The 288,358-nt window shown below is 39.0% G+C and overlaps 1 protein-coding gene across 8 annotated transcripts; it reads right to left on the bottom strand.

Moving 5' to 3' along the window:
* Positions 1–66,928: 66,928 nt before the first annotated feature.
* Positions 66,929–283,056, bottom strand: MITF (melanocyte inducing transcription factor). Of its 8 annotated transcripts, none has more exons than XM_041762249.1 (10): positions 282,766–283,056; positions 155,138–155,384; positions 98,981–99,208; positions 97,850–97,933; positions 95,673–95,768; positions 87,906–88,023; positions 84,646–84,720; positions 78,910–78,985; positions 75,403–75,550; positions 66,929–70,497 (listed from the first exon to the last, which is right to left on the bottom strand). In XM_041762249.1, the coding sequence occupies exons 1-10, from the start codon at positions 282,867–282,869 to the stop codon at positions 70,096–70,098; spliced, it is 1,578 nt and encodes a 525-aa protein (XP_041618183.1). In that variant the 5' UTR covers positions 282,870–283,056; the 3' UTR covers positions 66,929–70,095. The 8 variants fall into 8 exon arrangements, with proteins under 8 accessions (XP_041618183.1, XP_041618185.1, XP_041618182.1 ...); XM_041762251.1 differs by having other exon boundaries at positions 84,646–84,702; XM_041762248.1 differs by having other exon boundaries at positions 155,138–155,387; positions 282,766–283,055.
* Positions 283,057–288,358: the final 5,302 nt, after the last annotated feature.

The raw sequence follows: 288,358 nt of genomic DNA, 5'->3' as shown, positions 1-288,358 counted from the left end.
ACTCCCATGCCAGGGCAAATTCCCTTGCTCTGGGCTCTCACAGCACAGACTTTGTAATCATTGCTCGTTTAATGTTGGTTTCTCCCCTCGGTTGTACAATCTGTGAGGGTACAGACCTACATGTCATTGTCACAGCTGTATCCCCAGCCCCTAGCACAGTGCCTGGCATGGAGAGGACACTAAGTGAGGATTCTGGCAATGAATGGTAAACCTTGCAATAGTAGAGGGTATGCTCCGCATCTAGTTCTCAGCAATTCCCAATTCCCTTATTCCTTCCAGTCACAGCTCGGGATCAATGATCTCCATGAAGACATCCCCGACTAATGCCAACTGACAGTGGTCTTTCTTTTCCCAGAAATCTTTATAGTACTTCACAGCATCTTCTTACTCAGCTTTCCAGATAGCAGGTCTTTATCACCAAACACATTCAAGATCTCCAAGAGAGTCCATATCCTCAAGTTTTTCTTTATTATGACTCTTCACAATGAGTACACAGTTGACAATTCTAAATATTTGCAGGTGAAATAGATAAATGATGGTATTAGTCATTAAAACAGTTGAAAAGACCTCCATAACTAAATTGAACCTTAGAAACTAAATTTTGAATTTATGACCTCTGTCTGAAATGCTTACCTAATGCTCTCTTCCGGTATTTTAAAATTAAATTTCTATTGATTCAAGCTCAATTATTATTTATTTGTACAATAAACATGTCACTTTACAAATAATACATACAAAAACCTTCTAGTCAGCACACAATTTTATCATCCTGCAAGTTCGTCAGCTGGTAGAGTCAGTTCTTTGTTAGGAAACAAATAGAAACCTGTGAGTTCAGACAGATTGATTAACCTCCCTGGTTTCCTTAATCCATAAAATGGGTACATTAATATCTGTCTGCTTGTGAGGGCAGTGATAGTTCCTGCAGGCTAAGGGTCTGACATGCTACACCCCGGATTCAAATCTGTATTCTATCTTATGACAGCTGTGTGTCCTTAGACAATTATTTTCTCTTTCTGCCCTGGTTTCTTTAAATGTAAAGTGGGTTGGGACACCTGGGCAGCTCAGAGGTTGAGCGTCTGCCTTTGGCCCAGGGCGTGATCCTGGAGTTCCAGGATCAAGTCCCACATCAGGCTCTCTCCATGGAGCCTGCTTCTCCCTCTGCCTATGTCTCTGCCTCTCTCTGTGTGTGTCTCTCATGAATAAATAAATACAATCTTTAACCAAAAAAAAAAAAAAAATGTAAAGTGGGTTTAAAACTAGAAACCTACCTGGTGTGAGATGTATATGACAGTGTAAACAGTCCCTGATAAGCAAGTGCTCAGTGAATGCAGGTCCTCCCATCACAAAGAAACAAATGAGACAATGTAATTAGAAAAGAACTTTGGACAAGAATACCTCTTAGAGATGATCCATTTGGTGATTATTGGAAAGCTTACTGATAACAGTACCAATTACCTAATACCCATTTAAACAAAATTCGGCCTTCTCTATCTTGCAGCCACAAAGTCAGCACTGGGATATTATAGATTGAGAGTAGAAAGGGGCCAGGACATGCATTATACTTCAAAGTGTATAACCCTGTAACTGTCCCCATAGCTCTTTGGATTTTTAAGAGACTTTTTTGTTCAATCTGGTGATTCTGTCTGGAATATCCAAATCTGTTCTGAGTTAGCTGGAACTTTTACTGTACCAAAACTGAGGCAAGCTAGAACTATAGGTTCAAAATAAAGTCAAGCAGAAATACAGCTCTGGCCACGGAATTCAGTGTCCATCCTACCCCCATGATGGCAGGAGCCTTTGCAGTCCTCATGCTGCGTTGAGAGAATTGAACTGGACTCCTTTGCACTCATCAACTCTCTGGGGGCTGAACGAAATACAACTAAATTCACAGTTTTGATTGCATTTTTTCTCAAAAAGAAAAAAAAAATTGAGGAGCTATTTTGACCAATTCAGATCCAAGATCTTTATTTAATATGTATATTTTATTCATTCAACAAATACTTATCTTCAACTGAAATATCAAATAAATGTCTCAAATTTCCCTTTCGCTTTGGCTTTGAGGGCCTGGATCTTGTTTGACCTTGAACAAGATTTTACTCTCAGATTTTCCATCAATAAAGCAGAGATAATGACAGTATTTGCCCACTGCATGGGGGAATTGTAAAACTTAATTAATTGAAATCTTGGATGAAATGTGCTAGCAACACCAACATTCTGCATTACTTCCTGACCTGTATATGAATGAGTGTTAATTTAAAAAGACAAATTCTCCAATTTATACCATGATTGTAGAGTGGAATTTTACATACATACACACACACACACACGCACGCGCGCGCACACACATACACGTGCTCATCCATATACATATGTATATGCATATGTATAGCTTGGCATTTATACGAATGTGTGATTTCAGCAGCAAATCAGCCAAAGGAAAAATTAGCTACAGTTTTTTCCAAGGGAAATAATTTTCTGTTCATGTTCTGTTATTTTCAAAAGACTCTAATGCTGTTATTTCAAAACTAAATGTCCTCAAACAAGGCAAAGACAATTCTTCGTTGAATTATGCTTACAGATGCCAAATTTTCAGTGTTGTGTTAAAGTCCTACAAGAATAATCCAAAATTTTTAAGAATGTATATGGAAACATTCTTTCAAAATGAATTAAAAATATTCCACCCTTTTAGGATCAGATAACCTTAAAAACATAAATAAACATTCAATGAGAGAGGGAAGAAAGGAGGGAAGATAGAAAAGAAGCGTATATTTAAGGAACTCACTGTCAGCAGCCTCCTCCTCAATAAAAAATTAAAAATCATCCATAAAATTTATTCAGCATTCTTGCTTGACTCAAATTGGGCAGTCATTTTGTGACAAAATAATAGAAAGGAAGAGCACTGATGTAATTTAGTAGGAATATTCAGAAACTATTTTTTTTTTCCTTGCACAGGTCTCTGGCTATCATATACATAAATTCCTGTTTGCCTTTTTTTGGGCCACAAACAGATAAGGTATTTCTTACGGATTGATGTATGCGACAACTTTCATAACTGGTCAATAGACTGAATGCCATAATAGTTTTTAACTAGTTTGTTTCTATAGATGAGGCTTTTATTCAATTTAGCACCAGTTAGCTCTGTCACCAAAATATGGCCTCGTTGGAAAAGTATGTGCAACTGATAAGGATCGAACCCCACCTAATACTTACAGTGGGAAGCATGTATGAATAAGGGCTATTTATCATCTCATGTAAATGAAAATCTTTTGTTCATTCAAAAAGCACTGTATCTTAACACCTAATACAAGTGTTAGATGTGAAATAGAAACATTTTTATAGATACGTTATGAATTTTAATGTTTCCTAACTTTATTCCATCACTTCCTACCTAGAGAGTATATTTCCATTAACATGCCTGATGAAGAGAGAAAGAGACCATATGTAAAACATCAAAGGGGGCTCGAAAAGAGGAATGAGAGAAGAGCTCTCTCTAAATAAATGTATTCAAAAAGAAAACAAGCTTAGAATATATGAAAGGTACCATAATTGGTGATGACCAGATAGACACAGATTTAAAGATGCTACTGAATCCTTTTCATTGTTGAAATCCAGTTTTTCTCTATCTTCCTCAACAATTTAAGGCAGATATCTGTGCCTGTTCTGTTTCCTACCAGATCCTCACAGTCTAGAACAGTGCCTGACACACAATAGGTGCTCAATAAATAAAAGAACAAAGGAAGAGAGGAAGAGAGCTTAGTGAGGCAGGTTATAAAATTCGGGATTGGTGAAAAGCAAAAGAAATTCCAAGGAGCCCTTCATCTGTCATCCTGAGGTTTGCTTGAGAAGGAGAAGAGGAGGGCAGTCCCAGTGGCACAGTGGTTTGGCGCCGCCTGCAGCCCAGGGTGTGATCCTGGAGACCTGGGATCGAATCCCACATTGGGCTCCCTGCGTGGAGCCTGCTTCTCCCTCTGCCTGTCTCTCTCTCCTTCTCTCTCTCTCTCTGAATAAATAAATAAAATCTTAAAAAAAAAAAAAAAGAAGGAGAAGAGGAGGGATACCTGGGTGGCTCAGTGGTTGAGTACCTGTCTTTGGCTCAAGACCCAGGAGTCCTGGGACACAGACCCAGGGGTCCTCGGATCGAGTCCCGCAAAAGTCTCCCTGCATGGAGCCTGCTTCTCTCTCTGCCTATGTCTCTGTCTCTCTCTCTTTCTCTGTGTGTCACTCATGAATACATAAAGTCTTTAAAAAAAAAGATGGAGAAGAGGAAAGAAAAAGAGGGAACAAAATTAGTCAATAAATGGGTCTCTGGTCAGCCTGTAGAGAACCTGAGAGTAAGAACACAGAAATTGCCCAAAGGATACTTGGGTTATTACTCTCCTTTTTCACAAGAGTAAGACCTCACTTTTAGCAAGAAAGAAGTGGAGTTGAAGCAGTGAAAAAATTTGCCACTGAGTAGGGAACTCAGTAAATATCTTTGAATAAATGAAAGGCTGTCTATGCATCCGCATTGGCCTGGCACTGGCATGGCAAACCACAATTGTCCTCAAAGAGCTCATGGTCCAAACACGGAAGGATAAAGAGGCAGATTCATGTCCTGAAAGAAAGGAAAAATAGGTAAGAAGGGTGAAAAAATTCAGAGGGAAATAAATCTCTCCTCTTTCCAACATGTGACACATTTGAAATTTGTGCAAAATCCCATGTGCCTTAAAAAATAAAGCACAATGGATCAAAAGAGAGGAAGTCTCTGAAAAGCATGTTGATAAATTTGAGTACTGTTAGGAGAGAAAAATGAAGAACTAAAAATCTTCTAAAAGGATGAAAGCTCAAGGGAATATAACTGGAGGGTTAAAAATTAATAAATAAGGTGCCTGGGTGGCTCAGTGGGTTAAGGGGTTGCCTTTGCCGCAGGTCACCATCCTGGGATCCTGGGATGGAGCCCCGTGTTGGGCTCCCTGCTCAGCGGGGAGCCTGCTTCTCCCTCTCCCTCTGAGCCCCCCAGATGCTCACACTCACTCTCTCAAAGAAATAAATAAAATCTTTAAACAAATTTACAAGTAAAAGGGATGAACATGCATTTGTTCAAAGAAGTTCAAGAACTCTGGAGTAGTATTGGAGTAGTGTGCTTGTGACTAAGTTTAAAAACACTATAACCAAATATAGTACAGATTGAAAACATAAATAGATTGGGATACATACAGAAAAATTCCTGGGTCAGAAGCAACCCTAGCAGGTCAACAACTCCTGAGGTCAAAACTGGCCTATGACCATGGTTTTTTTTTTTTTTTAACTCTTTATTGTGGAAACGTCAAACATATACAAATTTAAGTATACATATATTCATCCATCATCCAGCTTCAATAATTATCAATTCATGGTCAATGTTGCTTTATTTACACCTCTTGTTTCAGGTAGATTCACTTCCCCACTTTAGTCCCTGGACCATTTTGAAGCATATCTTACAAAACGCATCATTCATCTAGAAGGATATTTTTTAAAAAACATAACTGTAATACCAATATCAATTTAAGCAAAAATGCAAATAATAATTTCTTAACACCATCAAATATCTAATCAAACTTAAAAATTCCCTGATAGTTCTGCAATTGATTTTTTTTTAATTAGAAACTTATTGTCATATTTGGCAACAGAGATGTTTCAACCAAAAGTCTAGATCTCTGACTTTTCTCTTAATGAAAACATCTAGCCACTCTGGTACGCATTTTGGAATAGCAACACTGAGCATGAACAGAGCAGCCACTCCCCCTTTGATACCCACATAAGGTGCTCACTATTGCCTATTGTTCTGCCCATTGCACACTCCACATGTCTACACTATCTGGCTCTTGGACACAACTGAGTCTGCAATCCTAAATCTAAGCTCACAAAAAATATGGGTGATTGGAACCCATTCTTTAGTTTCAGGAGTTACTGATGACATAAGTGATGACCACAGTCCTGGTTTAGCCTTACCGACTTGAGTAAGTCATAGATAGAACAGAAAGTCACAACCCTGAAGACAAATGGTCAGACTTGAAGGTCAACCCAAGGGTAGAACAAGAGAAGATGTAAAGTCAACAGACAAGGAAGCCAAGAGCAGTTATGGAGGAGTTATGAAGCACAGATTGATTTGATTAGTTCAAGAATTATTTGGAGAACCAAATTATGTGCTGGGCTCCCCTCTTTGCAATGCATTCCAAAATCCAGAGATGGGTAATGTTGCTTTTAAAGGAGTTATGCCAAGTCCAACACTACATAAAGCCTTCCCTTCCTCCCTATTCATTTGTCAGTTTTGAAATGTGAGAATGCAGTCACAGTGGGTTAAATTAAAAGTATAGTCACTGGGGTGAGGTATTAATGCTCTTAAAATTGAAACCAAAATTAAAATCTAAAATGAGATTTCTTACACTCACCTATATCTGTATGTTGACTCCCTTTCAGATATGCTGGAATGCTCAACACTCAGTGTAAGAAAATAAAATGGTGTGTGTTTGACAACCAGATGCTATTCAAAATTAAAAGAGCTTAATTTTAAGACGGGCAGGAGAGAAGACATGCAATTTGCTTGCGATGCACACAGTAAATTAAAAACTTAAAAAAAGGCAATGAGTGTGAAATATTAAATATTTACTTCTCAGGGTATTTTTGTGCACTCTGATATTAATGGGTAATAATAATTACTGTGCCTTATCCAAGACACACCTAGACTGAGAAATTAAATTCCCAGCATATGGGTATGGGCACCAGTCGATGCACATGCTTAATTCCCATTATGTTAATAGAACCAGAGGAAGTGCACCAACAAAGAAAAAGGGAGAAAGGGAGAACCCCAGAAACTTAATATAAAGGGAAATCTGGAAGGGTCTGTTTCCCTTGGAAGTAGGTGAATTAATTCCATTAAATTTTCTCAAAATAAATATGCATCCAGGACAGAGAAGCAGAGTCCATAAAATATTTCATAGAAAAAACTCACAGAGCTGACACTGGTCAGTCTCCTTTTGTGCTAAAAATGTCAAGGTGGCTTGGGACTCTGTGTGGGAGTTCAGTCCAGGAAATTAGCAGCCATGTGAGACCCTACCAGCATTCACATCTTTAATGGGTAGGTGCCTTGCCTTTTTACTCTTCTTTCTTTTTGCCAATTCCAATTCCCCATTAAGTCATCCACACAACCAGAGCGACATGCACACCAGCCCCCGAGGCAAACACAACTCAGAGCCACACCTACATGTCACACATAGAAAAGGCTGAGGGCTCCCAACCAATGACTAAGGCAGTTAAGGAATCCAGAGCTACAGTCCTACCTCTGTTATTTAACCACTTGGATAGTGTTAACCTAGACTTCAGCATTTATATCGGTAAAGAAGGAAGGTAATAATCCCTATCCTCCTGCTTCATAAAATTGAAGGACTCCAAAAAAAATGATGTGCATATGAAGGTAGGGGCAAATTGCAAAGCTCTCTACAAGAGCAAGGGCCATAAGAACGTACCACTGTATGTTCTGCTTTTCAGAACTTTGACAATTTTTTTTGTCTTTTGACCTTCTTCTAAAATTAGATATTACACAGGGGATCCTTGGGTGGCTCAGTGGTTTAGCGCCTGCCTTTGGCCCAGGGCGCGATCTTGGAGTCCCGGGATCGAGTCCCACGTTGGGCTCCCGGCATGGAGCCTGCTTCTCCCTCCTCCTGTGTCTCTGCCCCTCTCTCTCTCTCTCTCTCTGTGTCTATAATAAATAAATAAATAAATAAATAAATAAATAAATAAATAAATAAATAAAATTAGATATTACACATCCACGTATAAAAATTAAATAATATAAGCAGACAGAAGGGGGACGTCATCCGTGTCCTCACCACCCCCAAAATAATACCCATTAACACCATATATATATATATATATATATATCAGTCTAAGCCAGTGCTTCTCCAATGGGGTTGGGGCGCAATTTTCCCCTTCCACCAAGTGACATTTGGCAACTTCTGAAGACATTTTTGAGTATTCAAAATTCAAGAGGAGAGAGATGAGGCATCTGGTGAGTAGGGGCCAGAGCTGCTGCTGAACATCCTACAGTGAACAAGACAGCCCTCTGCAATAAAGAGTTATTCAACCCAAAATGTTAATAGTCCCAAGAATGAGAAATCCTGACCCGTATACATGCATATGTAGCCTCACATGTAACACTAATGCCGGAATCATTCTAGAGTGTCTGTCACCAAATTATGCAAGGTGGAATGGCATCCCAGATTCCCAGAATTTATCCAATATTGGTATTGTTATAACAATAGAAAGGCAATATAATGAAATTTAATACCGAAACTAAAAAATGAGGGGCACCTGGGTGGCTTAGCCAGTTGAGTGTCTGCCTTCGGCTCAGTTCACGATCTCAGGACCCTGGGATCAAGCTCTGTTCAGTTGGGGCTCCCTGCTCATCAGGGAGTCTGCTTCTCCCTCTGCCTCCCCCGCCCACTTGTGCTCTCCTTCTCTCTCTCAAATAAGTAAAATCTTTGGAAAAAAAGGAAATTACAAAATGTTTCTTCATATACAATTAATGGAGGCAGCATTTATGATAGTATGACACTATTTATTATTTATTCTCCCAACTTCTATAACTGTAGGAAGCTGGTGAGGTAACAGGGGAGAGAGGAGGTGAGATAGGTTTTACTCAAATTTTGTTGGGTGCCTCTTTGTCATTTACTCCTACAAAACATATTTCTTGACTCTGTCATGGAGTCATGCCGATATGAGATTGGCCATCAAGAACATATAAGAGACTTTGCTTATTATGGGGACATCTTTAAGTCGTTGTTAAAGGAATATTCTTGTGGGTAATAATCTTCTCTTTTGCTTTTCTTTTTTTTTTAATTTTTATTTATTTATGATAGTCACAGAGAGAGAGAGAGAGAGAGTGAGAGAGGCAGAGACACAGGCAGAGGGAGAAGCAGGCTCCATGCACTGGGAGCCCGACGTGGGATTTGATCCCGGGTCTCCAGGATCGCGCCCTGGGCCAAAGGCAGGCATCAAACCGCTGTGCCACCCAGGGATCTCTCTTTTGCTTTTCTTAAAAATAACTAGTTATAGAGTTAAGAAATAAATAGGTTCTACATTTTTAACTCTCCTTAATAAAAATAAATATTACTTTTTACAGAGCTAAGAAATCAAACATTTAAACTACACCAAAACAAATTTAGTAATTAAGTTAATAGAAATGGAAAGAGGTCAAATGGGAGAGACATTCCACATTTTTTTTAATCCAAAGAATGTTCTATAAAAAGATACTAATTAAATGGGATCATTATTAAAATCAAGATCAGATCTACTGCCTTATTTTTCATTTAGTAATATAGAGTACACATCTTTATATGGCCACATACAGAACTCTGAACAACTCCTTTCACAGCACAAGAAGGTGTGATTGTGTGGGTGTTTATAGTTTACTTCATCATCTACTATAAATATTTATATTATTTTCAGTTTTGATGAAGATAAACAATGCTTCTCTGAACATCTTCATTGTTAAATCCTTATGTACATCTTGAATTATGCTGTTAACTTGGTAGAAGTTGAATAGAAGTCAAAGTGTAGGATAGCAAGTTGTCCTTCAAAAAATTTCATTGAAAGGCAAAATCAAGTTCACCTTTACCTTGCTGTTTTACCTTCTCTAACAATTTTACTCCGCTCCTAAAAGTACTGTCCACTGCCATTCTAGATGAGCATGATTGTTTTCAGTGATGCAGTCTACTCTACAGAATAAGAGATGAGCCACAGCCTATCAAACACTACCTAAATTGAACAAACTTCCAGGTTTTGATTCAAGCAAATTTGATTACTGATCACTGAATTATCATTCAAGTGTAAGTTCACAGAGACAGACCCATAGCAAATCTGATTCAGCCATGAGGGAAACCCTAATTAGCGGTTTATCATTCCTTCAAACCAACCTTCTAACCTCATCCAATTGTCAATGTGTCAATTCAATTTACATATGTAATGAATTTTTAAATGTTTTTCCCAAAGACCACCAATAGGCTTCCTCTTTCTGAAATGTTCTCAGCAAACACTCATGAAGACACACATGACTTAATATTTCAGGCCTTCTTTTGTTGTACTTAATGTCAAGAATCTGTGCTTCACTTTTCTTCTGAGATCTGCTCTGCTGAACTGGAAGACATTGGAAGTGGTTGGCCAACTCAAATCTCAAGGTCTTAGGGGGAAATTCAAAAGTAACCACACAGTGTTTTTTAAAAGTCATTACAGAAGACTATGTTTATGCCTGGGCTTGCGTGCTATCTACATAAAATATTTTTAATCAAGTGGATATGATTCCCCAAATGTGAAGAGGCTTCCACGCTTGGAAAATGTGGACCATGAGGCCATGGTGCTGCAGTTCTTCCCTCTGGCCACTAGGGTACCATTTCCTGCTCCATAAAGGAATTGGTGAGATGGGGCCTCTAACCTATAATACCAACATCCAAGTGTGAATTTATTCTTTCCTGCCTTGCTAGCAATTTTTACTTTTCCAGCTTGGCACATAGAATCTTGCAAGTCTCTCTGGAAGGTGACTCATATTTAAATATGAATGGGGCAGCTGGCTTCTGTTATCTTAAAGGGTTACATTATGTCATTGCACATTTTCGACTGGGGTAAAAACAAACTGTGCTCTTTGCACACATCAATTCCAGTAATATATATTTGTATAAGATCACAGGGACTTATAAACTGTCTGAAATTTTTCCAGCCTTAAAAATTAAGACCAAGGCATTATGTTTCTTAATAATTCAGCAGCAACCACCAAAATAATCCCTTTGTTGCCTATCTTGCTGTTTCATATTTCCTAAAAAAAAAAAAAATGATGATAATGATACTACTGATGATGCCAATGACAAAAGCAGTGATAACAAATGTGCACTTGTGTTGGCATTCACCATTTACCAGGCACTGTGCCAATAGCTTTGTATGTCATCTTCACCACAATCTGAAGAAAAAGAGGGATGCTTATTGCTCCCATTTTCCAGATGAGGGCTCCAAGGGCTTAATGAGGAACAAGTCTAAACGTGAGAAAATGGCAGAGATGGGGTTTGAAAGTAGGCAGTTTTGTTGTTGTTGTTTTTTAAGATTTTATTTATTTATTTGAGAGAGTGCGTGAGATGGGAGAGAGGCAGAGGGAGAGAGACAAGTGGACTCCAGGCTGAGCATAGAGTGCGATGGGAGCTTGACCCCAAGACCCTGAGATCATGACCTGAGCCAAAATCAAGAGTCAGTTGCTTAACTGAGCCACCCATGTGCCCCGAATATAGGCAGTTTAAACTCCAAAGCCTACACATTTAACTATTATGATATATGATGATGACCTGCATGACTGAGGAAGTGATTTTCTGAGGCTCTAGTAAGCAAGTCTTGTTTTCTCAGAACAAGGCCTCTGGAAGGCCTGTTCTGGCCACTAAGGGCTAGATGAGATGTCCTGAACTTTCCAGAGCACCACATGCAGAGACCTCGCTTAGACCACACTACATGCTCTACGTGAACAGTGGGTTCCTAGTCACTGCCTGCCCCCACTATGGACTGAGCGCCCCCCTGAGGCACTAATTTAATCTCCAGGAACAACACCCAGGACTCGGTATGCATTTAGAGTTTGACCAAATAATGGACATATGAGCAAATGAATCTTGTCTCTTTTCTGTAAGATCTCAGGGCTATATTCCTCCTCCATTTTCACAGCATCTTCCACCATAAAATTCACCTCACTGGAAAGGTGTCCCAAATCCTGCCTCCATCTGAGGTGTGATGGACCCAGAGTCATAGCACCTGGGGCAGAGTTCTGGCCTGTCACCCCCTTGACATAGATCTGGGACTTCACCCTCTCGCCTCATCCCCTCAGCAGTGATATGGGTTCTATAGAGCACCTAAACCACACTACAGGCTGTGATGTGGATTAAATATCATAATGTGATTGAGCCAAGCCTTAGTAAAATGTAAGTACTCATAAAAATAGCAATTGTATGAGCAGATGTAGGTATAGGAGCAATAGTATTAGAAGTAGTAGCATTCCCTGTATTAGAAGTAGTAGCATTCCCTGAAATGCTGAGCAGGAGGAATCAGGGAGACATTAGGACATGTCCTCACTTTTTTTAAAAAACATTTATCAGCAATTTGATGCTTTCCCTGTAAAAAGTAGAATTTCCTCATCAAAAACAGTACCATGTCTTCTTGAGCTATTAAAGAATATTTTAAAAATTACAAAAGAGGGGCACCTGGGTACCTTAGTCAGTTAAGTGTCTGACTTTTGATTTTGACTCAGGTCATGATCTCAGGGTCATGGGATCAAGCCCCATGTGTACAGCCCTGCATCGGGCTCCCTGCTGGGTGTGGATCCTGCTTAAGATTCTTTCTCCCTCTCTCAATCTCTCTCTCTCTCTCTCTCTCTCTCTCTCCCTCCCTCCACCTTTCCCCACCTATGTGCTCTCTCAATCGCTCCTAAAAAAAGTAATAAATGAAAATTTAAAAATTCAAAGTTTTTAAATTACAAAAGAGTAATTCTTCTATGCCAAGGACTATGCTAAACATGTATGTGCATTATATAATTTAATCTTTCGAGTGAAGTCCTAGGAACTTCAGGCACAGATGAGGAAATAGAGATTCAGAGAGGTTCAATCACCTGCCCAGGACCGCACAGCAGATGAGTTACAGCACCAGGATACGAACTTTAATCTGTTTATTTACTTAATGGCCTCTCCCACCCACTAGACTGAAAGTACTATGAGGTAAGAGACAACGTCTGTTTTCTTCAATATTGTATGCACAGCCCATCACATAGTGAGTCATCAGTAACAGAAAACTTTGGAATGTGTGGACAAATGAATAAAAAGAATAAATCCAGCCTAAACTCTTAACCAATTGAGCCTCTTAATTATCTGAGATGAATGATATTTTTGAATAACACATCACTGGCAAAATTAGAAGCTGGCTGAGAAATGTTATAATAATAATAGCAACAATGAAACCAGCTATTTACTGAGTGCCTACTATGTTGTTCCTGTCCCAAAGCCTTATAAAGAAATCTTTAATCCTTTCATTGATCCATAAGGGAGATATTATTATCAGAATTTACAAATACATTATGTCACCTGGTTATGTAAAATTTGAATGCAATTCTCATGGCCCCAAACCCAACATTTCCACTTCAGTGTGCCACCTCTGAAGTAGGAACAAAGGCAGGTGTGTGTTCTGCTTACTCTCAGAGAAATGCGAGGTTCATGCTAACCAATCCTCAGGGGTTACCAGAAGCTTCACCACTCTGTTGACTGTGGTCAAGAAGAATCATCCACAAGGCCAGATTACATTTGGCACCCTATGTGCAGTGCTTTGTCTTGTCCCCTCCCTGAAGGAAGCTCAGAATCCTGTATCTTCTGCTATTTCCTTCAGGGAACAGGTGCACAGGTTTGCACTCTGACCTTTGATTGGGAACAGAGACTTTACTGCAACACCCAACATTTAGGGTTTTTTTTTTTTTAAGATTTTATTTATCTATTCATGAGAGACACAGAGAGAGAGGGAGGCAGAGACACAGGCAAAGGGAGAAGTAGGTTCCATGCAGGGAGCCCGATGTGGGACTCGATCCCGGGACTCTAGGATCATGTTCTGGGCTGGAGGCAGGGGCTAAACCACTGAGCCACCCGGGATGCCCCCAACATTTAGTTTTAAGTTAGTACACCCCACACATCTGGTAAAACACAACACCAAGCTCTGGATTTGCTTATCCTTATCAGTAAATTCCTGAAAAACCTCCCCATTTCTCTGCCAGTGACCGATCCTGAAGTGCCCTCCCACTTCTGCTACAAGCTCCAAATAATGCCATCTGATGAAAAAATACGAGAAGCAATCAACCTTTTATTCATTTACTCAACAAACACGTGTTGAGTGCCTACAGTGTGTCACACACGGTCATTTTTGTAAAGGGCACAAAAGAGGCACCAAATAAAATAAATGGCAGCAACTGCTGTTGCTGTTGACTTACCTCCTCCTTCTGCACCTGGAGGCAGACTAATCATCCCCCAATGATGTCTGCATCCTACCCTGTGAACATGTTGCTTAACCCTGCAAAAGGGACTATGCAAACGTGAAGGACTCTGAGATGGGGGATGAGCCTGGATTATCTGGGTGGGCCCAACCTCAGCACAGGAGTCCCCAAGCAGAGCCCTCTCCTGTTCCAGTAAGAGGCACAGGGAGATGTGGCCTCAGACAGAGGATGGGTCCCAAGGATGTAACATGGCTGGCTTTGACGACGGGGAAAGGGGTCTTGAGCCACGGACTGTGGACAGCTCCTAGAAGCTGGAAGAGACCAGGAAACAGCCAACCTCCTAGAGCCTCCAGAAAGGACACGGCTCTGCCACCACCTTGATTTTGGCCCAGGGAGAACTAGAATGGTAAGATAATCAATTTACACTGTTCATTTGTGGTCATGGGTTGCAACAGCAATAAGAAACTGATGCACACAGCAACTGAAAGAGAAAGTTCTCTGAGACTTCCAAATAGTAGGAAAACTGATTTCTTTTTAAGTATTTCAATGGTAAATATCAAATTTTATGCCTAAAACTTGGAAAGTACAAGAATGCAATGAATAATAAAATAAATATTAGTATTGGATGCAGTTGGTACCAGCTGCAAAAATACCTATCGCACATATCACATTGCAAATCTTCCAGAATCAATATGCAACATTAGTGGATTAAAACGAGCTCCCTCACGAGTTAGGGTAGATGGCCATTCCTTCTAATCAGTCAGCAGAACTCCACACTGTTCACCAAGCAGAGCCACATCAATCACTTGATGTTCATTGTTTAACTTCAAATATTTTCATTGGTCACAGTCACCTGTAAATATGCTCTTTCATAAAAATGTGTTTTCCACTCTGATCATTTCATCCACTGGGAGGGGAAAGGAAGAAAAAGATTGGAGCTGTGCCAAAGAAGAAAAAAAATTAATTTTCTTGCGGCAGAGGATCTTGTTAAAATGAAACATCTTTCCCATGAAATGGATGCTAACACAACACAACGGAATACTAATAAAGTCCTTTCATAATATTTTTCCTAAAGATTACTTGCATTTTAAGAATTGCCTTTTATATCGCCCCCAAGTGATGCTTAAAAAGATAAATCGCTTCTGAACAAGAGTTACTTTTTCCTTGCATTTCTGGTTAACTTACAGAGCTTTTGTGAAGTTATCTTTAGTCGAGGAAACTTACCAAAAGAAAAGATCATTTATAGTTAAAAGGAGTAATTTGTATGATTTAAAGAAGAGCTAATAAAGCCCCAATTTTCCCAAGATAGCACGAGTGCATGGTAGGACCATATTTGTGCTTAACAACTGGGAAAAAAGTACTCGTGTTTAATATTTCACAAACAATATATTCATTTTATGCGCATTTAATACAAGCAATTTGAAACCCAAGCTTTTAAATATTCACTAGTCACCTCATAATGAAAATTGAATGCATCATGCTTTTGGGGCTTTGGGGGTGGAGGGGAGGGTGTATAAATTTTTAAGAAAATGTGTATCTCCTCTCCCCTCCCTCAAGAAAGAGGAGGGTGGATAAAGACAATGTTGATGGTGCCAGGATATTGGACTGTTGGTGAGCAGGTGTGTGCTGCCGAATGGGCCCCTGGTGAATTGGAGGCTTTTAAAAGAGATTGATTCTCTTAACTAATTATTTCAAACATGCTTTTAAAGGTATTAATTACTTGCGGAAAAGATTCTCCATTTACTTCTAAATTGTTTCTTTGGGTGATTCTTTGCCTGCAAAAAACGTCTGGGGTAAAAGTGAACATTCCGTCACCATAATTTTAAATAACATATTTCAATAATATATTTACATGTTACCTTTAAAATTATTTAAACTATATTGAAATGTCATTAGAATTATTAACACATATTTAGAATTATAGAAAACATTTAAAGTTCTTTGTTTTTATATGTAAAAGTAATTTATTCATATGTGAAACCCTTGCATGTATTTATATATTACATACATATACAAATATATGTAAAGCCATTTGTATACATATATAAATGTATGGAAAACCATTTATATCCATATATAAATGTACGTAGATGTTAGATTGAACATTCCTTTTTTTTTTTTTTTTTTTTTTTTAGATTGAACATTCCTTAAAAGATCTTCGGTTTTGTTTTATTTCTGCACGTGTGTGCATGTCACATAATTCTGTGAAGACTTCTATTGAGTTTTTCTTGCAGAACTGTGTAAAATACACTCAGATACTAAGCAGCACCTTCCCTACCTTCCATCCCCGTCCTCAGTGCTACAGAGTGGTTCATTCAATGACTTTTCAGTTTGATCTCCTGGAGGCATTTGAATCTGCATCAGAAAAGGCATCTTGGTTTGGCCCGAAACATTTTAAATGCATCAAATCTGGTATCACGGGGGAAAGGCATCCCTGTAATCAAGTCATCGGAATATTACACACAACGCCACACTGCCTTGTGACTTAATTGTTGAGTTTTAGCAGCCTGGGGCATTCAGGTTCACATGAAAAAAAAAATGTTTGCAACCCCTCAGGCGCAGAATATTCTCACTGTGCAGAAGGAACAATTTCCAGTGACAAGAGGCCATTTGGCCAATTTGCTGTCCAGAACTCAGACTCATGAGTCACAGACAACAGAATAAAGAAATTTAACACTCTTGGCATTAATGAGCAGGGTAAGGATTGGTCATTTTCAATGCTCCTTAGTGATGCCTTAAAGTAACAAAATGACACTTAAAAAAAAAAAAAAAACAACCCACAGTCACCTTGATGTTTGAGCAACTACTTTATTTTAACCCAGCATCTGCCACAATTTATAGGAATATCTTCCCTATGCCAAGACTTCTATATCTTTTTCCCCATCAACATTTGAAACAAAAAAGAATACCTAAAAACAAGTAGCCGTATCAGTTTTGTTCACCGCTGTCAGATGTTTAATAATACTACTGCTATCCGCCGTCACCCATCCAGAGTTTTAAAAGCTTTATCGCTAATGTGAAATATATAGATAAGAGAAACACAGAAGGTAAAAAATCGACGTCAAAAATGCATCTCTGGTTTCCCCCAAAATACATTGTGAGACACTGAATGAATACTTAATTGTTAAAACCAACACAAAGGGCTAGAACTCTTCTCTCCATGTTCCCAACAGGATAATATAGTGTAACAGTTTATAAACACAAGCCAGGAACTAAAATTAAAAACTACCCCAGGTCAGAAATGAGACCACTTTATAATTAGAGAAAAAACTACCAGTCCCCAGTGGAGATTAAGAAGGGGATGGTTTCTGAAAATGTACATAAGAGGGACAGAAATAAACAACTTCCACAGTCTGGTGGCACAATTCTGTTCCCTTGTGATGGAAACACAAAAAGGAGTCTCTAACAAGCTCCAAAAATATGTGTATGTGTATTTTAAGTAAAATTTAGCTTTCCAGACAACTACGTTTTTCTGCTGGAAATAATGAACTAACATAAAAATGATATAAGGATGTGTGTAAAAAGGACATTTAAGAGAAACAGGTTGAAGAGCTTCATAAATTTACCAAAGATTAAATTAAAGCTGGATGTGTAAGATGTAGTGATAAAACAATTGGGGGCTGTTCCTTCTTTTAAGCAAGGATGGTTTGGGCTTTATCGGAAACCAGGCTTGCATAACTAATCAGTGGCATGACCAGCCCAGGCTCTGAAATGGGAGTCCCAGGCAGCCCCTTGCAATGCATATATGCTCAAAACTCATTACGTTCAATATGCCTTGTTCTTGACCTAAATGCAATAGAAATTCTTCCTTGGGGTGCATGATATACATGAAAAAGTACAACTTCTTTTTAAAACACCATTAGAATATTTTATTGTGTGTGGACATACACTCTTGTTACTCCTAAATGCTATTCTATTGAGTACAGTTTATATTCACTGGCAAAGCGAAATCTCCGGGGAAGCCAGAGAGGGAATGCAATTTCTAGTAATAACAGCTCACAACAGTGAATACTATCCACTTATCCCCACAATTTCCAGCTATTTTGGACTCCTTTCTGAATTAACCTTTCATATCAAAAGGAGCAATTCTGCACACTAGAGACTCCGGCACAATTTCATGCATAATTTATTCACTCAGTTCAACATTAAACGCACAGTCCTTGACTTTGTCAAGGTGGATTCTGTTGGCAGACTTCACAAGCAGCAAAACAGGAGAAATGAGATCTACAGCTCAACCTCTTCACCTATTCTGTCTGGCAAGAGATGGTGGGTGGGGGCGGAGGGAAGAGAAAAATAAGGCGAGATTGTAGCACAGCGCCTTGTCATCTGTAGGATCCCCGGCAAGCACACAGTATTTTCACATCAGTAGTCTCTGAAAGGTAGGGGTTTTTGTTATTTTGGTTTTTAAGTCCAAAACAATTGAAAGAAGCTTGAATTCTGCTTCACCAACAAAAGTCTGGGGCAATTTGTTGCCTTCCTGACAATTCCACCGTTCACGGGAAAACAATATTTTTATCTTGGGTTGCTTAGTAGGCGCGGTTGGAAGAAATTACTCGAGGCTGTTATTCAAACAGACCCACACATTAGCTTGAGGTCATATTAGAAGGGCTCATTTTAGAAATTTCAATAACGCAGACTTTCCAATGAGATCCCAAATCCCAGATTTACACTCCCAAATTGGCCTTCAAGAACATAGACATCCATTTTCTCTCCTAAACTACCCATTTGAACCCTCAAATGAGGGATGTGTGCAACCAGTTGTAAAAACAGAACCCGGATCCACCAGGAAACTGCTCCTCCGCCTTTTCAGAGTCAGCTGAAGCTCAGAGTAGACAGGAAATCCATTTTCTCTCCTTTAAAGGCCTCCTTATTCAGAGCCATTCAATCAGATACCTGAGCCCAACTACTGTCCAGGTGGAAACCCACAGATGGTTCTTTCTCAATCTCACGGATTACAAAACAGTTCTGTTCATCCTGTTACAGAGGGAGTTTTCCTGTTAATGATTGCTGTATGAATACATAATATATGCCAGCAACTTCATTAAGACTTTGCAATCATCAGGGAGTTTATTCCGTCAAACATCACCCTGAGATAATTATTAACATCACACACTGCCAATGAAGAAACCGAAGACTTGAGGCCTTCAGAGGTACACATACCCTTGCAGGCCTCGCTCACATGAAACTACAGCAAGAATTATATTCTAAAAAAAAAAAAAAAAAAAAAAAAAGAATTAAATTCTAACCCCAAAACAGATTCGAAGCGATTTCCCTAAATACACTAGATGAAGTGAATTGGTCCTTCACTTTAGCACTTGGTCATTAAAATATTACCTTCCAGAAGCCACAGCCCACTTTCCAAACCTGTGAATAATATGAGGCCCAGGAGTATCCAATGGGACGCCTTTTGGAAATACGACAAAACGCTGGAAATTTTCACACAGGACACCTTGGCAAAAGTCTTTAAATCTAAACTTTCTTAGGCAGCTGCCCCCACAGTCTAGTTAGAAGAAGCCCAAAGCACATAAATTGGAGCCTTACCAAAACTGAGCCTCACTTTTATAATTTGCCTTTAAATTTACTGCAAGACCATGAAAATTAAATGCCTCTGGTACCATCAAAGTAGCTCACTGAGATTTCAGCCGTCCTCCTCCGTTAACATTCAGCAGCAGCCTTTTTATTGTCTCGAGACTCTGGATTTGGACCAAATCGTTGAAATCAGTGAAAACTCAGAGGTGAAGCAGGTTTCCCATTTATGAGCTTTTCAACCCCGAGATTCCTATCCTAATGATGACATAACAAAAGGACCTACCAAACTGGGGTTTAGAAGCATCATTTTGGGGCAGCCCGGGTGGCTCAGTGGTTTAGCGCCCCCTTCAGCCCAGGGCGTGATCCTGGGGACCTGGGATGGAGTCCCACATCAGGCTCCCTGCATGGAGCCTGCTTCTCCCTCTGCCTGTGTCTCTGCCTCTCTCTCTGTCTCTCTCATGAATAAATAATTAAAGTCTTAAAAAAAAAAAAAGCATCATTTTGTCTAGTTCATTTACCCTCCCCCCACCCCCACCCCAAGCTGCTGTGCAACTTGCGGTGATTGGCAGGCAGTGGAAACACACAAGGCACGTTGGATGCGTTGGCCAAAAATGTCATGGCAGCGGCTGGAGTCCTTGACATTCCCACCCCTCACCTCCCTTGCTCCCTTCCCAAGGGCCCTGAACAGCACAGCAGCAGCCTGTACCTTCAGGTCCCCAGAGCAAGATCTCATGCTTCTGGAGAGACCACCAAGTCACAAAGCTTCTAGAACTCTATATGTCAGAAGCCCAACACTATGTCAGGGCTCTATTTCTGATAGACACTTGGAGCAGTGTCAGCTCCTTTGCTTCTTAGCCCAGTGGCCTTGGGCACATATCTCTTCTACCACTCAGTTTCCATGTTAGGAAACAAGATGAATAATAGCTACTTTAGGGAACTATTGTGAGAATTTAACCTGGAACTTTTTTTTTTTTTTTTTGAGAGAGAGAGAGAGGAGGGCCAGATGGAGAGAGAGAGTCTTAAGCAGACTCCACACCCAGCGCAGAGCCCGCGCAAGGCTCGAACCCACAAGCCTGAGATCAGGACCTGAGCGGAAATCAGGACTTGAACGCTTAACTGACTGAGCCACCCAGGCACCCGCCCCCCGCCCCCAAACCAGCAATATTTTTAAGTTACTTAGCCCACTGCTTGGCACAGAGGAGCTCGTTATTCACAGGCAAAAAGCATTTGCTTTTCACATAGACATCAGCGTTAATTTTAATCTTCACAACATAGAGGTTATTTGCAGTATTTGTCATAAAGATGTGGAATCCAAACCCAGAAATTCAGTGATAGGGGTAAATATTGCTCAGCGGATAAGCGAAGAGTTGGCATTTGAATGTATATCTCTCTTTGACTTCAAATGCCCAAAAGTTTGCACTGCCACACTGTGCTGCCACAATAACACGTTGCTAAAAGTTGCTCAGCAAGGATTCACAGAGTACCGAGGAGGGATTTGTGATGGGCCATAAACTTAACTTGCAGCTAAATAAATTTAATTTGCTATTTACTCTCACATCATTCTCCAAGCACTCCATAAAAGAGCTGTCCAAATTGGTGCCCCATCAAGACCCCCCCTTTCCCTGAGGGTACGTCCAGCCACCAGCTGCTGCTTAGACCCATGACCTTTGCAGAAACCTCGCCCTTGGCAGATGGGAGCCACATCCTCTGAGACAGAGACCTTCAGGACTTGTTGTGTTAGTCAACATCCTCTGGGGAAATAGATCAAATAGAATGGGCATGTTTAGAAGAAATGTGTTACAAGGAATTGGCTCACACAATTACAGAGGCTAGCAGGTCTAAATCTGCAGTGTGGCCCTAGGATCGCTGATGGTGCAGTTTCAGCCTGAAGCCTGGTGGGGAGAGACCCAAGAGAGGCATTGGTGCAGATGAAGTCTAGAGGCAACCTGCTGGAGAATTCCCTCTTGCTCGGGAGGCTGGATTTTTTGGTTGCATCCAGCCCTTCAACTGATTGTGCAAGGCCCACCCACCATATGAAGCATGATCTACTTTACTCAAAATTCATGGATTTGGATGTTAATCTCACCCAAAAACATTCTCCAGGTGGATACATAAAATCAACCATCACAGGCAGTCACCCCCAGCCTTCCCTATCCAGATGTTCAGTGCCTGATGAATACAGGATTCAAAGGACTCAGGTAGAATGACTTCAGAGACCAGAATGAAGCTCCACTTCACATGAAATCATCCCCTTACTTGGACTTTCTCCTTCCCTATTCTGCTTCTCTCTCTCTCTCTCTTTCGCTCCTCATAGCAAATAGGTTATTCTCTGACCTTTTTTCTCATCTGTAAGAACCCCAACATGGAATGACAAGTTCACATAACCAAATGTCTTCATAGGGCATTCAAGGCATTCAAATCCCTCCACACTTTGAACTCAACAACTTTGTTAAAATTACCTGACAACCCGTCCCTCCACACCGGGAAGGTATCTTCGTCCATTTGGCTTGCTATAACAAAATAACATAGATGGTGTGGGGTGAGCCACATTTATTTCTCACAGTTTAGGGGTGGAGAAGACCAAGATCAAGGCACCAGCAAAACAATGTCGGGTGAGAGCCCAGTTTCTGGGTCATTGATAGCCATCTTTTCACTCGTGAATGGGGCAAGAGAACTACCTGGGGGCTCTTCTGTAAGGCCACTAGCCCCATTCATGAGGGCTCTACCCTCATGAACTAATCACCTCCCAAAGGCCCCACTTCCTGAAACCATTACACTGGGGACTAGGTCTCTACATATGGCAGCACCATCATCTACCCTACTTGCCAAGCCCAAACACCCGGTGACAACTTCAGCTTTGGTCTCCTTCAGCCCTCCATGTTGTCACCAACTCCAATGGGTCTGCTGCTTCCACATTTCTCCACGCTATCCTGTCGCCTCTTCACCATTTACACTGGGAGCCCCCTCATTCATCTTCACTCCCTGGACCTCGTAACTCCCTGCCTTCTGTCTCTCACCTCTGAGCATGGTCTCCCCACCGAACATGTCATCTGCCCTCACTGATGAGACAGTCCTGAATTCTTCTCATGCTAGTAAGGCTTTTCTTGATTGATCCCAACAGACTTCTATGGCCTCTTGGCCATCCCAGATCTCTTAGCCCAGCTGACTCTGATCTCTCCATGGTTCCTCACACATCCTATCACCTTATGAACCCCCCAGAATCACTCCTGGTCCTTAGTGACTTTATAGTAGTGGCTCCATCCCCGTGTAAGGTACCTTGCTCCTTGGCCTACACACAACCTCGACTAAATCCTACTCCCAACATTGAACCCCCAGCTCAACTGCCACATTCTCTCTCTGTTTGGATTCTTTCAAAAAGCAGAGCCAGAAGCCAGCACTTGACGCAGGTGGTTCATTTGGGAAGGGATCGCAGGGAGCAGGAAGGCCTAGTGGGAAGACTGAGAAGGAGAAGCAACAGTGAAAAAACAGCAGTTGTCAAGGTTGTTGCTGTAGGCAATGTTGGAATATCTGAACCCCACACAGACTGTTTCTTAGAATTTGTTCCTTTAAAGGTGGAGAAATTGGGAATTTATCTGTTAGCTTTTGGTCCCCCATCAGTGGGAGGTGGCGCTTGAGGGCATTAACTATCTGGGCAGCTCTGCGCTATCCTTCCAGGTCCCAATGCCTCAGAGAAAGCTGTTGAGCAGAAGAGCTGAGAGAAGCCACTCAGAATGTCAGGGGGTCAGAACTAGTCCCTGCTCTGCAACCACATCAGAGGTGGGCAAAGAGGAGGTGACAAATGGCCCCTAGAAGCACCTGCTACTCATGCTTTCTTCGTAAAGTTTTCCCCTACCCTCCCCCGGTTCTTCCAGAGCCCTCAGGGCTTAGTCTTCTGATAGCACTTAAGTAGAGGGTATTATGATTGTCTCTTTATTGTTCTCTGTCTCTCTGTCTCTTTCTCAACCCTGAGCTCTGAGAGGGCATGTCCTGCTAGCCGAGAAGTTGGTCTATACTTCAATTCCTCAAAAGCCTGTTAACTGAATCAATAAAGTTTTTCTGAAGCCATTCCATCTTACTAAATGTCTGATTTCATATAGTTTGAACACAGATAAAAAGATAAAAGTACCAGCTCGTTAACATGGAGTTTAAGATCTGCAGCCCTCCCTGTCAAACTTACAACCACATACTTTAGACTCAGTTCAAAATGCTATAGTAAAGTTCTTTTCTTCTTGTCCCTTGTAATTTTGAAAGTAATAAAGTGACAGAGACAGAGGGAGCAAAATCCTCCAGGCTGAAGGAATGTAAAATGTATACATATTATTTTTAAATCAATATTCAATATATCTTTATTATATTTTTAAAATTTCTTTTGCTACTGTAAACTCAATCAATAAAAAGTGAGCTTTAAAATAATTTAAGTGGCTATATATTTTTTTCTATTCCAACCTTATTCAAATAAATTTGAAGAATTTTTTTCCGTCCCTTCTTTTCCTGTTTGCTTAATGTCCCCTGACATAAATTCAATACGAAGATGGGTGGTTGTTCAGAGGGGTGGCTGGAAATGTTAATTGGCTGATCACAATAACAGTCTCCTCCTAGTTCCAGGCAGCAGCACACCTCTCTAAAAGAATCACGTTCCCAAATTTCTAAAAATTTAAAATAGATTTTCAATGCCTTTGATTGGGCATGCCAGTTTGCATTATTTTTCCATTTTATAAAACATAAGGCTGGGAAAAAATATACACTGCACACAAAAATGTGCAATACACAACTCATAAAATGATCTTCAAAGTTAGAGCAAATTACTGGGTAGCTGTTAGCTTTTGGTTAAGAGAGGCATGAATTTCCCCCTTCAAAGATGTTCACCATTTGTTAAAGGTGCCAGTCACTACACTTATAGCTAATGTCTATCTTTAGATTTATATTTCAGTGGTTACCTACACTTTTCTTTACCCAGCAGTATCTTACCCCCTTCTGTATGTGTATTATGTATTATGCATAAAATATATATGTAAAACATATAAAACCTGTATTATATATAAAATACATATGTAAATATATGGCATATATAAAATACACATAATAAATATACATGCATGTGTGCATAAAATATACAAAATAATAAATACATTATAAATAAAATATACATAAAATGTATAATTTTAACAATTCAAAGTGTATGATTCAGTGACATGAAGTACATTCACAATGTGTGACAATCATCACCACTACTTGCAGAGCTGTGTCACCATCCCAAACAGAAACTCTCTACCCATGACACAGCAAATATCTATTCTCCTCTCTCCCTAGTAACTTTTAGTCTACTCTTGACTCTATGAATTTGCCTATTCTAGGCACTATATATATATATATATATATATATATATATATATATATATGGTCCAATTAGAGTGTGTTTGAGTGGAATAAGGTGGAAAGGGAAGCTGGGATGGGAGGGAAGTATTGTTTATACAGCAGACACAAACATACTTGTGTGGTGGTGGGAATGAGTCAATAGAGATAATTCTGTGTTAAAGAAAATTCAAGAATAATGGGACCTCAAGGTTAGTTGGAGGGGTTAGCATCCTTGTGCTGCTGTTGCACTGTTAACCCTGAGGGCAGGGCTGCTGTGAGTTGAAGCCCCAGCCTGGAGCAGGTGTTGGCTGCAGGCACCAGCTAGAGGCTTCAGAGCCGGCTGTGTTCTCAGGCACCCCTGCTCCCTGGAGAGAGCTGGCGGGTCTCTTCCTCTCTGGGCTGACATGGGTTACGTGTGGGTAGCTCTGAATATTTTTGTTTTCTTTCCAATTTATTGTAAAACAGATGGAGAAAATAACAGAATCGAATCGAAAATAATCGAATCGAATCGAAAATAATCGAATCGATATATATATATATATATATATATATATATATATATATATACTCATAAAATACTTGTCCTTTTGTGTTTGGCTTCTTCCACTTAGCATAATGTTTTTATGATTTATCCATGTTGTGAAACAGAGGGTCATAGGGGAAGAGAAGAAAAAAATAAAACAAGATGAAATCAGAGAGGGAGACAAACTATAAGAGACTCTTAATCATAGGAAACAAACTGAGGTTCGCTGGAGGGGACGGGAGGAGGATGGGGTAAATGGGTGATGGGCATTAAGGAGGGCACACGATGGAATGAGTACTGGGTGTTATGTAAAACCAATGAATCACTAAACTCTACTTCTGAAACCAATAATTACTTATATGTTAAAAAATAATAAATAAAATTCTAGCTATGCCACTTAAAAAGAAAAGATGAATCCATGTTGCAGCATGTGTCAGAATTCCATTCCCTTTTGTGGCTGAATAATATTCCATTGTATGTAAATGCTATATTTTGTTTATCCATTTACCTGTCAATGGGCAGGGGTTGCTTTCCCCTTTTTGCTTTGGGGACAAATACAGACTATGAACACTGGTGTGTGGGTATCTGAGTTCTTGCTTTCAGTTCCATTTTGAGCTAATTCTTTTATATGATTTAAGGTAAGTCCAACTTCATTCTTCTGCATGTACATACCATCTTCCCAGCACCGTATGTTGAAAAGACTGTCCTTTTCCCATTGAACGGCCTTGTATCTTTGTTGAAAATCAATTAGCCATATAGATAAGGGGTCCTCTTGCATATTTGAATTTAGTCCCAGTGGGTCAGTTGTAAAAATTAAGCACTAAAATGCAACACCAATTCAATAAATCTCATACACTCCACAAAGACAAATAGTCTTTGACACTGCATAAAACATGGGATTTTTAACATGGTATTTGCCCAATGTTATTCAGATCCCTTATTTTGAAAAATTCAAATATTAAAAATACTATTTCTTCTTCTCCTTCTCCTTCTCCTTCTTCAGAACATGTGTGTGAACCAGGGGGTGGGGAAAGGTAGGGGTAGAGGGAAAGGGAGAGAGAGAATCTCAAGCAGGCTCCATGCCCAGCCCAGAGCCTGATTCAGAGCTGGATTTCACAACACTGAAATCATGACCTGCGCTGAAATCAAGAGTCAGGCACTTAACCAACTGAGCCACCCAGGCACCCCTAAAAATACCATTATTATTTAGCTCCATATGTAAACATATCATGCCACGCATGAACTAGAGGAAGAGCATTGGCTCACATTTTCACTTTAAGGTAAAGGTCAGTTTCATTGGATCCACCCACTGCAAGTGCTCCCTGACTCAAGAATGATTCCATCAGGCGGAACTTTTAACCATCCTGGATAATTTCACTAGTGAAAGAAACGTGTTCAAGAATTCTGAGGCTACGAGTTACAAAGGGCAGTACCTTTCAAAATAATAGATCCTAATTTCTTCATTTAGCTGACTCTATAGCCCAGCTGAATTCAAACCATTATCAATTATTAGCTAAGGGATTCTGCAGAGAGAATTAGGAGAAGATTAGGTTAAGATTCCCTAGACCTAGAAAAAGTAATGGAAACATCTCAGCTACTTCAAACATCATCTTGAGTGTGGTATTTCTCTTTGAAAACTTTACCAGGCAAAACAGAACAAAACAAAACAGAAAACCATAAAAATAGAAGCTGTTACAAAAACAAACAAAAAAAATCAAGGCAATTCACAACCAGACCTTCCATAAATGAAGAGATTAGAAAACCTGTTGCTCAAACGGATCATGGAAAGATGCTCACCATCACTCATCATCAGAGAAATGCAAATCAAAACCACGATCAGATATCACCTCCCACCTGTTAGAATGGCTATTATCCAAAAGTTGATAACAAATGTTGGCCAGAATGTGGAGAAAAAGGCTTGTGTATAGTTGATGGGAATATAAATTGATGTAGCCACTATGGAAAACAGTAAAATTAAAAATTAAATACAGAACTATCGTATGATCCAGCAATCCCACTTCTGAGTTTATATCTGAAGGAAATGAAAGTGCTATTTCGAAGAGATATCTGCATCCCCATGTTCATTGCAACATTATTCACAATAGTCAGGTCATGGAAACAACTTAAGTGTCCCCTAGCAGATGAGTGGATAAAGAAAATGTAATGTATGTACGCATGATGAAATATTGGCCATAAACAGAAGGAAATCCTGCCGTTTGCAACAGCATGTATGGACCTCGAGAGCATTATGCTAAGAAGTCAGAGAAAGACAAATACCATATGATCTCACTTAATGTGGAATCAGAAAAAGCCAAACTCGTAGAAAAAGAAGAGCAGAATGGTGGTTGTCAGGGGCTGGGGGTGAGGGAAAATGGGAAGATGTTGGTCAAGAGGTATAAACTTCCAGTTATAATATGATTAAGATCTGGCCATATAACATACAACATGACTACTGTTGCTAAAAATGCTGTATTATATACTTAAAAGTTCTAGTAGTGTAGATTTAAATGTTCTCATCATACACACAAAAATAGTAATTATGCCAGGTGATGGACATACTAGCTAACCTCATTGTGGTCATCACATCATTTGCAATATATACATGCAACATATACGTGCAATATATACGTGCAGCAAATCATCATACTGTACAGCTTAAACTTACATAAGATACTACATCAATTCTTTCTCAATAGTGCTGGGAGGATGTGGAGAGACAGGGGTATGGGAAGAAAGCAATTCTTAACAGTGTTTTGTGATTTCCTTGGGGAACAGATACCAGGAGCCAGGTGTAGGTGATAGGGGTAGAAAGCATGAAGAAAAAGGTTTAATCACTACTTCATACAATTCTTTGCATTACCCTTATAAGACAAACATCAAAACATTATAAAATTTGTGATTTTAATGTAATGACTGAGAACATTTTTGTTAAAATGTTTTAAATGTTTTTTGAGCACCTGGGTGGCTCGGTCAGTTAAGCATCTGCCTTCAGCTTGGGTCATGATCCCTGAGTCCTGGGATTGAGCCCCGTTTTAGGCTCCCTGCTCAGTGGGAGGTCTGCTTCTCCCTCTGCCCTTCCCCCTGCGTGGTCTCTTTCATCCTCTCTCTTGTTCTCTTACTCTCTCTCAAATAAGTAAAATCTTTAAAAACAAAAAGTTAATGTTTTTATTAATAAAATGTTTAAAATATAATAAATGAGGGGCACCTTGGTAGCTCAGTCAGTTAACCATCTGCCTTTGGCTCAGGTCATGATCTCAGGGTCCTGGAATTAAGCCCCCAGTCCAGGTCCCTGCTCTGCTCCCTTTCCCTCTGCCCCTCCCTTCTGCTCTTGCTTGCTCTCTCTTCTCTCAAATAAATAAAAATTTAAAAACTAAAGTGTAATAAATGCAATAAACCATCTAAAATGTGCATTGCAAAATGAAACAGGTAACAAGAGTTTGTGTGATTATCTTTAGCTGAGGTTTCTAAAAAAATATCCAAACAGTTGGTAATATTAAATAATACCGTCATGGGTTTTGATGTTAGATAAACACATGTATACAAGCTGATGGAGCCTACTTAAAATATTTCATCCTTAGTTTCCTTATTTGTAAAATGAGGTTATTAATAACCACTTCAAGGTATTGCTGAAAGAAACAAATGAGATAATAATATAGAATCACTTTGTACAATGGGTAACAGATGGTCAGGACTCAACAAACAGTTCTATTCTGAATATATTAGTTATCTTTTCTTAGGGAAATGAAGTACATTTATATCTTCTCTGGTGTCTTTGTAAAAACTGAAGCAAGATAATCACCCACCAGACCTAGTTGCTTGATATCGTCTCTGAGAGTAGCCTGTGGTATCTTTCTATCTTAAAGAAAATTGATAAAGAATAAAGCTAAAGTTATAGGCTGATTCCAGTCTCTCACTTACTTAAGCTCCAGAAAGGAAAATCTGATTAAGATAGTAAATAAACAATTTGTTAAAATTTTAAAAAAGCTTATAAAACATTTGACTTGGTCTATAAAATTAAGCACTTATAAGTGGTAACTATTTTACCATTAATTTTTTCTTGTCACATCTGTTCAAATTTATTGGCAAAAATATCAAGTAAAACTATATTGTCATCCCATTTCCCTCTTATTGGCACTCACACAAGATAAATACTCCGTAGAGTGTGAACCAAAATTAAGCTCATTCAAAAAGATCATTACAATTGGATTCTTTCCTCACAATTGGGAGCTGGAATAAGTATGAATTCGAGAAAATAATTCTATAAGTGAAAACTATCAGGTAATGAGCACATTTTAAAAATGATTTCTAACGTAATCCACAAGCAAACAGTAAAGAGCCAGGATTTCAACCAAATACTCTTATTGGAAGAAATTAAAATCGTACTCCAAAGGCCCTAACTCAACACATAACCATTTTTATCAATAAATTAAGGTATAATTAGTAAAAATATAATGCTGCCTCCTGGAAGAGTGGGAAATTTAAAGTCACTATTCTAGCCCTTAGCTGAGAATAGAGAATTCTGAAGGTACAATAGGCAAAATAAAGATTTCCCATTGGTCTTATCCATTGTTTAAAGGCTAAGAATAGTGACATTTTTTAAAAACCCTCAAAATTTGATATGACACCTAGCTAAAAAGTGTTAAGTTGGCTCTTATTGTATGTTTGGCTGGAAAAATGGATGAATTAAATGTATTATCATCTGGTAAAAGTCAATAAATTGGGCAAAGAAATTACTATTTTCAAATTACAGTCTATGACTTGATGCCTACACTCTCATGTTGTGATGCAGAGGGAGATGTAGGATTCATTTTAAAACACATGAACCAGGGCACCTGGGTGGCTCAGGTGGTTATGAGTCGGCCTTTGTCTCAGGTTATGATCTCATGGTCCTGGGATCCAGCCCCCTGTTGGGCTCCCTGCTCAGCAGGGAGTCTGCTTCTCCCTCCCCCTCTGCCTCCTGCCAAACCGCACCCCCCCCACCGCCAATGCTCTCGCTCTCTCCCATTTTCTCTCTGTCAAACAAATACATTAACTCTTTTAAAAAATTAAAATTAGGGGCGCCTCAGTGGCTCAGTGGTTGAGCATCTGTCTTTGGCTTAGGGTGTGATCCTGGGGTCCTGGGATCGAGTCCCACATCGGGCTCCCTGCATGGAGCCTGCTTCTTCCCCTGCCTATGTCTCTGCCTCTCTCTGTGTGTGTCTCATGAATAAATAAATAAAATCTTTTAAAAAGTTAAAATTAAAAATAAATGAATAAAACACATGAACCTGCAATAGGGTTTCATAGTTTAGATCCTGGCATCAGGAATCAGATGGTCCAAACACCACATCTACTCTGTCACCCAGAGCAAGTGACTTATCTTCTCCAAGTCTAAATTGCTCATCTTGGGGATCCCTGGATGGCGCAGCGGTTTGGCGCCTGCCTTTGGCCCAGGGCGCGATCCTGGAGACCCTGGATCGAATCCCACGTCAGGCTCCCAGTGCATGGAGCCTGCTTCTCCCTCTGCCTATGTCTCTGCCTCTCTCTCTCTGTGTGTGTGTGTGTGTGACTATCATAAATAAATAAAAATTTAAAAAAAAATTTTAAATTGCTCATCTGGAAAATGGGCCTAAAACTCGCACCTGCCCCAATTCAGTGGGATGGAACACAGGAGCGCCCAGAGCAGTTGCCGGCAATATCCCACAGGTTTCCGGGATTATCTCTATCGTAATCATCAAGGGAGAAACTCTGTCGTGTGGATATTTGGACTGAAGTTTATTTCCTTGGAAAACCAATAGATAGATCTTATTCTGGCTTTGCCCAAAGATGGGAATGATGCTATGTGGGGAGGCTTCACCCCCAAGTATTATGACATGATCTGGTTGCAGGTTTTTGCTTTCTTTGGCGCACAGAGTAAAGACCACACTTACCGAAGGAAAGACTTCCTCCAGAACATTCCACCAAATGTTTCATTTCGCCTCTCCATTTCTCGATTTTAGTGTTTGAGAACTAATGAACGACCACACGATTTCTGGGCATGGATGTGACGTGGCTCTGTGGCACACACAGGAATTTGCTATCCACCACATACCTTTTGCCAGAACTAGTCTCCAGCCACAAATTCTGCCAATTTTTCCATCCTTCTGGCTGCAACCATGAGAACAACAGTCTTGGGACCAGACCTCCTGCTCAAAGAGCTCAGAGTAAACCCTGCAAATTCGAGGGAACGCAAGGCACACGGGATCCACAAAGAGAAACATCAGGTGAGAGATGTGTAAAACGAAAAGAAAACCCCCCAAACAACAAAACAAACAAAACATCCACCTTAACTTCCATGAGGGAAAGCATTAAACCAGTTTTCACCGAAAAAGGCAAGGCCATTTACATTTTCCTTAATACAGCCTAAGTGCCTGTTACAAAGGCATTGAAATACTGTCCATTTCAGTATTCCCCTCAAGTGAAAATGGTTTTGAGATGTCTTCTGTATTCTTTGCTGGGGCCTGAAAAGAAATCACTGCATTACCTTGCATTTGCTCTTAGAGTCATTAGCCTTAGACAGCACCATCATTTAAGAAATTTATCATCACTGCTGTCCTTCGCACAATGTATTAGTGCAATACATTATAAGAACACCTCACTCTGATGATGTATGGCTCTGAAGATGGCAACATTGGGGACAAATGGGTCTAAGAATAGATCTGGTGTAAGAGAATAAATGTATAGATCCACCTTGGTAGTGTTCCTCTGAAATAAACCAGTATTTGTTAATTTCAACCAACCCCTGAACACTTAAAACAATCTTTACAACTTTCCTGATTTAAAAAAATTATTCGTGACTTAAATTGATTTTTCATGACAAAGAAGGAAGGTTTCTAAAATTAGTGGGTTGGTACATTGAGGGATAACCTCGCACGAGCTTGATGATAAATTTCAATCGTGGCTTTCGAGAAAACTCTAATTTAGTCCACCTCTCACTCACTTAAATTTTTCACTAGATTCTCCAACAGAGAGAGAAGATATTAACGTCTAGTGTCTTCAAGGGTATTAGAACCAAAATTGAGTCACAATTAATTAGTCTCTACCAAATTCTAGCTTTCTCCATGGCTGATGATACATTTTTTGCAAAGCGCAATTCCCCCATTTCCATTTTTCAAAGTCCAGAATACTGTCCTCTCCATTACTTTGCTTAAATAGGAAGCAAATATTTTAACTAACTACTGAAATACATCATTATGAACATTCAACTTCCAAGAAGATATGGCAAATGAAAATGCTTCAATGGCCCAATTCATGCATGCTAGAGGAATCTGCAGGGCCACAGAAATCTTTCTTAAGATGGGCACCGAGTGCATGTTTTACAAACTTTCCAGTTTGAGCACTGGCCCTATTTTCCCATTTTAAGGACCATGCCTCTGGGAGTGAGTGCTAAGTGATGTCACTGTCCCACTTGCTACCCTACCCCCTCAGCCCATGATGTTTCCTTAACTGGAGTTTATCAATATTCCTCATGCTAAGAGAAGAAGAAAAGATTGAGAGGACAAAATGCCAGGCATGCACAATCTCACAATTATATACAATTAGTATGTATCCTATAACTGTTGACACACCAATCACCTTGGAATCTGAGTGTGGTGAACTCAGAAGATGCCACCAGCTCGAGATTCATGCCCACCAACATGAATCTCGAAAGAGACTTGGGGGGATGCCTGGGTGGTTGAGCATCTGCATTCAGCTCAGGGCGTGATCCAGGGGTCCTGGGATCGAGTTCCACATTGGGCTCGCCACGGGAAGCCTGCTTCTCCCTCTGCCTATGCCTCTGCCTCTCTCGTGTGTCTCTCATGAATAAATAAATAAAATCTTTAAAAAAAGAAAAAAGAGACTTTGGGCTCTCAAGTCTCTCAGCCTGTTTTAAGATCATCATATTATCTGACCTTAACAAGCAAACTACTTTCTTCCCACAGGATGTTGTGGAGGGAGAAAAAACCCTAGTCTAGACCACTTGTCTGTGGTAATCAGGGATGCTACTATGCTCTGTCATCTTTTCATCTCTGCCAGGGGCATTTCCCTATGTTCTTTGTTACAGATTTACTAAACTACCAGGAAATCTTGATTTTGGTAGGAAAGAAAGACAGAGGTGGAAAGAAATACAGACAAATCAGAGAGACTGAGAAACAGAGAGGGGCAGAAAGGAGGAAGGAATGAAAAAGAAATGGATGAAAGAAATAAATTGCTGAGCTTCAAATTGTTTTATATTTAATGAGCTAACAACTATCTTAAATCAGAAATCCTATCCTCAGAAGTTGAGAGAGAATATATTCAATGCCTGCAGAGCAGCACTGAATATCATCTTCCAGTGACATTATTTCCTTTCATGAAATACAGAACCTTGGCAAAATAAAATATTTAATTAAGGAACATATCATTGTGTCATTGAATAATTTTCCAAAATTATTTCCTCCTTTTTCACTGTTACAAGTTATGAAACACTCGCTGCTCACCACTTCCATTATCCTGGTTTGTTCTCCTTCCTGTTTTCTGTTTTTAATTCTAAGTTCTTTCTGAGGATAGGATTTCAGATTTAAGGAGTTGTAAGCAAATTAAATAAAAAAACAACAGGACGCCCAGTATTGACATACAACCCCTGTATTCATTCCAAGATATTTTCCTCCAGACTCTCTTAAGTAAGTGTGCCTCAAAACATTACCCCACCCAGCAATCCTCATATGTTACAGAGTTTACCAGATTCCATTTTAAAATAATATGCCCTCCACACCTAAGTGGGGATTAGCCTGTGGTGGTCTCTGAGGGAATCTCACAGCGTCATCCAGCGCCTTCACCCCTTTCACTAGGAATGGGACAAGTTCATGACCACAACAGTGGTCTTTCTCTCACCTCCTCCCACCAACTCCTCCACAGACCTAAGGAGTCAAATGTTCTCGAGTTACCCGCTTCTCCCACTCATTTTCCCAATCTCTCTCTTGGCCATCGATGTTAAGATTCCAGATTTGCAAGGGGTAGGGGAAACAGATCATCTGATGGAGGCTCTCATATCTGGAAAATGAACAAGCCTTCTATTGGGATCAACCCAAATGGCAGAGTATACTTTGAGGTTTGGAGTAAAAGTTGCAGCCAAGAGCATTCTGATGATTTCCTCTGCCTCATCCACAAGGGACCTTGTGGAGAATGACAGAAATCAGGGCAAAGCAAAATTCATCTGGGAGGCAGCAGAGCATAATAGTTAAGTGGTCCTCTGGCATCAGAGGCATCTTTACTTTCTCCAACTTCCATTTCATTTGATGGCTTATGGAGACGTGTTGATAAGTAGCACCTAATTTTACTATTATTCTTGGGATGCTTGTCTAATTTCATCTTCTAGCTTTTATTTCAATTAGAAAGGATAGGTCTGCCACATTTTTAATTTGGGGCAAATAGAAGAGGTGACTTTGAAAATCAAAGAGGCTAAAACATGAAAAATCACAGTGAACTACTGTTTTATGCCATGATATATCAGTGAAAGCCAGGAAAGCACGCGATGCTTCCTTTGATCTGATACTCCTTTAATCTTTAACCTACTATATGTCTAGACTTGTGCCACGGAGTGCAGGAATACAGAAGAGATATGGGACATTGTTCTTTGAGTCAAAGGGCTGCCAATCTAGCTGACAAAACAAGATGGATGTAGAATAGTGGGATTTGGACCTGTTAGTGATCGAGGCAGATCTAGAACAGGGGATGGACTGTTGTGGGGGACAGTGGTTGGGAAGAGGCCAGGAAGGAGGAGTTTGAACCAAGCCTGGATGGGCAATTTAGGTTGAGACAAGCAGCAGAGCAAAGTTGTGGGCATTCTGGGAGGGGGTCTCAATGCAAGTGGAGAGACAGAGACAGAAACATGCATGGCGAGAGATGGAGATGGTGAACCCACCTCGCAGCAAAAGGAGACAAGCAAATGTAGCTCCGTTTGTGACGGTGGACAACTGGGAGCCACTGACAGCTACTGAGCCAAGAAGAAGCATGAGGGGAGGGTGCAGCACAGTTGAGATTCAAATTTTTAGGTACTATGAACACTGCCTCCCAGATGTGAATTGTCAACGGTGCCTGTGATGATGAACGACTACCCAATAAGAGAGCTGTGACTACGAGGAATAAAGAACAAGATAGAAAAAAATCACTGGAAAGTTCCTAGCCTTGGAGACTGGAAATTATTTTGGTGGTTTCTACTGTGATGAATAATGTTTAAGGAGGCAACTTCAGGAAAGAGATTATGAAATTAGTGAAGGATTTGCCATTCTGATGTCACAGCAAGATGTTTTTGAATCTAGGGCAATATCACGTTAAGAGGGAGTTTGGATTCAATTCCTCTAACCATCTTCTTAATTTGGGGCAATCACATGAAGCTAGCCACTCCACCTAGTTTTTAAAAAAATTATTTATTTGAGAGAGGGGTGGGGAACGTGTATGTGAGCACACAACTGGGGGGTGGGGACAGAGAGAAAGGGAAACAGACTCTCCAACAGACTCCTTGCTGAGGGGGGAGCCCGACACAGAGTTCCATCCCAGAGCCCTGAGATCGTGACCTGAGCCGAAATCAAGAGTCAAAGATGCTTAACCAACTGAGCCTTCCAAGTGTCCCTACCCAGCTTTTCCGTCACAAGAAATGTATCCATGCAATTGTTCCTCCACCTCCAGAATAAAAACAAGCAAAAATTATTTACAATGAGAAAAGCTATTGCCTTTGAAAATGGTGGCAGTTACCATTTTGTTGTGTACCAAACTGAGTCAGAATCACCGAATTCTTTAATGATATTCTGGAGAAACCCCTGGGGAAGACAAAGTGAACTGGAGAGATGCTAAGTCCAAAGGGACCTCATCTGGCCCATTAGAATTGCCTTTGTAATTTCTGATGCAAGCTAGCGTACTACATTAATTTTGCAATGAGAAATGAAATTAATCCCATGAATGTTCCCAACTGAAAGACCAAAAGAACAACAACAAACAACAAATAACAGGGAAACCCACCAGGAGGACTATTAGAAATCATCTGTTGTCTCCTTTCGGTACTGGTTGTCACACAATTCCATAATGAAATCAAATGATATACAGTTGGAGGCCATAATATCATGTGAATTCTCTGAGTCTCCATAGAGAATCAGTGAGTAGAAAATCCCAAATATTCCAGCCTCAACTCAAGGACAACAGATTACTAGAGAAAGAAAATATTTAGGTTGGCAAAAACAAAAGGCCCTTCTTGTTAGTATGTTGCCTTCCGCAAGACTACCTCTCAGCAGGTGACATGAGGCTTTGTCACCCACGGTGGTGGTTACACACAGGTTTAAATCTCAAAGTCTTTCTTCTCCTTGATAGGGACTACTTCTTTAAAAGTGTTGACGAAGATTTCGCAGGTTTCTTTGAAAATAATTATTAAAAAGAAATGGCTCCCAGGCTTTATCCACGCATAGCAATAAGCCTCCGCTGCGAGCAAGTTTTTTAAGTCAAGATTTTTGCTTCCAAAAAACAGATGTGTAGAAATGCATTTTAAAACCTTATTAATTGGAACAGGCTACAGGCCAATTACTCCAGCGGCTTGAAAACAATCCCCAAATAATAAAATATATAATAATGCTGACTTTTCCCCTGTTAATATCACCACAATCAGAAGTCCTGTGAGGCGTTGCACTAAAAAATGATTTGGATCCTTAATGACAATTAATTGCAGAAAATCAAAAGGAGGTTTTGAAAAGTAAAAAATTATAATCAGGTAGAGCAGACACCCGTTTGGCATCATTTAAACAAGCTATGCTCTTCTTGCCTCCTCTTTTAGCATTTTGCCATTTCTTTATTTTTTGCCACAGATGTTGTATTTTACAAGTTGGTAAACCTCGTCATTTTTATAGACTAAGTTTGTAAAAAACGGGGACTATAAAAAAGGCCAAAGGGTAACAAGCCTGAAAAGTGAGATGTCAGCTTGTTTCTTGAAAAGTAACCATATCGAACAACAGAAAAAAAAAAAAAAACTTACATACATTTTTAACTGAAAATGAAAACTCATTATACTCATTATAATGGCAGGCAAGGTGTTTTTATAGCCTCTTATATGTGTCAAGTCTCCTTGGGTCCTCTCTTCCCTTCCCAGCCTTTCCACACAAACACTTCCCAACACACACACACACACACACACACAGAGGCATTTTTTTCCATGAATAGATAACGTCATAAAAAGAGAAAGCTCTCTGGAGTCATTACCCCTGAAACATAAACTTCCCAACTTTAGCTCCCTCCTCAAAGTGAGGGCATCGTTATCTCCAGAACATCCATCCTGACCTGCAAATATTCCAAGTAGGGCAAAACATTCCACTCACTCTTAGCAACTCTTTCAAAACTTGGCTCCATCATTATCTCATTCTGTGGAAGACACACACTGGCTTCAACCTTCAGAATCCGAATTCCACGGGTAACACTGTATGTTTCTATAACAACACATTTCACAAAGTTGGGGAGGGCTTCCTTTGCGTCGTGCCTCATGAATTGTAGAAGGAGCTCTATCAACAGTAGCTGCTACGGGGATGATGATGATGATTTACTATCATTGCTATTGGCTAATTAGCCAGTGAGGAAGGGATGCACAATGGAAGCAGCAGAATGTGCTGGTCCCATACAGCAGTGGTGGGGGAAAGTGGGAGATAAATGCCACTCCTTCACAAGTTTGCCTGGAGCCGGGCCTGACTTGACTCATTTGCTGCTACTACAGATGCCATGGGTTGGGGCTGCAATAACAAAACACGGTAGACAGCCTTGGCTTATAACAGAAATTGATTTCTCATGTCTTGGAGGCTGGGAAGTCTAAGATCAAGATGCTAAGATGTGGTGTCAGGTTCACTATCTTCTAGCTAGGACTTCAAATGGTAAAAGGGACAAGGGAGCTCTGTGGGGTCTCTTTGGTAAGGGTACTAATCTCATTATGAGAGCTCTACCCTCATGACCTAAGTGCTTCCCAAAGCTTCCACTGCCCCTTCCTCACTCCCCCACCTCCACCTTCCCCTTATAACCTTAAGAGAGGGTTTGGCTTAAACATGAATTTGGGAGGAACATAAACATCATAGCATTAAAAGAAAGGATAGAAAGATAACTTTTAAACCCAAATGTATTATGCCCAGTGTTCATTTCTCCAAGATTCACACAGGGATTTGCCTAATCACATGATCATACACACAACTGGTGCTCAGCTCAGTGTGTTGACACAGTAGAAAGGCCAGTCCCCATGTGCATGGGGACATGGGGCACCAAGGCTTTAGAGACTCCTTGCCTGTAACCAGGAAGATGAGAAAGAAGTTTCTGAGCTTCCAGTTCCTGAACTTGAGGCAGCATTTTATGACCAAGTGTTCCAAATTTGAATAATTGTCATACAAGGTGCTAATCAGTGAACGAAAGGCTACTCAGACAAAGCCAAACCGGCTCCCTTAATGCAAGACTTCTCAGAGCCTTTCATTGTGCTTGGTATGGAATATAAGCTCCCCAGAGTAGCACTTCCTTGATCATCCAACACTTTTTTCACAGAGCATTTCATGGCATTAGGGGTCTCCTAAACACTTGGGGAAATGCTCTGGCAAGTCCCAAGATGGTTTTCATCTTGATTTACTTCTTTTGTCTTAACTTGCATAGATTCAGAAACTCAAGTTTATATTATCTACCTAAGGGAGGATTTTAGATACCCTGTAATCATACTTAGTAATGTGGGTATGATGTTAAAAGACTCAGAGCTCTGGATCTTTAACTGAAGCCATAAGCTCCCAAGAGATATAGAGAAATGGACGGCTCATGCAAAGTCACACACTGGACTTCTATGAAGAAGCCTATTTTCTCAAATGCCAGTGTAGACTCTTGAGGATTGAGGCCACAAGTTACACTGGGGGTTAGAGGAAAGTCGGGGCACTTAATTCTGCTCCTGAACATAAGTGGCACCTTTTCAGACTCTGTGGAGAAGGTAGTTGTAATCTGTGTGTTCATTCCCACCTCTACCCCATAGAGTGGAATAGTGCATCTGGATTTGGTTGGAATGTGCAGGTTCTGAGAAAGGTAATCTTTTTACATAGACATCAGGCAAATGTGTCAAAACACAGAATACATTTATATCCTGAGGAATTAGGGATCATGGTCTTTCAGAAGCTCTCTGAAATCTCATCATGGTAGATGAGGGCTGATTGCACCTGCAATCCCTTCTACCCTCTTCAGTTACCAGAATGTGTTTTATTTTCTTTTTAGACATGTCCACATCTTTGGGGGAATGTCCAGACAAGAGCCCAGGCACTGTACCCTCAATTGAAAGCAGGTTACTTTAGCAAATTAGATTTCCTCCGCCTTTTGGTTAAAATTCAGAGAAAAACAGACTTGGAAGATGGACAAGTAAAGATTCCTGAAGACAGTGTTAGAGCTCTTGGATCTCATACTTCTGAAATGGAGTCCTCCAAAGTTTCAAATTACAGCAGTAGAAATGTCTTTTGTGCTTAAGCTAGTTTGAGTTGGGTTTCCAAAGCTTCAACAAGAAAGTGGCTGAATAATCCACTCCTGTCCTTAAAAATTCATGCAAAATTTGCATTCTCCTTCATAATACATCCATATTTGTTTTAAAAGAAAAATATGTTAAATTATTTACCTTTGAGTAAAGTTGACTTTCCAGGAAGATGTGCCATGTTTATATAGTGTCTTCTCACCCACCTGGCTCATTGCTGAGGATCCCAGTTTTGAGGTGCATGGTTATGGAATAAGAATGTAATAGTGCCTTTCTGAGTCCTTTTAATCTTATGATCCTGAAAGTTAGGGAAGAAAAAGCTGAATAAAAGAAGATGGAGAAGTACATCGGAGGGAGGCTTAAGCATGGACTCCTGGCCTCCTTTATTTGGATCCTCACTGACTACAAGGTGTCTCAAGTTTCCTAAGCGCTTACTATGTGCCCCGTGCTTTATATATGTGATCTTAGTTCTCATAAAAACAGTTGAGGTGATTACTATTATTACCTCTAGTTTACAGATTAAAAAAATTGAGATTTACTCAGGTGAAAGAAACACATGCAAGATTACAAACCTGGTAAGAGAGCCAGAATCAAAACCTAGACAACTAATAATCATCATCATGTTTATCATCACATGTACCACACTCTAGGCACTGTTCAAAGATTTTACAAATAATCCTCAGATGGATACTATTATCCTTTACTCAGAAACAGAGAGATCAAGGTAAACTTATTTGCCTAAAATCTCAGTATATTTCAAAACCAGATGGTGTTGCTCTTGAGTGTGCAAATGTGGCCATTCTACTATCTTCTTTCCTTGGCCTTTAAAGGTAGATAAAAAGGAGTAACAGTGCTTCCTCCCAAGGTAGAGTAGGTCCCAGGACCTTTATGCCATCCCACCCTCATAAGAAACCAGAGCTTCTTAAATAAATAAATAAATAAATAAATAAATAAATAAATAAATAAATAAATAAATCCTGATTTTTATTGTAAACTAAAGCAGAAAATTTGCCACACAAAGTCCCACCTTTCTCTATATCACACACGTTGCACCTTCTAATCTGTAATCTGATGCATGTCTTCTGATTTGACTGAGACAAGACTTGTAGTTAGAGAAGAAAGGGACAAGTAGGTGTGTTAGGTTCCTGTTATTATTCTAACAAACTGCCACAAACTAGTGGCTTAACGTTGCACAAATATATTATACAGTTTCAGAGGTCACCCATTCAAAATGGGTCAGGAGGGCTGTGTTCCTTCTGGAGGCTCTAGGGGGAGAATCTGTTTCCTTGCCTTTTCCACCTGCTACAGGCTTCCATCTTCCTTGGCTTCCTGCCCCTTCCTCGGACTTCAAAGCCAGCAGAGGCTATCTTCAAATCTCTCTTGGACTCTGACTCTCTGGCTTCTCTCCACTTAAAAGGACACCAGGAATTACTTGGGGCCCACCTGGACCATCCAAGGTACCATCTTAAGTTCCTTTCACCTAATCACATCTCTTGCCATGCAAGGTAACATTCAAGCTTCATGCCTTCTGTGAAGTAGCAACTGTCTACTCCAGCTCAGGACCTTGGGGTGGAACCAGCAGGCCCTCCTGCTGTCTGGAAGGTATCTCAGACAATGGAGTGGAGATAATTCACACAATTATCTCCATCTCTTCTGGGCCAAAGGTCACATTGGCTTTTAACCCAGAGCACTGCCAGTGGTTGCCAGGGTCTAGGCTCCTGCGGGAATGAACTTCATCTGCTTCTCCCAGAGTAAGTTTCCATAGATCTCTCTTTAATGATTGTGTTTTAAAAGGGAATATGAATAATGATTATTTCCTTGTTTAGGTCTGAAATCACTGTGCTTTCCATGCTTTATAATAGCAAGTGATTTATTTGTTTTATAGCTAGCTTTCTTGGATTTTCGCCCAGGTCATGTTTGAATGAGCATTATCAGATTTTTCCAATCTTTGTTTTCTTCGCTATTAGAGAAACGGAACTGAAATACCCACAGTTTTCTTTTCAGCCACTTCTTAGCCAATGGACTTCACTTCTATAATAAATTAAAAAATTAAATCTATGTTCATTTCAGTCTCTGTGCAATTCTGAGATATGCTCACTCTCTTGGATTTCAGATTAAATGAAAGCAGTTATGGGCCAAAGTAGACTTTTGTTAAGATTACAGACCAATTATATACATTTCAAATGAATAATAGAAAGAAACAAATTCTCCCCAACTACATAATGGAGCTAAATTTAAGAATGTTAATGGCCAGGCCATAACTAAAGATACTTTCAATTCTTAGGTATTCAGAGGTCTAGAATGGAGTTTAAAGGGAGGGCAAGAAGGAAGTGGATTGTTTTGCATAAGAAAACAGGAGACATCTTATTTTTCCTTTTGATCTCCTTAGAAAGTGGTCACAGACAATACATAAACAATTGAAAGTAAAGGTGTTCCGATAAACTTTGCAAAAGTAGGTAATGGGTCAGATTTGGGCCCGGAGCCGTAGTGTACTAATGCTTCCTCTAGTTCTTTACACTGATAAGCTCATTTTCAGCTCATGACATGTTTTCCCTTTTTGCTTGAACTAAATTGTTCTGGTACTAAATTAAAACATATCTCAATAAAACAGGCTTCCTTTGTATTTTCTTGTATGCATTTAGAAGCATTAATCTGAGGACTCTGCATCATATTACCACATGATCTGAAGCACAAAAAAAGGATAAGAACCCCTGAACAAGTACCACCCCAAAGTGCTCTGTAAATACATTTCTCAGAAACCAATTATTCCAGAGAGATTATGTGATGAAATCATGAATATGTTATTAAAAGGAAGTCAGGGAGGTTTAACAGAAACCATAAGACATGAGAATGATGTCAATGTAAGTAGCATCCATTCCTTGTTCTACTGTCTGTTGGGAGCACCAACAGGCAATAGAAGAGAGTGGGCCCCAGGATGGCCCCTAGTCGTATGTCCCAGGTATAACTTTATTCCCTTTGAGAGACAGCATGGGAGCACAAAACTGTATGGACTTTGCAAAGCACTGAGTCCTGGTTTGAATCCCACTTCCATCTCTCAATAGCTGTAGGTCCTTGAACTACTTGCTTCATCTCGATGGGTCTCAATTTCCATCTTTGTCAGCTTCAGAGATCTCATAAGAGTAACCAAAGAGAGGACACAATGAAGGGCAGGCATTCAATCGATAGTCTCTTGCTTCTCTATTTGTGGTTATTGGTTTTCCTTGGATGACTATTTAAAACAAGAGGCTAAAGCATTCCACAAATGTGTATGAGCGCAGCTGCTCATTTAGCATTTCAGGTTTTTATTAAGCAAACTGATAAGACTTATATTCTGTAATTGGTACGTGTTCTTTTTTTGCCTAATGACACTAATCTGTTTTTATCTTAGTCATTTAACTGAGTTTTGTGATTAGCACAGGCAAGGTTTTAGGGATTTAAATCATTTGTTTGATGTTTTTGCTTTTAGGCATGTTTGATTATTTATTAAAATCGATAAAATCAGCTGTGTCAACTAGTTATTAAAACTATAATTCTTTTATTGGCTAATACCAGGAGGGCTGATGCAAATGAAAAACTAAAACATTACATGAATTCTTGATTATAAAGCAAGCTTCTATAGGGGTGGCCTACATACTTTGCATTAACTGCAGCCTGTTTAGAACAAGTCTGTTCTATCTTTAGTCAATAAGGAAAGGACCAAGTGGGTAAGCATATGCGCGACTCATGTTCTAATTTATGCTTTAAAATAAATACAAGTTTGAAAGAAGCAATGTGTTCTGGTCTTCAGAAAAGAAATATGAAATACTTGCTAACAGAGAGTGGTGAATAGTATCCAAAGATGGCTTCCATCGGTCCCTTCCCTCCCTGTATATGCATGCCACTCCAATGACCAAGAGGTAGATTCAATTTCCCCTCCTCTGAGTCTGGGCATGTACTGTGATTTGCTATGACCAGTGATAAATGGTGGAAGTGACACCTGCTGGCTCTGTTCAAGGTCTTCAAGAGACTTTTCGAGAGCCTCACTTTCAATGTAGGAAGCCAGATGTTGAGCTCTAAAGAAGCTTAGGCCAGAATAGTAAATGAGGAGACACACATGGAAAGAGAAAGGACATGTGGAAAAGCACAGAACTGCAATGACGGACAAGCAGTAACCTCTTCTTGTACATTCCAGCCTGGCCCAGCCCACCCATATGTAACAGAAGAATGGCCCAGATGAGCTATACCAGAATTCCAATAAAGGATAATAAATCATAAGTGTTTTAAGCCACTAAATTTGGGGGTGCTCTGCCACTCAAAAATATATAAAATAAACGGAGGCAGGATGGATCAGGGAATGAACACAACTTGTCATGTAAGTGATCAAAATCAAATACCAGGTATTTGAGTGAGCTTTTATTGGCCTAAGATTATTTCTTCCCCTCCTCTGAAATACTGCAGGGGAAGACAGAGAAATGACCAAAGTTCACACAGTTGTGAAAAAGTTGGTCCTGGAGTTTGCTACATGAAATAAGAGTGACTGTCAAGAATGGTTTAAAAGTCTTAATGTCATTAAGAATGACTTGTCCATATGAAGAGTTAATTTATTAGCCAGAGACAGCCCTTAGATGGATCTCTGTGTCTTTGTGTGTGCAGGAACACACCTGCAAAATAAGAAGATTAGTTACTGAAAACATATATCATACTACTTTAACCTCAATTACGTGAATAATTTAGCCTTGTCTCCTGCAAGAAAAAAAAATGCTTTTAACTTCATAAAGAAATTAAATACCTAAAAGAAGAAAGAGAATAGGTAGTAAATATATAAAATATATGCAAATTAAAGCAGTATGATACCATTATCACTTGTCAAACTGGCAAATTAAAAAAATTAATTCCCAATGAAGGCAAAATAAAGACATTTTCATTCTAAAAGACTAAAAGAATTTGTCACCAGCAGATGCTCACTAAAGAATATATTAAAGAGAGTCCTCTAAGTAGAAGAAAAATTATCCCAGATGAAAGAACAGAGATGCAGAAAAGACCAAAAAGCAGCAAAAATGGTAAATAGGTGGATATGTCAAAATGGATATTAAATATACAGAACAATAACTCTCCTGTTTTATTTGCTTTTGTCACATATAAAATTAAAGTGCGGAATGTCATATTAGTTAGTAGGGAATAAAATGCATTAAAGTGACTAGCATTAAAGTCCTCAGATTATCCATAACAAGTTAAAAATACTAATAGTTGACTTTGGTAAGTCAAGAATGGATGTAATAACCGTACAAATTACAGAAGAATGTCAATAAAACTTTCAAACTCATAGAGAAAATAAATGAGACTATGAAGAACTCTTTAATCCAAAATAATATCTTAAAAAAATAAAGGAAAAGAAGAGGCTAGACAAATGACATTCCGTAATATATCAATAATTACATTAAATATAAATGTACTAAATGCTCCATTTAAAGGACAAAGACTATTTGACTAGGTTAAAAAACAAAACAAAATCCACTACAAGCTGTTTATAAGGGATGGGTTAAAAGCAAAATAAAGAGAAGAAAAATCTTATGCCATATAAATTAACAAAAGAGATGCTGTGAAATAACAAGAAACAAATGTAAGTCAAAAACACTACTAGAGTTTAGGAGGAACAATTTAAATAATCAATATGTAACTCACCAAGAAAATACTATTCAAAATTAATATGCACTTAACAACCGAACCTCAAACAATGCGACACAAAAATTGACAGAATTATAAGAAGAAATAGCTAAATCCAAATCATAGTAGAAAATTTTAACATACCTTTCTCTGTTACTAACAACCAGAAAAAATCATTAAGAATGTAGATTCGAATAGCACAACTAGCAAATCCAATTTAGAGCAAGTACAAAGTATATGGTTTCAAAGACACACAGAAATGCAATCACAAGTGAACATACAATGGCCAATGAAGCAAGTCCTAGCAAGCTGCAAAACACTGAACCCATACAGACTCTGTTCTCTTTCCCCTAGCAATTAATTGGAAATCAAAAATATAAGTAGAAAATATCCCATATAATTGGAATTCAAGAAATGCATTTCATACCCTCTACTTCTAGCTATGATGATATTGCTTGTTGATAATAATCCTTTTTATTTTTATTTGTAAAGATTTTATTTATTCATGAGAGATACAAAGAGAGGCAGAGACCTAGGCAGAGGGAGAAGTAGGCTCCCTGCTGGGCCTGATGCAGGACTGGATCCCAGGACCCAAGGATCACAACCTGAGCCAAAGGCAGATAGATGTTCAACCACTGAGGCACCTAGATTTCCCAATAAAAATCCTTTTTAAAAACACTTGCAGGGCAGACCTGGTGGCGCAGCGGTTTAGTGCCACCTGCAGCCCAGGGCGTGATCCTGGAGACCCTGGATCGAGTCCCGCGTCGGGCTCTCTGCATGGAGCCTGCTTCTCCCTCTGCCTGTGTCTCTGCTACTTGTCTCTCTCTCTCTCTCTCTCTCTCTCTCTCTGCATCTTTTTTTTCTCTCTCTGCATCTCTATGAATAAATAAATAAAATCTTAAAAAAATAAAAAATAAAAAATAAAAACACTTGCAAAAGCTGGATAAAAAAATAACAATGATGAGTGGATACAATTCTACCACTGTGGGTGAGAGAATCATAAGTGATTTGGTAGTTGGCTTTTCTTGTGTTTATATTTATTTTCCCAGCTTTCTAAGTTCAGCAAGACTCACATTTTCACTTAGCGGCCATAAAGAATTGTTACAAATAAAGTGTTGTTAAAACCTTTTCATCATTTATATTCTCAATGGTTAGTTACAATAGCGTATTCTCATGTGAAGGCCTTGAACGCTGTTTGATATTATTAAAAATGTATAAAAATCTCCTTTGACCGAGCAGTTTCACATCTAGAAATGTATCCCCCCAAAACATATTCATATGTCTGTCTAAAGGTAGATGTATGAGAATATATTGTGTGTGTAGGTGTATATTCTGAAGTTTTTGTTGACAGAACATTGGAGACATCTTAAATGTCCACTATAGGAGACGGTTCAAGAAACTATGCTATAGGCATTCCCACTTTCCGAAAATTTGCCTTATATGCCACTTCGCTTTTACGGGACACCTACGCTAGTACTTTTTTTTGCAAATCAAATGAAATCCGAAGAGGATTTTCACTTTTACCAGAAAAGGTGAACAGCAAAAGTCTTGTTCAGTGTTTGTTTTGCAGGGAGCTGTTACAGAGGCAGCGCATCCTATCCTGCCCAGTGAGAGAGGCCCCCGCCAGCCAAGCTCCTTCCCCAGGAAACACACTCAGCATCTCAGCATCCAGCCACCATCACTTTGAACTGCGTCAGCGAGCATCTGTGCTTTATCTCCATTTATTCTGTTCATCTGTTAGCAAGATGTATCCTAAGGTATCAGAAAAGCCTAAGAAGTTATTTTTTGGGGGTCTGGGAACACTCAAGATTTTTCCATACAAATTAATGGTAATTGCTTCTTCACTTTACACCACTTTGACTTACAAAACATCCCATACAATGCTCTGCTCTCAGATAGTGGGGGAGAGCTCTGCATTGACAAAACAGAACGCCTTTCAGATACTAACAAAGAATAAGATAGGTCTATCTATGCTGATCTACTGTATGTCTTGGGTTAAACATCTTTGTTACAAGCAGCAGAAATCAATTCTGGAGTACTAGAGCAAAAAATGGAATGAATTGGAGTAACATGAGTCACAGGAATGGCCAGGAGTCTGGAGAGAAGATGATGAATTAGTAGCTCCAGACCACTCAACATCAGATTTCACTCCGTCATGTTGTCTCAATATTGTGGTCTCAATCCTGAGTCATTTGGGTTGAGACTAACTCAGAAGAGAGAAGAGAGAATGAGCCTGGGTCCCAGGTGGTGAACCTACCCCTTGGCTACCAGGTGATTCCATCCCCACATGGAACGTGCCAAGTGAACAAGAGCTGATTCCCTAAGATAAAGTCAGGGCGCTGTTTGCAAGGGAGATAAGAATGCTGTACGGAGAAAATAAAAAACTTCCTCCACACAGTGTTACGGGAATAAAACAAAACACAAAAGTGTGTGTAGGGTAAATCACCGCTTGTGTTTTTTAAAATGAGAGCCTACATATTACGCATAAGTATTCACACAGAAGCTATCCTAAAAACAAAACAAAACATTAGAAAACAACTTAACATCTGTATCCCCCGCGAGGGGAAGGACTGTGTCTATTTCCAATGACTAACACACAGGAGGCTCAGAATAAATAGATGCAGAATGAATCAAAGAATGTAATTCTAAGGCGGAGAGCAGGGAGAGACAGACTTACTTTTCATATATTTTTTTTTTCTTTTTTTGGTCAAGCGCCTGGAGTTCTTTCGCAACTGCGAAAGGAGGTACAGAGAATTAGTAAATAAAACAATGTATACATGTTTTCATTTGAAAATTCCTTACTCTAGGAAGTCTGGGAACTGTTGTTATCAATGACCTGCCTGCCCTCCCCCGAACCGGCTCATTGTGTGCCGCCCAGAGAGAGTCTAGCAGAAAGGCCTCATTGTCCAATGGAATGAACCAGTTTCAGCAGGGGAAGCTCCCCCCTGCGCTGCACGCGCTGCAGCTCAGCTACTCCCGGCCTCGGGAAATAATGACTGTGGAAAGATAAATAGTCAAGGGTGATTTGGTCATCACACTGGGGCTCCAGCTCTTTAGAAGTCTGCACTGATAGCAAAAACATTGCTGAGTGTCTAAATAATTTGAATGATATTAGTAGGGAGACCCTGGGTAGAGAAAACAACAATGGCTTGATGACAGCAAGCTGACAATGGAACAGAATTTTGTGGGCTGAGATGATTGTAAAAGCAAACAATGGTGATATTGTCCTTCTGGTGTTATTGTGTAACGCTGTAATTTATGGATGAAGTGGAATTTCAAACAAAATAAACAGACTTGAATTTGTTAACTAATACAGTAAGCAGAGAACATTCTGTTATGTGAGAAGAGAAATGGGAATGTTTTATATGCCCCTGCTATTTGCTAAACAGAAATATGTTTATATTTGGCATCAAGTCTTGCTTTCCATTGTTTTTGCTAGCTTTTCGAGAATATCCGTTTTCATTTAATCTTTGAAACAGAGATAAAATGTGGGGGAGAGAGGAATATTGTCAATATATATTACTATGCAACTATGTTATAGTTTCAGGAGTGAGGAAATAAAAGGCAGTACATATAACCAGCCAGAGAACACTCTTCAGCGCAAGCGTCAACTAACTAATTTCCTCTTTCCTTCGAAAATGCAATGGCTGTCTTATCACAGATGCTAGGTGATGGGATGGCTGCTTTTCTGTCGCAGGAAGTTTATGGTATCATGTAGGACAGCTTGGTTTCCCTTACCCTTATAAAAGAGGCACTGCTTCTCTCTAAACTAAAAAAAAAATCAGGCTTATACTTTAGTAAGCATTGTTAATAAGTTATTACTTACAAAATCATTGTTAATGAGAAGTCATTATTTATGAAATTATTTATTATATCCTAAAATTATTATTTATGAAATTTAGTATACTGGGTAGAGGGCAAATTATGTATCTTCTAGCTCAGTGCTGGGAATGGTATCTGGCATGTAGTAGGTAATCAGCAGATATTTGTTGAATGAGTAAATATTTGATTCTTCTATGGGCAAGATGTTGTTCTAAGTTGGGGATACATCTGTCAAAGACAAAACTAAGTCTGAGACAAAATTAACAAAGACTATTTATTCATAAACTTGCAAAAGAACCCATTAGCCGTCACACTTCTTTCAGCAGAGATTCCAGGATATTAGTAGGGAAAGTGAGTTTCATAGGGTCTAAAAGGGAAGGGAAGGCAACTTCTTATTGGTAAGGGTTCTGTGAAGGTGGGCTTTTTGGAAGTCTGGATGACTTTCTGCAGGTACACTTGGCGGTCCTTGGTTGGCTGCAAAAAAGCAAGCAAGCAGTTTGGGGGCATTGCTGAAATGAATGCTAGGGGCAGAGGGTTTTCTGTGGCTAGTCATTTCCCGAAACACTGTGGTATTCAATGGGGTGCATTTTTCATGGTCAAACTGTCATGATGCTCCTTAATGGGAAGCTGCCTGCCACCTGCGTCCTCCCTAACCCCCACCTCTTTCAAAAAAAACCCCAAAACCAAAACCCACAAAAAACAAATAAAAACAAACAAAATCTGTCTCTAAACTGGTAAAAAGCCTTCTTAAAAATCTAAAAGTAAAACAAAACAAAACAAAACAGGATTTTATATTCAATGTAAAAAATGCCACCATCACCCCAAAATCCTAAATGCAAGAAAAATGAGTGATGTAAATACAATTGTTCATGAGAATTCATCAGATGTAAGTCAACTTGCATTTTTATATTCAAGACTTATTTAATCATAGATGTGGTTTCGAGACAAAGATAAAGTTCAATATTTTATTGGGACTTAGGTAAGATCAGTGAAAAATGTCTCGAAGAATCAAGAACATGCTTTCTATAGGTGTCACTATGTTTACGGAGCAAAATAGCCACCTTAAAAAAAAAAAAAAAAAGCTGCCAAACGCTATTTGAAGTTAATTGCAAGGATTCACAACCTATCTTAGGGCTTTGTCTTTATTTATAAATTTATGAAACTGCTGTCAGGGCGACAGTATTAGTGACCATGGGAAATTTTGAGAAATTAAATAGACCCTTGGCTTCATGCCCAGAAAAAAAATGTCAGCCCTACACAGAAAACCAGGCAAAAGATAAAAAAGATTCCATTATATCTATAACACAATCTTCTTATGGCTTTAGTACAAGTTTCTTCTCCGCTAACAGAAGTCCCCGCAGAAGGTTTAAACAATCTCAACAATTTCATTATGTGAGCGTAGCTAAATCCAATAATGTAAAAGGGTTTAGAGAGCCTTCCCATATGCTCAATTCCATACCCTTTCCTTCTAGGGGAAGTCAAAGAACTTGGCTCTCTGGAAACTGATTCCACTCCGATTGCCCGGAGCACAAATCTTGCTTTGTTGACATCAAGCAAGCTCTCCTGAGGACACACAAAGAACAGAAGAAGCCATTAGAATTTCTCGTGACCCTGCTCCGAGCCAAATCCAGCTTCGCTTAAATGAATGAAAATGCTTGTTACACGGCCCAAGAAGCTACTTTGTCCATTTGAAAATTAATTAGACCGTAGCTGGATGAACAACCGTAAGACGCTTTCACGACGTCCTTAGATGGATGACCCTGGCTGAGTGCCCAATTTTAACAAGTTTACCCTAAAGCAAAAACATGGCCTTTTGGCTAAGCTAGTGCCTACAATTATAATGCTTTCCTGATTGGTAGCCAACCACTAGGCACAACCCCAAAAGGAAGGGAAGCAAGGAAGAGAGTAGCTGAAACTTTTACAGGCAATTGTGACAGAAGTTGTTCTTGAAGGAATTTTTTTGTTGCAAGGAAGCCAACTTAGTTACCCACTGCACAGCTGGGCTTGGAGAAAATACTAACATCTTATATATGTCATGATCCAGTACAGATTAAGACTCCTTGAAGGTAGAGATCCTGTTGGTCCCTGCAGTACTTTAAGTTCTGTGGGACCACATCGATTAACTAGAAGCATAACACACAGACCTGCCTATAAATCTGTTTTCCAAAACGTCAGGTGGAGAGTGCTCATGGGTGGCTCTAGCAAAGAGAGAAACTTTGGGTGTATAAGATTCTGAGCCCTTCTCACAAAGAGACTAATGGCTATTTTTAAAAGTAATCTGTACATTGCTACAGTTAAGAAGGTTGTTAATAAATGGTAGGTATGACAATATAACTGATGCTAATTATCTGTAATGTGCAGCTGAGGGCAGAGATAATAGGCGTTGGACCCACTGCGTGGAAAATAACTTCGCAGAGAAGAGCAAAAATAGAAAGATTTTGGAAAGCTTGCCCAACTCACAACTTCTTTGTCTATAATCACAAGTCTCAAAAGTTGATTCTGTCCCCCCAATGGCTGGATGGGGCAAGGACAAACATCTGACTCCAATGGAGGTGGTTTATAGGCTGATACTGACCAATTATGTTGTGTTTCTGTCTCTGCTGGGCTCTTTCAATCTCCTCTACACACGCTCTCTCATTCTGGGGTAGACAATGGAGGGTCTTTAGGCATGACTTAGATGACCAAAAAGGGACACCAGTCAGCTTGAGAGGAGAATAGTTCAGATGTGGAGAGAAGGACAAAGAAAAGAGGTCATGCTCATTTTAGTTGCTTAGTATGTAGGAAGATTACAAAAGCCAAAGAAAAATAATGGAGCAGACTTTCAGGTACCCTCAAGAATTCCTTCCTCTTGTTTACCTCCCACCAGGAAGTTATACAGTTCAAGTGCAGAGGCATCAGCACATGAATATACTTTTTCAGTTTTCCTAACATTGTTAATTGTTTTAGGACAGCTCTTCCTGGCCCCCTTAACTCCAGATCTTTTTTTCTGTCCTTGTATAGCCTTAATAGTTACCAATCATTATCCTTCCCAATGTTCCCTCCAAAAGAAAGTCGGTCTGGGCTCTGGAACATCTAACATGGCCCCAAATCTTTTGGTAGTATGGTAGTATGGGTGTCAGAGAATGGGTGGCTCTGGAAAAGAGGGACATTACATAGGTTTCCTCATCCTTACATGGAGAGAAGGGACTTGTGTTGATCTACATACAAATACATTAAATAATTATTCTCCCAACAGCCCCATAAGATAGAACTGCCATTTTCCAGGTAAGAAAATTGAGGCAAGTAAAGAGTAATTAACTGGCTACAAATGACACAGCTAGTAAGTGGCAGCCCTGGGAATCGGCTCGGGCAGTGCATCTCATGTTCGTGCACCACTGCTGTGCATCCTCTGTGCTGCTCCTGTTAGCTGGTGTAAAGAGTAAATAGCACCATGAGACTATGCTGTGTTTGGCCTAGTGAGAGCTCAATACATGGTAAGTACTCATTCCTTTTAAAAAAGCTTCTCTTATTTATTTGCTGTCTTTCCTATGGAGCAAGGCTCTGTAAGGGTAGAGATGTCCGTTTTGCCCACTGTTACAGCCCTAATGCACAGAACAGTACCTGACCCAAAGCAGGGGCTCAAAAGTTATTCATTAATGAATGAATGAATGAATGAATGAATAAGTGAATAAGATTCATATTCAGAAGTCTTTTGGGAAGTTGAGGGAGGTGGGGGCCAGAACAGAGTAAGAGCTATTCCCTCTGGATACAGTCTTCAAAACTGGTACATCTCACAATTTTACAGAAATACCATTCATATAAAAGTTAAGAGTCTGATAAAAAGGCGTCTTTGAAAGCAGAGTGAAATACAAAATTGAAACTTCAGAGGTCAGCCCCTGAGTCAGGGAGAAAGGTGGCAGATGGCTGTTTTGGGTATAAACCCACTTGTTCACCTACCAATCCCTCCCTCCCCCAACCTCCAGCCTTGCACACACCCCCACCCCAGCCTCCCTTTCCTTGAGTTTAGAATCTGGGTGCTTCCCCACACACACCTTGCCAGGTTGGGGGCTAAATGGAACCCAAACCTCCAGACTCCTATCTCAGTTTTCTATCATCCTTTGTGACCTTAAATGCCCCCAGAAGGATTCCATAAACGGACTAGGATCCAAATGAAACAACTAGATTGAATTTAGGCAGAGAAGTGAGAGTGTCCTTTAAATGCCAATAGGCATTGCCTTTGGCATAACAAAGGAGTTAAAACATAATTAAGATCTGAAGGCTGATTACAGGAATGGGTATGATTATTTTTATTATTTTTCCTCTTTCTATCTTTGTGATAGCATGTGATCAACCTCTGCCATGCTCCGTTGCTTAGTAGCAGACAGTCAGGGTTTTAATTATATACTAAAATAAGCTAAAGAACAGAAAACTGCTTTATGTCTAATACGTATATATCAAGAAAGGCATGTGACAGCATCTAAATTGCTTTAGTGCCTGATAAAGAGTGCCTCCGGTAGGGTTGTCATCAAAAGATCACGAATGGAGTAGGAAAGTATTATTAATAAAGCTGCTACTCTATTTATATGTCCTCCATTGTTTGTGATTCCTTGTTAGAAGCGAGAAATGAATTTTTATCTACCACTAATTTCATCAGGTTTTTTTTTTAAGTCAGAAGGAAAAAAAAAAAAAAAACTTTTGTCAATTGCACTGCCAACCCTCGTCCTCCAAATAGAATTCTTTTCACTGCTCCAGATCTGCAATTCCCAAAATATTGTATCTCGCAATAAAAAATTAAAGAATTAGTTCATTCATTCTTTCAACATTCAACGAAGTTGTGTTCCAGAAGCAAACCCTAGAGGCATTCTCTGCCCTCATAGAGATTAGATGTTAAGGGGAGAGGAAGATAATAAATAAGTAAAACAATGAAAAGATAATCACGGACTACAACAAGGGTTAAAAAGTAGAGATTACTTAACATTAGGTTTAGTTGCAGGGGAAAGAAGATTCAAAATCATTTTGCTTAAACCAAAGCTGTGATTCAGCTACAGCAATTTTTTGACACTGGCATCTATTCCGATTGATCGGTGCACCTCTTCTTTGGTTGGTTCAGGTTAATATGCTGGACAAGTTGCTATATATGTGGAATAATGATTGTGGTTTCAAAAGTTTATTTCTCCTTTCACATTAAAGAAGTCTCTTCACAATGGATAAGGCAGTTGGGGCACCTGGGAGGCTCAGTGGATTAAGCGTAAGACTTGCTTTCAGCTCAGGTCATGATCTCAGGGTCATGAGATCCAGTCTGCATCAGGCTCTGCCCTGGATGTGGAGCCTGCTTGAGAGTCTCTCTTTCCCCACCCACTCTGCTGCTTCTGTCTGTCTCTTTCTCTCTCTTAAAAAAAAAAAGAGAGAGAGAGAGAGAGAGAGATTATCGGTAAGGGAGCTTCATGAATTCATCTAGGACCTAGATTTGTGGTTCACCGTTGCAAACACATGGCTTCCACTTCATGCTCCAGGATAATGATGGCTTGGGTTTCAGCCATTGCAACTATATGAAGGACAAAGCCAAGAAGAGGACCATACCTCTCCCTTCACTTTTAAAGATGTTTTAGTAAAAAAAAAAAAAAAAAAAAAAAATTAGTGTTTCTCCCAATAGCCAGATGTATTCCATGGCTGCAAGAGAAGCTGGAAAAGTAGCTTTCATTCTAGGTGGTCATCTGCCCACCTAGAAATTGTAATTTATAACTAGGGAAAAAGGGACAGCAAATAGAGAAATAGGTACCAGAAAGTGTCACACAGGGTGATGTGATAGGCAGTCAGTGATACAGAGGGGGCTGTTTTAAATAGGGTCGTCAAAAGCTTTGTTAGAAAGGAGGTAACAATCATGCTGAAGCGTGAAGGATGCAAGTGAGCTTGCCATATGGACTGCAGGGAGAAGACACCAGGCAGAAAGAATGCCTTATTTCAAAATAGATTGACTTATGCTTACAGAATAATCTTGACCTCATTTTATAAATAGTATTATGCAACTATTAACTTTTCCTGGGCTGGATGACAGTCTCTATTCTTCTGTAATTCTTAGTTCTCCAAATTTCAAAGCATGTTACATTACGGGAATTTTCGAGCTATTGAAACAGCCAACTACTGTCACCCAGCAATTTTTAACCTGGTAGGAAGATAGTTGAGAATGCATTCAGTACCAGACTGTTTGATATATTACTTAGGGGTGTGTCTATTGGGGGAGGGGAGGTAGCCAAGCCAGATAAAATGTGCATCTAGTATGTCTTAGAAACCACCATAAGTGGTGTAAATAATGCTAGATTCAGACAAAACTTACCTACAAATTAGGGTATTAAATCGCAACTCACATTACAATAACATGATTTGGGTTGGTGTTCACTGGAATAGAACTGATCGTATGGAACTAATGTGATGTTTTGTGTGAATGTCACATTAGTTATGCATTTGTTACATGAGATCGTGGGTGCCAGAAATGTAATTCATTGGAATAAACAGAAGAGCCTAGTGGCATTAAAGCCTAAAGCTATAAAGGGGAATTTGCCTTCATTAAGCCTTCTCATACTATAATTAAGGTGACATTACATCCAGCGCATTTTCTTAATAAATATCTCACACTGACATCAAACAAAAGAAGAAATCAGTAATACTATTTATTTCTGTAGATTTCATGTGAACAAAGATCATTATAAAGTAAGTGGTTTTTGTCTAAATATATCATGCAATGACAACACACCCTAGTACAGAATAAAGAGATGGTGTGTGTGAATGTATGTGCGTGTATGTGTGCTTCAAGCCTTTCTCTTGATTCTGTTGACCAAATCACAGAAGAGGGGTACTGCCATGGGGATCCTTATTATGCATTTGGAGGAAAGAGCTCTAAGAATGTGTGTGTGTGTGTGTGTGTGTGTGCTTTTAACTGATCAGATTCCTTACATCTATATGTGTCTAGCTATAAACCTAAGAGCTAGCTATTAGACCAAAAAATCATGCTGTTCTAAAGCTGTTACAATGTAAGTTTTATTTTCAAGGGCAAAGACTATGGCCTTATTGCCTCTGTTAACTCCACTTAAGACACTATTTGACATATAGTAGTTGCTCAGAAAGATTTAAATGAATGAATTGTAACTTTCATTCACAATTTCCACTTACTCAACAGCTAAATCTCTATCAGTGTTATTTGACAGAACCACAATAAAACTCCAACAGAAATAAGAACTGATTATAAAAAAATGCCATATAGAATTTTATTGCATACATCCACCTCTCCCCTCAATATGAAACACTGAATATGTATGAGTGAATGTGGATAGCAGTACACATCTTTAGGTGTGCAAAAAAATAGAACTTGGGCACCTGGGTGGCTCAGTGGTTGAGTGTCTGCCTTTGGCTCAGGTCATGATCCTGGGGTTCTGGGATTGACTCCAGCACATCAGGTTCCCCACAGGGAGCCTGCTTCTCCCTCTTCCTGTGTCTCTGCCTCTCTCTGTGTCTCTCATGAATGAATGAATAAATAAAATATTTTAAAAAATCGAACTTGTTTCATTTTTCTAAAACTAGATTCTCATTTGAATCTACTACTTCCTAATTAAGGAGGTGAAAAATTAATCTTTGTCATTTATGGGTTCCCTTTCTTTTCCCATGGTTCTAGGTATCCCACAAGTCTATAGAAAAGAGGCTCTGGGTGAAGCAAAGCACCCTGTCCTCCACGGCATTCACTCTGGTCCTCGGCAATGGGCCCATGTGGGTTAGCAATGAGTCTTTTCTCATCATCCTTCCAGGATTGGTTGTTTCCTTTTTCAGTTCCAGGTCTTTCTCGTGGGTGATGCTGTCTAAGGCCCCATCCCACCTCAATACTGCAATCACCATGCTTTCCTCTATAGCACTGCTTCTTCTCCAGGAACTCGCCTGGAAAGTTTCATGTCCTCTCTGCTCCCAGATCCCATAAAACTACTTGTGATTTTGGCCACCTCCCCAGGCTTTAACCAAAGTAACAATGCACTGGACCCATATTTCTGGTACCACCCATACCTCTGCTCTCATTACTCTCCCTCTGTTCCCCTAACTGGAGAGTCTTTGTGTTGAAATATTTGTCCTATGCAGTGAGAATCTATTCTCTTTTCCTACAAAGAGGCTCCTCAGCTTTTCCCTTTCTGAAGAAACATTCCTTTTCTGAGTTCATAAGCTTAGAAGAGTTGAGCTTCAGCAAGTTGTGGGTAGACCAAGGAGGAAGTGAAAATATTGAGGGAAAGTTTGGCTAGAATTACAAAAATATTATTTCACTCGGTGAGTTTTCGGTAGCAGATGAGCTGGAGCAAAGGAAGGAGGCGGGAGGCAGGGCTGGGTAGTGGGCAAGAACAGGGAATGCTGTCTAGGTGATAGAAGGAACAAGTGAAGGTTGCCAGAGAGATGCTCTAGATTCTAAATCCTAGGGGTTGGAATTAGTCAAGGGTACACAGCAACCAGGGAAGACTAGGGCTCACTAACCAGAACATGGGTAACAAGTCCCAAACAAAGCCAAATTCATAGGAGAAAAATTTTTAAAAAGAAATTTTTTAAGATCCTTGACACTTCCATCCAGAGTAGCATCTATGCCACCCTCCCCTTGAATCAGAGAGAACTTGGGACTGCTAGTTCAGCAGAGTAGCAGAAGTAACACTTCCTGACTTCTGCGGCCAGGTCACAAAGAGCCATGCCATTTCTGTCTGGGTTTTTTGAAACATTTGCTCTTGGGTTTGCTCCTTCTCAGAAGCGAGCCACCATGCTGGGAGAAACCCAAGCCACGTGGAAAGGCCACGTGTGGGCACTTTGGTCAACGGTCCCTGCTGAGCCAAGTCTTTTGAGTCACGCAGCCCAGGCGCCAGACTTGTGAGTGAAGGAGCCTCCAAGTGATTCTAGCCCTCGGCCATTGAGTCACCACTGGTCCCTGGACTCTTCCCAGCTGAGGCCCCAGACATTATGGAGCAGAGAAAACACAAGCCATCCCAGCTATGCCCTGTACAGATACCTGACCTATAGATTCTAGGAGCATAACAAAATGGTTTTTGTTTTACGCCATGATTCAGGCCTGATTTTTTTATGCAGCAATAGATAAGTGGAATAGTCCAGAACCAGAAAGAAGAAAAACACCAGAAAAGTAGTGTGCTCACTGGAGCTGCCTGTTGCTAGAATAGAAGGCTTGTCCAAGGGGGAAAAAAAAATCAGCCTCCATGGCACAGTAAGAACAAACATTTACTGAATGTTAGTGTGTGACAGGCACAGATCCTTTGATATGTACTGATTCAGTTAGCCGCACACTGTGCTATGTAAGGAGTATTATTTACTGACATTTTACACATGAGGAAAAAGAAGCAAACCACGGTTAGGTATCTTGCCCCAAGTGACAAGGCTGTAAGTGGAGGGCAGTGAATTCAAACCTCGTCTGTCTCTGGCATCCACGTTCTCAACCACATTAAAGAGTCTGGTATATGTGCCAGGACTTGTGTGGGTCCTGCAGAAAAATCTGCAAACCTAGAGAAGGTTCTATTAGCATTTTTGATAAAAGAAAAATAACCACTGGCCTTTTCCCTCAAGAAACTCTATTTAAAAGAAAAGAAAAACCAAGTTTGACAACTCATACCATTTCAAACACTATGACCAGATGCAGGTTGGGCTTTATAGCCACTAGGATATGTTGGCTAATAAGAGTCACTTTTTTATGGAGAAAAGACAACTCTGGCTTGAAATAAAACACTGGTATAAAAACAACTGGACAGAAAAATAACAACACAACCATCAAGCATGGAAAGATGTGTATTTAACATTTTCTCTCATTACCTTTAACTCAGCCCTCTGCAACGGGCACTTTTGCCCCTGTCATCTAGACAAGAAACTGAGACTCAAAAAGCAGAAAGTATTTGTCTAAAAAAAAAAAAAAAAAAGTATTTGTCTAAGAAGGTATCACATACCCAAGAGCCTTAAAAAAGGATGAGAAAAGTGCCTTTCTAACTCTCTTTTTCTACAGTGAATCAGCACAGACAACACGTTTGTAGTAGTTTCAACGCCTCTTGTATGATTTTCAATTTTGTGCAGTGTGTGTGTGTGTGTGTGTGTGTGTCTAACACTCTACACTCAGCAGTTCCTCATCTCAAACTGGATGTGATTACAGTTCAGCTGACAACCAAAGAAACAGTCAAGGCTGTTATTCAGCCTTTTATAATAATCCCCGTAAACAGATAAAAATCTGCCTGCAGGTTTCGCTAGCCGAGGTAAGATTACATTTGCCAAGTCTGTGTGCTTCTTGTTATTACAAAAGAGCAACTCCATCTCATGAGGTTCATTTTGGAAATACACAAAGTCCTTAAACAGCTTTTAAGTTCTATTCAATGATGCTCACCTAAGCTGCAAAGGGGAATTTAATTTGTTTTTGCTTAAGCAGGGGTGAAAAAAAGGAAAAACTCATTGATTTAGATGATTTGACTAGGAAGGCCAGTAGGAAAGGGTGAAAATCCTGAAGTAATGTCACTGAAGCAAAGGATGAAGAAGAAGAAGAGGAGAACATGGAAGAGGAGAGAACATTTCTTCCTTTGAATTGTACAGCATACAGTATATAGTATTTGCAAACATAACTATAATATAAGATCTCAAAATATAGACTTGAAATAAATTTCTTTCTTTTCCACACAGCAGTCCAGAGGCTGGTGGGGCAGCTCTGCCACAGTCATCAGAGCATCTACTCCTTCCTAGCCAGTAGAAAGTAAGGAACAGAGGGGTACTCACATCTGATTATCCAGAATTGAATGACCTGGTCCCACTGAGTTGCAAGGAAGGCTGAAAAGAAAGGTACCCAGCAATGTGGTTATGAGCTGAGCTAAAATTCAGAGCATTATATTACTAAAAGGAAGAAGAAACAACAGATATGGGGGACAGTTATCAGTTTATGCCATAGTCCAGGGGTTGGGAAACTATGGTCCAAATCTGGCTCACTGTACCTGTTCCTGAATAGCCTATGAGCTAAGATGGCTTTTACAAATGAATATTTACAATCAATCTGAGGCTAAAGAACACGAGCTTTGAACCCCAATTAAGCAAAATGTTACTCCTTCTCAAAAAAGGATTTTGTTCTTCTCATGCATAAAACCATATTGCAAAAATTGTACTCAATTATCATTATTACACTTTGAAACTCATTAATGTAAAATCTGTGGAAATTTGTTTTCTCTCTTCTCCTTCAAGAACCAACATAATATCCTTGATTTTTCCTGTTGGCTCACAAAGCACACAGTATTTACTACCTGGTTCTTTAGAGAAGAATTGGCTGACCACTGCCAGAGTCTGAGCTGGACTAATTTGGTGACACTCTCGCAAAGTATGGAGAGAAGAATGGCCTGTGAGTGGTGTAGCAACAGAGAAGCCCATGATCCCAAGGAGTCTGGCCTGGATTTCTTAATCATAGTAAAACTTCTTTAACCAAGTTATGAATCCAGAGACTTCTGTTAGCTAAAGCCCAGTGGGAAATCGGAAATAGGAGGAAAAAGTCTCTGCACAGCCACAATCAAAGCAGGAAAGCTGATGTGCTGCACATAAGAGTGCCTGAGCTTCATCCACAAACAAGACATTTCCCTCACACAAAACACAATTCTGTTAACTGCCAATGACTTAACTGGGTTAGCTGTTCTCCCAAACCCACAGCAGGGCTGCAGCAATAAACTGGAAGGGGTTGAGGAAGAAAGGGGACAGGGGAAAAGCACGGTCTTTAGGGCCTCTTAATACAAGGACCACAACCTCCATCCCAACTCTGAAGCCCCCAAGGACACCACAGTCTTCCAGCTCAGTGAAATAATAATCTTCAAGATGACCCTGTGCCATTAAGCTGAGGTAAAATTATATTAATTATATTCTGTCTCAAAAGGCAGGGAATAATACACTTGAGAAAGTCTATCATCAAACAGTGAGGAGAAAATTTGGAGCACTTAGAGGCACAAGTTACAGTATTTAATTCATATTGAACTTGGACTCTCCCAAGAACTCACATAAATAGGATGTGATGATGTTCTTGTAAACATTTTTCTACAGTCTTAGCAATTATTCTTTCAGCCTACTACTTTTTTCCAATCTTATTTGTTTTGTTATTTTTATTAAAAAAGGATTGCCTTCTTTTTGATAATATTGTGGCAAAAATTGCCAGTACTTTTCTACTGATCACAATATGATTATTTTATATACAAATGACAGGAAATCAGGACATTGGTTTAAGGAAAGGAGGAGGTGGTGGAGGAGAGGATGAGGAAAGGTAGAACAGGAGGAGGAGGAAGAGAACAAGTTGGCTATGAAGGAAATAAACAAGATGGCATATTGAAAAAAATACAAACAGAACTTCCTTCCTGAATGGTGATCAGTGCCCTTTTCTCTGAGGAGGTAAAACTTAATCTGAGCCCAAAATGACAAAGAGTCAAATGGTAGAAGGGCAAGGAGTAGACACCCACAGGTGGAAAAGTGAACAAGGGCTGTAGGAGGACTGCCTTCCCAGATTTCAGGGCTGTCCTTTTTCCCCTCCAGAGGAACAAAGTACACTGGGCTCAATGGGTGGAAACAAGATGAGGATGACCTATCAGTCTGTGGCATGCTCCTGGCAACAGTGACTGGTCCTGGCCATTCTGGGCCAAGGAGACTCTGGGAAGAGGAAAAATCTCTCCCAGGCTGGTTGATTCACTGCAGGGGTGTGTTTGGGGCCATCAAGTCATTCTGCTGTGTCACAGGGAGAGCTTGCATGAGAATTAAGCCAACAGAGGGGAGAGCAGAGGTGAGTTGGAGACAGCAAACTATTCATGACATGGTCACTGGAGGATCTGAGGTTACCATGCCGAGCTCCATCCATGGAGTTTGTTATGTGACCAGTAAATCTCCTTTTTCAGTTTGAGCCAAATGGAAGTTTGGTTTCTGTTATGTGAGAGTGAAAACACTCTGATGGCCCAGGGGGCTTCGGAAGTTATGGAAGAGTTCTTGTGTATTTAGAGGAAGTTGTGCTTTTGCGAGTCTTCTCAACATCTTATTGAAGAGCCCTGGTCTTAGGACATCCATGTGGTAGAGGATTGAGTGAGGGTGAGGGTGAGAGCTGGAGAATTGCTTGTGAAAAACTGGCCACATGTGATGAGGAGGGAGATACAACTCTAGGGATTGGATACTTTCCTTCCTTACTTTTCCCCCATTCTGCCATTTAGGGAGAGGAAAGAAAAATCCCAAATTGATGCACACGGGAGAAGCAAGACTGGCAAAGGAAGAGCTTGCCCAACCTCTTTGAGATCTACAGGAATTGAGTGCTTGTGGTTTTGCCTGCTCAGAATCTCCTCCCGATTTTAGGCATCACTCCTTGCAATCTGGGTGGATTAACCCAACCTTCCTTTCTGTTGGTCCACATGGTTTAGGTGCAGCTGAAGGGAAATCTAGTGGAGTGGACAGCATGACCCAGACCTGACCAATCGGTGAGTTCCACCTTCCTGCTGTGGTGCTCTTACAGTAGGCCTGACCAGAACTGATACGGGGACTTGACCATAGGCACTGGCAAAGAAGCGCTTGCTTTCAGCTGTATTGTGGGGTCCACATGGAGAAGAGTCACCTGCAGAGAGGAGCACAGAATCAAGTAAATGAGAGACAGGTAGACTGAATGCCTTTGAGCCCTTAAATTCAGACATAGGTGAAGTTACATTTACCATTTCAACTCTGTGGTCATATAAGCCAACTAATTCTTCTGTCCCACAGGAGCGAAGTTCCTCTGTTCACTATTTCCAGGCAAAGAATGGGGGCTGAAAAAAAAACATTGTAAAAAAGGTGCTGAATGAAAGAAATCTCTGATCTCATTTGTAAGGAATAGAAAGATGTGCTAATGTATTATCCCTAAGACTTTGTAATATGGCTATTTCAACTATATAACAATCTTAATACTATAATATACCAGATCTGTGACAACTAATGTAGTTTTTGTGGGTTGGCCTACAACCAATTAACCAAACTTTGGAGATGTAACTTATCTGTTAGGATTTGCCTGCATTAAAAAAAAAAATTGAGGGGCACCTGCTGGTTCAGTCAGTGAAGCCTACAGCTCTTTTTCTCGGGGTTTTGAGTTTGAGCCCCACATTAGGTATAGAGATTACTTAAAAATAAAACCTTAAAAAAAGAAATCATTGAGAAGACTATGTAAATTCTGAATACTATATAATTCTTCCTAACTCCCTTCCACCAAAAATCAATGAGCAGAACCCAAAGTTATAAACTCCTTGCACTGTAGCCAAGATCTCTTCCATTCTTCCCACACATCAGGTATTTATACTTAAAGGGGTGAGAGGCATGCAATATAAAGGACTACTTTTTACCAGTCATAGAAGACGTACACTGAATGTGAGCTTAAGAGAATTTATATTCCATTGAAAATGACAATATAAATTACTTTTTAAATTTGGGAATAATAATATTTTAATGGCAATAGTTTCCTTAACCAGAGTTTAGTATTTGCAATGGAAATCCAAACCTAAGCAAATTTGCTTCTTCGGGAATAATTCTTTAGTGTCAATGGTTTCTACCAATAGAATAATAAACAAACGTAAACGTACTTACCTTAGGAATGAAAGGAGTTAACTTTTAGCAACTCTATATAATTTCTGTAAAATCTCTGGAATTTCCCAAACTATGTTCTTTGGAACCATCAGCATGTGTTTTACACACACACATACACACAAAATCCTGTGGTCAAATAAGATTGTGAAACACTAAATACTATCCTCAATCCTGAAAACTCTGTGCATATGAGTGTATTTGAGAATGCAAGAAGTCTTGCAATATGGATACCTGTTCAAACGTGTTTAACATGGCATTTCCCAACATTAAATTCCTCAAAATTAAATAGAGCGTTTTGGTTTGGTTCCTACCCCAACCTTCAAACCCCAATTCCCCAAAGCAACTTTTGGAACAGCTTGTGGAACTAGTTCCATAAAGCAAAGTTTGGGAAACACTAGTTTAGTGGTTTCTATCTACACAGATTTTGCTGTCTGAATAATATGGAAGGCATTTTGAGTGACAATTGCACCCATTTGGATTTAACTTCAACTGACTCCATAATTAGAAATTTAAAATGCAAATTTTTCAAAAGCAAACTGCCTTTACCATTTAGAAATGTTGCTGAGACTTACTTGGATTTACGTACAGTTCTATTACTTTCCAGTATATCTGGTATAGGTAATAGGCTCCAAAGACCTATAAATATTGAACACAAATAAGATTAGCCATGTCTAAATCTTATCTATAAACAAGGGCTTGACAATTTTAATATGGCAAATGTGCTCTGCTTTTTTTTTTTTCTTTTTTTTTTTTTCTTTTTGGTACATGCCTCTTGGGAAAACTGGGAATGGAATGGAAGCTTTTTCATTTATATTCCGCACAAGATGTATATTATGGATTCATGTTAGTATGGGTGAGGACATGAAGCCATTGCTATTGAGCCTCAGATGTGGCAGCAAAGAATTAAGAGATCATCACCATCTCTCACTAAATATAATGAAAATCTAACTTTACAACACTCCTCTTAAACGAGCTTGCCTCATGCTACTTGGCTATGCATTAAATCTTGGCATACACAAAAAATAAAAACAGGGTAGTTCTAAGGGTTCATTTATGTTGGCTGGATTATGAAGATTAACTCCTCAGATGGTGTTCCAAAGAAGTCATCAAATGTAAGTATAATTGAAAATAAAAACCTGAAAACCATTTAAATATTGATAAGAAAGTGAACAGACAGGATATAGTCAAGACATCATTCTTTGGATACATAACATCAGTGTATATCATAAAGGATTAAAAAGTTTAATTCTCTAGGGAATATAATGGAGATTTCAACTTCAGTAAAGCACATTTCCTGGGAATAATATAGCTTAATTATTCTCATGGCAGAGGCACCCATGCAGATTATACACACTTAATACAATTTAAATTTTAGGTCATTTGTGCTAAAAATGTTCTTAAAACTTGTAAGTTGGGTTTATTATTCTTTAAAATAGTCTAACCCTGGGTCCTAGATACAGTGTGGTCCTTTTCTCAGAAGTACTCTGTGGCTTGTCACCTTGCCAGTCCACACAAATATTAGCTCTGTGCTAAAATGCAGCGTTTCTCAAATAGTATATGCCACTGTTGATACATGTGATGATTTTAGGTAGTTCAGGGATGGTGTTCCATTCTAATAATGGAGGGGATTATGATAATATAAATGCATCTGCCATTTACTGAGCATTTACTATGTGCTGCCAAGCAAAAAATTGTATTTGAATAAACTTTACAAGCCTACCACATGGTAGCTGCTATTACGATCACCAAAGAACAGAAAGGAAAATGAAGCACTGAGAGGCTAGGTAACTTGTTCAAAATTACATAGCTGGGCAGAGACAAGATTCAGCTTCAGGAGATTTAGCTGCCAGTCCATGTTTTGTCACTTTGTGGATATATTTATCTGTTAAGTGGGTTCACTTAATACAAAATTTAATACATGTAAGTCTGTGAATATGAAATAAAGTCACATAAGCTGTAGGCAAATGTGTGATGTTCGGGTAACCATGCTATAGCACATTGATGTGTTTTATTGTTTTCTTTTGGCAGGGCAAAGCTCAAGATTAAGGATCCTTAAGAGATTGTGAGGTGAAGGTGAACAGGCAAATGACAGGTCAGGTACGGTTCAGCAGCAGACCTGCTGAGATGAGTAGCTCCAACCTCCGGCTTACCTGCTTTCAGTGTTGCCCAGAGAACTTCTTGTTGACATAGAAAATCTTCCTACTTTTACACGTTTTTAAGGCATCACATAATCACATTTCTATGGGAAAGATAAATAATTCAAATAACTCTGAAAAAGAAAGGGCTTGATTATTGTATATTACAATTTAAGGGGAAAAAATATCAAATTTAACAAAAAGCTGACAATCAGAACAGAAGCATTACAGAAGTTTCTTGCTCATTTTCTCCAGAGGTTAAACCAGAATATTTTTTAAAGAGGGCATAAGTTTAAGGTCTAGCTAGGGAATAAAGACATGTTTTGTCTGACACTTCCCAAGTCAAATCCAACATTTATCAAATGATTCTTAAGTGCTGTATTTAAAAAAAAAATACAGCCAGGAGCTGGCAACCTGGGTATATTAAGCTTTCATTATTGTAAATTTGTATTTTAAAAACCCAGTGTCTTTTTTCGTAAATATGCAAGGGCTTCTCTGACAATTTCTCTTCTTATAAAGCCACCTCTCACTTAAACATGTTAAATAAAACTCCTATATCTAAAATGAATTCTTGGCATCTGGGAGTTTAAAATCTCCCCCAAATTCAGAGGGGAAAAAAAGCTGTATAATTATAGTTCATCTGAGTGCAAGTCATAATCAAAAATTTTTTAAAACCAAAAAGTAATATCTGAGAATGGCATTTAAAACAAAAAAAAGTACTTACTGGCATTTAAAATTTTTTTCATGCAATTTGTTATTCGTTAAATCAGAAGAAAATGTGCAGTACCATTTCTGATAAGGCAAACAATATTCAGAATTGTCATTAACTAAAAACAATTGGCCACCACTATGTGAAAAACCAATGCTTTAATGAGGCTATCAAGAACAACAGTTCAATTATTTCATTGGATACATTAATATTGATCCATAATATACAGTGCTATGGACCATACAGAAATTATTGCTGCATCCAACAGCAGGTGACTATATTATTAACATTACAGTACCAAGCGTCCGCAAGAGACAGTCATTTGTCACTTTTTTTTTTCAAGAAATAGGGTTTTTTAATATACTGTTATCAACACCAACTTTTCCCCAGTGCATTTTTAAAAAATATTAATAAGTGCATTCCTTTGTGCTTTATTTTATATCTCTTAACTTCCTATGTATTTTATTGTTCTTATTGCTTTATTATTTAAAAACAACCAGAAAGAACTTTGTCATCCTATGTATGACCAGGTTGGTTGTAGGGTTTTTGGCAAAGTCAAAAGGTTTGGTATTTCCATTGCCTTACCCGGAGGCAGGTGGACAAGTTTGGCATTTTGGTCACTCCATACGGAGGCCCAACCCCGAGTCACAAGTCTGCTCTCAGGGATGCGGGGAGTGGTGTGGATCATTCTTTCATTGTCACAAACAGCGACCCCAAACCACCGCTCTTGGCTTAACTAGTCCCTAAAACAAATCCACACTCGATTTGGCAAAAAAGAAATAAATAAAACCACCCCCGAGGATGCAGCATTCTCCTGGGCCTCCTCACCCGCCACTCCCAGAAATTGTCTCTTAAGAAGAAGGGGATGGGGAAGCAGGTGACAGTGAGCTCAGGAGTTGCGAAAGTCAGGACAGTGGTACAAGATGCCATGCTTCCTCTCAACGGAGCTTTCTATAAGGTCACTTAGCCCTGGCCATATTCCCTGGGCCAGGGGCTAGTCAACCTTGCTCCATTTTTAAGAACTCTCACAATCAGCTAAAGTAAACAAGCATCACACCATTGCGATCTTTGACTTGTGCAACCAGCTCCCCTCCCCCCATATAAATATGAAGAGAAAAGTAGACAATGCTATGATTGTATCAATGAACACTATGGTACAGTTAGCTGTTCATGCAGATTTGCATCACTATACTAGGAAAAGAGCTATACAATTAAGGGGATTGAAAGAATGGGAATTAATTTTCCCTACCCCCTTTGGTAATAAAGCTATAAAACTGATAGCATCATCAGTGTTTCCAAGGATTCTCATTGCCCAATGTGCATGGGAACTATGCAGTTGATTATTTTCACGGAAGCCATCCATTCATACATCTGACAATCACACCTTCTTTTTGAACCCTCCAATACCCATCCACCAATTCGTATTTGACATTTAAACTCATTTTCTTTTTTTAAAAAAAAACCCTCCTGAATAAGATTTCCTGATGAAAGAAGTTGGCACTCTGTCACTAAAATATATTTAATATTAAAAATATCTGAAGGAAAATTGGAAGCTCTTATATTGTCTACATAGGCACCATGCTCCATGTTCCTCTTGACTATAGATACCATCTTGAAACTGTCTCCTATATTATGGTTCAGTCAGTGCTAGTCCAAAAAAGACTACTGCTATATTTAAGGCACTTCATTCTGAATGGATATGCTTTATGCCACTTGCTATTCAATTGTAGGCTGCTACTGAGAAATTCCATTCAACAGCCTGGCTCTTAACACCATATGTCAGCTGTATAAAACAGGTAGGCCAGATAGATTACATGTAACACTACTGTTATTGCAAAGGACTACACAAGTAGATAATGCACTGAAACTAACTTACAACTTTGCTGCTTGTTAAAACACTGTTATCAAGTAACAGTAATTTGCCAATACAGTATTTCTTTCCTTCCAAAAATTCAGCAAGTTTGCTGAAATAAACCCTAATTTAAATGACCATAATGGGCGTATTAACGCTATGGTTATCAGTCTCCAAGAATATTGCTACTTTTATATGACTAAAAATAAATATGTAAGTTTATTCTCTCTAGAAAGCCAGTTTTAACCTATTAATACTACACCTTAAATGTGTGGAAAAAACAGTTCCGAGTGAGACTGTAATATACAAAATATTCGCAAAGCTCTCTTTAAACACAAGACCTTGCATAAAAGTTTTCTTTCATGTGTGTACAAAGAATGCGGAAAACCACCAGTGAGTTGTAAAAATATTGAAAACTTGCCATTTTAAGATGCATATTCTTACAAATTAATACAAACATACTGAAAAGAACGATGATAATAAAGAATCTGTACAAATCAAACAAACAGTAAAACATAATTTAAAAATAAAAATAGGAAAGCCAATTAGAAACGTGCCCAGTTTGGTTTTATCAAAAGTGAAATTGAAGAGAAGAAAAAAAAAAGGACAACTTTCAGTGCTCCTCAATATTTTACTTTGAGAGGACACTCATTTCCTTTTCAAAATAAAATGTATCTTATGGAAAATTGAATCACACTCATCGATGAGGAAAATTGTAACAGAGCACAGAGTGAAGGACAGCAAGATTAGAGCCCATGTTTCAGAGCCTAGGTCTCTAACCCTCTTCAATTTCACTTGCACCTAAGGAAGGGATCAGTTACATTTTCTAACCAGACAATCCTCATGAAATTGGGTGCACTTTTTTTTTTTGTCTTTTACAGAATATTGTATTGCCTTAAATAGTTTGCAGTAGAAAGACTAAATGCTGTTAGAATGGTACTGGAACTTTAAGGCAGTACCAAGGAATCAATACATTTACAAAATAAAAAAGGGTTAGTGTGGATTTCTTCCTTTCTTTCCTCAATCTCTTTCTTTTTGCTTTTTTTTTTTTTTTTGGTTGCTTTACATTCTTTCGATTAAACTTTACATTTAATTTCCAAAGATGCCACAGACATAAAAATCTCAAACCAAGTTTCCCCTGAATAAAAATGGACAGAAATTTCTCTGATGCAAAAATCCTCTTGCTCAGAAAGCTAAAGTCCAGGGTGAATTCAGTTCACAGATACTGTACACGTATGGTACAAGACTTTGGAGGCATTTGTAGTTGTAAAATAGAATATACAAGTCTGTTTCACAAAATTCTAAAAATAAAATATATCCTGGGCTATTGGTAAAGCATGAAAAAAAATTTCATATTAAAGGAAAATTATCAAGAAAACCCCTTCAGGTAAATTATGAAACCTACGAATCAAGAAAGGAAGCAGTTTTTGAAAGCGCAGAGCAGGGAGGGCCTGCTAACAAGCATGATCGGTTTCTTCCATGCTCATGCTGCTCCTTCGGCTGCTTGTTTTGGAAGCTCCAGGGGACACTGATGAAAGGAGTGGGTCAGTTACACCAACGGGAGAAAGAGTGTCATCCATCAGGATGTCTTCCAGTTTGGATCCCATTTTCGTGGGGACGCTATAGGCTTGGCTACTCTCGGTCCCGGCTCCAAGGTTGTTGTTGAAGGTGATGCTGCCGTCTGTGAGATCAAGCGTCGTCGTACAAGGTAGGTCTGCATGATGCTGAAGGAGGTCTTGGTTGCAGTTCTCAAGAGTGGGTTCCTGCTTGATGATCCGATTCACCAAGTCTGGAGAGCAGAGGCCCGTGGATGGAATAAGTGAAAGTCCATGAGCTCGAGCCTGCATTTCAAGTTCCTAAAATAAAAGTAAAAAAAAAATCACATTTCAAGAGGTGGTTTACAGAGGATTTTAGGGCAAAGTACTATATATGATATACTATAATGACGCATACATGTTATTACATATTTGTTCAAACTCACAGGAGGTATAACACCAAAAGTGAGCTCTAAGGTTAAGTAGGGACTTTGGGTAATGATGTTGTGTGGTGCAGGTGCATCAGCTATAGCAAATATACCACTGTGGTGGGGGATGTTGACAGCACTGGAGGCTGTACAGGTGGGAGAGCAGGGAATATATGGAGATTCTCTCTACCTTTTCCTCAATTTTGCTGTAAATCTAAAACTTCTCTAAAAAGTAACATATTAAAAAAAATCAGATACTTAGAGGAAAAAAATAATAAATTGTTAAAATAATTTTTTAATATTTTAATTAATAAGTATTATTTCTTAAAGTACAGGAACCACTGGTAGTACATGACTTGAGCTTTAGGTGCTATATGGATTTCATTATGTATTAAATATAAAGACACTCTCTCCCAGATGTTACTATTCATGAAGATAAATTTTAAAAATACAGAAATAAAAGTAAATATAAAAATAGAATTTCAAAATGTGAGCTGATTAAAGGAAAATGTTTGGTAAATAACACAGTTTGGGGGTCTCTCCACTATGCACACATAACCAGGGGTGCTACAGGGAACTCTCAGGGCACTGTGACATTTTCAGATATCTGAGGAAATACTATTCCGAGAACCACCAAACTCAAGACAGGTCACAGTCTCAGCATTAAGTCATGCTACGTGCTTCTCCATCACATAACATCGCAGAGCTGGGTCTTTGGTGGCTGCTGTGATAACAAGTAAGAACTGCATGAAAATCAACAAGGGATAAGAAATGAGCGTGGCACTGTCCAAGCAGATTCCATGGTTGGAGAAGCTGTATAGTGCTCAACAGACACATACATCCCATTAGTAGGTAATGTAGTTATTCAAAAATAAAATAAAAATGCTATTTTTCTTTTGGCTTATGTGTTTTGTATTTTCAAATGGTGACTAAGTTGTTAGGACCCAAATATTCAGTAAGTTGCTTGGACCTAACAAAGAAATGGTATGTAGTTCTTTGGCCTAGGGCACAGTGAAACAATTACTAAGATATGAAGGGTTTTATGAACTAATAAAATTTGGGTAGTAATGGCGCAACTTGTGGAAATTGTACATGAGGAACTTAAGCCTGAGAAATGTCGCTTAACTCATCTTACCAGGGCCAAGGGACGTGTTTTGTTTGGTTGGTTTTTGTTTTTTTAATTCCAAAAGAAAGTTCTCATAGGGAGGATGAATAATTTTCTTCTACACTTTCTTCGCATCATTCATATTATGGGCTGAATTGAAAAATTGTTATGTTACAGGGTCATGAGATTGAACCCTGAGTCAGGCTCCCTGTTCAGTGCCCAGTCTGCTTGAGATCTCCCTCTGCTCCTCCCTCCACTTGTGTTCTCTATGTCTCTCCCTCCATCTCTTCTCTCTTTCTCAAATAAATCTTAAAAAAAAGAAAGAAAGAAAAGAAAAATCTGCATGTTCGAGTCCTAACCCCAAGCACCTCAGAATACGACTGTATCTCACCCTTTTTTAGACAGAGTTAAGTTCAGTGAGATCATTTGGGTGGGCCCTAATCCAACCTCCAATAGGATGGATGTCCTTAGAAGAAGAGGAGATTAAGACACAGAGATACACCTAGGTCAGATCATGGGAAAACACAAGGAAAAGGCAGCCTCTGAGAGAAGTGCGGAAAAACCAACTCCACCCACACCCTGACCTTGAATTTCCAGCCTTCCAAATTGCGAGAAGATGCACCTCTGGTGTTTCAGCCACCTGACCTGTGGTATTTATTATAGTGGCCTGAGCAGACTAATGTACTTCCCAACAGTCACAGCCTTCCTGGGTTCTTTGTTTCAAAATGCCCTCCAAGGGAGCTCTTTCCACTCTCCCTGAGTATTCCCTGAACCCTCCTTAAATGAACCCAACTGATTCTCAATGAGTGTTCTGCTTCTACATGCCAAGGCGACTCTTTCTATACTTGTCATACATTAATATAATAATGACAAAATATAAATTTGAAAGAAGTCACCTTGTCTTACAAAGGAGGGAAAAGTAGCCTCCAGTGTGATCCAGCCACTCAACCTTTGCCCACAATCCTAGAAATGTATGTTCCTAAAAAGTCATGTTCAATGTGTAGTAAAGATCATTCTCTGAACACATGACACATAAGAGACGGGAGCGTGAGATGTCACACAAGTATGTGCATGTTCCTTTGCACAATCTCCAGAAACACAAGTCTCTCCAGGCATCATTTTAAAGCCTTAGGCTGTTTAATAAAATTATGGTTCCAATGATATTAAGGCTTCATGCTCTTTCTTCTGTGAAAATTTCTGCATGCATCACTTGGAGTGAAAATGAAAGGGAGCCCTTAGGCCCAAGCTTAAAACATGCACTATTGTAAATCTATACCAACATGCTAATAAGAACAGCTCCCCTACACATACAGCTTGTCTTAAAAAGAAACAACAAAGTTGGATGAAAAGAGGCTAACATCTTACTCTGATCTCTTGTTTATTTTAAAATGTTTATCGGCTGATTAAAGCACTACTTAGATTTCTAAACAATATGGTAAGTCTCATCTGGAGAACTCAGGTTCATGTCGCAGCAGAACCTTCCTAGTTAATAATGTTTTCCATGCTTTGCGAAAGTTCTACAGGCTGCCTCACACTGTCACTAGAAGAAACCCAAGACGTCACCACTGTGGCATTTCCAATCCATGTATTTCACAATATTCATATTCCACGTGAAGAGGCATGTTTAACAAGCTTAAAAGAAAACCTACCTTCTCTTTCAAAATAGTTCCTATGTTTTAACATTTGTATAAAGAAATAACGCATTAGTATAAATTGCTTTTATAAACGGGTATATTAATATGTTAAGTTCAAGAGAAAAGGATCTATGGCTACTTATTGAAGAGATCAGACATAAAACAAAAACCAAAAAAAGATTTTAAAGAAAGGATTTTCAAATGATGTGCAACCTCTGCTTCACTACAGACATTCTAAACTGCACCCCCTAGAGGAGAATAGTCTTCTGCCTCCCTGTCCTGGGGCTGAAAATCACTGCACTGAAATGAGAGATGTGACAGTAGGAAATGTCCACAGTGTTGTGGAGCACTTAAAAGATCTGAGACCATTAGTGTAAATGAATTATTCTGTTAAAGAGATTTGGTGTCTGGAATCAATACCACCAGATCAAACACACTGCTGTCTGAAGGGTCAGGCTTTGCTTACCCCAAACAGCTGCATTGGAAACCTGAAAAAATGGTAAAACGTGGGTCCATCTACTCAAGGAGAAGGGAGTCTATTAATTGTCACTTACTGGTGGACTGTGTTCGAGGTCAGCAAGTAAATGAAAATTACTCTTGCAAAATCCTGGGGTCATCAGCAGAGAGTCCATTTTTCTTTTTCTTCTTTAAGATAGTTTCAGAGGAAGTTATGTCTTTACACTCAGCATGAGAGCCCGAGTGCCTAAGAGGAGGACCAGGAGCTGATACTACAGAAGGACTGCCCCGTCTCACACTTCACACTGGTACATAACATATACTCAATACATAGAATGATGGATAAATTCCACATATTAAAATTAGTACATCTCTAAGCATAAATAGTATGAGTTAAAGATACATATAGCATAATTTCACTATCAGTACCTATTCTTAAAATTGGTATCTTGATATGATTTTCTGGATGTTCCCAAGTTCCCCATAAACAAGGGCTTTGACTGTGGGCTACATACCCCCACCAAATACTAAGGCATCTTGGTATTTAACAACTACAGTCAATTCTTATCATTAGAGGTAATGATTGCTATTGACTGAATGTTTGTCTTCCTGGTCTCCAAATTCATAGGTTGAAATCTAATCACCAATGTGATATGTTTGGAGGTAGGGCTTAGGATAGTGAGTAGGTCATGAGGGTGGAGTTCTGAAGAAGGGGATTCGTGCCCTTGTAAGAGAAAGATGGGAGAGCTCCCTCCCCGCACTGCCATGTGAAGACCCAGTGATTTACCTGTCTACGAAACAGAAACAGGCTCTCACCAGATAGTGAATCCACCTGGACCTTGATCTTGCCCTTCCTAGTTTCCAGAACTTTGGGAAATAATGTTTGTTGTGTAAGCCACCCAGTCTATGGTGTTACAGCAGTCCAAATGCACTAAGATAGGTATGTTCTATAAAGAGGCTCTGAACCCTGAGTTAGTAAATATCAAACGATGCTCCTCGAGGAAAATACAGAGTTGGGTTTCCAAGAGTGCCCTGTCACATTTTCATTAACCAATCAACATGTAACCTTGCTTTATGTTTAAAGACACCTTAATATATAATGTTGATTCATTAACATCAAACTCACAGCCAACAGCACTGCGACTCACATATGAAAGAAACTCATCTCCATGAGACACCTCACAGCCTTTTCATGCTTAGGAACACCAGACAACTTCAGTAATACCCTTAGGGGCCATTTTAAACAGCAAAATTCACACATAAAACCCACAGAAATGTGAAAAGCATGGGACTAAGGACCATGAAAAGGATGCTTATTTACCACATGAGCTGAAACAAGACAGCAGGTCATTATTTTGTTCAACCTTAACTCAAATTAGCCACTTTGCACGTGTCCACTAATGACCATGACAGTGCCAAAATGTTGATCTTGAGCTTACAGTAAATTCTTATGAGTAGCAAAGTCACAAACAGGGACATAAATAACAAGTACCTACTATATAGAATCATGTAAATCAAGTCCCCCATGGCTTATTATATCCCCTCTCCTCCCACCTCCATGTCAGCGACATATTGGAAACCCTACACAACACATGCCCCGTACCTGTATTCTGAGCAACAAATGCCGGTTGGCGTGCTCCAATTTCTTCTGTCGATTTTCAAGTTCTTTTGCGCGTTGCTGTTCTCGTTGCAACTTTCGGATATAGTCCACAGATGCTTTTAAGATGGTTCCCTTGTTCCAACGCATGTCTCTGTAACAAAGAGGAAGAAAACAACCTTTTTCGGGATTTGAGGCACAATGAAAATTCATTATCCAGAGCATTCGATTTCTAAAGACAAGGTAACAATGACAAGTTGATGACAGCTATCATTCACTGAATGCCTGCCATGTGGACACTGTTCACCCACTTCTTACATATCCTACTTAACCCAGGCAAGTGCCTTGAAAGGGAAGGCTGTTGTGCACATGCTGAAACAGACACTACTCAGTATGCCCTTGGTTACAGAGCTACTATCAGGTGGAGTCGGGACTTAAATTTAGTTCTGTTGATTACAAAAAACAATATTCTTAAAAACTATATTAAAGAGTCATAGGTTTCTAGGACTATCCAAGTTAGCTCATTCAGACAAGCAGAATAATCTATAGTTAACAAAAAAAATCCCTGAGATCCTACTACTTGACCATGTGTAGCATAAAAGCGATATCCTTGGATTTTCTCATGAACATTCATGGCCAAGTTCTCTAACCTCTCTCTGTGTCCCTGTTTCTTCATCTATAAAACGGTGATAGTACACATGTATGAAGAACAGGCTCTCAGGCTTGCAGGTATGTTACAGAAATCCAAGAAACCCTCTCAGATATGAATGTGCTATGAAAAGTTTAGAATGCAATTCAAGTAACAGAGCACGCACTGTGTCAAAGGCCCAGAAGAATAACTACAATGGCTATATTTAAACAGCATTTACTATGTTTCAGGTATGTTTTAAGGTATTTTATAGCCCATTTAATCATAACAACCTCACTAGCTAGGCACTAATATATTGTCCCCATTTTGTAAAGTGGGAAACAAAGACACAGAGAGCTGGAGTAATTTGCCCACGGCCACACAACTAGTAAGCGGCAGAGCCAGGAAGCCTATATAGAGGATCTGGCCCCAGACTCCATGCACTGAACCCTTATATCATTCTTATGTGACTGAGTGCTCAAAACAACCAGACTGAGTAAAAATATTCTGAACTCCTACCCTCTTTTTTTAATAGATGAGGAAAATCAAGTGTCTTTCCCAACATCACACATCTAGTAAGGGACTGGAATTTGAACCCAGGCAGCCTAAGCTTGGTGCCTGTCAGTTTTTAATCACTGTGGCTGTAATATACTCATGTATGAGGAAATTAAGAACACCATTAAAATGTAGGTTAGAAGTGAGCTGAAAAATTTAGAGCACTGCAGAAAAATAATTAAGAATGAAATTAGAATTACATTAAGTAGTATTTCTGTGGCACCTTAATCTGAGCTCTTTCATAGACAATGTTCATGATGACAACGACAAGGACAGTGAAAAAAAGAAAAAAAAAAAAACAGAAACAACTTAATGTATGAAAACTCTTCTACCCTACAACCTATAGCTGCTGAAGGTTGATCGGAAGTATCAGCCGGGATGTGTGAATGGAGAGTCATTAAAACAAGTCAACAAGTAATTGATCCTCCTATGGATTAGATGAAGAACAAAACAGAAATTCTCCCATGAGAGGCAGACTTACAGACCCCAGAGAATCCCCTGGGGTTGGTCCCTGGGGTCTGAGCACCAAAGATGGCTATCCAGGGAGGTGTCCTGAGATAGAGGGAGCACAGAGGGGACTTGTTTAATGTTCGAGGCTGAGATCAAAGTAACAGACTCTTTAGCAGCCAGAAAGAAATGTAACCATAGTGAAAGATGCCTTAACTAGGCCAGTAAGTTGAAAAACCCTTACTGAAATATATAGGCAGCTACTCAGTTTTTAAGAAGTGACTGTTCTAAACAATTACCTTAGGTTTTGCTGCCTTGTGAGACTCATTCAATCAATTATGCTTTTAGGCTTAAAGAAAAGGTATTCAAACTTTTTTTTTCCTTTTAATTAGAGAGCAACCCTTTTTTCACACAGAAGTATAAAAAAGATCCCCAATATATAAATCAACAAAAGCAGATCTGCTGTAGGGGAGGAGGGAGTTATGGGGCTAAGACCCTGGGCAGCTGGACTATGTCCCTATAGCCCCAGAGCCTGTTCCAGAAATCTAGTATGGAAAAACCCCTAGTAGAGATTATAGTCCGTTTATCTTAAAACAATGCCTACAATTAAAGATCATTATCAGTTCAGATTATAAACACGTAAGTATTCTAATACAATAGAGAAAGAAGATATGCAAATACAGGCTTTCACTGCAGCCCCATAATTTCATAATACGTTGCTAAAGAGATTCACATGCTACAGTTTAAAAGAATATGCTAAAAAGTGAAAGCTGATAAAGAACAGGAAAATGGGAATTCAATTTCAACTATCATGCAAGACTGACTATAGGAAATGAAGGTCACAGCCCCTTAGTAGGATAAATTTGTGCTGCAGAACTGAGAATCTGAATGTTTTGAGTTTCAAAATGGCTTTCCTTGAAACCTGGGAAAGCAAAGTGTTGATGATGGAAATTGTGCTTGAACATCCATCAAAACCACCTTACAATGGGCAATGATTTTATTTTATTTTGTCACAAATTCCCTGACAATAATGTGAATAGCAAATTTAATAAGCCTTGCATGAATAATGCTTGATTTCATCTTTACATTTTATTAGGTAGCTAAAAGGTCATATTCAAAGGCTAATTTCATCGGATGCCTGTGGGAGCCATTAAAATGTACACATTCTCTAGCCCCTTACTTCAAATGGGCCACTTTCTAATGGATAAAAATTGTGTATTTGTTGTCCTACTTGCTGACGTTGCTGGTAGGAAAATTATCTTTACTACTGTTATCTCCGTCTGAAAGGGAGCAGGAGAGGAGCAGAGACTGGAAGCTGTAACCCAAATTAGCTGATGTGTACTTAAAAGAGGATTAAAAATTACTTTTTTCTACATTGGTAAAACATACAGAAGGCATGCAAGTTTTCAAAAAAAAAAAACCATCTTTGAACTTTTGTCTGTTGAATATTGTTAAACTTGAAGTCTCGAATACCAGCTCTCAGGGCCCATAAGATATTGTATGAGTATATATAGCAAATAGTCAACAAATCTAAAGAGCTACTGAAATCTCTGTCCTGCATGAACTGTTCAGAGAATTCTAGCAGCTTGGGGATCATTTGCCAAGGAGTCTCAGATTTCAGAAAGTCACCTCTTCATATCCAACGGGAACAGCTCATGCTCAGTAACCCTTGAATACATACAATTCAGCTGATTGCTCTCAAAAGTTTAGTTGATGAGTCCAACCAAAATAAAGATATAAGAAGTATACCAGAAATGGAATCAAAGGGAGAGGGGGTGCTTCTTGACTCTAGTTTCTATAACTGTGCACTTTTCGCAACAATATGAATAAGCATTAAGGTACCAAAAAATATACGATGCAGATTAACATGGAATTGTACTCACGGATCATTTGACTTGGGAATCAAAGTACCTAGTTCTTTAATGCGGTCATTTATGTTAAATCGTCGTCTTCGTTCAACTTCAAGAAAAGAGCATAGGAAGGGACTATTAGTAACAGCACCACATACACTTTTAGTGTATCTTGTTAAAGCCATGTGTGTATTACCTTTGCTGGCTCAAGGCAATGCAACCCGAATCTGTATTTCCCCTGTGTTACCATGTTTTCGGTACTAAGGTTAAAGCACTTCAAGAAAATGAGCCACCTTTGTACAGAACTTTATCACTTACAGAGTCCCAAGATTGTGATTCCTCATTTGATCCTATAACATAACCGAAATTAGACTTGGTATCTTCAATTATAAATGTCAAAACTACTTTGGGGATATTAGAGGCTTGACAAGGACACCCAGCAGTAAGTGGGAATAGAAAGAAGTCAACCCTGAGTATTTCAGAATAGGGGGTAGCAAACTTTTACAGGGCTGGATGATGAGTTACTTTTGGCTTTGAAGTCTAATGGCAAAATTGAGGATAGTATGTAGGTACCTACATAATGAGAAAGGAAATAACTTTCCATAGCTTTTTTTAATTGACAAAATTCAAAATGTGGTAATATTAACTGGATAAAAGTTTTCTGCAATGCAAGTCTATCAACAAGAAGCAGTGGATGCCAGAATTTGGATTTTATATAATTTTCACATATCATAGAATTTTTTTAAAAAATTTTTTAACCATTTAAAATTGTAAAAAGCATTCTTAGCCTACAAGCCATACAAAACTCCCTGCTCTAGGCCCAATGTTGCCCAATAGAAATACAACGCAAGTGACTCTGTAATTTTAAATTTTCTAGTAGTCAACATTGAAAAAGTGAAAAGAAAAAGGTAAAAGTAATTTGAATATTTTTGTAAACCCAATATATCCAAAATATCATCAATTCAACCTGCAATCTATGTAAATATTAATAAATTAAATATTTAACATTCTTTTCTTTGTCCTAGATTTTTGAATCCAGTGTATAATTTATACTTCTAGCACATCACAATTTGAACTAGCCACACTTCAACAGGCAGTTGGGTTGAGTGGCTACAGTACTGGGTAACACAAGCCTAGGAGTTAAGTCTAGCTTGCTTAACTATACATGCATCCTAATGGAATCCCTATTTTATCAATTCAGTTACATGTTTAGCTAAATTATCATCTTCTTAGGGAGGATGAAATAGTCAAGCATATGAGTTAACAAATGTTTCAGGTAGGTAAATTTACCTACTCTGACAAATAAATTCCAAATAACTTAAGGTCTAATAAATTGGATTAAAGACGTTAATATCTCACTTTAAACATATTATGACCTGATAAATATTTATATTTGACCTACTAATACTCCATACACTTTTCGTAAATAATATTATATACTACTTTCCCAACACATACTGTGTTTTTTTTCTTAGCTGAGTGATCACTTCTATGATTCAATCATAGAAATTATTTAAAATACTTCCTTAATGGGGATCCCTGGATGGCTCAGCAGTTAAGCATCTGCCTTTGGCCCAGGGTGTAGTCCTGGAGTACCAGGATCGAGTCCCACATCAGGGTCCCTGCATGGAGCTTGCTTCTCTCTCTGCCTATGTTCCTGCCTCTCTCTCTCTCTCTCTCTTTCTATGTGTGTCTCTCATGAATAAATAAATGCAATCTTAAAAAAAATAAAAATAAAATACTTCCTTAATATTAAGCTTTTATAAAATAGAAATAGTGATACTCAATGGTTCTAAAGAAGGAATTTTGGGACCTCTGATCTTCTAACTAACCTCCTCTAAAACTCTGAAGCATGACATATCTTCTGACTTTTCCAAGCATATAAAATAATCATAAAGATTCAAACAGCACTGAAATTCATAAGATGAAGTAAAAGTACCCTATGATCCAGATATGACCACTGTTACGTTTCTTATATATCTTTTGGGACAATTTTTTATTCTCTAAATATGCTGCATACCCAGGGCACAGTTCTTGGGACCCTTCTTATCTACATTCACTTTTGGTGATCTCATTTAGACCCATGGTTTTCAACACCACATATACACTGATGACTTCCCTAGTTGTATTTCCAGCTCAGACAGGTCCCTGGAACTCCAAACTCATATGTCTGGCTACTAGAGGTTTCCACAGGGAGGGTTAATGAGCAGCCCCAATACTCTGCACACAAACTCCTGGTCATCCATGCTCAAATAACTCTACCCATAGGCTTTTCCACCTCATTTAATGTAGCTCCATCCTTCCAGTTACTTAGGCCGGAATCTTGGAATCAATTCTGTACCTCTGTTCCTCTCACATACCACATTTGATTCATCATCAAAGTCTGTTGGCTCTACCTTCAAAATATTTCCAGAATCTGTCCACTTCCAATCTCTACTAATAGAAGCCACCATCATCTCTTGCCTGGATGACTGCAGTGCTCCTAACTGCTATCTCTGTATCACCTATGTCTACTACTTCCTACCCCCTTTGGTCTATTTAGACCACAACAGCCAGAGGAATGTGGTTAAAACGTAAGTCAGAGCATCCAACCCCTTGCTGAAAACCCGCCAATTATTTACCCACTCACCTAGACAAAAGACATCTCTGACAAAGATCTGGTGGGCTCCCATTCCTCTGATCTCGTGTTCTACTCTTCTCCCTCTCTGACCACATCTTCTGTCATGACTCATTTGTGTCAACCTCCTTAAAGCCCCATGGGCTTCTTGCAATTCCTCAAACACTTTAGGGCTTCATACTGCTGTTCACTCTGCCTGGAACACTTCCCCCAGATATCTGAATGGCTCTGCCCTCATTTCCCTCAGGAAGTGACTCAAATTTACTTCTGAGCCTTCCCTGACCACTCTATTTAAAATTGAACCACCACCTCCTTCCATGCCTATTCTGATACTCGATTCCATTGCCTGTACTTTGTCTCATCAAAGAACTTTCTACCACCTGCATATTTCATTTGTTTGTATTTATATATATATATAAAAATGTATGTATGTATATTTATTCACTGATGCAAGTACCTATATGAGTCTGGCACCCAGTAGACCCTCAGTAACTAAGTATTAAATAAAGAATGATAAAGTAGAATTATAATAAAAATGCTTCTGTGCCTATCTTTCCTCATTTAACAGTAACATCATACAACATTTAGATAGACTACACTTTATTTAATGCAGTGCCTTCCCTCCACAATTATTTTTTATTATAACTTGCAAAATTTTGCAAAACATACAGAAGTGCATAAAGGAAAAAGTAAAAGCCAACTGCTTACAACATGCAACACCTACTTGCCTCAAGAAATGGGCAATTGATAAAGGTAAACTCCTAAATCTCTCCCAGCGCGCGCACACACACACACACACACATGCACATCTCTATCCAGTGTGATCTTTTTCTAAAATGTACCTATTTTTCTGCCACTTGCTCTTCTGACTCAGTAATATATTGTGGACATCCATGTAAGTCAGGTGAAACAGACCAACTCTATTCTTCTCAAGAGCCACTGAGTATCCCATGTAGGAATGTAACATAATTTACTTACAAATACTCTACTGATGAATATTTAGACTATTTCCAATTTCTCCCTTGTTGTCAACAGTATAAGGAGTATTTTGGCCGGTGTTCACATGTACGTTTTATTCCTATGTAGTTCTTGCTCTATATTGAAAACATCAATTTACTGTATTTTTTGCTCATCTATTCTATCTGCCTTTGACTCAAATGGAAACCCATAAGAGTGGGAAGCCTATCTGGTTACTTCTGTAGAAAAATGCCTGTATAAAACGGAAGCTCAATAAATAGTTGTGAGTAAATAAATGAATGTATTATTGTGCACGTTTTGGCAACTGTGTTTACAAGGTGAGTTTCTAGGAGAGGAAAAGCTATGCCAATGCACAATCTAAACTTGAGTATTCATTTCTAATGGTTAGATGAGATTTTAATATGTTTTTGTAGCCCTTAGAGTGTATCTTGATCATGTTCATACTTTATGGACCACCCTTAACTTGAGGGTATGGGTGCCTAAGTCAAGGCCTTGTTTTTGACAAGATCCAACTTAGTTTTCCACATTTCAGTTAGGTAAAGTTTTAGATAATGCTTAATTATCTTAATTCTAAGTTATTTGAAAAGAACTATCTTAGAGTACAGTTACTCGGAAGATGAAGGAGACTTGAGAAATATTAGTGTAAATCTTTTGGTGGAAAGGAGCAAAGCTTCTCATACTTGAAATAAGAATGAGAAGGGTAGACTCTATTAAAAGAAAAAACTTGGGCAGCCCTGGTGGCCCAGTGATTTAGCACTGCCTTCAGCCCAGGGCGTGACCCTGGAGACCCGGGATCGAGTCCCGCATCGGGCATGGAGCCTACTTGTCCCTCTGCCTGTGTCTCTGCCTCTCTCTCTGTGTGTGTCTCTCATGAATAAATAAATAAAATCTTTTTTTTTTTAGAGAAAGAACTCACCCCCTCTGGGGCCCAGCAATTCCATTTCTCAGTCCCTAACCTAGAGAAACAAACTCCCCTGTCCACCAAAAGGCCTGTGTGCAAATGTTCACTATGGCACTATTTGTAACAGGAAAAAACTGGAAGCAACATAAATATTTAGTAGTAAGAGGATTACTGAATTTCACACAGCCACGCTGTGGAATAGTATGCAACAGTTTTTTTTAAAAGGAGACAGATCTAGACTAGTAACAGCAAAAGTTCTTTGGGACAGGCTGCTGAGTAAGAAAGCAAATGGCAACAAATATGGATAACATAATACTGCTTGTGTTAAAACAGATGCACAAAAAGCCCATTATATTGCGTGTGCACGTGCGTGTGTGTATGTGTGTGTGTGTGTGTATTCTTAAATACATGGGCAGAGGCTGGGAAGACCAATAGTAAATTGAAAACAACGACGACAATGATCATGATGACTCCTAGGAATCAGAGGAGAACTCTAGCTTTATTCTATCATTTTAAATTTTGGTCTCATTCTATCATTTTTTTATGAGGACAAAATATTTAATTGTAACTTATATTCTTAAAACTCAATGTAGGAAGAAGAGGACAGGAGGCCGTAAAAGGAAAAATTCACACACATGCGCCAATGACTTCTTACCACCAAACCCAATCTTTTTTATTTTTTTTAAACTATGCAGCCTCTTTCACTTTTGTTTATGAAACAAAAATCTTAAGTTCTCATAGGAAAAAGCTTAAAGATTTGATTAAGAGTAAATTAAACACATACAAAATAATTTTAAATGTTGGAAGGTTTTTTATTTTAAGTCACAGTTTAAGTTGGAAATTTGGGAGGCTATCTCACCCAGACTCCCCTCCAACTGTTTCATTTTTTTTCCTTTCAAATCTCACTGGAGAAGATGATCCCATAATCCCCTTTTGTTAATAAGTTCCAGTGTGAGCAACACTTATAATTGGGTAGTTGGGGATCAAGTCTCCCTCTCACCAAACACACACACACACACAAACACACACACACACACACCAAAACCATTACTATAAACAAGTAAATACTCTTTAGAACACTGAAAAAATTTCAATCTGATCAGGGATAAAATACGGGAAAAACCTCAGTTTCTCTGAAAAACATATTTTCCTCCACAGAATGTACCTTTAACAGCAATGTATATCAATTTCCTCCCAAGAGATTTTAAACAATTTTGATACAAGGGGGAACATTCACTCCAATATCAACATCATGAACATAAAACCAACTTACTCAAGTTGTGATTGTCCTTTTTTTGCCTCTCTTTAGCCAATGCTCTCGCTTCAGATTCTGTGGGAAAAATACACGCTGTGCACGTGAATGAAGTAATTAGAAACGGGAACTGTTTAAGGCACACAATGACGTACACTATAAAACATCTCATTTTCTAGATATATATGGAACTATATCTGACCAAACTCTCATAATATTAAAAAAAAAGTTTTTTTAAAAATTCTGTTTCTTCAAAAGCTTGTATTTTTTCAAAAGCAATATATATCTAATAAATGCAAAGATTTGACTGCCACAGAATGGTAAAAGACCAGTAACAAAGGTGTCTCACTCACTATGAACATACAAGAAGAAAACTAGAAAACTATGGAAATTTGCTGTTGCTATTCTATGATCAGGAGTTGATTTTTCTTTTTTTCTTTTTTTCCTTTTTAAAAATTTGTTTTAGAGAAAGAGTATAAGCGAGAGGGTTAGTGGGAGAAAAAGCATCTCAAGCAGACTCCACACTGGGTGCAGGGCCTAATGCAGGGCTTGATTCCACAACCCTGCAATCATGACCTGAGCTGAAACCAGGAGTTGGACGCCATGGGAGTCAATTTTTCCTTTCCTGAAACAGAACTTTTCAGTATTTCTTCAATGCCTTTGTAACACATGAACATGAAAACCAGTGAGAAAAGCTACCATGTTGGATCTTCTAACTGGTGGAAATGGATTTTTTTTTTTTGGAACTTGGAGTGAGGTTCCAACAGAACTTGCTAGAATTAAATAATGCCTGTAAGGATCAACTATTTACTAGTCTAAGTTTTGAAAAACAAAAATAGGAATAGTGTACAAAGGTGTTAGGTGACAACTTCATTTGAAAAGATGTATTTGCATAGAACTCTTGTGAGATCTCTTGTGAGGAGGGATGACTTTGTAACTTACAGACGGCAAAACAAAACAAGAGGCAGTTGTTTGATTAATCCTGGCATTCTGGGACCTCCTGTTACTTTCTTTATACAAGTGATATCTTTTGAAACATTATACTATGACAAATCAGAATTTTACTCAAAATTCAAAATCTTTATAACTCATAGCCACTGAAGCTTATATACATATGTACATTTATTATATGTGTATTATATATACATATATACACATAAATAATTCAGAAGCTGAATTATTTCAGTTGGGAAGATCAATCCATTTTCTTTTTTTTTTCTTTCCTTTTGATCAATCCATTTTCTTTCTTTTTTTTTTTTTCACTTTAGCATTATGGGCACCCTCCCCTCTAGTATCTTATTTTGTTTCATTTTGTTTTATTTTTTCAATTTGCTAGCCCACAACCACGATTTTTTACCCATCTACCTCAACCCACCAAGTGTAGGCCAGCTTTGGTCAAGGCAATCCAGTGAACTTCACTGCCATTTTGTAGTTTCACCCATATCCTCCCCAAGGCAGTAGACTCTTGGCCTTTGGGAGGAGGGCTCTTCCTCAAGCTTAGATAAACCCTCTGCAGCCTCAGGGTATTCTTCAGTATTCATCCTCTCTGGGTAGCTATATGCCTGCTCATAGTTAACAATTCTTTATCTTTAACCTCCCCTGTTCAAATCATGGTGCCCTCTGCTTCCTGACTAGACCCTAACATAAGAAGGAAAATCACTTAATAAAGATCGTTTATTTTCCCTTAGGTCAGATCTGAGTCCTAAACTTATTCTCTTTGGCTACATCATGCTGTCTCTCAATCTAGCAGTGTTCAGAACCCCAATTCCTGTCCATTTTCTCATTTTCTTGGCATTTTACCCTTTCTCCTGTCTCAAGTGGTCATTTTCTAAGATACAAAGTGATTCTAGAAGTGTATAGTTCATTATATCTCCTTCTTTTTAAAAAAAATAAATTTATACCCTCTTACTCATTTCTCTCATTCTCACCCCCTGCCTCTGTTGTTTTGTTTTTGAAGAAATAATCATACACATAATTCAAAAGTCTACTTTGGGGGTGCCTGGGTGGCTCCATTGGTTAAGTATCCGACTCCTGGTTTTGGCTCAGGTCATGATCTTGGGGTTATGAGATCTAGCCCTGCATCAGGCTCCGTGCTCAGCTCAGACTCTGCTTGAGATTCTCTCCCTCCCCCTTTCCCTCCCTCTCTACTCCCTCTCCACTCGTGCTCTCTCTAAAATAAATAACTTCTTTTTAATTCTAAAAAAAAAAAGGTCTGTTTTGCATTTAAGTCATAAGAATTTTGTTCATACCACACTAACCATATTTTATCATTATTGAGTACAGACCTCATATTGTATTATTTTGTAAGACTTCGTGATATTTTTCTTTCCAGGTAAAGTACCTACTTTTGTTGACTTTCAACGGGTTTTACATATCAATTCATTTATTACCTCTTTTAACCTAAATCAATGTTTTTTTTTTTAAATGGTCTTTCTCTTACCATTATCTTCTGAAGTATTTTTTTTAAAAGACACACTTGAACAAACAGGAATTTTTTGCCCCAAATATATATCTCATATTCTTAGACTGTTCATTCATCTAATCCTACAAGATGCAAGGACCAGACATTAAAAAGGGGGATGAGGTGAGGGCCATAAACTCAGTATGGTAGAATGTCAGTTCTAATGTAGTTTTGTCATGTTTTAATGGCCAAATGCCTTCCCTAAAGCATTAAACAAAATGGCAAAATAGGTAATTTCTCAGTGCCTCAGGAACAAACAATATCCATCGCTCCATTTTATAATCTTATTTTTTTTTTTACTCTGTGTAATAAAGCTTTTGCACATGATGTAGCAGAAATAACAGGAGGCATCCGAAGATGGAAGAGACTCATTCCTACTCTATCTTGACAACTGCAGGCTTAAATGCAGGTCAAAGAAAATTTCAGACCAGGGTTCTCAAACTGGAATGCCTCTAGGGGCTTGGCAAGCAACACAAACACCAGACTGTGTAGAGACATTTTTTAGGTAAAAGTGTTGCCTGCTGCACCACCTCAAAGGGGACAGCAGCCAAAGACACCATGATGGGTGTCATGGAATAATAATGGTGCTTTGGAGTGACAGCAGATCCAACTCCCAGTACCTCAAGAAAAACTGGCAACCAAGATTTCCAAGTATAAATCCTTCATCTTAAAATATTGCTCGATACTTTCACCACAGTACCGACCTAAAAAAAGTATGTCTACAAATTGGGAATAGTCTAGAGGTCACAACTTTGATAACCTCACTTGTCAGAAAATAAACAGAAAATCCCCAGGAAGAGGCACACTTGCCAGTATTTACCTGTGAGCTCCCTTTTTATGTTGGGAAGGTTGGCTGGACAGGAGTTGCTGATGGTGAGGCCTGGGGGAGGCAGGCCTTGGTTGCCATAAAGATCAATCAGATTTCCAGAGACAGGTAACTAGAGAGAGAAGCAATAACAGAAATGAACTACTGAGCAATTCCTAGGTTATTCAGCTAGCACCCAGATCTATTCCAGACTTTATCTAAAAGAAATGGTTTGATGTTGAAAATCATATTTTAAAACAGAAAAGCAAGACATGTTTACCTTTCCACTCACTTAGATAAATGGTGACCTTGACTTGTTCCCTTTGAGAGAAGAAAGGATGCAGAATCCAAGACCCATAAGATGGTTCTACAAGCAGCTAATAGTTATATTTTGAGCAAGTAGACAACAAATAATATGGCAAACTCATTATGGAGCACATCCAGCAGCATATAGCAGATGTTTAGTAAATGCTGACTATTACAGTCTAATAGGGTTCTATGTGGCATGGCTTTTTCCACCAAATTAGGTTTCTCGTCAAAGTCACTTTTTTCCTTCTCTCTCTTTCCCTCTCCCTTTTTATCTCTTTTTATAGGGAAAAGGAATGAAAAGTGTTTTCTACTAGAAAAGAAATGGTTTCCTTATTGCTAAAGAAAAGCTCTTTTCCTTGAAACTGAAATCTCTCACAGAACCACAAGAGGGAGCCCACTGACTTTAATAAAACAACAAAAATTTACACTTAAAAAAAAAAAAAAAAGGGTAAAGAAATATTTAGCCCTCTTGAGCTAGCTTAAGAGTGTTTTTCTCCAGGTCTGAATTGAATATTTTGAAGTAGTGAACTTCTTTCTGTCTCCAGTGCTGACTTCCTTTTGTTGTATATGCATTTCCCTGTACCTAGTTCACTGATGGAGTTTAATGCACCCATTTTTGTGAACATGAGAAGTCCCAGGCATTTCTTCTGCCCACCCTCTGAATATTAATTATGGGGGCACAGTTAAGTGACCGCACTACTGCCAGTGCAGAAGCTCCCCGTTACCAGCTTAATTCAAACAACCGCTCTGTTATTACCAAGTAAGACTTAGAGCATTCAGCCCATCCCATCCTTGATTATACACTCTGAGTTTTACTTTACATCTGAGAAAACTCAATCTAGACAGCACTTTCAAGTTGTTTAGTGACCAAGAGGTATTGAGTAGAGATTATACTACATCTCACCTTTCATTTTCTCCAATGGCCACTACCATACAAATAAAAATATCCCGCAAGATAAAGATAATGAATGCATTTCCCTTCATTGATAGGCTTTGACCACCTATTCCTTTTTTTAAAACATTTATTTATTTATTTATTTATTTATTTATTATTTATTTATTTATTATTATTTATTCATGATAGACAGAGAGAAGAGAGACAGAGACACAGGCAGAGGGATAAGCAGGCTCCATGCCGGGAGCCCGACGTGGGACTCGATCCCGGGGCTCCAGGATTGCGCCCTGGGCCAAAGGCAGGCACCAAACCGCTGAGCCACCCAGGGATCCCCTGACCACCTATTCCTAGTGTGGTTTCTAAATAAGTACTCTATGAACTAACCCCCAATAAAGAGGTAGGAGAGGTCTGTACTTTCTGACTTTCTGACAGGTAAACAAGACACTTGCTCTAATATGACTGAGGCTGAGAGCAGGAAGGACAGGCAGATCGACAGAGTATGTCTCTCTCTTATCCATTCAGTCTTTTGCTTCTTTTTGAAGGCAGGATTTATATTATGTATATAAAATGTAATACACATTTCCCACCACACAGATTCACATATAAACAATGCATTGTGACAATTTAAAATGCCCTTGAACCACAATTCAAGGTCCTCTAGCTAAAAACCTGATAAAAAGTGACTTTGATGATTAGCTGTCATTTTACTAAGTGGTTTTATTTGAAGTAGGTCACCTTCCTAGGGTCAATCTTGCTCTGTGCACGATCAGTTCTACTCTTGTCCAACTTAAGACAGCACAGTGAAAGATGTGCAAATGTCTCAATACAGCGCTGTAAAGAGTAAAGAGTCAGAGCATCAAAACTTATAAAGCTGCTATGACATCTCATAACCCCTCTGCATTCCAAAGATTTATTTTATCTTTCTGGAGCTCCAGATTTTCAGAGGAACTGGTCAGTATTGAATGTGGCCTCAAAATTCAATGTAACAAGCTAAAAAATATACTTCTATACCCCAGAAATACAAATCATATCTATAATATCTTCAAATGCAAGCTGCAAGCAAAACAATGCAACTGTGTTGTGATGATGATTTGTTAGGGAAAATTAATAGACAAGAGATACACAGTAAGCTTTAAAAAAAAAAAAACCCTTTAAGTCATCTATGGATTTACGCTGAACAGATAGATATCTAATTATAAGCTTTTCCAGGACAAGAACATGTTTTCTTTTTAATTTATTTTTTTTTAATTTTTATTTATTTATGTATTATAGTCACAGAGAGAGAGAGAGAGAGAGAGAGAGAGAGGCAGAGACACAGGCAGAGGGAAAAGCAGGCTCCATGCAGGGAGCCCGACGTGGGACTCGATCCCGGGACTCCAGGATCACGCCCTGAGCCGAAGGCAGATGCTAAACTGCTGAGCCACCCAGGAATCCCTGGAGGGAGATGAATTAAAATCTCTAGAACAGGATGCCTTATCAGACACTCCACCAAGATCAGACATCATTACTTCCAGTCCAAAAAGTGGCTTATAACCCTCCACCTACTTCTCTAAAAGATTTCCCGCTTCGGCTGCTTTTCCAATACTTGCTGATTAGCAGCTGGCAGCATACAACCTGCCAAGATATTTTGCTGGGGAACATTATTTTGTGGGCACCTACTCTGGGTCTGGCACAGAACTAGAAAGGTACTTTGTATATGTTGCTTTAATTGATTTTATGAAAGAAAAGCCGTAGTTCTAGCTATGTCTGAATAGAGCTTCGTGGCAAGAGGTTCATATACTACGTTAATAGCAGTATTTGGGAGGCGGTGTCAATCTGCTGATAAACCAAGTAGAAACTGCAATTTTCAATTAATCTCCAACTGGATCTAAGCAAATAAAAACCTAGTTGCTCACTAGCCAAGTATGGTTACTCAAACTTAGAAATTAATAGTGCAGGCTGCCTTAGGAGCCAGAGAACTCGGTTAAAACCTGTCTGTGTATAACTGACCTGCTGTGTGATACTAACCTTTCTGAGGCATGGTGCCCCCTTTGAAAAGTGACAATCCTATCACCCATCTCACAGAGTTTTGTGAGAATTAGAGGTTCAGTAGGTGAAACACCGTATTTAAGTGATCAATAGTGCCATGTTCAGTAATATAATTTTCTACAAAGTACTATATTCCCAGGCTGTTTTAAACCTCAAGCTAACTTCCATGTTGATCAACTACATGTTAATTACAAGGTATCCTGTCAACCACTGTACCAATTTTACCAGACTGCAATGCAAACCTAAACACAGGAATCAAGGGAATTACAAAGCTGGAGTAACCACCCAGTGTTCAAATCAGGGCTTCTCCATTGTTAGTGGAGGGCATTTGTCAAAATTGTAGAGCCATTTTTGGGTGTCACAACTGGGGGGGGGAGAGTATCACTGACATCTAGTGTGTAGAGGCCAGGGAGGCTGCTAAACATCCTTATAATGGGAAGGAAAGCCTCCCAACAAAGAACGACCCGTCTCAAATATTAATTATGCTGAAGCTGAGAGACTCTGCCCTGAAATGGGGCCTTACATTCTTCACACTAATGGCTGTCATTTATTGAAGCCACTAACAGGAAGGTTGATGAAACATGGCTTTCTAATTAAAAACCAGCCATGCATATTTAAGAAAGGATTCTGTGGTTCCCCTTTTGGGTTAGAAAAACTGCCCCATAAACATTATAACTGGGTCAAAGATATTATTTTGATAATAATAATATCTTTGGAGCTAAGAAAGAGGAAGAGGCATCTTCTGCTAACATCGCTATGTCATGCCTTTGCTGGGTTTTTATCCAGTACATTAACCTGATGAGTAAGATTTTAATTCCAGCACACAAGCTGGACAATGGGAAAAAGTCCCAGTCTAACAGGAACACATAAAGAGAAGGTAGACACATGTGGGTCTGTGCCCCAGACTTGGTCTGAATTGAGTTCTTCAATGTTCTGCTCCACCAAAATGAATATTTTTCCAAGTAAATGATCATTGTAAAATGTTATTATTTTTTTCTTTCTGGATGTTCCCCTTCTCTGAATATCAATTGAGCACTGTTAGCACAAGTAAACTGGGACTTTTATTCTTTGTTTGTAATGGTACAAGAGGGCCCTTGTGCTCTCAGAATAGTTATTTCTAGATTCCAATTCCCTTAGGATAGTTTCCTCTCTAAGTGATCCCTCCACTTTATTTTTTTTTAAGAAGTTAACTTGAAATAAAGCATATCGAAGAATCAAATAAAAGGAAAAAAAGTGCTTAACATGAAGAACATGAAGTTTAAATTCTTTTGAGAGCGGAAAAAATTAAAATGTTAGTGAATTGTGGTAGCACTGGTATTTATTTTACAACCCAAACCCAAATTTATCAAGAATAAGAACCAGTAATCAATAATTAGTAAGAACATAACAGAACCAAGATTCTTCTAAATGCTTTTATAGATTAACTCTTACAATCGTCATGTGGATTCTATTGTTTTAGATGCTATTATTATTATTATTATTCCCATTTTTCCAGTTAAAGAAAGTGAGGCAGAGAAGTCAAATAACTCATTCAAGAGGAGGCACTGAATTCAGCTATCTGGCTCACAGTCTGTGATCCTAATCTCTATTTTATATAGTGTCTCTTCTAATAGCAAAATGCTGAAATAGTTTTGTCATGGGCTAGCTCTGATGGGGCTACATTTAGACTTATTCAGAATGGAAATATAGAAAAGTAATGTATGCCTGGACAGTCAGTGACATCTGAGGGTGGCTATAGGTTACTCCTCCCCTGGATGGCAATTAATTCAACTCTGCCCAGGGGATCTTTCCTATCCAGGGACTCCCTTAAGATGGTCCCTCTGCCCCTGAATTACCATCCTCCATTCAAGGTCTGACAGGGTCTCCCCTTCCCCGTCTGGTAAGCTCCATGAGAACAGGAAGCATCCTTACACCTCTTCATCCACAGCACCTCGCCCAGGGCTGGTGATGACATGTTAGGTATTTAATAAACACTGATTCAGTCTTATAGTTAGCTTGGAGGCTTTCAGATAATGAAGGAATAAGATTTCCATTCTAATGTAGAATGACTGAAAGACACAGGTATTCAGTCTAAAGGAAAGAAGCAATCGGGGGTCTTGAGAACTGTCTTCAGAAAAATTGTCATGAGGACATGTTCTCCATAAAGGCAAACTGGACTCATGTCTGGAACTCACAGAGTAACACACATTAGATCCTCAAGGGATATCACCCAAATAAAATACTATCAAAATCATTTGCTATTGGGCAGCCCCAGTGGCGCAGCAGTTTAGCGCTGCCTGCAGCCCAGGGTGTGATCCTGGGGACCGAGGATCGAGTCCCACGTCAGGCTCCTTGCGTGGAGCCTGCTTCTCCCTCTGCCTGTGTCTCTGCCTCTCTCTCTCTGTGTCTCTCATGAATAAATAAAATAAAAAAATATTTTAAAAAAGAAAACCATTTAAAAAGTTATTTGCTATTATAAGAAATCATACTTAATTTAGGTATTGTTGAGTACAACTTCTGTTTCCAATGTTAAATGCTCTACATCCTTTATGAGATGACCATAGGAGATAGGTACAATTATCAGTCCAATTTTAGAGATGGACAAATGTAGCATTTCAAGAAGGTAAGGAATATGCAGGAACACACAGGAAATGACATACTTTGGATATAAACCTAGATATGATCACAAATCTCCAACTCCTAACCACTGTGGTTGCCAGTCTGTCTTGTGAGTTAGTGCGTATTCTTCTTAGAGGTTTTCCAGAAGATGAACGTTTAATTTTTTAAACGTGTATGGGGGTGAACACAAAAGATGCAAGAGGAGGCTAATGCACTGAGTACCAGATTGGCTCAAATGACTTGAAAGGTCCTTAACACTGGAGAAAATTTTAAAGGTGATTTGTAAAAAATCATGTTAACTTTACAGTCCTTCCAGTGTGCCTACTAGATACCACCTAATACCACTGGCAAAATGACCACTCTTGTCAACCAAAGTTCCTTTGGGATGACTGGACCATTGCTAATAACTGCTGCTAAGGCACTGAAAACATTGTATTTATACCCATATTTCCATGGGTATAAATCCACAGTGCAAGCTCTCCCAAGTGTCTTGCTCACATTGGTCTGAGGATTCTGACCACTGACAAGTGTAGCTTGCCTTACAAAAGGCACAAAGTTGGAAGCAGAAGAGTTCTATAGAAGCCAACCCTGGGTTCAAAGAGGGTAGGAAGGAGAGTCTGACATGGAAATATCTGTCAAAATGGTAGAACATCTAGTTCTTTCAAAATCAGGGGGTGAGTTTAAGTGGGTAGAAAATTGACAGAAACTAAAGATCCCAGAAAAGACTTTGGAGTTTCAAGGGGAGTCCTCACCCCTCAGGACTTCAGGTAAATGAACTGAAAGAACTGGATTAAGATGGAAAAAAAGAAAATGCTACTTTAGTTCACTAAGAATTTTGGTGTAAATAAGTAAGGGGTATCATAATCCCTGGCCGAGGGAGTTTATTTTATAAATTCATTCTTTTAAAAATTTTTCTATTGTGGTAAAAATACATATAACATAAAATTTAGCATCTTAACAATTTTGAAGTGTACAGTCCAGTAGTGTTAAGTCTATTCACAATGTTGTCAAACAAATCTCTAGAATTTTTTCATCCTGCAAATATCAAACTCTATATCCATTAAAGAATAACTCCCCTTTACCCCTTCTTCCTTGTGGGAGTTGGTCTTTTAAATACACGTTATTAAAGAATATGATAGTCTCATGGCATTGCTTTCACAGAAAACAGAAAAAGACTGGACAAGGTATTCAAAGCCTACTGAGAAGTCCTGACTCTGACACATTGAAGCTATGTAATTCTGTGTAAGACCAGCTAACCTTTCCTAATTCTAAAAATAAGGGCAATGATACCACCCCAACTTGACTCTCAGAATTACTCTAAGGACTAGATTGCCAGAATTATTACAAGAACTAAATGAGATCTACTACAAGACTTTGGTGGCAAAATGGAAACATAAGATACCACTGTAAGGAGTGGGAAAAAAAATGAAATAAAATAAAACCAGTAGGGGCAAGGTTCCAAACTATAGAGAGAAGTTTAATAAACCACTATTTATTAATCAAAACTGGAATACATTTTGCTATTGAAGAAAGGCAATTCAAATGTCAGTCATTCTATTACCTGTGAATGGTAAGGTACTGCCTTTCGCTTTTCAGGCCAACTAGAATTCTACTATAAATAGTTCAATCCATAATATTCTCCTTGGCAGCAGTGACTAAGTTGGGCATTAGATGTCAGGGGGTATTGGAAGGCCTAATGTCCTATTGAAAGTGGACTTGGACTCCAGGGAATGTAGAGCTTTTATCATGGGGTTACCAATAAACCCATGAGAAACTCTTAATTTATGATGTCAAAGTCACTTATTTGTGATCCAGAGATAATTTTGTTTTATTATTAATAAATCTCTCAATCAATCACTTGCAGAGATAACCTAATAAAAGTTCAGGGAAAGGGAGAGAACACTGGAAATATCTCAAGATTTTCTTTAAAAAAAAAAAAAAGTCATCAATACCGTATTTGCCATTTGCAAAGCAGGATCCATCAATCCCAGGATTTCTTCATTATAACTTGATTCTAGGCTAATGATGTCATCAATTACATCATCCATCTGTAGGAAAAAGGACAATGGAAGAGAGATAAATGTAAGCAAAAACTGTGCAAAGACACCCAAAGAGAGATCCACGGTCTTTTTTTACCCTAAGCACTAATGCTCTTCAGTTAGATTCTGAGAAACTACCATCCCCTTCCTCCCAAATATGAACATTACTGAAAGTCACTGACACTAACAGGTGACAATGATGACACCTGCAACCAGCACTTAGGGAGGGATTACTGGGTGCCAGGCACCTGGTTCAGGGTTTTTGATGGGTTAAATTATTTCTCTCCCTCACAATAACCCTATCAATGTAGGTACTATTAACATGAATTTTCCAGGTGAGATAAATGAGAAGCAATTTGCCGAATGTCATATGGGGAAGAGAGTGAGAGCCACAACTTGAACTCATGCTCTAAAGTGTTACAGAGGTTCAACTGCCTCCCCCAAAAAGCAAAGATGAACCAGGAAACCTCATCTGAATGATGGCTGCCATTTCTTTGTTTTCTCTCAAGACTCACTCCCACAGCCTTCAGTAGACCCTCCTTGCAGTAAGAAGAACCCAGATGGTAATTCAGATCTTTGCTCTCATAAGGATGTGTGGGGCACTGTGGCTCCTGGGCTACCGGCTAACCCTGTACTGATCTTAAAATGACTTGTAAAATAAGTTTCTCCTTGTAGAGCTGCCAGTGTGCTCGGTATTCCCCAAGGAGTGTACCAGGACGAGGTTATCATTACAGTCATGGAGCTGACATTCCCACTAGATCAATTTTATTCCTGAAGTACCAAAACATTAGTTATGATAATAAACAACAGTGATTACATGTGCATTGCAGCAGTTGCAAAGACAAGTCTGTGAAAACATTTCTTTGTAAACACCCTATGTATCTGAGCTGGTTGGTGCGTCTGTGTGTCTGAGTGCATGCACACATGGTTGGATCTAAGTAGTGCTTTGCAAGTACACAATGAAATCTCAATACTCGGAGGAATGCTCCTTTATGTCTTTCTGCCATTTCCAATTAAGGGGGACAGGCTCCTGTGCCACAAGGCTTGTTGGAATCCTCATTCTCCCACTTTCTAGATTAGGGGCAAAGCTCTCAATCTGTAAGAGGCTCAATAGGCCAATCTGAAAAATGGGGTTAATAATACTCATTGCCTTATTGGATCCTTGTGAGATTTCAGGATAAACCATATAAAGAACTCACAGTTAAATGAATATAGTAAATATTAAAAAAAATGAGGGTTATTAAGTGACTCGCTAAGAAGAATAATTGCAGGTCAGTTTTGAAACACTGCCAGCACACTGCTTACGCAGTTTCATTTCTAGATACATCAGTTTTGTTTGCTTTTAAGAGATGATTTGCTAATTAAGTTGAATAGGCAAATGGGGTAGAGGACTTTATGAACAATCTCTCATTATAAGTTTTTTTAGGGAAATCAAATGAATGGGCCTGGTGTGATAGAATTTTTAGAATAATTTCTTTTTAAGCAAAAAATTTTTTTCATTGCTATTCTTTTTTCTTATATATCTATACACACATTTTAAAATATATAAATTTGTTAATAAACATGGCATTATTTATATGTCTATTAAGAAGGATGTCATAGAAGAATCTCAAATCACTTGGGAAAAATCCATGAAATATTATTAAATTTAAAAAGTTTCAAATGCATGTTGCATGAGATTCCATTTTATAGATCTTGCTTTCTCTTTCTCTCTTACACACACATGTATATCTTCATTTAACAGCCTATTGAAGTTGTTACTCTACAAATTTGTGCAATACATTGACGATGGTATCTTAAAGAAGTACAGCATATTACATTTTATGTATCAAAATTTGTATTTCAAGCATTTTTTAAGGACTTGAAACAACTTACAGAAAATGCATTTTAAGTTTAACTTCCCTGAGTTATTTAATAATGAGATACTATGAGGAAAATGGCCCTGTTCATAGCTTTCTCTATTTAAAAAAAATATCTATATCAACAAGGAGAAAAAAAATCCCTTAAGTCATCAGGAAGGTGTGATGAGCCACAAATATAGATTCTCATTACAAAGTGTTACATCCTTGCACTGCCGAGTCATTCAGTACCTGCATGCACGATGCTCGTGAATGCGTGTTCATGGTTGGGCATTCACTTTCCGCCCTGTTTTGCTCTTCAAACTTATAAAATCCCTGCAAAAACACAAGCAAAATCAGCCCATGACTTGGATTTGCAAATGACTTTTCAATGACATGTTCACACGAGGCTGATGGTGCAGCAACAAGATGGACTAATAAAGCTTTCACAAAGTAGAATCTGACCGAGAAATAAAATAATGCAGAAAAAACTTCCGTCAAATGAGCTTGATAGATGACAAATACAGACAGAGAAAAATAAGACAGGTTGGTTTGGGTACAGGGGAAAAGACTTAGTCCCTCTAGAAATTAAAACTCAGAAACTTCAGAAGAGTCACCTCTGAAATCACATGAACATTTCAGAGTACAGTAAAACTCCATTAAAATGAGGCTTATCATCTTATAATTTGGAAATAACGGGCATTAAATCACAACTCTCCCCTCAGGTATTTTAATGCTTCGAATTTTGATGCAACAATTGGCTTGTGGTGTGTCTGAATCTCATCTCCAATCCAGCCTTTACAAAAGCAGATTTCACGGCCGCGGCAATCTTATTACGAAACGGAATTTATCTAGCAATTAAACCTTTGCTTTTCTGTTAAATTCTCATGTGCTACATTATTCAAATCCATCCACGCACATTCTGTGCTTTTTTTTTTTTTCTTCAACCCAGGGAGAAATAAAAATAATATTCCAGACATTCACAACAAGCGGAACTTCTAAACCGCCTGTCCCACACCTTTTCTATTTTTGCCTTTTCTTCTCCACCTTGCCTTCTCCTCTCTCTGCATTTTTACTGCTTTGTAAATGGAAAGGCATTGAAGAGAAGAGAGCGTGAGGCTAACGGAGCAGAAACAGGGTGGGAGAGAACGTGTCCTCGCCTCCACGTCCCACTTGGAGCGGCCAGGTGTCCCATCCTGAGCCACACAACCCAATAACCCGGTGATGGTGTCAAGAGGCCGTAGGGTGGAGGCCACATAGCAGAATCTGGGACACAGACCGGCGTGTGTGGCCCCGCAGAGTCCACAGTTGAGTGGGGGAATAATATCCGACAGACATTCATTTAGTGTAAGAAGACAGGAGAGGGGAGGAGACATGAATTACCTCTTTTTCACAGTTGGAGTTAAGTGTGAGCATAGCCATGGGGCTGTTGGGTGCGCTGCTCCCCGGCACTGGTGGCATGACATGATCGCCAGGCTGGTTTGGACATGGCAAGCTCAGGACTTGGTTGGCATGTTTATTTGCTAAAGTGGTAGAAAGGTACTGCTTTACCTGCTGCCTTTGGGCTTGCTGTATGTGGTACTTGGTGGGGTTTTCGAGGTGGGTCTGCACCTGAACATAGCCACGGAGGGAAGAGAAGACAGCGCCGTTATTTGTGAGTTTCGGTCGGCTCTTTTCTCAGGCACAAACATGAGACTGGCCAGTCCACCAACAGAATAAATTATTAAGCCCCTGTTATGTACCAGGCACTGTGCTAATGGATTTTGATATTACTGAAGTTTAAAGTCTAACTCTCAGGATTTGGGGTAATACTTTGCCCTGTTTTATTTCCCTGCTAATTAGCTGCACATCTCTTTGAAAACTTGTGCCCTTTTGTTCATGTCTAATAATTTAAAATTTGCAACCATCTGGAGGGCAAAATTTTCCCCAACACGACTGAAAGGATTTACTGAGATCAGAACAACAATCTAAAAAAAGGAGCATAACAATTTATTTTACTTTCTTTGGCAAACAGAACAGCTTTCTGTTTAAAAACAACAACAACAAACCTCCTTAAAAGCCAGCTGTAAAACGGTTGTAGAAAATAAACAGAAACACTCTGATGATTAAATCAACTAGTTGTAGATTAATTCCTCCCACTTTCATTTGGACATGATTATTCAACATTTTAATTAAGATCTTGAACTCAACATAAAAAGCAATTCTACATGAAGTAGTTTCTTTCAGATGCCTCACACTTACATGCATGTGTTTTTAAAAGCAGGACTATTAAGCCGCCAGGGTATTTTTCCTCCTTTCTTATAAACATTAATACAGAATTAAAAATCCTTTAAATCAGTGATACTCATGGTATCAAACAGTAAACAGCATCAAAGTAGTAGACCTGCACTTACTGGAAAGAGTACAATAACATGAAAAGGTGAATTACTCAATGTATTGCATATATTTCAGACACTAAATATGAATAAGAATAAAGCTCACCTGATAGTGATTATATTCTAGCATTTCCAGCATAACAACGCTTTAGGTGGCCCCAATCCAATGAGAAACGGTAGACTATTCACTCTCTCTACTTTCTGTAATTCCGATTCAAAGACTGACTGGCATAGAGAAGGCACTATAAACAAGGTATCCCGAGACACCACCGGAAACTTTATCACAGCAGCCCTGCTTATAATAACCTAAGCTAATTAGTTATGCATGTTAAAAAAAAAAAAAAAACCATTCGCACAAGGGGCTTTTTTTTTTTTTTCCTTTTTTTTGTGGGGGGAAGTCCTACGAGCTTGGTCTTCAATATTGGTATCAATTCCCCCCGCCCCCCAGCTTGACGTCATGCTTTTTTTTCATAAATATAAAAGAATCTTTTTAAGTGATGAGCTATCAAAGTCAAACTCACTGTCAGATCAAGGCCAATTCACTATTCATCTTTAGTTCCAGTAGTATTAATAGACAATGGTATTTCTCTTTCAGCAATAGGTTAAGAGCTGGCTGCCCCTTTGGAGAAGACAACGCCTAAAAGCTACTATTACACATGAGACTTTCTAATGGCCACATAACTCTGTAACTGCCAACTGCAGGAAGAGGGTCTGTGGAGGAGTCTCTGTGCTGCACTTTCAAGTTCAAAAGCCTCATCCTGTATCCTGGCCTCAACATGCATCTTATTCTTAACTGCATGGATATGTATCTTTCCTACTGATCTTGCATCAGGAGGAAGGGAAACTATCCTAAACAGAACAAGAAAAACATACACACACATAGGACTGGATGTATATTTATGTGGAGAATAAGAAATAAATGTCTCCCCAACTTAATCAAGCTGGGAAGCATGAAAACTTTTACTAAAAATATTTTATTATAATTCTTAGGAATTAACAATAATAAAAATAATAATTCTTAGGGATAGAGAAGAATAAGAGTTATCATACGTATGACTGATATATCTTTACTCATTTACTTGTTCCATTATTTAAATACCATTTTATGTGCTAAACACCTTGCAAGACATGGAAAATACACTGTGAACAAACAGACCTGACTGCCAGTTTTATGAAACTTGTAGTCTGGGGTGAGACAAAAGAAGAAAAAGGCAAACAAATACATATCTAAAAATTATGATAAATGGTTAATATTCACTGCTGAAATGGTGAGCTATCTTAAGCATAAAACTTTGAAATTCAGTAATTCTATCCAAACGTCCAGGAAAATGAAGTCCTTTATATTGGCAATCTCAGATTGTTCCAAATGACTGATCTAACATGTACACAGAGATTCACAGAGACATTTTAAGTTTATGAAAGGGTCCAGACACGATAATGATGAGGACAACAGACATTACTAAAATAAACATAAAATGAGGGCAATGGGTGTAATGTGTTTATTTCACTATTACACTTAAAAAAGAAAGGGCTACACATTTAAAAATAAATGTTAATTCACTGGCAGATCCTTACTCTTTAATGAATTAGAATTTTATGCTTTAGTACGGAAGGAAGCAACCTGCTATCTCTTTGGCATTGCCAGTGAGCTCTTTACTATATCCAGGTTGGGGTAATCAGAGTGAAATGTATTTTGTCCCCTTACCACTAGTGGCTTTTTAGTTTTCAAATAAGTTGAGTAGATTGGCTATAAATCTTATGCAGGAGGTAGAACGTCTCTAGCTGTTTCTAATCCAAACACTGAAAACAGGTAACAGAAACAAGGAACATACGTGAACTTTGGATAATAGAAGGTAGTGAGGCCTGTGGCAAACTAGAACACACAAATCTCATCTAAAAGAAATAGCTGACATAAACTGCAGCTGATTGCGGACATATGAGTACACCAACTTAGTACAGATCTTCCATGGCAATCTAAGCTTTTTTAAGTTAAACTTCCCAGATTAAAAAATTGACACCCAAATGTTTGACTTTTCGTACTGCATAAAACAAGTCAAACACATCTGTGCACTGGACTCAGCCCATAAGCCACTAGAATGTGGTCTTTGTTTCATACCTTCCTATCTACATTCCCGGGGGTGGGAAGGGTGGCCCAGGTTCTGAGGACAAGTTACTGTCCAAATCCAGGTATTTCCTGGTGCTTTTGGAGAGACAGCAGGCCTGACAGCACAGTCAGCAGAATAGTTAAGAATTCAAAACCTGTGTTCGAATTGTGACTTTGCAACTTCACTATTTATGTGACCTGTGATCCTTGGCAAGTCATTAACTTTTCTAGGCTTTCATCTCCTCACATGCTTAATAGAGATGATAGCTGAGCCTCCATCGTAGAGTTATTGCAGCATTAAATGAAATCACACTTCTAACAGGCTTAGCAATATATCTGAAAAACAGCAATTCTCAAACTTTTGTCTTAAAACCATTTTAAGCCCTTCAAGTTTAGTGTTTACGTGAGTTATATCTATCAGTGTTCAGCATATTAGGAAATAAAGCAGCAATTTTTAAAACACAAGATTATACAGGAGCATATATTGCACTGACCATCAGAACAATGACATGTTAACCTGCATGAAGCCTTCATAAAATTCTAACGTAAGATCACACAATGAGCATGAAAAAGTGAAAAGAATCTCTCAGTGTTATTAAGAAAATTGTTTTGGCCTTGCAGAACCACTGCAAGGGTCCTGGAGACCCCTCAGGGCTCTCTGACTTTGAGAACCACTGATCTAGAACACAGGTAGTGCTTGAGTATTATTACCACCCCATCTTAGCCATGCTATTCATCACTGTGTTTCAGTGGTGTGTGACACAACCTGTGTTGTCTGACTTGCCTCTCTCAGCCGGAAGATGCTGGAGGAAGACACTAAACCCTTTAACTTCCTCACAGCCATATTGTGAGGCTCTAAAGTCCTATGACAATTTTAAAAGCCATATGAATAAAATTTCCGGTCTTCAACCACCCTAAACCATAGCTTTTTAGTTAGTGACTTTCCTTATGTTAGTTTCTAAATAGCCAATCAAGCAAGCATATAAATGAGAACATATATGTAACATTAAACATCTGTATGATTTCCTGATAATTTTTGCATAGGGATGACCTTCAAACTAACCACCCAAGTTAACGAATTCAGATATCAAAGGTAGGTATTGCTGAGCATTTGAAGCACAGACCACAAAAAAAAAACAAAAAAAAAAAACTGGAATACTTCATGCTCTATCAAACCATACTATTTTGTTGATATAATGGATATTTCATATAAATAAAGTACATTAGCTATCTTGTTAAAGTACAGAATTCCAAAGGCTTTGAAACTTTTCTTCCTTGTTACTGCTACTATCTTTTTGTGCTTTTTCCTTTCTTCATTCAGATCCTGAATTGATATGATACCAAGGGAAGTGGAATGGATCACCTTCTAACTGTCACACTTTAGCTGTGCCACTTCCCAGGTGACAATGACAGGTTTTCCATCAGTTTCATTCGAAAAAGATCCTGGAGCACATCAGTGTGAGATGGTACCTAGAGATATTACCATCTTGAGTGATGAAGAATTCACTAGGGGGAAAAAAAAAATCCCATCCAAGGTTCACTGTTCTTCTGTTGCCTCTACTATTTGTAAACCAGAATGTAAATACAATTGAGGGAAGATCCTCATAATCCTTTTAGTGCACAATTTATTTTTTTTTAACACATCAACAGAGAGTTCAGATTTCTTATTTTATGTTTAGGGAGAAAATGTATCCTGTTGCTAAGTAAAGTTAAGGATTATTAAAGGGATTAAATTCACTCAGTTGCTATCCACTACTGCCTCCACCCCCGGACTCATTTATATTGTTTTTTTAAATGTCAATTTATAGAGATGGTCAATTATGCAATCACCATCCCTGAAAAACATTGTAAGACAGAGAAAGATAGCTTTCCTAAATGGCTTGGGCTAAGTCTTGTCCAGGGTCACATTTGACAGGTGAAAGGTTCTTTTCAGTTCCACCATTGCGATGTTACCACTAAGGAAACCTCAAGCCCAAAACACACGTTTCTAGACACTTAGTCATGTTTTCTGTGCAGTCTGTACAAAGGTATCCTTAGCAAAAAATAAAGATGAGGATATGAATCCTGACCTAAGGGAGAAGAATCAAAATCTGATGCAAACAAAAAGCAAAACCAAAAAAGACTTACATAAAGGAGAGATACAGGGGATTAAGGTGGATGAGCCCAAGTTCCTTTCACTAGCACAGGGGTCTGCCCACCAGCCCAAAGGGCCTCGCTCCTTATTTTGGTATGGTCTGTAAACTAAGGATACATTATACATTTTTTAATGGGTAGAAAGGAATCAGAAGAAGAAAATTTCATAATACATGAAAAGTATGTAAAATCCAAATTTCAGTGTCCATAAATTCTTCTTGGCACAGAGCCATGCCCATTCATTTACATATTGCCCATGGCTGCTTTCACACTGCAGTGACAGAGATGGGTAGAGCCTGCCTGGCCTCCAAAGCCTAAAATACCTATTATCTGGATTTTTACAGAAAATGCCAACCTCTGCTCTATAAGGATATGAATAAAATTTCCAGTCTTCAACCACCCTAAACCATAGTTTTTTACCTAACCAGAGTTCAACTTTCTTCTTAAGTAGAAGTTTTATGAAGGAAAGAATGAGGTGACTTTTCTAAAGAGAAACAATATGTGTATATAATTTTGTAGTTACCTCATTAAATATTGTCTAAACTGGACAAGCAGCCACGTAGGAACACAGGGAATGCTTAATTATCCCCATTTTAAAGACAAACAGAAGCTCTGAAGAGAAAGCTCAAAGATGTGCCCGGGTTGGAAAACAAACCAAGGTCTTCATCATTCTGTCCCCAGTGGCAAACTACAGAACCGCCCTTCACTGTTGATGAATTTTAATCTAGGGCTTTAACTTAATTAAGGGGGAAAGATAAAACTATGTAAATCCAGAGGTGTACTCACAAACTCTAGGTGTGTACACATAAATACATATGAATTTATATCCCATTTCTCTGGTCTGTATACTTTCACACTACTTCCTATCATATCACTTTGTGGAATCATTAGGCTTCTAAATTCAGAGATAGGAGTTATAAATGTGTACAAAAGGAGAGGATGGCAAATCCATTTTTTAAAATTTTGATGTTTTAATAGAATAAACCAGGCTAGCTTTACCAAAAATTCCTAATAGGTCTTTTATCCTTAGCTGATGACCTATAAACCAGTGTGCTTATTATAAATATAAACCACAAGGTGGGCATGCTTTGGGTTTAGGACAAACAATATTTTAGTATCCTCAGGAAAAAAAAAAGTATCACTATAAGTAAATTCCTACTATATACATTATTTTTTTCTCTCTCAGACTAAAATAAGCCAAAGGTCTGAGTATAAAAAGAACATCAAGTTTTTATTTCATCCAAATAGAAGTAGGAGATTTAAGAGTGGTAGCCGTCTGCCTGCAGGGTATTTATAATCCCAGAATAAAAACGCCATTTTCAGAATCAAATTCCTATGAGAGAAGCAGCAAAACCCAATAAACTTAATGCATTACTCACTTTAATTGAAAACTATGCATTTACCTGTACTGGGAAGATTGTATCAGTCATTATGCATGGTATGTCATATTAAACAGCAAAATTTTAAAACATATATTAAAAAATTAGCATTCATTCACTCAAAATTCTCTACCCTATACATTTTATATTCACTCCAAGCTTAGGTCATTTAAAAACAAAACTAGGAAATCACTTGGATAACCACATAAGATTTTCTTCAAAGCCTCTTCATGTAGTTGTTTTTTTTTAAATCATATGATGATAACTGATTGAATCCAGAAGGAACTACAGAAAAAAAAATCTGATTTTAATAGTTTTAACCTCTTATTTTAAGTCTCTGCTGTCTGAGACTATCCCCAATTGCCTTCATGCCATATATCCATAAAGAACTAAATATAGGTTTGAGGGCAAACCTTAATGTGTATATAAATCATCTGGGATCTTGTTAAATGCAGTGTGATTCTGTAGGTCTGAGGTGGGCCTCAAGATCCCGCATTTATAATAAGCTCCCAGGAGATGCCTACCCTATTGGTCCACAGACCACACTACACCTTGAGTGCAAGGCTGTAATATGTTCTCACCTGGACTTCTCCCAAAAAAGAGTTATATGTTCATGATTCATTCAATAAGTATTGCTTGAGTGCCAACCAGATGTCAGACAACTGCCCTCATCCTACACAGGCTGTTCAGGGAAGGTCCTACAGAAAAAGTGACAGTGAAGCACAGGCCTGAAGGTCTGGGGAGGAGATGAGCCAGGCAAAATGGTGGGAAGAGTATCCCAGCAAAGTGCAAAAGTTCGCAAGAACAAGCCCAGGCTGCCCAAGGAACAGGAAGAAGGCTCTTAATACACAGTCCTCATCTGGCTTCCAATTTAGCATAGGCACCTCGTATTCCTCTTAACCTCTTTCATCATTGACTAGTTCTCTCTTCTGCTCTTATATGTCAGAGTATCTCAAGGCTCAGAGTTTGATTTTCTCTATGGATATGCACAGCCCTGAAGAGCTAAGCCAGTCTCAGCTCTAAATACCCAGTTCAGGTGTCTCTGAACGCCAGATTCACCTCTACCTGCCTACTCCATAGCACCACTGCAGACACCCTACATTTCACATAGTCATCACCCCCTCCAAACCAGCTCCTCTACAGTCTTCTCCATCTTAGTAGATGGCAACTCCATCTATATAGGAAATTACCTTTTTTGGTTTTGTTTTGTTTTGTTTTGTTTTGTTTTGTAGATCAAAAAAGTTGTCTTCATATAGTTCAACCTAGTTGCACATTCAAAAACTGTGGCCATCTTTGACTCCTTTTTTTTCCCCCCTTCACACCTTCATTCTAATCCATCAAGAAGTATTGGCTCCCTCCTCAGAATATATCCAGAATTTAACCAATTTTCATCACCTTTATTATTACCATCTGATCTACGCCATCATCATTTCTCACTTGGATTACTGAAAAGTCTCCGGACTCTTCTACTGGTTTTTGTTTGTGCCCTCTTGTACTCTTATAGTCTAATTTCAATACATCAATAGAATGACCCTGTAAAATATGTCACATCATGTCACTACTCTAAGAAATAAATAAAAGACCCTCTAATGGCTCCCTATTTATCTCTGAGGAAAAAAAAAAAAGTACTTACAATGGCTGACAAGTCCACCTATCATACTTGTTAAAAATGCAGTCTTGGACCCCACCCCAGACCTAATGAGTGAGACTCTTTAGGTGGGGACCAGAAAACTATGTTTTAACAAGCTAACCACGTAGACTCCTATGCACATCAAAGTTTGAAGACCCCTGCCCTCTTTGCCTACTTCCCTCTCCACCCTGGGATCATGACCTGTCTGGACTTATCTCCCACAACCATCCTAAGAGTTTATTTAAAATCCCACAACCATGCCTTGCCAGTTCTCCTGATCCCAGTACCCTGTTCTACCCTGTACAGTACACATCCTAGCACATAGGAGGTGCTCAACAAGTATCTGGTCAATCAGTGAATGAATGGAGCTGCTGTGCCTGAAGCATACGGAGGTAGGGGAGAAGAGAAGCTAAGCACAAGGAATCAAACCATGTAGGGTACTGTAGGGGTTGAGGCTAGGATTCTGAGAGCCTCCAGAAATGTCCTGAGGAAATGGAGAAGTGACAAATGCGCCCTCTTCCTGGCTAATTCAGAAAGCTCTGGAGAAACTAAGTCTCCAGGCTAGGTAGTGATTCATAGACTGCCTCCCTACTCTGAGAGATAAAACTTCCTTTTCTCTTCAGGGTCTTCCCAAAGGCTGCCAATTTTTATCACTCTCATCTATAAGGCTTTGGATCCTGAGGGGCTAGGACATATGGCCAGGAGCCTGGAGATTTGCCTTCATGTCTAAGCAATGTCACACAGTAAGTGACAGTTAAAGTGAAGGTCTCCAAGCAGGTGGCCCATGGGCACAGTCTACAGGTATGGCTTGCCATTATATTCTATTTAATTAAAAATTGGAAATTTTTATACCAAATTTTGGATTTCTGGCTTCTTTGGATAAATGAAAAGATCTAGCAACACTGAAGCTATTCTAGTGGGCCAGCAAAGAAGAGAGTTCAATGTTGGTTTTCCTCTTTAGATGGGCCATTTGCTCTTCATTTTGCCAGCATTCCACCACTCTTTGTACCCACAGTGCCAGTAGCCTGCTCCACTCACTAATCTCCCTAACTCCTGAAGGCATCTGAACTGCAAACCTTGCCTTATCCTTTAAATACTCCCCATTCTCAGAGTAGTTCCAAATCCCACAGAATGGGTAGCATATATATGTTTACAAAGCCACATTAAATAAACAATCGTATGCGATGGAGAGGATATAAAATAAATTCATATAACCTTAATACATAAAATAAACTGATGTAAACTTTTTAAAGGCACATGCATGTCCAGCTAGTAATTAAACAATCAACAATTTTCTAAGGAAATCAAAAGATAAAAGAAAAGGTTTAAGTTACAAGGATGTCCATCAGAGCATCAACCATAAAAGGAATGGTCAAATTATTACCCTAAAGCCCACTGCCTGGTTTTATAAGCAGTTTATAGGGATGCTGCGATGTCCAGTTGTTTGCATATAGTCTGTGACGGCTTTCAAGTTATAACAGTGGTAGAGCAGAGTTGACCAATAGACCTTATGTCCCCCAAAGCCAAAATACTTACTCTGTGGCCCTTTACAGAAAGTTTGCCAACCTTAAATCTCTAACAACAACAACAAAATGGAAACAAAAATCTAATAACAGGCAATGGGTTAAACTAATTACAAGATAGCTGTGTAAGTTCAGGGTTCCCCTGATCTTGGCCTGTTGACCATAGGGCCAGATACTCCTCTGTCCTGTGCACAGGACAGCAGCATCCTTGGTCTGTATCCAATAAGAAGCCTCCCCTGAAACAACCATTGTAACAACCAAAAATGCCTGCAGACATTCCAAACATCCTTTGGGGAGCAAAAATGCCCCAGTCGAGAACTACTGCATGTAGATGGATACAATGCAGTCATTAAAATCCATATTTCACAAAATGATTTAATTGGGGGAACATTCCGAATGTACATAGGAATGCAAAGCAACTTAGAAACACTACATATGCTGTGATCCTAAACTGGCTTAAAACTGTTATTTTTACATCAGCATAGATGAAAAAAAGGCCGATTACCAATCACTCTGTGATCTTAACAATGCCTCTTCTGGGATAAGAAAATTATAGGGGTTTGTTACCTTACTGGGGTTTCCCCTCCCAATTTTCTATAATCTACATGGCACTAATTTTATAATTTAAAAAAATCTACAAATTCAACAAAAACTAAATCCTGTGGACCTGGGCAAATAAAAATGTATTCAGGCCGAACCCCTCTACTGAAAATTTTGCAAACAACACCTAAACCCATGAAGCTGTTATATAATGATGAAATCTGCCTCATTTCAATTTTCCCTTTAAATACTTGATCAGATTAAGAGGACCCTGCTTTTCATGAAATTTTTAGTCCAACATTCAGGCCCCAACAGTTTGAGGTTGTATATTTGACATATTTTTATGGTTTTGTAAAGGGCTGTGATTACGTGGTCCAGTGGTACCCTAATAATAACCCATTGTAAGGGCCGTCCACTTCTCCCCCTCCTAATGGGAGCTGCGAACGCAGCGTTCCACGTGCTGTAACTTTTCCATCTGCCCCAGTTTAGCACTGCCTCAGAACTGCAGTCGCCTTTTTGTCTTAGTATCTCCCCCCCAAAATGCCCCCATTGTTTGCAGTTTATCGGGTATTAGAGATCATTATGGCACAGGCAGCAAAACTCCTTTTCATGAGTGCCGGCACTCTTAAGAAACTGGCAGTGGTCAAGTTTGTCGGAGATGAAAACATTGCCCTGGGCTTAAGCAAAAGGTCAGTCAGAAACGAGAGCTGAAGGCTGCCGGTTTGAAGGTCAAGTCCACATGGGCTGGAAACTGGCAAAAAAGCAGCCGCCTCCTAATAACAGACTTCAGGGTCCGTATCACAAGACTGAGGGGTCTCTTGGTTTTTAAGGAACTGCATTGTCTTGGGTAATTCCAAAGACTCGTTGCCTAGATTATGTGATGAGGAAAACCCGGTTTGGAATGGACCACTGCACGGGAGCACTTTTGGAGCGTGCTGGGTGCTATGCTGAGCCCTTCACAGGCAGGCTGTAAGGCTGTAAGGCTGTACCCCCTTTACCTCCTTTGGTGTTCTCGCAACCAGCATGCACACAGGCACTCATTGAGCATATGGAGAACAACAACCACAGCTAGACTCCTAGGCCCACAGAAAACCTGTGTAAGTCCGGGAAGCAGAGACAAATACAATGGAAACAAATCAACAAAGAAACAATTTCATACAATGACTCAGTGCATTGCAAACAACAAAACAAAGTTATTAGGAGAGAAGGCTGCTCTATGGTGGTGACATTCCAGCTGAAGCCTGAATGACGGGAAGAAGCCACATATGTGGTGAAGCCAAGGAGCTGAAATATCCCGGGTAGGAAGCAGCCTAGTGGATGGGAGAAACAAGGGTGTCAGCAATGAGAATCTGGTGGTGCTGGAGCGATCACCAGGTCAGCGTGTGAACAGAGAGAGCCAGTGAGAGCCACCTGTTTAGGGGGCTTCAGAGGCTTTGTAAGGAATTGGATTTTTCTTCTCTGTTACTTAGAAGAAACCTTTCTTTGGAAGGTTCTAAGCAGAGAAGTGACATGACCTGATGAACATCTGTAAGACCATCCCTCTGGGGCTGATGTGGATGGGAAGTAAGAATGGACACACGAGGAACAACTCCGAGACTCCTGTAGCCATATATAGGAAGAAATGAAAATGCCTTAGACTCAAATATTAAGAAACAGCTGGATATGAAAATATGTTTCTGGACCTTGTACCTGGCTTCTTCTGGGCTTGCATCCAATTTAAGAATAGCACATACAAGGAACTAACAACAACAAAGATGATCGTCACAATGCTCTGAAATGTCTCACACCACCATCGAGAAGTTACAATAAATGATGCATACAGTTGTAAAATATCCCATTTAGATTTGTTTGGGGCTCATGAGTTAAGCAATGGCCAGCTGTCAGAGTGCAGCGGAGAGAACCGATCCACCCTTGTTGATACCTGGTTGGAATTTTGATACACTTAAATTTGAATCCTAGCCAAGCTGCTTAAATGCTTTGAGTCTCAGTTTTCTATTTGCAAAAATGGGATCACGGATACTTACCTGGTAGCTGCTGAGCTTGATTGGTGCATGAGAAGTGCTTAGCATGAAATAAATGCTTAATAAACAAATACTGTTCTCTATTATTGTTAGTCCTGGATTTTTCACTTTCCCATTCAAGTAGACCAGCGTTAAGTCACTTAGCTCATCCATCTCCAAAAAGAAAAAAAAAAAAGAAAAGAAAGGAAAAAGAAAAAGGAAAAGGAAAAGAAAAAGAAAAAAAAAAGAAGAAGAAAAAAAGAGTGCCCTCTCCACTTTGAAGCAGTGGGGAGGGCAGAAGGGAATGGAGGCCGTATTCAGCCTCTTCCAGGCATCTTTTTAAGTCCTTCTCTTTAGATGACTCAAATATCACAGATGGATACTAAGGGCGAAAGTGGATACACAACAATCTTAGTGCATGGGACACGTGCTGGCTGGAGTATCTTATAAAAGGCTTTTGTGAAATTATTTCTCTCTTCTAACTTTCTGAATCGGCTAGCTCGGTCACTGGTTCTTAAACTGGGCTTCAGAGAACCTGGGAACTCCTGAAAATCGCATGCAAACTGTTGAGGTTCATTTTTCCTAAGAAGAGATCTAACACAAGACAATACTTGAAGATGAAATTCTGTCTAGGATTTGCAAGGGGGAGAGAGGTATATACATGAAACAAGATGAACCCTGAGTTGTTATTGCTGAAGCTGGCTGATGAGGACATGAGGGGTTCAGTATATTATTCTCTCTGTTTTTATAGGAGTTTGGAACAACCTATATACATTCACGCACAGCATACATATTTATGTGTTAGATGTTCTCATCTGTACTCATTTTTTATCTTCTCTTCCTATAAAAAGGCGAGTCTTACGGTAACATACTTACTAAGCAAGCACTTGGTTAATCCATCAACGTATCATAAGTATAAATGTCTGTTTTTCTTGCTCTTCTGGACTTAAGCCTGAACTTCCTTCTCTAAGAGCTGATTTTTATGTTCTATGAGTTGATCGTGGATTCAATATGGTCCATGCCATTCCTCTGTGGTGGTGTCAGCCTGAGCAACTCTCAAAGAAATATTTTGTTTACAGAGTAATTTGGATCTGTCCATGAAGTGTTCTCACTGATCAAAGCAGGAATGTGTACTTTAGCCACAAATAAAATATTTATTTGTGCACAGGGTACAAAACCAAAATCATATTGACCTTTTCAGATCAAAATCAGGACTACCTCTTTCAAGCAAAATGGTCAATGATCTGTATTTATGTTAGATAAAAAAATACAAGCAACTGAAGCTTAAGTTTATAAAGACATTTAGGAATTGTTTTATTCATTAAAAAACATTTGCTAAAAGTGATTTATCATACTTTACAAAGCAAATTCTCAGATGGACTTTAAATATGCTAGATAGATAGACAGAAATTTATAAAAGTGGGATGCACTTATTACAAAACCAAAAAATAGGATAGTCCTGTTTGGACTTCTGTGTGTAACAAAAACAATGAACAAAGGAGTGAAGATGAAAAGAACAAAATACTTCTTTTGGGAAGAAAGGTGGGAATTTTGAAAGATATAAGAAAACAAGAATATACTGGGCCTTCTCACAATGAGGATAAAGAATTAAAAAGAGACACTGAAGTAATGATTAGCACTTATTATATGCCATGTAATTTTTCTAAAGGTTTTCAATGGATGTGCTCATTTCATCTTCACTCCAACCTTATGAGGTAGGAGCTATCATTATTCCCACTTTAGGAAAGAGAAAATTAAGGCTTTTTTCCTAGCCACTAGAGTAAACAGTGCCATCTTACGACTTATCTGTAGAATTCATATTTCAATGTAACATTTCTGGTTTTGATACCGTACAGACAGCCTACTTCTTTTGTGTACTGGCTTTCATGCTTTACAAATAAGCCCCTCTTTATTTTTTTAAAATATTTTATTTATTTATTCACAAGAAACATAGAAGGAGAGGCAGAGACATAGGCAGAGGGAGAAGCAGGCTTCCTGCAGGGAGCCCGGTGTGGAACTCGATCCCAGGACCCCGGGATCATGTCCTGAGCCAAAGACAGATGCTCAACCACTGAGCCACACAGGTGTCCTTAAGCCTCTCTTTAATATTCCATCATCACCTGGGTGGACACAAGGCATTTAAACCAAAGTTCTACTCAGTTCTTAAGTGAACAGATGCAGGCACTCAGGCCAGCAGTGGGTCAAAGAAGACAGGACTTCACAACAGAGAAAGTTAAAGAGAACATTTGTTATGGGCAAACTGCCTCAGGACTCTGAGTAATTTAAGAGTTGATGCTTTTTCTTTTCTTTTCTTTTTTTTTGGGGGGGGGTGGTTGGAGGGATAGGCAGACAAACAGAATCTTCCAGACTCAATAGGAATTTTGTTAACCAAAAGCATCTAAGTATCATGGGGTTTTTAAAGGAAAGATTAAACTATTGTATGATATAGTAATTCTTTTATGAGAAAGAAAATAGGCCACTGTATTATAGAAATGCCAGTTGCCATATACCTAATTATAAACCATTATCAAAATAGGGAAGAAGAAAATGTGCAGACCACCCTTTTGTAAAAAAGACCCACTGCACTATACAGTTTGGATAAAAACAAAAAAAGATGGTTTAATGAGTCCCCAAAAGTCTATATATTATGTGCAGTAGATAGAAAGAGCCCTCAATATGAAAGGAAATCCCTCATTTCTGCCCTCAAGAAGCTTGTAGGGTTAGGGTGAGGGTGGGAGGAAAGGGATTTCCTACCCTTTGAAACAGCAGTTCTCAACCATATTTTGCTCTGCAAGGAATATTTTTGGTTGTCACACCTGGGGGTACTGGGATGGGGGGCACTGTTGACACCCATTGGGTAGGGAGTGGGGATGACACTGCATATGGTATGGTACACAGCACAGCTCCTCACAGGAGAGAATTACCTGACTCCAGCATCGACAGTGAGAACCCACAACTAGCAGATGTGGTGTCGACTCCGGGCACCAACTTTCTCAGGGATAGTTTCAGAAAAAGGCAAGGAAACCAGTCAAGGCACAGGAAGGGCACAGATACCCCAAGAGCTACTGATGTGCTTCCTCCCCATTTCTGAGCTCCGCAGTTAGATAAGAGTCACTTCACATCCTGTCTTGACATGCAAAGGACAATTTTTTAGTCAACTATAAGGAGGAGGAAATGTCATCACAGTAAATAGCTTAATTCAAAATGCTTCATGTCAATTGGATAGTAACGTGGGAAGGAAGAGTTATGCTGGAAAACAGAGAACGATATCAATTCAACACAATAATAAACTGTGCCCTAAAACCATGCAGAATGAAGGCGGATGACTCCAATTATCCAAAAGCCCACTGGGAACTTGTTCTGGTGTTCCTGAACATGACCTATGAGTGTACTGTCACTATCACAGAGTGTCACAAGTAAAATACCAAGTAAAGGAACACGCCAGTTTGTGCAGACAAAGCCATTCACTAGTGCTTACTTTTACAGTGCTTCACATAAATCCTCCTTCCCGTCCCAAACTGTCAAGCACAAAACAACCACAGTTCCTTATCTATTCATTTCTGCATCTTGAAGGAGGAATTATCTTTTCCTTTTTTTCTAATTTCTTTGGGAGGTGAGGGGTTTTAGTATTTTTAAGACACAATGTTACATTAATTTCAGGTGTACAACATAGTGATTGTACAAGTCTAAGAGTTATGTTACACTCACCCCAAGTGTAATAGCTACCATCTGTCACCATACAGTGCTATGACAATATCATTGACTATATTTCCTATGTGGAGCTTCTGTGACTTACTCTTTCCATTACCTGAAGCCTATATTCCCCTCTCTCTTTTACCCATTTTGCTCATTCCCCTACTCCTTCCCCTCTGGCAACTACCACTTAGTTCCCTACTTATAGATCTGATTTCCTTCTGGTTGTTTATTCATCTGTTTTGCTTTTTAGATTCTACATATAAGTGGAATCATATAATATTTGTCTTTCTCTCTCTGACTTATTTCACTTGGCATAATATCTTCTAGGTCCATCTGTGTTATCACAAATAGCAAGATCTCTATCCCTTTTTGTGGCTGCATAATATTCCATTATATATCTTTTCTTCAATATATTTTCAGAACTTTCAAAAGTCATTAATCATTTTGCATCTGACACACAGACTTTATTTTCTAACTTCTTTTAAAAGTATAAATGAAGTATAGCAATCCGGATAACTGTTGAAGATGAAAAATGGAGAGAAAGAGTCACACTGGGCAATTCTTCCCACTTTCATGTATATTAGAAATTTTTCATGGTAGTTATAAAAAAAAAGAAAAAAACTATAAATAGTTCTTAGACATTCTTAGACACATTCACCCATACACACACAAAAGTGGCCTCGTATGTTTGCATAAAATTATTTAATCCTGATGACTTCAATGGCAAACTCTTCATCATCTTAAAGATTCTAGCTCTAGGTTTATTTTGCTATCTGCCTCCCTATCATGTACATTAAAAAAAAAACATCTACACATGCTCAGAAAGGAAAAACAAACAAAAACTCCTTAAAGTTGTAGAGGGAGCACTAATTAAACACTATTCTTCCCACAAAGTTTCTGTCTCAAATGATGTCGGTAACAGACAAAATCACCCAAGGATCTTAAATGGACTCTTTTAGCAAAATGACAAAAGTATTCAACTGCCAAACGGAAGCTTCTTTGTATTATGTGTTTTATCTAATTAGCACTCTAGGAAATGCACTGCAGTGACCAAACGTGAGCATTCTCTTCTCTTCTCTTCTCTTCTCTTCTCTTCTCTTCTCTTGGCCTTAAATTATGGAGTGAGGCAGTTACACCTTTCATATAAAATAGTACATGTAGTTGAAAATAATGTAAAAAATGAAGATGAGCAAAGGAAAGAAAAACAATATGTCACAAGTAATCCCATACTGAGAGATCAATCCTGAAAGCATGATGGTATTTATCTTTCTATAGGTCAACGTAGAATTGTAATGTGGTCACCAGGCAATGTTAGTAGGACTAGAGCAAAAGTTATAGTGTTCAAAAACAGCAAGGCTCCATCCTTCCTAAAAGGATATTTATACAGATCTCTAAAACAGAAAACATGCTTACAAACCTACCCAACTAGATCCTGTAAGATTACACTCAATTCAATATCTGAAAGTACAGTTCAAATTTGGATTATTAAATTATATTTTACTACTCCTGACTCTTTAACTACATGTTGTAGCGTCCCCATCTTAGCGAATACTCGGATCTATAATAAGCCCTTTGCTAGGTAGCAAGGAAGCAGAAATGGAGTCGTCAATGTGAGGAATACAAGGAGTGTGCTGTAAGGAGAGACTTAATGATGAAAAATCCTGTGCTTTGAGGTGCCTGGGTGGTTCAGTGGTTGAGCATCTGCCTTTGGCTCAGGTCGTGATCCCAGGGTCCTGGATCTCTTTTCCCTCTGCCTATGTCTCTTCCTCTCTCATGAATAAATATATAAAATCTTAAGAAAAACCCTGTGCTTTCTCCCAACCCTTCCATTTTGCTATGCTAATGCCTTTTCCACATCATACCATAAGGGTAACCACCCTCACCTAAGACAGGATTACAACCTAGATTGGAATCAAGGGCTAATGATGAAAGAAGAAAAAAAGAAAAGAAAAAAGAAAAAAGAAAAGAAAAGAAAAGAGAAAAAAAGAAAAGAAAAGAAAAGAAAAGGAAAGAAAGAAAGAAAGAAAGAAAGAAAGAAAGAAAGAAAGAAAGAAAGAAAGAAAGAAACTGTAAGTCAAATATCTCCATATTTTAAAGGCAAGAGGGTGAACAATACCTAAGAATTTTCCAGACCTGAGTTCTCAAACTATATACCCTAACCTAAGTGCCAATAACTTAAATATGCACAACTGAGATTCTTTGGGTCATTACTCCCAAAAATAATCCACTGTGGTTTTTTGAAAGCATCTACACACATACATTTCCATATTATACAACCACTTCCTTGATGGAAGCCTGTTGATAGCAGAATAGACTTCCTTCTTGTTCTTGCATTCTAGTATTTAGCACATATTTAACACACATGAGACATGTAATAAACATATTCCAAACATATTCCAAAGTCGTGATAAGAGAAATTCACAGGACAGAGCAAGTCTTCTAAAGATTCAAAATGGCAGACTGACAGATTTACCAAAGAGGCTGGCTAATAAATCATGGTATCATTCTATGAGAATACCATTTAATTTTAAAAGAATCCACTTGTAAATACTATAATTGATTCAAAACATCCACAAAGTAAAGACAGTATCATTCTAATGTTTGTGATCCTGATAAAAATAACATGTTTTACTTTAAAAAACATTAAGAGAAAAGTGTTGATATTCAAGGCAACCATAAGCTTATTATCATACAGATCAAATTATTTCATCTAGATACAGGGTATTTATTATTAGGTCATGTATTTGTATTCTTAATATCAATTTTAAAAGCACTGCTACTTCGTAAATGTTTGCCTAACAAACATAGCTTGCCTATGCCTGGCTGGCTCAGTCAGAAGAACATGCAATCTTGATCTCATGGTTGTAAGTTTGAGCCTCACGTTGGGTGTGGAGATTACTAAAAAAAAAAAATAAACTCAAGGAAAATAAAATGTTTTAAAAGTTCAAACAGCCTCGATTTTTAACTCACTCAATTGTGAACTATAAAATTTCACATCAAAAGGAGTCAGAAATGCAACTACATTTAAATCAGAGAAAGGTATAAACTAAATACATTAATTTTTCTTAATGGAAAATAGAGAGGTAATAAGATATGTCTCTGAGTTCTTCCCTAACATACAGATGTCAGAGCTTCAGATATGAACATCTTCACTACCATTTTTCATAATAATAAAAGTGTATTAGCAACCTCCAACATTAGAAGAAATGGCAAAGTAAGTACATTCATTTGAATTATTATGTAATTATTTTTTTTTAAGATTTTTTTATTTATTCATGAGAGACACAAAGAGAGAGGCAGAGACACAAGCAGAGGGAGAAGCAGGCTCCATGCAGGGAGCCTGACATGGGACTCGATCCCGGGTCTCCAGGATCACGCCCTGGGCTGAAGGCATCGCTAAACCGCTGAACCACCCGGGCTGCCCTAATTATTATTTTTTTAAGGATTTTATTTATTTATTCATGAGAGACAGAGAGGCAGAGACACAGACAGAGGGAGAAGGAGGCTCCCCATAGGGAGCCCGATGCAGGACTCGATCCCAGAACCCGGGGATCACACCCTGACCCAAAGACAGATGCTCAACCACTGAGCCACCCAGGCATCCCAATTATTATGTAATTATTAATAATGATACATACGAAGAATATACAATGTAAATACATTTTATATGTAATATAAAAACACATGATATTGAAAAAAGATGCAGTAACATTATAAAAGCTATGATACACTGGTGTACAGTGTTATAGTAGTTTCAAGAAAATTTTATTTTATTTTATTTTATTTTTTATTTATTTTATTTTTAAAGATTTTATTTATTTATTCATGAGAGACACACAGAGAGAAAGAGGCAGAGACACAGGCAAAGGGAGAAGCAGGCTTTATGCAGGGAGCCTGATGTGGGACTTGATCTCCAGACTCCAGGACCATGCCCTGGGCCGAAGGCAGGCACTAAACCACTGAGCCATCCAGGGATCCCGAAAATTGTATTTTAAAAGAGCTTTGTGTCAGAATAGAATATGATGACATTTTCACCTTTTCTACTTTCCAAAGTTTGCAATATGACCATTATAATAACAATTTGCCAATTTTCTTTTTATTTGTCTGTAGAGCCTGCCCTCACTGAAGAAGTAGGAAAATACAGGTATTTCTTTCTGGCCTCCCCTGCAGTTCAAAGTGAACACATGACTTAGGATCCATCAATCAAATGTGCCTGTACTGGATCAGGGCACAAGAGAGAATGAGCTGGTAGAACCATGGATGGTCGTGTTGTAAGAAGACTCAGTTCCTCCTGCAACAGGAGCGATGGAGCAGACTCCGGTGGCTGCTCTCCAGACCACTTCTGTGGTATGGTTTGAGGTTCTGCTCCTGGCCACACAGGCCCAACCCTGATCCTCCTGCCTACCTCTGCAGTTATCCCAATATTCTGTCTGTAAATTTCTTTTCTTTTAAAATTAACCAGACTTGCTCACTATTGCTAGCTATTAAAAACTCTGACACAAGGCTAAGATTTGATTACTTTTATAAATATGTATTTGTTATAAATATGTATTTATGATAAAATATCACATATTTAAATATATGTGAATATACGCATCTGTATGTAAAAATATATTTACATAAGTATAAGGAGGAATGATTATTCATTAATCTTTATGTATTAGGAACTTTTGACCCAAACAAAAACTGTATGGCATGATTCATTTTTATTTTTTTTTTATTTTATTTTTTTAATTTTTTTTTTTTTTTAAATTTATGATAGTCACACACACACAGAGAGAGAGAGAGAGAGAGAGGGGCAGAGATACAGGCAGAGGGAGAAGCAGGCTCCATGCACCGGGAGCCTGATGTGGGATTCGATCCCGGGTCTCCAGGATCGCGCCCTGGGCCAAAGGCAGGCGCCAAACCGCTGCGCCACCCAGGGATCCCCATGATTCATTTTTATTATGTCTGATTATGACTATTTGTGTTTAAAGGAATAAAAACACTAGTTTAGAAAAGAATCCTAACAAAATGGAAAAACTGCAAATGAATGGATTCTCTTAGATTTCTTCCCACTAGAAGCAACTGAAATTAGCTGTTTGTCTCTGGGTTATATGTTACTATTAAATGTTAATATGTAAAAGCAGGTAGTATCTCTGTTTAACTTTGGAGGAAAGGATAATTGATCATGTTTAATGTCCATGGCTGTATCTATGTATTGTACAGTGACCCACAGGACCAAAGAGTGGTTTATTCCATATAGAAGTACACCTATTTTATGGTGTTTACATTAGAACCTACCAAACTAGGATTTGTATTTTTTCCTATGCTTAATACATTACTCACAGAAGGTGTTCAATAAATATCTGTTCAAATACTGAATTGATGTGAACTCTCCTTAATTGCTCATTATTTTAGAAGCGGAAGTACCCTAGAAGAAGTCAATTTCAGGGTTCCTCTTCCCAGTCCCCTATTGAACAACGAGCCAACTATTACAATGCATTCCCATGCAGAGCAACCAGCCCCTAGCAATCACCCTTTTTCACACACTTACTCATCCAACCCTGCACAACAATAACAATGACTCTCAGTGCTCCAGTGGGGCAGGTGTCACTACTGCTACCTCACAAGCAGACAAAGCATCCCTTCGAGGAAGTAACAACATGCCCAAAGACAAATAGACAATGAATACATGATGGACTGTCAAGTTCATCTACTAGAGAGTGTTCACTGCATGGCCCAATCTAAATACCCTCTTCTAAAATCAAAATTATCCTTTAAAAAGCAAAATTGTTCAATTCTAGTATCAATAATTGATGAATATGAATTGTGTGTTGGCCTGTCTCTCCAATAAAGGGGCAGGATAAGAGGGCAACCACAACAGAAACAAATGAAGAGGCCATGAAAACAGCTTCTCCCAAGAATAAGCATTTTATTAATTCACATTTCAAAAAGAGAGAGAATTCCCTTTCTCATTTAAAGTGCCATAACCCACAGTGTCACAGTTAATAAAAAGTGCAATATCAAACCTATACTGCATTCATGAAAGCCAGTTACAACTTTATATCGTCCTGAATATGGAAAGGTTGAATAGGCACCACCACCACCAAAACAATTCAAAGGCCTTCATTTTATCATGCTATTAACACGTTTGTTAGAATGATATAAAATCACTGGCTTAGTTTACACTCTGATGACACTCGTGGAACTGCCCAGCTCTACCTTCCTGTCCAATGAACTGTGCCATTATTTATATCTAAAAAGAATCGACTGTATTATCATAAACGAGATGCAGTCCATCACCGCGCATGATGATCAAGTATCTCAAGGGCTGAATTCTGAGTCACCTTCATGCAAACTCAGCTATGCACTATTGTCACTGCTCCATTACCTCAGCTTTTTCTTTGGAACTGTAGAAAAACCTTACGTTACATATGCAGGGCAAATGAGAGCTCTCAAGGAAGGATTCATCTCCCAAAGAAAAATAATGGCATAGAACATGACATGCAACATATGACATGCTTCCTTCACATACTTAGATAGAATGTCATCCAAACATTAGCAATACTGCTAGGTGTTAATTAAACACTGATAAAACAAGCTCATTAAAAAAAAATCTTAAAACAATAAAGACAAATATATATCTAGAACAAAAGCCTGTCTCAGTTTCTTCTTATATCCACTCTCTGAAAGTAATCAATCTTAGAGTCTACATGCATTTTCTATATTTCTAGGCTAATTCAAATAGAATTGCATAAAATATAATCACATATATACAATATATGCATTTAAAACAAACACCTGGTTGTGTGATGCATGTTTTCCTAAAGTTTGCATTTTTTTTTTTGGTAAAGATTTTATTTATTTATTCATGAGAATACACAGAGAGGAGAGAGAGAGAGAAAGAGGCAGAGACACAGGCAGAGGGAGAAGCAGGCTCCCTGCAGGGAGCCTGACATGGGACTCGATCCCGGGTCTCCAGGATCACACCTGGGACTGAAGGCGGCGCTAAACCGCTGAGCCACCCCGGCTGCCCTAAAGTTTGCATTTTTAAAACAATAACATAGGGATGCCTGGGTGGCTCAGTCAGTTAAGCATCTGCCTTTGGCTCAGGTTATGATCCCAGAGTCCTGGGTTCAAGGCCCATACTGGGCTCCCTGCTCAGTGGGGAGGCTGCTTCGCCCTCTCCCTCTGCCAGCCACTCCCCCTGCTTGTTCCTTCTCTCTCTGTCAAACAAATAAATAAAATCTTTAAGGAAATACAACAATAACATAATACAGACAACTTTCCATGTCAACATACCTTGATCTTCCTCTTCTGTTTAAAGCAGCTACTTTGTGTTCCATTCTAGATTTCTAGATTTAAGGACATTTAGGTGACTCCCAATTTTCACCATTGTAAGTTAGGCAGAAAAAAAGTAAGTAATACAGAAGTATATATCACTGCATTCATGAATATTTTACACCATAATATGAGCTTTTCTCTTTAAGGTAGAAGACAGTTGGACAATGAGAATGACTATTTTACACTTTAATGGATGCTTCTCAAATTCCCCGCAAAAAGGCTATACCACTTATATTCCTTTTTCAAAAAAATTTTTAAAATTTTTTTAAAGATTATTTATTCATGAGAGAGAGAGAGAGAGAGAGAAAGAGAGAGAAAGAGAGAGAAAGAGGCACAGAGACACAGGCAGAGGGAGAAGCAGGCTTCATGCAAGGAGCCTGACATGGGACTCAATCCCAGGATCAGGCCCTGGGCTAAAGGCAGCGCTAAACCGCTGAGCCACCTGGGCTGCCCCTCCATTTATATTCCTAACAGAGGATCCAAGTACCCAATTATTCACTCCTTCCCCAACAATGACTCCAAAAGGTTTGAGAAACTTTCTAACAATTTTTGTGAGCAGCTTAAAAAATGGCATAGCAGATAAAGTGGTAGTATCCAATATCTATAAGGAACTTATCAAACTCAACATCCAAAGACCATATAATCTAATCAAGAAATGGGCAGAAAACATGAACAGACATTTTTCCAAAGAAGACATACAAATGGCCAACACATGAAAAAATGTTCATCTTCACTTGGCATCAGGAAAATAAAAATCAAAACCACAATGAGATATCACCTCACACCAGTCAGAATGATTAAAATTAACAAGTCAGGAAATAACAGATGTTGGTGAGGATATGGAGAAAGGGGAACACTCTTACACTGTTGGTGGGAATGCAACCTGCTGCAGCCACTCTGGAAACCTTTTGATTCCTCAAAAAGTTGAAAATAGAGCTCCCCTATGACTGGGTATTTACCCCAAAGATACAAATGTAGTGACCCAAAGGGACACCTGCAGCCCAATGTTTATAACAGCAATGTCCACAATAGGCCACAATGGAAAGAGCCTAGATGTCCACTGACAGATGAATGGATAAAGAAGATGTGGTGTGGTATGTGCGTGTACACACACACACACACACACACACACAATGAAATACTACTCAGCCATCAAAAACAGTATCTTGGGGGATCCCTGGGTGGCGCAGCGGTTTAGCGTCTGCCTTTGGCCCAGGGCGCGATCCTGGAGACCCGGGATCGAGTTCCATGTCGGGCTCTCAGTGCATGGAGCCTGCTTCTCCCTCTGCCTATGTCTCTGCCTCTCTCTCTCCCTCCGTGACTATTATAAATAAATAAAAATTAAAAAAAAAAAAACAGTATCTTGCCATTTGCAATGGTGTGGATGGAACTAGAGGATATTATGCTAAGTGAAATAAGTCAATCAGAGAAAGACAATTATCATATGATTTCACTCATACGTGGAATTTAAGAAGCAAAACAGAGGATCATAGAGGAAAAGAAGAAAAAATAAAACAGTGAAATCAGAGAGGGAGACAAACCATAAGAGACTCTTAATCATAGGAAACAAATGGAAGAGGATCACTGGAGGGGAGAGGGATGGGGAAATTGGGTAATGGGTGACAGACATTAAGGAAGGCACATGATGTAATGAGCACTGGGTGTTATAGAAGACTGATAAATCACTGACCTGTACCTCTGAAACCAATAAACCATTATGTGTTAATTAACTGGATTTAAGTAAAATTTTTAAAAATTTTAAAAATATATATTAAAAAATCTAAACAATTTAAATTATTTTTAAATTTTTTTCTTGAGATGTAATTGGCAAATAATATGTCAGTTTCAGGTACAGCATGATTCAATAAATGTATATATTGTGAAATGATCACAATAAGTCTAGATAACATCCATCACCACACAAAGTTACAACTTTTTTAATTTTTAAAATTTGTGCAGAATGATATAATAGCAATCTTCCCACACCGGAAAGATAAAAAATTTAAAAATTATTAAAATATTGCCATTTGCTTTGGATTAAATATTAGAAATAACAATAAGTCCTTCGGGGGTTCCCCTGTGCAGTCCCATTCCCTTCTCTCTCTTCCTAGATGCAACTGTTACCAAGAATTTGTGTATCCATTCAGTCTATGTCTTATGCATCTGCAACATAGCACCTAAAAAAATTGTTATTTTACGTGATCTTCTTTAAAGAATACATAAATGTTGACTGTATGTATGACTGAACCAACTTGCTTTTATCACTTAGGTATTACATTTCTGAGATCTATCCATGATGATATATACACATCTAATTTGCTTATTTTCTCCACTTTATAATGTTCTGTGTAATCCACTCCCTCACTGAGAGACATTTAGGCTAATTGGAATTTTTTACAATCACAAGAAATACTGAGTGAACAACCCTGTGCATGTCTCCTTTATGGTCTCTTTAGAGGAATTGTTACAGAGTAGGTTCCGTGCATTAAAAACTTCATTAAATGTTGCCAAATTTTCCCCATGGTATTTGTATAATCTGTGCCCCTGCTAGCCAACATATGAAGGCTATGATTTCTGTTCTGTCCAAACATGGTATTTTCAGGCTTTCAAATTTTTGCCAACCTAATTGTATGTGAAATAGTATCTGGTTATTGCTCTAATTTGCATTTCTCAGATTATAAATAATGTTGAGCTTTTGTGAATTGCCTACATATATTCTTTTTCCTTCCCTCTACCCAATACTTTTCTTACTAATTTTTAGAAGTTCTTTATATATTCTAAGTACTAATCCTAAGCCTGTTACTTATGTTATCGACATTGTTTTCCTCTTTATTGCTTGTCTTTTGACTTTGTGTTTCTATTTAACTACATCTACCTTCCTTGAAAAAAGGATCAGGAATAAAAGCCTTAGAAAGAGATCTTCCACTGTCATTTATTCCATTTGAATTGTGCTTTCATCAAACTTCCAAAGTAAAATTTAAAGAGTTTTAAAAAACAAAGAAAGCATATGATGTTTTTAAATTATTTCCCAGAAAGTATTTTTAATATTCTTATTAGGGAACTAATCCATAAATATTATAATAAAAATATCAGTCTATAAAATCTTGCTTCTTAACATTGGAAAATTAGCTTTTTAAAAGATTTCATTTATTCATTTATATATTTGAGAGAGAGAGAGTATATGAGCAGAGGGAGGGCAGTGAGAATCTCAAGTAGACTCCGCACTGAGCACTGAGCCTGGAGCCCAATCCAGCCCTTGATCTCACCACCCTGAGATCACAACCTGAGCCAAAACCAAGACTTGGATGCTTAACTGACTGTACCACCCAAGCACCCCATCAGCTCTATTGAAATGAGAACTTCTCTATACAAAAAAATTCACTATTTAAACAAAGTCAGTATGATATTCAATCTTAATACAGAAGATTAAAACCTTATATGATAACTAGGAGTCACCTCTGTGGCAACTAAATTTGCCTTTCAAGTGAGAAGTCACACAATCATAGCATCGATGTCCTAACTTTTATAATACCATCCCCTGAAAGTGTTGTTAAAAACACAATTTAGCAACTGATAAAGGAAATCCCCTTATCCTATAACAATAAGCATCAAAGACATATTTTCTAGGGACTTATTTCATATTAAACATATTTTATAACATAAATAATCTCCAATTAAAAGCAGAACTGACACTACAAAGGAACTAACTCTGATACAATCATCAGAAATTGTGTTTGCTCAAGTACAAACACTCTCAGATTGTTCCTTATTCTTTCCCCAAAAGAGAAAAATAAACTAAGTGGAGTTATCAGATAAAAGGATAACAAAACACTTGAGGCTTTTGAAGCATTTTGCCAAATTTTCACCACAAAAATTATACCAATTTACTTTATTACTGGCAACATATGAATGCCCATTTCTCCACGTCTTTATAAGAGACTGAATTGCAGTGTCATAAACCACAAATATACAGATAATAATGTGGTAAACAAAAAGTCTATTATTTTATTTTGATAGTATTTTTGTTATTTTACTGTAAATTTTTAAATTTGTTATGTTTGTTAAAGAACAACTATTTTTTTCATTTTCAATTAAAAAAATTCTACCACCCAGTAATTTTTTTAAAATGGGGAGGAAAAAAAAAAAAGAGAAATAAGAGTCAATTTGGAAACTCATGCCAAATAAAGGAGTGATATAAGATGTAAAAGAGTTTTGTTTTGTTTTTAAAATTCCAGAAGGCAAAGCAAAAAAATGGAAATCATTCTTCACCACTCAACTGCATTGGAGACAGGAACAAGACCTACCTATGCCCAAGGAGAGCAATGCTCCCTCTAAAATGTTTCCTTACTGTTTAAAACGCTACAAAGTTGAGTCATATCCCCATATTAACTGGGCGGCCTAACCAACTGCATTGAACATTTCTCCATTATCTTTTCATCTCATGTATCCCTCCTGGATGCTCTATGAAGACCAAAAGGCAGAAGGGTAAGACAAATGCAACAAGAACTTCTACAAAAGAGTTCTAAAAGAAGAAAAAGGACCTGAATATTTTGGTTTATTTCCACCACTCTTGAAATAAACCATTAAATGACACAGAGATAATTTCCTGTTTCCTTCTAAAAGTTGTTTTTAATATTTTTTTAAGCTTCTCCTGAGTCAACTCTGAGAAATTCTTTGAGTCCAGCAGAAATGTCTTCTCTTGTGTTCATACAGATACTATTTATTCTTAATAGTATTTACACTAGTTGGGGGACTTTGCTCCCATGCATTTATTTTTTTTTGTTTTTTTTTTTGTTTTTTTTTTTTTTTTGCTCCCATGCATTTAAAAGGCACACAGAGAGGTAAATGATCTTGGGGAAAACTCAATACTAGAAAGTACAGTCAATGATCTAAGCTAAAGTAAAGCAGATGGTGTACTAAACTAAAGGGAGCATTCAAAACAGCCTGGAACAAACAGCTTGCGTTTCCCACCTGAAATCAAAAGTAATTTCAACTCCAAGTTTTGTACCTGTATATGCCATGAGCTGAGGATCAGAGGAGAATATGACATCCAGCTCATAGACGAAGCCATCTGTATTATCTCATAGTTGTCCATCATATACGTCTCTCGCCAACAGAATATAACCTTCATCAAAGAAGGACCTTTGTGTTTGTTTTTTAATCTATTTGTTTGGCTGCTGTATACTCAGTACCTATATGTGCCTGGTATATAATCAGATTTGTGTTGAATTACTCAATGAATAAATGATCTATTTATTTATTCCAGCATTTGACCCACAAGGTCCCATCTCTAAATACCATGAGGCTTTTTCATTCAATGGTTCAAAAGAGAACATTTTGGACAAGAAAGTAAGAATTCCAGAGATCAATGGCCTATTTAAGTTGTATTTCAAGTTTTGAATCCCTTTCATTCTTTCAGTGCAAAGGGTATTACAGCACCGTGGTTAGGAACAAAGAGTATTTGGGGAAGCAAGGAAAGGATCAAATACAGGATCCATCAGTTCTAATTGTGTGGCCTCTGACAAGTTTCTTAACCTCTCTCCCAAGCCAAACAGGCATTGATAGCACTTAACCTCACAGTGACAATTGAAGTATCCGGTATAACCATTTATGTGAAGTATTTATGTAGCACAGTGATCAGCATATACTACTTAGCCAATAAATAAAAGCTGCTACTTTTATTGTGTACGTGGTCAAAGAAGTAGAAAAGGGAGTACGATGACAACTCCTATTATAAACCACACCCGTCTATAGGTTAGCCAGTCTCCATCCTAGACTCTCTCCACTTGGGCATCCTTTAAAACAGGCAAACAAAACCGCAACCACGGTCCTGGTTGGATTCTGCAATCCACTTCAGAATTTACCAGAGTTTGATCAGTCTTGTGACAAGCTCTCTGAAGTCACTTCTTAAATGTTAAGTAACTATATCGTTAAAGGTTTGTAAAATAAGGCTTAGAGAAAATTAAAGATTAAACAAATGGACTTGCACATAACTCATTCCTCGGGTATTTGGGAAAATTCTGAAATGTGTCAGAATGATAAAAAATAACAAATCATCTTAAGAGAAAGACAACTGATAGAATGCCAGATCATGGCACTTATTAACCAAAGTGATAGAGTTTCAGTTTTACTTCTCTAAAAGCTGACATTATGCACACAACTATTACTCATTAAATCCGCTTCAAAAGTAACAACAGAAGAACAGATAGAAGGGCAATTCAAGACTGACTTCAAGACTTACTACAAGACAGAGTTTGTATCAGTGTTAAGACAGATCAGTAGAAAAGAAAAAAGTGCAGAAATAGACCTCACATTTATGATCAACTCATTTTTGAAAAAAGAACAAAGAAAATGCCATAGAGAAAAAAAGTCGTTTCTTTTTTTTTAAAGATTTTATTTATTCATGAGAGACATGGGAGGGGGGGTGCAGGCAGAGACACAGGCAGAGGCAGGCTCCATGCAGGGAGTCCAATGTGGGACTCGATCCCGGGACTGGGATCCTGCCCTCAGCCGAAGGCAGACGCTCAACTGCTGAGCCCCCCAGGCATCCCAAAAGTCTTTTCAACAAATGTTGAAACAATTGGGCATCCATATGCAGAAAAAAAAAAACTTATTTCAACCCATATCTTACAACATATACAAAGACTATAACTCAAAATGAATCATTATATTTAAAACTGTAAAACTTCTAGAGAAAACACAGAAGAAAATCTCTATGATCTTAGATTAGGCAGAGTTCTTAGATATGACACCAAAAGCACAATTAATAAAAGAATGGATTAATAAATTGGTCTTTGCCAAATTAAAAACTTCTGTTCTTCAACAGATAATATTAAGAATGAAAAGATAAACTGAAACTGGGAGAAAATACTTGCAGAGCAGACATCTGATATAGGATGTCTTCATCCAGAACAAATAAAGAACACTCAAAACACAATCAAACAAAGAACCTAAATAAGAAATGAGCAAATGATTTGCACCAACATTTACCAAAAGAAGATATATAGATAGCAAACAGACATATGGGAAGATGCTCTATGTCATCAGTCACTAAGGAGATGTATAATACTTTCTCACTGTGGTTTTTATTCACATCTATCAGTGTATATACCTCTCAGATAATTAAAAAGCATACCAAGGGTTGAAAAAGATATAAGGAAATGAAGCTCTCATACATTGCTGATAAGAATATAAAATGGTACAACCACTTTGGGAAAAGTTTGGCAGCTTCTTAAAAAGTAAAATGTATGCCCACTATATGATTCAGCTGGTCTGCTCCCAAAGTATTGACTCAAGAAAAAAGAAAGAAGGAATTCATACAGAGAACTGTACACAAATGTTTAAAGCAGCTTTATTTACAATATTCCAAGACTGAAAACAACTCCAAATGTCAAAAAATAGGTAAATGTTTTAAGCTATCATTTATGTTTTGTCTCTTGTTCACCGCTGCATCCCCAGTGTCTAGTACTCTGCTTGGCACATAGTTAGTACTAAATCAGTATTTGTGAAATGAATAAAGATTCCAGAGAGGAAGAAAGGAGACAGGAATTAATAAACAATTATGGGTAACACTGCTTTAAACCAATGATGACAAGCTGTCTCTAGAGTTTTAATTCTAATTCAAAATTTGTAGTAATACCAGTCTTTAACAATTACTGAACATTTACATTTTTGCACAGAGACATTATTTTGTAGCTCCAATAACCTTACATCATTATCCACAACAACCTTATAGTCATTATTATTATAGTGTGCTGTGTTACAACACAATCATCATTATTATTGCCAAAGGAAAAATAGAGGCTCTCAGAGGTTAAGTAATCTGGCATCCAATATCACACTCCTAGTATATAGGAGAGGCAAAATTAGAAACCCAGTGAACTGATTCCAGCACCTCTTGAACAGACTCTCCCAAAACATATCCCAAACGAAGGCTATGACTTAGAGTTAGAAGCTATGACTTCTAGAAGGGAGTTCAATTTCTTAAATCCAACTTCAGGGTTACTGGAAAGGACTGCTAAATCTCAGTCAGTGGCAACTCAACAACATCCTTCTGCTGACCACTGATTTAAAAAAATAAGAAAGAAGCCCCCAGCGATAAGGCTGGTGCTTGATGTAGTTAACCAAATGAGCTGACTTTAGAGATGACCCCAGCCACCCCATCACCCAAGAGTTGGTCAGGGTCAGAAACAGGTTTCAGGTCACAGAACAGAGCACAATCGATAGGCGAACAGACAAGTCATGCCGATGACCTTGAACTCATTGATCCAGTGTTCTAAATCAGACTTTGCTTATCATCAGAAACCACCTGGGAGTTTTTTCTTATTTTTTTTTTTAAATAAAGATTGAAAGAATACTTCCACATCCTAGGTCTGAGCCCAGCTATCTTTATTTTTAAAAGTTCTCCAGGGTATCCCAATGATTTGGTAGTTTGGAAATCACTGTTCTCAACCACACACTAGACCCACATCCTAGGGAAAGAACTGTTCTTATGATACACATCAAATCTTTATCTCTATGGTTTCATAATAATTGAAACTAAAACCCATAAAATGTGGTCAACTTAAAAGAGCAATCTAGTTCCTCAACTCTTTGAAGACTCAGAGACCATAGCTTGTGAACTCCACAAACAAAATGGGTAATGATGAAACATGTTAGAAAAAAATCATTATAGTATTATTTTCATTATTATATATTTTGATAAAACAAAACGAAAACAAAGTAACTAATATTAAAACTCAAAAACAAACTCATTTGGATTTTTTTCATCTTTAAAGTAAAAGTAAATATTAAAATGTTCCATCTAGAGGCAATTCTAATTAAATATCACGGACTGCCAAGAACCAAGTCAAAAAGCAAGCTCTCTAAAGACAAAGAATTGAATGTGTTACCAGCTCAGGGTTCTAGAGGTTATGAGTATAACTAAAGACTGCACAGCAATTAAAAGTAGTATTTTTGTCAGAAGATCAAACTAGCGTCATATATTAAAAAAAAAAAAAAAAAGGCCTCAGGCTGGTTTTCAAAGGGGTCTATTTTATACCAGAATAACCTATGAGCTATCTGTTTAACTCTTCATTTGCAGGAAAACATAAATCATCCATACAAGTCCACTGGACAGCTAGGTCACTCAAACATAAAAATCAAGGCATGAAATAAGCGAGTCATGAATTCAACTGTAATTCCACTCCATAAACACTTCCTTAGGCTGCAATATGTCTCAGTACTCTCTAGGTGCTGAGGCCCCAGCAATAAGATAAGGAGAAAAGATCCATGTTATCATGAAGTTAAAACCAAGCTTTAAGTAGAAATATATTAAGTATGGGATGGTTAAAAATTTATGTGAGTGGAAAAAAATATGTAGCACAATAATCCATCACTGGAGAAGCAAAAGAAATAACTAAGGAAAGTAATAACCACACAATATGAATGTATTTCTTTATAGTAGATCTTTTTTTTTTTTAAGATTTTATTTATTTATTCATGAGAGACACAGAGAGAGAGAGGCAGAGACATAGGCAGAGGGAGAAGCAGGCTCCATGCTGGTAGCCTGTTGTAGTACTTGATCCCAGGTCTCTGGGGTCATGACCTGAGCCAAAGGCAGATGCTCAACCGCTGAGCCATCCGGGCATCCTCTTTGTAGTAGATCTTATGATTCCAATGTAACAGGTCTCAATTCCACTGATGGTCACCCCTCTTATCTTTATTTTCACCAAACATGAGAGACACAATCTAGAAGGAAGGTCCCCCTCTCTACTGTCAATTGGAATGGGGCCACATCTCAATTTCCAATATAAAGCAAACTGAGCTACTCCCACCTTGTTCCCACCTTGCCAGACTGGGCCAGGGTTTCTTCTGTCCCTACTATCCCTAAGTGGCCATGGAATGGATGGCTCCCAGTTTGTGCCTGCAAGGCTGACACATTCTGGGATAAATGGGTCAATTAATTGCCTACACCAGGTGAGGAATTCATGACATAGTGATGGGAAGCTACGACACTCAGCATATAGCACATTTTGTAGGCGCAAAGTACTTCCAGATAGGTGGTGACATGTTAAAGGCCTAGATTCAGAATTTACTATGTTATTAATTAGTTTCTTCGTCTGGTTGCAATCTATGCTGATGTGTAGAGGTATTCACAGGATATGACTAGTTGTCTTATCTCAAAATGACCATGGGCCATAGGGAGAAAAACAATTAAGCAATCACTAATCTCCGCTGGCTCACAGGCTATTCATTCTAAGTATGCTCTGTCAAAGGTCATCTTAAAGAAATATGAACTATGGTGGATGAAAGAGATAGAGGATGAGAGGAAGAGTAATCAGTGGCATAATGGCCCAAACTTCGGTTTCCTAATTGAAAAGACTGTGCTCAGATCCATAAAATTTACCTAAAACTTGGCAAAATGGCAACAGCAAAAACAGTTATTTAAGAAAAATAAGTTGGGGGCACTGGGGTGGCTCAGTCAGTTAACTGTCTGCTTTTGGCTCAGGTACTGATCTCAGGGTCCTGGGATTGAGTCCTGAGTCTTAGTAGTCTGGCTTCCTGCTCAGTGGTGACTCTGCTTCTCCCTCTAACTCTGTCCCTCCCCTAGTTCGTGCTCTCTGGCACGCTCTCTTTTAAAGGAATGAATGAATGAATGAATGAATGAAATCTTTAAGACGTTTTTCAAAAAAATTTTTTTTAATTTAAAAGAGCCATAAAACTTGCATTATTAATAATACACTGTTTATATTTAGAAAAATAGGCTCAAAATGAAGCAAAATACTACTAATTTTAACATAGAGGCAAAGACTCAATAAATATCAAATTCTTAAATATCACATCAGTTCATAAGACTGCTAATTTAATTAAAACGCAATTCCTTTTATCTAGCTGGTCTGGGAGTATGCTGCTTGAAATTACAATCCAAACCAAGTCATACATAAATAAAAGTTACACTGCAGCAACTTTCATCCAAAGAGATCAATGTACTTCACACGTACCTCATTCCATCTTTACAAGTTTTTTTTTTTTCTTTTTTTAATTGAAACAACTTTTCTGGGGAGATATTAAAAGATGGGTGGCTTCCTGGTGTTTACTATTCTTTAAGCCCACTTTTCCTCTGTAAGTATTATTTTTCCAGGCCAATTCTTCTCATTTTAATAGATAACAAATTCAGGACTTTCACAAAGTATTATCTCTAAAATAGACATTGGACAGCCATATCTTACTCTGTCCATAGGTATTTCCCCTTAGTGAGCACTCCCCCACATTCTTGGTTTGCCCTAATTATGCTACTTTCGTCCTTGAACAAATGATCTAGTCAAATACTCAAAACACAATTTCCTCTTAATATATTCACCTAAGCTGCTTCCTCTTTACTAAAGAAAAGGCTGGCTGCAGGATTCTATCTACCCTCTTTTATCAGCTTTTGTCAACTCCAGCTAGAAAAGAAGGTCACTGGTTTGCCAAGCGTCAGCCAGTGTCACCTCCTGAGTCAATCAGGATAAGCATAAAGAACAAAGATGTGGGAGGTGTTTTAGTTAAAAGGCACCAGGAAGGATGAGAAGAAATTCAGGTAATTGTACCACGCATTTTTTTTTTTTTTTTTGCAAAACTAATTAAGAAGACAGTGTTGGAAAAAGAGGGAGAGAGGGTTTAGAAACAGGAGAACATAGGCACGAACAAGACAGCAAGGTATCACGATTTTTTAATTCCGTGGAAAAAGATTATCAGCGATGCAAAAATAAACCAGCTGCAACAAGGCTGGTTGAGGGGAGCCTTGATTGGGAGCGGAGAAAAGGCCACCCACCCACCCACCCACTGTGATCAGAAGTGTGGCCAAGGAAGCCCCCCTCACACTATCATTTCTCACTCCCCATCCAAGCCAGTGGTGATCAAGTTCTCTTAACATAACAAAGATTTCTCGGTGGACATCTTACAAACTCTTCTTCGTAGTTTTCTTGATTCATCAAATCTAAGAACAGGATACAGAAGTAGGGAGGTGTATAAATGGCTTTATAAGAGAGACATCTTTGGAAATACTCGTCTGCTTTGCAGTCATGTCCCCAGACAGAAATTCACTGGAGGTAACTCAAGCCTAAAACCAGTGACACCCGAAATCATTCCTTTTAGAAGTCACCTGCACCTCTTTCCTTTTGCCTTAACATTGGCTGATCCAGAAATTCTGATCTCCTGATAAAACAGGGTATAGAGTCCACATTCTTTTCTTCAAGAGTATTTTCTTCAAGTGATTTCAGGAGAAATTTTCATGTTGCTTGCCATGCAGGCATAGGTTGGATATGAACTGATGTTTCCCTCAACAGCCTCAGAGCACCCATTCTCAGACAATGGAATGACTTTCCCCTGAAATGAGAATCCTTCTCAGTACTGTCTGCTTACACTGGTTCAAAGGTGTAACAGCTTCACATTCTCTCTACAAATAGTAAGCTATACTTCCTAAAATTTTAGTCTGGTTAAATCTGGTTAACCTGATCAATCCCTTTCCATGGCTTCCCACTGCCCTTGGGATGAGAATCCTTAAGATCATCTATAAAGGCCCGGATGTTCTGGCCCTTGTCTACTTTTTACCCTTATACTATAACCATTCTCGCCTCGCTCTCTGCACACAACCATCCTGACTTCACTTCTTGGCATCCTGGAGCTGCCAAGCTCTCTGGTACCAAGGGCCTGGCCACAAGCTCTTTCTCTGCTCTGAAATATTCTCTCACCACAGGCTCCAGAGCTAACTAACACCTATGCTTCCTTCAGCTCCACAATCACTTAGAGGATTCTTCCCTGCTCAAACTACTCCCTTTTCCTTTGCTTCATATTCTCACAGAACATTTTTTCTTTACTTCATAACACTTACCTTAGTTCACTTCTGTGAGTGGGGCTGGGAAGATTATTTGATTATGTATCCACCTCCCACCCCTACTTACGATAAGCTCCAGAACAAAGGTCCTATCTGGTTTTGCTCAACATTGGGTCCCTAGTACACAGATGCTCAATAACTATTTGTTGAATAAGTGAATGAATATATACTTGTTTCTGTTTCCTCTCTGCTCATTCACTCAACAAGTTGACAGCTCCACCCTTTCCCCTCCACTGCCCCAAATCTACTCTTTCAAAGGTCCCACTGATCTCCCAATTGAATAATACAATGCACACTTTTTAATCCTTAATTTCTTGGACATATATGACATATCTACAATTGATCACCTCAAAACTTTTCTGCCATACCAGATTCTCCAGGTTTTGTTCGTTTCTCCATACTCTGTCCTTCCCTCTATTGGTGTATTCCAGAGTTCTTCTCAAAACCTACATCTTCTCTCACAACACTCTCTCTGGTAAACCCATACTCTGGATTAAAATACTTACTACTGAGTCTCAAACTTGTAGCTCAAGTTCAGACTTGGCTCAAGAAGCAGGTGGATTCCTGATCCTGATCACAAGAGCCCTGCCCATCTCTCCAGTCTCACCCCCAGCACGGCCAGCTTTCTCTTTGTTTTTGTCTGCTCTCATCTGCCACAGAGCCTCTGCACATGGATCTGCCTAAAATACTCTTCCCTCATCACTACACCAAATTAAAGTCTACTCACTCTTCAGACTGCAGGTCAGGGGTAACTAGGAAAGTCCTCTCTGACTTTTTACACTGAATCTTCCACCACTAGCTCCCATAACATTGTGTCCCTGTCTTTTCTGCTACCCCCCAACACTGCAACTGTGCATCCATTTCTGTGATAATGTGAGGAACATTCATCTCTTCTATTAGTGGTGAACATCATGACGGCACATAAAAATCCTCAAACCAAGAACAATGCCCTGTATGTTGGTGGCACTCAACAAATACTCATTTTATATATTAACTCCTGCTCGATAGCTTTAGAAGAATGAGTACAGAATAAATGCAAAAGCACAGGCTGTGAATCAGGTAGATTTAACTTGGCTACTTTGCTCATTCATTCAATAATTCACATTCATTATTCATTAATCCAGTAAGAGTTTATTTATGAGGCCTTACTATATATTGGACATACTGTAAAATGCTCATGATCAGAGGTGAATAAAAGAGATACGATCCCAACTCTCAAAAGACTGGAAGCCCATGTGCACAGACCAGAGGTCAACAGACTTTCTTTTCTATAAAGATCCAGAAAGTAATTACTTTCAGCTTTGTGGGCCGTGAGTTCTCTGTTGCACTACTCACTTCACCATACTATGAAAGCAGCCTAAGACCATATGTAAATGAAGGAGCATGGCTGTCTTCTAATAAAACTTTACAGAAATAGGCAGAAGGCAGAAGATGGCCAGGGACATTGTTTGCCAAGCCCTGATAGAGACCAATGTTCCCATCTCTATTATGTTTAGTTCTCCTCTATGTAAAAAATATATAGTATCATGCTACCTTCCTTCTCCTTTCTAACAAGGTTCCATTCACTTTACCTTTTGGTTGTTTTAACCACTGCTTTCTTCTTATGTCTTCTAAGACTTCTGGAGTCAATGCTTTCATAATTTATTCCCCAAATTATTTTGAGAGTATCCCCACCTCCCATCATATTCCTCTAAAACTGAATCCCCCACCTCCACCAGCTCCAAGTGGCATCTATCTGAACATCCCTCTTTTTTGCTAAAATGAAAATAAATGAAACTCACAGAAACAAATGCAAACTCATTCCACCCACAGCTACCCAACACCTACAATGTCAGATCCACACTTGGCAGGGTCACATATAGGTGCTTCATTTCTTGGTCCCTGCTCACGTGTCCAGCTTCACCTCCCAACACTCTCTTGGTCCCATCTTCTACTATCTTGCATTTCACTGCGTCACACCAAGATCCAGAGTATATACTGTTGACTTGTCCCTTTCCTCATGCCATGCTCCCTGATCCCAGTCTTTGTTCTTTAAGGCTCCACTCAACATTAGCCACCTCACCTTCTTGTGCTGAACCGCAGTCTCTCTGTAGGCTCACAGTACTTCACCACCAGGCAGACCAACTGAAGCGTTCAATGTTAGAAGGCTTTACTAGTACTGGCTAATATTTATTGAGTTCTTTCGTACTTGTCCTTCAGAACTCCACTCAAAGGCAACCACCTCAGGAGCTGTGCTACATACCTTACATACATTAATTCATTAAACAACCACAACTCTGGAGCTGATTCAGGTGTTTCTGCTCTAACTCCATCTATACAGTCTAAAAAATGTCACCTTCTGCAAAATCACACACTATAAATACGAGGGCATATAGGAAAAGAGGTTCGGGACAGACCTCTCCAAACCTCTGGACCTTTGTAACCAGAGCATGAATAACAACAATCAGTAAACCCTAATTCAACATGAGCTGGTTAAATTTCTACTGGCACTTTCAGCCAGCTTCACAGACAGTTTTAAACTCTAAGACTCCTGCTTCCTCCCCTCAAAAGGTAGAGCATGGATGGTAAGTCCATCTAACAGAGAGAATTCTTTAAAAATTACAGAATCCTGGATATAAACTTTTTTTGTGAGTGATTGAGTCACTGTAAAGAGAAATATCTTAGCAGCTGCTTCCTCTGCATACTCATCTTCTCCGGAGAGTGGAGCATGGTGAAAAAGGCAAGCAGTTCTTGCAGCTTGGATTCCTCTAAACCTCCAGGAGGGGCAGATGCTTTGTAGACATTCTGCCTATTTTAAAGTCTTCATCTATGGCTAAGGCTTTCTCTTTAAATATGTAAAACTTGTTCTTGACTGCTTCAAACATTTACATGCTGTGGAGAATGAATTCAAAGGAATTCCCTGTTACACTAGCACAAGTTCTTCATTTACCAGTAACACTAGAGGTACTCACATTAAAGAAACATACTACAACAGGATGGCAGGCGTGGGGGGGGGGGGGGTGCTGCCACTGTGCCCATTTTACAGATAAGGAAACTAAGACTGAGACTACAGATTAGTTCACCTGACCAAGATTACTAATGACAGCTGAGATTTGAAGGCAAGATACATAATTCCAGATTTGTGCATTTAAGGAAGGAGGAATTGCAGTATCCCTGAATTCTTTTCCCAAAGAAAAGCCTTTGAGAGAAAACTTGCAAACACACACATACACACACTCTCTCTCTTCTCAAGAGAATTCAAATCAGTATTAATATATAAAACTAAAAGTAAAACTAATAAATCTATAGAAGTGAATCGTATACACCTGTCCTCACATTTGCAGATCAATCACTAACAAACATCCTCAGCCTCCACTCATTTTCTGTTTAGTAAAGGGAAGAAAATAAAAGCTATAAAACATTCTGTGACTACAAATTATGTCAGAAATGAGTTTTCATGTTAGAGATTTAGTAAACCTAATGATTAAATATTTAAGATGGATTTTAAGCAGTTTGTGCAAATAAACTCATATGGCAGCTCTGGGTGCATCCTGATCATCTAGTCCTAGCACATCTGTGCTGGGTCTCTGCTCACAAGGCCTCAGGAACATCTCAGAGACTCAGTAAGTGATAGCCAGTAGTGATACTGCTATTATTATAGGAAGTAAAACACATATAGGCAAAATAAAAGAATATCTAAATAATAATGCAAGAGGTTTTCTAACGCACATCCTGCCACCCTCAAGGAGAAATTGGTCACTGTAACTACAGTGGACCTGTAAGCCTTATATACACTGAGGTTCTTTGTCATGGTAACTGTTCTGTGTAGCTCATGCTTTAAAAAAAAAAAAAAAAAAAAACTAATGTTTCTTTCAAGGGCTTTCAAAGTCCTTTGTTGTCTTCATCTTACACGAATTAAATTGCAGTGATGTGTAGGTGGGCACTTATCAAGGAAAAAGAAGCGACAGACAGCTCATTGAATGTTAGGGGGCAAGTCTGAGACCAGCTGGTCAGATGGGGAAACTGAGACCCAGGAAAGCAACTACCCCAAGGTCATGCTACAGGTCGATGTTTGATTTCAGGGCTGTAATTTTAATTGTAAAGTAGCAAGTAGTAAGATTGGTTGAAGACAATGGCCTTTGGTCTTATCTCAAATAAGATAAGAAATAAGATAAATGGTTTATTAGCAAAAAATAAAGGTCAGTGAGTAAGCTAGTGTCGAGTACAGAACACTCAAGGTGACACAGGTTCCTAAAAGGCAAAAAAAATAAAGAGATAAGACTAAAATTTTATATATATTCTAAGAAATGGGGTTGGGACAGCAGGATCTTAGACAAGAAACAAAAGGATATATCATGTAAGGAAGAAGTCAAGTAACCCCATGGCAGGTGAGTCAAAATACCTGGCAACTAGAAAAAATAATTATGCAATTTGATTAACAATAAAAATTTCCTGAACAGAGATGTAGATTTCCATCAGTTTACTGGCTCTATAAAGCAGGTATTGGAGCTCGTGGATGAGATGCTGTGATTAAATGTATTTTGAACATTACCACTTACCTGAAATTAGTGATGCCTTCAAAAGTGAACTCATAAAATCATATATGGTCACTTATACCTTACCAGAGTCCCAGAACCAAAATTGCTGACTTCTCAGCTTGTAAGTAAAAGTTTAATCTCAGAATCAGGGAGCATTTTGATAGCCTAACATCTACTAAAAATTTTAAAATATAGCCCCAATTTATACCAGTTTCCTCAGAATTTTCTATAAGTAAAGATTTAATCTTTACTGTCAATCATCAAAACAATTTCTAAGTAATTTTAAGTAATGGATGTAAAGTAATTTCGGGGGGGGGGCAGTTAAAAACTGTGCCAAGCATCCCACTCTTCCGCCAAGAAAAAGTCCCTGTTAAGGGAACCTGTACCACCAGATGATTTTTAAGAATAAAAATTCCTTGCTGCTGAAATGTAACTGAATAGTTACCAGTTAAAAGAATCTTTATACATCCCATAGACCTCTGGAGAAATTAATTCCAGATCCTATGTAGAATCAATTTTCCTCACCTTTTGCCAAAGCGTTAACCTTTTAATCATTTCTCAAGCACCCATTATGCGGCTGAGTCACTAAGGACTTGGTATGTGTCCTTGGTTGAAATGCTGACAACAGTGATCAGCATTAATAAATACCATGCCAGGTAGAGACCCAAGTGCTCTGCAAGCATCATGTTACTGGCTTCTCACAGTAACCCTATGAATGAGGGTCTTCCATTATCCTTGTCATGCAGACAAGGGAACTATGGTTCAGAAAGGACTTGAACACTGCCAATCTAACTCCGGATCTCAGACCCTTTACCCATGACAAGAGGCAGAGCACGTAATTAAACACCTTTGGGTAAGTGAATTTTTTAAAAATATTTTATTTATTTATTCATGAGAAACAGAGAGAGAGAGAGAGAGAGAGAGAGAGAGAGAGAGAGAGAGAGGCAGAGACACAGGCAAAGGAAGAAGCAGGCTCCATGCAGGGAGCCCTACGCGGGACTCAATTCCAGTTCTCCAGGATCAGGCCCTGGGCTGAAGGCGGCGCTAAACCGATGAGCCACCCGGGCTGCCCTGGGTAAGTGAATTTAAATTGAAAAATGGTAACTAGGGAGGCCTGGGTGGCTCAGTGGTTGAGCACCTGCCTTCAGCCCAGGGTGTGATCCTGGAGTCCCGGAGTCGAGTTCCATATCGGGTTCCCAGCAGAGAGCCGGCTTTTCCCCCGTCTCTGTCTCTGCCCCTCTCTCTCTCTGTGTCTCTCATGAATAAATAAATAAAATCTTTTTTAAAAAAAAGAAAAAAGAAAATGGTAACTCCACCAGAAAAGCAAAATTTCGGTGCAGAAATTTGCCAGGGGCATCTTAGGGTTATTTCCAATTTCCTCGTCTTAGTAGGAGGAAGATAAGAACATAATCTTTATCTTCTGATGGAAGAAAAGTACACTTGATGGCTCCTATGTGAGCTATGTCTCTTTGAAGGCTGGACGTAGGTCCACATGCTGGCTGTATAAGCAAAGGACTCCAGCAACAGAAAGAGTTGGTCTTTCCTGTAGAGCTTCCAAAAATGAACTTTTGTTTTATTCCAACCAGGGGCAAGTTGGCCACATGCACTGGATATACTGCCTTCAGGCAGAAAACTAATACTGGAAGAGAAAAAAGAAAGAAAAACACTTTCTGTTGATGTCAATGCACCAGTTTAAAAGGCAAAGCCAAGACTATGGTCACGTCAGTAAAGACCTTTGATGTCACAGGCTGACCCATCAAGAGCCTGCTGCTTGTGAAATTAGAGATGTTAGGGTCCCTTGGACTCTGAAAGGCCATTTTGTGTTACCGTTTCATTAAGTCCAATTTGCCAAAAGGAATGTAGTTTCCAAAAGTAGAATTTATATAACACTTGATAGTTTAAAAGTTTCTTAAAAAGAAGTAGCTCTTAACCTTTCTTAAAAGTCAAATATCTTAAGGTCCCATTTGATTAGGAGTTGTGCTTTTCATTTTTATTAAGAAAATGTATAAAAGGGGGAAAATGAAATCCATGTTTTTTTATCAATTTATACTTCATCACAGCAGCATCAATATTTATTTAAAAGAGAGATATAGGGGATCCCTGGGTGGCGCAGCGGTTTGGCGCCTGCCTTTGGCCCAGGGCGCGATCCTGGAGACCTGGGATCGAGTCCCGCGTCGGGCTCCCGGTGCATGGAGCCTGCTTCTCCCTCTGCCTGCTTCTCCCTCTGCCTGTGTCTCTGCCTCTCTCTCTCTCACTGTGTGCCTATCATAAATAAATAAAAATTTAAAAAAAAAAAAAAAAGAGAGATATAGGGTATATATGCAAATGAGGTATAAATTTAGTTAGTATCTGTCGACAATGGATTTATTAACCCCTTAGAGCTCCTCCAAAGGCACAAGTGGTTTCTGTAGCTTAAAGTAGGAATCACTGTGTAATTTTAGAATTTCTTATTTCTCATCTCTGCGGGATTTTACAGGATTAATCTATTTTTATCAACTTTGCACAAGTATATGCATATAATGGGATGTACCACACACACAGAAGGCTCTAAAGAGCCACTGAGTATTTTGCAACTTCTTCTCTTTTTTTTTTTTTTTTTTTTTGAGACAGAGAGACAGAGCTCCAGCACATGCAAGGGTGGGGGGGAGGAGGGGCAGAGGAAGAGAGAGAATCTTGAGCAAGCTCCACACCTAGCTAGCACAGAGCCCAACAGACAGGCTGGATCTTAGGATCCTGAGATTGTAACTTGAGCTGAAATCAAGAGTCAGACGCTTAATCCACTGAGCCACCCAGGCACCACTATTTTGCAACTTCTACTTATCAATTTTACCTGAAAGCAACAACCACTTTGCTTGTCTTCCTCCTCCCCTCTTCTCAAATAAGTGCCTATGTATTGTACCACTGTTGGAAATTTGCCACAACTCTTTACATATTTACCATAGATCTAAGAAGCCCTAGAGGAAAGAAACTTGGTCGATTTTATTTGTACTAGCATTTCCCAATTTTCCTTAGGTTTCTTACAAATTAACCTCCAGACTTCCACAGCAGTGATTTTCAAACATAAGCATGCATTAGAATCTTCTAGAGGGCTGGCTAAAACAGAGAATAATGGCCCCGCTCCCAGAGCTTCTGGCTGGGCAGGTTTGGGATAGACTCAAGGAATTTGTATTTCCATTTTTTAAATATAGATATTATCAATTTATTTGACAGAGAGAGGGAGTGAGAGAGAGAGCAAGCAGGAGGAGAAGCAGAGGCAGTCTCCTCGCTGAGGAAGAAGTAGGATTCAGAGCTTGATCCAAGACCCTCGGATCATGACCTGAGCCAAAAGCAGACGCTTAACCAACTGAGCCACCCAGACACCCAGAATTTGCGTTTCTAGATAGCTCCCAGACATTGCAGGGGCTATAGGCCCCTCAGTCACACTTTGAGAGTTACTGAGTTACAGAATATTCTCCCAGAAACACCATATAGGGTTAAATTCTACACATATCAGCTCACGTCAAACTGAATAAAAGTTTACAGCAAGATTAAATATCCTTCCAGAATATTATGGCGTTCCCCCCATCTAAGGGATATCAACGGTCTTAGGTGTCAATAAAAATGGGCACAATGACCCCTATTCTTAATGCTAAATTATGAATTCTATCAAGATTATGCCAATTAATAAGTTGAAAAACTCTTGATGTATATGATTTTAATACAAACTTGGAAAGCTATTAGGAAAATTGTATCAACTATATAATGGCCGATGTGTTTATTAATTTACATTAAGATAACAAAATAAATAATAAATATTGCAAAAATATATAACTCCAAGCAAAGGAAATCATAAAATCTAACAACACAATGATTTTTCTTTCTGGAAGTCACAGCATAGTTAATATTTTTGCTCTCCTGACTTTCTTACTTGTTGTAATTGAACAAGAATGCTACTTTGTAGGCTTTTGGTATTATATAAAGAACAAATTAAATCTCTCCAACACAGATTAATTCCAGTATAATCAACTCATTGTTTGCATGAGGAGTAACGAGGTATCTAATAAAATATAAATTATCATTTTAGGTGTATTATTTCTGGTTTAATAAATGGTCAAAACTGGTATCAAAACAGAAAACTTGGGTGCCCAGTGAATAAGAAAACAAAGAAAAATGGTTTCACTGAATTATTAGCTGTGCTGAAAATGCCTAAAAATATACTGTAAGTTAATGGAGAAAAAGTTGCCTTAGCAACATGAGCATGGACAAAAATCATAAATAAAACCCCACCAAAAAAAAACTAGTTTTCAATAACCTACATGTTAATTTAGCTACTAATGAATTAATCATACATTAGTTAATCCTAGGATTAACCAATCTCCTTTTTCTTCAATGTCTTTTTCTGCATCAAGGACATTTTTATCAATGTTAAGATGCTTATATATTCCTAGGGTTTGAGACATCTTGAACACGCTAGACAGGAACTAGGTAAGTGTGACATGTCGAGGTTTGAAAAGAAATCGGGTTGAGAGCAGGAACAAGATGTGTGACTAACAAGTCAAGAGCTGTTACCGAGCTCAGGCCTGAATGGAAGGCTGTTGGCAGAGACAGGTCCAAATGCCACATCACCAAGGCTGACTCTTCACTGTGCTCTCCTGTGAGAGGCTGTTTTTGACACAAAATATCAACCATACATGAGGTATGTCAGCTAACGTGGGCTCCAAAGGGTTGTGAAAAGGAAAATCCCGATTAAATTTTTTATGTTCTCTTTGGAGGGGAGGAGGGAGGCCATGAGGAACCAATTGTATTGGGCAGGTGTCATGGAGGCACAGAAAGGTGTTAACATGGAGATGATATTAATTACCATATTTAGGTAATTAGTAACTAGAAGTTATTATCTCATTCATTATCAACAACAATAAAGCAGAATCATTTACTGAGCACTTTTCATCCATCTGACACTGTGTTAAATGCTTCAGGTCTGTGCTAACACAGAGGCTGCAGACCACATGTAGCTACTGATAGTGCTGGAAATGTGGCCAACAATGTGATCGAGGAAATGAATTTTTCATTTTTATTTCATTTAAAACCAAATTTAAAGATGATACCCAATTTTGTTATCAGAAATCTTTTAAATATATTTGAGACAACTTGGATATATGAATCTACTTTTTCAACTGTAAATCTCAGAGAAGCTAAACACAGGTCAAGTAATTCTGATGAAAATTTAGCATCAAATTGAAAGGTATTTGCAGATGTAAAATACACACTTGGTTTTGAAAACCTGGTATGAAAAACCTAGTATGAAGACTTAACTACAAAAAATAAAAAGAGTGAAAAGATCTTGTTAATAATTTTAATATTGATGCTATCTTAAAATGATAATACTTGGGATATACTGGGTAAAATAAGATATATTATTAAATCGATTTTCCCTGTTTCTTTTCAGCGCTTTTAACGTGACCACAAAGAAACTTAAATTGCCATATGTGGCTCACATTCCACGTCTACTGGGCAGTACTGATTTAGGTGAACAATCTCATTTAGTTCTCATGAAAACTTCTCCGGAGCAGGTACTAGGACCTCCATTTCACAGATGAGGACAGTGAGGCTCAGAGAGAATAATAAACTTGCCCAGTCTCCTAGTTAAGTATTGGTACCAAGCTGATCCTAGGTTTTCAACAGGGAAACTGATTATGGTTGCATCCCCAAAGCGTAAAGAAGCATACCAGTTGGCACGAATGGAAATCTAGCATCCAAATAATAATTTACTGCACTGTATGTATGTTGAGACTACCAGGCTGAAGTCATAAGGTTCTGTACTTCTCATAAATTCAATCTTTTCAGATTAACCTGCCTGTCATAAATATCACCAAACACTTAACAATGCAGGAGGAGCAAAGGCCATTACTACAGCCTGTCTTACCAGACGAGGGATTCCAATTAAATTCCATCAAACCACACTGAGCCGATACACTTTGACAAGCACCTCACATCCAAAACCTCCAAGAGCCTGGAATTTTTTTTTTTAATTTGCTCCTCCTTTCTCTTCTTAAGAGACAAAAGAAAACCCACGAAAATGCTGAATGGGGTAAAAGCAAACACAACAAAGTTAACAGGGACCTATAAAATGGCCCTTCAGAATTTGTAAAAACACAAAAACAAGAGGGCGCATTTCCATCACTGCACAATATCGCTTTTGTTTAAGAGCCAAGTCTCAGGCTTGAAACGTGTTGGTAATAAATCAGCAGGCATTATTTTAAATCAACTGGTTTTATGAAATAAGCCAAGAGTTGAAAGAGGCAGGACTAATTACCAACATTCCTTGATGAATTACTTAGCGGCGTGTGCTAAGTCAATGTGCGTCTACGTCTTGATCCCCAATTTTATCCCATACTTATTTCCCAGGAGGTAAAAAGAACATGTGGCTAATTAAGGCACCGATCTCCACAGCCAGAAGTACTCAAGGTAAGATTTCTTTCGAAAAAAAGAAAAGGTTCTTTGCCTGGTACTTATTAATCTAATTTTTACTACTTCACTAGAAAAACAGAGCTAATCTTGTCACCTTTAGGCAGTCTGAACCACCATGCAGTGCTCAGAAAAAAATGTTACATATTTGTAATTTAGCCAATAAGAATTTCTTAAGCCCTTCCTAACCAGCAGGAATGTCTCTGGTTTGTCGCTTCTAATTAAGTCTCAACAAAATTTCTAGCTCCTAAATTTTAATTATACAAAACTCAGGGCCAACGGGGGAGATTACAACAAAGCTATGCCTGGTGGTAAGGTAGCAGAGATCTGAATTTTGCTTTTCATGTCGGGCCTCTTAACTACTTTTGAAAATTATTCACAACCTGGTGATTCAAATTCTTTTCTTCGTTTTTAATTTTCAGGACCGTAGTATACCTTGCTATCTTTCCTGCAGGAAAGGCCATGAGAGTTACAAGGATGTGTGCAGGTCTAATCAACTCATCCAACAGAAGAACTATACTCAGAAAGTCGGGAGTGAAGAGAACTTTGTCAAGGCTCCTCAATAAAATGCACTGGAGACACTCACTTTAATTATATTAAGAATGCATGCACACACTCTCCTAATAAAAATATAAAGCCTTTGACCACCACCATCTCCAATCCCAAACCCCACTCCAGAGGTAACTAGTAGAAACAGTTTTGGTATAGATTTATCTAGACCCTTTACTAAAATATCATTTTTTAAAAGAATGATTTTAAATCAATTCTTTTTCTAAGACTACTCTCTAACACCCTCTAAGACTACTCTCTAACAGCCTCCTACTTCATCTGCTTTATATACTTCCATTTTGATTCATCCTATGTGTGCAACGTTATAAATTAATACACAAATATATCTAACTTCATAAACAAGGTCTGAAAGACTAGTGTATTGTCAAGGACTCCATTTTCCTTAAAGTTGAAGATGATATTCAAAGAAGTCAATAAAAAGAGACATATTCAGGACAAGAGCTAATAGTCTAGCACTGATTGCAGCTATAACCTTGCACAAAGCCATTATGCTGATTTACATATTTTTAAACACAGATCCCGCCCACTTATTTTAGTAGGGCAATGGTAAAATTAGATTGTGCTTACACATGTCCATAATCTCTGTTGTTCAAGGGTGTATTTATAGAATGTGGTCTTTCAAATCTAAGTCTTTCCTCTCATTGCAGGGAATAAGTAGGTAACATTTGTGAAGACTAGTGACCTTTCTGTATAGTAATATAAGATTTATTACAGCTGACATTATTCACTTAAAAGCAAACTGAAAAATAATCAGAATTGAAGCTCCAGTTTTAAGTGTTAAAAGCTATAATACTGCAGGGGACAGGGTAAGGAAAACTATAAATGCAACCATAATTTCAGGAGAAAATTCGTATTAAGAGATTGTGTGAGTCCATCAAAATCAATATTTCAAAAGCAATTTACTGAAAAACAAACACATTATTAAAATATACATAGCTATAAAGGACATGAATTGTGATAGCTTGAGTCAACAGAATCTTTAGAACATAGGTGATCCTGAGTTATGATTTTTGAATGTTGTCACAGAAACTTTCAATATAGTGGGTTTTTTTGTTTTTTTTTTTTTTTGTCCAATAGTGATACTATAACTAAACCCTAAATTGCCATTGTGGTCAGTGTGGCTGAGCACTCTTTTTATACAGTAAGAATACATCCAGATCTTTCATATGGTATATCATGGAGACTCAGGGATCCACTCTAATTATTCAATATAGATGGCCTCTTAATAATTCTAAATGTGTCAGATCATGTATCCTTCCATTAAACCTACAAAGCTCCTCTATAGCTTCTGAGTGGGAGCTCCCACTCTGCTCTAACACATTCTGTTATTGATGATTCTTCAGAAGTGTTGAGTATGCCCTTGCATGTCCTTGAGCTCTATAGAAAATGCAGAGGCAGCACGGGATGTGGTTATAAGTAGATAGGGTAGGGTGGGAGCCTGTGCCTCAGTTTCCTCATCTGGAAGATGAGGCCTATTCTATGCAGCCCATAGTGTTGCTAGAGGAATAAATGAAATAAAGAATATGAAGTATTTAGTCAACAACCCAATACAGCTGATAATCAATGTCTGTATAGTCACGGTCTTTCCTCCTCCAAGATGCTTTAGGCAATACTGCATTGACACCAGTAATCTCTTTTTTTTAATTTACTTATTTATTTTTTTATTAAGTAAACTCTATCCTTAACATGAGGTCATGAACCCAAGATCAAGAGTCGTACGCTCTACCAACTGAGCCAGCCAGGCACCCTACACCACTATTTCTTTTTAAAATTTTATACTGTGGCCTGAAGCTGTGTAATAAACATCTGCCACAGGTCCAAGGCTACCATGTCACCTGAGAGAATGACACTGTTACTTCTCCCTCCTGAAGTTTCTCGGGCCATTTACTCTAAGTGGGGTACTACATCAATGGTTAAGCAACTTGAGCCATGGAGTCTAACTGAGTGGGTTCAAATGCAGACTGTATACCTGCTTCCCCAACTTTGGATGAGCTGCTTAGCCTCTGCCTCATTTCCCACATCTGTGACATAAGGATGCTGGATATGACAAGCATGAACGATATTCCAACAGTTTTCCTGGGGAGACAAAGATGGACTGGAATGTAGGAGTCCCATTTATGAGAGCCTCGGTAAGTGTTCTCTAAACAAAGAGAGGAGTTGAGCAAAGTGCTAAGCCCTCCACAGGAATGTTTCTCAACCTTTTTTTCATCATCACCTCCCTTAGGAGCCTTTTTGAACAGTTTTTTCTCCAAATTGCCTCTCCTCAATCTCACACCCATGAAATTTTAACAGGCACCTATATAAACTTTATATACTAAGGTCCTTTAGAGGCCCAAACCGCTATAACATCTATGACTTCTTGCCCTCCAAGGACCAATCCCTGCCCTCTGAGGGGCAGGATCACCCTTGTTAAGGATGCGTCCTCGACAGATCCCATCACATTAAAAAGAAATTACCATTCAGAGCCAAATAAAAAAAAACCCACTTGAATTGTCAATCCTAGGCCCCAGACCTTAATATTCTTCATAAGATGCCACCCTAACCTCCACTAGTACTGAATTATGAGAACTGCATCAATGAACAAAGACACATCTATTAGCATGGCTTCTTTTAACAGCAGGAAGAAAAGGAGCTGAACAGGCACCCGCTCACAATCCACAAGATGATTTCAGTGGTTGCAAAGTGGCTCAGTGACAAGATGATAAAGATCCTTGTGCTTGAACAGAAAGTGTCCCTCCCAAACCTGCAAGGTCCAGGTGTCGCTGTGTGCAGCTAGCCTATCTACAACCTAAGGAACTCAAATCATCCAGATTCTATTTTATCCCTCGGCCACATAAAAATAGCATTGTGGTCATACAAGGAGAAACTGTTTACATTTTGTGCTTGTATTGCCACATGAACAGGTGATTAGAGCTGATATTTCAATGTTTTCAGAAAGGTGGAATTAATTCATACACTTAGCTGTGTCAAGATTAAATATTTTGTTTTAGATGGTTGCTGCTCCCCATGGGCCTGCCCATTTAAGCGGACCAGGCCTATAAATTGAAGCAGAAATTACTCTCTTCGCCAGCATTTCTAGTTATTAGTCATTGAAAGCAGTGCAAATGAAAACAACATCTCAAATTAATCAACATACATTTACAGATATTCTTACACTACTTAGCCTGTGTTAAGTTTGATTTTACCAATGTAAGACAAGTCAATGGAGCACCTTCCTGTGCCAGCCCTGAGATGACTAAATCCTTACCCACAGGGGCTTGTAAGCAGCACGAGAGGCAAATGGTTCATCAGTCAATGCTCATGGAAGCTAGCACATACCTGTAACCCCTAAATGATCTAACTGCTTTCCAAACACAGAGTAAGAAGTCCCCACTCTAGGAAGAATAGTTTAAAGCAAGAGACTCATAGTAGAATCCAGAAGAAGAATTTCTATTTCTTTTGCTTGATTTGTAAACATGAACAAAGAGAAAGACAAGATTTACGTCTACCTGGCCAAAACTGCCTAATATATTTCTCCAGAACTCACTCCCACAAAAGGCAATTGTGGAGTGGGAAAACAGCCGAGGTCAGAGAGTCAGTATCCTAAACCACTAAGCACAGCTCCTTCCAAGGAGCTCGAGGGAGGGAAGAGGTAAGAGGGAGAGAAGAAGGTAGAGTTTTTGTTGGATTTTTCTTCCCTGCTGTTAAATTTGGTTCCATGTTAACAAACATGATCTACGATTTTTAAAAATCAGTAAAAATGAGTTTTAAAAAGAAAGAAAATTATCTTATGTGTCACACTGAACACATCAAAGTGATACAACCAGGAGACTCAAAGACCCTGTAGGCAAATGAAGTCTCTGGGAGGATGAAAAGCTGTTTGAACCTGGAGTATGTTTGCTCCCCTCTGAAGAAGGATGTGGCCTTCCAGACACTAAGTTTGATCCAAAAATGAAAGGACACCAAAGTTTATAAATAGTTCTGAAATCAAGGCTTACAGAATATGTATGTCACACTGTCTAGAGACAAAAACATACGATGGATCACAGATGAACAAGAATAAGTATGTGACAGCTCACAGACTATAGTACTAGAAGAATTTGTGGACGTCCTTTCTTTTGGGGGCAGCACCTATAGCAACAGATTCCCTAACTAAGAGGAACAATCCAAGCCTATCTGAGACATGCCGTACCTGTTCTTGCTTTCTGTGGCCACCATGATGCAAATTAGGTTCTGTATTCCCAGCTAAATAAATCAGGAACAAAATATAAATGCATAGTGGAGTATGCAAATAGTCTCTTTCACTAATCTCCAATCCACCAACCCACAGGAACTCTACACACCTTTTTTCATGTTTCTGTATTAACCTAAAGGAGAAGCAACACCTTCAAAATTCTACACCAGGTATTCTTCAGGAGTTATGGACAAAGGCCAGCAATTCAGTCATCCACCTTTCCCTAACTAATGAAATCTCATGGAATACTGAGTGTAGAACAAGGTGAAAAGGAAGCAGGACTTCTATCTTAACTCACCAGAGTAACTATCTGAATGGGAATCCCGTATTATTACACAATCAAGTAAATTGAGTTTACAACATAGTGGGCCCTGTCAAAGTGTTTGTAGACTTAATATACCAGCAAGCACCATTTCAAATTTTGTGGCAATCTGCCCAACTTCTTGGATTATCCAAGATAAAAAGGAAAAAAAAAATAGTCTTGCAAACTACTTAAAATAGCCTGAAGTTACAAAAATATCCTTTTTCTTTTCAAATTCATAAAACCTTTCCCCCAAAGCAGAACTCAAAATTTCAATGTACCATCCAGTCCAGAGAGAACACTTTGTCTTTAAATTTTTTAATTCCAAGGTGAAGAAAAGAAGGGGATGGAGGAGGGAAGGGACAGCCTTGGCAATTCCCTACAAAATTCTGAACAGAGAAATGTCTTCAAAGTATAAACTAATGTTTTCAAGTTAAGAGCAGTCAGAGCCCATGTTGTGTGAGGGAACGAAGGGAGAAATTCTGATGAACCTGCCAGTTCAAAATCAGAGCAACCAGGTGCTCCTCCAATCAGCCAGCATTACAGATGAGACCGTGAAACACAAGCCTGGTGAGTGTGCAGAAGGTAACACACTGCTTGGGACTGTGATGCTTCTTTAGCTATGGGACCTGACATGTATCCGCAGGGCCCACTCCTGGTTTCTCTGCTTTTGTTTGAAAGAAGCTAGATCAAACTGCAAAGCTATGATTTGCATGACTTCATGTCAACGAAACCCACCTGTAGAAGACACTGACTGCTTCCATTATTGGTTCTTGATGACTTTCTTGTTAATTGATAATTTGAAATACAAGGTGTGTTCACTATGATGAATAATGCATTACATACACTAAGTTCTGGTTAATTTATGATAAAGAAGCATCCTTAAATTATAATACCCAATTGAGTCAGGTTGTTTTTAAGAAATCCGGGCAATATACCGAATACAACAGTAAGACTAATCAGTCCATATCACCCAACATGAAAATCAATAATAAGAAGAAAGCTACAAAGTAATTAAATATAGAAACAAGAAGCTAATCCCACAAAGCTTCGCAATTTACACACTAAATGGTGAAAATGTGAGGAATAAGTAGTAATGCAAATTTCCACCCCCTACTCTGAATTCCAAAGACTGGCCTTAAGTTTACAGGAAGCTGTCAACAATTTTTAAACATGCTTTTTAAGTTCCATTTTTTAAGCCTAACTCTGCCAAGAAAAGGAATTAACCTGAAAACATGAAACTAGCTTTTCAAAATCATTCAACCCACTGATAGTAAAATGTTGGTAACGAGTTTGTGTATGTGATCTATCAAGTTCTCAAAAACCAGTAGAAATGGGGAGATTTAACCAGGATTCTCTAGCACATGCTACTACATCTGACTGTATACATCTACCTTCACTGAGAAGCAGGTATGTCGGTTTAGCAATTTAAATTGTCAAAAATGAAATGAGGAATTTACTCAGGCTACATTATGAAAAAATATTTATTCAACAGAATCTGTATCATAATGTAGTCAATTACTATACCCACTAATTACTCATTCCTTGAAAATGTATATTCGTAGAAAAATGGTCCAAGATTAAGCAAATTAACTGTTTTTAATATATTAACCATTTAAGTTTACAAAATTATGCTTATAATTTAAAAACATAAAAAAGAAAACAAGACCATGTTTCTCTCACCTTTCTATAATAAATATTTCATAATATCTTTACATAAAAAAGTTTTGAAAATAAGTAAACTATTGTCAAGTACAAAGTCCTTAATTATCTAACACCATCCCCTACACACTATGGTCCTCAAAAATATTATTTCAATTTCTTAGAATGTCATTTGAGAGGAAATTACATATTTTTATTTAGTCTTTTATCAAAGGGTAATGTGTCTAAAACATCTATCAAACCCATCTGCATTGCTATGCCAACTATACTTTCTTTTTTGTATGACATACTTTTCTACTTTATATGCTGAAGTATAAAAATGCACAAGTTAAATAAAGATAAACTATATTCAGCTTGAAATATAGATATACCAATTGCTCATTTTTAGTTAGATTGGGACTCCTACTTCTAATAATTTATTTGTGCTTGAATTTTGGACATTTTTCTGTGATACCTAAATTGAAGATTGTAGCTCAAGCCACTGCTACCAGGACACAGCAACATATGAAGAAAAATGGGTATATTATTCAAACCACATGGTACAGATTTTCATTCTAAGCATTTTCAAAATAACATTTTAAGTAATAAAAGCATTTAGGAATGACACTCATTTTTAAGATGATACAGAGATGGTATTTCAATGCATCTGCATGGGTGATTTCCGCACCATCACCTGTAACTGCCTTAAAGAAATACTGATTGCAATTAATATACTTTAACACAATATGAAACACTACCTTTGTATTGGACACAAATCACTACTACACAAATCCATGTCATCTCTTCTACAATATATCCTTCACATTTAAAAAGTGGACTATTAAGGTGAATAAAATAGACATATTTCTCCACATTATAATTTAGTTCATATAATTTTAAATTCATCTAACTTTAAAAGGCATAGACAAAACAACTGTGATTCCTGTGAACACTAGACCATGTAAATCCTAAATTTATAAAAATTTAATAATTGTCAATTTTCACCTTAGCAGAACAGAAAGATTTAATGCATCATCTCTTCCCAAAATGCTTTTACGGTTTTATGAGGGTGGGGGGCAGGGGAACAAAATATCCATTAATTGTAGCAATATCCAGAACTTCAATCACATCAGAGTAATATTTTATGCTAAACTCTTTGGATCTTTTTTGCCTCACAAAATTTCTGCCTTTTTTTTTTTTTCAGGGAAGAGCTTCATTCTTTCATAACTATATTTTAAAAGTCTATGCAATTTACTTTAAATTTGTTTTTCAAGAATCTTTCCTAGTTCCTGGTAAGAATCATACATTGCTTCCAGTTACAACACATCATCTCTCTATTTACTTTAATTGTCAACTTTAAATAGTGGGAGATGTTTTTTTCTGAGCACACAAATGAATGCAGAGACCAACAATGAATCACCAGTGTGTAAAGTTCACATTGTTTAATGAACAGTAACACTTTGGGACTCTTCCGAATGAATCAATTAGGTGATTGGGTTAAAAAAATGTTCTTTTAAGTAAAAAAAAGTTCCCTTAGTTTCCTTTTAGCTTTCCTTGCATCAGTCATATTTAAGAGTTGGAATGTTTATCTTTAAACAAGGAGTACATCCCAGTGTGATGTGGAGGACACATGTGTGAGATGGGATTCTATTCTTAGACTTGTTACAGTTTTCCCCAGTAATTAGGAAGCTATATGTCCCTGATAGAATGATGCTAACAAGCTCCTGCAGTTTCTACTCTAACAAGAAATCAAAGAGCCCCCAAACAGACCACTTCAGTTAAAGGATTATGCTTTCTGGTTATTAAAGTGAAGAAAGCTCTCCTACAGTTTTATCCCAGAAGAGACTTTCTAAAACAGTCAGATTCCAGAGCCAAAATTACTTACTAAATAAAGAAGAAAATTAAAGGATCGCCATGGAATGTTTGGAGGGAAAAAATACATGAAGTTACTAGAAGAGATTCATTTCAGGTAACTTGTACATTTTGAAACTTTCCCAAAGAAAATAAATTGAAAGATATCATTACAACAGACACCTATTCGCACCTGCTATTTCTCATGGAGCATCAACACTCTTCCTCCATTTAGTGAGGGCTACTACTAAATTTGCAGTTACTTTGCACCCTTCTTCGGACATGCAAAGTCATGTAGCCTTAGTAGAGTTGGCATCGACAAGACCAATACGATTCAGATGGGTTAACCTGACCAAAAACACATTCCGGTAAACAAAATACCTAGGAAATGGAAAATGTTGGTCTGGAAGAGGGCTTGGCCCAACGGACAAGAGTGACACATACCTTGAGGACTTCCATCGGCACCTGGGTGGCAGAGGGAAGGGTGGTGGGCACGCTGACGTTTATGGCTGGGGTCTGGCTCACAGGCACTCTCTGTTGCATGAACTGGGCCGCCTGCAGCTTCTGCTGCTGCTCCCTGCGCTCCTGCTCCTGCATTTGCTCACGCATGAGTTGCTGGCGTAGCAAGATGCGTGATGTCATACTGGAGGAGCTTATCGGAGGCTTGGAGGCCCCAGGATGCTCCTCGGAACTGCTGTGGGAAAACCAAAAAAAAAAATAAAAAAGGGCACAACATTTAGTTTCCTAATGAGACCTTTCGTCTGCATTTCGGGGGATATCCTAAATTGTACCAAACTATGAAATGATCCTGTGCAAAGATAATCAAGTCGCAGAATGGTATGCCACGTAATTGAAAACCAAGAGGTGACAGGATTTAAGTCATTAGGAGTTGAATTAAAATAAGTCAGCTTGATTGCATCTAGGCATTTTTATCATGAGGCTTAATTTTTTTTTTAACATTTTATACCACATACTACTCATCACCACCAAATATAGCGCCACCATATGAAGTGCCAAGAAGCAGTGCGTCTTAATGGCACCCAGATTTCCACATTTAAAAATAAATTGCTTGATTTGCTTTTTCATAACTGAATCTAACCAAATAACTACTCCTACACGTTATCTAAATTCCTTGAAGAGGTCTACGATGTTTACTAACTTGAAATCATTTAAAGGAAAGGTGAACTTTATCGTGAGGAAATTCTGTGAGGATATGGGAAATAAAAACCATTAATGAAAGAAACATTTTGACCAGAATGTGAACACTGGGCTCAACTTCACACTTCGGGAAAGGGGGCACAGGACGAGCTGGTTTGACAACGCAATTCTCTGTCTGGTTTTCTTTGTACCGTCTTTTCTCCTGATTCATCTTGGCAAGCTCTCTCCTACATGTGTCTGCGAGTTCCCCATGCGGCCTACTTCTAATGGTTTTGGTGCTTGCTCTATCCAAAATTACAGAAAAAGCTTAAACACTAGTCCTAAGTTAGGAAGAAAAGACTTCCTAATTTTCCTAAATATGGGTTGCAACTGCTTATCTTGCCAGCTCTACAGCATCAACAAGTTATTAAACCTCCGTCTGCCTTAGTTACCTTATCCGGAAAAGAAGGATAATAATAGTTTTTTACACACTTACTCATTTATCAAAGAGAGCGGGTTTAAAAATTTGTTACATTTACTTATATTTTATGGCCTTACCTCTTCTGGATTTTGTTAAGATTAAATAATACATAAAATAATGCACATAAATTGCCTAGTACAACAAGTGACATATAGTACTGCCTCAACAAAGGTTTGTCGTTACTATTATTATTAGCCACAATTTTTCGTTATTTCCAACAATATGGTTTTCTTAAAAAAAAAAAAATCTCTGCTTAGGCCAAACAATTGCAAAACCTTAGTACCTAGAAACAGACAAAAAAGTAACATTTGAGAAAATATTCACTCCCGAGGAAATCACTCTTCAAGGGAAATATGTGCAGCTTTAGCTTCCTTCCTTGAGTATAAACCCCAATATTGTCTTTACTTTCCAACAAAAGGCAAAATAAAGCCTTTAAGCCATTGGCTGTCCTTATGAACTCCTTAAAAGAGAGGAATCTTTAAACTCGGCAGGTAACAAAACACACTAACAGATGAGGAGATGTTTGTGTTTCTTCCTCACACAGTTCCAGAAAACTACATGATAAAAATCACGCCAGCAGTAAACTCACTACTCACTGCAGGAAGTGAATTCAGGTCATTGTGCTATCACAATGTATCACAATTTTCATGTAATACTATGCAGCCACTCAAAATGCTGAAAAAATACATTTATGGTTGGAATAAAATCTACACAATATAGCATTCCTAGAAAAGCCAGCTTCAACAAAAAGTATTTGGGGGTACGACCCAGTTAAAAAAAAATGTTCACCACCAGAAAGAGTTTACTGACAATGTTAGTCTGAGATATTGCTGGCATATACTATCACAAACTTTTAAGAGACACATATTAAGAAAAGCATAAGACAAACAATATTATCAAAAAGCTGTAATATTCTTCAGACAACCTGACTCAGAAATTTCATCAATGGACCGTTTTCCTAAGAACATAATTCAAAATGTGGAAAACCTGGCATTACAAAGCTATTTATAAATTGCAAAATATTCCAAACCACCTACATTTCCCCCCTATTATGAGAATGACTAAGTAAAATATTAGGGGAGATATTGATCAAAAGGTACAAACTTTTAGTTATGAGACCAGGTTCTTGGATCTACTGTTCATCATGGTGACTATATATATATAGTAATAATACTGTATCGTACCCTTGAAATTTGCTATGAGAGTAAATCTTAAGTGTTCTCATGGCAAAAAAAGGAAAAGAAAGAAAGGAAAGAAAAGAAAAAAGGAAAAGAAAAGAAAGAAAAGAAAAGAAAAGAAAAGAAAAAAAAGAAAAGAAAAGAAAAGAAAAGAAAAGAAAAGAAAAGAAAAGAAAAGAAAAGAAAAAAGATAGCAAGTAATTGATGGTGTGCTAATTAGCTTGACTGTAATTATTTTACAATGCATATGTATATCAAATCATCACATTGTGCTCCTTAAATATATATGGTTTTTGTCAATTATGCCTCAATAAAGCTGGGGGAAAATAAAGCAAATCAAAAGATTTAAGTATACAATAGATACATACTAAAAATGTAAATTATAATACATGAATTTTATAACATACTACTTTAAAAAACTGCACAATACTGAGCAAAGTGAGAAAAGTACATAATAAGAATAAAAAGTAGGAATCAAAAGTGTATTTATGTTTTAATTTAAAATAAGTAAGATGTGTACACAAATACATATATGCCTAGCAGGGACTGATCCTAGCCATCAGATGGAAAGTGGAATTATAGCTTAGTTTGTTTTCTTTCCTTTTCTTTCTTTCTTTCTTTCTTTCTTTCTTTCTTTCTAGTTTTCCCTCTCTAAATTAAATTATAATAAAGCCAAAATATTTTTTTTTTCAATGGCAGAATCTATATCACTAAGAACATGAAGAACGTGAACTAATTTGGGAACATGAAGGAATGACTTAAGTAATCAAAGTCATCCTTCGCCTGGAAAGAAAGACACAAGGTCCATCACACACTGTATTTTGACAGTAGGACGGGCAAGTGCTGATGGCATTCAGTGCGTTGGTTCTTGTGGATGTCAGCATTCTGGAAGACTTAAACCCTCTGTCCTTTACAGTTTCCTACAGATGCACACAGACTGAACAATGTGAACACCTTGCTTATTATTTTAATATCTTTTACTCATCCACACAGTAGGAACACCTAGACGTTACTCAAAATAATCTAGTCACCAGATAAGTCTCAGCTAAAAGAGCATAAAAAGCAAATGTATTTTCCCACTTTTGAGTATGTGTGCAAAACTCAAATGTAGCTTCTTGAACCAAGAAAGGAAGGGGAGGGGAGTAGCTCTTAAAAAATAAATAAATAAATAAATAAATAAACGGTCTTACTATTCAAAGCCTGTCAGGTTAAAACATTCCCAGAGAGACTGATCCTTTTGATAAAAACAGGAGCAAACCTTTGTGCTGTAGCAAATGCAGCTGTGGAATAATCGCACTAATTAGCTGCTCAAGACAAGCCATTGGCTGTGATACTGGGGGGAAAAATCCTTTCAATTAACAGTAAAGCATTCTTGAGACATCTTAAATTAAAATTACCGGTTATCAACCACACTAAGGCTTCAGACTTTAAGTTCACGACGATACCATTTAAAGCATTTCCCATCAGAAAAAATATGCATATTTATACAGTATACACATATAAATAAATTGAAACTCCAATAAAGAAAACGTAGCAGAGCTTAGCTAAATGAAATTATTTTAATAAATCGTCTCAAAAAAAATTCAAAAGGAAGACCGCAGTCACTTCACTGCACACACTCCCTGCGGGGTCTTTCTACATTGTTAAAGAGGACTCCCAGATCTTCAGCTTTACTTTGCATTTTTTAAAGACCCCTGTCTCTTAGAAATAATTGAATCTGCAATTACAGACAAAAATAAAGATATCTACCCTTCAAAATGTTAGCAGGACTAATGAGCATCAGGTTTTAAACTCAAAGTCATGGTTTATGTGAGAGCACTACACGTGGTTACAAAAGCTTGTTTTTAAAATGAGGACCTGATGCTTTCGTCACTAAAGATAAGCAAGGTGAGCTGTCCAAATGAATTGAATTTTAAAAGGTAACTGAACTCATGGGGGCCCATGAAGCTCAATCTGCATTAGGTAATCCTAATTCTGTGAGTCTGATTCCTTTTAATCAGATTATGTAAAGGTCATTTATTCAACAACTACTCAGTGAGTGCTCTCTCTGTGCCAGGTGCTGGAGATACCTACCTGGTTTCTAATCTCACAGAGTTTAAAGCCATGATCACAAACATTTTTCTGAGATGCCGCCTTAAAATTAAGTCAATTATCCAGATTATCTGACCCTTAAATAGTTCCACATGGGAAGGTGTATCCCTCACTGTAAAAAATCCTCCTTTTAAAGCCAAATGAAGGAAAGGCAAATGCCATTACTAGCATTGACCCAAAGTACTGGAGCCCGACACACGAATTCCCTGAGAGCTGCAAATTTCTCCACAGTGATTACATGGAAGAAGGCCATCAACTGGACTCAAGTTCTAGCTCAGTCACTGCTGAGCAGCCTAATCTTTAATGAGCCATTCAACTCTTCTGATCCTCTCCAAACCCCACCTCCCTAATGCACTGCTGTGACTGAGTGCACAAACATTATGTAAGTTAAAGTCCGCAACACAGCAGCTGTTAGATGGACACCACGCAGCCACACATGGGACTGAATTTCCCCCTCCATAGATGAATTTGTATTTTATCCTTCAGAGCCTCCCTCTTCTCTATGATGGTGCAAGTATGTGGCCATGTGCTCCAAAGTAGCTCATATATTCCTAAATTCAAACAGTCAATTCAGGGATCCCTGGGTAGCTCAGCGGTTTAGCGCCTGCCCTCGGCCCAGGGCAGGATCCTGGAGCCTGGGATCGAGTCCCACGTCGGGCTCCCTGCATGGAGCCTGCTTCTCCCTCTGCCTCTCTCTCTCTCTCTGTCTTTCATGAATAAATAAAATCTTTAAAAAAAAAAAAAGTCAATTCTGTTGCTTTCATCAATCACTTCAACATATCAGAAACTACATGAAATCTAAATGACATCAGCCTAGTCACCCCTCATCTTTCTTTTTTTTTCTTCAGATTTTATTTATTTATTCATGAGACACACAAAGAGAGACACAGGCAGAGACAAAGGCAGAGGGAGAAGCAGGCTCCATGCAGGGAGCCCGATGTGGGACTCGATCCCATGTCTCCGGGATCATGCCCTGGGCTAAAGGCAGCGCTAAACCTCTGAGCCACGCAGGCTGCCCCACTCCTCATCTTTGACAGTGATGTCAATATCTCTTTAATAGACCTAATGGTCCAGTTTGGTCTCCATATCATGGTCAGCCAAGGCAAGAAACCGGATGTCAGTTGAAGGATGTCTCTAGGCTGAAAGAAATGACACACTTTTCCCTGTGTTTCCTCTTTTCAATTCCTCAAGGCAGAGTCCAGCTCTGCCACTGGCTAACCTGTTACCATGGCCAAGTTAGCTGATCTCTTTGAGTTTCAGTTTTCCTTATTTATAAAGACTGTTTGGTACATCTGCCTGTCAACATTGTGATGAGGATTAAAATCTGCAATAGATGTAAATAAAATTAGCACAACTGGAACATAGTCCAGTAAAGTGGAGCAGAGTTCAAAAATTAAGAGTAGAAGAAATACTAAATCATAAACTTGCAACTTCCTTTTTGATGCAAAGAAGCAATTTTGTATAAGCCCATATACAAGTTGGGACGACAGCAGATCTGTCTCTTGAGATTTAGGGAATCCCTATTTAATTCAGAAAACAAAACAAAGTTTTGCAGGCGTGGCGGGAGATGTTCTCATGAGCTGTAAGGTAAAAATCTTAGCATTTTTCTGGGAAAATTAATCTTCATTAATATCATTAAGTTGATAGAGCTGGATGCCTAGCATTTGCCTGCACTGGAGTATAATATAATAGTGTCCAGGAAAGCACAATGGCTAAGCTTCAAATACACAGTGGAGACACAAGAAAGCACACAAGTGAGAAAGCCAGGTCATAGGTTAAGGCGCAGGAGTTTCCAAATGTAAGAGTAGCTGCCACAAAATTAGCTGAGGACTCTGTTCCAGCCACCATCACTGGGAATTCTAATTTCAGGTAAGGTGAGGCTCAGGAATCATTATGTCTACAAAAATTCTGCAGCTGACTCTGATGCCTGACCATGTTCAGAAACTAAGAGTAAAATACCTAAGGAGTTTAATAGGGACTGGAACTCACATCTCTGATTCTTAAATGAGAACACTTTCTTCCACATTTGAGGAAATTCATTCCATTCCTCACCTCCAGCAAGCCTGCCAAGACCTCTGAAGTCTTTATTACATTGATTTCAACATGTGGAATGGAATGAAATGGGAACTACTCACTCCTGCCAAATGGGCTATAAAACCCAACAAATAAAAACATCTGTCCAGAAAGTGCCAGTGGATGTTTATGGTTACAACACAACTACTTTATCATAAGAAAAAGGAACCAAAAGGCTGAATTTATAGAAACTGCCCCTCGAAACAGTTGTATCAGCAAAAAGAAATTCTTAAGAATCTTCTGTGATTCCAAGTACACAGATCACTGACGTAAGTTGGTCAATGGATTTATCTTTTTTTTAAATGATAATCTGGGTGTTCAATACTTCAGGACCATCAGCCCTTCCATTATCTTAACCTTCCCATTCCTTCTCAAGTACTCACTCTGTTAAGCCTAAGAATGATCTTTTCACCATATATGGTAGAACCAATCGCCAGTAAGAAAAGATACCGTTACTTGTACTTTGAAACATCTAAGGCTATAACCCGTGTACATGTGAGAGTACCACAGTTCATAGTTCAGCTTCAAAAACTGAGATCTTTTGGACTTCTGTCATCATCCACTCTGGGTTTTAGTGGTCAAGGAAAAAAAAAAAAAAGAAAGAAAACCTGCCAAAATTTTTCTGGTAACATTATTACCAGCTCAGACAATACATACTACAGGTTTCTGGCACAAAGAGAATAAAAAGGACTGCAAAGTACAGCTTGTCTTTCTCCTCTCCTTTCCTTCACCAAATATTTGGATGCTTCCCAAAGGCCAGGATCTGCTAGATGTAAGGGAGATCACGGTGTCCTAAGCAGACAGCACTCCTGCACTTTGAGGCTCTGTACCTTTCATTGTAAGAAAGGAGGAAAACATTCCAAAAGAATCACCACTAACCACATACAAGTTAAAATCTGAAATCTTTACTTTTCAACACCTAATTTACCTAATTCATTGGTAAAAACTAGAGACTCTGCATCGACTCAGGACGAATATTCATTCTTCAAGCTGGACCTCCAGCAGGTATCAGTAAGAATAATCTCAGTAATTGATTAGACTCCCAGTATATCAATATTCTTCAAAAGAGGGTTCAAGAAATGATATTCTAGGGCTCAGGAAGAAAAGATTAGAACATTTCTTTATATATATCTTATCCATCATTTTTATTTTCTATTTTTGTGCTGGTTGTATAAGGTAATACATGTAATATTAGTATAATATTGTACATGTTATATAATGTAATATAATTATAATATGTAATATAAAATAATGTGTAGAATACATAAATACTATAACATGTTTATAATTTATAAATAAAATAAAAATATGTTGAGAGTTTTCTTGAAAAAAATTTCTTTAATGAGGAAGGATGACCAAAAATGTTCAAAAGGCCTCTGTAATATATGACCAATGTTCTTGCAGGCAATTTTCATCATCAGATTTACTTTTTTTAAGTTGGTTATCTTCCCCACTCCCAGAGTTTCTCACTTCTACACACTCTAACTACAGAGAATGGCAGCTCTTATGAAAAGATGAAGCTGACTGATACAAAGAGGCTATTTCCTCATTTTGTGACCACAAAGGTTCTCCATTTTCCACAGATGCCACTATGGACTGGCATAATCTTAACACTTAATTTCCTTCAGGAAATTGCCTCTGAGAGCCAGGCCATCGAAAGTTTATAAAGCCAATAAAGTTAAAGTACACCACACTCAAGCTTTCTTCCATATCAAGCTTCCTTCCACTAGACCACACTATGGAATTCTTGCTTACTCTGTCCAACGATAGAATCCCATTCACACCTAGCTGCCATGTTTTAAAATGCTCTGAAAAACTCATCCCCTATAAGGCACAAGTAATTTATATGGCATGGCATGATACTACATCTACAAAAGGAAGAACTTTCTTGATGCACATCTAGGACATAGCTACTGAGATGCAAAGTTTGCAGTGCTGTGTGGAAATGAAGATAAAAATACAAATGATGGCTTCAGGAGCAGCCCAGCATCCTGCCTCACTTCTTTGGTAAAGTATCCTGATTTCACCTTGAAAGACCAGGCTCCTCACTTTCAGCACATGAAGTTAGGATGTGCCACTAACTCCAGATATAGAAACACAACCCAGGATCAGCCAATTAGCATATCCACCAAATGGGCTGGTGCTCTAAGATGGTCCAGTAAGAGTCAGTCCTATGCCTTTGAGTACAACTACTGGGGTAAAAAAATTCTCCTTAAGCAAAGATTTGGAAAGATTGTAGGATATAAGTCTGTAATTTTCTGGGCCAACTGAAAAGAAAACCCAACAAGGTGAAACAGTAATGTAAATGGAAAGAAGAAAGAGAGGATGGAGAAGAAGGAAAAGTAAAGGAGCCAAGCTTTGGATGACATTGAGCATCTGAATCAAATGATCCCTGAAGCCCTGAAAAACCATGAATATTGGATATTGTTTTTAAAGAGACCAGTCATTTTCCATATTTGATTAAGGCAGTTTGATGTACCCTGGGAGACCATTGCTGTTTTTTTGTGACATTTGAAAAAATATCAGTCATTCTGAAAAAAATAAAGTTTCGCCCAAAATCTACAACTCAATCCAATATTATTTTTCCTATTTTCTCCTCGCTATAGCTGGTCCACTGCCACTCACAACATTTCCAGCTTTCCAGGAGCTAGGTTAGCTTCATGTCTAAGTTCTACCATCATGTCTCCTAGACTTTGGCAGTAATGGTTGGAGGTCCAGCAGCCACCATGGACTGCGAGGATGAGGCCCAGGCTTAAGGATGAACCCGAAATGTTCATTGCCCTTTGGGACCTGGTCTCCATGAGGCCAGGATTTTTTTAATGTTTTATCCACATATAGATTCCTCAGCATCCAGAAGAATACTTGGCACACAGTAGGATCAAATAAATACCTGTTCAATGAGTAAATCTGGTGTCTCTATCCTAACAAATACCTCACCTCTGTTAAAATCCGGTAATATTAGAATCTTAGTGTTGAGGGCAGCCTGGGTGGCTCAGTGGTTTAGAGCCGCCTTCAGCCCAGGTCCTGATCCTGGAGGCCCTAGATCAAGTCCCACGTCAGGCTCCCTGCATGGAGCCTGCTTCTCCCTCTGCCTGTGTCTCTGCCTGCCAATCTCTCTCTCTCTCTGTGTCTCTCTCATGAATACATAAAATCTTAAAAAAAAAAAAAAAAAAAAAAAGAATCTTAGCGTTGGAAGACCTTTCATCAAACCATTTGCTTGAATTATCCAGTGACAGAGAATATATTTTTCCAAAGAGCTCTGGCCTTTAGAGACTTAATATATTTAATTCTCACAAACTTTCCCTCTACATTTTAAGATTTCTCAATTCAGAAGAGATCTTATAATCAACGTATGTATTTAGTAGATCTTTCGCTCCACATAGTTACCTTATGATTATAATCAACAGTGAACTGGATATAAGGAAATACATTCGATAGACAAACACTGTGGCACTGAACTAACTGTGGCCCCTCCAAAAGCTCAAATGAATAACAGCTGGAGTAATTCAGAAATCCGTGCATTGGAGAAACCCACTCAAGAAGAAGGCAGAGGAAGAAACATCAATTCATTATCTTAAATGAAAATCCACAGAACATAACAACAGAAAAGAGCATAAGCCCCAGAGTCAGAATACCTATGGTTGAAAATCTGGCTCTACCATTTCTCAGTTATATGATATAGGCAGGATTTTCCACCTGTCCAAACCTCAATTTTCTCATCTGCAAAATTGGAGGTAGAAAAAAGTACCTTTGTCATAAAGCAATTATGAGAATTAAATGTGTTAATATAGGTATGATACTTAGAAAGGAGGCTGACACACTATGGGAACAATAAATAGAAGTTATACTATATTATACTGTTTTAATTCTTGATTTGGTATCCTCTGAGCATCTTCTTAATATCTTAAAACTCGTGAAAACTGACAGGTTATTTTCTAGGAACCCAAAACTCTTAGAATGTTGCCTTCTGCTATGATTTTCCTTTGCTTTCCTAGAGGAAAATACACAAGAAAAAATTAATTCACAGTGTATGCCCTCCCTAAAAGAACAAGCACAAAGAAGTTAATAGGCAACAGCTCACTGAACAGTTTTGTCAAAGATGTGTGCTAAGAATTTCATTCTGAGAATTTACAAGGGAAGCATGCTCCTATGGTGAGTATTTTCTTTAACCAGAAAAAGAAATTCAAAATAAATTAAGCAAAAGTTGTTCAAATTAGGAATTAATTTTGGTGTAAATTCAAGGGTGACATCGTTACTGTCCTTAGGCTGCATCAGAATGGCATGTTTTAGCCATGCATGCCGACCACTAATTTGCATAAAATTATTATTAAAAAATTGTTAAGTTACAGAGTACATTCTTGGGTATGAATCACACAGAACAGTCATCGTCTCCTTAACTATTATCTGATTTGCGGAGCAAAAATTTATAACATTTCTAGTACAATGACATTTTGAATACGTAATTAAAATACATAAACTTTGTTCATAAAATGCTCTATCATTTCAGAGAGATAAGTCATTAAACTGTTTTAATGACCTACAGAATGAAAACAGTATCAATGGAAACAAATTCAATACACCAAAAAGAGTGCAAGAAATTAGAAATCCTTTTAAAAGCCTGTCTGAGAACTTCTAAAGAGGTACCTACTGAACACTGTGAACTTCAACCACACTTCCAATTTGTGGGAATTTATTTTTTAAGAATCAAATTCTAAAAATAGTTCTGCTACATTTGGTATTTTTCCATTATTCTTGCCATCTTTAAACACACCTTCACAAGCTGCTGAACATAATGCTTTTCTGACTTAATCAGAACCTCTCTCATGACCCAGGAACGTTCAGTAAATAATTATTAAGCTCCAGAGGTGGCTTTTGCATAAGTTGATTTGCTTGAATGCCTATTCACTGAGGGACACAGCTTTTAGTATTGTTTCCAAATCTTATCACATAACATTGAAAGTAAATGTTAAGGGTGAGGGGAGTATGGGGGCGCTGTCACCTACTCTAGTCTTTCTCTTTCTCAGCATTTCTTTGAAACTGCCCATTTCAAACTTGTTCTACATTGATATGCCAGGCAGATGATTCTGATGTTTAGATGTTTTGTTTTTGTCTCAAAGAGAAAAAGAAATCAATATACAGACATGCAAATGAGATGTTTATAAATGTAACTATTACTATTCCTCAGGTTAAAAAAGAGAGAGGGAGAGAAAGCAAAAAAAAAAATCCAAAGTGTTTGCATTAGGACAATTCTGACAAATGTTACTGCTAAGCTCACTCGTTTTCCTGAAGAAAATCCTTTTCTATTCATGACAAAGCTAAGCTGCAATCTATCCCATAATCATAAATCAAGCTCTGTTCTCAGATTTTTCAAGCGGTCATTTTTTTTTGGCATTATTAATTTAAGACCAACAGTGAATTTTAAACCAGAAAACAAAGCTAATGGGCCAGCATTTTGATTCCCCCCACAAATTAGTTGTTATCCTTGTCATAGCCACATACTAGAGGCTACAGCTGAAGCTGATTAAAGCCACAGTCACAAAGTAACAGTTCCAGTATTTTTAACTCCCTATAAAACCTTCCCGTTCTCTAGCCTCCCACTTAAAAAAAAAGAAGAAGAAAAAAAAAAAAAAAAAAGCTCCTGTTAAGTGGTCCCGGGATTATTTCCAGAATAAAACTTCACTTACAGATACAAGCTTTCAAAGGAGCAAGGCATGAACATCTGAACTCTAAGCGCCTCCATCTTTTTTCCTTTAAGGTGTTCTGCAAGCCCTTGGCGAAGAGTGAAAGTCAAAGTTAGTTCTGGCACTGGCTGTGTCACTAGGGGTGGCTCCTGATAAGGCCCTGGAAACTCCAATCCAAACACAGCTCGTGCTAGAACGGTGCCTGGTGTCTGTCTGCAACAGCAGACCTGTTTAATCCAGTACCTACTGTACCTGCAGGACAAAAATGCTGCCTCACACTGCACAGGGGGCGATGCAGGAACCCAGGCGGGCAGCAATTCACCCAGCAGCCAGGCAAGCACCTCAGGATGCTCACTTAGCGCTCCGAGTGCAGGTACCTGGGAGGCTTTCAGAGGCTGCGCCTTAGCAGAGAACTTGAAAGGGAGGTAATTTCACATCCTGGTGAATTTTTAACACAATACATTCCCAGAATCCAGGAGGGCTGTGGGATTGCTTGTGTCCTCAGTTTGGGAGATCTCAGACCTTTTTGGAACTGCAGCTGATAACTGGACATGCTCTTCTGCTGGCAGGCTAGAGAACAGACAGCATTCCTCACTTTTGGACCCCAAGAATACGAGGGTGGTCCCTGCCCAGTCCGGGTGGGAGCCAAATGCAAGCCGCTTCTAACTGTGGGCACCATCTCTCAGGACACACACATCTTTAGGCCATATATCTGGGCATTCTTAGACTGTCACCCAATTAATTCTGGGCACACTGGTGTACAAGAAGAAAAAAAAATAACAACACATGTTCTCCAACAACACTTTTAAATTCCAACATGACAACATCAATATCATCAAATATTGATGGAGCTCCTACAAGACTCAGCACACCAAAGACGTCCTGCAGAGTAATGAAAATATGTATGTTTCTCTCTACACATCATTCAAAGGTCAGAACAAAGGCATGTGACGTGAGCTAGCTGTGTGCCCGGGGGCAAGTTACTTCACCTCTCTGTGCCTAAGAGTTTATCTCCAAAGTAAATGATTGGAAAACAATGTAATCTTGACAAGCCATAATCAAACTCGAATTCCATAAAGTAATGAAATTACCTTTGTCTTAACTTCCCTTTAATAATAGGAAATCTCCAGCCAGAACCCTCAGGCAAGCTATTTTGGGTTTTTTTTTTTTCTGTTGTCTGCACATTTGTTCATTCATTCAGTCTTTTGTTTAATAAATACTTAGGGGACACCTACTATGTCCCAGGCACTGGTAAACTCTTAGAGTTTATGGACTAGTGGGACACACGTATTAAATAATCATGCAAACAGATAATGATACAAGTAATAACTGCTACAGGGAGCTAGAAAAGCTTAAAATGTAAGGGTCAGAACAGACTGCTCTCAGGCAGGGACCTCTGCACTGAGATCTGAGGGAGGGGGGCACCAGTTGAGGCAAAGGTGGGCAGGAAAGAGGAGTCTTCTGGGCAGTGGTAACAATATATACATGCAAGAATCCTGAGGCAGGAATTAGAATGATCCACTATCCCTGGAGGGCAGAGAGGGAGGGAAAAGCGTGGTATCTATGAGACCAAAGCAGTGTCCAGGGCCAGACCACACAGGATCTGGAAGGCCAGGAAGAAGGAGGCGATCTTGATACAAGGTTAAAGGAAACCATTGAGAGGCTATATATGGGAGAGCAAAGGGCTCAGATTTGAATTTTTAGAAAGTTCCTTCCAGCTGCTATATTGAGATCAGCTAAAAGAGGGCCAAGATTGGCTACTGCAATAGTCTCTATAGGAGGTAACAATTGTTTATAGGGGGTAGGGAGCACTGAGGGTAGAAAGGGTGAAGAGAAGTACAGAAAAGTGAACAGAGTACTGGCAAAACTAAAGACCAATAAACAGAAAGACTAGGAGGGAGAGGTAGGGAATACAGGTCCCAAATGCAATAACTGTATTCATTAACTATAGTTATTGAGCACTTCCTACACACCAGATATTGTACTGGGCAGGGGGGTAAAGAGATGACTAAGATGCTACACAATTCCCCTCACTAACTTACCCGACCTCTCTTCTCCTGTCTCTGATACAAAATGGCACAAAAATAAAGAACACAGGTTCTGGTGTCAACTTTCCAGGCTGAAATTCCACCACTTAATAAATCTGTAACTTTGTGCATATTTACCAAACTTCTATGCTCCAGATCCTTCACCTGAGAAAGGGAAATGGTGTCTATGCCATATGTTACTGTTTTAACTGAAAGACATAATATGGTGATGTGTTTGGCATAGTCTAGGCATACAGTTTTTTTAAAAAAAACAGCTCTTAGGGACACCTGGGTGGCTCAGCAGTTGAGCGTCTGCTTTCGGCTCAGGGCATGATCCCGGGATCTGAGATCGAGTCCCACATCAGGTTCCCTGCAGGGAGCCTGCTTCTCCCTCTGCCTATGTCTCTACCTCTCTCTTGATCTGTGTCTCTCATGAATAAATAAATAAATCTTTAAAAAAAAAAAACAATAACAATAAAAAAACTCGCTCTTATGGTTATGACTGTTGTTAGGGCTGTTATCCTTGACTCACACTGACTGATCCAGAGAACCAAGGGAAATAGGACAGAGTGGAGGGAGGGAGGGATAGACAAAAGATGAAGGAAAATAGAGAGGATAGGAAATTACCATATCAGGACATTTAAGGAATTATCTTTTAAAAGACTGAGCTGGATTCTCTCCCACTTTGGGCACTATCTGAAATTGCATTAAGTTACAAGGTATCAGTGAAGTTTTAGATCTGAAACCCTGATTTATTACATGCTTACACACAGGGAAAATCTGTATCCTCCGTGGGCTCTCAAATGTTAACCATGAAACCAATGGTATCAATTCCAGCCATTCCAGCAGGGACACAGAGTGGTGCTAAATGTTCCCCTGGCATGTTCAGCCAATGACATTGCCTGACCTTTCATCCCAGACAATCCACCACCCCAAGAAGGCTGTCCATTGACTATTTACAAGTATTTAATAAAATTACTTTTAAGAAGCATGTGTTCAACTATTCATGGTACTTTAGAAAAATCTATGTTATACCAGTGTTCTTGGAAAATCTGCTTGGCCACAGCAATGAAATGCCCACCAGCCAATGGAGTCTATATTATCCAGAAGAGTATCCCAAGTGCATACACATATATATATGCATATACACACACACACACAAACACATACACACACATCTATATCTATATATCTATATATCTATATATATACACAAACCCTAAATTTAAACACAAACTTTCAAATGCAAGTGGAGGAAAAGAAATATTTAGGAAAAGAAAACACTGAATATGGATTAAAAATATTACCTGTATTCCAATGGATTTCAAATCTTAATTACTACTCCTTGCCCCAAATTCCAGCAAATCAACTAGAATCATCAGAATTCTTACTGACCTTTCCAAAGATAACCTTAACTAAAATGGAACTTAAAACTATCAACCATCCAAGTGACAGCCAACTTTTTCTTTGGATGCTAAATTTGGGCCTTGGAATCTTTTTAGAAGGAAAAATTCAATCACTATGTTTAATGGTGAGAGAAGAGATAAGAGGTTTTACTTGTTATCCTGTCCAAAACTCGGCTGAAGAAAAGTAGAACATTACCACAGTCAGAATTCTCAGTTTATTTGGATATCAAATGTTTTAATGCCTCCAAAGCATACCATTTTCTTCTATCTTTTCTTCTGACAGTCCTTGCTCTTTATAGTAAACACACATTTCTGCTCACTGGACTTACAACAGTTCCCCACAGTTGGGGACTTACAATTGTGCTTAGCATCACACTGATGCATGAAGTACCTCCCACAGCCAATAAGAAGCATTTAATCACTCTTCAAGTGTTTCATTAAAATCCCAGCCAATAGTTCCCAAGCCTGTCTTCCTATCAGAAGCACGTAGGGACTCTTCTCCCCACCCTACTCCCTTAAAGTCAACTTGGGAGCACTTAATGTCAAGGATCTTGCCCCAAACAAATGACTGAATGAGACTCTCCAAGACTATAGTTTGGAATTCTGTGTTTTTTAAAGATTCTCATAAAACTCTAACATGAAGTCAGCCTGAGGAACCACTAATATATATTATAATATATACAATTAAATATAATATGCTCTATGTAAATCATCTAAGAGAGGCAGGAAAATACTCCAAAAGATAAGCACCCTTTAGTCATTGAATCAAAAAGTCTTCACTTGTAGAGTTTAATCCTTTAAAGCATTCACTTGGAATTACTATGGATAGGCTTTGAATGTTCAATGATAGCCTTGCTATGATGTAATTAAAGAGTACCATGAAGTGATAATGAAACTCAAAAAAAATACCATTTTTTTAAAAAAGGTGTTTTAATTTATTTATTTATTAATGAGAGACAGAGAGAGACAGGCAGAGACACAGGTAGAGCGGGAGAAGCAGGCTCCACGCAGGGAGCCTGACATGGGACTCGATCCCAGGTCTCCGAGGTCACACCTTGGGCCGAAGGCAGTGCTAAACCACTGAGCCACCCGGGGCTGCCCAAAAAAATACTCTTTAAAGTAACAAATACACCACCTCTCCTCCCCATATATCATTATGCTCCGTTCTCGGAAAAGTCAGATGCATTGAAATGCCCTGCAACACAAACATTGAGTGGCCCAGCAGGTGAGAGGTGCCTACCCAGTGCTGTGTACAAGACAAAAGTGAAGAAGCAAAGGGCTCTGATTTTTAGGGGCTTACCCCCAAAGAAACCCAAATTCCCATACACATGCCTCTCCTAAGACTAGGCACTGAGGACACTGCCCTCCTCCCTTTCCTTCCAACAACTCTCCATGGCTGGCTCCTCCTCATCTTTCAGAGGAGGGCTTTACAAGTCTGACATTTTTCCCCTCAGAGAGATTTTCCCTGCCCTCCCTACCTAAAAGCAAAACACCCAATTCTGGTTTTTGCTCTCCAAGCCAAAATTTGCTTCTTTCTTTCACAGTATTCAATCCAACTTACAATCATTTTATTTAATTGTCTTTCATCCTTGATGAAGGCAGGGTCTTTTGTATTTACTTTATTCTCAGTGTCTGGCATATAGTAAATGTTCAAAAAATATTTACTGGCTGGCCAGATGGCTAGATGGATGGAAAGAAGGAAGGAAAGTAGGAAGGAAGGAAGAATAAGCGACAAATGAAAAAAGATCAGTAATAACGGCCCTCCAAAGTACAACCTGAAAGCATTTTATTAACTAGGAAGGAAGGGTCAACAGGCCAATGGGAAGCATGGTCATCTACTCTGTTTGGAAGCTTTTAGTTACCGGACATAGCTGATCTTCATGAATAAGTACTTGGATACAAAGTTACAAGAATGTGGTTCAGCAGTTCTTTTTTTTTTTTTTTTTTTTTTTTTTTTTTTTTTTTTGGTTCAGCAGTTCTAATTCCAAACCCTCACAGTCTGACTGAAGGCAATTTTTAATGACTACCTATCTGTGGAATAACCCTTCGGTACCATTCAATCATGATTATCTCTTTCATCCTGTTTCTATTTTCTTCTACTACAAGAATAGATCTCCCTGTAAAAATGATGGTACAGCATCTTCTGAAAGACTGCTCATTGTACCTGATACACAAAGAAGCCTTTTAAGGTTGAAAAGAAAAAGGCGAGACCAAGATGACCCCAGGTAAACTTGATTTAAGATCACTCTGACATTATTAAAGAACTGTTGAGATGCCTATGCAAACATCCAGAGAGAAAAATTAATGTTTGTTAAGGCTGTTTAGAAAAGCTGTCCTGAGAATAAAATTACAATCAACAAAGAGGCATCTCAAATGTTGTCTGAAGTCAATTTTTAGGCAATTAATGAAGGGAGAAATACATGAAGTAATAGTTTGGCCTTTCATTTAATATAATAATCAATACAACAGATTAATTCCCTATCTTGAGCTTTCTGATATTCCCTCTCTTAGGGTTCACTTGAAAAGAAATACTTGTTTCTGAAATAAAAGAGCTTCAGAGGCTGTTTCTTTGTTATCTGGAGTATTTTGCAATAAGTAGACCAAAATCTAGAATATAGGCCAAGTTCGTGAGACAACACGAAGCTCGGGAAGCAAACACTAATGAGATTGTGCCACTTTGACTGGCATTTCTTCAAATGAGAAATTTAGTAATACTGCAATTTACTTTCCTTTATCTAAGTAAATAAACAGGAAAAGATAAGGCTGTCGCCATTGTGGGGGCCCAAAGTTACTCGCAATGTGACTTCACGATAAAAAGAATCTTCCATTTCAGGGAGTTAAAAGCATGGTATTTTCCTCTCAACTTTAGTGGTTAACTCCTAACTTATTTAAAAAGAAAAATATGGACTTCTATTATGTCATTTTTTAAAAGTAATTAAAGAGCAAATAAGCACACAGGATGTCTTTGTCATCCTCCTAAGGGTACTGAGGACTGAAGCAGGAGCCTGTACCACTGTCACCATCATCTAAAGACTTCAGCCTCTTTCTTCTTCAAAGCAAGAGTGAAGATATTAAAATATTTTAAAGCAACATAATATTCAGCTATTAGAAATGGCCTCCACAGACCACCTGAGCTGCTAAGGAAGGTGAATCCATCCTTCCCAAGCTTCAGTCTCTGAAAGAGTGTATCAGGATATCAACAACTCAAAGAATCACCTAAATCTTGTATGGTCCAGAGAGAAGGAAGAAAAGGAGACAAAAAGGGATCAATATTTTGTCACCTAAACTTTCTAATCTATTCATGTAAATGTAATACTTGTATTCCCAAAAACTAAGCTGAAGGTAGAGATAGACTGTTTCTTGTGGACAATCATGCTATGGTGGAAGGTGATACGGAAATCAACAGAGTGAAATATGAAAATTCCAATTTGTACAAGATGTGGTAAGGACCCAGAAAAGTGATTTCTATCTATCTGTGGGCAGCAAAACTCTGAGAGGTCACTATTTTATAAATGAATGAATAGTTGCTATGTCCCTCCTATGGATACAAATAGAACAATTTTTCAATTGGAGACAACACAGCATGGTGGTGCAAGATAGACCACACACACACACACACACACACACACACACACACACACACACACACAGTGTTGATCTCATAGTTTTACCTAGGGCACGTCATTAAAATTTCTGAGTCTCAAAATCTGCATCTGTAAAATGGGGACATGAGTATTGACCTGATAGATTAATGTGATGATGAAATGAGGTAAGGTATAAAAATACTTAACACAGTGCCTTAAAACAATCACAACTCAACTAACATTCTGCAAGGAACAGAGATTCAATTTCAGAATACTATAGGGAATGAGAAGTCAACCTGGAGAGCCTCAAAAAACAAGTTATGGCAAATAAAAGTTATCATTTAGAGGCACCAGCGAAGATGCTTTTGAAAATTGATGTGTAAAGAGGTTATACAGATTGTATATATTCATAAGCTCAGGAAAGGTCCAGCAGAGATATCTGTGAATAATATATTCCTAATGAATAACCAAAAACTAAGATGTTGATGATCTATAACTTTTGATAGTGGACAACCATGCCTTTTCAATGGTTGTCTTAGCTAATGAGCAAAAATTGTAGCTCAGGGAACCCTCCCTTCTGACTCAGTATATCAATTATGTTTTTAACTTGTATTTTTACTATATAAATATACCCATAAGTCAAGCAGGAAATCATACATTTAAATAAGCAAAACTATAACAAATAGAACTTGTGTTCAATAGATCACCTTATGTTAAATTTGTGCCACTAGTCAAATTTCCTAAACTTCTAAAGCATCTCAGTACTGATGCTTACTTTAATGACATCCTGTTTCGGTTATGCTGAGCAAACAGGATTTAAAATGAGAAAAATAATATTTGCACATAAATCCTTCCTGTCTGTTGATTAAATCCAATCAATCATAATAAACGCAATACATATTAGCGTTCTGTACCTAATTTACACCCTAGGGAGTCTTGCCTATAATCAAAGTGTATATTTATGTGGATAGTAAAATGCTAAAATAACCAATATTTTAAATTAATGGCCCGTGTAATTTCATAGTACTGCCATAAACTAACAAAAAGGAAAAAAATAAATCTTTGCTTTAAAAAATTAAGTCTGTGTCCTTAAAAAAAAAAAAAGAAAGAAATAGGGCCAACAAAGCTACCTAATTTTAACATTTAATAAGTATTAACTACCTGCCAGGTATTACAGGTAAGGATGGCAAAGTAGATGCAGAGAATAATAACCATTTCTATTCAGGATTATTTACTTTCTAATATCAAATAACTGCCTCATTTTTAAGAAATGTGGATGAAATCATAAAAAAAAATGAAAACTCAAAATATTCTCATTAAAACTCATTCCTTCTAACAGTTAGGGACCATGGGAACAAGCCCCAAGTGAAAAACATTAGGCACCTGGGACATTTTCTGTGGGCTGTTATGAAACTACTACTCTTACAGAGTAGGACCTGGGTGCGGCCAAGGGATGCATCCCCATACACAAGCCAGACAACACACAGGATTCCCCCAAAACACCAATGAGCTGTCTGAGTTGCCTGTCAATATCAACCAATCAGGAGAGGACCATTCCAACCAATCAGAAAGGAGTACTTAAAAAAAAAAAAAAAAACCTTTACCTTATTAGGATAGTGGACCAGACAACAATGGGAATCTACCTAAGAGGGAACTTCTCTGTATAAGCAGGGCCTCCCCTCTGTTCTGGGAGGCCACCCTGACCATTCCTGTTGGTGCTGTGTTTCCCTTCCACTTGAGCTGTAGCCCCACTAAAGCCTTGACTGTACCTCTGACTTTTGGATCTGTCTCGTTTCTACTAGTGGGAGGTCCAGGAACTCGACTTTGGTAACAATTCAACAAATACTTTTTGAGCTCCTACTATGTCCCAGGCATTGCTCCATATACTTGACATAAATCAGTGCTACTGGGGACCTTTGAGCCTGAAGAGAGAAATATTTTGGAGTACCTCTGAATGCTAAAATCACTTATTAAGTTAATCAATTTAAAAATTCTGTAGCTTTACAATCTTTAAGCATCATCCACAATGATACTCCCATTAGCAAGGATGTTTGTTTTCTAATACAGGATCAAAGATCAATGTATTTTCATTTACAAGTATGGCACGCAGGAAATTTGAGTATCTGGGGGAAAAATGACATCAGGTCTCTCTCTACTTCATTTTTTAAAAAGTTGGGGAAGGGAAGAGAAGACAAAATTCAACATACTGTCACAATGATAACTGTACCTTTTATTTACATATCACACCTTATTTATCCAGTCTTCTTAAATTTAAATAGGGACACTGAGTGAGGTAAGTAGCTTGCCCAAAGTCAAGATGTTAATAAGTTGTTAATAAGTTACAGATGTGGGTTTGAAACTCCAGAGCCCCCATGCCTTTCTTTATGTTCCTCTGTTCCAAGTTTATGTGAGCCACCCAACAATCACAGAAGTAAACTAATTCTATAATTAGAACTGTGCACTACAGTTGCCTCTTTAGTTGTCTATGCCCCACACCCCACACCAGATTCTGAATTCCATGAAGGCATAAACCATGTCTGTTTAGTTCACCTCTTCATTCTTGAACCAGGCACCATTCCAGATGCAGAGAAGGCACCCAATAACTATTTGTCAATGGGCTAAGTAATTAATTAATTGACCATGGTGCTTTCTCCGACCACTTTTGACCATGATTTACCTTTAAAAAAAAAAAAAGAAAAGAAAAGAAAAAGAAAAAAGAAATGAAGCACGTTTCCCTACATATTTATGCAAAGCGTGAATTAAATTAACGGCATTCTCAAGAAGGAAACATAAACATATATTTTTTGTCCTTAAGTAACTTAATCTAGTTGGAAAAGAGGGTGAGAAAATGTTAGATATCAGCGCAAAAAATACTTGTTAATGGAAGAAGAAGTAAGGAAGTGCTCAGAAAAGAATTATTCAAAAAGGCTTTTTAGGGGAAACAAGGCCTTTTGGAAATGAGGAAAATGATGAAGTTCCTTTGGCAAAGATGGTAAATCTTGAGCAGTTTGCCAGTGTGGGACACAAGATGATCTCAAATCCAGACGCACAGACTCCACAATAAATAACCATGGAATTACACAGTGAGAAAAGTACTTTCAAATTTCTTTCATCCCAAGAAAAGTCTCTGTTTGATGCTAATATGTCTTCAATCTCTCAACACTTGCCCTTTGTAACCAGAAAAGCTCCAACCTCAGGCTCAGGCATTGCCAGACAATATACCTTGTAAGAAGCTAACAGTTTTCTTCCAATTTCATTATATTTATTTTATATGTACTTCCACTTACGATTTTCATTATATCATTTCTTTAAAATACATTCTTAATTTTTTTAAGCCCCTACCTAGTCAATGGGGGCAAAAGTCATGAAGTTAGCATGAGAATGGCTAAAATTTGGGAAACACTGATTGAGAGAAATGAAGAATGTGCCAGAATCCTTCAGTGGAAATAAGATTAAACACAACCTAGGAAGAAGGGCCTACTCTATTGCAGTGAGAAGCTCACAGCCACAAAGAATTTCAGTGTGAGATAAAGAAAATCATCTGGGGTTCTGAAAGCATAGTCAGTGGGCCTAGCCCTAATCGCTCACCTAACTGTGGAAAAGGAACATGACTCTCAGATATGATTCCATACAGGAAGAGTGGATCTGGCCAAGTAGGACTGAGAATATCACAATGGAAGTGACACACCACGTTTGTTGACAGTGCCTGTAAACAAGACCTCTATCCAGGAGGAAAAAAAAAAGGCAAGGCCGTTAGAACAAAATGTCAGGCATGCTTGATGTTGAAGTTTTGATATATAACGACTTCTTTCTTGCTGTGAAGGTCATTTCTGCCTGTGTTACCTCCTAGGGCATAGGTATAACTTGTAGTCCACTTTTGTTTTAGTTTTTTTTTTCTAATTTCATAATGAAGCACCAAGAGATTTTCAGTACAGATTTTCCCCCCTAGCTATATAATACTTTCACACACTAGATGGAGCCAACTTTATAATGCTTTGGGATTCATGGACAGGTTTGTGTTGCACTTGAAAAAAATCCATGCACAAAATTATGGGAGAGCTGTGTACACCAAAATATATTTTAAATTTCTCAGATTTTGATTTTAAATATCAAAAGTCCCATCATTTTATCAATGTGCACACTTTTCCATAACTTCTAAGCCCAAATCAATATCAAACTATCAATAATGGTACAAATTGTGTGTTTAAAATATGTGCATCTTACAGCTTATTGGTACTTATTATGTTTTTTTTTAATGACAATCAATCTCCAAAATTACATGCTTTTTTGTTTGCTTGGGAGAAATGGAAGCAATTCATAAATGCAATAAGCATGATTCACTTATCAGGCCCATAAAAACTACCTCAAGGGAGGGAATTAGGGCAAAGAGAGATGCAAGTAGATAGAAAGTAGATTTCATGGTCCATGGGAATATAGAAAAGAGTCACCAGCACTTCTAAGAGGAAATGGGCCATCTCCAGGACCCGGAATGGTCCACTACTGTAAGACAAGAATGCAGACTGTCCACAGTCACCAACCTGGGGCTGGTGTGGGGCAGCAGGGAAGTAAGGAAGGCTATACAATGGTTCTCTCCTGTCAGTCATGGAAACTCAATGCCTTTTCACTGAACCCTAACACTTCAGAACAGTGGTTCTCAACTGGGGGTGATTTTGTCCCCAGGGAACACTTGACAATGTCTAGAGACACCTTTAACTATTACAAATAGAGAGGCAAGTGCTACCGGTATGGAGGAAGCAGGGGTCAGAGATGCTGCTACACATCAAATAAAAGACGATAAAATTATAATGAAAAGCAAGAGAGTGAGTAGCCTAAACTTCAGAGTGGCAGTTAGCTTGGTGGCAGGGGACAGGAGGGTCGGGGGGAGGGAGTAAAGGAAAGGATGTGATCTAAGAGGAGATTTCTAGAATGTTCTGTGTCTGGAGATACATTGGGTACATGTCTATTCATGTTACTATTCTTTACTAAACCAATAGGTTTTAGACATATGTAACAATTAGATCTATTTAGCAATTCGAAAAAACACTACAAAATATGAAGTGTAAGGGGAGTGAAGAGACACAGCAGTACTAACAGTGAACTTTGACATAACTGGCTAACATACTACCAGGTCAGAGGTATCTTTTACTCTTTGTCCCATTCACCCTCCACTGTCCAGTCACTTATCATATCTTTCCCATCAACCACTAAATTGCATCTCCTCTGCCCTCAAGGTTATTCTGCCGTGATTCAGCTCTAGCATGGCCTACTAAACTGTTCTCTCCACTGCCCTCAGTGTACCCTACACCAACTACTAGATAACGCTTCCTAAAGCATGGCTTGCTGTTTTCATGAAACTATTTTATTTTATTTTTTTAAATTTTTATTTATTTATGATAGTCACAGAGAGAGAGAGAGAGAGAAGCAGAGACACAGGCAGAGGGAGAAGCAGGCTCCATGCACCGGGAGCCTGATGTGGGATTCGATCCTGGGTCGCGCCCTGGGCCAAAGGCAGGCACCAAACCGCTGCGCCACCCAGGGATCGCTCGTGAAACTATTTTAATGAAACTAGTGTGTCATCAACACAGAATAAGTGAATTTCAAGTTTCTTATTAAGATTAGCAATCGAGACCTACTTATCTTTCTAGTCTCAACTAATATAAGTATTCCAAGCAATATAAACAACATACTCATTCCCCAACTCTAGCTACATACTCTTGTTTCTCTTGCCTAGAGTAACCTTTGTATACCCACTATCCCTTTCTATTAAAAATCATATACATTCTTCAATAAAATGAAATAGAGATGCATTACAGAATATTGGCAAGGAATGAAGCAAGTGGAACATTCGGACATTGTTGCTGAGGATATAAATTGGTACAAAGCCTTTAGAAGTTTTTTTTAAATATATATATAAGCACCCCTCTGTTTACTACAGCATTATTTACAATACCAAGATATGGAAGCAACCTAAATGTCCAATAAGTGAATAAAGAAGTAGTGTATACACACACACATTCATACATACACATATGCACAATACTACCCAGCCATAAGAAATAGATGAGATCATACCATTTGCAACAACACAGATGGACCTAGAGGGTATTATGCTAAGTGAAATAAGTCAACTGAGGAGTGCTTGGGTGGCTCAGTCAGTTAAGTGTCTGCTTTACTCAGGTCCTGGGATCCAGGCCCATGTAGGGGGTGCTGCTCAGGGGGGAGTTTGCTTCTCCCTCTGCTCCGCCCCCTGCCTGTGCATGCTCTTCTTCTCTTTGTCAAATAAATAAATAAAATCATAAAAAAAAGAAAGAAAGAAAGAAAGATCGATCGATCAACTGAGAAAAGTAACTTCACTCACATGTGGAATCTAAAAAAAAATGAATAAACAAAAAGCAGAATCAAAAATATAAATGCAGTGAATTGATGGTTTCCAGAGGGGATAGGGGTGGAGAGAGTAGGCAAATGAGTGAAGGGGAGTGGGAGATACAGGATTCCAGTTATGAATAAGTCACAGGAATAAAAGGCACAGCATAGGGAATATAGTCACTGATACTGTGATAGCATTGCATGGTGACAGACGGTAGCTACACTTGTGGCAAGCATAGCAAAATGTTTAGAGAAGCTGAATCGCTATCTTGTACACCTGAAACTAACATAATGTTGTGTGTCAAATATACTCAAAAAATTTAAAAATACGACTGAACATATGCATACCTTATAACCTAATAATTTTACCTTTTGGTACATACCAAACAGAAATGAATATGTGATCACCAAGACCATATAGCAATAATGTGCAAGGCAGGACAGCTCATAATAATGCAAAACTGTAGACAACCTAAATGCCCATCAACAGAAGAGGTAAACAGTGATGTATTTTTATAAGGGAATATTCTATGGGAATGAACTATTGCCGCATACAACAACAGAGATGAATCTCAAATACATGTTGAGCAAAAGAGTACAGACATAAGAGTACGTACTATATGATTCCATTTGTATAAAGTTAAATGACATATAAACATTATTAATCAATGGTGTTAGAAGTCAGGACAGTGATTATGTCTTGGGGAAAGGCTGCCTACCAGAAAGTACAAGAGGGCTAGTAACGGTCTCAAAGACTGGGTACTGGCTACTTGGTTGAAACCGATCAGGAGTACATGTAAGACTTGTATACTTTTCTGTAAAAATGTTATAATTCAATTAAAAGTTTATTGAAAAACATTTTAAAACTCTACCGATTCTTCAAGATTATTCCTTAAAAACCTTCTTCACTTTCTTAAAAATAATCGTCCATGATCCCAACTAGATATATCTTCGTTCTCTATCTAAATTCCGATTAGGATAATTACAAAGCTGACGTTATCTTAGTATTTTGCACACGTTTATAAAAGTCCAATTGTTACACTACTAGACAAGCATTCCCTTTATGATTTCCCATAAAATACTGCATTATAGTAGCTCATCAGTATTGATGAGATTTAAGTGACAGATATTAATTACCCCTTTCAAAGTCCACACTTCCTAGTGTTGAATATATGCTGGCATTCCTTTTGTTAGGTTATTTTTTTTATATACATTAAAATTCACCTTTTTGGTGTACAGCTCTGCAAGTTTGAAATATACATGTTACTGTAACCACCACCACAATCAAGATACAGAATATTTCTATCACCTCAGAACACTCCCCTGAATTGCCCCCTCTGGAGTCAAAACATCACGCAACTTCCAAAAACCACCTATTTCTGTTCCTACAATTTTGTCCTATCCAGAAAGTCATACAAATCGAATCAAATACTTGGCTTTTAAGTCTAGTTCCTCTCCCTTAGGCAAGTACATTTGAGAGAATTCATGTTTTTACACGTATCAGCAGCTCATTCCTTTTCATTGCTACTTAGTATTCTATTGTATGGAAGAACCATGGCTTGTAATCCTTCCACCAGGGAAAGGACATTTGGGCTGTGTCCAGTTTTTGGTGATTGTAAAGAAAGCTGCGATCCACTTTAAAGAATTTTTTTAAGTGGATACTTGGAAGTAATTCACTCAAGGTCACAGTTAACCAGTGATAAAAAGAAATAGTATATACCTTCTAAAAAAATGACTGGGAAAAGTAGGAGTCAACAATATTTTCCCTTATGTCAATGAATCTAGCTCACAATATATTTTCTGGGAAGAGATTTTGAGCTATCTTTTCTATATTTAGTGCATGTTAATGGGCTAGAATTTGTAAGTATCCAACTAAAGCACTTTTCTAAAGGCAGCTTCTTACCAATGTGACCCTATGGCTGTACTATTAGAAATAATGTGTATGTCTTGATCTATGTACAACTATTCATCAGTGCTATGTAAATAAGTGATTATGCCCTGCTGGCTTCTGTCTTTCATCTGACCTACTGGACTCACTTTCGATGCAAAGAGGGGACAGCAAGCGATGGGCCTGACACTCAAGAGCTCCAAAAACATGTGAGGAAAAGGGCTACTTCAACGATTATGCAGAGGGGTGGCTATAGTTGCACTTTTTTCTGTTGATTTAAACACAAAAAGCATATGTCCAAATCCTCGGGGGCACAGTGTCCACATCACAAAATTTCCATTAGCTGGCATTTTGAGGTGTCTGTTTGTGGAGCCTAAACCACTAACCAAGGTTGAGGCCATGGGGAAAGGGTGTGTCCAAGAACAACATTTCTAGGAGGTATCTGAGCTGCACCTGCCACCATGGCCAGAGGAAGCCGATTGGTTTTAAGCCTTTAAAACTCAAGTGGGCAGCCCCGATGGCACAGTGGTTTAGCGCCGCCTGCAGCCCAGCGCCTGGAGACCCAGGATTGAGTCCCACGTCGGGCTCCCTGCATGGGGCCTGCTTCTCCCTCTGTCTGTGTCTCTGCCTCTCTCTCTCTCTCTCTCTCTCTCTCTCTCTCTCTCTGAATAAATAAATAAATCTTTAAAAAAATAAAAATAAAAAATAAAACTCATGAGTGTCATAACTCTTTTTATAATATCTCCATGACAGTCACTATAAGAATCATGAGAACCTCATCCTTCAGCCTTTTTCTAATTCTCTTAAATAATAATAGCAACTAATTACAGAAAGTATGCTCTGCACTCTTTGCTAAGCATTTCCATACAATACCTTGTTTTAATCCTCATAAAAACCCTCTAATTTAAAAACTGTTATGATGTAACTTTTACCAATGAGGTGAATGAGGCTCTGAGAGATTTTACACTTGCAGAGAAGGAATTTCATTCAAGGCAGTCTCAATCTGATCACATGTTCTGAACCTAGATGCTGTACCACCCCATAGTCCAACCAGTAAATACATTCATTTATCCAGATACTCAAAACATATATTTTATTATATTCATCCAAGGAAATAAATATGAATAAGATATGCTTCTCCCCTCCAAGTGTTCATTTATTGAGGGAGGGTGGAGAATCCTGTAAACAATAATATCTTAAACTTCTTGGGAAAATCCTTTCCTGAAACCCACATGAAAACTGTTGGCTCTCTAGAAAAAAAAAATTACACAAGTGGACACACAAAACTCGACTATATTCTTGGGCCACAGCCTAGAAATCCCAGGCATACTTAAATAGCTGACTATTAGCTGCAAGGGGTTTTGGTTAAGATAGGAACAAAGTGTTGTATGGACTAAAAGGAGAAAGCCAAGGCACTTGAGTCCTGAAGACTGAAAGAAATTTACCAGGCATGGAAGGAAGGAAGTGGGGCTTCTATGGAGAGGTCCTTCCTTCAGAAAGCCTGATGCCAGGGAAAAATCTAAAGATGAAAGACGAGGGAAGCAGGGGAATAAGTAGCAGGACACTGAAATAGTCCAGGCAAGTTTCTTCTTTCTAGAAATAATGTGGTTAGAAGAAGCTGTGAGCCCAGGCTCTGAGGTCAGAAAAAACTGGGATCAGAAATAGTAGGGTTCAAATCTAAGGTCATTCATGTCTCAATAGCTGTGCACCTAGGGGAAAAGTATTATAACCCCTCTGAGCTTCAGTTTCCTTTTCTGTAAAATGGGGATAAGGAGAGCCCCAACATCACAGGCTGTTCTGAGATAACCCATGGAAAAAAGCATGACAGGCACTTGGCACAAAACCTGAAATGGTGTGAGTGTTCAATACATTGCAGCTGCTATTATTAACCTCGTCATCACCATGGCCTGATGCTAACACATCCCCACAGAAGGAACTCCTCTATAACAGCAACAGAGCTGAATTCCTTCATATATGTTTGGGTCAACTGGCGACATTCTTAGACACATGCGGTGCGGCAAAAAGATCTTTGCCCAAAGAAAAATCCCAGTGCCAAAAGCCACCTCTTGAAATACTCTCCTTGTAAACTTACACCTTATTTCTTACTCTTATTAATCACATCACTCTTATTAATCACGAAAGCACATTCTAGAGAAAAGGTTTTAAAGAAACAAATTATGATGACTATTGGAATACCTATGGTGGACTTACTTTGTATCTGTAACATCATCAGCATCTGCTCTTTTCTTAAGTGAGAATAGAAACCATTATCAACAGCTAGAGAGATGTTACATGCTGTTGTCATTACTACCATGTCCATAACAAGAGTCTGAGAGCATTCGTTCTTGCAAAGCCATTCTGCACCCAGTCCATCTATGTCACTATTCCTGGGATGGTATTACTATGCAAAAAGAAGAAAATGGTACAAATATTCTACTCAGTTCTTAGTCACTATGTGTTCAGTGATATTTTATTTTAAATTCTTCATGTGGTCGAGGAGCTAACATAAAAGTAATATACTGGAACTCATCCACGAATGCTCGAAGAAATGTGGAGAATATTTTGTTGTGATTCCTCAAGCCATGGTAATAGACAGAACATTCATGAAATCCTTGCTCTTAAAAATGTTCCATGGCCAACCAATATTTGCCATAGTGATACTGCCATATAGTCAGCACTGGAAAAATAAAGTCATGAGAAACCATTCCCATCTTCCCCAGAAAGCTGGCCAGGCTATCTGCTTCTCTTTCGGCTAAGCTGACACCATCCACAAATTCAGAATGTTCTCTCACTTTAAAACACACAAATCAAAGGAAACTGTAGGGATTCCAACAATCCTTCCTGAACCCAACAGACCATTACAAATTCACCAAGCTTCCTTTCAGCTTTAAATTTGCTCTCCTGCAAAAGCACAGTAGTAAATGAGTTCATTCCATCAACAACAGAAATAAGCAGTCATAAACCCAACTGTCCTAGAACAAGCAGAAGAATGGGTTCACGAGTTGGGGACAGAAGGGAAGAATTGAGGCTGACGAGAAGACAGTATTTCTAGCACATCATTAAACCAAATGTGATGGGAAGAGCTTATGGGAAGCAAGTGGAATGTGATTCTGACAGAAAATACCCAGGTCTTACCAGCATCAAAAGAAGATTCAAGTTAGGAAGGGGTTCCCAAATGGCTTTCAGAAAATCTGATACATTCTCAAGCAACTGAACCAAAGCATTCTTTGAGGCATACACAAGAAAACAAGAGAAGAGAGTGGTGAAGTAGACCTTTCTCTCCATCTAAAACCTGTCAGATGTGAAAGAAACTTCCATCACAGAGAGAATCACCAGTTACCAATGCCAGGAGCACAGTCCATTTAGCCTAAGTGCATTCTTTTCATGCTTCTACTGCTACAGTTGCTAGTTATACTTTCCTGTAAGCAGCATACTCTGGGGGTTAGGGACAAACCCCTGCACTCAAACTATCTGGCCTTGCCACTTCCTGGCTCTAAGGCTGCATTCCTCCATCAGCAAATGGGCTTAGCAACTAAATGAGTCAAAGCAAGTAAGACATTAGCACTTAACACCGTTATAATCTTTTTGATCTTCTCTAGATTCAGTGTATCTTTCTTGGCAAGGAAATAGAAGGTATAATATCTTTCCAGTGTGACTCCCACAGGGCTTATAAAAAAGTTGAAAATACATGCTGGCTTTGATTTTATTCACTCTTTAACAGATATTTACTAAGATCCTACTATGAACCCACAGGTACTCTGCTGGAAGTTGGGAGATACCCTGAACAACAGATACAAACAAAGACAGAGTTCCCTGCTCTTGGTTTGCCTCCCAGTACAAGGGTACCAATATGTAGTTGAATTTGGGGAACTGGACCCCTATTGATTAGGCTTATGCCTTTAAGAGGAAACTTTCAAAGACTCCCAGGTCCCTTGCCCGAGTCCTAATCGACCCTGATTGTACTCTGTAGCCGTGCATTGCTAAGCATAGAGGATACAGAGTCACTATTAAAGAAAAATTCCTTGTACACATGCTTCCCACCTGGTCATGTCATTACCGTATGGGGACTGTGATATATACTTAGCTAAGACCCTGCTTCTGAAACGCTTTACATGCTTTTAAAACCATTTATGTGTCCATCCATTAGTTGCACATATATTTACCAAGAGCAAAAGACCAGATGTGAGCTTGGGTAGAGACTGGAGAGAAAGGCACGGTCTGTCCCCAGTGTAGAATCTTAATGTTTTAGAGATGAGTTCACAGACGCAGTCCAGGGAGCAAAAGCAACCAACCCTACTGCACACCATTAGGAGACACAGAACTGAAATAAAAGCCACATTTGAGGCCGAATCCAAGCATGTTCCTTGCTCAAGAATTCTGCTCTTGCTACTATCCCAACAGCTCACCATGCTCTTCCCCAAACAGCTGCATGGCTCCCTTGTCATTTAGCTAGTGCACCTCTCTACTCAGAAGAAACCTTGGAGGTGAAGTCCAACCTATCAGGCTCAAATTAAGTAGCAACCCCTCCCAGCTTTATTTTTCTTCACAGCACTTACCATAGCTTACCAGAAAGTAAACTCCAGTAGGACAGGACATGTATTTTTGCCCATTTTATTCATTACTCTAGTCCTAGCACAGGAACAGCACCTGGCACAGACTCAGTGCTCCATAAATAATGTCCTGAGAATGAGCCTAGTGTTCTTTTTATCTACATCTCTATCTTTCTGATACTCCTGCTGAAGAAGCTCACAACCTTGACACTGGGGGAAGAGGGACAGTAAGAATCCAACTCCTTAAACCTGAGTATTATGAAAAGAGCTGAAGCACAGGGAATGTGACTAGGGCGGGCAGAAAACAAGCTGAAATATGAGCTCTACTTAAGCAGCAAAATGAGCTGGGGTGGTGCACCAACATGGCGTTAAATAACAATGGGTTCCAGATCGAGGTATTGAGTCGAGTCGGAGAAATTCAGGGGTATGGCATTCCACCTTAGCTTCATGCAGATGAGCGGGGTGGGAGGATGTGATGAATGAGACACAAATCTATCCAAGGGCAAATGTTGGCTCTTTCTTATTGGGTCTTCAGATTTTTCAAAGGAATATGGAAATCGTGGGCCATATGTGAAAATTAACATTTCCACATTAATTCAGAGTTGTTTTCAACAACTACTTGGGCCAACCTAACATCTAACATCAAGATTCAGACCAGTGGGACCTATGGTCTTCTCTGGACACTTCCCGAGGAGCCACAGCAGTGCCATATGTAGGGCACTGAATGACGTCTTCTCATGGTCTTTACAGTTGGCAAGGAACCTCCAAAGCAGGTTTGTGGTGTCCTAATCCTCCCTCTTAGAACAGAATGAACAACTATTCTGACCTACTAAGCTTTTCAGTTCTTAACGCAAGATCATGGAAAGTCAACTGATCTTCAGTACAGGATGTTTCTCAGAGTCTTTCTGATGAATTACAAACAAATAAACACCAAGTAATTACAGAGATTTGAAGCCTTCTAGAATCAGGTAGACACTAAAATAAATCAGAGAAAGAACTGAAATCATTTAAACTCCTACCAGACAAAAAGTTAAAAATAGGAAAGTGGCTTTTTTCTCTTCCGATTATTTTATTTTTTATCTGTTTCTTTCCAAAAGGACTCAGAGCAGCTTATGTAAAAGTACACAGCATGAAGATGAAACAACAACAGAAAATTAATGTGTGTGAATGAAGGAAATAAGATGAAGGAAAGATAATTCAACAGAAAAATATAATGGACTTAATAAGATTAGTACATAAAATGCAAGTAAGAGTCTTATTGTTTTCTACAGGTGGTCATAAGTCACTTTCTAAGCTGGGGACAGAGAGTCTAATATCTACAGGGGCCAAGCAGTTAGAATAAAGGAATAAAACAAACTGAAGAGTGCCTGTTTTAAGGAAAATGGCATTATATTACTAGCTCCCAAGGTTGCCATGGAGACAGGTGAGCCCAGTGTTACCAGATCTGATTTTTCAATAGATGCTGGAAATTCAAACATACTTGTGTGAAATCTTCCCATTTTCCAATGTTGGAAAACTAGTTTTTCTTTTGGCTAAAAAAACCCAAATATGTGTGAGTTAAAGAAAACATGCCTGTGACCATAAAGAGGAAGAAGACATGATCAGTTACATGACTAACTATATCCATAAACTAACCCAAAGCTGCAAAGAAGTACAGTCATTTGTGGTATCAAAACCAGAGAGACACTTCTCCCAAGTCTAAGGAGGACACTGTCACATCCACAAGATAAGCACCCCATACAATCAAGATTTATAGGGCTTTATCTTATAACGACCTCCAACAGAGTTGCTAAGGGCATAATGCTAAGTTTAATTTAGTAGAACTAATTGGCAAGGTGGACAGGTGGCAAATTCTCAGATAAAGAGATTCCTGCTGGTCTCATTTATTTCAAGTATAGATTTTACAGATGTCCCTTAATTAATTTTTAACCAATTACCCTTTTTGACAAATGTAAAATTCTCACACCCTTCTTTAATGTTACTTCACAAAGTAAAGCAAAAGCCACCTTGGAAAATAATTTTTCAAACAACATTCTCTTCCTCCATGTCTTAGAGTATTCAAAGAAATGGATGAAACCTCTATTCTTCACAATGAAATCCATAAATATTGGTTTTTCACACCAGCATTTGATAAGCATGGAGTAATACTATGTTCAGGTTAGATTCCCTGACCAGGACCCAAAGTGAGGTATTCTACGGGGCCATTGGGTTCAAGGCTATTCACTTTAATGGACAGTCCATCGGGCAGTGGGACTGAACTCTCTGAATGCTGAAGGACCTGGCACATCTCCAGTCAGTGGCCAAGGAAGTATACTCACGTAGGACCAAATGTCTTCACAAAAAGAGCATTGTTCTATATCTGTCCCAGGTCATGAACAAAAGGACAATCAAGTTCTATGCCAGTGATGCTTCATGGAATCCCTGAGGTGGTGTTGATAGGGAGGTTGGATTACAGCCTGGGCCCTTGACATATCTAGAACTAGTGCAGTTTTACCTCATTTATATCATGTATATTCAGTTCTGATATAATGTTTGTTTCTAAAATGGAAATTTGGGGCAGCCCCGGTGGCCCAGCGGTTTAGCACCACCTTCAGCCCGGGGCGTGATCCTGGAGACCCCGGGATCAAGTCCCACGTCGGGCTCCCTGCATGGAGCCTGCTTTTCTTTCTGCCTGTGTCTCTGCATCTCTCTCTCTCTCTCTCCCTGTGCCTCCTGTGCCTCTCATAAATAAATAAAATAAAATCTTTAAAAAAAATGGAAATTTGTTCAGACCCAATTCTTTTTTCTATTATTATAAATTTATTTTTTATTGGTGTTCAATTTGCCAACATATAGAATAACACCCAGTGCTCATCCCATCAAGTGCCCACCTCAGTGCCCGTCACCCAGTCACCCCTGCCCACCTCCCCTTCTACCACCCATAGTTCGTTTCCCAGAGTTAGGAGTCTTTCATATTCTGTCTCCCTTTCAGACCCAATTCTTCTATTAGAGTAGAATTCGCCCAGAACTCAAATGAATTTTAGTTTGCTATGCATTATTTTGTTTGCAAGAAATACTAGATGAACGCAGAAATTGCACCCAGCTGAATCAAGCCATGTAGGAATACACAAAATGCACACACTTCAAATATCTACCAATTACCCCAGTTTACCATGAACATTATGTGCCACACCCATTCACTTCTAGAGCTACAACTTTCCATCAATTCTAGATATGCTTCCTTCCACCTCTTCACTGTAATGTACAAGCTACAATCCTTCTCACACCCACTCCATAAGCAAACATCAGGTGTTTTCAAGAAAAACTATCAAGTCTATTGCTGTATTTATATACTGCTTAACCATTTAACAAGTGTAAAACTGTCTACTATTTTCATTAGGTTCTTATCATTTCTTCTTTTAATATGTCACTGATAAAGTTTTTGAGGATGATGCCCCTACCCTATTTTTCCTATAGACTCCATGATTTTGCCTAGCCAGTGATTTCTTAGAAATGCATGTATTGTGTTATAGTAGAAACAACAACCAACCTAGACTCTATAAAATATTTTTTAAACGTGTTTTGATAGAATAGAAGTTCTACTCAAAGCTACCATGCTCTGAACTCCAAGGGATACCATTCACATTATATTTGATGTGTATCCTTTATGGCCAATTAATTAACCTGGTATTTAACAAATAATTATGTGAAACCTCATATGTGAGATGAAAGTACTATGTTCCGAAGAATGTACTTGCTCACTTTGGAAAATTAAAAGAAAACCAAAAAATACATAAAAATAAAAATCCTTCACCATCTTAGAATGCGAACATTTTGATGCTTTTCAGTTTTTCTTCTTTACATATATATCACTACCACCCCTGATATGATATGTGACCTATTTATCTTAATTTGGCTTAAAAATTGACCTGCTACTTCTAAATCAAATACGCTTATTTTTCTGGGTGGAAAAAAAAAAAAAGCGTTGCCAAACTGAGTCAATCACTTCACATTAAATGAGCACACACTATCTGCTTAGCACTATGCTCTGTGGCATGCAAATTAGAATACTCAATAGACTGTGTTTAACCACCAAGAGAATTTCTTTAACTTTCCAAATTTGGCATAGTTACAACATTTCTTGCCCTTAAGATTAATCACTATTTTCATTCTAGTTCAAAGATTTGTTAAAAATATAAATTATATAAATAGCACATTTAGAAAAGAAAATGGACTTGTATTATTAGTTTCCTGCAAATTACAGCTTCAGGAATTGCATTCTGTCCTTTTCTGTCACCTTTTCAAATATTGTACCACCAAAATTACCTACACAAAACAAAGCTGCATTTGAATATTTTTAAGTAGTAGATACACACATTAAAGTCTCAAGACGACTGCCTACTAATTTTCCCTCTTTATTTTTTCCAGCAGAACTATTTTAAGATTTGATTTTTTGTGAATATAGATTTAAGAGTTTAATAAATTATGTGAAAGATATAGATATGTATATATGTGTATGTATCAAAGACTGGGCATATATATATATGACATGGAAGAAACAGATACATATAAATACATACATGTATTACATGGGAGATATAGATATATAAGTACAAGATATAGACAGATACAGATACATACGTACATGCACATGTGTCTGTACATATGTATGCATGTATCAATCAAAGATTGGGCTCAAATATATATATTCTTGAATTCTCTCTCCTACAAAATGTGAAATATGTTTGCCATTGTAGCTATCAGAGCTAAATTCCTTAACTGGCAACAAGCAACTAGGAGTCAAGAGCTGTTTGTGATTTCATCCCCTCTTGTCCCTTAACGAAATGCTTAGAAACACCAAGAAATGAGGGTAATAGGACAAAATCAAAATATGCTAGATAATCCATAACACACATAATAATTTCTTGAAAATCATCTATAATTGATTTCACTCTTCTCTTTTTAAAAAAAGTGAGGTGGGTAGGGGGCCTCTGGGCTAAGTCACTGTTCAAGTTCCACACCAGGGGTCGGAGGGAACACTTAGTCACAAAGTTACATCTTCAGGCCAATCTCCGCCACATTTTACTCTTCTCTCTCTCTCTCTCTCTCTCACTGAACAAGACAAATGTCTTATTATTATGACAAATTTGCGGAGGAGGGGTAGTTAAGCCCTCAGTGGAGATTGTTCTGTCTATGTCGTATGACAGGTGAAGTGTTCCAGCTCACCCTGGAACTTCACAATTGATGCACCTGGTTTTACACATTCCTGGGAAGGCTGTGTTTGAGAACAGATGAAAGTGAGCCCTGTAACTTTTCCAACAAAGCACACCTCACACGGCATGGGCGACTCACACCCTTGCCCAGAGGACAGAAAGCAAGGCCCAGGAGTGGGCTCTGAATTCACCATCCATAAAGGAGATGTTTCTCTGCAGCTCAGATTCTACCTCACATTCTACTCTGTGATAGACACTGGCCTTCACCAGCATGAAAAAAGTTCCTAAATAACTGACCTGCTGGATTACTACAACTTTTGCTCCCGTTCTCCAAATATCCAAGAACTATCATGGATGCTCTGGAGAGAGGGGCCCTCCAACTTTGCGAAGATCTTTCTACAGATCTTTCTCGGTGACACACACAGCACTAAAGAAACAGGTGCTTTAATTTTTAAGGTCTCTTCCACAGCCCCCTAATCCGAATGTTTTAATTTTTTTTCAAAAATCTCCTAATATTCCCTTACTTGTTTTTATGTGTCACTCTTTCCTATGGTAGGACTGCATTTAGAGTGAGATCAATTTTCTCCTTCACAAGTACCAAACATTAATTAACAGAAATCTTGAGGCAAGGTCCCTTCTGAGCTCACAGAGATGTCACGGGCACTCAGAAAAGCTTTCAGCCTCCACCGACGTGCCCCAGCCTTAACACCACAGTGACCTCCATCAGCCTGAGAGCTGAAGGGGAAGGGGAAGGGCAGGACCTCCAACCCATGGCAGGCAGAGAATGCAATTGGGCTCTTCCACACCCTCCAGCCCAGGATCCTCTGCATGTTCTTCCGTTTAGAGAGCTACTCAGACCCCTATTATTCATCAGTATCCTAAAAAGATACAAGAAGATAAAGTCCTCAACTGTGCTAGGCACCGGAAGGAAAAAAAGCAGCCACAAAATGAAAACTGCCTTTTAAAAGTAGCTATGGTTAAACATTACAAAAAAAAAAAAAAATCACATGCTTTTGCTCCCCATATTATAGCTAATGAAAAGGGGCATTTAACATCCAGTGGGAAAAGCAGTGTTTTTATAATTTCATCAGCAATTACTACAAAGCTCATTTGTAAGAGCTTGGCGAATCCTTACTTATTCTGACCTCGAGAACCAACATTCTCTGGGGTTAGAATCCAGGGACTTATTCTAATGTTGAATGTTCTCTCGAGTCGCTTTAAGAGGAAAAAAAAATGAACTTCACATCGACTGATGCTTGACATTGTTTTAATCTCCCCACCCCACCCCCCCACCCCCCGCCAAAAAAGTGCAGGTTGAAACCATTATAACATGTCATAAAGCATCAGTAATGGCCACTCAGCAATAGCTAAACCATTTTTAAGGTCATAAACAAGCACATAAAGTGTGCTACACTAATTTATTGGAAACATCCTCTTTAAAAGAGTCACAAAGGGCTCCAGCTCAATCACATTGCTCTCCTCACACCAGCCGCCAGCCACAGAACTTACATATGACCTTTGCAATTCCCCTTGCAAATTCTTTCAGCAGTTGGGCATTCCACTTTCAAACTTAGGGGGAGGTGAGGCAAAGCTATAAAAGTCAGCAGCAAGAACACTAGAATATGCTGGAATAGGATAAATGTCTTTCTCACAGAAGAAATGTGGGCACTGTTAATTTACAGAATCCGGTGCAAAAAAAAGGCAACTAGTCAGACCTCCTTCACCACTTATATTTTAAACCCAGAAAAGCAAAATCAGACTTACCCTGGGAAGCCATCCTATAGGCTGACTCAGAAAAATAGCCTGTTGACAAGCCAAAAACAGTTTTAAAACCAATGCTCCAAAAACTCGCTGGGTTTAATCCTCTCATCCACCTACTAACCCCTGCTACTACGTATGCATCTGGCTTTTGTTAAAGAACTTCTGCAAACATACAGTGGATGAGTAATCCTTCAGACTTCGTAAAACATGCCAAACCCATCACTAATAACAGTAGTTTCATTTACTCATCACATTTTTGACTGCCTTTATTTTATTTTTCTAAACGAAATTAGTGTTTTTTGCTGATGCAAATTCCCTACTACTAGAGCATGCACATATTATCCAAAAGGCAGTAGGTTGCCTGGTGTCTACCTAACTAACTCTCTCTGGGTCCTTGTCAGCGTCAGTAATGTTGAACTAATACATAAAGGCACAGCCTGCTTGACAAACTATCTTTTAAAATTAATATTACCACTATTCCCCCCAAATAAGTAAAAACAATTCTATTTGGTTTTTTTTTTCATTGAGAAAGGCAATTGTTTTGTGATAATTAATAGAAGTCCTAAAGAATACAAAGCAAAATTTCATCCCCGTCTCCTCATCCAATCCCTCCTCTTAGAGGTAATCACTGTCAAAAGTTTTTAATATACCATTCCACAAATTTCTAGTACATATTACACATGTGTATTCACCCACACACTTCAAAGAAACTCCCGTAGACTGTTAGGTCTTAGACATTGGAATTTTCCAGATTTTATAAAGATAACTGTACATATATAGTATAATATCCCCAGTCAGATGGGGCAACAGCTCATAATCAAGTGCATTAATATTTCTGCCAGGAAACATATGAATATTCAACTACATGAGATAATAAAGACCATAAATAGCCTTGTGTCATTTGTCAGGTAATTCTGCCAAATGAAGTAAAAAAAAAAAAATTCTTCAATAGTCAAAGACTTCTGGATTTCAGAATTATGGATAAGAGATTTCAAACCTATAGTTTTTCTCCCAGCTATTAACCAAATTTTAAAGACTTTCTTTTCATTCTAAATGTTCATGATAGGAAATTTAGAAGAATATATATGAATAAAGTTAAAGTCACACCTGTAAAATCCCACCACACAGAGAACTGATGTATCAAGTACCTCCTGGAAGTATAGACTCAGTACTCTATGGGCAGATTAAAAAAATTAAAGCAAAGGTAATTCTTGTTTTCATACCAGGTAAAAAGTAATACCTATTTTAAAAAATTAGAAGGCACTGTGCTACTAAGGTTCAAAGGAGGCATTAGTCAGGCGGACATGCATTATCTTTCAGGCTACCTATCACCTTTTAAGATACTTCCTGTGTTTTGGAGAATTCCCCTCCATAAAAAAAATAAAAAATAAAAATAAAAATAAATTATTTTTTTTCTCTTCTCTAGAGAGAGAGCATGAATGAGTGCGTAGAGGGAGAGAATCTCAAACAGACTCTCCGCTGAGTGCAGAGATGGATGTGGGCTCAATCTCACAACACTGAGATCATGACCTGGGCCAAAATCAAGAGTCAGATGATTCACCGACTGAGCCACCCAGGCAGCCTTGGAGAATTCTCCTTCTTATGAGTTCAGAGGGAGACAGAAATGGATTCCATGATGAAAGCCAAGTGCTCACTTTCCCGACTCCCTTGCAGCTAGAATGAGATATGTGTGTTCCGTTTGAGCAATCAAATGTACTTGGGCCAGAATGTACAGAACTGTACTCTAGCAAGGAAAAAGCAGCTACATCTGGAAGGGACAGCGGTATGGGGTTTGGCTGTGTGGTTTAATGGTCTGCGCTAGTTGGGTCAATGAGGCAAGCTATAGAAGCGGCTACATCAGTGTCCTCGCTGTATTGGTTCTATGGTTTGCTGGGGAATGGCTCCTCACTACTCAGCCCCAGGCTGCTTCATTGGCCTCCCAGGGGTCCCAGACTCCTGAATATTCTATAATAAACTCTCTGCCTACTTCAACTGAACAGAATTTAGTTTGTTGATAGAGTGAAGAAATTTGACTGCTATAAGGAGGAAATCTCTTTTAACAAGGCAAGGCAGCATGATATAGTGAGAAAAGAAAGATAACTGAAAGCCAGAGATAGCAGCTTTCAAAACTTGACTCATATCCCCACCCTATGCCAACTGTCTCTGGGAGTGTGGGCAAGCTGATTAGTTTATTTCAACAGCAATTTCCTTATCTGTAAAGTAATAACATCCACCTTGCAAAACTGGTCCTGAGAAAGAAATGAGTTCTTTCATTTATTCACTCATTCATTCATTCAAATACTTTGTTGACCTTCTATTATGTGATACACCCTGTGCTAAATATCAGGTACTAGAGTGGTCAGATGTAGCAAATAAAACTACCAGCCACCAAACTGAATTTGAGTTTCAAATAAACCACAGATAGTATCTACTAGAAGGAAGTCCTACCTTTGGGATATACTTATACTTTAAAATGTCCTACATTGGGGACATACATATATTAAAATATTATTTGTTTTGCTATGAAATTCAAATTTCTCTGGTGCCCTGTATTTCACCTGTCCTATATTTCATCTCAATAAAGAATAGTGCACCAAAGAGGCAGAGTCCTTGTTGCCATGGACCCTCAGTACAGTAACAAGGGGGTAAAGGAAAGGCAGGTTGACAAGTAACAAATAGGTAAACTACTACACAGTGCAAACAGAGAAAAGAGCTACAAAGGTGATAAATTAAGCAAAAGATAGAAATAAAGAGGAAAGTATATTTAGTTAATAGGATTGCTAAGGAAAGGCTCATCTAGAAAGTAAACTCTGAAAATCATGCTAAAGGAAATTAAAAACTTCATATAATAATAGAATATCCTGCACAAGGCCTGGCACACAGTAGATACTCAATAAATGTTTCTTTTAATCCTTGGCAGAACTAAGACTTCCACCTCTCTTGGTCACCCTACACTAGCCCTGTCCCTGTGGGGTGCAGAAAGATGCTAAGAACGGGTATAAATCGACCACCAAAGTCCTCCTGCCTCAGAATGTATGGCAGCCACCACCTGCCCACAACATCAAGGAAAGACCCCAAGCCAGAACTTTCCAGCTCAATCCTCCTGAATGCCTGACCCACAGAGACCACAAGAGAGAGTAAAATGAAAGTTATTTTTTCAATCACTGTATTTTAACAGGATTTATTTTGCAGCAATAGTAACCAAGTGTTAGCAAGAATGGGGAGCTTCCAGAACTCTCAGACACCGCTGGAGGAAGTATAAACTGAAACAACTACTTGGGAGACTGTTTGGCAGTGCTTAAGAAAGCTGAACCTACACATACCCCAAGTACCAACCTGGCTTCCACAGCACTGTTGCAATTTTGATTCTTATCAATCGCCATAATATACCCCAACCTCCCTTTTTTTGCTGGATCTGTAACACCCCTTCCATCAATTATGCATAGTGCCCAGTTTAATCTTTCTAAAACTCAACTTTCACCACGCCATTCTGCTGCTCTAAAGATTCTCTCTATATATATTTAATAAAATTCTTCTGATTGATTAATTTTAATACTCAAATCTGGGGAGTTTTACTAACCTGTCACTGAGGGGGAAAAAAAGACAAAATAAATAAATAAATAAATAAATAACCCAGGCATTCAGAGATTTAGAAGGCAGCTCCATGAAATGCCCTCCAAAAAAATAAAACCTTTACAGAAATCATGATCACTGTGAAATACATGTCTGGAAATACATCTCAAAGAACCACACTAGCTAACTATTGCTATCTTATTCAAACAGAATGTTGCATGAAAAGCTGAGTGTTATATGATAGTGACAGCCACCATCATATTGCACAGCTAAGAATGAGTTTCAAACCTGAAAGGTCTTCCAGTGCACAGCAAGGGAGAAAAATAGTTGATTCCCAGCATGGAAGAGGAAGAGGTGGAGGTAGAAGTCGAGGAAGGGATGGGAAGGGAAAAGAAGACAACCCTTAATCTCCTCTACAGTTTCCTGCTAACGCCCCACTCTCTGATGATTGTCTGAAACTGAAACACAGGCAGTGGTTAATAATGGGTGGGGAAAAAGCATAGTAACTCTAACAACTGCCATTTGCTCTGTGTCTGCCACATGCTAGATATTATGCTGAGCCATAAGATACTTATATCTTCATCAGCATTATTGCAACCAATAGTTATGCCAGGTCTGTTTAATACATTTAACAAGTCTCATCTCATTTCACCTTCACACCTTGCAAGGTTATATATATGATCATTCCCATTTTACAGATGAGGAAGCCAGGGCATGGCGAGCTCAGCTAATGTGCCTAAGATCCTATCCATGAACGCATGGAGAGTCTAGGGTCAAGCAAGATTAAACAAACCGCAAAAGATCAGCGAGAAAAACATGAAAGCATCTCATGGGAATGTTCAAAACTTGGGAAGAAAAATAAAGAGATGCACTAAAAGCCAATTTATGGCAACATAAAAACTAAGATTCATGAAATCATAACCTATGGGATGGAGTACACACAGAGCAACATGAAGAATCTCAGCTGAACTGACCAATTTTAAGATCCATGTTATACACTCTGAAAGAGAGAGTCAGATCCCATATGCATTCATATATTCATCAAATTTTTAATGAACACCTACTGTGTGTCAGACACTGCTCAAGGTGCCCAGGATATAGCAGTGACCAAGAGGCAAAAATCCTGTAGAGTGCCCTGAACAATAAACTCGATAAATAACTAAGCCACAAAAGAAGTTAAAGAAGTATAAGTAAAGCAGAGCAAGAGGCATCAAAAGGACCAAGATATAGGCAGGAAAGGGATACAATTTTAAATATGGCAGTCAGGGTAAGCCCAGAGGGTGACATCTGAGCCAAGGCTTAAAGGAGGTTGAGGAAATGAGTTTTGGGTATGGTTGGAAATGGGACTGTGCCAATCACATTGGAGCAGCGGTGAGGAGGCCAGTCTAGCCACTGCAGAAAGTCCAAGGGACAAAATAAGAGGAGATAAAACAGATTAAATAATAAGAGCTAAACTACAAATGGTGCTATAGGCCCCTGTCCATCAATGATTCTACAGTTTTCTGTATTTTTGAGTAACATAGACTTCTCACCAATGTTTTTTTAAACAAATCGTGTCACCCATTTCTTTGTTTTTTCAAATCCATCACAGACCAATATTTTTATGAAAAGTAAAATAAAAATGAATTCTTAGACAAAGAAAAACAAAACATGCACACAAATATGCAAACCCATTTGTATCAGATTCAACAGACCTAAAATAACTCTGTTCAACTGCTATAAATATTTCTAAACACTCTCAACTTCTGTTCTTTATTGCATACCAGCAACACATAGCTCATGAACCAGTCCACTTCATGGGTCACACTTAGAATAGCATGAGTCTTAGATCATACACACATGTATATATACACACCAATGTGCACACACATTAGGAAGTCCAGTATTCAATGCAGATGCAAATATTTTTGCTCTCCAGCTAATAATAAAAAATTCTTCTTTTAAATTCCTGTCAAATACTTATTTCAGCTATTAAGTTCATGATGCTCATAATATCAGACTCCAAGAATACATTAATATATTGATTATGCCTTACTTCAAATCATCCCAAGAATTAAACAAGAAAAATTAGGATCAGATTGTTCATTTTATAACAGATCCTACACTTAGTAAAATAAGTATCATTAAGATTGGCTTTATGTACCTAAATATCACGACGATTTATTTTATTCACCAAATGTAATCCTTACATATTTATCTTCCATATTTATATATCTGCAGTTTATAGAAAAACATATTTATTGTGTAAACTAGCATGATGAGGTTTTAAATATGCTATTAAAATAATGTTCACTTGGACCACAGTGTACTTCTTTCCTTATCTTAGGTTAATACTCCCTACTTGAAAATTATCCTATACAACCTAAATAAAATTTGATTCAATATAATTTGAAAATAAAACATGACTTTCTAAGAAGGAAATAGGTTGTCCTTTTTTGTTTTCATTAAAATAGATCCAGATTAATGAGGGATGCTAGCTAATCTTTTTAAATTAACCTTCATCTAAAAGAAATACAACCTTTGAAACTACATAAACATAATCTTGAAAGCTCTAGTCATTCACAAAGCTTTCTTAAGTCAGGATGATTTCATGATTTTCCTCAAAATCCAAGTAAACATGCATTCCAGAGAAAAGCACACTTGAGGCCCTGCAAGGAGTCAATACAGACTGATTTATTACCCAGTATTCATGCAAGTAAATTTAGTTTTAAGCTAATTGTAAATAAAAGTGAAGATATTCTTTTTTTTAAAAGATTTTATTTATTTATTCATTCAGAGAGAGAGAGAAGCAGAGACACAGGCAGAGGGAGAAGCAGGCTCCCTGCAGGGAGCCCGACGTGGGACTGTGAGACTGGATCCTGAGACTCCAGGGCCACTCCCTGGGCCGAAGGCAGGCACCAAACCGCTGAGCCATCCAGGGATCCCCCAAAGTGAAGATATTCTTGATTACATTTATAACATGAATTTTCTAGAAGCAGGACTCAAGACCATAGCCTTTGAGCTTCACAGACCTTCTATCACATCATTTGGCAGAAGGAGTAAATATTTACTGAATTGGAGAATGAAACTATGATTGCCCATTTCCTACAGGTTGCAGAGGTCACCAACGTTCAGGCACACTTTTGTAAGAAACAGTAAGTCTCTGGGGCACCTGGGCCATTGACTTATATCCTAGGTCTCTGCACATCTTATGCATTGTCTGTTTGCTGGTATGGAAGTATTTAAACTGATGTGAAGATCCACACCCCCCAAAAAAAAAGATGAAGAAAAAAGCTGACAATGAAAACAAATTGGGAATTTTTTCCCAGAGATGCTATCTACCAAAGCAATGAAATGTTTAAAACCTGACTCTGCTGCCCCTTCTTGCCATGTCCGTTCCTACTGACTACTCCTTCCAGGAAGATTATATTCCCCTCCCACTAGTACCAGGCTTTGCCACTGACATATTATGGCCAAAGAAACACGTGTACAAGTGACATGTTGCCACTTCCCTGGGGAAGTTCTAAGAGCCAGTGTATAATTCCGCCATTTCCCTTTTCCTTATGTTTAAGACAAATATGTTCCAAATAGGTGCTGCTCTTTATGTCTTAGTTTCACAAAGAAAGAGACACAGACACAGCCAATGCCAAGCTGAGATTTTTTGTAAGTCCCTAAAATTTTGCAGTGCTTTGTCAATGCTACAAAATTTGGCCTCTGCTGACTGATACAATGACTTTTTCTCAGCATGTATTCATGTCTTTAGGAGAAAAGCCTGTAGACAGTGTTTGTCAAAGACTTAATGGTAAAGCACACACCATATTTTCTCAAGCTTTATAAATTCTAAATATGAAGGTAAAAAACAAAACATTAGAGATTTAAAAGTTAATAGGTGGGAGTTAGGGAAAAACAACTGGCTAGGAATCAAAAAATCTGCCTTAGCATATTCTCTAGTTTTCTAACTAGGTGCATACTCTATATATAGCAAGGCATTTCACCTGACCTTAGTCAGCTTCCCCATTACAAAACTGAAGGGGATCAAACCAGATAATAATCACCAAGGCACCTCATTCTGGTCTTTTCTTTTTTCTGAGTCTTAGATTTGCCATTATCACATCACTGCAGCATTCACACAGAAAAGGGGAACAAAAGAGCAACCGCTTGCAACCCTATCACATGATTCTAGGGTAGAAGGAAACAAACTTGACATGTACATCTACTTAAATCAACACTTGATTATCAATGTAGATATTAAGCTCTGTTGGATGATCCCCAAAAACAGAATTACCACTCACCAACTGGGTCCCATCAGCAGCCTTGCTCACATATTCTAAAGTTCCCAGGAAAAACAGAATGGCCAATCTACCAGATAAAATCTTTTGTGAATATTTTATTCTAGGACCATGAGAACCACTAACCTCCTCCCTTACTACTAAAGATAATTGCAAATTTCCAGAATTTCATAAAATTTGTTCATTTGGTCAGAAGAATGCAGAGCAATATATAATAGCCTATGCACTCTTATTTCATGCTCCTTTGTACAAATCCATTAGACACTTCTTACCTACATGCTTCCTGCAATCCAAGCAAAGAACCTAAATCTACTGATGGTACCCCAGATCAGTCAGGGTCCAATCAGGAGAGAGAAGCTACACCAATAATATAAATAGGGAAAGTTTAATATAAGGAATGATTAACTGTAACATGGAATTAGCTAGTAAAAAAGTAAATAGAAGGGGCGCCTAGGTGGCTCAGTCTGTTAAGCATCTGCCTTTGGCTCAGGTCATGATCTCGAAGTCCTAGGATCAAGCCCTGAGGAAGGAAAGAGAGAGAGAGAGAGAACTCTAAAGAATGGAAGAAGGCAGATATAAAGAGCAGTTATATCCCTAGGGCTGAGACACAGTGACCAAGGGACAGCCTGTCTCCACAGGGCTGAGATCCAGGTGTACTCTACTCATTACATAGCAGGGAATTCACTGTGTGGTGTTGCATGTGCAGAACTTACTGGAATCCATCCTCTAGGGTGCCAGGGAAAGCTGTTCACAGAGAAGTGGCTCAACAGAAGTACATTGCTCCAAAACTGCCTAAGTAGGGATGCCAGGGGAAGCTGCTGGCTACTTAGATGCAGCCCTGGCCACCACACTGGCCACTACAGGAGCCTGGCACCAAAGAGGCACCCATGCTGCAGGAGCAGGGGGATGGTAAAAGCATACAAACTTCAGGAAACAAGCACTAGGCGATGTCTCTCATGCTGCAGGAGCCAATTGCTGGAGAAGCCAGGAAGGAAAACTCCTCCCTCCTACAATGTCTCTCCACAATACTCTCCCGACAACACTTAACATCACGCCAGTTGTCAAAGAAAGAACATTCAGAGTCCAGATCCATTTTCAAGGGCAGGCAACAGAGGGTGAATCTGGACCTGAGAGGCAATATGTTGATACCCAGCACAGATCCTACTGCAAGCAATTGCAATCAGTTCTTATAACCCAACACCCTGCAGGCATGCCACAGATATTAAGTTGATCCTGTGAGTACTACCCTGGCTTCGGATGACAAAACTGATTTAGAGGGAGGAAAATTCTCAGGTCAAGAGGCAAACAAGTCTGATAGTAACACAGAGAATAGCACTATTTCTGGGTCAAGTGCAGGGTTTTGTTTCCTGGAATACATCTAAATTGTCTCCTCCTTACTATATTCTGAGTTTGTAGTAAATCACTTTAGAGATGGTCCTTAGCCTGGCACAGACGTTGAGAATACCAGTCTTCTGACAAAAGATGACAGACTTTGAATAACAAATCGCTCACTGAGCCATAAATAATGTTGCTCATATTTTGACCTTTGCTTGGCCATTTACATGAATGTGGTAACTGTTTTGTAACTAGATCATTTCAGGCCTGTATATGTGTCAGCGATGGCCTTTTGTCCAAGCTCTGGTCATTCTGCTAACCAAAATGCAGGCTAGAGGGCATATTTTCAACCAAAGAAGAAATCACACTCAACAACTCATATGCCCAGGAGAGCAGGATTAATGATCAAGTAGGGTCGCAAAGGATTCCATTAACAGGAAAGATCCAAAATGAAGGGAACAAACATTTGTCAAAACTCACTTTGGTAAAGATTACAAAATGCAGGCTTTAGGGAGAACCTCAGATGTAGGGAAAGACCCTGATAAAAAAATAAAATAAAGTCATCACAATCCATTACCTCCAGAAAAGGAGAAAAGCCTATGAGACTAAAGTTCAAAACCCAACTACATCCTACATAGGAGCAGCGAGTCTAAAGGAGAAGGACAAAGAAAAGCTGACCGAAAAACAGAAGGATGGAAATAAATATACCTTGCAAGCACCCACCTTAATGCTTCAACAAAGCCCCGGCTGAGTAATGAATTTCAATTGGGGCGAAAAAAGCCGAAAATAAGGAAATCACGGGAAAAAAAGCAAACAAGTGTTTTTGTGTTTCTGTGTGGGCGTGCGGGGGGTGAATTCAAAATCTGGGAAATAACTTAGTCACCGTTTCACAGCACAGTCCAAGGGAGGACGAACAGAGGGTGAGACACACAGAACCGCCTCTGGCATGATTCTCTATCTCATACTCGGCAGCTTTGTCTTCCCAGCACGCCAGTTTTCAGTTTCTTATTTTTCCATTTGATATGGTCAGGTTTGGTCTTTTTTTTTTTTTTTCCTCCTCCACAGGAATGTAAGCTCTGTGAAGGTAGAGAGGTGTCTCTTTTTTTCTTTATTTCCCCCAACATCTAGAACGATGCTAAGAAGAGGACACGTACTCCAGAGGTTATTTGTCGAAGAACTTAAAAAGAATCTGAGGAAGGAACTTTTTATTTGATAACGCACCTAATATCAAGTACATTCTAAACCAAGGGTCAGGAACTCTTTAGGTAAAGGTCCAGATAATGATTTCGGCTTGGTGGGCCACTTATGGTGTCCATTGCATGTTTCTTGTCTTGTTTTGTTTCACTTTAACTGGTTGAAAACAACTATTAATTGTAAAACCACTTTTGGTTCTTTGGCTACACATGGAACAGGCAGCAAGCTGTATGCTAATTACAGTTTACTAACCCCTACTATACACTGCCATATATAAACTCAGACTATGAGAGCAACATATTTCCAAACTACACACACACACACACACACACACACCCCACTATCAAGAAAAACTGGCTTGTACTTTTGTTTTCAAGGAGAGATTTTTTTTTCCCCTATTCTAAATGGGGAATTCAAGATCTAAAATTAGCCTCAATGACTATCTACTTAGGTTTTGTTTTAATTTTTTCAATCCAAATTTAATTGGATCTTATTGACGGAAAAAAATAAATTCAAGGTCCTGAAGAAGGAAAATGCAAAGTGAGCAGGTTGCAGGACGGCAGCAGCAGAGAAGATGCCTTGATTCCAAGCTTATGTATAGTCTGTGCCATCTCTCATTGTTTCCTATACATCTTACCAATTAAAGTTTCGGCAGCCTCATTAGTTTTTCAGGCTTTATGACTCAAGCATAGGGGTGGGGGAGAGGGCAGCGACCCACAAAACAAAGACTTCAATGTCTCCAGAAGCTGAGAAAATCCCAGCATTGTCAGGGCAGATACTATTTATAACCCGTGTAATGTGTACGCTCCTGAATGCATTTTCTACGGAGAATATCCGACCTACACTTCTGAATTCCTGGCTTTAGCAATGGTGAAGAAGTCCAGCAGCTTCGAGTCTGACGACTGAAACAGGGGTAAGGGAGCAGCGGGTGTGCTGGAGAACTCCTTGCTATTAACTATTTTCTGAGGTCCGGCATCATGTGACAGAATTAAAAGTTCCTGTTTTTGACTCACCTTTGACAAGAAAGTGCCTCACTGCTATGACTTTTGAGTTTAAGTTACTGGAAAAATGTGGGGTTGGAAAATATCCTACAACTAGGCTGAAAGAAAAAAAAAAAAAAGTTGTGGAAAACCCCATTTAACTTTTTTCCAGAAAAATACATACACACATACAAGAATCAATGTCAATCAATGTTACTGGATGTGTGTATACGTGGCTTATAATTATGCACATATTCTCTGTGTATATTTACTTTTTTCTCCTTTTACACCAGAGGAGATGAGGGGCTTTCTAGGAAGGTATCTTGACATGATGCTGCCCACAGTGGAGGGTGTTGGGCAGCCTAGCTCGCAGCAAAACCTCTGCAGTGATTGATTACATGGACTCTTGCAAGCCTTGCTCATTACCTCCATTCCATTCAGGGATCCCAACCAAATTAATTTTCTCCTGTGCCAATTCTATCACATCCCCTGGGTTTACAAAGAAATTTTTACCAGGCCATCAGAACCCAAAAGGGGGGACTGAACATTTTTGTTCTGGCAGAAACTTAAAATAGAGCTTAAAAATAAAACAATGAGAATGAATTTTTAGCTCTGCAAAGCTCTTAGTTTCTAGAAATTTCTTTTACAACTACAAAAAAAAAAAAATCCCCACTCTTGCTTTTATTGCTACATTTAAACTGCAAGCTACTAGGAAACTAACTTAAAAATTCCAAGGTTTTAATTCCATGTGTGACCTAACATATTTCAGAATAAACAGTCACATCAAAGTATAAGTTGGACATAGTTTACCAGGACATCACTGGTAACGATTCTCCCACAAATACCATTGTCCAATAGAAATATAAAGCACAACACGTACATAAATTTAAAGTTTCTTGTATCTGTTTTCAAAAAGAAAAACAAAATAAAACAGGCAAATTAACCATATCTTATTTAACCCAGTATGCCCAAAATATTGTTTCAACATTTACCAATATTAAAAATTAGTAACCAGATATTTTACATCCTTTTCTTTATACTAAGTCTATGAAATCTGCTGACCATGTTATACTCACAGCACATCTCAATTTGAGCTAGTCATATTTCAAGTGCTCAATAGCCATATGTGGCTAGTGCTGCCATATTGGACAACAAAGCTCTGAAGGCTTCTTTTATGCTTCTTTGAACTCGCTCTTCCAACCCAGTTGCAATGACATGGCTATCATCAGGAGAAGATATTCTGAGAAGTGTTTCAACTTCTTGGACAAGTTCACACTCCGGCTTCACTCTCTGGCATGTCCACACTTGGGGCCATCTGTTACAATGGAACAATGCCCACCCGAAAGAAGTTACCAGCTTCCAGAACCAGACATGCAACGACAGCAAGAAGATTCTCCTAGCTTAAGCAGTTTCAAATTCTGAACTTCTGAACTTCATTTTTCCCAGGTGCTGCAACAGGACATTTTAGCGGGGCTTAAATTAGCATCATTTCTGAGATACTGTCTTTGAAAGAGGGGGAAAAAAAAAAAAGCAAGCCTGAACCTTTTTTTAGGATGGGCCTTTGAGGAAGAAGGTTACAGGAAACACAAGCTAACATTGGAGGAGACACTGCTGCCTTTATATGGCATTAAAAAAAAAAAAAAACAAATCGTGACTTATAAAATCCCTTCAGTGTGAAGCTTTATTCCCATCCTACCTTCAACTGAATTATAGCTGCTTTTCTTAAGCTATTATAATGTTCTAATATATAAATGTTTACTTTTTTTTCTTCTTGAAGGTGAATGAATCCTCTTACTGAAATCTCAAACTATTAATCAGATAGGATTAAGGAAAAGTGGAGCTGACAACTGCTGTTTTTTATTTTAAACGCTCTCCTTTGATTTTTTTCATACCATGTGCTATTTATAAGAAAAGTTTTAATTTATTAAAGAAAATTAGCCTACTAATGCCTATATATTCTAACAGTGCTTCCCTTGTGAATAAACACTTTACTTTTCTGACTTTAAAATATACCTTTGACCCCAAATCCTCTTATGTTTTATGAAAATATTCACAAAAATATTCATAAATGTTTTATTTAAATACAGTTCCTTCCACTAAATTTTTTTAAATAGCTAATGAGAATATGTAAGTCAAAAACTCAAACTGTACTTCATTCATGTATTCGTTCAACACATATTTACTTACTGCCCAAGTTATAGCAGACACTATATAGGTACTACAGGGGTGCTGGGGCAACGGAAACAAAAATGGTCTCTACTGAATAGAGCTTAAAATCTAAGCTGGAAAGATGGCCAACTGAGTAATAACAGTAAGGATACAAGCATTAATATGGCAGAACTGTGAATGTAAATGGATGAATGGATATATAGACAGAGAGATAAGGATATTGAAGCTAAGATTTAATGGATGTAGAGCTAGGAAAACTAAGGGAAGAGGGAAGGAGTTACAGATGAAGGGAGAAATCAAGTGCAAGTACCCAGAACAAAAACAAGGGAATGAACAAGAAACTGGAGAGGAAACAAAAGAAGAAAAAGAAAGAAAGTTGAGGATGGTTGGATGACAGAAAGAAAGAGGAGACAATGGTGGGAGACAACAAGGGAGAATGGGGTGGGGGGGGGAGCTTCACAGGTGCCCTTAAGTTGTAGGATTTTGTCTTCACAATGAAAAGCCATCCTGGGCTTTTCAGATTTGAAAAGTTCAGAAGAGAGTGGCTGAGACTTGGAGCACAATCTAGCCCCGGAAAAAGTTCCTGCAGTCTGGATTCCCAAAACCCAAACTTAGGTAGATCACACACCAAGTTATAGAGCTACAAATTTATATGCAGGAGGAGAGATGTTCTTGATCTCCGGTTTAACTTTGTACTGTGGAGTTGTTCCAGGTTAAAACACAATGCAGAATGTTGTCATCACATCCCAAAAAGCCTTGATAAAACAAGGGGTGCCTAGGTGGCTCAGTTGGTTGAGCATTCAACTCTTGGTTTTGGCTCAGGTCATGATCTCATGAGTCATGGGATCAAGACCCACATCGGGCTCTGCACTCAGCATAGACTGCTTGGGATTCTCTCCCCCCACCCCGATCCTCCTGCTAGTACTCTCTTTTTCTTTCTAATAAATAAATAAACCTTAAATAAAAATAATAACCAAGGCACTAAAGCAAAAAAGCTTTAGTTTCAACTTAAACATTAATATTATTATATTTCCTATATTACACTTCCTTTTAATTTGTGTGTGTGTGTGTGTGTGTGTGTGTCTCAAGCATAGAAAGGACTTAACAAACACCCATATAAGTACCATCCAGGTCTTAAGATGCTACTCTGGATATCTGATTCCTTTTGTTTTTTAGAAATAAAACATCATGGGACTCCAGAATGGCTAAGCAGTTAGTGCTTGCCTTGGCTCAGGACGTGATCCCAGGGTCCTGGGATCGAGTCCCGCATCAGGTTCCCTGCGAGAAGCCTACTTCTCCCTCTGCCTATGTCTCTGCCTCTCTCTCTCTGTCTCATGAATAAATAAATAAAATCTTTAAAAAAAAAAAGAAATAAGGGATCCCTGGGTGGCGCAGCGGTTTGGCGCCTGCCTTTGGCCCAGGGCGCGATCCTGGAGACCCGGGATCCAATCCCACGTCGGGCTCCCGGTGCATGGAGCCTGCTTCTCCCTCTGCCTATGTCTCTGCCCCTCTCTCTCTCTCTCTCTCTCTGTGTGACTATCATAAATAAATAAAAAATAAAAAATAATAAAACTTAAAAAGAAATAAAGAAGTATCTTTTAAAAAAAAAGAAAGAAAACATCATTCATTCAATTTAAGACCATCTTGTATTCTTGCTTGTTTTTCCTTCATCCATTTCTCTTCTCAGAAAGAAATTGTTTTCCTGAAGTTGATGTTTCTTTCCAAACCAAGGTTTTCATATACAAATACACACACTTTCATTGAGTATATGGTAATGTTTTGTATGTATTTTAAGTGCAACCTATCCTACCCATCATACTGCAATTTGCATGTTTAATTCAGTATCTTTAAAAACATACAGCAGGACTATTTGAGGAGCTAAGACAGGTTTTTTTGTTTGTTTGTTTTTGTTTTTTAAGGAACACTTCAGGTATACCAAAAGAAAAGAAGAAAAATATAATAAGCACACCCATCACACAGCTTAAGAAATAAAACATTAAAGATATAATCAGGTTGATTTTTAAAGGCATTCTGCACAGACTGTTCAGGAGTTTTGTACCACTAAAGTTTATAGGGGTAGCTTCAGAACAAGCATCATCTCTTCGGACTACCATGCCTGGAAGTCACTGATGAATTTTTGTGTAACTTCTCTGACAGTCCAGCAGGCAAAGCAAAAGTGTCTATGTTCTCCTTTACCCTATCCCACTTTGGTGACAACTAACAGCCACAGACTGGCAGCACCTTAACTTTCTAACATTAAGAACAGCATTTTTTTTTCCATGTAACATCCTAACATCCTCACTTAATGGTGCAAGTATAGTCAAATATCACCAAAGTAAATATCATCATCATCATCATCATAATCATCATCATCATCATATATGTCACGAGCTATACTAACCATTTCTTGGACATTCACACATAATGCTCATAAAACCCTATTAAAGGTTTCTACAGATAAAGCAAGTAAGTCAGAGAGATGTTAACAAAATGCCCAAGATCAGGAGATGGTAATGTTGGAGACTAAATTTGAGCCACATCTGTCTGATTCTCAAGCCCTGGTCTTAATCAGTACATAAAAATTATATTAGAAAAAAGTCCACTTCCAACGATGCAGAGTAACTGGTACCAGATTATCTCTTATCCTGTAATTAACCAGAAGAAAATTCCTTAGACAAGATATAGGAAACAACAGTTTTCGGTCCCTAAACAATAGGCATATCATGTCTATGATCCCTGGAAAAAGAGGAAATGAGCAGTATAACCAACTAAGCTTTCTGCCTAGAAGTCTTTTCCCAATTGTGAGGCAGAGAGGGGGTCATGTGAGCAGAGCAAAGCAATCTCAATAAGTTAAGAGGAAAAGGGTTGCAACAGGGGAAAAATAAAGTAGTCAGGACATGTAGGCTTAAGTGCCGAAAAGGAAGGTACTATGCAAAAAAAGGGGGTGGAGGGAATCTAAAAAATCTGCACAGGAGTCTCCTTGAGTCTTTAGCTAAGTAGCAAGATATAAATGCAGAGGGTGAGACTCTGTAAGGCTGAGCAAAAAGCAATAACCAGAAGGAAAGACTACCAGAAAAAAGCATCTGTTGGGAACCAAAAGCTGAACAACTCTCAGAGCCCACAGGGGGCTGAGAGACAGTCACAGTCCAACCCACTGAAGTATAGAGCCTCCATTAAACACCTGTATGTAGCCCTCAACAGACTCCAGAAAGTATCTAACTTGGGAATAAGGCTAAAGAGGTCTACTATAAAGCTACTCTTAGGTTGCTTTTAAAAAGGTTGTTTTAATCTTTGTGAGATTAAAACCTTTAAAAGAAAAATCAAGCTGTTTCCAGGTAAATTAACGGCCTGCCAGAACAAAACTCAACACTTCTTTGAGAAAGACAACAAAATCCAGAGACTCAACAGCATGACATTCACAATGACTAGCAATAAAAATACTGCTAGACATGTGGGCAGGAAAGACTTAACTCAGCAGGCCTGGGTTGCTCAAAACCTTTGCACATTCCAAAGAAAAGTCTGTCTTCAGGACCGGCTTTGGTTGCCTCTGAGGAGATAACCTCTGAGCCCTTGGAATATTCTCCTTGATTAGACTGTTTTTGTATGCCTGAGGCCTTGGGCCACGCTGTACCAGTTTACTGGAGGAGTTTATCCTAGAAAAGTTTTCCTAACAAAGTGATTTAGGGTGAACATCTGTTTTTGCAGAATTCTATCTATAATGCTTCAGTATTTTTGCCTTTTGTTCATAACACCAATCAAAAGCAAACAATGTCAACAATACAACCACCAAAAAAAACTCAAAAAACAAAGGCACCCTCTTGCAAATTACTGGTTGTGCCCTGAACTTCATTCTATAAACTTTAATCAACTTGTCAGTAAGTTTAAAATTTAAAAAAAGAAAAAGAAAAAAACAAAATGGCATACCCCATTCATTCTGACTGGATATAATAAACTTCACACCTTTTAAAGAAATCTTAAATGTTCAGCAGTTGGATAACTCCACAAAAGCTGCCAATGAAGAAACCTGTGTTTCGGGGTGGCTCAGTCCATTAAGCATCTGCCTTCAGTTCAGGTCACAATCCCAAGGTCTTGGGATCGAGCCCTGTGGCAGGTTCCCTCCTCAGCGGGCAGCCTGCTTCTCCCTCTCCCTCTCTCACACTTTCTGTCTCCCTCTCAAATAAATAAATAAAACCTTCAAGCAAACAAACAAACAAACTTGTGCTCCAATGTCAGATCTATGAATAGCATTTGGTGACTCTTCCACTAAAGCAACAGAAAACAATTTGAAATGCAAGGATAATGGCCTAGGTCTTTACAGCAGTAAAATCTATCAAAATCCCTATAATATGGCTCTTAGTTACACAAAATGTGTACATGGCTCTGAGAAAGGGAATGATATCAATGCCCAAATATATCGGGAAATGTAACAGTGCTTCCAAGAGGGGAAATTATTCCACTTGGTATAAATAAACGTATCAATGATTGGAAAGATTTTTGTACACATTCTACCTACTGACTGATCCAAACTTCCTTGTATTTTACCTTATCCGTCTTAGCTACCTGACTGTGTCCATGAAAAGTTATCTTCAAGAGTAATGCGGAAGGATGAGAAAATCTTGTCTGAGTCAGACTTATTGGTGCCCAAATGCTAAGCCTTTTCATTGCAGGGCCAATTCCCCTCAGTCCTGAACTCTTGACACCCTTACTATTCCAATTATAAACCTTTCTCATTGTCTGCCCAACCCACTGAGTGGGAGACAACAAAATGGTTTTACGATGTGCCAACTGAGGACAAGAAGGAAACCAACCAACTAAATCGTTTGCATGCATGACCCAATTCTTGCTCTTCACTGAACCCAAAGAAAGAAAAACAATAACTTTACCATTAACTCAAAAAACTCTGTTGCCCATATCTGCAGCAGAACTTCATGAAGAAAACTGAACTACATCTGAAAATATATATTAGAAAAGGCCCAGGAAATGATTCAGGCAACAAATAAATAGAAGTTCAGACAATGAGACAATAATCATTGGGAGAAAAAAAATCAAGCTATGAAAATTAAAAACTGACAGAAGTAAAAAAAGTATTCCATTTAGAGTTAAATCAACACTTAAAAATCTGATCCTATAAGCATATTTTATAACTCAGCTTCTCTTCTCTACTACCTCTGAGAGCAAACATCTCAAAACACATTCTCCAAGTATCCGTTAACAAGGCAATCCCCTCAACCGACATGCCCCTTTCCCTTTTCGAAGCATTTCTACAATGGTAATCGAATTTTTCACTACACCATCCCTGTGAGATTGCACCATTCCCATTTTAGACAAACCTGGTCATGTCAGGCACCTTGGATAAGGTCACTGAGCTATTCTGGGACAGAGCTAAGACTATAACTTACTATCCTCATTCTTTCCACAACAGTGCATGATTTTGCTTATTCTCCTTACCCTGTTCCTATTTTTACTACTGTCCCATTTGTTTCTCAAAAGTGTCTACTAACCTAAAGTCCTACTCAAAGTATACGGGGTTGCAAAGGGCAGAAACCCACTGAAGGGAGTACAAGGAAGGAAAAATTATAAGGAAGCAGCACATGATATCACAGCTGCCCAAGGACAAAAGTGAAATACAGCTGGGGCGCTGAGGGACTGGAATTGGGATGAAGACAAAGCTCTCCTTGCCATCACTCTCAGGGGTCATCTAGTGGCATTCTTAAGAAATCTGTGCCTCTCCTCGCACACCTACTCTACGTGGTCCCTCTTTGTGCAGATGGCCTTGGTTCACACATGGTCCAAAGTGATCATCAAGGTCTCCCATTCCTTCCTCATGCTTCTACACTTCACAGACTACAATAACATTGTAGCTTTACTCACACTCTCTCAAGAGCGAAGTAGCTGTCTGTTGGCCCAAGGACGGTTTGGCAGGCTCTGGTTAGATGTCTATCTACCACTGGCTTGGTTAGCTATAGGGAAGGCAGGGAACAAGGCAGCAGCCAGGAAACCATTCTGGTAATAGATAATCAATATATTATAACAGGGCAAGACGCTAGTACCACCAAGCACCCTCACTGAACTTAACGAAACCCCTCATTTTAAAGATGAGAATACTTAAGTCTGAATGCTACAAGGACTTACCTAAGGTGACAGATGCACTGTGGTAGTCATGCCTACAGTCCAATACCCTGGTTCTCTGAAGCCACAGATTTTATTCTGAAACCAACATTGAAATTGTTTAATCCATAGCTAATGGTATAGTTCCTTTCTCACATCAGGCTATTATCTTGATATACAAACAGCAAATCTATGATTATCCATAATCTGTAAATACTCGTTAGATATTCCCTACCTGTAAAGCAATAAGTCTCTACCACAGCTACCCATTAGAATCACTTTAGGAGCTTTTTAAAAAAATACCACTGCCTGGGTCCCGCCCTAGACCAACTATATCAGAATCCCAGGACAGCCTTGTGACACTGGTATTTTAGTTTTTTAAAAGCCCCCCAGCTCATTCTAATGTGCAGAGTTAAAAATCACTACTTTAAAACCTTAAAATTAATGTGCAACTATATCTACAGAAATTCTTCAATACCCCTACTTCAATTCAAATTCAAAATAAGGAAAGTTTTCAAATAATTTAGCCATGTATTTTAGAGTATACGTTTTAGAAAAATTTTCTATAGCAACAGCTAGAGCTACTACCATTTACTGATCACCCTATGATATGTTCTACAAATATTAAGTAGAATATAAGTTCCATGAGGGTAAGAGTTTGGTTTGCTTCTGTCATATTCCCATTGTCTACTATGGTGCCTTGCACAATATAGATGCTTAAGAAAGATTTGTTGAAGGAACAAATGAATGAATGGTCTTATTTATCTCTCAAGTGCCCTTGAAGGTAGGCATTATTATTTCCTTGTCACTGATGAGGATTTTTTTCAAGCTAAGAAAGATAGCACACATGCTCCACTTACACATAATGTTGAAATTACATGTCTTTGCAGGAAGTTAATCAAAACTGATCTTTTGATCAAAGATCAAAACTGGCAGATTTTAAAAAGTTACTTTGTCTTTTTTTTTTTTTAAGATTCCATTTATTCATCTATGAGAGACACACAGAGAGAGAGAGGCAGACAGAGGCAGAGGGAGAAGCAGGCTCCATGCAGGGAACCCAGTGTGAGACTCGATCCCAGGTCTCCAGGATCAGGCCCTGGGCCAAAGGCAGGCGCTATACCACTGAGCCACCCGGGCTGCCCATAAAAAGTTACTTTGAATATTAGCTCTATTTCTTTATTTCAAAAGCTGAGCATATTGCCATCAAATACATCTTTGGATTGTTCAAGTTCATAGTGAACAATAATCCCGGAATAGAGTTTAAAACTCAAGCCACATATCTAACTCAGTGTTTTAAGAACTGAATGGAAAAAATTAACCACATTTAATCTAAAATATGACTCACTGCTTAGTAAAGTAATGAGTTGGCGAGCAGAGTCAAAGCCACCTGAATTATCCCTGAACACTGGCCTTGGTCATTCTTGGCATTAAATCCTGCAATGAGATATCAAAATCTGTAGTAAGCTTTTGAAAAATAATATCCAATTCTTCTGGCCAGCCAATGCGAGGCTCAGGATAAAAGGCCCAAAGATAGATAAGCCTGCTTAAAATACTCAGCTTAAAACAAATAAAGAGAAGCAAAAAGGGAAGAGATGAAAAATCAAAAGAAAATTAGAATTTTTAACAACGTCCTTCCTTACCTCCAGTCACGCAAAACTGACTGCTAATGGAAACTGAATCTCTGTATCTCAACTGGGGTAGAAATTTCATAATTTGCCAAGATAAAAGAGCTCAGCAAAAGAAATGAAGAGAAACCTCTTCCTCTTATTTAATTAAAACAATATTTGGGGAAGAACATTTAAGATATCATATTAAGAATTTAGAATGCCATAAAACTGGTATTAAATATCTAAGGAGTAAATAGAATTTTTCTTATATAATTTTTTTCTTACATAAATTTTGATGTTCTTAGTACAGTGTCTGAACTAAGAGTGCAGGAAGGCCCCAGAGATAAACCTGGTTTAACTGTCACTATAAAGTGTGCATGCCCTATCAGCAAGAAGGGCAGAATGAATGAAACAAGAACCCAGAGTCTAGGAAAGAAACAACCTACAATATGTCATCATTTGGCAAATATTTAAATACTAATGTTAGCCTGATGCTATGCCATTTTCAAAAGCAAAAGTCTTCTACCCACGACATTATGTTCCACAGAGAAAGATATACTTAGTTCACTGGTGTTAATACACACTCACGTGACCCTGTGGGTTTTTATTTTTAATTCATAAGCTCTATTACATCACACTTCAATATGAGCAACAGCCTTATAAAAGAACCATGTGATAAACCAGTTGGCCCAATGTCTAAGAGGCATCCTGATGAAGCATCTGGGAATCCTTCCCTTAACCCCTGCAATGCACCACAGTATTATTTAGAAAATTACTGTCCAGGCCTCCTAAATGATACCTTAGTCATGCTGCCCTACAGGCTAGTGGAGAAGAGATCAGGGTAAGAAATCAATGACACAGCAATACTGGTTGGGATCATACTTTAGTTCAACTCTTGCATAAGAATGTAAAAAAACTATATACTCTCTCCCCACACCCAACTCATTCCTTATGCTATTCCTCCTCCACACACTACATGGCACCCTGGTAACGCCGAAGTTAAGTTAGCTCAGAGTTTCCAGGGGTAGGCACAGGGCCCCACAAAGGAGCTCTGAAGGCATTCCTTTTGTGTAGTGTCCCTGGCAGGCATGTGCCAGGTCCTGTGCTTTAGCCTTCTGCTGATACTTGCTTTAGCCATCACTCTGTTACCCAACTTCAGTCTTCCATGTTTCAGTATAGATTTTTGTCCAGTGCATGGAAAAATGTTTATGGCACAAAAATGTTTATGGTAAAATTAAAAAGGAAAGAGTCTGCTGGAAAGAACCATAAAAAGGGAGGGGGGTAGATATTTCTGAGTTTCAAACTTCTTAGACACTATCTCCAGTCACTCAGGGACTATCTGAGAAGTCAGTGAAGCCAGCTCTATCTGTTCCTGTGGTTTCTGCTCAGTGCTCCCATTTTTACTTTACAAATCAGTCCAACTGAACACGCAAAAAACAATTTTAAACACCTTTCATCCCCCATGTTTCAAGGGCTCTGTATACAGTTTTTACAGCTGTATTTATTATCCGATTATTGAATTTAATCTCCATCTCTTCCATCGACTATAGCTCCATGAGGACATAGACTATGCCTGCTTTATAACTAGGTGACCATTCATCAGTTTTCCTGCAACAGTTCCAGTTTACACCTGTTGTCCTGGAGTAATTATTAATAGTGCCACCTTTGCCTCTTGAAGGTATTTACTGGACTAAAACTTATATGGTTATCCTAGGTTTAGTTTGTCATCGAATCCCCAGTAACTACTGCTATTGCAACTATATAGTCAGTAAATAGTAATTGAATAATTAGTGAGCAAAGAGTCTAATTTTACTAGTGAGCAAAGAGTCTAATTTTATATATCTGTATATTCATATTTTTTAAAAAATATCTACCAAGTAGCTTTCCAACAAATGAAGTTGCTAAACAGAGAGAACCATCAAATATATGGCCAACTCTTAAGTCTCTGGCATTCTTAGTTACTAAATACACAATACTTTAGATCAACTCTAGAGAAGCACCTTTGTATCCATATTACTCCAAAATAGGTCACTGGAAGATTAATTGCTTTGATGAGGTCAGTACCTCAAAGGCTGTGTAAAGAGCACTTTGACGCGAATAAAGGTATCAAAGTAGTTTATCTACCACAGAAGTACAATAAAGTGTCCCGCTTTACTGCACCTAGTAAACAAAGGTGTTGCGTGTATATATGTCATTGAGACTCACCAAATTCACCCATAAGTGTAAAAGAAACTAGATTTCATTTCCAAGTATTAATTGGCTTTAATCAATATAAAAGACCTTTGTTAAACAACTGTCTTAGAGCAGGGCAATGTAAAATTAGGCAGTTCATGCGTTTGCTTTGGGCACTAGCCAATCTCTGATCACTAATTCCATTAAAGCAATAATAGTTCAGGTGAACTATCTCCTAATACAGTCCTGAATTCCCCATTAATCAGGATGAAGAAGTAAGAGATCCACAGACTGCCCCAGGCAGTAAGAGAACATCCAAGCGTTCCTCAGGTCTGAGGTGTACGATGGCATCCCTAACACAGCTCCTCGAGTGCTACCATGTCTCACAGGAATTTTAAATAGAAGACAAGTCAGGCTTTAAGACTACCAGCCAACGTGCTGGGAGAAATACCGTACGAGAGAATCTGGTGCAAATAGAATTAATTTCTTGGGGGGGGCTCCACCAAGAAAAAGCAGACCGCTTTGTTTTCCTTTATGTTGAAAATTCTGAACAATCTATGCAGCCAAGATAAGAATCTTCAACAGAGAACTACACAGGGATGAGTGTGTAAAACCCTCTTCAAAAGGAAGCTGTGCATCAGAATTTCCTTGCATTACTCATTTTACTGGCTTGTCTTTTTTCCTGTCTTAATTACACATGGAACCAATCTAACAATAATTATGGTTTTGATTACAAATCCATAGGCTCAGAGTTTTAATTTTAAGTAGAAGAGCTCCATCTTTAAGCTAGCAGAGTTTCATTCCTTATACAAAGCTTCAGAGAATAGCCTGAATTCTTAACACACAGGTTCAAGGATCCATATATAAAAGTCCATAAATCTTACTGTTCCATGTACAAATTTACAATAGGCTAAACATATTTTTTATAGGGAAAGAGTTCTTAGCTCCAAATTATAAACTGGTTCTTGAGTTAAGAACCTTATTATTACATGAATTTCTCATTTAAAAAAGAATCTCTGTAAAAAGAATAGTAAAAGGAATTCCTCAGTTAAAAAAAAAAAATTAGTACTGCAAACAGCCTGTGCCCAAAATTTGCTTTGCAAGGTAGATTTTCACATGGCTAATATAACATTAAATGGAGTAAATCATAGTAACTCTACATGCCATTCCTCTAAAAACATGTTTCTTCACTCACCAAATATTATCTATTATATTTCATGCATATTTTAGGTACCGAGGAAGAATAAGCATTCTTCCTGCCCTTATAACATGTATAGTCTAGTGGAAGAGATGACAATAAACAAGCAAATAAGTAAATGATTAAAATACATAATCACTAATGTTCTTAATCACTATGAAAGAAATCAACTAGCAGCTGTGATTAATTATAACATGAAGTGGTCAGGGAAGGCCTCACTCTTTTTCCCTCCATGGCAAGAAAAAAAAATCTTTAAATAACTGGAGCTAGAGAGGACCATACAGAGCTTCTTATTTTTAGCACAGAGTACCTTTAAAATATTGAGTAACAAAACAAAGTTTTCAATTAAATTAAAAATAAATAAAATATCAACTATTAAAAATTTAAATAGTTCATGGTTGTTAAAATATTCATGATTTTAAAATTCTAGCTTCTAACTAAAGAGTAAAAATTAAGGGACACCTGGGTGGCTCAGCGGCTGAGTGTCTGCCTTCGGCTCAGGGCATGCCGGGTCTAGGGATCGAGTCCCACATCAGGTTCCCTGTGAGGAGCCTGCTTCTCTCTCTGCCTGTGTCTCTGCCTCAATCTCTCTCATGAATAAATAAATAAATCTTAAAAAAAAAAAAAGAACAAAAATTAAAAATGGCGAGGAGGTTAAGAAACGTGTCAATAGGGGCAGCCTTAGTGGCTCAGCGGTTTAGCACTGCCTTCAGCCCAGGGATCCTGGAGACCCAGGATCAAGTCCCACGTCAGGCTCCTTGTGTGGGGCCTGCTTCTCCCTCTGCCTGTGTCTCTGCCTCTCTGTCTCTCATGAATGAATAAATAAAATCTTTAAAAAAAAAAAAAAGAAAGAAAAAGAAACGTGTCAATAGATGAATTATTTTTCTAATTTGAACTGGTTAGCTAAGGAGGCAAAAGGAAATTGTAAAGTCATAAAAAGCTGCAAGACAAATTTATGTCATGTTAGAGACTCGGTTTCTTGTGAGCTTAAACAGAACATGCATGGAAAGTCAGAGGATTCCTGTAACCTCTGCCTCTACAATACATCTAGAAAATGGCAAGTTTTATTTGAAAATTAGATGTAGAATCACGAACACTACATGTGTAGTAGAGATGTGTAAGCTCTGTGCATACCCCAGTGTGGCTTCATTGTTCTAATGAGCAGCACAAAGTGGTTTCACAGCTATTCATAAATTCACAGGACAAAATCGCACATGGCGGAGTCTCAGGACTGCGTCATGTAGGCCTTCCACAAGATGGCCAACACTCCACATCTTCCTTGCGCTCAGAACTCTCTCACTGAAGGCAGTCTCTACCTCTCCAGGGCTCTTCTGAAAGCCTTCAGAGGCTCTTGAAAGTAGAACCAAAAGAAGCTGAGAGTATATACATTAGGGCCAAACAAAAAATCGTGTTCTCATGCATCACAAAAGCAAGTCACATTTTCAAACCACCCACTCTCCATTGCACTTGTGTACATAAACATTTCAAAATTCTAGTAATAAAAGTAAACAAAAGAATAATAACAAGTGCTAGCATATACAATTTTTAAGAGATTTAACCATAAAAACTTAGTAAGCAGCAGTCATGAAGAATCATAGGAAAAAAAGAGGTAGTAAAGAACAGGAAAAGGAAAGGAGAAGTAGAATGAAAAGGAGGCCTCATCCCCAAAAGTGTACAGAGGGCTCAAAAGAAATTAACTGTTGACAGGAGAGGGGAGATGACCCAGACCGGCAAAAATTGATCAAGCAACAAAATGTTACACTATCTGTCGTGACAAATGGTTATGCTTTTTAGAACTTCAGAAAGATTATACAGTTGGCTGCCCCACAGTGAAAAAATTCAATTGCTCAGACAGCGCAAGCACATTTAAACCAGTTCATACTATGCAGGAGTGACTAGTGAAACTGAGCTCCATAGTGCTGACTCAGCTCTTCCTTACCTATACCACAGGGTACAATCTGTCTTACAGATTCTTTCTTCTATTTAGTCAAGAACAGAAACACACACATACACACACATATTCACACATATATACACATATGCAAACATATACACACATAAACTCATACATATACATGCATACACACATACATGCACATATACACAAATACACATATACATGCACATACACATATATACATACACACAAAAATATACATATATTAGCCTAGCTCATCCGTGATGAACATATGCTTCTAAAAAAGGGACTTCCCAGCGTCAGCGGAACTGTTTACCTCTTCCTCACTATGGGAAAATCTGCGGTTAATAAAAAAATCTTTAAAAAAAAACTTGAGGTATTGGGTCAATGGAGTTCATAATAATAGTAACAGTAGCAATTCTTGCTTTTTCCTTGGATAAAAGTACAAACAATTGAGAATCAAAACCTTTTGTACATATGTGCTTTCCATCAGTAAGGAAATTTCTATCCAAATAGACATACTGCAAAAAATAGAATCACTTAATTCTAATTTCATTCTTTTTTTTGTAAGTGAAGCATTTACTTTTGTGAGGGAAATTAGGTATTTTATGATTCTGCCCACAAAACCCAGCAAAGTAGCTCATACTAAAATACTTATTAAAAGTAAAACCACAGGGCTCAGTAAATATCCTAGGGAGAACCTTGCTTCCCCAAATATTAACCTCAATTCCAGAAGTCATCTGAAATCCAGACCAAACATCTCCTGTTTCTGAAAAGATTTTTCGTGGTAATGAAAATGATAAAACTGTGAATTCTTTCTGAGGGCTATATTAGGGTTTCTGGAAAGACAAATAGAAGACAGATTTCCTTGAGTGTACAGTTTCAGGACCTAACACAGTGCCCAGCAGGAAGACATCAGTGAATGGATGTGTTTGAGTTGTCAATGAAGAAACGATTAATGTGAGAGTCCCAACCAGACAACTTCATAAACTAGATTTTCATATATTGAATACTTTTTTTCTCTTATATTACATTTCAGAAATGTTCTCTCCCATTTCAGAGTGATGTCTGGCTAGCAGAAGAGAAGGTGCATGAAAACAGAGACCATCATCTAGCACAGAGTTGATGCTCAATAAGTGCTCAGAAAATTAATGACCAACACATAAATCAAATCAATACATGAATATCCAATCAATACAGGAATGAATGGTGAAAGAATTAACGAATGGTGAAAGAATTAACGAATGGTGAAAGAATAAATGAATGGCATTTCTCTCCCAGGTCATCTCAGTTTCTCTGGACTAGGTCTGTCATCCTCTGCAAAAAGGCATATTTGAGTCTCAAGACATGAGACTATCATAAAGGGATTTGTCAAAAACTTACTTTATTTCACTCCTTGGATTCTCATGAAGAAATGGAATGGTTTCAAGGGGAAAGTATAAACATATGATTCAGAAAAATTGGTTCAAATCCTATTCCTCTACCTAGAAGGCCCATGACTCTTGGCCAGGGTTTCTCAGTATTGGCACTACTGACATTTCAGGCTGGATTATTCTTTGTTATGGAGGCTGTGGAATATTTAGCAGCATCCCTGGCCTCTACTCAGTACATAATATCACAGTGCACTCCAAGTATGACAACCAAAAGTGCTTCTCCAATCATTATCAAATGTTTCCTGGGCATCAAAATCATCCCCAGATGAGAACAACTCCTGTAGGAACTCTCTTGATTATGTAAGCTTCGTTTTCTCACACGAAAAATGAGTGTAATACTATTTTCAAGTAATGATGGAAATAATTAAATTATAAAAGAACAGCAATTACAAACAATTCTGACAACAACAAGGTTACTATTTATTGGGTGCTCATTAGGTGTTAGGTCCCAAATAGTGGAGTGAAACCTACAGTGATTCCCCTCCAATCCTCAAAACAACTATATAGATTACGGACACTCTCATCTTCACCTTAATCACACAAATAGGGGGGGCATCTGGGTGGCTCAGTGGCTGAGTGTCTGCCTTTGGCTCAGGGCATGATCCTGGAGTACTGGGATCAAGTTCTACATCGGGCTCACCACAGGGAGTGATCACAGCCAAGATTCTATTAGAAGCCATGTGACTCCAAGAACCCTAGCTCTCACCCACCGTACTCTACAATTAACTTCCAACACCACTTGGCACCCATAGGCCCTCAACAAATAGTTGTCTCCTTCCAATATTTTTCTTAATTTTCTCTTTCCAGAATAATCCGATTTCAGTATGTTTCCCTACTGCAGGAAATCTAGGAGTGATGTCTTCTACTCTCATGTCAAATATATCATTGCCTCTTCTATCCTTATCCTCACTGGCTTCCTCCCACCTGGTACATACTGCAAATCCTTCACATCCCTGTATCCACAGGAATCAATGCCCTCTGTATTGAACTACACATTGCTAAAGATCAGAGACCAAGTATATAGGTGTTAATTTGACACTGTCTAGGTTTACAATGAAAAAGCCATATACAAAATTTTAGGAGAGTTAAGACAGCTGAACTTTGGGACACCTGGGTGGCTTGGTGGTTGAGCATCTGTCTTTGGCTCAGGTTGTGATCCTGGGGGTCCTGGGATTGAGTGCCGCATCAGGCTCCCTGTGGGGAGCCTGTTTCTCCCTCTGTCTATGTCTCTGCCTCTCTCTGTGTGTCTCTCATGAATAAATAAATAAAATCTTTTGAAAAAATACAGCTGAACTTCAATGGAAGTTAAGGAATTTTACCTATTTTTAATACTAAACTATATCTAATGAACGTGAGGAAATGGGATCCCTGGGTGGCGCAGCGGTTTAGCACCTGCCTTTGGCCCAGGGCGCGATCCTGGAGACCCGGGATCGAATCCCACATCGGGCTCCCGGTGCATGGAGCCTGCTTCTCCCTCTGCCTGTGTCTCTGCCTCTCTCTTTCTCTCTGTGTGACTATCATAGATAAATAAAAATTTAAAAAAAAAAATTGAACGTGAGGAAAAGAATCTGTAATTGTTTACACTTGCCAGTACTTGGTCCTTAGCCATTATGTTTTATCCACTTAAAATAAAAGAATAAAAATGGGGTTGGCTAATGTTAGAAGAGCCTTTTCTACAGAATTTAAAGGATCTTATAAGATGCCTACAAATGAATAAGCATAGTGGTAACCGCATACGAAGAATAAGCATCTAAAGTTTAAAAAAAAGAAACATTAAACAAGAGGGAAAAACCATAGAAAGACATAAATTTTTATTCCCCAAACTTCTTTTTTTACTTTTTTTTCCTATAATGATAGGCTTCTATAATTTATACATGAGAATATTTACTTAAGGCTTATTTTGGCAGAATAAATCCTAATTTGCAGGCCTTAACTGCCATTTTTCCGGTTCAATTACTTTCTCCAAGCATGTCCTTTCTGATTGTAGTATTTCAAATACTACTTTCCTAGGGAAAGTCCTAGGGAAAGGCCCATTTTGAATTCCAGGTCCAACAAAAATGACAAGAACAATATTGTTTGTTTTCAATAAAAGGAATGGGGGAGAGGGACTAATCACAGCCCCCCAGAAATCACCATTTAAAGAATAAGACACAATGGCTGCTCTGTGCACACTATAACAGCAATAATCAAAAATCTGAAAATAACAAGTGTTGGCAAGAATATGGAGAAACTAGAACTAGAACCAGTACCTAGCTGCTGGGAACATAAAATGGTATAGTTGTTGTCAAAACCAGTCTCAAAGTTCCTCAAAAGGTGGAACACAGGGTTTCCACAGGACCCAGCAATTCCACCCCTAGATATATACCCAAGAAGACCAAACACAAGTCCACACAGAAGCTTATACAAGAATATTGAGAGCAGCACTATTTGTAATAGCCAAAAAGCAGAAGCAGCTCAAAGGTCCATCAATTGAGGAACAGATAAACAAAATGTGGTATATCCCTACAATGGAGCATTCCTAGGCCGTAAAAAGAAATGAAGAACTGACACATGCTACAGCAAGGAGGAACCTTGAAAACATTATGCTCAGTAAAAGAAGCCAGACATATTTATATGAAATATCCAGCCAGCAAATCCATCAAGACAGAAAGGAGACCAGTGGATGCCAGGGGATGGAGAAGAGGCAAGTTGGAATCAACTGCTTATAGCTTCTTAGGGGGAATGGGAACATTCTAGAATTCGACAGTGGTAATGACTGCACAAAACAGTAAAAAATACTAAAAACCATTGACATGAATACACTAAAATGTTGAATTTCATGTTATGAGAATTGTATTTTAATTTACCATAATATCCAAAGGAAAGGTTAGAGACTACAGAAGAAAAACACTGAAGTTCCACATGTATTGTTGGTTCCTTACCCTCAGCAGCCACTCAGCCCCTGACAGTGAGGGGTCTCTTCCCCAAAAATGAAAGTCTCCCTGTCCATTTAAGTGACATGAACGACTGAGATGAGAAACAAGTGCTAAAGTTTTCAACAATTAGAAATGGTGGTAAAGGGATTCAAATCCACTTCAGTGTACAGAATATAAATAAATTTGTTTCTCTTTGTGTATTTTTGACAGAAGACATAAGACAGTGGAAGCCAAATGAAAAAGGGAAGGGGTGTCCTAGGAAAGCAGAACAAAACAAAGCCTAACTGCTATTGTTTCTTTGCTTGCTTTTACGTATTTAAGTCTGTCTATGTAAGTAAGTGGACATGGCATCCTAAAAGGATAAATATTGTAAAAACAGACTTAAAAAAAAAAAAAGCAACTCTGACCAACATGTAAACCAGACAAATAAGAACTACAGCAGAGGAAACAAATGTACGATTTTCTATCAAGTCACTTCTCAGTAATTTCCCCTTTCCAACACTCCACAACTATTTCCTGCCCAGCTCTTTTCCTTCCTCCCTGCATTCCTTCATTTCCACGTCTACCTTCCTGCATAAACACAGTGCTCTTCCTCCATGGAGGGCCAGACCTTCAGCTAATCCGCCTTCTCTGGATGCATTCTCCCAGGGATGAACCCCACATCCCACGACCTCCTCTCTCTCCTCAAAGGTTGCCCAGATATTTTCTATCGCCGTGTCAGTTATGCACTTATTCACTCCCTCCCCTAGCAAATGAGTGTGGCAGGGCACTAAATGAAGATACAATGGTAATCCAAATTGGACATCATCTCTGCTTACTAGAACCTATAGTCTAGGGTGGGACAAAGAACTCAAATGAGCACACAAAAAGTGTAAAATGACAAGTGATTTAAATAATTAAGTACAAAGCAAAGTTAAGGTTCAGTACAAGGACCTGGGAGGATATTTAATATAGTGCTGGGTGGGCAAATGAAGAGGCAGAAAGGGAGGGGAAAAGAGGACAGAACTATTCCAGGGAGAAAAAGTAGCATATGCAAAGTCCTGTGCAAGTAGTAGCCTAACTCTTCAAGAAATAAACAAAGTGCCTGGTGGCTGAAGCACAAAAAAAAAAAAAAAAAAAAAAAAAAAAAAAAAAACTGCAGGGAAGCAATGTGGGAGCAGGGCGGGGAGGACAGACAAAGGCCAGGTCCTGCTGGCTCTTTGTGCCAACAGAGGGAGGAGGGTCAGAAGGCTATTGCAACAATACAAGGAGATGATAGTAGCTGGGCTATGGAAATGGCAACAAACCTTTAGTGATGTGGATATATACTTAATAGTAAAAACAATCACAACAATTTTAATAACAGTCGCAGCTGTCATTTGCTGAATGCTTATGACATGCCCAGGCCCACACTGCATATTTTAAATATATTATCTTTTTTCCTCAAACCTCTACATGGTAAATATTGTGATTCCCAATTTGCGATCAAGGAAACTGAGACCCAGTGACTTAAATCACCTGGCCAGGACTCCATGCTATTGGTATGTGATACTCAGGGAATTATATGAAGTCTATCTGCCTGGCTTCCACTAACACAGCCTAGTTTCTTTATCATAAAAGGAATAAAAATATCAACTACTGTAGAGTCCAGAATTGTGTTGGGATGTTTAAAATCAGTCAGGCTTTCAATCCTCCCAACAACTGTGTCATATGGACAGCAGCATTCCCACTTTGCAGATGGGGAAACTGAGGCAGAGCCGGGTCAGTTGTGGGTATATGCTGGGTACATAAAATATTCACAGGATCAGAAAGTCATAGAACAGGGAATTGGACCGTTTAAGACAATAAAATTCTGGAGGGTTTTTCCTTCTCAATTAAGATGCTGATTAAGAACGAAAACTCTGAGAGGCATCTGGGTGGCTCAGTTGGTTAAGCGTCTGACTCCTCATTTCAGCTCAGGTCATGATTTCAGGATTGAGATTGAGCCCCACTTCAGGCTCCACGTTAGGTGTGGAGTCTGCTTAAGATTCCCTCTCTCCCTCTTCCTCTGCCCCTCCCCACCTTTCTCTCTCTCCTTGTTCAAAAAGCAAAAACAAAACCCTAAAACTCTGAGACATCACTTTATCTATGATTGGGTTAAAGCCCTCTGTTAAATCTAAAATGATGCTGCTTCTGAAATCAACATTCATATTTTTATTGTAATCTCTGACCCACAGCATCAGGAGTTCCAGATTTCTATCACTACATGTGTCACCTCATCACTGACAGTTCATAATGATAATCTTGGTTATAGATAAAAAAACATTGAGTATTTCCATCAAAATGGGCAGAAGAAATAACTTTGACAATCAAGTCATCTATGAGGAATCATATGATTTTCACCAAATGTACAGTGAAAGTATCAACATTTTAAAATCAAGACTGAAAACAAATGTCACTTACCACCAAACAGGAAGATTTTAGACTGAGATTTCAAGAAAATAGGAAAAAGTGAAAGAGGCTTCCTGAATTCCTAATTATCCCATCATAACCTGTCCCCTTCAAAACTCTAATTCTGCAATAGGATATATTTATCTATCTCCCATTGAATCCAACAAAACAGAAAATCCCTCCTGTTTGGTCAAAAGAATCTTTTTTTTTCCCCTATAATCTGTTCACTCCCCCAAAATATTCCATGAATGACCTCTAGCAAAATAACAGACACTGTAACAAATGTTCATTTATATAACTTGCAGAATACGCACTGCTCCCCAGGCAACAAATATCTCTGTGAATACTACTGTACAAAGTGAGAACACAGGTTTAAATTAAAAAAAAAAAAAAACACTTAGAAAAAGAGAGTGGTATTTCATGTTTCCCTCAATCACCATAACCTTCAGCTACTGTAACAGGTGTAATCCAGTTTTCCATTCACATGTGGCACTAAATTGGTTTGATGAAAGCCAAATAATTTGAGGTATAACTTTGGACGAAAATATAGTGCAAATCATTGCATATTACTATCAAAAATAATTTGTAAACTTAGAGCAGAAGATTTTCCCTTTGCTAATGCATTTAGCTTACATAAGAGTCAGAAAAGTTACAGTAAAAACCTCCTATTCAATGGGTATGGTTTCTGCAACCTTTATCATCTAAACGTGGTCTTGGTACATCTGCTTGAACAATGTAACCCCTAGGCATCATTTGTTTGTGGCATTTGCCCAAGTATTTTGAAATGTTTAGTTTATTGCCAAGGTAACAGATGGGGACTAAGTAACAAGTCAGTCCCTCCCAGTTTTTGTTTCACAACTATCCTAAAGAGATGCTGCTTGTCAGCTTCACAGACCACAGTGATTCCAAAAGGCATTAGAGATTTTACTACCTGGAAAACTATTTCAAAAGATTCTTCACAAGCACTGAAAGAAAAATTCCTGCCAGATCAGATCTTCTTTTTCCACCAAGAAGTATAATTGCCATATTTCTCAAAGGAATAACAACTAAACCCAATCCTCAGAAATGACAACAGAAAATTAATTTTTTTCCATAACAAAATATTTTGCATAAGTTAGGATGTAAAGGACCAATGTTTTATATAAAGTGCTACAGTATGAACATGAACAAAAGTGAAGAGAAATCACAGATTGCTTTAAAATGTATACTCATCTAATATGTTAGCTATGCATATACATTTGAATTTTATAAATGGATTGATTTTTAAATGATATAAGAAAATTACCCTTTTTAAACCAAAGGTGATCTTTTTATCATATGAAGAGTGATTACATAATTTTCTCTATTTTTTTAATTGAAAGTGTTCTACATCAGGCTTTCTTAAAAAGAGGCAAAAGAATAAATACTGGTTAATTACATTTACATGAAGTTCAAGAACAGGTTAAACTAAGTCACAGGTCAGATGGGGGCGTTCAGACAAGTAGTTACTGGCTGAGAAGGGGACCGGAGAATCTTCTACAGTGCTGGAAACAGTCTAATTCTTAATCTGGGTAGTAGCTACATGGGTATAGGGGATGGGGATAGGGCATAAATAAATAAATCACAAACACAAAGCAGTTTAGATGACATTCCATTTAAGTGCATGTAAATTGTAATGTTTTCCTATTACCTTGGCAATAAAGCTATCAGAGCTAAAATGTCAACCAAACACATGACAACTAAGTCTCAATCATCCAAATTCTTATTATTTAAGGCCAAAGAAGGGACATGCACATGGCTTATTCCCAGCCCATAGAAACATGAGTAATCTTTATAGTCACCTATCTTTAAAAGATTTACTTATTTGAGAGCAAGAGGGAGAGCAAGAGAAAGAGAGAGAGAGAGAGAGAGAGCAAGCATGAGCAGGAGGGGCAGAGAAGAAGAGAGCATCTCAATTCAACTCTAGTGAGCAAAGAGCCCAAGGCCGGGCTCAATCTCATAATCCTGAGATCATAACCTAAGCCAAAACCAAGAGCCAGATGCTTAACCAACTGTACGACCCAAGCACCCCTATAGTCACCTATTTTTAAAAAGCATTAAGTCAAAAAAATTAAAAAAATAAAAAAAAAAAGCATTAAGTCAAATCAACACAAGGGCATCTGACTTTCTATAATAAACAAACAATGACTTGATCAGGGATCACATTTCTGATTAAGGGCCTCAAGCCCAGCTTTGTTCAGATAAGACAACACCACACCCTATTCATTAAGCAAATTACCCATAAGTTGTCATCTGTAAAATGTAAAGCTACTTAAATCATTATACAATGCCATCTCTTTCCAGAAAAAAAATCACACATGGAAAGCAGAGAGCTCCCCAGTGATCACGCAAGTGGGGCTATTTTGCCCAAGGCTAGAAGCTGGGGAGATTTGGTAGAAAAGAGTTAAGGAGGGGTGGCACGTGACTGGCTACCTGAGTTCCACTGCCTCATCCACACTTGAAATATCTGGAGTGCCAAGGGCAGGACTACATACACCATACTAAGGGCCTGGACCCCAGTGGAATAAAATCATGCACAACTCAATTGGTATTCCCGTCTCCTTCCCATGGTTCTCTAACTTGAGCAGGAATTGCCCCAAACACAGCCAAGAAATACTCAAACTGTTTAATGAACATCGCACAGTTTACAACCAAGGACCTTGTTATATACATTTTACTTTATAGCAGTGGTTCTCAAACCAGGAGGATTTGCACCCCAGGGAACACTGGCAGTTTCTGGTGACATTTTTGGTCATTACAACTTGATATGGGGGTTGGCATGTTACCAGAATCTAGTGGGTAGAGACCAAGGATGCTGCTGAATATCCTACAGCGTACAGGAGAGCTCCCTCAAAAATGAACTATCTGGCACCAAATGACAACAATGCTAAGGTTGAGAAACTCTGTGCTGTGGCATAGATAAGTCAGCATGCAAAGATTCCAAGACGCAAATTAGAGAAGCTAAAGACTTAAGCTCATAAAACCAGATGAAATCATAAAGAAATAAAAGCAAAATGAAAAATAATCCTGCTAACTTTTGTCTTCAAATATCACACAGGGTTAAAGGCTTTTCAAATAAATATGAAAAATAAGTAGCACTGTCTGGCGGGGGAGGGAATCTGTAAATTATCTGAATCAATCAATTAGGGATTATGTGAATAAATTATGATAAAGTCATACCATGAAATACTCCAAAGCCACTAAGAATAATGGTTTTTTAGCTAAATATACTGATTTAGAGAGACATTCATGAAACAGTGTCAGGAAAATAAAGTTATAGAACATTGTAGACACAGGAGTTTCCTTTTGTAAAAAATTAACATATATATATATATACATATATGTGTGCGTATATATATATATGTATATACATATACACATACATATATATATGTTTTCATGAGCAGGGGAAGGACTATTGATACAAACCAAACTCTTAATGAGGTCTTTAGAAGGGCAGGATTGGAGATGGTGAGAAGGAAAATTAACAAGTTTTTCTTCAGATATTATTCTTTTGCAATTAAAAATGCCTTATCAAATCAACTGCACTTGGAGAAGGAGCGGAAGAGCAAATAAAGGAAAGAGAAGAAGAGAGGAGGAAGGAAAAGAGCCTCACTCTCTTAGCAGCTGATAGGGAAACCAGGGTCTGTTGTTCCTGTTTTTACCAGTAAGTGCTGCTGTTGACCAATTTAATAGATATAAGCAGTGGAATAAAAAGGGAGAAAGCAACTCCAAACATCTGTCCCTGCACTCACTATCAGGCCCCTTTGGCCAGCAATGTGCGGTCTGGTTCAACTGGCTTGTTGGGTCTGGTTTCTCTGACCCACTGCTCATCTTCAAAACTTCTGTCCCGCATAGTGATGGAATCAACTACGGTCCTATCTCTTCTCAAAAACAGAGACACCGACTGTGCTAGATGACAGCCTCACTTCTGGCGAGCACAGATAAGGATTCAGCCCATCAGTCTCCTTGGAGGAGCAACTCAGAGCACAAGAACTTAATTACCTAAGTCTCATTAACCAGAAAGTTCTTTGAATACCTCTGTTCTAGTGTCCTCGAAACTAAGGACTCCTCTAGTATTGGCCACTATTATTCAACACATCAAACCGTATCTTTCCGGTTCGACTGCACAAATGAAATAGAACCAGCATGTACCACAGAGGCATTTCTAATAACGCCTCACACACACTTACACGTACACACGAATGTCAAGCAATGTGTAACCCTGAGAAATGGACAATGGACGCTTTTCCAGGATTTTGTTCCCACTTGCAATGGACACCACTACCCCTATCTTGAAAGACAACATAATAAGATTTAAAAGATACAAGATTAAAAAGTTGGGCCAGTTTGGACTTTTTATATTTTGCACAAGTAACCATTCTTAACTTCCCCAAGACAAGTAGGCCCTTGGGTGTCTCTGTGTTTTCTTTTACTTACAGATAAGTGCAGAGGAATCAGAAAACACAATCTGTTTTTGCTGGTGTAAATGATTTATTACCGTACTATTAATCCAGTACTAGTAAAATGAACTAAGGGACATGCATTTATCTTTTTAAGTTATGACACTGAAAGAACTACCACGCCGTTAAGAAGAAAAACAACTTGGCAAACTCTGGAGCGGTCGCTGAGCTTTTCTTTCAACCCCAGAGCTGAATCACAGTTGAGGCCGGATTTCACAATCCCCCCAGGGTCTGTGAAGACACTGGCGCCAATCACAGCATTTCCCCTGATTAGCAAACTGGCTTCAGACCCATCAAAAACTTTCACATTTGAAATTTAACACATCTATATTTAGAACATGAGTTGTAGGGCAACATTTGCTGCAAGCAAAACAGCAAAGGAGAAAAAAAAGTACTGAGGCTCTATTTGTTCCTAAGGAAAGACAGATCATAGCTCTGGGACATAAATACAGAATAGGCTACTTAGATATCAGGCACCCGGAGTAGTTAGTGTAGGACCAGCAGAGCATCCACGGGGTATTAGTAGGAAAGGCACCTGGAATTAAGGAGTTTAATATGTTAAAGCTACAAATAACACCACCAGCAAGTTAGTATTATATCTATGAGGACTTGGGTCTGGTATAAGAAATTAGGGAATGAGAGAAAGGCAGTCTGAATTTCATGCCCAGTCTAGAAAGAGGTTGACAATTCCTCAGCTCCAGCCACTTAGATAGCAATGTGGATCCAGACTTTCCAGATTTTCCAGTTTTCCAAGAGAAGCTATTTTTATGTGAAAATTCCTAATTTTTTTAAATGTTAACCACTAATTCGTATTTTGTCAAAAAACAGATTTATGGCTCCATCTGAATGTGTCTGTGGGCCACACTCAGTCTGTAGGCTTGGGGTTTGCAACTTTGAGTAAAATGTTCAAGTAACTCAATAAAGTAGTTAAATTAGCAGGAGGAGAAAAATGCGATTAAAAAAAAATTCCAGTTTAAAAAAAAACACACACACATGCAAAATTTACCATCTTTTAAGTGTACAGTTCAGTTTCCAAAGTTTTATCAACCTACACAACAGAAACAATACCCATTTTAAAAATCCCCTTTTCCAAAAAAAAAGAAAAAAATCCCCTTTTCCCCTTCCCTAAATTCATAGCAACAACTCTTCTACTTTCTGTTTCTATAAACTTGACTATTCTAGGTACCTCATATAAATGGAATCATACTGTATTTGTCTTTTAATGACTGGCTTATTTCACATACTATAATGTGCTCGAGGTTCATCTGTGTTGAAGCATGTAACAGATTTCTTTCCTTTTTAAGGCTAAATAATAGTCCATTAGACATCTGGGTTACTTCCACCTCTTGGCTATTGTAAATACTGCTATTACGAACAAAAGTATAAAAATATCTCTTTGAGACCCTGCTTTCAATTCTTTTGGATATATGCCCAGAAGTAGGGTTGCCAGATCATATGTTTGTTCTATTTTTAATTTTTTGAGGAACCACCATAAGTTTTCCATAGCACAGGCACCATCTTACAATGCCTCTAATAGTACACATTTTTCTGATTTCTCCACATCCTTGCCAATACTTGAAATTTTCTGTTATTTCAATAATAGACATCCTAGTAAGTGTAAGCTGATATCTCATTGTGGTTTTCATTTGCACTTCTCTTATGATTTGTGATGTTGAGCACCGGCTCATATCCCTGTTGGTCATCTGTATGTCATCTTCACAGAAACGTCCTTTGCCCATTTTTAAATTGGGCTATTTGACTTTTTCCTATTGAGTTACAGGAATTCTTTATATATTCTGACATTAACTCCGTATCAGATACATGATTGGCAAGTATCATTACACAGGTTGCCTCTTCATTTTGTTGACTGTGTCCTGTAAGGCACAAAAGTTTTTTAAAGTTTGATGTAGTAGTCTCACTTATGTATCATTCCCTTTTGGTTGCCTGTACTTCTACTGTCATATCAAAGAAATCACAGCTAAGTCCAATGTCATAAAACTTTTCCCCTATGTTTTCCCTTAGATGTTTTATAGTTTGGGATCTTATGTTAGATCTTTAATCCATTTTGAGTTAATTTGTTATACAATGTAATAAAAGGACACTTCATCCTTTTGTACATGAATATTCAGTTTTCCCAATATAACTGGCTGAAGAGACAGTCCTTTCCCCAATCTGTGGTCTTTTTTAAAAAAGAAAGATTTTATTTATTTATTCATAGAGAAACACAGGGAGAGGCAGAGACATGGGCAGAGAGAAGCAGGCTCCATGCAGGGAACTTGATGTGGGACTCGATCCCAGGACCGCAGGATCACACCCTGAGCCAAAGGCAGATGCCCAACAGCTGAGCTACCCAGGCGTCCCCAGTCTGTGGTCTTTGTCCATGTCAATGATCATTTGACCATTGTACGTGTGAGTTTATTTCTGAGCTCTTTATTCTGTTCCATTGGTTAATTTGTGTGTCTTTATATCAGTACTACAATGTCTTGATTACTGTGGCTTTGGAATATGCTTTGAAATCAAGAAGTGTCATGGGGCACCTGAGTGGCTCAACCAGTTAAGTGTCTGACTCCTGATTTTGGCTCAGGTTGTGATCTCAGAGTCCTGAGATCAAGTCCAGCATCAGGCTCTGTCTGTGCTCAGCACAGTCTGCTTGGGTTTCTCTCTCCTCTCCCTCTGCTCCTCCCCTACACCATGCTGGTGGCACTATCTCTCTCTCTCCCCCGCTCTCATTGATAGATTGATAGATAGATAGATAGATAGATAGATAGATAGATAGATAGATGATAGATAGATAGATAGATAGATAGATAGATAGATAGATAGATAGAATCTGAAATCAGGAAATGTGAGCCCTTCAGCCTTGTTCTTCTTTTTCAAAATTCTTTTAGCTATTGGGGCAGATACAAATTTTTCATGAAAACTCCTGGCTCAGGTTTTTCCAAGGCTCATGGTGGTAAAAGCTCTCCTTCAATCCTCTACCACTACTAGTCTATACAGAAGCATATAACTTCAGAAGAACTTAAAGACATAATAAAACTTTCTGGGAATTCCAAACTTAACAAAAGATGGAGCACATTGAAGTATCCTGGCTTTGCTGGTGGAAAGAACAATGGTTAAGAGCACAGGGCCCAGAGTCAAAAAGATCTGTGTTTTGGCTCTAACATTTCCTGTCCACATGACCTTGATGCATGTAATTTAATCTCAGTTGCCCCATCTGTAAAATGGAAGTAATGACAGCACCTCCTTCCTAGGGCTGCTGAGATGAACAAACAAAATAATTCAGATAAAGCACTTAGCATAGTGCTTTTCTGGTACATAGAGCACTCAATCCACTTCTGGCTACTACCAGCATTCTTAGAATTTATGACTCTCAATATTATTCTATTTTTATCAGTGGTATAATTTTTATTGAATAAAATATAATGTCAGGTACCTATGAGACCAATATGGAAACATATCTTTTATTAATTAAAAGCAAAAAGTTCGATATCAGAAGGAGATCAACACAAAGAAAACACAAAGTTAGGATAATGGATACTACCTTAATGAAATCTCAGATTCATTCATCCAATAGACTTTTGGCATAGAGAACCACTGGACAGATACAGACTCATTTAATGCTTTACAAATCAATACTACACACCAAGACTTTTCAACAACCTAGAAGGAAGAGAATCCTCAGTTTGTTCTGATATAGCCCATACTTCTAAGAACTTGAAACTAAATCCTTTAAAAGTTAAATCTCAATCTAAGTCTTTTATTCATTAACAGGGCAGTTTCACAAGTAACTACTAACATGAGTGTGTAAGAGAAAAGTATCAGATAAATTGTGTCCTAAGTCCCAAATGTTTATATCTATATCCATTTCTGATTTTCCTACAGGATCCATAGCTCCTTTGGCAAAGCTCACTTTATCCTAGAATCTAGGAGTAGAATATAGCACCACTCTATTTTCTAGTCAGTCTAAACCCATTCTTTCATCAAAGGCATTGATTGATCAATAGGAACATGACTTGAGAATGGCCAACAAGGAAGGTTTGATTTCTTCCTTGCTATTCTGAAGGAGCTTCCAGAAATATGCCTGTCTGTCTGTCCTCTCTCATTTGCATATTCTCTCTTTCTCTGGATATGGAGGAGGGAATAAGCAGCCCCAGGAGCATTTGGTAGAGTCTTGACATTAAGTAGAACCAACAATACACTGAAGGTGACATAACACCATCAGAGTGGACAGGATCAGAAACCAGACCCATGACAGTAACACTAGGCCTCTGAGTCAAACTAACCCTGAAGTTCTTTTTTTTTTTTTTTTAAAGATTTAATTTATTTATTTGTGAGAACAAGAAAGAGAGAGAGAGCATGTGCACGAGCAGGGTGAGGGGCAAAAGGAGAAGCAGACTCCCTGTCAAGTAGGGAGCCTGATGTGGGGCTTGATAACAGGACTCCAGGATCATGACCTGAGCCAAGGCAGATGCCCAACTGAGTGAGCCATCCAGGTGTCCCCTAACGCTGAAGTTCAAACCAACTCTGAAAGGACCTGGACTCTTCACCTAAATGAACCAACGAATCTTCTTTAATGGGTTGGATTCAATGCCATTTACAAGTACATGGTTTTTACCTATACACTGATCAAACTCTAATTCTAAAAAAAAAAAAAAAAAAAAAAACTTGTAAAATACATACATTTGCAAGAATTATGCCCCAGACATGTATTTGGGTCCCTGGCCTCAAATATTTGGACTTCAAAGGAGAAGACCATACAAACAAACATACAGCTCTCACAGTCTTATGGGAAACTCATTATTAATGTTACTCAAGTGACTGTCACCATCATCTCAATGCTACCCTTAAGCATCTGAAGATTTGACTCAAGGGAGCCATAAACATTTTCCAGATATATTTCCTTTCCTCCTCTGAGTAATCTAAGGCTACTGAGCCTGTCCTGCTAGTGTATACGTTCATTTTTCAACGTTAACCAAAATGAAGAAACTCTGGATATCTGATAAGACATTAAGAAGACCTTGGACATCAATAGCTTCTTTCGTCTAAGGAGCCCCAAGAGCTTCATGCTCATTTACTGTCAACATTCCCATAAAATAGATAGAAACAGGTATTCATAGCCCTGGGGCCAGCAAGATGAAGCTCTGATGAAGGTCACCAGCACTGGGCAGTTCCAGAACAAAGCCAGACTCTCAGGGAATCCTTACACTATCTTGAAAATAAATCACATTTCAAACCTGTTTTGAGGGGTCAGAATAAAATGCATCTCTTGTTTAGGATTTCAAAAAGTACACACTGGCAGATATTCTTGCTTCAACTCTTTTCCCTCTCAAAAAAAAAAAGAAAAAAGAAAAAAAAAGGCAGGAGAATTCTATACTCAAGTAAATCGGAGAAACGCTGGGCAAAGATACACCAGTTTGTTGATTGCCGCTCATTTCAGAACTTTTAGTATGCTGATGCACATTATGATACTTGAGAAGGTTAAGTGAGTAAACACAAATATATGTAAGAACTTAGAAAAGGCCTGACACATACATATGTGCTCAGCAGGTGTCACCAGAAGAGGCAACAGTAGATAGAATCCAGTATCTAGAATCCAGTATCTAGACTCCTACTGCCTTGGTTAGGATCCCAACTCTAATACACAAAAGCAGAATGACCTTTCTTCATCTGTGGAACTGGGATTAAAATACAGTTGACCCTGGACAAAATGGGTTTGGACCACGCTGGTTCACTTATATGTGGATTTTCTATAGTACAATGCTATAAATGTACTTTCTCTTATTAATGGCTTTCTGAATAATACTTTCTTTCCTCCAGCTAACGTTATTGTAAGAATTCAGTATATAATATGTATAACACAGAAAACATGCATTAATCAATTATATTATTGGTAAGGCTTACATTCAACAGGAGGCTATTAGTAGTTAGGTTTTGGGGGAGTCCACAGTTACACATGGATTTTCAATTGTGCAGGGGGTGGCTGCCCCTATCCGCTGTGTCATTCAAGGGTCAACTGCAACTCATACTTTACAGGGTTGGTACGTACAAAGTGCTTAAAGGGCACGCAGGAAAAAATAAGTGTTAGGTGCCATGGTCCCTTTGTTGTTGTTCCCCAAATGGATGTTAGAGTGTATAGTCCCCCAAATTTACTTAAGCACAGGATCTTTTGTTTTTCATATAACCTCCTATGGCATTAATTACCATCTGGCTGAACTTTCAACTCTAGTTTTTAAATATATTTACTATCCCTCCTTCTTCTCTCTGAAGGTAGAAACCACCCTGGAAGTATCCACCTGCCTACCCCCTTCTCTCTTATCCAAACCCCCTAACCTTTCACCACTTAGGACTACTTTTTTCCATTGACCATTCAGTAAATAGACATGGTCCCAGGAAGAAGGTCATGCTCAGTTTCTCAAGGCTGAACTTTTTCAAGTCCTATTCCTTCTCACTCAGAACCTGAATTCATGAAAAACAAGATGAGAGTAATCTCCAAGTCCCTGGATTACCAAATCAAAACTGCCAAGTAAACACTGATGATGATGGGATTTAAGAGGAGATAGGGAACCCAGTAACATCGTGTACTTTTGTCAAAGAGAGTACAGTGCAGCTTTGAAAGGCATGAGTTGAGGCATCCAAAAGATCAGGGTTCAAGTCCCACCCCTGCTAGTCACATGATTTTGAGATGCTTCTCTGTAACACAGATATAAGAGATGGTACTCAGTTCCTGGAATTGTTGCTGATTTAAATGAGATCATGTGTGTGAGGCACTTAGCAGAGTGCCTGACAAGTTGGAAGCATCAATAAATGCTAGGCTGGCGACTGCTATTAAATTGCCGCCACTGCTGTTGTTATTTCGGGACACAACTGCCCCAGCACGCCATGACTCACTGCTCCACTCCGCCTGCCCTGCCTCAGCCCTCATGAGGAATGTTCGAGCCCCTTGCAGGATAACCCGAATTATACTCTGCACCATGACTGTCAGCCCACTCAAGAGTTCTCTGCCAATAGAAAGCTTTCATGGAAGAGACAACAACAGGAAGATAATAGATTTGTACCATTTAAAAAAAAAAAAAATCCAACCGCAGCACTTTGACAAACCTAACAGGCTCTCACTTGTATTAACCAGCCCAAACAAACAAAAAGCCAAACAGCTGCTAGAGCCCACAATCCAGGCCAATCTTTCCAGACTGGGATACAGGACCCTTGAGATTTACCTGAGGGGTCTCCAATGGAAAACATACGTTGGATCTGACATTTCAGAAAAAAATCACCACAATAGTTTAACTTGATAACATTTAAATTATGATTGCCCTGTGCTATCAAGTCTTTTATAAAGAAGGATGTGCCTCTAAAATCATCATCTAGTTTAATACACCTTTAGGAGCATCCATTCAAATCACCTGAAAAATTCCTAACCTCTAGTAATCTAACTACTTATTTACCATGGATTAAGGTGGAAAATAGCTTGCTAGTTCAACTTCTCAACAAAGGAACTTCTCTAACATGGGGAATAAAGGAGAGGAGACTCACTTGTCTGAATACTTTTGGTTAAAAACTTCATGTTTTAAGGCAGCCCGGGTGGCTCAGCAGTTTAGCGCCGCCTTCAGCCCAGGGCCTGATCCTGGAGACCCAGAATCGAGTCCCGCATCAGGCTTCCTGCATGGAGCCAGCTTCTCCCTTGCCTGTGTCTCTGCCTCTCTCCCTCTCTCTCAATCTGTCTCTCATGAATAAATAAATAAAATCTTTAAAAAACAAAAAATTTCATGTTTTAAAAAATTCACTCAAAACTCTAGTTTTATGACTATTTCCTATACTTAGAAATCTTAAGACCCTTGACACTAACACTGAGAGAATCATCACTACCTAGTTTGATAGCAGAAAATCCTTCAAAATGATTTCTCAGAGAATTCTGATCACCTTCCCTCACCCTCAAAAGCAGCTTCTATAAATGTCAGAAATGTCTGTACTAAATTCTGGGATTTATAAAAAGGAGGAATCATAAATTGCTGGAAAGCACTGATCATAACACCCATTAGCAATGAAAGCCCATGGTTCATCCTGAGAAAAGAACAAACAGCATGTTGTTCCTTCCTGGAGATCTGCTATAGAGAATAGCAGGTATTTAAAAAACAAAAACAAAAACAAAAAACAAAACAAAACAACTCTTTCCCAATGGCTCCTTTAACATAGACCACAAAAGAAAAGATGGAATTGTGATACTGCTAAGATTAACAAAAGCCTTTCGTAAACAGTAAAAAACATAAACCACTAGAATAACTTTCTTAAGATTTTATTTTTTTATGAGAGAGAGAGAGTGAGGGGAGGCACAGAGGGAGAAGCAGACCCCCTGCTGGCAGTGAGCCCAACAAGGGGTTCCATCTGAGGACCCTGAGATCATGACCTTGAGCCGATGGCAGAAGCTTAACTGACAGAGCCACCCAGGTGCCCCTAGAATAACTCTTAAAATACTTTTCTTAATATATTTGATGGAAAGGGAAGAGGAGGAGAAATAGGCAAGAAGAATGTAAAGCAAAAAAGAAAATTAAGTTAAACTGTCATCCTCATGCTGATACCTTTCAGACCACAGTTCTCCAATTTTTAGTATATGTGCTGCCGAAGTGAGCACAGACCATGATTCTCCCACAGGGGTGTGGCAAAGAATCACAGAGGAGCTGAGCAAAATACAGTGGTCCTGAAATCCTCAAATCAGTAGGAACTGGAGTCCCAGGACCCAGAAATTCATATTTTTAGTGCATTCCCAGGTGATTTTAACACAAGTGACCTTCAAACTACATTTTGTGAAACACTGCTTTTAGACACACAGAAGAAAAAAGAAATCTATTCTGGGTAATTTAAAACATCTTTTATCAGAACCTTGCAAGTAAATAAAGGATCCCATAGGCCCTGGCAAATACTTCACAGTTAGAATTGAGATGTCCCTGGTTAACATTTACGGTGCTAAAAGCAACATCTCCTGACATGGCATTTTAACAAAGGCTATACATATATACACACACATATATACACACACATATGTATCATACATCATATACACATAGTGCATATGTATATACTTGACTAAATCAACTGTAGTCAAATAAAAGCACCTTATCTTTCTTTTCTACCTGCTCAACATAGACCGTTAGTCAAAAATAATCAGAACTTTTAGAAAGATGACTCTATCATATTGTTTGCAACTTAATACGGTACATACAGATGGGCAGGTGAGACAAGAAGCATCCAAGCAAAACATAATTTCTGGTATCTAAACTTCCCCATAATCCGTCAGAGGATACCCAGGTCTCTGCTTCCAAACCAGCATTGTTCTCACACCTGGAAAAGAGCCTTTTTATATGTATAAATTTAACTGACAATCACTCTGATAGAAAGAATTCTAGCTGCTACCTAGAGCATAAAGGTATTTATCAGGAGAATGGTCTTCCCCTCTCACCACAGAGCACATTATACTGAAAGCAGTATAAGTTAGATGAGACTAATTTTCCTTATCACTGGTAGGAAATTCTCTGGTGATGTGTAGGGCTCTATTCTCATCTGTATCAAGGAAATGAGTTAATTTTTATGTTCTCTTAAGGATCTGTAAAACACACAGCTCAAACATAATCCCACTCCCCATTTACCATTCGTAATTTCAATTAATATAGATTGCATATTCCTAGATTTACTTAAGTAGATAACCATAAAACCAAGGGAAGGCCTGGCGGTTGCTTTAGAAAGAGGTAAAAATCCTGAGAGAAATCAACATAGGTGGAAAATATTTAATAAAGGATTTATCTAGAAAAAAGAAAAGGTCCCTGAAAGAACAGGCCTAGAATGAATGGTGAAGTGTCCTATGTAGGCATTCCTCTAAAAGTACAGTACACACCCTACGTAATGGTGCTTGGGTTTGGAAATCAGAACTGGGATCAAATCACAGCTTGTCATTTAATTAGCTATGTGACTATGGGCGAGTCACACAACCACTCTTAACCTCGGTGCCCTCATCTGTTAAATAGAAGAATAACAGTAACTATCTAATAGAGTTGTTGTGAAGATAAATTAGATAATGCATGCAGAGTTCTTAGCATATAATAAACATTCAATAAATGTTAGCTTATTATTATTCTATTATGAGGGTCAGGTGTGTGGGTGTGAGGGTAATTTGACCTTGGCACCCACTGATTGACAGGGAAGATTAAAAACAAAAAACAAAAAACAACAGAAGAGCTTATGATGCTACAAATCAGGGACCCAAACAAGTAAATCAGAGTGGCTCATGTATTATAAAAACTCAGCTGCACAAACACCTCTTCTTTAAATGGCCAGAGGAGACTCTGAGTCTTACAGGGCACGGCTGCTTTGGTTGTGCAAGGCACAATGCCAGGGGCTGCCATTCCCAGACCATCGTCAGAACATGCTCCAACTACGGGTTGAATTATGTGCCCCCAAAATACAAATGATGAAGTCTCAACCACAAATACCCTTAGAATGTGACCTGATCTGAAACCTGGATTGTTACAGATATAATCTGTTAAGACAAAGTCACATTGGAATAGAGTGAGCCCCACTTGAATATGACCAATGTCTTATAAAATGGGAAAATCTGGACACACACACACATTCAAAGAGAAGCCATGTGAACACTTGGAGTTATGTTACCATAGGCTAAGAACCACCAGAAGACAGGAAAGAGACCTACAACTTATCTCTCCCTAGCCCTTACAGAGGGGCCATGGCCCTGTTGATACCTTGATCTTGGACTTGTAATGTCCAGCACCGGGAGACAAGAAATGCAGTGTGGCAGCCCTAGAGTCCACCGATGACCTTCCAGAGATGTTGACCCCAAATCCCTAACATAATGAACTGGGCTAGTGTCTGTTCCAAGTGAACTTACATGCTCATAGATGAGACTGGCAATCCATTCTGTATGCTTCAGAAACAGAGCTCAGTAAAAAGCGAGAAAGGACACGCAGGAAACAACCTGTCAAACACTCAACAACATGTACTGTCGCTGCTACACTGGTGTCACTGGAATTCAGTGAGACTAACTGGCAGGAAGCTCAGTCTAATGCCTGCCAAGACCAGTTGCTATGGCCAGAAGGTATACTGTCTGTTTGGGAGAGAGAACTGTTCAAACATAAAGCTTCTACCTTTTCTAATTTGTCTAAGCAATGCTTCTAAAACTTTCTAGGGTGTCACAGTCAACTGAGAATTTGATTAGAGCCAATAATCCTTATTGGAAAAATGCACTTTACCCCAACATTTGCACACAGCTTCAAGAGTCTGAGCAGGGCCGGCCTGAGGAGCAGTTACTTGGGTAATTGCATAGGGCTGGTTTGGGCTACACAGCCTGCTGTTATTGTCCTCAAATTCTTAATTTTTAAAATAAGAGATCACACATTTCCATTTTGCACTGGGCCCCACAAATTATGTAGCTGGTTCTAGATTTTAGGAATACAAAAGAACTGAAAGAATGGACCTTTTAGCTGTACCTATTCAGGGCCAGAAAAGATTTACAACTCTTATTCAACAAATTTTATTTAAGGGCTCCTTTTCTGAAGGGAATACATGGTTAGGGATGCGACATAAACAAGCTGGCCACATATGTGAAATACACACCTTCACCAACACCAGAGTAGATCCATCTTATCACTTATTATTGGTAGTTTTTTAAAGGACCAGAACCCAAATGACTACAAATGATTTAAGTGTCCAAAGAAAGTCACCATGTTAAAAGCGAAGTGTCTTCAGCATCACAATTACCATAAAAACATTTAAAATTACATTTTCTCCAAAAACTTTAGAGGAACATGAGCTAGTAGACAGGAGAACCTGCCCCATCATGCCAGCTTATCTTAATAAACAATGTCACCACCATGTGGACATCTTGACTTCAGTTGTAGATAGCATCCAACGATGGCTTTAGGTCGTTTCCAAAGATGGCCATCAGTCAACCTAAGCAGGCTGTCCAGTATTCATACCCTTGTGTAGTTCCCTCCCACAGTGATTCTGGGCTGGCCTCTGACATGGGGACACGGCAAAGATGATGCTTTGACAATTCTGGATCTAAAGGAAGCTGGTAGCTTCCACTTACTTTCTCCTGGAACATTCACTGTGGAGAGGCACCAAGCAAGGAGTTCAGTGAACCTCACCAGTGAGATCACAGAGAGAGGCCACAAGAGACCCTGAAACTATATGAGAAATAGAAAGTTACAATTGACTCAGTGCTCAAGACAGATATCCAGATTTCTTCAGTCCTGGCTATCACCTAAGTACAACTATAGGAAGGATCCCAAGCAAGACCAGCAGAAAACTGCCCAGTTGAACCCAGTTAACCCTCAAAACTGTGAGAAATAATAAAATCATTATTATTTTGAGCCATTTCATTTGGGTCATTTGTTAACACAATAGCAAGTAACTGAAATAAGCTCTAAACATTTCTGAAATAAGCTCTAAATATTCCATGGAGAAAACAGAAGGTAGGAACTGGGCATCTGTAAGGTTAATCCAGCCCACAAATGAGTGCTAGTTAGCATGCATCCTTCTTTTATTTTTTTTTTTAAGTTATATTAGGTAACATTTAAAATTGGGAGATCTCAAATAAATATCTAGATTTCTGGTTTCTGAAAAATCAGAATAGCAGCCACACTGGACCTACATTCCATCCTGGTAATAGCCAGCAGCAGCAGAATAATACTTGCCCCTCTGCAAAGGGTTCATGGTCTTATTCAGTCTTTCTACCTGGTCTCATCTCTGTTAGGTCATCTTTTCACCCCCACAGTACTTAACAGAGTGACTATGACTAGCACACTAGTTGGTCCACACTTGGTTAAGCAACTGCACAAAGTTACCAACTGGTCTTACTGTCCCACATGATTGCCAAATCCTGTTGTTCTTATCTCAGTTACCTACTCCTTTCCAAACCCATCACCATTGTCTTCATGTCCTCTCTTAGATCATTGCAAGAACCTCCTAACTTCCATGTCATACCTCCAATCCATTCCAGTCCGTACCCACTTGGACCACCCACTTAAAATACAGATTGGGCATATCACAGACTCCCCTCAAAAGTCTTCAGTTAGTTTCCTGGTTGTGATACTGTATCAGATGTTACCACTGAGGAAAACTAGGTAGGCACATGGGCTCCCTCAGGGTAATTTCTTAAAACTATGTGCTTTAGGTATCAGAGTCTACAATTATCTCAAAAATAAAAAGTTTAATGTCTGAATCCATGAACACTTTCAATGTACATATTCTCTGAAGCATAAATTCTACTTCCATCAAAATTGTTGTATGAAATTTTTAAATGTCTTTGGTTACACACCTATACCTACACCTACAGAACAAAGTCCAAACTCACTCAGCCAGACTTCCAAGACTTTCCTCATTTTGTCCTTTCCTGAAAACAAAAAAAAATCCCTGGAATCCTCAAGCACCCCCAACATACTGTGTGCCTTTGCCCAGCCTAAGACCATCCTCCATCATCCTGTAAACCCCCGGTCTTCTCTAACAGGGAGTTCAAATCCCCTCTTCCATAAAGCCTTTTTAAAGTCTCCCAGAAGAGTTCATCTCTTCCTATCTTACTCCACTATATTCTGTTTGTCCCAAGAGTGTGCCCCAGTCACTCTTGTGTCTGAGCTATTTCTGTGTATATGTATGGTAGGGCATATAACACTTCTCCTTGCTCTCATCCCAATTCATAGAATAAACCAGTTCAGAAAGGTTAAACAAAATTCCCAAGATCAGAAAGCAAAATGGCAGATTTGAGAGTCCTCTTTCCAGAAATCTCTCCTTTTCTGCTATGCCTCAAAAACTGGAAAGTAATTTCTCCTCAGAACTATGCTAGCTAAAACAGTCACTAACAGAATTCTGCATATATTAGGAGGGGAAGGCCTTCTTGAATTAAACCAGGGTAGAAGACAAATATTTGCACCTGAATACCCTGAATAATGTTACCTTCAAAAAAAAGTGAACAAACATTCCCCCTCTCTAGTTTTAAACACAGAATAATTATATCCTTCGCAGATATAAAAGTCATAGTAAAGGGTATGACATTTTCCATCATGCACTCCCTGATTTTACTTGCACATAAGTAAGTGAACACCAAACGGAACTGTCCTCATTTGCTCTAAACCCAAAGAGGTGCACTGAGAGATTAGGGATAAGTAAGATTTGGAACAAATTTAGAAAAATGTCTTTTGTAGACTGAGAATTTTAATCGGAGAGGAAAGAAGATATGTTTAACATATTTAAAGACAATTCAGACTTTTATGTGTTTGAAGGTAACTTACCATATATAGGAGAACTTCAAAATTCACATATTAATGAGAAATTATAGCTTGGGGCTGACGGCAGAGTTGAGAGAAAACTTGCCCATTGACATTTCCCACACACGTGATTAAACTCCTCTGGGTCTTCAAACATTCCTTACTCCTCCATGTTTTACCAGAAACCTTGGTAAGGCAAACCCAGCAACTATCTGCAGATACCAGTTCCACTTCCTTTGTTTGCTACTAACAGAACTAGTACTTGCTCAGGGCGGCAATATGCCCAGACAGGAGATGCCATGTAACATATTTTCAGCCACTGAGATGCAAAGAGACATCTACAAGGATTTCCTGGGAAAGCCTGTGTCTTTTTTTTTCCTAGTAGAGATTTCCTCATCCCTTCCCCATCTTCTTAAAGCAGATGTGATTCCTGGAGGGGTGGCAGCCACCTTGCCACCATTTAGAAAAAACATTGGGGAAAAGCCAAGACAACAAATGGCTGTGAGGATGGTTCTGACACCATGGAGCCACTAAAAGAACAGCTGTGGTCAAGGACCTGCTAGGCTTCTTATCGGGGAGATGAATGAATGCATGAATTTAATGATGATGAATTTGTTTGAACAAATGTCAAAAGGCTATTGAGTTTCATGCATGAAAACGTAAGCCTGGGCAGCCCGGGTAGCTCAGCGATTTAGTGCCACCTTCAGCCCAGGGCCTGATCCTGGAGACCCGGGATCGAGTCCCACATCAGGCTCTCTGCATGGAGCCTGCTTCTCCCTCTGCCTGTGTCTCTGCCTCTCTTTTTCTCCTCTCTGCGTATTCTCATGAATAAATAAATAAAATCTTTTAAAAAAGAAAAAAATAAAAACGTAAGCCTGATTGAAAGCCATTCTTCTTTCTTTTCTTCCCACTTAAGTCCAACCAACCACCCAGACCTGTGTTTCTTCATCCCCCAATATCTCTTAATTCCACCCCCTTCTCTCCAACTCTCCAACCAGCAGGCAGGTCCCAGAGAGCACCATCTCCTGCCTGCACTGCCGTTCATTGGTCTTCTTTGTCACTACTCTCTGTAATCCATTTTCTGTGGCACTACCACAATGATGATCTTTCAAGAACACAAATAGAATCCCACAGCTCCTACTTAAAATTGTCCATACCTCCCTCCTGGCCTTTGAATAAAACCCATCCTCCTAATCATGGATTTTAAAAAAGTCCTCCATTCTATGGTCCCTATGACACTAAACTTAATTTCCTCTCTAGGTTCCAGCCTTTAAACCATTCCCTTACTGTCAGTTGATATTTGCACACACCCTAGGGAAACTCTCCCATATACTTTTGATTGAATAACTTCATTCATCCTTCCAGAACACAATCTAGGAATTTCATCAGCACTTCCATGTTTTGGCTGCAATATCTGACCACCTAGTCCTGATACAACCATTTGCACTTCTTTGCATATCCAACTCCCAATGCAAGTTCTCACCTTCCATTAAAACACAAGGGACTGGGGGCCAAATGCTAGTCAAAGCCCTGCTTTTCTCAAATACCATTTATAGCTCTGTTCTATAATCACAGTTTTCCTTCCCTACCTTATTTAAAAAAAAAAAAAAAGGAAGTTGAACTTAAAGACATATTGCAAAACAACACAAAATTTAAATACAGATACTGTAAAAATAGTGACCCAAATGACTAAAATGGAAAATGTTACCAACGTTCGAATCAGTGTTTATCCATTTCCGGTGATGCATGGTTGTCAGTCATAAGTAAGCTTTAACATCAGAAATTTAAACAATGTCAAAACTATACTCTATGAACACAGTTCCAGTGAAGATATGAAATAGAAACAGACTGGATTTAACCATGGTTTATGTAATGCCTTTTTATCTTTTAACTTTGGAAATCTTAGTTCCTAATGTTTCCTAGGAATCATTTTCCATGAATATAACTGTCCCCCTAACATTGACCCTGACTGACTTCAATGTTTTCTGACCTATAAAACTGCAAATGCATGATTGTAAGACTCTTACTGAGTATTTTCAATTTCCTGAAATAGCTCCATTTACATAAACCTACCAATCGGTAACAAAAGACCTCAACATTATTTCCTACATATGAAGCATGTTGGTTTTCAGAGGGTCTGTAGAATCCATCTTACCATATAAATTCTGTATCAGCCAGAGATACATTACTAAAAGAATTAAAAATAATAGAAGCAATAACATTGGTAGTAGTGGCAATTACAAAAAAGTTATGTAATCGCTATAAATAGTTATTATTTATTGAGTATTTTTCACGTGCCACTCCCTATTCTAAGCACTTTACACATGCATTATCTCACTGATTTCTCATAAAACTTGGCACTACAACCGGAATCATCCTCATATTGCAAAAAGGAAATTGAACCTCAAAGAAACTGATAACTTCATATTGGTACATCTGGTACATAATGGAACCTGACTTATGACCCCAGACCATCTATTTGTAGGCTTCTTCATCATAACTGCAAGCATTTATATAGCACTGGTACATAGCATGTACCAGCAGTTGACAAAGTGTTAAATGTCACGACAATCCAATATAGCAGGTATTATTGCTATCCTCATGTTACATATGGGGAAACTAAAACATGGAAAGGTCAAGTTACTAGGTCAAGATGACCCAGCCAATAAGCTGCAGATCCAGGATTCAAATCCAGTCCAGGACTTCCAGAGTCTCTGCCCTTAACTACCACCCTTTTCACTGCACTATCCTCCAAGTAATAATTTATCTCTAGGGCATTTATAATGTGCTGAGCATTGTGATACTTTCCATATATTATCTCATGAAATTCTCATAATAGCTCTGATATAAGTGGTATTTTTATCTCCACTTTACAGATGGAGGCTCTGGGGCTCAGAGAAGTTAATTCAGTTGTCCAGGGTCACACAACCAACAAGTGCTACACATTGGGGAATATAAAGTAGCAATGTTTGGGTTTCACACCCCACCTCCCCAAATTTTTTCCTGAGGCATGTGTGTCTGGGAAACAGTAGGCATCAGATTTTCCACCTCTTTAAAACTGTTCAGTTCGTGTAATTTAGGGTGTGACTATTCATAGATACCTTTGAGCTAATCTTATGGGAGCCAGTATAACCACAATGCATACTGCAGAACAATACATGCTTTCTCTATAAATTACACATGCCAACCTGGCTTGGGAAAAGCCCATCTTTGTGATACGAACACTAAAGACAGTTTAGTTTTAGAAATAAAGTCCGCTGTAGATGTTGTTTTTCTTTTATACACACAGTAGGTAACTTTGCTCTTTCTTCTAGAGAAAGTAGTTTTCTATTCCTACCCTCTTAAAAGTTCCATTATGTAAGCCAAAATAAATCCCTCCAAAAAAGCATTATGAATCTTATTAAGAAAAAGTCATCATTTCTCTATTCATTTTCAACAAATAGAATGGAGAAGGATCTAAACAGAATTAAAGCTCATTTCTGGAAACAGAATTAAGGAATAAAAATGCAACTACAGCAAAATAAATTGATAAATCATAGCCCAACATGTCAAGCCTACACCAGTTAAAGAATGCTGAGTTGTGTGTGTCATTGAGTTTTGGTTTTTGCAGAGACAACTTTAATAAAATTCCACAAGGCCACAGAGTTATGTTGGAGACAAAAATCACATCTTCAGCATCCTCAATAAAATGCAAAGTCAATAACAGTTGTTACCCTTAGCCGGGACAGACACAGACACTTAATATGAATAGACAAGAGAAAATGCAGAGTCTGCCTTTTAATCATTTTATTCTTTCACTTATGGACTCACTTAATCAACAAATATTTTTACAGTGCCTATCTGTGCAGGCCCTGGGCTAATCTCTGGTAATACAATAGTGAACTAAATCGTGGTGCTCCCTGGTCTCATGAAGTCAGAAGACATATACTGAACACACAGACAAGTATAAGATAATTATGTAAGTAATTAAGTGTGTAAGTAGGTGGTATGAAGGAAAAGATCAAGAAACCATACAGGAGGGGGCCTGGGTGACTCATTCGGTTGAGCAGTATACTCCTGATTTCAGTTCAGCTCATGATCTCAGGCTCATGAGACTGAGCCCCACATCAGGCTCCATGTTAGGCATGGAGCCTGCATAAGATTCTCTTCCTCTCCTTCTGTCTCTCCGCACCCTCTCTCTCTTGGGAAAAAAGACAAAGAAAAAAAGAAAGAAACCATAAAGGAACAGCACAGCTAACTCAGGTGAGGGGCAAGGAAGTGGGTCAGGAGGCAACCTTTGAGACTGAAAGAATAGAAAGTAGAAAGGAGAATGGTAGAAAAGTTTCCAGATGGCAGGAGGAATGTGTGAAAAGGCTCGAGGTAGAAAAACATTAAAAGGAAGTAGTGCGACGTCAGAGTGAAGAGTTCTTGGCTCTGTTCCCAACTTAGGTGCTAAAGGACTGGTTAATGTCAGGGTATTCACAACCATGGTAGCTATCCTCAACAGCAAGGCCTTCGGTGCCCCAGCATATGCCAGGAGACATCTGAAGGGCCAGTCTGGGCAAGCACCAGCCCTCTTATTTCCTGGGGAGTTGTTTCCAGGCTCCTCAACCTGGAAACTTATAACATTTTTTGGTGGCCCAACATGAAACCAGTTAATAGAACATGAGGAATAGATTGAGTGACATGACTGGGGCTCCATTTGACTCCTGATCAAATGCACACTGAAGACCTGAAGATAAGACAAGGGTAGGGTGATATTTCTCCACAGGGATGATAAATGAACTGACTGGCCATTGTCTTGCTAAAGTACCAGTCTATAAGAGGACTATACTCTCACAGGAAGTAGAAAAAAATACTCTGATGGAAGGAAGAGGGTTGAGATGCCCAAATTCTTGAGTCACAAAAGATGGTCCCTAAACTGCCTTAGAGATGGTTCATTGTACAGCCTCAACGTCCTAACCAGTGAGATGCATGTTTGGGCTGGAGCCAAGTTGCTCAAAGCTGTAGAAGAAGAACTGCTAGGTCCCTAGCATAAGCACCTCCTCCCATACATGGCACTAGATCTAACTAGATGATGGAACATACTTAAAGAATACTGATGTGAAGGTATATCTGAACATTATTAGTCTATGTAGGCCTCCCACAGGCCTCAGGCTGGCCATGCTTCCCACCCTAGTTTCTGCCAAAAGGACTGTTTTGTGGGGTACTCCCTTAAGCAGGACTGTCTCTTCCTACTCAACTCCCTGAGGAGCAGAATTGTGTTGTGTGTATCACTCTATCTCAAGTGATAGCTTATTGTAGCACTCAATAAATTAGCTCTACGCCTATAACAACAACAAAAATTGTATTAAGTCTATACAATAAAGCTTATAATTTGTGTTTGCCCACATCATTTAATCTGCAAGCAACCTTTAATGTCATTATATAAAAATTACTTCATATCTGCAAAGTTTTCAATGTGAGATATTTATGGAAAATTTCAAGAAATTAAGTAAAGTGCAGTAAGATATTTTGCACACCGAGGTCCAGCTGTGCATACTCAAAGAGAAATGTAATCAGCCACAAATATGAAATGCTCAAACACACTAAGAGGGAGGTGGGGATCAATAAATGCAGAAAGAGTATCAAAACCTGCAAGGTCAATAAAAATTATCTAGTCCATCAGCTTGTTTTGTAAGGAGGAAGAAAAAAAATACAACATGAAGTTCAGAATACTGGACAAATCTGCCTCTGTGCAATGACAAAACTAGGACTTAAAAAGATCTCCAAATACTCAGACCACTATTTTCCCCACCCATGTTGAGCTGCCACTTGAATTAATCAGGCCTGTTACTCCTCTGGCTGGAAAACTGCAATGGCTCCCCATTTCTCCTGAGTAAAGAGCAAAGTCTTTACAAACTCTTTTAGTGGTTGCCTCCATTTGTATCCCATTTCTTCCCTGACCTCATGTCTTGCATTTCCTATCATTCTTCCCTTTGCTCAGCCTGTCCCAGCCATTAGAGCCATCATGCTGATCCTGATTGGGGTATACAACTATCTAGGGCCTATGTACTTACCTTTCTCTCTGCCTACTGAGCTTCTCCTCCAAATGCTAGCATGATTCACTCTCTAACCTCCTTGAGATCTTTCCTCAAATATCATTTTCTCAGGAAGGCCTTATTTGCCTACTCAGTTTTTTTAAGGATTTTTTATTTATTTATTCATGAGAGAGAGAGAGAGAGACGCAGAGACACAGGCAGAGGGAGAAGCAGGCTCCATGCAGGGAGCCTGATGTGGGACTCAATCCCGGGTCTCTAGGATCAGGCCCTGGGCTGAAGGTGGAACTAAACTGCTGAGTCCCCCAGGCTGCCCCTGCCTACTCAATTTTAAATCACAAGTTACCCCAAATCCATCCATGCTTTACCTCCTCTATAGAACTTAGCACTCTTTACCATATTATATATTTTACTATTTATGTATGTGTTTATTTCTACGGTCCTCCCTTCCCCCATATGTAAGTTCCCTGAGTATAAAGATTTTCAACAGTTTGAGCCACGGCTCTCCTCCTAAAATCCTCATGGGTGCCTGGCAAACACTAAAACCTCAGTAAATATTAGTTGAATAACTGGTTATATGGATTGATGGATGGAGTTCAAAAGTGGCCCAAATCCAGAGAATTCAAGAGCTGTGAAATGTCTGATAGTGTCTGGCAGCCCCTGGGAAGCAGCTTGTGGCCTGGGTGTCATCTGCCATCACTATGTGCCCACTCTAGAACTGGCATTCACTGATACCCTGTGTGAAAGTCAGTAAACTAAGAAATGAAGTGATATAAAGACTTGTCAAAGCAGTCCCTTTTAAGGCTGCGTGACTCTGGGTTGAAGGGGGAACTAGCAAGGAATTTTTGTTTGTTTTAATCAGAAACAAGATGCTCTTACATGTATAGATACAGAAATCTCTTCTGAATTACTTCCCCATGGCCTTCAGCTCAAGAGTAAAGACATTCTAAAATGTCTTAGATTGGACATTCTAAAAAAGAGACCAGATTTCAAAAACTTTCTGGCATGAACCAACATTTGCTATTAAGCCTGAATGGCTGGCACAGCTAAACCTCCATGCATCATTCTAAATATAAAACACCAAGCTTCAATTATAACTTAATGACAGATATATAAAGGGAGATATTAAGAGAGGCCAAAAATAAGGCGGTAGGAACCAAGGGTAGATACTAAAACTACGTAATATCTGGCTTACCCATGAAGGAAAAAAACAACTACGTTCATACAGATTCAAATGGACATAAGCAGTTGATGCTCTTTCATGGTTAAAAACCCCGTAGTAAAGGTTTATAACCAGACCTTATCTAATCCTACCAGTACTTGAAATAGCAAAATACCCAAAAAGCACTACCTGTCGGAACTTAAAAGATGCAGGCTAATCCTAATTTACAAAAATAAAATACCAGGGACCACTGAATGCCTTGCTAATTTCCAACTGAATTCAGAGCTTTACAGCCCAACACACGTACTAACTGAAGACTGGACTTTTCCATTCCAGTCTTAGTAGTGTGTCTCAGGCACTGGGCAAGCTGCCAATCCATTGCTCCTTAGGGCATGCCTTATTATCCCTTTACAACATGAACACCCTATCATATTTTAATTCATTTGCTGGAGAAGTTGGGTGATCTGAACGAGTTCTGAATGCTGGGGTGATTTCTGAATGGCATTCGCTTCACATATCATTTCAAAAACAACAACAACACAAAAGTATTAAGAAAAAACTGTTGCAAAATAGTTTAGTATTTACTACAATGGTAACTTACTTTCCAGGATACCAAATGTCCATAGTTAAATCTAAGTTGGGACAGCTTTTCCCTTTAACCTACTCTGGCTGAAGCAGGTACCTGTGTGTTGCATACCATAGGCAGAAACCTCCCCATTTGCTAATGGCACACTGCAGGAGAATCATTTGGGACCATTCAAAACCATTAAGGCTATTAACTCTGACTTGGGCCAAATCTAATAAACCAGTGTCATCCCAACAGGAAATGAGTTAAGCTGGCCTTCAAAGTCATTTAAGCAAATACCCAAAGTCAGACTTCCTAGTAAGAAATCCTTCTGTTATTTTTGCCCAGTTTAAAGCAGAGATCACTGGGAATGAATTTCAGGGAGAAAAAAAAAAAAGCGTTCATTTCACTTAAAAATATTTAAATAAATAACTTTCAGTTGCCTTTAAGTGACCAACTGAAAGAGTGACTAAACTTGCTTAAGTCCCTTTGGCTGCTGCATACATAGCAACAGCAGGTGCACAAAAAATATTTAAGAAACCAACATGGAGCAAATCCAGCTCCGCCTACATAAAGTCAAGTTTCTAAGCCGGAAATTTCTCAACCAGACACAGTCACACGTGAGAGAAGAGGTTACAGCCAGTTGCCATGCTGTACATATTTTTGTTGAGTCTAAATAATATATTCATTCCAAAATGTGTCCACCCCCAGATCTTTGTTAATGCTAAGCCTCTACCTAGAACGATTCATTTCCTAAATGAAATCATTCCCTTCTTTGAGGAGTTCTTTTTAGGAAGCCATTCCTAATATAATATGGTCCTACTCCACTGGTTCTTCAGAATTAACCATTTCCTACATTCAACCATCTGGGACCTGGCTTTACTGGCCTTAGACCCTACCCTTAAGTATTGGGTCTTTTGTCATAATTGTTTCTAGACTTGCTGCTCCATTTAACACTAAGGTTTTTGAAGGCTGGAGCTATCTTCGCAAATCTTCTCTACCCCTACGCAGTTGATTTACATCCGGTAGATACTCTGTAAATACTGGGTGAACTGAAAGGATCTCAGTCTTAGACATAATCCTCTCAAAGTCTCCAACAGCCTAAAAGCTTAAGGGCCAAACCCACCTAAAAATTTAATTGTAAATACAACAAAATTATTCTAAGTTATTAACCAAACTATTCAATATGTTTATTTTTTTACCTGGAAAACCAGGCCAGCCATAGGAAATGACATTCTCTGGATCAGTGACTCAAAGAGTAATGAGGTAATTTCCTTCAAAGATGATTATGTTTTCAGGATTCTCTGGAATGCATACCTACCCATTAATGTGTCATTATTAATAGTTCCCTCTGGGTAGAACCAACATTAGAACATTTCAGAATTTTCAAACAACTTTGTACTATATGCTCAGGTGTCAATATAATCTCAATTGGACAGTCCCATTGCTTACATGAATTAGGAACCAGACTTACTAGAGATACTAAGGGATATTCCATCAAATTTGGGTAACTATTTCTATACTTATGTTCGAAACATGTCATTCACTATGCTTATATAAGCTTCCATATACAACTGAGGGGAAAAAATGAATGAGAAGGTGAAGGGGTTTTACCCCAAAACTAGAGTTGCCAGATCTAGCAAATAAAAATATAGGATGCCCAGTTACATTTGAATTTACACAAAGAATAGCTTTTAGTATAAGTATCCCATGAAATATGTGGGGCATACTTATACTAAAAAATTATTCTCTGTTTACGTAAAATTCAAATTTACCTGGACATGCTGTATTTAATCTGGCAACCCTACTCCAAACCTCAAAATTGTACTGAGTCTCCAATTTTAAAAAAGAAAGGAAAGCACATATGCAGTTTGTAAAGCCTTAATTTTCAACAGAATATAGGTCATCAAATAGCATTACAAAAATTTTAGGATGCTCAATATAATCATGGTAAGAAAAACAACTCAGTAAGATACACTGGTGCTAACCACATACCAGGTACTACACCAAAGCCTTTGCATGTATTACCTCACTTAATTCTAACCACATCCTTATAAGGTAGAATTACTACTACTACTACTATACTACTACTACTACTACTACTACTACTACTACTACTACTACTACTACTACTACTGCTGCCACCACCACTACTACTACTTCTCCGATAAGGAAAGCAAATACAAAGAAAACACATTGTCCAATGTCAAAGAGATATAAACCCAGGCAAGTTTAACAAAAGGGCTTACAAGTTTAACCATGACCTAACTTTACAAGGTGAAGAAAAAGAGACTCCGTGACTCGCCCAGTTCACACAGCTGCTAATCAGTACAGCTGGAATTAAGTCTAGGACAGTCTGACTCCAGAGTTTTAGTACCAATAATATACCACCTGTGGAAGCCAGGCAAAATGGAAAAATCGCACTTCCCACCTAAACCAGCTGCAAGTATTATACTAGGTCAGAATGCTTCATCTTTAAAGAACAGTGTTTGAACCTGGAACAGCTTCTTTGGAATTTTTATCAGATCTCCCAGCTAAATTTTGATTCCTTATAATCAAAGAGGTTATCCTGGGTTGAATGGAGAGTATGGAGATTTATGTTTGGGGGGAGAATTTATCGTTACTGACATTTCTGTACCAAAATTTCTCTTTAAAATAAATCACTTGGGATCCCTGGGTGGCGCAGCGGTTTGGCGCCTGCCTTTGACCCAGGGCGCGATCCTGGAGACCCAGGATCGAATCCCACATCAGGCTCCCGGTGCATGGAGCCTGTTTCTCCCTCTGCCTGTGTCTCTGCCTCTCTCTCTCTCTCTCTGTGACTATCATAAATAAATAAAAAAAAATTAAAAAAAATAAAATAAAATAAAATAAATCACTTATCCAATGTCAACCAGTCTCGCTGCCCTGAGGCAAGTTCTTGGTCCTGCACATGAGCCTCAAACATTAGAAGTAACCTGGAACATAGATATGGAGGCCAATTTGAAGCAGCCACTGAAGCCAACAAGGACCACAAGAGTCAAGATGTTTCTTCTTTGATGTGGAAGTCAACAGCCAGGATTATTCCATGTAAAATATGAGAGTTCAGAAAATGTCGGGCGATATTCAGAGCTTTACCTGGAACAGAGTGACCTTTAGGAACTGTCACAGGTCTTATCCTAGTGCTATCTACCTCTGGAGTAAATACAGATGTCTTTAATTGGTGTGTGTGTGTGTGTGTGTGTGTGTGTGTGTAAGCATCTGCAATACAAGGCATATACAATACAATACTCATCTAACTTTATCCTCAAAACACACTATAGGGAGACACCTGGGTGGCTCAGGGGTTGAGCATCTGACTTTGGCTCAGGATGTGATCCTGGAGTCCCGGGATCCAGTCCCACATCAGGCTCCCTGCATGGAGCTTGCTTCTCCCTCTGTCTCTCCCTGTGTGTGAGTGTGTGTATCTTGTGAATATATAAAATAAAATAAATAAAATAAAATAAGATAAAAACACTATAGGGGGATGGAGGTGGCTCAGCAGTTAAACAATTGCCTTCGGCTCAGGGAGTGATCCCGGAGTTCTTGGATGAGTCCCACATCGGGCTCCCTGAAGGGACCCTGCTTCTCCCTCTGCCTGTGTCTCTGCCTCTCTCTGTGTGCTTCTCATGAATAAAATAAACATAAAAAACCACCCACCATAGGAACCAGAAAGCATGCTGGTGTAGGAGACAGCTGAAGTAAAAGAGGGGTGGGGGGCAACCCGGATGGCTCAGCGGTTTAGCGCCACCTTCAGCCCAGGGCCTGATCCTGGAGACCCGGGATCGAGTCCCACATCGGGTTCCCTGCATGGAGCCTGCTTCTCCCTCTGCCTGTGTCTCTGCCTCTCTCTCTCTCTCTCTCTCTCTCTCTCTCTCTGTGTGTCTCTCATAAATAAATAAATAAATAAATAAATAAATAAATAAATAAACAAACAAACAAACAAATATTTTTTAAAAAGAGGGGTGGGACTGTGGAGAGAATCTACACTTAGAACCCTTCTCATGTAACTTATAAAGAATAAATAATATCACTGTCTGTTTACTTGTCCATGTCTCCCACTAGAATTCAGGCTCCCTCAGGGGAGGGACCATGTCTATTTTATTGACCATTGTATTTCCCAGGTGTGTGGTACGGAGTAGGCATCCAACTATGAATGAATGAATGAATGAGCAATCACTATTGTCACTAGTAAGCAGTATGCACAGTCTTGCCTTTGCCTTCACTGCCCTTAAAATCTGGGACTGAAGTTCATATCCTTTTGCAATCACAACCGCTCTGAGGGCTGAACAGTGTGTGTATCATCATTTCTCACAGAGACTGTTAAACTGGAACCATCCTAACTGGCCTCCGTGATGCCAGATCTGGCCATCCTCCAACCCGTTCTTCATTTGGCAGTCAGAGTGCTAGTCCTCTGCTTCCATCCAACCATGCTCTCTGGTGTTCCAGTCATGCTCAAAAGCTTCCACTGTCCCAATGGCACCATACTGGGCTATATACCTCTGTGTCTCCCATCTACCCAGAATGCCCTTCTCTCATCTGCTTGGCAGGCAAATTTTGATAATGGACTCAAATCTTATTTCCATAAGATTTAATCTTCCCTTCTCCCCTCATAAGATGTGACCCCTCCATCTTTTGTACCCAAAGGTACAATTACAAACTTTACTATCATATTCATGTCATTGTGAGTTAGTAATAAGAGAGAGCTCATGCCTTATGGGCCAGCTATCTTACCACTAGCATAATGTCTGGCATCTAGAAGGTGTTCAACAATCACTTCCTAGATGTCAACCAGTGAGCTTTGGAGAATAAAAGTGAAAACCTTTATTAATTTCATGATATCTTACTCCACTTGAGAAATATGGTCTGGACCCATTCATAAATGTTATCTGTATCTACTAACTCTACCAGAAAAATTACTGCAAGGAGAAACAATGGTATATGCTGCTATTACTGTGTTGTTTAAGTGAATACTGGCTTACCAAGAAACTTCATAGAATATTTACCACTTGTAAGTGGGCTTGACATATCAAAAAGAAAATGACCCCAAATCAAGGAACCATAGTAAGGGACCTCAAAGAGAAGGTACTTCTGAGATAACAAATAAGTTTGCCCTCTAGTATCCATGACAAGTTGTGAAAGGCTGGTACACTGAATTCAGAAGAGTCTAAGGCTCCTCCTGGGATGGGACAGAGCGAGGTGATCACTGGTAACACTGACCATGGTGTAGCTGGGGGAAGGAGCAGCAGAATAACACAAAGCAACCCTGATCCAGTCCTTATTCTTCACTGTACATAAAAGGACACAAAGTCCTCAAAAGTGGTTAACTCAGGGTCACACAATTAGTTGGTGGCATAGCTGGGCCTGAAACCAGGCTCCCAAAACATCCATTCATTAAATATGTATTCAGTAGCTATAGGTCCTGCATGGTACCACTTGCTGGGATGAAATGAACAAAAACATTCATAGTCCTCAATCTAGTAAAATGTACCACATATTTGATGCTTCATCCACAGTTCCTCTTACTACCTCATGATATGTTTCCAGTTTCCATCTTCCCTCAACTATTTAAACTCCCATTTTCTTATATGTAATGACATTTCCTAGATAAACATAAAAACTCTTTTTAAACAAATAATTCATTCCAAACAATTAAACCGACTCGTAACTCCTCTTTCTTGCCCCATCTTTATTCTATTTATCCAAGCTTTTTGAAATTCACATTTAAGCAAAAACACCATGGTGATATTTGAAATATTTTTCAAATACCTATATCATTCTCATTCTTAATTCCAAGAATTTAACATAACAGTGTTGGAAGGAAGCGTTGGCTAAGAATATACAGATCTTACAATGCACATTTTCCAGAGACTGAACAATCATAACTTATACTCAGTAACTCAAACCAGAACTTAATAGTTGTTATGGTAAGGAAGTTCTATTTTTATTCCTAATCCAAATCTAACCACTAAAAGCTCAACTAGATTCACTCTCTCCTCAAAAACAAGAGAGGAGTGCAAGTCACTATTTTGCATCTTACATCAAATTGTATAGAACATGGGATTCTGTCCTGTAATTCTTCTGTTTAATCTCACTTTCTCTTTAAAAATTAGAAAAATTAACTAGTGGGGAAAAATCACCAGAAAAAGAGCCTGTTCTGAAATCTTAAATAATTTAGAAAAAAAAATTTTTTTTTAAAGAGAGTGACCCAAAATGGAAATATATAAGTATCCATAATTTTCACCGAAGAGTTTCCATTTTGACTCTGAAGTAAACATAATTTTTCAAATTCACGTTGATCTGCAAAATCCCAAGTCACCAAGTAGCACTTATTTTCCATAAAGTAAAAAGACATATTCTGGTCTTATTCTAAACAGGACACCAGAAAACAAAACTAATACTGTGAACAAACAAATCTTAGCTAAAACTCATTGAAATAATCCAAATGGTTTCCATTCCAGGGAAAATAGTAAGTCAGCAGTTTGCATACGGCTGCCTTTTCCAAATACACAAAATAAGCAAAAACACCACGAGAGGAAAGTGCAAATGCTGAACCCTTTCTATTTCTGTTTCCACGGGACTGCAATTCAATCAATACCACCGCCATGCAGTGCTCGGCCACCTTTTGCACACACTTCCAGGTGGGCTCCAATGTTCTGCCCAGAAGCCCAGAGAACTCCCAGGACAAGAGAGCCATCAAACCACAAAAAAAAGGACAAGAAGGCCTGGGGTTCCATGCTCCAACTGCTAGAACAAGGACTAGAAAATCAGAAAAATAAATGTTTGAGGGTGTCCATCAAAGAGAACTCCCAGAAAGAACATATAGATTGTAGATAAGAAAACAATGGGGACAGAACCCAGCATTCCTTGGAAAACAAAAGGCTCTGGAAAAAAAATAATAAATGAATCACAACCCTTCACCTAATAACAGTAACCGTCTGGAGTTGGCAAAAGACTGTTGAGTAAAAATATTCTATATAAGGAAACTTACTTAAGGGAAGTATTCAAAACCCTTCACCCAGGATAGAAGACAACTCAGTGTGCAAAATCATGAGCAGGGCAAGACTGCCATGCCAGGGTTATGAAAGGGCATATTCAAGTAGCATCCTTAACCTGAAATTATTTTTGAAAAATAACATTTAACCAAAAAAGAAAAAAAAAAAAACAAGGAAAATGAAAATTGCTGTTCTGACTTCAGGACAGAGAACTTACTTCCAAATCCCCATCCTCCTACAGGACTTGAAAGGACAATAATTAGTCAAGAAAAGAGCAAAATGAGGAAGTGGTATTCTTTTACAATTTCTGTTAATCCCCACCAGCTGTAATTTAAGAAATTCAGTGACATCAGCATTTATATTTGATCCAGCAAGAACGAGAACGACAGAACTACAACTGCAGAATCATATGAGAGGGGAAAAGAAACTTGGGGGCGACTGGAAAACACATTTGAAGATGTGGAAAATTAATTCACTTTGCAGTGAATCACTTCAACAGCTTCAAACACCACCACTGCCAAAAATAACAAAAAAAAAGTGGAAAAGGAAGCTTAAGCACTCCAAACCTAATCAAATGATCCAGTGGAACTTCTGAAAAAAGGGTTCACTCAAACAAGTGAACTGAACATTTTAAAAACAAACAGAAAGCAATCTAGCCATTTATGACTGATAAGAAATCAAGACTCAGTATCATAGAAAGATCACCACTCTGTTTTTTAAAAATCTACTAACAAGGAACTGTCAATTGAGTTAACTTTGCTTAGCATCTACATTATCTTCTTGAGGACAGGCATAGGGTCAATTCTACGCTCTCCTTTGCCCACGTAGAGAAAATGGTTCATGGGAAAACCACCACAGTATTTTCAAGGTCTCCCATGTGAGCTCACAGACAGGCCGAGAGTAGGTCTGAATCCCCAACATAAATGCCCAACCATCAGCTTTTTAGTCAGGTCAGAGTCAAAGGCAGAAGAAAACCACCCCAAACCTGACCTACCAAACAACCTACAGAAGATGTGAAAACACTCACCAGGGCCGCCTCAGCCCTTTGGCTGAACATTGAGTCCGCTGAACCGTCTCAGAAAGGAGATTATTACAAAGAAGATGCGATTGCAACTGCTCTGCCACACGCTTACATGCACCTTCTCTCAACACTAGGAAGGCTAAATTAGAGATAGAGTGATAATTAATAGGATCCTTGGCAGCAGGAGCCAGCTTCTTTAGCAAACCAGTAATTGCTGCCTACTTAAAATGACAGGGGATTGAGCCAGGAAGGAGGGAGGCGCTAATGATGGGAATCATAAAAGGTAAAACAGACTTTACATCAACAGGTTACTTGGCTCCCATTCAAAACTGCCTCTTTATCTGTGGATTCAGTTAATAATGACAACAATTATATTCAAAATCATTTGAAGGAGGACAAAGGAGGACTAGAGATCAATAATCCTTCTGAAATATCATCACAAATGCAAGGAAATGGGTGAAAACAGATCTCTCCTCCACACACTGCCCAACTCCAAAAATGGCTTAACTTCCTAACGTGATCATGGAAATAATTATCCATTTGTAGAAGATATCATAAAAGAAAAACAATTTTTTCCCTTCAGTGACATATTTTGACTTGGGATATCCTTTGAAAACATCCAGTCTTTCTGAGAAATTTTTAGTGGTGGCCACTGACAGAGTTTAGGCCCTCTATTCTAACATTAAAGTAATTTCCTCTCTAGGAAAGAAAAGGTATTGACCTCACAAGTTGTTTACTGGAACGAATGATGATGGCCATCCGGCAAGGTAAAGGAAAGTTAGCACACAGTGTCTCTGGTTTAAACCTCCAGCCTCAGGAAATAAGATGGCACATCAACCTGTTACATCGATTACCACTCATATGGGCAATATTCCATCAGAGAAAGGCAGTACCTACAACACACTCCCCATCAAGAAGCAAACCAATGTACCTCTAACATCTTTAGATGCCCAGAGACAGGGAGAGATGAGGATTCAATCTTCTGCCACAGGGAGATGTCTACAGATAAACCAGGGCAGCAGGTACATAGTTTCACAATGACTAATGCTGACCAAAACTCTTCATAAAATCAACTCCACAGGTAAAGAAACATCTCGTTTGCTCAGGAAGTCCCTGGCTCTCAGATGGTGTTGCAAATATGCCCTGACGGCTCTCCAAAGAAAAGAAGAAATGATTATAAAGCGAAGGGCTTTCCAACAAGATGCAGCCCAGGAGCCCCTATTGTAAATATCTCATGGAAAGCTGCAACTCTTCTTGTGGTAGTTAGGTAAAGATGCATGTGAGGAAGTAAATGGAGAGCAGAAGCACTCCAGAAACTCAGATGGTTTATCTTCCTCTTGGTATGTAGAAGAATCAAGCGTTTTTCTTCCTACTATTGGTCCCTCCCACTAGTAAGGATTAAGAATGTTTTTATGTTCGTACTGTAAATGTCTAGCCCATTCCTGGTGGAACCCACTAAATATATAGAGCTCACCATTAAAGCCACCAACTAGTATTTTTATAACTTCTTCCTCTGTATTAGATCAGTATATCCTTTTATTGAAAATATTTAACTCAATACTTTGCAATGACTAATGCTCTTAACACCCACATGTCAAGGCAGAAGTTATGTTCATTACACAACATTATGATGTTTCAAGACCTTTGGCATTCAAAGATAAACAGTCCAGAATGGAATAAACTGGCTACAACTTTATGAAGACACACAGGAAAAGCAATTAACGAGTCAGGTTGAGAAGGGAGGGAGAGATAAGGAAAGAAAGATAAGTGAAAAACATCAAGATGTTAGGAGCTCTATGTTCAGTGGCAGACCATAAGTACGGGTATGTAGATAAGACTTCTTGATGTCATCAGCAAGGAAAATCTGAAGATCTTTAATGAGGAATGAGGAACATAGACAACTTACATACCATATCCCTGTGAATAATTAAGCATCCACCATCCCACCTTTCGCTACCTTTCTTGAAAACTTCAGCACCTAACTCCTTTCTTTTTTAGAAACAGCTTTGAAAACAAAGGACTACCTTTAATAGATCTATTTATCTTGGATTCAGATGTTCAACCACACCCAGAGTCTCTTGTCTTTACTTCATCAGAAACCTTTCTATTCCAAAATCAACATGAGTTGTCACCTCTGATCACTTCCCATCCTGTCTCCCTCTCTGTACCCCAATATACACAGTAACCACTGCATGATGGTGGCAGTTAAGAGAGTGAGCTTTGAAAAAAAAAAAAAGAGGGTGAGCTTTGAAGTCAAACAGTCCTGGGTTTCACTCATGGTTCCACCCTTATTTGAATGGCTTTAGGCAAGTGACTGAAGATGGCCAAGCTTAGTTTGTTCATCTATAAAATGGGATCCTACCTACCTCATAGCAGAATTAAATTATACATTTTAAATGTTTAACACAGTATCTGGGAGGTAGGAGGTGCCTTAATATGTTTGTAATTCAACTAGATCTGAATTACTCATCCATTCTGCTTCAGCTTCTTGACTTTTCTAACACAGGAAAAACCTGGGGAAAAAAAACTGACGTAAGTACCTTCCTGATCCCAGGACTCACACATCACATACACACACACACACACACACATACACACACACACACACAAACTAAACAAGCTATTCTTTATACTACACATAAATACAGTATGAAGATGCACAAGGCAGGCTACATATGAAAGGCAAAACAACAGGTAACTTTCATTAACCTCACTGAGTTTGTTTTCACTAAGTATAAGAGGTTAAAGCACCTGTATACAAAGTATAGCTCATAGTAAGGGCTTTAAAAATGCTAGGTGATGCTGTTACTATTATTACTGTTTGGGTTTCTTTGTTGTTACTCAATTATGTGATCTGTCCCCTAGGCAACCTAAACTACTGGACCCACTAAAAATAAGTCTTTTCTTCTCTCCTTTATTAAAAGAATTCCAAGCACTCCCCACGAGTACTCAGGTGATGTTTATAACAATAACATGGTTCCAATAACAATAACAACTGCTGATCCTTATAATATGCTAATCTGCAAAACACTGAGAAGTAAGCTGAGCTCAGTTTCTTCAAAACCTGCCTACACCATAATTTCTACATCATCCTACCACTTTCTGCTGAATTCTTCAACAATGGTGCCTGAATATGTCTTTTTCCAGGTTCCCACTCTCATACTCCACTTCCTAAAGAACGGTAGAAATATATCAAAATAAAAAGTAACATATCTGGACAGTCCCACTAAACTTTGAAAATCTGAAAGTAAAAAAAAAAAATAAAAAAAAAATAAAAAAATAAAAAAATAAAAAGAAAATCTGAAAGTAATGGGCCATTTTTATTGGCAAATAAATGTAAAAGTGGAAGATGGAGTACTTAGAAAAGCTTCATTAATGTGGCTTCATGTATAACCCACAATGATGATGCAGCAAATAGTGTTTGAATATTTTCCCAAGTGAATATGTTTTTAAGCTCAGAGAAAGAACTGCTAGAGACAGACAGATTGAAGAAAACAATTTTTTAATATAGTCAACTCTCATTGTTTGTGGATTCCCTATTTGCGAATTCAGCTATTCACTAAAATTTATTTGTAACCCCAAAATCAATATTTGCAGCATTTTTGCACTGACTTGTGGATACACGCCAAGAGGTGAAAAAGTTGAGTCATCCGACACATGCATTCCCAACTGACATCAAACAAAGTGACACTCTGCCTACTTGCTCCAGTTCTCATACAGTACATAAACGTCCTTTTCGAGGTTTTTTAGTGCTTTTCATTTTTGCCTTTTTCTAGATGACTTCATTATGTAAGATAGTCCCTAATAGTGCTGACGAGCTGTCTAGTGTTACTCTTCATGAGAAGGCTATGATGAGCCTTACCCAGAAAATACAGGTGTTAGATAAGTTTCAGTCAAGTGTGACTTACAGAACTGCTGGCCTTGAGTTCAATGCTAACGAACCAATAATATATATTAAAGTGTCTTTAAACAAGAAACACATAAAATAGGGTTACATATTCATTAGTTGACAAAAATGTTGTGACCAGAAGCTCCCAGGAACCAAACTGTGCCTTTCCTCTTGAAGAAATTGTGTGGTGTTTTCTTACTAAATGTTTGTGGTAGCTTTATAGAACATAAACATCACAAATAATAAGAATCGACTGCATATTTATTTCATCTCTGAGCTCCCACAGGAGCAACACAGATGGCCCCTACTCACTTATTGGAACGTCTACATACACTAGGTGGGTTACACATTACCTTCTATAACCTTGACAGCTATGCCAAGAAAGAACACTATTTCCCCCATATCTTAGGTGAGAAAATTGAGTCTCAGAAAAACATAACAGGGGATGCCTGGGTGGCTCAGTAATTGAGCGCCTGCCTTTGGCCCAGGGCATGATCCTGGGGTCCTGGGATCGAGTCCCGCATCAGGCTCCCTGCATGGAGCCTGCTTCTCTCTCTGCCTATGTCTCTGCCTATGTCTCTGCCTCTCTCTCTATCTCTCTCTCTCTCTCTCATTGTCTCTTATGAATAAATAAATATTTTTTTTAAAAAGTAAAGGCCCACAGCTAATAAGAAAAAAAGTCAAGATAATTTCTTACATACTTTCCTGAAAGAGCTTAACAAAGTTCCCAAAAGGTACTTATCCCTTCTTGCACACCAGAAACAGTTCATCCATTTTGGTCATTTTTATTCAACAATTATTTATTGGGCACTCTCAATCCTGGAGATGCTCAGTGAACAAACTCCCCACTCCCAATGGGCCTTTTTCAAGTAAGAACTGAGATAATAAACCAAGTATCATCTATCAGCCTATTTATAGGCAGAAGATGCTTGAATTCTTAAAATACACATTATCTTTTAAATAAGAGCTTCAAGTAAAGGGACAGCTAAAGACTGTCTCCAGTGAGTATCAGTTTAAAATTTCTTTCTTTCACAGGGTAATTGATGAGACCACTGAGTGGGCTCTCTTCCACTCCCAGAAAGAGCTCCTCTGGCCCTCGATGGCCTGATCTGGGTTTCATACCATCCTTTGGTGCCCACCCACTTGACAAGTGACAAAGGTTTATATTCTATATTATCTCCTGACTCCACAGTGGGCTTAATGAATATTTACTGAATATCATTTTACCTCCTAGGGCAAAGAACATTGGCCCAAGGATTTTGCAAATCATTCCGAAACCATGACTCTGAAAAAATAAGGGTAAATGTCAGATCTCTTAATATCCACCTATTTAGATGCCCATGAAATAAATCTATCGTGAAAATTTCCAAAACTGCCTTGTCCATCTCCAATGGCTGGTTCTTCCCCTACTTGTGGGTGTATTAACTCTCAACTCCATCCTACATAGCTGATTCATCCTGTTGTCTCAAAATGCAGAACTCAGAAGGGCATCTGATTGTCCATATCTGACCATCCTTCTCAGGCTTCATTCTCTCCTGTGCTCATTACTTTTCAGAGTACACTGGCTCTCACCCTAAAGCATCTAACTCCATGGTCTTTTGCTTCCGTGTGTGTGTGTGTGTGTGTGTGTGTGTGTGTGTGTGTGTGTGTGTTTCAATCACATGGAAAGAGGAAAACTGTCATTTTCTCTTTTTCCTTATAAAATTCAGGACAGGAATTGTTAAACCAAGAGTGAAGTTTTGATTAGTCATGACAATCAAAGAGAAAAGATGCAAATACTCTGAAAAATGCAGCCTTAAGAATCCGGTATGTGTCGGTGTGAATGTCTACGTGGATTCTTAAAAACATGTCTCCCATTAATTGTTAATCAAATTAGTTCCATTCCTCTGCACACAACAGCTGATAGTTGAGGAAAGTGGCCTGCCAGACTCCCGGGAGGAAAGAGAGTACTAGTACTGGTCTGAAAACTTGCTGAATATATCCTCAACTTTTGAGAATTGACTCAATTGGAGGGTTTTAAGCTATGGAGGATCAAATTAATTAATTAATTGTGACAAAGCAATGGTAGAGTCAAAACCACTTGCACAGATTAACCACTTTCTTTGATTCTTACATAAGCCCCTAAATTCTAACAGCAGTGACGCCAGGAGGAGCACATGGGCGCACCTCAGGCCAACAAAGGCATAAGAGTCGTGCGGCAGGAACAGCAGGGCGACTAGGCATCAGCAGAAAGCCGGTGTCTACTGTACTCTTCCTACAGAAAGTCCTCTCCGTACCTCACTGAATCTTCACAGCGATCTGATGAGGCAGGTAATCTCATCCACAGAACACGTCAAAGCTGTAAGGATGAAGGCATCCACTTATGTGTGCAACATCATGCACCCTTTTCTCATGAGACAGATAGTTACTATTTGGGCTAATCTTCCTTTCTGCTTCCTAGCGACCAGTTTAGCCACTGGTTTGGGGGAGAAACTTTCTGAGGCTCAAGAAAAGCAAGCTACAAAAAAAAAAAAAGAAAGAAAGAAAAGAAAAAAGAAAAGCAAGCTACCTGATGTGGTAAACGTACACCAAAACATCAAGTTGTATACCTTAAACATATACAATTCTTATTTGTCAATTATACCCTAATAAAGGTAAAAAAAAAAAAAATAAGACAAGTAAGCTATCACAACAATGTGGATAAAGCATTCAAGGTTTATCACAGGATCAATTTAATCAGTAGATGGAAAACCACTTGGTTAACAGAAATGGCCCATACAAACGCAAAGGACTATAGCAATCATGTTTTCAGAAAATTCAGAATAAAGGGTAAAAAGCAAGCATAAATTAAACAGTTCTTCCAAAAAAATTAAAACTTGGGCTCTAGTCTACAAAATAGCTATACATTGCTACAAGGAGGGGAAAAAAATCCTAAAAGAGTAAAAGATATAAAGGTTTGGAAGTGCAGGGATACAGAGCACGATGGCTTTCTTTGAATGAAGAGGCTGAGGAGTTAAATGTGAAAAAATAAGGCAGGCACTCACTAGAAGCAGAGTTGAAAGCCCACAGTTAGGAACGCCAGATCCCCATGTGGAAATGGGAATGCAGCTTGGCTGCTAGACTGCTCAATGCTGTGAAATCTTGATCAGTGCATCTTATTATTTATTCTTCCACCTGGCTACAGTCTATAATTATGATGAAAGGCATCATGTTGATAAAGACAAAGATTGTTCTGGCAACAAAAGGAACGCCTTACCTGTAAATAACAGGTGCCATCTTTAAAAACCTCCCTGCTAGGCTTCCTATAGGTCACCACTACTTGACCTGCATCAACTCCCAAAGATCTTGATGTGGATTCTCCAGCTAGGGATCATTTAGGCCTCCCCGCCCCTTCTCTTCTATGGCTCTTCTTTTCCTGCTGATTAAAACGTCATTTCAAGTCAAAACCCTATTCATGCTGTGGATGGATACAAAGGATACCAGAATGTGGGAACCAGACAGACCCTAGCAGCAAGAGTTGGGCTTTGGGCTGAGTACCTTACCCATCTATTTCTTTTAATTGATACGATTACCCTATAGCCTAGATCATATTAATGTCCATGAGCCCCATTTAGCCGCTATAGAAACACAAGCTACAAGAAAAGTGGTTTTTAAAAATTGATTTAAAAAAAAAAAAAACCTGGGCAGCTCAGGGGGCTCAGTGGTTTAGTGCCACCTACAGCCCAGGGCCTGATCCTGAGACCCGGGATCGAGTCCCACATCAGGCTCCCTGCATGGAGCCTGCTTCTCCCTCTGCCTGTGCCTCTGCCTTTCTCTCTCTCTCTCTCTCTCTCTCTCTCTCTCTGTCTCTCATGAATACATAAATAAAATCTTTTAAAAAATAAATTAATTAAAATTAAAATTAAAAAAAGCTAATAGGTGGCCAAATTGAAATTTAAGTTAAAAATCTGTTTTATTTTGAAGATTAAACCCAGAACTTTAGACTTCAACTGCTTAATGCTTTTAACCAGTTTACAAAAGAGACAAGGACACCAGGACCTCTTCTCTGGAGAAGGTCAAAATGTAGCAAAACAAAATAAAACAAAAAACAAAATGCTTAGGTCTAAGTAGATGTGGGGTAGGCTGAGTTTCCTACTAAAGAAAGGAGTCTGGTAATTTTCTACAGGCTCTATTTGTCTGACACAACTTTGGCCTTGGCCTTTCCTGTCACCATCTATACCTCTCCGTCATAGAAGTGAAATGGCCCAGTGAGATCCAGAACAAGGGGAATGACTGTAGTTGAGATGCCCTTACTATGACAAGACACATGCTGGCGGGTCCCAGCCATTCCGTCCCTCTGTTTTGGAAGCTCCTACACTCTGCAAACTGTCTGGAATTCATTAAGATAGGAAAACAGGCTGAAAGCCGTATTTCAAATTTTATTCAGCAGAAGTTTTGTGAAAAACAATTTGGTCATGTGGGCATGCTCAAAATCATCATCACCCTGTTTCTCAACCAAATCTTAATTCAGTCAAGTGACTGCATATTGAGTCTGGATTATAACCCTCTTTTGAGATGTGGGCCAGGACTCCTTATGGCAGTGAAGCTAGGTTAACTCCAAATCACCCTGAGATCATATTTTAAAAACCAAGAATCCTACCTGGTTTCACTAGTGTATATCTGAAAGCTAACTTTCTAAAAGGGAAGTTTTTGGTTTTTGGCTTTTGATCAGTGGATAGTTACTGCCAGTGGTCATCTCTAGGCTGACCACAACAAGCAGCACCCCCTTTTTTTATTAAATGTATGCTATCTAATCCAAGAAGTTTTTCATCCCAAAACAACAGGGTAAGCATAACTCAAAATGGAGACACGGGATTTATGGTGAAAGCATTAGGGTAGTCTTTCTCAAACATGAGTGAGCATCACCAACTCTGGGGGGCTTATTAATACACAGACTCCTGGACTGACCACCAGTTTCTGATTCAGTTGAACTGTGGTAGAATCTGAGAACTTGCATTTCTAACTAGCGTGAGGGCCACATTTTGAAAACCACTGCACTAAGGTGGTGGTGGTGGTGGATGTATTAGGGTTGCAGGGAAATGAGGTGGTAATTGTTCAATGACGGTGGAAGAGGAAGCACTGCAGAAAGGTGGGATTTAGAAAATACATAAGCTTGGACAGTTTCCATGCAGGTGGAAGAAAATCCAAACTAACTATGCTTACTTAAAAGAGGAATTTATTGGTTAAGTTACAGAAGGTTCCAAGGACAGGCCTAACTAGGAAAGCCACAACTTGAACCAAAGGTGAAACTCTCCTACTAGGATCATGGCAATGACGGCTGGCCATCCACCAAAAATGCACGCTCTTTTCTATTCTAGCACAGAGGTGTTACTGCGCGGTGGGTGTCTGTATTTTCCAGCTCCCACTCCTGCATCTAGATACAGACACAAGTCTGGTCCTTGCCAACAGAATGTGAACAAAAGTGAGGCCTGTCACTCGGGCCTTAGTTATGCCTTCTCTTCTTTTCCTTTCTACGACCAGACATTAAGGACTTCAGGGTCCTACACAAAGGGAAAACCAGAAGATGGAATGAGTCTGAGTACTTGATTTGCCACATGGGAAAAAGCCACCTACCACGCAGGAACCACTTACACATAGGACTGTTGCACACCACTTTGATACAGCAACTAATATTAACGTAATTTAAGAACCTGCTTGTTCTCTGCCTACAAGGTATGGTTTTATCCTAAATCCAACATCTTCCCAAGTTCAAGATCAATGGGAATGAAAGGAGAATCTCTTTCTGTTAACACCCTAAAATCCTGGGATTCATTTTCACTAGTCAACATGAACCTCTCTGAAACCGATCTCTGTGATAAAAGAAATGTGGCAGGACCTGGGTCAAATCTGTGTCAAATTCTCCACTCCTGGAGCCACAAAACTGAAGCATATGGGCTGAACATCTGGGAAGGGGTTGTTACAAGAATTTGGAAAGGAGATTATGGGCAGGTAAACTAAAGTGTCCACTAGGGAAAACACATAAAGAAAGGGAAGTTGGCTGTCGGTGAGAAGTGATTAGAAAGATGTCATGTATATGAAGCCAAGAGTGAGAAAACGGGGTACACATCAGACCAGAACTGACTCTAGTCAGTCTCACTGACTCCAAAAACACACCCCAGTTAATTGTCCTTGCCATTCAGCCTCCTGCTGCTAAATCATGCCTTTCAGTGATTTCGTGATGCTATGACCAAGCAAGTGCCACCAAACCTTCTTGTTCATTTCTGAATCAACTGACCTAAAGCTTCCATATGCAATCAGTATCATTAAAACTACATTCTGAGATCCCATCGTTTAGCAGGAACACATACAGCATTTACTTAGATAAAACATTATTAGTGTTTATCTACCTAAGGACAAGTGGACAAATGACCTTGCTGAGATAATGCAAGGTATGGTTCCAAAAAGTGTACAGACCAATTCTCCAATACACGAGCCATGCCAATCTCTCACAGGTTACCCTCCAAACATACTTCCTTGCAGCAAATAAACGTTTATTTGGAATGTCACCAGGAATCATGCTAGTTGCTTATATTTTTAGGGACCATTTTACTAAGTTACTGCAAGCTTTTCCTTTAAAAATAAATAGAATTTTCAAGATTGCACGGTCGGTATCATCCTCCCTTGAAAGTAAATGACCCTAACTGGCCAATACTATTTTAATGTTTATTCATAGTTATTCTCTGCCAAAAGCATTATAAATTAGTTGCAAAGGGTTCTACTGGCCAAGGTGCCAAGGTTCTAAATTTAGATGGTGCAGTTATGCAGGCTCAGTAATACACCAAAGTAAAGCTAATCCTGAAATAGTACCTTTTGCTAAAAACTTCAAATGCTCAAAAAAATAAAACAAAAATGTACTCAATCCTTTTGATGGAGAAGGGACTGTTACGATATCTGTGTGTCTGTCCATAGACTCAATTCTAGAGTACTCTCTCTGCTTGGGACAGATGCAAGCAAGACAAACAGTGTGGCCACATCTCAGTGAGGTCCTCCAGTAGGCTTTATTGGGATTGTGCTAGGTTCCAAGTTAATCAGGAAAATGATCTTTAGGGTTTCTACATGCTTTTCCTTTCACTAAGTTTCAAATCTCCAGTCACAGAAATAAAATATATGTTCCAAAAAACATACTTCTTGAAACTAGTTAGTATTTAACATTTTACAATACACGTACCAAAGTAAATGTAGCATTCCTATCTGCCAGTTAGTAATTTCACATACAACCTCTGCCATCAAGCTAAATGAATCTACCCTGCTTCAAATCTTCTCACAGAAGTTAAGCTTCCTAGAAAGAAAATGTGTTCTATAAAAATAAGTTATAAATTCCCAAGAGTAAAAAAATAAATAAATAAATAAATAAATAAATAAATAAATAAATAAATAAATAAAATAAATTCCCAAGAGTAGAGGCAACCACTTTTCCCATTCTGCCTTTGATCACATAGGAAAACAGACAAATGCGTGTGAATGATTCAGCAAGTTATCCCACTTTGGGGAAGGGCAGGGGGGTGGAGAGGGTGCAGGCCACAGATGCCTTCCTGAAGTTGCTCAACAACCCACAATTGTCTTATAGATGGACAGGACGACTCTACCAGTGTACTCCATACATCTATAACTCACTGCATTTGGATTTAAAATATTTGTTCTCACATGACCCGGGGTTTTTCCCTTTTGAAAGTCACCACTCCATGAGTACTTGAATCAAAGAACACAGCAACTGGAATTCGGACGCTTTGAAGATTTTTGTTTTAAGTTGTTGAATTAAAAACACACTACTGCCTGTAGATGTCAACACTGATGAAAGCTTGAGGTGCTGTGTGGGAGGAGAGGCTTCTTCTTGAATTTCCATTTTTGCACCAACACTGACATTTTCACATCAGTGTGGACAGGAAGCGTGATCTAGAGGCTGAAACACAGGATTGCAAATCAGGAGTTCCGTAAGGGCTTCGAGTGGTGTACATGCATATTTTGTTAAATGAACCTTAAGCTCTACATTCTAATCCTAGGGCACTTGGATTCCTCCTTTATATTAAAACTGAACTCAAAATCCAGCCAGAAACCATCCCTAGGCAAAGCATGGTCAAACATGAATGATCTCAATGCAACAACAGTGAGAAGAACAAGGGGACAACTCGGGTAAGATGATCCTGGAGGAAAGAAAGGGCAAGAAAAATAACAAGACCCATCTCCACTTTCAGTCTGAGGTTAGGCTTATAAAGACAAGCATAAATCTCTGACTCACTCAACATTAGGAAAACACTTAAAACCAAGTTATAAACAGTTACAGGGAAGACTAATGTCTGTATTTTTCTCCACTATTCACATATGACCTTAAACCAGTCCTATGTATCTTCCTGAGCACCTGTAAGGTAAAGCCTAATGTGAGCTGTTTTATAAACAATACCTTTTATCTTCACAGCAGCCTTACAAGGTAGCTATTGCCCCATTTTACAAAAGAAGGAACTGAGATTCAAAGAGGTTAGGGAACTGACATTTGAAGAGGTTGGGTAACTTGTCCAAAGTCATACAGCTAGTGAGTGGTAGCACCAAGATTTGCAGACTTTTTTCAGACATTAGGTCTTGCTTCAAAATCACCTCCTCCATGATGTCATTCCTGATATCAGACCCAATCAAAAAGGCCCCTTCTTTCCCAATCACACTGTATCAATTATACCCTATTGAGCAACAAAAATTATTATTTTCCATTTATTTGGTACATTATTAACTGTGTTCTCATCTCCAAAATGGGAAGCACCATGGTAGCAGGAACCTTGCCTGTCTGGTTCTACATTTGATTCCCTCTGGCCAGCACAGAGCCTGACACACCATAGGTGCTTAATAAATAATTGCTGTAAGAAGGGAGAGAAGGAAAAACAATTAACCCAGGTCCTTCTGACCCAAAGTTATATTGCCTCTGACTGAAGTGACTGAGGGAGGTTTTAGAAGCACCCTGGGGAGGACACTAGGGTCTTCATGATTCTGAGATATTGTTTCCTTCCCTGTAGGTTTCTCTCACTTTTACCCCACTCTTCCCCCGGCTCAACTTCTAACTCAGATGGAAAACAACCAATAGGTCATCATCTGCAACACACTCGGGGCAGTGCCCATTGCTTGCGAAGCCCCTGAAAATTTAGGCACTGGAAGACAAGAACCTCACGGTTCTGAATCTCAGGGGAGATGTCTCGCGTGAACACCACAAAGGTGTATCCCTTTATTCTTCGTGGCATGCATGAAAGGCCAAAAGAGGGAAAGACATGGTGAAGAAATAAGGTAGCCATGTTTAAGAATCAGCCTAGAGAAAGGAGGAGCCTGGTACTCTCCCTGAGATCTCAGGAATAGAGAACAGGAGGGACGGGGGATTGCAAAAGAGATCCAGACCTGCTTGCAGGTCTCCTTGCCCTCTGCCTACATCTGGCTCCATAAAGTTACAGACTTCACAACTGGGTGAAATCCCTTGCCATTAGAGTACACAATGTTCGCTAGACTCACAAAAACCTTCTTATAAACTGCAAACTTGTCTTTATAATACCAAAAGCTTGTGGTAACTCCATTTAATATCTTCAAGCCATCTTCCTGATTATTTTCTCCAAATTACGCATATTTGGAGTGGAGTCAAACATATTTTTATAATTTACTTTGATGAGACAAACCTAACAGCAAAGTACATTTCATACTTAAAACACACATACAAACACACACAGAACAAATGAAAACTCTTGCTTACTCTCCTTGAAAAATGCCCCCCCCAAAAAAAATTAGCCTAGTGTTTTTTTTCCCCTATTATTTATCCTAATACTGCCAGTTCTGAAACAAAGCAGTTGGAGGGAGAAATTTAGTAACTTTGATTTGTCCCAAGATACATTTTTTTACACTGAGGTCCTATTCCTGACAGTAAGCACATGTGACCTGTTCTAAAAAAAGGATATTTTCCACTTCTTGCACAACTGGAGCAGATATAAACATCAGCCTGTGCAAACTGCAGTGCAGAACTCAAAGGGAATTAAAAACACACACACATACGTACACTTAAATAAATTCTATAAATAGCAGTACTCAGGAAAAGGAAATCTCTAATAACATACAGAACCAACACTTACAATCCACTTTAATCAAATTTTCCATCTAATCATACCACAAAACTAATTTCCATAATAAGACTTGAACATCTGCCAGTGTGAAGCACCTCGATCTTGTCTATTTTGCTTCAGATTCACGAATCTATAAGTGTCTTAGTTATTGAGGAATACATGAAGAACAAAATGACCATGGTACAGAGAAAAGAAAGAATTATATTACCAACATGTGCTAGGCACTCTGCAAAGCATTTTGTAGATTTTATTTCCATTTTAAAACTTCTACCAACAGTAAGAGAATGGTTCAATTGACCCCATTTCACCGATAAAGAAACTGAAGCTTCTAGAAGCTAAGTGTCTTGAACATATATGTAGCAGTTAAGTGGCAAAGCTGCTGGGCACAGCACTTCAGCATGGTTCCCTCTGAACCTGTCCATGTGCACCCAGTCTCTGCCACCACCAGGTGCTCACAGATCATGAGGAAGGTCTGGGAGTCTGCTTAAACACTTAGCAGACAACAAAAACCCCAGAAATCTATTTTAGGATGTGTCCTCCAAGATGTCTAACATTTTATTTAATGCTGTAGAGAAATATGCTTGGGTAGTGCTTGACCTTCAAAGCCAAACTCAAATATCCCTACCTATTCACAAAACTGGCCTCCAATTTCCCTTCATCTATGAAATGCCCATTGCTGATGCCCACCTCCCTGCCCAGATCACACTCTGTCTTGTATGTTTAGCTGGGTCCATGAGTTCTTTCCTTTACCCACTGGGAGTTCTAGAGCACACACAGAATGATGCTACTCTGCATTTCCACTGCTATGCACAGTGCCTTTTACACAGCAGTACAGGCTAGTGACAAGAGCTTGGGGCTAAAGCCAGGGAGTTTCAGGTTGTATCCAGGCCCATCCAGTTGCTATGTCTCAGTTTCTTTCTTTGTAAAATAAGAATAATAAAAGTACATACATTCAAGGTTGACGTGAAAACTAATTGAATTAATACAAGTAAAATATACAGACACAGTCCCGGCAGGTAGTAAGCACTGTGTAATAATTATCAGTTTTAAATATTATAATTAATATCATGGTTGTTTTTATTTATTATTATCATCTCATGCAGGTTTTCCAAAGACTAAGTGCACACACATAAAAATACTTAGAACGGAGGATTCCCTGGATGGCTCAGCAGTTTAGCGCCCGTCTTTGGCCCAGGGCCTGATCGTGGAGTCCCAGGATCAAGTCCCACGTCGGGCTCCCTTCATGGAGACTGCTTCTCCCTCTGCCTGTGTCTCTGCCTCTGTGTGTGTGTGTGTGTGTGTGTGTGTGTGTGTGTGAATAAATAAATAGATAATAAATATGAATAAATAAATAAATAAATGAATAAATAAATAAAATCTTTAAAAAAAATACTTAGAACAGGGGCTGGCACAGAGTACATGCTCCATGAATCTTAGTTATGTTTATTGGTGTTAATTTGCACATATAAGGGCTCAGTAGACACATACTGAATATAAGGTTTTATGTATTCACTAAGGCCACAGCTGCTTTTTTTTTTAACTAACATAAATAAATTTTTATGTGTTGGATCAAAAATATAAAATGTGAAAAAGAAATGTATCTGAATACCTCATTAGGTGCTGGTATTCATTAGGAGATTGGTTGTTGTTCAACCAACAACTCTGGCCTTAGGGAAGAAAACCAAAGACAACCAAATGCAAACACCTTCTGGAATGTCAGGACTCACTGCTAAGTAATAAAGAAATAATAACTAATAACCAGAACACTATTTGCTAACATTTTACTGAACCCTTACTATGTGCCTGTTACCCTGCTAATTCTGTTCCACAGTCAACGTCACAGCTAATGTTTTTAATACTCCTATGATGCAGGCTTCCATTAGTCAGATGAGTAAAGTGAAGTTAGGCATTACCCAGCCTGCCCAAGGTCACCCAGCTAGTTAGTGACAGTGATGCCAGAATAATGCTGGCAGTTTCCTGCAGATTGGACAGATAGAAAAATCAAGAAAACTCTCGGAAACCAATAAGAGATTGACAGTTGTGTTCTGCCAAGACTGGATTATCATTTCAGAAAAGAAAGCGTATTTTTTTTTTAATCAGAGAAATTTATTTCTCTTTCAAGTAGAAGTTGGAGCTGATAGATTAGACGGATAGCTAGCCGTGTTCCACAAATTCATTCAGATGTCCGTGTTCCTTCTACTCTTGTCTTTTCAGTGTTCCCTAGAGTACTGCCCTTGGCTTTATGGTTAAGCAAGATTACCACCATCATGTCTGTGTCCCAGCCTGCAGTAAGAGGGAAATGCAAAGTGGAGAACAAGCAGGTTCAGAAAGGGTATTTTTAGTAAGAAGACTGGAGAGAAAATCTCAGAATAAATACAAGAAGTGGCAGTGGCCTTATACTGCAACATGTGAGTGTGCATGTGCGTGTGACACAACAGTCTTTGTCTTTCTCATTTCACCACAACCTGTGAAAACCTCACACGTCTCTCTATGAATCAGCATTTGGGAACCACCGCTGTATCCTATCTTGCCATAAAAAGCTAAGACTCACTCTCATTCCCATTTCTAATTTGTAGGAAGTTCAACAACAGTTACCTAAAACATAACTAAGATTTTGAGAAGAGAAGAAACTGGAAATAGATTAGGTCAATTCTGAAGTCTATCCAGGAAAAGGGCATGAGCAAGTACAAAGCCACAGAATTTCACACCCAGTAAACTGGACAAAAAAAAGGACTATAAACCTGAAAGGTGTTACCATGTTTTAAAATTGTTTTCAGGTCCCAAAGACCTAGAGAGTTCCTTCACTGCTAGGAATGCACTGAACAGCTCCACATCTGTTTCCCTGATGTGACTGTACCAACGTGTGAATTCTGGGTTCACCCTTGATATTTGGCACCTTTCCCCTGCCACCTACCACTCAGAGCTCATTCCCAAGAGAACACACAAAGGCTTCAGAAAACCTTGCTGGCAGAACCAAACTGCAAACAATTCTTCATTAGAACCTTTCCTCATAGCATGTGTCTTCCTATAACACAGATTTGCCAGTGAATATGACCAAAAAGGGGTTCACATGATCTAAACCCAGCAGCTTCATATTCCCCAAGGCCAGGGGCCCTGGGTTAGGAATGAAAGAAACTGTCTTTCCCCATGAAACACCTGCACATCTGAGCTTAGCCCAAATGAAGAATACATAAACTTCCCTTTGGAGAGACCTGGTTGGATGCCTATTTTAAGAGGCTACAATGCTGAATGCAAAATCTGAACCGAGTACCCCATCCTAAGTAGAGTCCTAAGGGAGAAAGCAACACCTGTTCAAACAACAAATCATTCCTGTGCCAGGCAATGGTCTAGGCCAACTGTCCTGAAATAGGGCTAACTGTGCCCCTCATGGACATCTGGCAGTGTCTGGAGACATTTCTGGTGGTCACAACTGGGGGTAGGGTGGTCCTGACCTCTAGCAGGCAGAGGCCAGGGATGCTGCTCAACATGGTGCAATACCCAGGACTGTCCCCACAACAAAGGATTATCCAGCACGAAATGTCATTGCACTGAGGTTGAGAAACTCGGCTCTAGATTCTAGGAACACAACAGTAAACAAGGAACAGACAGAAAGAAATCCCTGCTCCCTTGAAGCTGGCAGTCTCGGTGTGGAGAAACATAAACGTAACATATTAGAAATGACAGTCAGTTATAATATAAATATTATGGAAACAACAGAGCAGGGCGAGGAGAATGAGAGTTTGGAGGTTCAGCAAGTGTACACAGGGAGTCTAGGTAGGCCTGGTGGGAATACTAAACGGGAGACCCGAAGTTGGTGAGGTCATGAGCACTGTGGCTCTCTGGGCAAAGGACGGTCCAGCCAGAGGCACCAGAAAGTACAACATACAAAGGCCCTATGGCAGGGGGTCTGGAGTGTTCTGGGAACAGCGAGGAAACGAGCCCGGCGACAGCAAATGAAGTCAGAGCCGACAGGGAGCTTGACCATACATATACTTAGGCTGCCTTTTGCCAGTTAAAGGATCTCGAGTGCTACTGAAACTAGGAGCCATTGGAGAATTTTAAGCATAAAATGACATGATATGGCACATTTCAACCCACCATTTCTCGGCATCCGCAGTGACAATTTAGGGCCAGATAACTCTCTTTTGAGGGAGCTATCCTGGGCAAGCAGCATCTCCAGCCTCCACTGACTAACAACCAGCACCAACCCCCTTCCACTTGGGCAACCAAAACTATCCCCAGGCATTGTCAAAAGACCCCTGGGGGGCAAAATCTGCCCCCCTTGAGAACCATTTTATCAGAAACATTGTGGCAGTCGCGTAGAAAATCCACCAGAAGGGGTAAGAGTAGAAGGCAAGAGAGCAGTTAAGAGACTACTGCAATAACCCTGGCACAGGCTGGTGAGGACTTGGACCAAAGTGGGAACAGAGGAGTCGCTGAGAGGTGGGCCGACTCTGAACACATTTTCAACTCCAAGAGACAATCCAGAAAATACAACCGATAGACGAAATGGCTACAGCAGTCTTAACCTTTCCGTCTCTGCTTTTTTCCAACCAAAACTTACAAGAAGGGAGGTGCCCTGGCAAAGACTTCAGACAAAAAGCCATGAGGAGGCCCCCAACAACATGTAGCCCTTTTAAAGTCACACAACAGATGCCGATGACAATAAGTTAGACAACTGTGGAAAACAGTATAGGGAAATTTTGCCAACCCCATATATTTATTCACAGATTTTATTTAACTGGTTTATTTCAAAGAGCATGTGTCTGCTCCACAGACAAGTTTTACAACAACTTTTTTAATTTAGCATTCCTCTCCATACCGGTTCTGTCCCGCACCTGTTTCTAGCTTCAACGTGTGAAGCCATTGCTTCCCACGTACCCACATTTTTCCTTACACATGCTAGCTAGCTACCGAGGACGTTCACCCTTGCAAGTAATTTTTTGCCGACTCTGAAAAAGAACAGGCCCAAATCCTTCAACATGAGTTTCATGGCACTCATTTGGGTTTTTCCAGATGGTATTTTCCTCACTCTCTCAAACTCATTTAATGTTATGTATCAGCTCCCATCAAAAATGTTCCAAACAGTCCGGTTAATTCATTTCTTTCAGGACTACACACACACACACACACACACACACACTCACTCACTCAAACACTCACTCCCTCATTCTGGCCATGTAAGCATTTGCTTATAGAAGCAAAAGCAGAGACTGCTCGGTAAAACACTGGTCCCTTCAGCCGAATGCACATAAAGCCCCAATGAGCATAACCAACAATACCCTTTACACAATATTACTCAAAACCCCCCACCCCCAACACACACAATCTCTGCTCACACACAAAACAGCCATTATGAAGAGAAACCATCAACTAAAGGCTGGTTTTAGGCATCTAACTGCATTTCCTTCCAATCCCCTTCAAGCATCTGCAAAGACACTGCTTCAGCAGCCCAGTCAGTGGCACGCCGTTCCCAGATTTTCTTTCCTGACTTGGATTCAGAGTCTTGACACAGCCCTAAAGGAAACAAACCTGGTTCTGCTCGCCACTAGAGCAAATACGAGCCCCGTGCACCCCAGAAGCAAAGACTGTGCTATACTTTGCTCCTGCTTCACTTGCCCTTCTCTTCCCCACCCCCACCCCCGCCCCCTGATTTCTGGACCCTCTCGCCCTCTGCCAGCCAGCCAGGCCCATTCACCCAGACGCTGCCCACTGCCAGGAGCAGGCAGGGAAGGTCGCAGATGGGTGCAGAAGCACCGCTGAACCTTCCACTCAGACTTGCATGGTCTTCCACGACTCAGAGGGGATGGACAGAAAACCCTTCTCTACCATCCCAACCTCGAGGGTCCATCTCCCTCTTGGTAAACGCTGGAAGCGCCCGGAGGGGGCCACAGGACAGAGAAAGGGAGATACCCAACCCATTCCGATAGACGAGTGGGCATGGAGGTCGCACGGGAAGTGGGCACTCCAGGGGATGGGGCGCCAAACCAGCGGGCGTCTTCACTTCTCTCCAAAAAGTTTTTGAAGTCCCCAGCATATTAAACACGTGCGGCCGCCAAGCCGGGGACCTGCCGAGCAGGTGTGTCGCCACACCCTCCGGTTCCGAGGCTGTCCTCTCCTCCAGGAAAGGCCTGGATTTGAATGGAGCTCTAGAGCCGCGGGGGTGGAGGGATGCTGGCGCGGGGGGGAGGGGAGGGGGAGTTTCACCTGGACGAGGAGACACGCCCACCTGCGGCCCCCGACGGGACCGCGCTCCCGGGGCCGCCGTCTGCGAGGTGAGGGGCGGGGCTCGCGGAAACGGCACCTGGAGGCGGCCCGGGGCGGGCTTTCCCAGAGGGGCCGACGCCGGACCAACTAATTGCTTCCCTCGGCGTCGCGCCTCCATCCACCCCAAGCACTGCCTCTCCGAGTCCTCAGCCCGCTAGGATCGGCGGAAGAGGGGTGCAGCGGAAAGTCCCTTTACCTCCTTCCCACCCGGCGGGCGGGCGGGCGTTGGGGTCCCGCGCTGCTGCTGCTGCTGCTGCTGCTCCCGCACCTGCGGGCCGGGGCGCTCCCCAGCCCCCACCTGGTCTCGGCGGCCGCATCCCCAGCGCCCCCAGCCTCCCCCGCCGAGGGACCGCCCGCTCACCTGGGCCGGCCCGGGCAGCCCGCGGCGCCCCCGAAGTGCACTTGGGCGGAGCTCCCCAGAGGCGCACCTGGCGCGCGGGAGCGGCCCCCACCTGCGGGGGGCACCTCGCCCTCTGCCCCCGGGCAAGGACACGGGGTCCTTGTCCCGGAGCCCGGGCGACCGGCCGTCCTCGCCGCAGGCTGCGGGGCGTGGGCCCCCCAGCCGCCCGCCGCGCCTCCCTCCGGCTGTCAGCACCACTCACCTGCTCTTCAGAGGTTGACTTTTGAGTTCGTAATAGGTTTTGGGCTCTTCGTGAAACTCCTCCCCGACTTCGAAATCCGGCACGATCCCCGATTCCGACTGCATGGCTCCCGCTCCCAGTCCTTCCACGGCTGCAAAGTGAGAACAGAGCCCGGGGCGGGGGGCGGAGGGAAGGTGGCGCGGCCTGGGTTCCCCCCCCGCCCGAGCCGTGCGCCCCCGCGCAGCGCCCAGCTCAGCCCGCTCGCCCGCGCGCGGCCGCCCGCCCCGGCGCGGCGAGTTTACACTCGCACCCGGGCGGGAGGGGCGGGCGGCGGGGCGCTGCCTGGGATCTGTAGTTCGGCCCGGACGGGGCGTGCCCGGCTCGCCGGGGGAGCCGCTCCCGCGGAAACTACAACTCCCAGAAGGCCGGGCGGGGGCAGAGGCAACGTGGTGGACACCGCTATTGCAACTCCTGTTTGGAATCGTTGTCAATGTCAGCAGCTCCTCTCCCCTCTTCTCTCCCCGTTTGCTTCAAGGGTACAGACTTGGCTATTTAATATTAATAAGAACGGACGCAGCCTTGCTCTCCTACCATCACCTCTACCCCCCGCTCGGACATTTTCGAGGGCACGCCAGGTCCTTAATAAAATAAAATTTTTTTAAAAAAAAAATATTTTTTTAATTATTTTTTTATTTCATTGTGAAGGGTTTGGGCACTCGAAAGTTTTAGCCTTCAAGCCTGCCTTAAAAATAAAAGGGCTTACTCTCAGCCTGTCCAGCGCTGCTGCGACATACCAGCTTGTCCTCAGATTGGAAGAGAGTGGAGGAATTTGCCTTCACTTTATAATTAAAACATTATTGCAAGAATTCTTCTCATGCATTCCTTTCCTGTAACTCAGTCTGGGCTCTTTACTATCCCATTCATCCAGCTGAGTGGCTCTTTTCCCTTTATCCAATTAGCCACTTTTAATCTAAAGCAGCACTTGAAAGTTTCATTAATTTTAAAAGGCACAGAGTTACGAAACAGCGTCGTCACCGTCCGCCTTTAATTTCACAGTTGGCTGGGAGTAAAAAAAAAAAAAAAACGAGATTTTCCTGATAATTCAGGAGTGAATTTGGGGGATGCATAAGCTGTGCAGGTGTCATCCTCCCGCCTGAGCTTCCTGGCACTCTTTGAGGTAACAGTCATGGCTCAATTCTACTTCCAGACCTTCCCTCTGATTAGTTCCTACTAGTAGGGTGTGTTCCTTCTTTTAAAAGTGTCTTGCATCAGGGAGGCAGTAGAGAGTTAGAGGGTGGCATTTAAAGTTCTAAGATTCGGAGCTGAAATCCCAAAATCCTTGTCTAAAGGACGGTGTAATCTTTGGCATGTCACTGATTCCTAAAAGGCTCAATTTCTTCATCCGTAACAGAGGAGATTGGCAAACCTGTCTCAGAAGAAGTTGCAAGATCAAACGCAAGGGAAAGTGATCTGTAGCCTATAAAAGTGCTGCTCGGTGGTCATTCTTTTATCTATTGTATCTTGAAGATACTCCTCTCAGACTAACATTTCATCTGTGACTTTGTCCTTTTGGGAGTAGTAAACTAAATGATCGCCCTGGGATAAAACTCTAAGGAGGCTGGGCTAATGATTGGGCATCTCCCAGGATTCCATTGACCCCTCAAAGGCTATCAAGAACTTCATGGTAGAACTGCCATCTATAACCTCTTTAAAACTGTAATGAATCAGTCCATTGTCACTCATTACATCAAATAGAACCTGTTAGATCAAAGGAACCCAAACCTGAAGGGGGGAAAAAAACTGTGGAGAAAGCTAAGTGCTCTGAACTTACCTCCAACAAAGTATACCTTCCAGAGAGATCTGTAGAGTACAGAATTCTGAGATGAAATTGCTCTGAAGTATACAAAGATAAACTACTATTTTTTCTCCTACACCTTTTCTCCTGGTCTCATCCTTTTCTGTATTGGGGAAACCTTCTCTTCTATCACATGTGACAGAGTGATCGATTATAGAGTGCCATCTGCCATCCAATGAGAGTGGGTATGTTACTTAATTCTGACCAACAAATGGCTCCTTTTCCTTAGCCACACTGATTGCTTTAGAGATGGATAGAGGACACTAACATGACCAAAATTTCTCCTTTGATCTTTTGTGTAGGGCAACCAGGAAAGACTGATGTGTGGACGTATGGTGCTCAAAGAAAAACAACTTAGAGCTAATTAGTTATGGCTACGTAGGAAAGCTGACCAAAACTGAGACAGTGAGATAAGATCAACAATCAGAGAAACAGATATCCTTAGATTTTCTAGAGATATGAACCAAAACTTCTTTTCTTTTTGCTGGAACTATTATGGTTTAGATTTTTGTCACTTGCCACCAAAAGAGATTTGAGTAATCACCTAAAAACTTTTCACTCCTTTAAATAGACGCTTCCCTATGGACAGCCATACCATTAATCCACGTTATAAAAAGTTGACCACCTGATAGATGGCCCTGTAGCTCTCTTCATTAATGAATTAAATGCTAGTAGTAGATACCTCTTCTTTAAAAAGGCAATAAAAGTATCTTCATACATTTCAACCAGGGATTGTGTCTACTGAAAGTACAAAAGGAAAAAAAGTACAAAAGATTGTAGTAATTGTCACACTTAGTGTATATGTTAATACTTTACTCTTTTGTACATGCTTGTCACACATGTACACACCCCTCATTTGAGCACATAAAAATCCAGCAAGAATAGATGGGCAAGAGTCTTCACTTTAATATGCATCAAACATGCACTAGTTATAGACAGAGCCCTGTGTTAAGTAGCCAGACCACAAGAATGGATGACCTCTTCTCTGCCTTCAAGAGACGCATAGTCCAGCAGTTGGTCAAGGCTTGTAACCCAGTGAGAAACCACACAGAAGGCAGCAAGTACTAAGCAGCAAGTAATTGGTGTATGATTTGTACTTTCATATCCACTTAGCTCAACAACTACTTAAGGAGAAGCTACTCTGTGTCAGCCATATTATGCACTAGATATAGGAAAAATAGCAGTTTTGAGCCATGTGTGGTCCCTGCACTCAGGACATAGATCTTCTTTTAGGAATAGGAGCAAAAATGATTTGATGGAAAAATTGATACGTAAATGCTACAAGTGTCTGTGAAAGGAGCCACCACTAAAGGCAGGGATGGAGATAAAGTGAAGAATTCTTGGAGGAGATGTAACTAAGCTAAATCTTAAAGAAAAATAAAAAACAAAAGAAAAATCTAGGACATAAAACATAAAAACTGAATCTAATCAAGCCCCTAGATCTAACCACCAATTTACAAGGGGGAAAAGGAGAGAGAACATAGTAATAATGTCATGAGGATGCAGTCAGACAAACCCAGAAATTGAGAAATTCAACAAGATGTTGAGAAATTCTTCAACAAACAAATAGTATGACATAAAGAGGAAAGAGGAACTGCTATAGATTTTTAAGGATGTAAGAGACTGTCATCTATGTGAATTATATCTAAATTTTAAAAATAAATTGGGAAAAGAGAAATATCACTCAAATACATTGTATAGACTTTATCTGGAGCCTTATTTAAACAAAACAATTGCCAAAACTCATTTCAGAGAACACTAGGAGAGTATGAACATAGACTGGAATTGGATGATATTAAAAATTATTGGCAATTTTATTAAGTATGATACTGACATTGTGCTTATTTTATTTTTGAAGTTCTTATCTGATAGAGACACATATAAAGTATTAATGGGTGAGACGATATGATGTCTGGGAATTGCCATAAAATACCCCACATCCTCTCCTTCTATCCCCGCCCCCATAGAGTGGGGAAAGGAAAGATGAAATGTGAATAAGATGTTGAAACTAGGTAATGTGCTGTGAAAGTTTACTATTCTACTCCCTCTATTTTTGTATATTTGAAATTTTCCATGATAAAAAATAAACAAAAAAGAGAGAAAAAGAGGGAACTGTCAGAATGATTTTTTAAATGGGGTACAATTTCTGATAAAATTAAATTAAAAGGTATGTCATTCAAAAAGAGAGAATGGACATAGGAAGATGTGGATGGAAACAAGGTTGCTCATGGTATGTTTGCAGGAAACAGCCAAGAGCAGTAGGATGTGGCTAATTTCAGCAGAAAGCAATTCATTGGAAGTGGCCTGAGGACTCAAGACTCTCAAGAAGGGCAGCAGGACCTGGCACAGAAGCTGTGTGACCAGCAGCAACTCCAAAATATGAGCCATAGAACTGAGCTAGTGAAGCCACCACCAACACCACCTCCAGGTCATTGGCTAAACATCACAGCTTGCTTCTTTGCCAGTGAACATGGCATGCTGACAATATGCTGCCTCTGGGACCTGCACAGAGCCCCAACCACCCACCACCAGAATGGATTAGCCTGACTCCTGGCTGCTTTGCCTATTTGTTGTCCCGTCCAAGTTCAAGACTTGATGCAATTGGCAGATCTAGATTTTGTGCCCGAACTCTGACTGTAAGGATATATACTCAAAGCCATTTCCATATCCCTTTCCCTTACTGCTTTAGAGACTTAAAGTAAAAAACTATTTTGCAGTCTCCTTGGGAGCAATCAATTCAGTTATGTAGACAGAAACACATAAAGCTACCCCTCCCCCTTTTAACTTCTGTTTCTCTTATTTGAAGCATTTCTGATGAGCACAGGATTGAACAGTAATAAGGCTATACAGTTACTTCAAAAGAAGGTGAGATAGGCTTAGAGGAAGAACAATGTAAATTTTTTTTAATGCTAAGGAAAAGGATGATGGGGAACGGAGAACGAGGTGGTCAACAGGCAAGGCTTCTGCATCACCCCTATAGTGTATGTTCTTCTACATGTGCCAAGGCAGTGGAATATGTGCCCAGACATGGACCTGCTCCAAGAAAACAATCTAAGCTACACAAAATTCAGACATGAAACATATCAAATGGGAAGATAATTAATTGTCAAGGCATAAGTCGGCTTTGTGGCTTTGTCAGGTTAATTTTGTGGATAAGTGGATTTATTTGAGAATCTGATGAAAGCTATAGACCTTCTCACCAGAAAAGAGGACATGCTCAAACATCACTGCAACTTCAGAAACATCATGGACCACTCTGTGGTCATTTATTGCTCCTCCAGGGTCTGTGGTCTTCTAAATATATTATTCTTGCAAGAGGTATCTAATGCAGTGTTCTAAAGCCATTGAATAAGGGCCATGGGAAAGGGAAGAGTGCTATGCTATGTAGACCAGGAGAGGAAAGTGGTGTGCCATGCTCAAAGTGTTTGTTGTTCACCAACTATGTCCATCAGAATTACTTGGGGTGTGAATTGCAATCCGGATTTCCAAGCCCAGAAGCAAACCAGGTAAATCAGGCTCTTGAAGGAGTGGGGACTGAGATTCTACATTTTTAGCAAGGTCCTCCGCTAGTTCTTAGGCACATAAAAATTTTAGAACCACTGCTTTAAGGGGTGTCATAAGGCCAGGATGAAAGAATAAAAATGAGGCTAGAAAAAAGATAACAACAAATAATAGTTGTAATAAATAATAAAAATAATTAATAATCCAATGCAAAGGGGTGCCCGGGTGGCTCAGTCAGTTGAGCATCTGCCTTCAGCT

The sequence above is a fragment of the Vulpes lagopus genome, chromosome 7, assembly GCF_018345385.1.
Source record: "Vulpes lagopus strain Blue_001 chromosome 7, ASM1834538v1, whole genome shotgun sequence".
Taxonomy (NCBI): domain Eukaryota; kingdom Metazoa; phylum Chordata; class Mammalia; order Carnivora; family Canidae; genus Vulpes; species Vulpes lagopus.
This window is presented reverse-complemented; position numbering and strand designations above follow the sequence as displayed.

Bases quoted from the DNA above. Each gene is read 5' to 3' on its own strand.
- MITF (XM_041762248.1), bottom strand. From the start codon at position 282,869: ATGCAGTCGGAATCGGGGATCGTGCCGGATTTCGAAGTCGGGGAGGAG. The intron at 97,934-98,980 runs GTAATTCATGTC...GTGTTTTTGCAG, and splicing joins ACTCCAACTGTGAAAAAGAG to GGATTTTATAAGTTTGAAGA. The intron at 70,498-75,402 runs GTACGGGGCATG...CTTTTATTTTAG, and splicing joins ATTTGTTGCTCAGAATACAG to GAACTTGAAATGCAGGCTCG.